General features: G+C 35.2%; 9 protein-coding genes across 19 annotated transcripts in view; 3 read left to right on the forward strand and 6 right to left on the reverse strand.

Moving 5' to 3' along the window:
• Positions 1–731: 731 nt before the first annotated feature.
• Positions 732–4836, reverse strand: LOC123527395 (uncharacterized). 3 transcript variants are annotated; one of them, XM_045306811.2, is made up of 4 exons: positions 4623–4836; positions 4210–4346; positions 3474–3579; positions 732–3250 (listed from the first exon to the last, which is right to left on the reverse strand). In XM_045306811.2, the coding sequence occupies exons 1-4, from the start codon at positions 4678–4680 to the stop codon at positions 3189–3191; spliced, it is 363 nt and encodes a 120-aa protein (XP_045162746.1). In that variant the 5' UTR covers positions 4681–4836; the 3' UTR covers positions 732–3188. The 3 variants fall into 3 exon arrangements, with proteins under 3 accessions (XP_045162746.1, XP_045162745.1, XP_053379303.1); XM_045306810.2 differs by having other exon boundaries at positions 732–3264; XM_053523328.1 differs by lacking the exons at positions 4210–4346; positions 4623–4836 and adding an exon at positions 4031–4168 and having other exon boundaries at positions 732–3264.
• An 8539-nt stretch (positions 4837–13375) lies between these two features.
• On the reverse strand, positions 13376–23307 carry LOC123527394 (uncharacterized). Its single transcript, XM_045306808.2, has 4 exons — positions 23186–23307; positions 14381–14529; positions 14142–14235; positions 13376–13778 (listed from the first exon to the last, which is right to left on the reverse strand). The coding sequence occupies exons 1-4, from the start codon at positions 23262–23264 to the stop codon at positions 13456–13458; spliced, it is 645 nt and encodes a 214-aa protein (XP_045162743.2). The 5' UTR covers positions 23265–23307; the 3' UTR covers positions 13376–13455.
• Positions 23308–24150: 843 nt separating this feature from the next.
• LOC123527393 (uncharacterized) lies at positions 24151–27807 on the reverse strand. Of its 2 annotated transcripts, none has more exons than XM_053523324.1 (2): positions 27786–27807; positions 24151–26708 (listed from the first exon to the last, which is right to left on the reverse strand). In XM_053523324.1, exon 2 carries the CDS (start codon positions 26393–26395, stop codon positions 25448–25450), a length of 948 nt encoding a protein of 315 aa, XP_053379299.1. In that variant the 5' UTR covers positions 26396–26708; positions 27786–27807; the 3' UTR covers positions 24151–25447. The 2 variants fall into 2 exon arrangements, with proteins under 2 accessions (XP_053379299.1, XP_045162742.1); XM_045306807.2 differs by lacking the exon at positions 27786–27807 and adding an exon at positions 27086–27226.
• An 8660-nt stretch (positions 27808–36467) lies between these two features.
• On the reverse strand, positions 36468–46056 carry LOC123528205 (secretory phospholipase A2 receptor-like). The gene is made up of 5 exons (XM_045307935.2): positions 45890–46056; positions 45365–45512; positions 45024–45184; positions 41627–41791; positions 36468–37774 (listed from the first exon to the last, which is right to left on the reverse strand). Exons 1-5 carry the CDS (start codon positions 45939–45941, stop codon positions 37161–37163), a joined length of 1140 nt encoding a protein of 379 aa, XP_045163870.2. The 5' UTR covers positions 45942–46056; the 3' UTR covers positions 36468–37160.
• A 1542-nt stretch (positions 46057–47598) lies between these two features.
• LOC123527391 (kazrin-like) lies at positions 47599–151599 on the forward strand. Of its 8 annotated transcripts, none has more exons than XM_045306800.2 (16): positions 47599–47866; positions 52145–52477; positions 65071–65556; positions 110054–110416; positions 114109–114324; positions 114468–114628; positions 116078–116224; positions 117505–117661; positions 117880–118116; positions 119407–119597; positions 121223–121335; positions 121634–121868; positions 131171–131272; positions 132821–132987; positions 137176–137269; positions 142872–151599. In XM_045306800.2, exons 3-16 carry the CDS (start codon positions 65454–65456, stop codon positions 143055–143057), a joined length of 2472 nt encoding a protein of 823 aa, XP_045162735.2. In that variant the 5' UTR covers positions 47599–47866; positions 52145–52477; positions 65071–65453; the 3' UTR covers positions 143058–151599. The 8 variants fall into 8 exon arrangements, 7 of the variants coding, with proteins under 7 accessions (XP_045162735.2, XP_045162737.2, XP_053379297.1 ...); XM_053523322.1 differs by lacking the exon at positions 47599–47866 and adding an exon at positions 51628–51731; XR_008367063.1 differs by lacking the exons at positions 47599–47866; positions 52145–52477 and having other exon boundaries at positions 64469–65556; positions 142872–144648; positions 144841–151599.
• Positions 151600–160363: 8764 nt separating this feature from the next.
• LOC123527390 (uncharacterized) lies at positions 160364–172300 on the reverse strand. Its single transcript, XM_045306797.2, has 4 exons — positions 171221–172300; positions 165192–165326; positions 163644–163824; positions 160364–161564 (listed from the first exon to the last, which is right to left on the reverse strand). Exons 1-4 carry the CDS (start codon positions 171786–171788, stop codon positions 161297–161299), a joined length of 1152 nt encoding a protein of 383 aa, XP_045162732.1. The 5' UTR covers positions 171789–172300; the 3' UTR covers positions 160364–161296.
• Positions 172301–182560: 10260 nt separating this feature from the next.
• On the forward strand, positions 182561–204551 carry LOC123528203 (centromere protein S-like). Its single transcript, XM_045307933.2, has 4 exons — positions 182561–182663; positions 195985–196142; positions 197361–197427; positions 203152–204551. The coding sequence occupies exons 1-4, from the start codon at positions 182622–182624 to the stop codon at positions 203299–203301; spliced, it is 417 nt and encodes a 138-aa protein (XP_045163868.2). The 5' UTR covers positions 182561–182621; the 3' UTR covers positions 203302–204551.
• A 6775-nt stretch (positions 204552–211326) lies between these two features.
• LOC123527387 (DNA fragmentation factor subunit alpha-like) lies at positions 211327–231075 on the reverse strand. The gene is made up of 5 exons (XM_045306794.2): positions 230944–231075; positions 220420–220566; positions 218559–218717; positions 218248–218378; positions 211327–216039 (listed from the first exon to the last, which is right to left on the reverse strand). The coding sequence occupies exons 2-5, from the start codon at positions 220514–220516 to the stop codon at positions 215821–215823; spliced, it is 606 nt and encodes a 201-aa protein (XP_045162729.1). The 5' UTR covers positions 220517–220566; positions 230944–231075; the 3' UTR covers positions 211327–215820.
• An 80-nt stretch (positions 231076–231155) lies between these two features.
• LOC123527386 (peroxisomal membrane protein PEX14-like) overlaps positions 231156–288358 on the forward strand; it is a 60505-nt gene continuing 3302 nt past the window's right edge. The window contains exons 1-8 of the mRNA XM_045306793.2: positions 231156–231226; positions 268795–268848; positions 275344–275428; positions 276522–276665; positions 280698–280792; positions 282810–282989; positions 284172–284263; positions 287619–288358. The exon at positions 287619–288358 is cut by the window's right edge and continues 3302 nt beyond it. Of these exons, the coding sequence (XP_045162728.2) occupies positions 231206–231226; positions 268795–268848; positions 275344–275428; positions 276522–276665; positions 280698–280792; positions 282810–282989; positions 284172–284263; positions 287619–288015 (1068 nt within the window). The 5' untranslated portion in view covers positions 231156–231205 and the 3' untranslated portion in view covers positions 288016–288358. The remainder of the gene's footprint in view (positions 231227–268794; positions 268849–275343; positions 275429–276521; positions 276666–280697; positions 280793–282809; positions 282990–284171; positions 284264–287618) is intronic.

Genomic DNA, 288358 nt, shown 5'->3' on the forward strand with positions numbered 1-288358 from the left:
CCAGAATTAAAAGTAGAAAAACTTTTGAACATTTTACTGCTGAATGGATGACCACTTTACTTGGTCTGTAGCATCTTCAGAAGTTTCTCTCATATTAATTCAGATGGTTCCGCTTGATTGATTAAATGTGCTGCTAGAGCTAACAAGAGAAAACCTTTTATACTTAACACAGTTGTCACCATTCATGATTCCATGTGTCATACTTATATTCAAGGTCAGATTGTGATTTCAGGTGAGTAGCTTAGGCCCACTTTTTGCCCTCTTGTTTAGAGCTGAAAATAGAAATACCATTAAACAACTCTTTGTGAATAATTTGATGGATATTCATCAAACTTGGTACAAAGCATCATTGTAAGGCCCTATCCCAAGTTTGTTTAAAAGGGTGCGCTTGGCCACTTTCATAGGCCACTAGATCTGAAAATAGAAAGACTTTTAAACAACCTTCTTTTTATGAGCTGCTTGATGGATAGTTATAAAACTTGGTCCATAACATCATTGGGAGTCGATCCTCTCCAAAGTTTGTTCAAATTGGGGGCACTTTAGCTAAAAATAGAAAAACCTTTAAATTACCCTTTCTCATGAACTTTTTAATGGATCTTGATAAAACTTTTTATGTAGCACCATTATAAGGTTCTCTTAAATTTATTCAAATGGGGGGGATCCAGCCCTCTTTTAGGGGCCAGGGGGCATTAGAGCTGTTTGTGATCTGTCACAAATTTATATAATCGACTTCAAACTGCTTCTGCAACTTTATACACATTGAGCATATTGTTTTTGGTCCATCGTCAACAATTTAATTTTCACACTTTAAGGTCAATTTTGACCCAATCATAATGAAACTTAGTCAGAATATTTACCATACATGTAATGAAATCTCAGACGAGTGTGAAATTGGTCATCAGGGGTCAGAAACTAGGTCACTAGGTCAAATAATTAAGAAACCTTTTAACACTTTAGAGACCACCTTTATACCTTTAAGAAGGAAATTCAGTATGTTTGTCTTGATGAAATCTGAAACTGCTGGTCAAACAACTTGATTATAGAAAAAGTTTGTTTACTCTCTTGGGTTACATTCTCTGCCTGATTTTTATGTAATCTGACAAAGTTGGTTTTTTTTTTATTAAATCATTTTGTCAGATCATAGAAACAAGAGGGTTATGATGACCCTGGCTCACCTGAGTAATATGAGCTACATGTTTCAAAAGCCAGATTGATGCTAAAATATTAATAAAGTAGGTCAGTAGGTCACATTTATGGCTACTGAAAGTCAGTTTTAAGACTGATGTGCAAAACTGTACATTTCATCCAAATTTTAAGGCTGTATCTTAAAAAACAAGAAAGTAAGTCAGTAGGTCAAGGTCATAGTTAAGTGACCCTTATCACTTGGGGTCATCAGGTAATTATAATTGAAAAGTCTAGGAAATATGATCTGATTTTTGAAGTATTTTTTCTTATATAAATCATATAACAAATGACCCCCGGGGTGGAGCCTCTTTTCACCACAGGGGCATAATTTGAACAATCTTGTTAGATATCCACTAGGCAATGCTACATACCAAATATCAAAGGCCTAGGACTTAAACTTTCAGACAAGAAGATTTAAAAAAAATTTCCTATGTAAAACTTGGGACCCCCTGGGTGGGGCCTCTTTCACCCCAGAGAAATAATTTGAACACTTTTGGCAGAGAACCAATAGGCAATGCAACAAACCAAGTATCAAAAGTTTCAGGCAAGAAGATTTTTAAAGTTTTTTCTATATGTCTGTGTAAAACTTGGGATTCCTGGGGCGGGGCCTCTTTTAACCCCAGGGTAACAGTTTGAACAGTCTTGGTAAAGGACCACAAGGCATTGCTACATATTAAATATCAAAGGCATTGGTTTTGTGGTTTCAGACAAGAAGATTTTTAAAGTTATTTCCTATATAAGTGTATGTAAAACTTGGGACCCCCTAGGTGGGGTCTCTTTCCACCCCAGGGGCATAATCTAAACAATTTTTATAGAGGACCGTAAGATGATGTCATGTGCCAAATATCAAGGCTCTATGCCTTGCAGTTTTGGACAAGAAGATTTTAAAAGTTTTTTCCTATATAAGTCTATGTAAAACTTGGGATCCCTATGGTGGGGCCTCTTTTCACCCCAGGGACATACCTTGAACATTTTCGTAGAGGACCATTAGATAATGTCACATGCCAAATATCAAGGCTCTACACCTTGTGGTTTTGGACAGGAAGATTTTTTTAAAGTTTTTCCTTTTGGTTGCCATGGCAACCAGAGTTCTGTGTAGAATTCATTTTTTTAACAATTTTGAAAGGGGGCCACATGAGGATCATTCCTGTGAAGTTTGGTGTAACTCTGCCCAGTGGTTTTCAAGAAAAAGATTTTTAAGAAATTTTTAGAAAATGATGGACGGACGACGCACGACGGACATTGAGCAGTCACAAAAGCTCACCATAAGCATTTTGCTTTTTGCTGAGGTGAGCTTAAAACCTACCAACTCTTAGGAGGTCGCTGTTGTACCTGATATACATGAAACCTGTCCGAATATTTGTATTAACAAGATTGAGATCAATTTTGTAACTGGGTCATACGGGATGTAAAACTAGGTGAATAGGATAACCTTGTTAACCCTGTAGGACCCACATTTTCTTAAGATTATTACGATATGTTTTAATGCCTAAAGATTTAAATGATACAGGAAAAGAATAAAGATAGCAATACAATAGACCACAAGGTTGCACTAAACACCTGTTCACCAGAGCAATTTCCAGGTAATGAAGTGGAATATGTTGATGCTATATTTGTTGTTGAACCACTCGATCTTGTTGAAGGTTTAGATGTTATTCCTGTAGAAAATTCAGACATCGTTCCTCTTGAACGTTGAACAACTGGTGCTGATGAAGATTTAGACATCGTTATTGTTGAAGGTTTGGACAATGGTCTCGTTGACAGTGTAGAAAGTGTTTATGTTGAAGGTTTAGACTGTGGTCTTGTTGAAGGTTTAGGCTGTGGTCTTGTGGAAGGTTTAGACTGTGGTCTTGTTGTCGTTCTTGTTGTATGTTTCTACAGAATGTTTCTGAGCACAGACACATTTCTCCAGCAAATTAGCCAGGTTATAACCCTTAAATGTTGAAGAGGCTTTTTCCAGATTTTGTTTTATGACAGTTTTATCTTCACTGATATTTTCTCTGTCATGGCAGCCATCTGATGGTACATTTGTCAGCTTTGAATAGTAGCACCCCTTTTGATACATCTGAAGTGATATATCTGTAATGTTGAAGTAGGTGAGAAGACAGACAAAAAAGTGAAATCGTACTTGCAAAATATATTTAACTTTCATTTAATGTTTTTAGCATTTCATGTATATGTATAACGATCAATAATGTTAAGGGAGATTTTTGCAAGTGAAGAGAATGCTACTTAGTGACTTTATTCACAAAATTGTTCTCTGAGGTATTATTCAAAATAGTACTTACTGACATCGGGAACTATAGGCAGAGGTATTGTCAGTGTCACTGATCCTTTATAGTAACTACATCTTGAATGTTTTTCTGTCACCTCTGTACATGTTTCTTCATTAATCTACAACAAAGCTTTTAAATTTTAAGTCAAAGAGAAAATGGCAATGTTTACTATCAGTTCAATTTCACATATTTTCATCAGCGTAACGCAAGTTTTTAGTAAAAGGGCGTGCGTAAAGGGATGACAGTCCCCGTAAGTTGACTTGCACCCCAGACATTCTAGTTTCTGGAATAAATTTGATAGAAATAATCCCTGGTATTATTCCTCAAAGATAATTGGTACATTCTAAATCCATATCCAAATATTTCAAGAGTTGATGATAAAACATAAATTTGCCTCTGGTATCCGCGATCCTGGCAGCACATTGTAGTTCCAAAGTAAATTCAGTACACCACAATATAACATATCGTACATCTGGTTTCAATCTTGTAAGATCTTGAGCACATTCGTGATCCTTGGATAAATTCAGTATTCGGGATACTGGATTAATACTGTCTGTGTTGATAGTTACCTCTGGTATCGGTCCTTTGGGTGTCGGGGCACATCCTGGGTCCTTGAATAAATTTATTATACTGTCTATATCAATATAACATAGCCTACCTCTGGTACCTGTCCTTTCGGTGTCGGGGCACATTCCGAGTCCTAAAAAAATTCAAAGGACTTGGTCTACATTAATATAAGAGGGCCTACCTCTGGTATCGGTCCTTTAAGTTCCTGGGCACATTCCGGGTCCTGGAATAAGTTCAATATCCCATCTACCACTGTTCTAACCACGACTGGTATATCAGCGTCAGATGTTAGATATGTACATGAGGGACACTGTAGACCTGTATATAGACGAAGACGCATAAAATAAAATATTCCAATTTTCCTCTATACTACAGAAATATCGAAAGTGCTCACCTGTTTTTTCTTAAAACAAAAGAAAGACGCCATTGAAATTCCTGCTGTTACTAAATGGAATATTCGAAGGACTCTATCCTGTCTTAACGTTTGTTAAAAATTTCTAAATTTTTCAACCACGCCCGGATCCATTAACGTAAGTATAAAAAGACCATTATTACTTTGTTCCAATAAATTTTAATGAAAGAACTTTAACAAACCTTTTGAGATCTGTATCCATGGTAAAAGTAAAAGAAGAAACAAACTTGTTTTCACCATTTTTTTAACTTCGCGCTTGTACTTGAAAGATATGAAGCATCCCACCCGAGGTGAACCTTGTATGCATACCGAGATTGTCAGTCAGAAATTTCCGCATACCATTTATAGCGACGGTCGCAAACATATATATTTCAGTTCCTCATAAAATCGAATTAACTTTTTATCACTTGACTCATTTTCCTCAAAATATATCTCTAAAAATAGTATACTTACGAAATGACTTTCACCGAGTGAATACCAGATGCAATAATTGCTCGCCTGGTGTCGTAAGATATGATTTTTACAAGTGAAAGATAGTCTGATCTCCATCAGTTACAGTGATTTATCTTGACTGAAATGTTCCTGATGCTCTAAACCAATCAACGGCCTATATTACAGGTCTAATTTGCGGGAAAACACTGGCACTGAATTTTAATAATGAAAATGCATCTGATCCAAACTAAAATGCAACTTATTTTTACAACCTTGATATCCAAAAATCAGTTCTTGATAATCGGTGTTTTGATAACAGAAAATGATAATTAATTTTTGATATCAAACAGTCCGAACAAAAAAGACTGATTTCTTGATATCAATGAAAATCATTTTTGATAGGAAATGTTTAAAAACTAGTAAAATGTTGGGTATTCCAGAGTGAACACCAAACATACTGGTTAGGCAAAACGAACAGGCTCTCGAGTTACGCAAATTCCGGATAACGACAATAAAAAGCATGTAAATGTAAAGAAATAAATGATTATTTTACATGTTTCTACTGTATAACTGACGATTACTGTGATCATATTTTGAAAAGTCGACACCACGGTGTTGAAAAGTGTGGAAAACGAACATACGATGGTGAAAAGTCGAAAGTGCGATGATGAAAGAACGAAATAATTTCGATTTTTAGCTCACCTGAGCAATGCTCAGGTGAGTTTTTCTGATCGCTCGATGTCCGGCGTCCGTCGTCCGTCGTCTGTCGTCTGGCGTCTGTCGTCTGTCGTCTGTCGTCCGTCGTCTGTCAACATTTAGCTTGTGTATGCGATAGAGGCTGTATTTTTCAATTAATCTTCATGAATATTGGTCAGAATGATAACCTTGATGAAATCTAGGCCGAGTTCGAAAATGGGTCATCTGGGGTCAAAAACTAGGTCACTAGGTCAAATCAAAGAAAAACCTTGTGAATGCGATAGAGACTGTATTTTTCATTTCTTCTTCATGAATATTGGTCAGAATGATAACTTTGATGAAATCTAGGCCGAGTTCGAAAATGGGTCATCTCGGGTCAAAAACTAGGTCACTAGGTCAAATCAAAGAAAAACCTTGTGTATGCGATAGAGGTGGTATTTTTCAATTAATCTTCATGAATATTGGTCAGAATGATAACCTTGATAAAATCTAAGCCGAGTTCGAAAATGGGTCATCTCGGGTCAAAAACTAGGTCACTAGGTCAAATCAAAGAAAAACCTTGTGTATGCAATAGAGGCTGTATTTTTCAATTCTTCTTCATGAATATTGGTCAGAATGATAACTTTGATGAAATCTAGGCCGAGTTCGAAAATGGGTCATCTCGGGTCAAAAACTAGGTCACTAGGTCAAATCAAAGAAAAACCTTGTGTATGCGATAGAGGCTGTATTTTTCAATTGATCTTCATGAATTTTGGTCAGAATGATTGCCTTGATGAAATCTAGGCCGAGTTCGAAAATGGGTCATCTCGGGTCAAAAACTAGGTCACTAGGTCATATCACGTAAAAACCTTGTGTATGCGATAGAGGCTGTATTTTTCAATTGATCTTCATGAATTTTGGTCAGAGTGATTGCCTTGATGAAATTTAGACCAAGTTCGAAAATGGGTCATCTGGGGTCAAAAACTAGATCACTAGGTCAAATCAAAGAAAAACCTTGTGTATGCAATAGAGGCTGTATTTTTCAACTGATCTTCATGAAATTTAGCCAGAATGATTACCTTGATAAAATCCAGGCTGATTTCGAAAATGGGTCATCTGGGGTCAAAAACTAGGTCACTAGGTCAAATCGAAGAAAAACATTGTGTATGCAATAGAGGATGTATTTTTCAATTGATCTTCATGAAATTTGGTCAGAGTGATTGCCTTGATGAAAACTAGGTCGGTTTTGAATATGGGTTATCTGAGGTCAAAAACTAGGTCACTAGGTCAAATTAAAGAAAAATCTTGTGTATACGATAGAGACTGTTTTTTTTCAGTTGATATTTATGAAATTTGGTCAGGTTGATTGCCTTAATGAAATCTAGGTCGAATTTGAATATGGATCATCTGAGGTCAAAAACTAGGTCACTTGGTCAAATCAAAGAAAAAACTTCTGTATGTGATAGAGGCTGTATTTTTCATTGATCTTCATGAATTTTGGTCAGAATGATTGCCTTGATAAAATCTAGGTCGAGTTTGAACATGGGTCATCTAGGGTCAAAAACTAGGTCATATCTAAGAAAATGCTTGTTTTATCGCAAGAGACCAATTTTTTGGTCCAATCTTAATGAAAATTGGTCAGAATATTTGTTTCCATGAAATCACTAGGTCAAACATGTTTTACACTGTTATGGAGTGTTTCTTAGGTGAGCGACCTAGGGCCATCTTGGCCCTCTTGTTATTATCATAGTTTCGGGGGTTTTTTTTCTTTTCATCTTCGTAGTTTCATTAAAATTTCAACTTTTCAGCATGTTAGTATCATACTTTAGCTGTTTCAAACTCACACTATGTGGCGATAACCGTACAGATCAAAGTCAAAAACATAATTTGAACCTGTTAACTCGGGAAAACCAAAGGTTTTTCCGTCTACAGATAATGTATACGTTTATATGTCAAAGTAAACCTCGACCTGGGAATATTTTCTATACCATCACCGTTTTGTTGTTGTTTTCTACCCATGATTCTCGGAACTGCTGCCGCGAAGTTCGCAGTAAATAATTTTCAGGACGACATTTGGTAAAATAAAACTGCTTACAATCATAAGCATAGCTACCGGCGCCGCATTACCGTTATAGACACGTGAAAAAGAAAACAGATTATTCTTATTCTATCGTATGCTAACGAGTTGAAAATTCGCGGTATTAATGGATTCGGTGTTATTCGGGTTTCTTCATAGTGCCTATGTAAGGAGTTTACGGATGATTCAAGCGTAACGTTTATTGTTTTCAATATTGAATTATAATAATGTACATTACAGTAGTGTTTGAATAACAAAATCATCGCCAGCTTACTTTTTATGTAGAAAAGCGAGTAATTACATAAATGTCAATGTGAAACGAATCTCGTCACGCTGCCGTAACAACATTTATTTAGATCTATGTACATAATTTTGCCTTCATCGTGTCACAGTTCCCCGTGGTAGTCCGGTGGTTAGCGTACATGCTTCACACGCACGATCCTCGCCAGATGCTTTTTTGGTCTTGTTTTTTTTATTATTATTATTATCATTTATCATGAATTTTGCAATATCGGAACAGAAATCATCAGTGTGTATAGTCAACCAGTGTTCTGCCTGTAACTTTTGAACAAAAGTTTTGAGGTTCAAATTGAAAGGCATGGAAAAGTATGTGTTGCTTATCTCCCCTCCCTCCCACAGTCTTTCACATACATTGCAACTACTTTCTAAAGAAATCGTTGACTAGAACTTTAAACTTGGAAAAAATGTTGGCTATAAACTTGAGAATTAAATTCAAAAGACTCCAGCTACGATATTTATAGAGCTAATAAATTACATTTAATCACATTCAAAAAGGTCTTAGACTATTAGGAGTTTGGTAAATTTGAATTTCGACCAACAGTGTTTGTCTCTGGATAAAATTCTGGTCAAGAACTTTTAAGAATGAAATTGAAATAAAAAATTTACACGTGAATGGTTGTTTATCATTCTCCCATACAACAGAATTACCATAGCTGTATTAGTATGCCAAAAATAGCAGGATTTATGTTAGTTTCGGTATCTATACTACAAAAGTTTATTAGAAGAATATGAAATATTTACAATAAAAATCTAAATCACTGTTTTCAAATATTCACCCGAATAGAGACAAATTTCTTTTTTAACTGGTTTCTATGATCATAATCAATACGATTAACGAAATATTTTAGTTATAATTAATTCTCCTCATCTTTGTCCTGTAGTAGACGTACATCTTTTTCTTCAGAATATAGATTTTTCCAAATTTTCACTTGTTGAGTTTTGACTTAAATGCAGTCTAAGATTCATAACAAACTGATATTGCATTCAGGAATTATGGGTTATTATTAATGCAAATAATTGTGTTTAGAACTTAATAGAACATTAAACTTCATAAAAAGAATCCCTAATACCAGGTATTGACATTAATTTACGATAACACCACTTCTTTAAATTTATATGGGGCACTTTTGATTTATGAGGAGAGCTCTACCTAATTTCATACTGCTTTCATATTCATTATAATGTCAAAAAGATAAGTTTTAAAAGAAAATTCTAAGTTTGCTATTAAGCATGATGCTCTCACGTCTGACTTGATGTTGCACCGACATCATCCAAATGAGCTGATGCCATGAGGTTGTGCGTGAGGTTACGCATTAATTGTCGTATTTTTGTGCCCCCACCCCCCACCCCCCATGTGTGGTGGGGGCATATAGATTTGGTCTTGTCCGTGCATCCGTCCGCTCATACGATTGGTACCTTAGGTGGTAGGAGGTGTGGCCTAGGACAATAGAAATCCTTTGTATTCATTCCGTAACCACTTAATTCTTTTGTTCCTTAAGTGGTCATTCTATTGTTTTCAAACAATGGAATGACCACCTAATACATGAATCGTATGGGCATCCGTCCGTCCGTCCGTCCAATGTTCGTGACGCGCCTAGCTCGAAATGTATTTGATATAAATTGATGAAACCTTGCATGAGTCTTTATTATGATATGAACTTGCGCACCTCCTATTTTTCGTCTGGCTCTGCCCCCTATTTTCAGAGTTATGGCCCCTGAAATAGTCAAAAATGCACATTTTTACCTTGTGACACGCCTAGCTCAAAAAGTATTTGATATAGATTCATGAAACCTTGCATGAGTCTTTATCATGATATGAACTTGCGCACCTTCTATTTTTCGTCTGGCTCCACCCCCTATTTTCAGAGTTATGGCCCCTGAAATAGTCAAAAATGCACATTTTCACCTTGTGACATGCCTAGCTCAAAAAAGTATTTGATATAGATTCATGAAACCTTGCAACAGTCTTAATCATGATATGAACTTGCGTACCTCCTATTTTTCATCTGGCATCGCCCCCTATTTTCAGAGTTATGGCCCCTGAAATAGTCAAAATTGCACATTTTCACCTTGTGACACGCCTAGCTCAAAAAGTATTTGATATAGATTCATGAAACCTTGCATGAGTCTTAATCATGATATGAACTTGCGCACCTCCTATTTTTTGTCTGGCTCCGCCCCCCTATTTTCTGAGTTATGGCCCCTGAAATAGTAAAAAATGCACATTTTCACCTTGTGACATGCCTAGCTCAAAAAGTGTTTGATATAGATTCATTAAACCTTGCATGAGTCTTAATCATGATATGAACTTGCGCACCTCCTATTTTTCATTGGGTCCACCCCCTATTTTTAGAGTTATGGCCCCTGAAATAGTCAAAAATGTACATTTTCACCTTGTGACGCACCTATCTCAAAAAGTATTTAATATAAATGGTTGAAAACTTGCATAAGTCTTTATCATAATATAAACTTGCACACCTCTAATTTTTGGCTGGCTCCACCCCCTATTTTTAAAGTTATGGCCCCTGAAATAGTAAAAAATGCACTTTTTCACCTAATTATGTGCCTAGCTCAAAATGTATTAGATGTAAATTCAAGAAACCTTGCTGGAGTCTTTAACGTGATGTGACCTTGCGCACTTGGCATTCTTCTTGAGAATCTTAGCTCTTATTACAGAGTTATGGCCCTTGAAATAGCCAAAATAGTGGATTTTTTGTTTGTGATGCTCATAGCTCAAAAAGTATAGGGCCTAGAATAATGAATCCTTTTCATAAAATGTTTGTTGAGGCTATACCCTATTGAGACTGCAAACATTTGAATTATTGCCCCTTATTTGTGACAAATGTACTAGTGGGGTGGCACACCCTGTGTCCTACAGACACATTCTAGTTTAGCTATTGATAACACCTGAAAAGAAAAAGAAACTGCATTCCCGGATTCAGAAATTTGTATTAGAGAAACAAACTGACATCAAAGGCATGGTCGTCGAGGCGCATAGCGCCGAGTGTAGGTATGTACCGAAGGTTGTATATACTGGACAGTTTTAAATAATTTATTAAAATATCTAAATGGTCGCCTCTGGTGCATTTTGGGGACTAGATTCTGAGCACTCAAATATCACTTTTATGTAAACAACTCATAAACACTATTTTACATCGTCACATTTGAAGAAATGATTAGATCTACGTTCATTTAAACCGACAGATCTTAAAACATTGTCCTTATTCCTTATTGCATAACAAAAGCCAAATCGTCATGCTTACTGTCAATACTGAAAATATCAGAAAGAACAATTTATGCAGAAAGAATCCGTATGACTAGGTTTTCCCGTCAGACAGACAGCGCCTAATTTCATTTTACATTGTATTTAAACTTAAAATAGTGAGTTTTCCTGAGCAAAATATGAAAATTTCAGTGATATATATATATAAGGTATATTAAACCCAAATTTCATATTTAAAGACTGAGACAATCACTCAACGTTGTTAACAGTACTATGCATTAGGTCACTGTATACATGTTTAAACTCAGTTTAACGCTTAGATTTACATTTCGAGAAAACAATCAAACAACAACAAATCATAGAAAGAAAGGGTTGTTTCGCATGAAAATTTAATAGCATATAAAACATGTATATCGCTCTACAAAACAATTATCAGTTTACTGATATAAACATTGAATTCCGGAAAAGGACTGCATAAAGGGACCACACTTTCGGACAATTACCTTTAAAAACACACCATTTTCAAAGAACGGTTACATATCTTCGTTATTGGTGAATTTGCAATAATGTCCTTGTGATGAAATTTCACATATCTAGGTGGAACGTTGTTTATTTATTTTTTTATACAAATAGCATTTTTAGCTACGACAGAACATGTATACCTTTTTTAAAAAATACCAGAATTATATGGCATAGTCAGGTAGCCGGATTGTTGAAAAAGATGTTGTTCGTTTATAAACTATTTCTGTATTTTGATAATATACTGCAAAACCTTAAATGAGTACTAGTTGTTTGAACAAGCAACTGTTGCTGAATGACATTTGATCAATATGACATTGGTATAGTCTACTATAAAGTTAATTAGGTGTTGAGTGAAAATCTGAAGATAAGGCATTTAAGTGAAAGGTGGCCATTGGATATATTTAAACAGTAACGATCAGTATGATTATATCATTCCGTAAGGACAGTCTTCTTCAGCGAAAGACAACAAACTTTGAAATAAACTATACTCAACATTAAAAAAGCCGTATAGAAATAGAAATTTGTTCTATATTCTATGAGAAAGCCTGTATTAGTGTATAGTAATTTATTTATATATGTTGTGAAACAAGTTCTACAACATATATTAATCACTCTCGACACCTCATTCCTGATGGAATCCATCGCCACGAGAGTATGAGAGAAGAGACCAGTTTCCCTTTCAATGTTGAGCGCCAAGCAAGGGAGCTACCGGTCTTTGGTATGACGCGACCGGGGATCGACCCCACGACCTCTGACCTCCCGCACTCGAAGCGGACGCTCTGCCACTAAGCAGTCGAGGATATTAGTGACATGATATGATTATTAAACAAAAAATAGTTTAAAATATTGGGAAAAAAACATTGTTTTTCTTATGTTCAAGCAGTAACTAGACATTAGTGTATTGTAATTCATTTATCTGAGGCAAGTTAAATGTGTTGTCATGGCAACCCAAATGCATCATGAGTGGTGTAAGCAAGGTAAGAGGTAAAAGGCCTGTGATGAAAAAAACACGCACACACGCGCACAGAGGGATATGTTATTATTCAATAAAGTGTCACTTAAACTATTTCTAAATATTCTAATTATGATGTTTAGTTGTAATACGTATACATGCCATACTGCTTTTATAACAATCTTAAGGGAGAATTGCACTTTATAATCATATCTAATTACAGTTGAAGTTATTTTTGTTGGAATATGTAACTTTTTTTTTTTTTTTTTGGTTATATATGATTCGACGCAAAAATGACCATGTAGACAACAAAATGCACATACATAAAGTTATTAAAAAAAATAATGATATTGTAGGATTTTCGTTCTTCCTTGTACCACTTTCAAATTCACGGTAGACATAGCGAGCATCTAGTTAGAATATTTAGAAATAGCTTAAAGTGACACTTTATTGAATAATAACTAAACCGTGTGTGTGCGTGTCATCTTTATCCAGTTTCAGTAATCAATAGATTAGGCAAGAACTGTATCCGACTTTTCCAACATGTTTGCAAACGACAGAAGACAGTGAGTGAGTGTACATATTTCTATCTTTGTGTGTGTGTGTGTGTGTGTGTGTGTGTGTGTGTGTGTGTGTTGGATCGGGAGTTGGGGGTGGGGGAAAGGAGTGCGTGCGTGCGTGATGCGGGTGGTGGTGAACTGTGAAACGCTATCGAAAAATACTGATAGCAACTTAAAAAACAAAGTTTGATACATAAATTAAATAATTTCATTTTTACCAAACTTTGTGAACATGTAAAAGACAAACTTGGAAACTGTCCGTATGACCCAGGCATTAAATGGAAATAAACGTAAACAAAACGAACAAGACGCATCTCAGCACCACTCCTTTGCTTACACCAGAACCTTCGTTCATTGAAGATATACTAGTAGATGTTTCTACCGAGGTTGATTCTGCATTAAGGCAAAGATCTCCTTCAACTTTCACTACTACAACAGTTTTTAGAAGATAATTGTCAACTTGTGAAGCTGCAAGCTCTAAAGTTTTTTGTACAAGATTGATATCTTCCTTTTCATTTCTGCGGTAGCGACATCCAAACGGAGGCGCATCTGCCCGTGCAAAGTAGTAGCAATCTCTCTGAATAATTTTTATCGGAACTGAAAAAAATGTAATATATGCATAGGAACTAATGCATCAATTCCATGGGTAAGTTATTTAACATTATTATAATGACAGTGTGTCAAAGAAAAAAAACGTGAATAAAACAATAGTAACATACTTTGAAATTTTTCTATTTAATTCTATCATTATATTATACGATTTATTACAAAAGATACAGAGAGAGAGTGGGGGGGAGTGAAAGAGGGAGGGAGAGAGAGAGAGAGAGAGAGAGAGCCTTCGTCCCTTGCTATCGTTTTTCCATTAGCTTTGATGTACGGAACTGATTTAACTAAATTAATTAAGTCACATACTTCAACGTCATATTATTTGATGTTTTGAATCCTGCTAGTCTAACTTACCCGATGTTGCAATTCCGGATATATTGAGATAAACAACTCCGTTGTAGTAACCACATTGTGCTAATTTCCCTTGCATGTCTTCACACGTATCCATCTGTATAAATTGTAACAGAACTTGTGAAAATTATCATAGTCTTCAAAGATTTCAAATCTTTTAGATTTCTTTAATTAACTTTACTACAGATTTTTATCTTTTTACAGGTAAAGTCAGGTGCCCTTAAAATGGAAATTTTACTTACACGAATCTCTGACTGGCGTTTTGTCACATCTAGCACACATTCTGTATCATTAAACATCTTCAAGACAGGGTTTGTACTTAGAGCGACTCGTATGATAGTGGGTGTATCTTCGTTTGAGTTTACATGTAGGCAAGATGGACATTGCCGACCTATAACATGGAAAATCATATTTTATAATGCACAACAACACTTTAAAAATATGAAAATACACACTCGATTGTAACTCTTGCCAATGTAAATACATGAATTAACATTGGGTTATTTCCTAAAGTTCTTTCGAGAAAAACATAATGTCAACCATTATCAAACATTACAAGAAAACTGAGTTTAAATCCACGATGACTGATGCTAAAAGCTTATCGATATGTAACAGTAAGGGGTATTTTACAAAGTAAGCCTCAGATGTGTAATGTTGTGACCAAAGTTGTAAGGATTTTGATTGTTTTATTTGTTTCGAGATTTTAAAGACCTTTACAAAAATATATATGTTTATTTAACAAAAGAATATAAATCTTTTAAAGGTGGGCAGTTAGATTTTGGTCAAGTACAGTATTTGTTCAAAACTTTAATATCTGATCATTTACACTTATGTGTTTGACTACCTTTAAGATATTTGATAAATTGTTACACGCTACCTTACATATAGACTACCTTACATACAATGACAATTATATTTATTAAATTGCTGAAAGACGCTGTTCTTTGAACAGGCAGCAGAATGCACGTTCATAACGTTACTTACAACAGAAAAGCAAAATGCATGCACGTACATAACGTTGCTTAAAACTGACAGCACGTACATAACGTAACGTTGCTTATATTAGACAGCAAAATGCATGCACATATATAACGTTGTTTAAAACTGACAGCAAAATGCACGTACATAACGTTTCATAAAGCTGGCAGCAAAATGCATGTACATAACGTTGCTTATTTGCAAGTACATAACGTTGCTTAAAATAGACAGCAAAATGCACGTATATAACGTTGCTTAGAATAGACAGCAAAATGCACGTACATAACGTTGCCTACTAAATAGACAGCAAAATGCACGTACATAACGTTGCCTACTAAATAGACAGCAAAATGCACGTACATAACGTTACCTAATAAATAGACAGCAAAATGCACGTACATAACGTTGCTTAAAACTGACAGCACGTCATAACGTTGCTTAAAATAAACAGCAAAATGCACGCACATAACGTTACCTACTAAATAGACAGCAAAATGCACGCACATAACGTTACCTACTAAATAGACAGCAAAATGCACGCACATAACGTTGCTTAAAATAGACAGCAGAATGCACGCAAATAACGTTACCTACTAAATAGACAGCAAAATGCGCGCACATAACGTTACCTACTAAACAGACAGCAAAATGCACGTACATAACGTTACCTACTAAATAGACAGCAAAATGCAACAGAAGATGTGTTATTTTATTTATTTTTCACAGAGAAAGATGCGATCCTTTCATAATATTTACGTAAATAATTTTTATTTGCACGACTTGTGTGCACCTTCTACAGTTCCAATATACGTAATGAAAATTTTACGGACTGTATTTTTTATCATAAGTAAAGCAGAAAAGCAATTATTTGGAACAAAATATAATCATTTATTGTCCACTTGGTGTTAATGTAAACATCATTTTTGATCATATGTAAAGCAAAAAAGCAATTATTTGGAACAAAATATCCTCTATTTATTTTATGCTAACTAATGAAATACTGTATTGTATTTTATGCTTTCCAGTGAATTATAGAGTTTTCTCTGTGAAATAAAAGTGATAATCCACAGTTTTGAAACAGTAGATTATCATTTTTATTTTTCACTGTTTTTGCCGAACTAGTTCCAGTTCTCCGTCGCAATTGACGTCAAATTGTATACTGAGCGTTATGAATACCGGGGACCATAATGACGATGACGTCGTTAAAATGACGTCATTTGGGTTATGCTTTCTGTTGACCTTTCCCGCGATTTTCGACATTTTATAAATTACGCAACAAAAGTAGAGTTTTACACATGAAATAAAAAGAAAATTTGTTTGTGTCAGTGAAATATCAATTTTATTTCACTCGTGAGCACCAAAAAAGTCATTTTCACTCGTGGCTACGCCACTCGTGAAAATATCAGTTTTTGATGCTCACTTGTGAAATAAAATTGATATTTCACTGAAACAAACAAATATCCTAAAAATCGAGCTGCCATCCATGATCATATGTATGCTGCTCAAAAATAAGTAGAGCACGGAACATAAGATCGTCTTTTCTATGTTTTATAGTGTTTACTTTTTAATTATTGCTAAGATCGTCTTTTCTATGTTTTATAGTGTTTACTTTTAATTATCAGCGATTTTGCTAGCAACTCGATGAAATTTGTTAATGGTGTACTGACATGGAACACTAGCCCGACTTTTTCCAAAGTCTTTAACCAGTTTTTGCTTTGATATCATACATATCAAGCGCACTATTTGTATTCATTTATCAATATTCTTCCAAATAATAAAGATAACTAGGCCGAAATGTAAATGGAATTTTTCAAAACCACTTACTTTCGGTTTTGTCGTGGCACCGGCGGTCTCTCTGCATACCAGTTTTTTTTTTTTTTTTTTTTTTTTTTTTTTTTTTTTTTTGATGCACAGGCAGGCTCTCTGCATTACGCACAGAGAGGCTTTAGGCTAATGAGTATCTGGAAACATTATAGCTTAATTAATTTGGTGTGTTCATTTGACTTTTTATAACTGTCAACCTGTTTATAGCAAAGAATCGCCGGTGCCGACGCAAGAAACCACCGAAAAAGCATATTTTGCAAAGAGTCCGCCGATATGGATATGCAGCGTGCAAATGTGTATTAAATTTTAGTAACTATTTGAAATTCAATTCATTTTTAGCTCGACTATTCGAAGAATAGTCTAGCTATTCTACTCACCCTGGCGTCGGCGTCGGCGTCGGCGTCACACCTTGGTTAAGTTTTTGCATGCAAGTACATACAGCTATCATTTAAAGGCATATAGCTTTGAAACTTATTTATTCTTTTTCTAGGTCAATTACCAACCTCACTGGGTCAAGTTCCATAACTCTAACATGTATTTTGAGCAAATTATGCCCCCTTTTGGACTTAGAAAATTCTGGTTAAAGTTTTACATGCAAGTTACTATCTCCAAAACTAATGCAGATATTGAATTGAAACTACACATGTGTCTTCGGGGTTATAAAACTAGTTGATAGCACCAAGTCCCATAACTCTGACCTTCATTTTGGCCAAATTATGCCCCCTTTTGTACTTAGAAAATTTTGGTTAAAGTTTTGCGTGCAAGTACATACAGCTATTACTAAAAGGCATATAGATTTGAAACTTATTTTTTCTTTTTCTAGATCAATTACCTACCTCACTGGGTCAAGTCCCATAACTCTGACATGTATTTTGGCCAAATTATGCCCCCTTTTGGACTTAGAAAATTCTGGTTAAAGTTTTGCGTGCAAGTACATACAGCTATTACTAAAAGGCATATAGATTTGAAACTTATTTTCTTTTTCTAGATCAATTACCTACCTCACTGGGTCAAGTCCCATAACTCTGACATGTATTTTGGCCAAATTATGCCCCCTTTTGGACTTAGAAAATTCTGGTTAAAGTTTTGCGTGCAAGTACATACAGCTATTACTAAAAGGCATATTGATTTGAAACTTATTTTTTCTTTTTCTAGATCAATTACCTACCTCACTGGGCCAAGTCCCATAACTCTGACATGTATTTTGAGCAAATTATGCCCCCTTTTGGACTTAGAAAATCCTGGTTAAAGTTTTACATGCAAGTTACTATCTCCAAAACTAATGCAGATATTAAATTGAAACTTCACATGTGTCTTCGGGGTTATAAAACTAGTTGATAGAATCAAGTCCCATAACTCTGACATGTATTTTGTGCAAATTATGCCCCCTTTTGCACTTAGAAAATCCTGGTTAAAGTTTTGCGTGCAAGTACATACAGCTATTACCAAAAGGCATATAGCTTTGAAACTTATTTATTCATTTCCTAGGTCAGTTACCAACCTCACTGGGTCAAGTTCCATAACTCTTAACATGTATTTTGAGCAAATTATGCCCCCTTTTGGACTTAGAAAATTCTGGTTAAAGTTTTACATGCAAGTTACTATCTCCAAAACTAATGCAGATATGGAATTGAAACTTAACATGTTTCTTCGGGGTTATTAAACTAGTTGATAGCATCAAGTCCAATAACTCTGATATGCATTTTGGTCAAATTATGTCCCGTTTCGAACTTAAAACTCTTTTGATATTTAACATTTTGGGCAATAATTTCCTGCTTCTGTGACAATATTTCGAATAGTCGAGCTTGGCTGTCTTACGGACAGCTCTTGTTATACAACTTCTGTGGACAAGACATTTTGATTAACGATCAGTTACAGCTGATTTCGAGATCAAAATATATAATTATACATAATATACAATCACGAGTAAGGACGGTCCAATCAAGTACATAAATATGCCTTTAAGCTTTAAAATGTTCTTAATAGTTTGTGTAAAACAGAAGTAATCTGTTCATAGTTGATTTTACGAATTCGAACAATGAGAGAAAAAATCTACTGACGATTATTAGATCAGATAATAATTACAAAAAATCGAACTGTCAAATTAATCCCCCCCCCATCCCCACCCCACGAACCAAATAAGTCATAAATTCAAACTGACGAATAAGTAATGAATTTTTTCTACCTATTCTATTTCAAGTAAAACACTGTTATTTTATTTTATTTATTTTTTTTTATAGTATTAATTTTTATAAATAACATATCTCTTGAAAATGTTTTCTTAGACATGCGAAAAGTATTTCATTTCAGCACTGTATTTTCTGAAATAATATTTTAGAAATAACACCTGCACAGAAAATATATTGTAACAGATTGCGAATCGGGATCTATAGGATGTTGCCGCATATTTATAGATTCGCCTACTGATAAACGGTACTGATCGCCGCAAACTGATAAAGTTTCTCCATATACACATCCACAACAGTGTCGAGGCACGGCGATGAAAAAATCAATAATCTATCGGTTTATCAGTGGCGTTGCAATTCCTTTGTAGTTGCTATTTTCACGCAGAATCATGAACACATTTTTTAGCGTATTGAAACTAGTTATTGGATTTCAGGTCTCATGATCAAAACAAGTGTCGGTTTTAGAATCGATCACGTGATCAGATCAAGCGTCTTTATTATTCTTACGCTTAGGAAGATCTATTATAATTTATATTTATAATGCAGTTTAGTTTTCTTCACATACTGTTGTTAATATAAAATCTGTAGATCTATTTAATCATATCTGGATAAAAAATATAATTGCAAAATGCAGTATGAAAGTTATGTTTGGTAAAAACTTTGGAACTTGTTTTCTGTGTGTTGTCAGGTTGGTCATAAGCTCGACAAGAAAATTGAAAGACGGTTTCTTAAATCTGGGGGCATTGCCCCCAAAAATCAGTATGATACAATTGTGTGGATAAAATTAGATAAAGATTTTTTCGGATACACACATGATAAATACTTATGCGGGGCTTATATATGGGGCGAAAGCTCACCGGCATACAATGTGGTAAATGTAAACCTATTTGAAATATTACAAGATGATATAAATGAATTTCAGTGATATGTCACCATGCGCGGATCCGGGGGGGCGGGCGGGGGGAAAATCTGCATAAACAGAAAGCATGATATGTCACCATGCGCGGATCCAGAGGGAAAGAAGGAAAGAAAATGTTTTTCGAAAAAGGCAACATTAGGACTGCATGTAAAGTATATGCGGTTGCTGCCACATACGACCCCGACATAATTCATATTATTTATCTAAAAGAAACTATGAATTTTACCTTCAAGAAAGCTTGATTTTATCATTTTTCCCAAATTTAACAGGTTAGTCCATAAAACTGCAAAAAAAAATGAAGTGCTAAATTTCAAAATTTCCAGGGGGGGGGGGGGAGAGTTTGGGCAGGGGATCGGACCCCCTCTGAGAAAATTGGCTGTGTCCGTGCATAGTCACTATACCTGTCCAGTACTGGACATTATGGTAAACGCTTCTTTCCTGCACAAATGACAATTTCGCAACTTCTGTCCGGTTTGTACAAATTTCTGGCCGCGATAAACCATTTGACTTGTACAGACATGGTTACGGATATGTATGGGATAATCCTTTAGCAATAAATCAAAAGCTATTCCCTGCTATATTTAAACAAAGACTAATTGATATGTTCAGACAAGAGTGGCATGAGAACCTACAAAATAATAGAACATTATCGCTATACAAACACTTGAAGAAAGATTTTATGTATGAAAGTTATTTAAATTCAATGAACAGTAAATATTACAGAAGTTTACTAACAAGACTTAGAACATCGACACATACGCTTAGAATAGAAACAGGCAGATATGGTAGAAACAGGATAGGGAGAAATGAAAGACTATGTTTAATATGTGATAATAGATGCTCTGACATAGAAGATGAATACCACTTTGTTTTAATATGTACAAAATACAGCGCATTAAGAAAACATTATATTGCAAAGAGATTAAATAACTTAGCAGCCTTTATCAAAAATGCCATAAATATACGATCTGCCACTTTTAACGATATTTTGTGATTATGAGATAGAAATATGTTTACTGTTTTATTTTAGTACGTATTATATATTTTGGTACTTCTACAATAAATGTTTTATGAAAATGTATTATGCTATGTGCATTGATGTAGCCAACAATATTATTTTGATACTAATTTTGTTCATCCTCAATACAATACTTTATAACACTATACCTTCAGAACGTTATATGATATTATGTATATATGTTTTTGACCTTGTATTAGATTGTAATAGATTTGTGGACGAGGAACCATAATGGCTCAAGTCCTTAATTAGTGAAATAAACTATTCTTCTTCTTCTTCTTCTTCTTCTTCTTCTTCTTAATGTTCTCTCAAAATTAATTTTTATCTAACAAATTCATGTTGTAGGTTCATTCTCTGACTAGGTTAAGAGGTCAACTGCTGAATTCATCATTTTTTTCTCCCTGTGACATATATAATTCTAACCTTTATCTTCATGATTCTCTCAAAATTAATTTTTATCTAACAAATTAATGTTGTAGGTTCATTCTCTGACTTGGTTAAGAGGTCAACTGCTGAATTCATCATTTTTTCTCCCTGTGACATATATAATTCTAACCTTTATCTTCATGATTCTCTCAAAATTAATTTTTATCTAACAAATTAATGTTGTAGGTTCATTCTCTGACTTGGTTAAGAGGTCAACTGCTGAATTCATCATTTTTTCTCCCTGTGACATATATAATTCTAACCTTTATCTTCATGATTCTCTCAAAATTAATTTTTATCTAACAAATTAATGTTGTAGGTTCATTCTCTGACTTGGTTAAGAGGTCAACTGCTGAATTCATCATTTTTTCTCCCTGTGACATATATAATTCTAACCTTTATCTTCACGATTCTTGTTTTATTTTGATATTTAAATACATTTTTTTCACTATGTAAGTCTATTGCTATTTCATAAAGGTATCACTTATAAATACATATGCAAGAATTGTATTCTACGTGTTTTAATTTTTTATAATATTACTTTAAAAATATTATTGTCTTATTAAGTGTACTATAGACTGGATCAATAGAATTAACAATAATAACGATAACAATAATAAGAAAATGTAGTTACTGTTATTTGCCTATAGAATAAGACATTGACCCCTTTTGTTACTCTCGACCAGATCTTATTGGGAGTATTTATTTTGTGAAGAAATGTTTCATCTTAAAAAACCTTCGAGAATCTGAGAAAATTTTGGGGGCAAATAAGTTCAGCCCATGTCCTTGAGCCCATCCCATCCCATCTAATGATCCAATCCCACGAGCCCATCCCAGGTTTTCCAGGATCCCATATAATTTTAGTGAACATGTTAGAACCAGATTTACTAACTCGTTTTGTCTGCATTGAAGAAAAAAATATACAAAATTTAACGGGTCTTGGCGAAAAAGTATAATACGAATACCGTAACCGCTCTAGGCCAACGAGAACGTAAACGTATTAAGTGTACTAACTTCATTGTATGCTATTGTTTTGTGTGTATTTTTTATTTCAAAACGTCACAATATTATGCAATACCTATACGTCTGCGCTCGTGATGTTAGCTGACGGGCATCCGTTTTTTTTTATAAACCGGGAAACCCTTATCAGAAATTGTAGACGAATGTTTTTATCTTAAATTTATTAGGAAAACAACGATTTTCAACAGAATTTGATGAAAAATACATTGTTAGAACATCGAATATGCAGCATATAGGTAAATATAGCAAAAGTTAGATTTTTTAAAATCTGACACCACGATGTGTGGGTTTGTCACTTTAAAATAGACATACATAAAGTTGCTTAACATACACGTACATAATATTGCTTAAAATAGACAGCAAAATACACGTACATAACCTTGCTTAAAAAAAGACAGCAAAATACACGTACATAACCTTGCTTAAAAAAGACAGCAAAATACACGTACATAACGTTGCTTAAAATAGACAGCAAAATGCTCGTACATAACCTTGCTTAAAAAAGACAGCAAAATACACACAGACGTTGCTTAAAAAGTTACTTTGTTTAAAAATAATGACATTGTCTTCCTTATACCATTTGTCGAATTCACGGTAGACATAGCGAGCATCAGTTTCAGCGTTTAATAAGAAAGATATTTCGTCAGTATCCTTACAGAAAACATGCATACATTACCAGCTGTGCTAGATAACCATGATGTAAGTAAGAGAAAACACAAAACTACATGTATCCTCTTCATTGTTTCAGTTATCATTACACTTTCTGTTTTTTTATACGACGAACAACTAAATATATTCGTACCTACTTAAAACTTCTTAACAGCCTCGGAAGTTGCACATTGAAAAAACACAATGGCTGGTACTGTTGCTTCAACTGGACACAATCTTTTCCTATGGTGGGTATTTCGTGCCATCTCGTTCGAGGAGAGCTGGCAGCATAAACTTCTCTATATACACGCTGTCGGTAACACCACATGTTAGGGGAACTAAACAGTTCATCTTTAATCAACCAACAGCCAATAAGGTCTACCATGCACCCTCCCCGCACGCCCCCCCCCCCCCCCCCATACTCCCCTAGACTTTTTTCATAGGTACCAAATTGTTCGGCAGGACCAACTCTTTCAAAATAAAAAATGTTCCCATGAAGAAATTCTTTTGAACTATATATGATTTCACTGTTTCCATGGCAACCGTTCATTTTTGGAAAGGACAACCATAGAGATGATAACCAGTCATATCTTGGTCAGTTTTGGTGATAAAACAATAAAAATGGTATCAAAATGGAGCTAACACATTGGCCTTAAAATAGCAGCACTTTTATGTTAATTAACTAATTTGCATATTCATGAATATTAATGAGAATATGACAAAAAGTTATTAGAAAATAATATTTTCTAAGTTTTAAATCAATTTAAATGTACCAAACAGTTTTGATATGTTCTGAAAGTCTCTCAGTGTTTTCTTAAATAGTATTTTGTAGCACTGATGGTATTTTTTTCACTCCAAAATAGGTATGTTTAGCTAATTTGCATAAAATTAACCACTACCACAACCAATGTCTCAGGAAACAAGATGCCACTAAAATTTAATAAAATGATATAATTAATTGTTATCAATAAAATAACAATTATGTGAGCTATATTGTTTGGAAAAGTAGTTTAAACACCTTTTTGAAGGAGGAGTCAGTATGTAACATACTTTACACATGTTGCGTTACCATTTCAATAACCTTGTTTTATTACATCAATTATTTAGAAAATATAGTTCAGACAGTTTTGATCTGGTCTTAATGTCTCTCAGTGTTTTCTAGAATAGTGTTTTGTTATCTAAAAGTAAATATGTTTTTTCTATGCTAGGTATTTTAGCTAATTTGCATAAAATTAATCTATGCTAAAACAGACATCTCTGGAAACAAGATATAACTAGAACTGAACAACATGATGAAATAAACTGTGATCAATCAACTTGTGTTATTTGAGCTATATCATATGAAAATATAGTGTAAATACTTATTTGAAGGAGGAATCTGTTTGTAACATACTTTACACATGTTACGTTACAATTCCAGTAATCTTGTTTTATTGTATCGTTATTTTCTCAGAAAATGGTAGAGGAATATTTAGTTATCAAGTTATTAAATACTCTTACATAATAGTATAGTTCCATACTTCTCAAGCAATGATAATTTTTCCATAACGGCGCTTTAAAATACGTTACCGCTGTATTTTGCTGTATTTAGAAATATGTAGGAAGAAATTTGAATCATTGTTATCAATATTATGATATCATTAATTTGTTAAAACTTTAAAGTATTAATCTAACACTCTTTCTTTACTTTTGTCAACCAAGAAATCATATGAAACATTCATTACTAATTCAATGTTCCTTTTTCATTTTGAATTAATGCATCTATCAGTTTAATTATATTAATATCAGTTTCTTAATTATGTTGTTCTTTTATTTGATGGTTTCAATATTGTTGTCAACAATTACATTTTACATTGATATGTATTTTTATGTATATTCTGTATATATCAATTATGTATAAATCCCTGCTAAAATCCATATACTGATAACAGGGTTACAATTTGGGGCTGCCTTTCATGGAAAATGTTTTTAATGGAATATTTATCTTGTTTTGTGTGATTGTGAAGTGTATCTATGCAGTTATTTACGTGAGAAATAAAGCATTTTGGTTTTGAGTTTCAGAAAAACATGCATTGTATTGAGATATTTATGGGCTTATTAATAAAATATTCACTGTTGAAAAGCAGCTCTGAACAAAAACTAAAAAACAAAATGAAATATTCAGGTACTTTAAGTAATCTTTAGATTTAAACCTACGAAACTGCAAAAAGCTGTCAAAAATGTGAACAATGTTAAGTGTTTGAAAACCAAAATTGTTGAGAAAACAATTACATAATGCTGTTCAAAACTTCTAGGAAGATACTGAGTGCCTTCTGAACGACACTTCAGACTTGATGAAAACATTTTGCAATCCATCTCTTAATATCACATCATATTTTCCGGATGAAATCAAATCCTGCAAGGGTCGCGTGGGGCATTTAATTTCAATGATGGTGTTTTCATTTACAATACCATCAGGACTAGCAGCGAAGTATGGCTCTTCAGGACATACCACAATTCCAGACTTTGCCACAGGGATATCAGTCACTTGTTGGAACCATTCCATGGCCTTTGGTTCATTCCTTTTACCATGCTGTGTAGCAGCATTTCCCTTAAATCTTGGATACAGCTGATTATTAATAAATTTATTGGGATCAGCTCTGTTTGATTTCGGCACTGAGTTAGCCTTACTTGCAGTGATGCGCAGTTTTCGTGTCTCTGACCACAGGTTTGAATCTTGGTTCTTCGTTTTTGATTCCACCAGGCCAATACTTTCCAGACTGAGACAGATATATTTCTGATAGAAGTGTTCACAGTTTTTGCAAGGTAACTTGTTAGTAACTGGACTGGTTTGATCAATGTTGTGTGGACCGTGTGTAATGTCATTTATTTCAACAGTTTCTTGTTCAGGTGCATGTAGAATTTGGTATAGCATTGTTCCCTTACATACAAGGGACTTAACGGCTGACCGTTGAACACTTTCTTCCAGGTCTTTGTGGTCCAGAAATTGATTAGTATTAGGGGTTGAATCATTATTCGATACATTTTCACGACAGATTTTCAATGTGTGTGCACTTGGCCTGTTGAATGTGATATCCGACAACTTTTCATGAGTCAAAGACTTTGACGCTCCTCTGCCCCAGGCTTGAGAAACATCTGTGCATGTAGTACCGCCTACACCGCTCGACCAAGCTAGTGTTACAGCATACAGTACTGCTGATATATGTCTGCAGCTCCTACCATTTCCTGCCGGACACATACAATGACCAGTTAAAACAGTACAATTGTTAGCAATCGCAACCCAGGTAAAATAATCTGAACGTCCCACACCCGGCTGACTTGGCGAAACATTTGCTTTCAGAAAGTGAACGTCGCACAGTTTCACATAAAATATATGTCACCCATCCAGCCATTTTGCACGTAATTATATCCATACATGGCACGGAATGCTTTCAAAGCTTTTCCATCGTAAGCTTTGGAGAGAATCAAATAGTCCACTATGTCCTCGTATGTCAATTTTGGCCACAGTTTACAGTTGTTCTTCTCCCAGTTACTGTCATCGGGTGGAATCTCTGAAAAATAAATTGTAAATCGTGGGCTGAGCGCGAAACTATTGTAACTGTATATAAATAAAGAACAAGATACAATAGTTTCGCGCTCAGCCCTCGAAATGCATGTACTACAGAAAGGAACTGTATATGACTGGTGATTCAAAATATATTTAATTTAACTGGCATAGCAAGATTAAACGTGATTAATTAGCTTGAGTAGGCTGATGAAAAAATGCAAGCACCAGGCTGTGTTTTGCATACAGTATAATTCGACACTGAGATCTGTTTACTTTTTCCAATTTTCATAATGTTTACAACCCAGTATAAAAGTTTGAATCGTTGCAAAATACAGCGATATTGTCGTAAGTGATGTGAAAAATTCAGGCTATTAAACAAACCTTCGATAAATTATCCAAAAACTTTCGGTAAACAGCTACAAATATGACCAAATGACTGACTTTACACAACTGCCCTAATTTTAATAACATATACACATGATACACACGTTAAGGTTTAGCAGTATATCACAAAATAACAGATTTTTTTAGTAAATGAACAGGACCTTGACGCACAACTTATCTGTCCAATACATGCTTTACTGTTCTGTCCCACAGAGTTGGATACTTAAAATATTCTTAATGAGTTGTCCCCCTTTGAATAAGAATGTCATTTGTAAAGAAATAAATGTAAACAATTGTCAAAAACGAAAGTTATGTAAAGTTTAAACACTCGCACGATGTTGCAAATGCATCAAAACGAAAACATGTAACAGCTGTTTCAAAATGGTGAGTTTTTAAAGGCGCTGAACTGTCCAGAAGTGTGGCCCCTTCATGCAGTCCCTTTCCGGAATTCAATACATACATGAATAAATTGACAATGATTTTGTAGAATAATATAAATGTTTCATATGCTGTTAAATTTTCATGTAAAACAATGCTTTCTTTCTATGATTTGATGACGTTTGAACTTTTTTCTCCGAAACATGGACCTATACCTTAAAACAGCTGATATTGGAAAATACGCCTGCAGTTCATAAACTCTATACTACATAAACATTACAGTTACATTCTGAAACAATATTCCATATATTTTACTTACGAATTTGACTCGAGTCGTCCATTTGAGGTAGTTTTATGGCGTTTTTTTTTACAGATTTATCTGATTCCGATCTTGCAGACTTGCAGGAATTCTGCAGTGGTGCAATGGCGGACGGGTCACGTGACCAACAATAAGGCGGCCGTCTAATTAATCGAAATGGAATTGTCTATACTTTACGAAGATTCTTTAGCAGCAAAGAATGCAACCAAGCAAATAAATAGCAAACTCAGATGGATCAAGTCTGTTAATTAGAGGTAATGAAGTGTGAAACACACCTTACGCCCACTAGCACGCACTGGCTTAAAGGGGGATGTTGGTAGCGGTATGTGGTCATAGCATGTAGCTAATTGTCAGGTTATTAAGAATCATCGTTTCATTTGTTTTATTACCCAGTGACTACTGGAAGCAAAGATGACCATCCATTTCCAGCTTGACCATCTGGCCTGCTGTGATTATCGCTCAGTCAGGAATATGTACTATACATGTATACTATATATTTGCAATGAACAACAAAAGTACATTGATATACTAACTGGTAATTTGTCAAAGTAGCCAGTATGTACCCAGCCAGAACGCATGGGATCAAGGACCAAACTGTTCACTAATATGTGAGATATTTCCATTTTATTTTATGAATTTCAAGAACAATTTCTACAGAGACGAATATTTAGGTTTTTATCAGAAATAGTTTGTTCTCATTATTGTTTATTTGATAGTTTATTCATTTTTTTTTCAATTAATACCCAGTTTTGAAAATTCTAAATTGACCTACTGGGTTGTCATTAATAATCTAGCTAGTACATGTAATCCTGTAATTAATACAGCTACAAAATAAAATGTGAAATGACCCATTTTGAGGTGCATAATGACACTATTTTGAGAGCAAGAATATGTGATTGTTACATTGGTCTTTTACATTTTTAAGTATAGTTCAGTACATTATAATTATATAGTATAACTGTAATTTACCAGAGTCGGAGTGCAGAATGTGGCTCTCAGTTTGAATAATTACATCTAGACACTTCATGACTAGTAAACCAAGCAAAAAGGTACCAAAATTTATTTTCAGTACACTTATAATATTTCCATAGGTCTTTTTTATCTACATTTGCAATAGCGCATTTTGTATATTTGAAATTCGAGTGTTGAGTGAAAGTAATATTTGTTGTAATCCCAGGCCAGGTTTCATACCAACACATTACATGGTGTCCACTTTGAGTATACAATGTATTGAATTCATTCTATGGATTTCATACTGCAAATTTATTCTAAAATAAAATTCATAAGAACTCATTTAATTATAAAGATACAAAATTTGCCGTCATAATATTGTAAAAAGGAATACCAAATAGTATTGCATTATTAACATGGACATGGAATCAAATGCCTACCAGTTGGCGTGATTCCAATTCAAAGGTTGAATAATTGATTACATCATGCTAATTTTTATTAAATGCATCCATAATAACTTGAACTTTAACCAACTTGGTACTTGCATTTTGTTTCAGTAGTTATATACTATATATTGACGAATTAAAGTTTACTAACTGTGACTACACGACCTCAAAGAAGTAATAGCGAGCATGGCATTGCAAAGAAACTAATACTACAGCAGAAAAAAATCATCGTTTCCTTAATCTCTTTTTATCTTGAAAAAAGAAAGGATTGATAACATCAAGCCATAAAACACATGTGATGGTAATTAATATGCAAGATCAATATATCTGGCTGACCACTAACTGAGTATCCAATTTGCAGATGACTATTAATTATTGACATGTTGGAGTGCTAATATGTTTCCCTGGGAAATGAACATCCCCCTTTAATAGGATTTCAAAAGGACCAGAAAATCTAACAACACTAAAACCGAGTACAAGGAGACTTTTTACAACCATCACATGGCACTTAAAGACTTTTTTGTGATAGCAAATATTTTTTAAGATGATCCTTTGAAAGCATAACAACACAACCAAGCAAAGTAAACAGCTGACTTGATTTGATTGTGTCTGCTCATTAGATGTAGTGAAAAGTGAAATTGCCCTCACATGCCTGGCACTAACTTAAACAGTGTTCTGTTATAGTAAAATTGTATGAATTAGTTAAAATTTGAATCTAAAATCAGATGAAATATCTGAAAATTATGGACTGCACACAATTTGAGGCAGCAGTGTTACAAGAATCATATTCTGCACGTCTTGATTAAGATGTGACTTACGATATTTTCACTTTAATGTTACCTAATATAGCATATTTGCTCTCTTGTTGGTTAGCTGTTATGAATAATATGTTGCTTTATGACATATTATTTATAAAATAGAAAGCAACTGACAAACGAAGATCATGGGCTCTCAAAAATTTTATTTTTTTATGAATGACATTTGATTACACTGTCATTCTGAAGCAATTTGTATCATGCTCTCCATTTTCTTGCTACAGTTTGAACTTTTGACAAAGACAGGTCATGCCTTTATCATAACCTTTGATACGTAACTTTATTGATAATCAAACTTTATTTGTTATGATTGATGCATAGTTTCTCTTAGTAGTGTTTCTCTTAATGTTCTGGTATATCAAGGAATATTCCACCACATAATACAATTTAGTCCTTGTCTGTACAATTGAAAATATTAAAAAAATATTTTGTATATTCTGTCATTCTTGTAAATGTTTAAAATAACTACAACAGTCTTCTTTATTTCATATCTATAAGTTTTATATATTTCTTATATCTTGATTTGGTATCACTTAAACAGTTTTGTCAACCTGGTAAAAGTTTTAAATCTAAACATTTTACTTAAATATGTGCATATTTTCTTTTGTTTGTTAGTTTTGGTTTAGTACCGCTTTGCAACAGAAATTCGGTTGTTAACCTAACAAGTGTCCCTGGATTCTGTACTGGAACTACTCATTTCTCTACAGGCAAGTTCTCCATATTATACAGGTGCAAGTCTATTGACTTCAGACATGATGTCTTTATTGAATCGTCATGGAGAGCGAAGGCCTCATCCAGATATCTGACTCAAGACCCTATGATTCGTCCTATCGAGCTAGGGTTGGTTTTATATATGTTCTTATAATGCTACTATTTCTAAAATTCAAAAAAAGTGCTTTTTATAAAACTTGATAATTACTCACAGGAAGACTGCACATATCAGCTAAATGATCATAATATTATGAATGCACAGATGGATATTATGGTATGTTTTGTTGAAATTCCATCAAAAATTATAGTTACATGGATGGTGCAATATATATTTTAGGCTATTTCTGAAATAACAGAAGAAAACCTTCTTAAAACTTACCGCTAACAGTTTAAATAAATCATTATGTGACAATTTGGGCTTCAATTTCTTTTTAAATATCATTTTAAAAGGCAATGGTAGTGGCAACGTATTTTAAAGTGTGTTACGGAAAAAAATCACATTGTCTGACAAGTACAGAAGCATACAGTACAAAATTAGTAATATTAATTATGTTTCTGGAATATTTTCTAAATAATTGATGCAATACACAATATTACATTTTTATTCTTCCTTCAATATAGTATTCACTCTATATCTACGAACATTATAGACCACACAAAAATTGTTATTTCATTGATAACAATTAATTATACCATTTTATTCAGTTTTAGTGGTCTCAGAATTTTCTTCGTTGTTTGTGACACTGGTTCATTTTATGCAAATCAGCCGCGCACATCCAGTTTTGAGTAAAAAAAAAAATACAATAAGATAACAAAATAATATATTAAAAAACAGCGAGAGACTTTAAGACCAGATCAAAGCTGTTTGGTACATATAAATTGATTTGAAACTTAGAAATTTTTATTTTTTAACAACATTTTGTCATTTTGTAACATTCTCATTAATGTTCATGAATATGCAAATTAGTTAATTAAAATAAAAATGCTGCTATTTTAAGGCCAATGTCTTAGCTCTATTTTGACACCATTTTTATTGTTTTATCACAAAAACTGACCAAGATATGACTGATTATCATTTCTATGGTTGTCCTTTTCAAAAATGAACGGTTGCCATGGAAACAGTGAAATCATATATAGTTCAAAAGAGTTTTTTCATGGGAACATTTTTTCTTTTGAAAAAGTTGGTCCTGCCAAACAATTTGGTACCTTTGAAAAAAAGTCTAGGGGAGGGGAGGTGGGGGGGGGGGGGGGGGGGGGGAGGGTGCATGGTAGACCTTATTGGCTGTTGGTTGATTAAAGATGAACTGTTAAGTTCCCCTAACATGTGGTGTTACCGACAGCGTGTATATAGAGAAGTTTATGCTCTTGCCCGTCCGTCGCGTCGCGTTATGGCCCATGATCTTGCTGAACGCGTTGTTATCACTCGCCGGACAAATTCGGCGAAAGGGATATAGTAATGGTATGCGTTATTCCATGCGCGTGTGCGTGCGTGCGTCCGTCCGTCACACTCTTCTTTGCGCAAAACCTCCTACATTTCTTTTGCAATTTTCACCAAACTTTCACAGAACTACTGTTAGTATCGCAGCGCATATTGTAAGGCTTTCACGATTCGGTCATTTTCGGCTGAGTTATTGCCCTTTGTTTAATTTTACAAATTAATAGTTCTGTGCAAAACTCCTACATTACTCAAGCGATTTACACCAAACTTTCAAAGAACTACTGTTATCAATTGCCGCAGCATAATTTATCAGGCTTTCGCGATTCGGTCATTTTTGGCGGTGTTATTGCCCTTTGTTTAATTTTACTTATTAATACTACTGTGCCCAACTCCTACATATTTAAGTGGATTTCACCAAATGTTCACAGAACTACTGCCATCAAGTGCCACGGCGCATATTGTCAGGCTTTCGCGATTCTATCATTTTTGGCGGAGTTATTGCCCTTCGTTTAATGTTACTTGTCAATACTTCTGTGCGAAACTACTCTTCCTATATTTCTCATGAGATTTTCATCAAACTTTCACAGAATTACCGTTATCACTGAGTGTCGCAGTGCATATTGTCATGCGTGCATGATTCAGTCATTTTTTGGCGGAGTTATTGCCCTTTGTTTTCACAATTTTCCCTTTGACAAAATTTCCCATTCGGCGGGGGATATAGCTGTCTGTGACCGTTTCTTGTTCTTTTACTTTTAGAGCTAGCATCAAACTTTACACAAATGCATGTAGTGTTGAGTTGTTGTGAACCTTGCTTGAGTCTTTATCATAATGTGACCTTTGCACACATGGCATTCTTCTTGAGAATTTTAGCATTCATTACAGAGTTATGGCCCTTGAAATAGCCAAAATAGTGGATTTTTTGTTTGTGATGCTCATAGCTCAAAAAGTATATGGTATAGAATAATGAATCCTTTTCATATCTTTTTGAGGCTATACCCCATTTAGACTGCAATATGGAAATTATTCAGTAAAAATCCATGCTAGAGTTATGTGTCTAAGTCAGTGACATACAACTATGACCCCGAAGACATTTATGAAGTTTCAGGTGCATACATTTAATAGTTAATGAGAAAATCTTAACCAAGTGTTACGCCGACGCCAACGCCAGGGTAAGTAGGATAGCTCTCCTATTCTGCTAACAGTCGAGCTAAAAATCTATGGCTCCGTGACCTAACTATGCAACCAACCAACCCAACCCGTTTGGTAGAGGACCACCCAAGGATCACCCCTGAGAAATTTTCTTAAAATCCATGAAGCGGTGTATGAAAAGATGTCATTTAAAGAAATTATTAGCGACGATGCACGGCAACGGAGGGCGACAACAATAGCTCATGCTCAGTTGAGCTAAAACCATGTGTCTGAATTCAGTACTTTACAACAGAATTAGCCAGCGGAAGCACTGTCCTTTTTGAGCTGTTTTGATGTAGTCATCTAACAGTTAGTCTGTTGTGATGATTAAATTTTCTGACAGATATTGTAACACATTTCCAACCATGACATTTTATTTTCTAATTTTATGAAAGCACGCTGCAAATCTTTAATGCTGTGGGCCGCATTGACGTTTCGTACTGCAAATTTGTTTGAGAATGTGGAACGTCTACTCTCATGTGGAATTTTTTCCCTCTCCATGAAGTCAGTTAAGATTTTAACTGAATCATCTCCCTCATTTGCACTGGCACCACAGCTGGTGCCACTTCGATCAATAACCAGTATATTGTCCGCTAGTCTGTAGTTCCTTGTCGATAACATGAATAACTAGGGATGGGAACGAATACTGAAATCAATATTCGAATATTCGGTTTGCCATATTCGAATATATTCGAATATTCGGTTAGTTTTAATGGAAGCTTTAAATTCTTATTAAGTGACTGGCATATACACAACGTATTCATTTGTTTAAAGCGTGGATCATCGTAAATAAGGCCAAAAAAAAAAAAATGTTTATTTCGGGTAACCCGATCCTACATAGCGAAACCCGCCGATCCTAGCGTTTTATTTCACGATTCTGTCAGTATAAATCATGAACATATTTAACTAATTCAGTGTTTTAGCTTCAAAATGATACAAAAAATCAAAACGATTATAATTTAGACCGTCGCAATTTTATCTAAAAATAGCAGGTCGTCCCATTTAAACACGTGACGCGCTGTTGTATTACCGCCGCCATTTTGAAAAATTTCAATCGGCGTGTAAAAATCGTCGTGTAAAATGCAAGTAAGGCAGACTTAAACCTCCTTCAACATGAACTTGTGCATCAATCATACGTTTTTCTTGATTTTATTATTAACTACTTCAAAATTTAATTCGAATACGGCCGATTGCGGATGAAAACCGATTCTGCGGATGGTCTGAAACCTCGTACAAAATATTGTGAAAAGATCGACAATATCTACAAGTTTGGTATTGTTTTCGAAAAAAAAAAAATCTACAACTTGTTACATAAAACAGGCGCCAATAAAAATGAACAAAAGATAAAGAAATATCACATTTACGGCTTATACAAACTGTTAATCCGTAGCGATGACCCCAGGTAATTATGCATTCAATTTTCTTGTTAATTGGACATCTTTTGACATGCATCTGACACATTGACGCCTGTTGCAAACTGTTAATAAGTAACGATGGCCACTGCCAATTATGCATTGCTATTTTCTTGTTAATTGGACATCTTTTGATACGTGATAAACTAACATGACATGGTTTTATTCTGTATGTCTCGTTCATATTGCCCAAAATCAATGAAACTTATTTTGAAAAAAAAAATGCAATAATTTACGAATATTCGAATTTGATTTTCATATTCGAATATTCGACAGATTTTCGAATATTCGAATATTCGAACATTCGTTCCCATCCCTATGAATAACTGTATCCAGTGATGTGTAGGTGTGCAATCCCCGACGTTTCAGGTTTAGCTTCTTAAGAATGTTTTTCAATTGACGTAGTGACAACAGAATCCCGTGTCTTAACAGCAAATATCCAAGAATTTCTATGTACTTAAATCCTAGTTTGAAATATTCAACAATGAGTGAGGATCTTCCATTATTTGAAGATGTTGTAGGCAAATAAGTAAACACCACACCAGCTACCATTTCCAGCAGTGTCAACATGAGAAATTTGATTGTCTGTTGATAACTTATCTGTAATAGTAAAAGTGATATGTTCCACCAGGAAATGTTACTTGCACGTGGAAGTACTGCGAAGGTCTCGCAGGAACATAGCCTACTACAATGTAAAAGTACTGCGAAGGTCACGCAGGAACAGAGCATACTACAATGTGGAAGTACTGCGAAGGTCACGCAGGAACAGAGCATACTACAATGTGGAAGTACTGCGAAGGTCACGCAGGAACAGAGCATACTACAATGTGGAAGTACTGCGAAGGTCACGCAGGAACAGAGCATACTACAAGGAGACTAGTAAGCACCAGCATATCTCATCTACTGACGAAGAACACAAATTTGCACATGCCAAAATTGACTAGATTAACCAGAAATAGTTTTCATTTATTAGCCAACATTATACACATTGAATCTGATGGTATACCAAACATCTGTCAATGCATTTCTTACGAATTATGCCGAAATAGTTCCATGTAAACTCGGACATCAGTCATTAACAATGCTCTTCCAATTTTGCAAAATGAGCAAGACTACTTACCTTTTAGAGAGCTTTGCCATCGTTGCCAACGTCAGCCATCTTCTACGCACGTTCTACAAACGCGCACCAATATTACACGGAAGGTACAAGCCATAACTCAAAAGTCACAAGTCTTAATAAAATCTGGAAAGTAGATCCCTCGGAAGCACCAAGAACAAGGCAAACAGTGAAAATTGCAGACTCAATTTGATTGAGTCTGTTCATGAGCAGTAATGGAAAATGCAACACTGCCCACGCCCAATAGTCATTAGTCACAAGTCAAAATTGCCCTCCAGGGCTTCCATAGCTACTTGATGTTGGGCGGTTTTGCGCTCATTTTAATCTTCTAATGTTACAACTCTTAACTTCTATAGCCAATATCCATGGCAACACGAGAAGAAAACACACACTTCTATGAAAATTAAGCTGCATCTTTTGCCTTGATTATGTCTTATTTATTTTCCGTTTATTTTTATACACACACATCATGCTATACTACGGAATCCAGTTAGGCTCAACGTAGCGTAATGCGACGAGATATACCTTAATTTTTTCAAAGATAGAAATACATTAAATAAAGTAAAGAAATTTATTTCCAAGTCCTTCAGATAGCCAAAAATGATTTTACAGTTGTGAAATTTGTGATAGTTTCGTTTACACCAATAACAGAAGTTTTAATATTTTTAAATTCAAAGTTGTGATCCGCAAAGATGACAACTCAGAGATATCTACTGGTTTACTTCCCTTGCAATTACACAATTGAGTGGAATACGAAAACGGTTTTAGACACAATATCATACCTTTTGCAACAACAAAAACATTTAGGATATATTCATATGTGTTTAATTTACCCTTTAAAAACTGCTTCATATGTTTTTGTCAGCTTACTTATGGTGAAAAATTAACTGTTAACAAGCCGATAATAAAATGATTTACAAATGTACCACTAAGTATTTAATAGTGAAGATAATACAGTTTTGCTTGTATCAAAATGTTACATTAGAGCAGGTCTTGTAAAACAGGACAGGTATGATTAGTAAATTTTATTGATCTCTGTTTCCTATGCCTACCTTTAGCTGAAAGCTTTTGCGTCCGTCTTTTTATTTCATTTGCATATTTATGTAGATTAAATCACACAAATGCTTTTTGCTGGAATTTAAAACTACTAAGTCAGCGTAACGAATTGTATATTGATGAAACTTGCCGGGAAGATCTGAGAATAGTGTCATCCTGAAACAGGCTAAAATACCTACAGTTATTATACAACAATTATGTTGATCAAACCAGACTGCACTACGTTTTTGCTTGTACTATCCTAGTTACACCTGCACCTTATGCATCCGTCAAGTCCTACGTATACTCCGGCATAACCTCTCGGACACGAGTTAGCACAGTTTAGTTCAGAACAAAGAACTGGCTTTTCTGTAGACGTTCTAGCATTGTCAACTGACCGTAAAGTGGTTAATGTTTTGGTAGGTGTAGCGGAATCATGTCTGGTTATAAGTATGGTTTCTATTTTATTGTTAATTGCAGCTGCGTCAGTAGTGAAATGACTCTGTATCGTCCCTGGTGAATTTAAACCTGTCTTTGAGACAGGAGCAGTATGCAAGAAAACTGACGTTTTAGTCTTTGATGTAGAAAGAGTACGCAAGAAAGTAGATGTTTTAATTGAGTTTGCTATGTTAGCTGGCAATACCGGAAGTAATTGTATGGAATGATTAGGTGATAAATCAGTCGAAAAGGGGGTTTCTGTTTGCAGCGTTTTAATCGGAGTTTCTGTATTTACTAAAGTCTGTTGAAGTTCTTTTGTTGATGTTTGTTGACTTTCGGATTTAGTATTGAAGCTTGAAGCTAACAGAGAAGAAAACTCTGTAGGGGTAGACGCTGATGTGGACAGTTTCGGCAGATTGGTATAACGTGTTGACATCTCTGAAATGGTGAAACATCTTTTCAAGCATATACTAACAATATTACATCTTAGTACAAATGCAGTAAAATATGTCAAGAACATTTATATTCATATCAATTATGATGATGATAAATCATGTAAGTCCAAGCTGTTCTGTGCTGTTGTTATGTTACAAAATACTGATAAAGTATGTAAGTCCTAGCTGTTCTGTGCTGTTGTTATGTTACATAATACTGATAAAGTATGTAAGTCCTACCTGTTAAGTGTTGTTGTTATGTTATAAAAGAATAATGAAGCTTGTAAGTCATAGCTTTCCCATGTAGTCGTCACGAAATACTGATGAAGCATGTAAGCTAGCTGTTCCGTGTTGTTGTTATGTTATAAACTACTAAAGAAGCATGTAAGCCTAGCTGTTCCGTGTAGTCGTTATGTTATAAACTACTAATGAAGCATGTAAGTCCTAGCTTTTCCGTGTTGTTGTTATATTATAAAATATTGATGAAGCATGTAAGTCCTAGCTGTTCCTCGTTGTCGTTATGTTATAAACTACTAATGAAGATGTAAGTCCTAGCTTTTCCATGTAGTCGTTATGTTATGAAATACTGATGAAGCATGTAAGTACTAGCTGTTCCTCGTTGTCGTTATGTTATAAACTACTAATGAAGCATGTAAGTCCTAGCTTTTCCATGTAGTCATTATGTTATGAAATACTGATGAAGCATGTAAGTACTAGCTGTTCCTCGTTGTCGTTATGTTATAAACTACTAATGAAGCATGTAAGTCCTAGCTTTTCCTCGTTGTCGTTATGTTATAAACAGCTAATGAAGCATGTAAGTCCTTGCTGTTCAGTGTTGTCGTTATGTTATGAAATACTGATGAAGCATGTAAGTACTAGCGGTTCCCAGTTGTCGTTATGTTCAGTATAAAATACTGATGAAGCATGTAAGCCTAGCTGTTCCGTGTTCTTATAATGTTATAAAGTACTAATGAAGCATGTAAGTATTGTTTTTTCCATGTAATCGTTATCTTATGAAATACAGATGAAGCATGTAAGTACTAGCTGTTCCGTGTTGTTATTATGTTATAAAATACTGATAAAGCATGTAAGCCTAGCTGTTCCATGTTCTTATAATGTTATAAAGTACTAATGAAGCATGTAAGTACTGGTTTTTCCATGTAGTCGTTATGTTATGAAATACAGATGAAGCATGTAAGTACTAGCGGTTCCATGTTGTCGTTATGTTGTAAAATACTGATGAAGCATGTAAGTACTAGCTGTTCCGTGTTGTCGTTATGTTATAAGATACTGATGAAGCCTAGTTGTTCCTTGTAGTCGTTATGTTATGAAATACTGATGAAGCATGTAAGTACTAGCTGTTCCGTGTTGTTGCTATGTTATAAAATACTGATAAAGCATGTAAGACCTAGCTATTCCTTGTTGTCGTTTCGTTATAAACTTCTAATGAAGCATGTAAGTCCTAGCTTTTCCATGTTGTTGTTATGTTATGAATTACTGATGAAGCATGTAAGCTAGCTGTTTCGTGTTGTTGCTATGTTATAAACTACTAATGAAGCATGTAAGTCCTAGCTTTTCCGTGTAGACGTTATGTTATGAAATACAGATGAACCATGTAAGTCCTAGCTGTTCCTTGTTGTCGTTATGTTATAAACTATTAATGAAGCATGTAAGTCCTAGCTTTTCCGTGTTGTTGTTATGTTATGAAATACTGATGAAGCATGTAAGTCCTAGCTGTTCCTTGTTGTCATTATGTTATAAACTACTAATGAAGCAAGTAAGTCCTAGCTTTTCCGTGTAGTCGTTATGTTATGAAATACAGATGAAGCATGTAAGTCCTATCTGTTCCTTGTTGTCGTTATGTTATAAACTATTAACGAAGCATGTAAGTCCTAGCTGTTCCTTGTTGTCGTTATGTTATAATCTATTAATGAAGCATGTAAGTCCTAGCTTTTCCGTGTTGTTGTTTTGTTAAGAAATACTGATGAACCATGTAAGCTAGCTGTTCCTTGTTGTCGTTATGTTATAAACTATTAATGAAGCATGTAAGTCCTAGCTTTTCCGTGTAGTCGTTATGTTATGAAATACAGATGAAGCATGTAATTCCTAGCTGTTCCTTGTTGCCGTTATGTTATAAACTACTAATGAAGTATGTAAGTCAGAGTTTTTCCGTGTTGTTGTTATGTTATGAAATTCAGATGAAGCATGTAAGTCCTTGCTGTTCCTTGTTGCCGTTATGTTATAAAGTACTAACGAAGTATGTAAGTACTAGCTTTTCCATGTAGTCGTTATGTTATAAATACTGATGAAGCATGTAAGTCCTAGCTTTTCCGTGTTGTTGTTGTTATGTTATAAAATACTGATGAAGCATGTAAGTACTAGCTGTTCCATGTTGTCGTTATGTTGTAAAATACTGATGAAGCATGTAAGTACTAGCTGTTCCATGTTGTTGTTATGTTATAAAATACTGACGAAGCCTAGCTGTTACGTGTAGTCGTTATGTTATGAAATACTGATGAAGCATGTAAGCCTAGATGTTCCGTGTTGTTGTTATGTTTTGAAATACTGATGAAGCATGTAAAGCTAGCTGTTCCCTGTAGTCGTTATGTTATAAAATACTGATGAAGCATGTAAGTCATAGCTATCCAATGTTGTCGTTATGTTATGAATTACTGATGAAACATGTAAACCTAGCTGTTCCGTGTTGTCGTTATGTTATGAAATACTGGTGAAGCATGTAAGACTAGCTGTTCCGTGTTGTCATTACGTTATAAAATACTGATGAAGCATGTAAGCATTGCTGTTTCGTGGTGTTGTTATGTTATGAATTACTGATGAAGCATGTAAAATAAAGAAAAGTGGAAACTTCACAGGTCGCCCAACACGACAAAAACGAAAATGTTGCAGGCTCGGTTTGATTGAGCCTGCTCATGGTAGTGGAAATGCATGCTACCGTCCACGCCCTCTAGCCCCGGGTTGAGCAGAACTCATAAGCCTAGCTGTTCTGTGTTGTCGTTATGTTATAAAATACTGATGAAGCATGTAAGCATTGCTGTTTGGTGCTGTTATTATGTTATGAAATACTGGTGAAGCATGTAAGCCTAGCTGTTCCGTGTTGTCGTTATGTTATAAAATACTGATGAAGCACGTAAGAATTGCTGTTCATTGTTGTCGTTATGTTATAAAATACTGATGAAGCATGTAAGTCCTAGCTTTTCCGTGTTGTCGTTATGTTATAAAATACTGATGAAGCATGTAAGTACTAGCTGTTCCGTGTTGTCGTTATGTTATAAAGTACTGATGAAGCATGTAAGTACTAGCTGTTCCGTGTTGTCGTTATGTTATAAAGTACTGATGAAGCATGTAAGTACTAGCTGTTCCGTGTTGTTGTTATGTTATAAAATACTGGTGAAGCATGTAAGTACTAGCTGTTCCGTGTTGTCGTTATGTTATAAAATACTGATGAAGCATGTAAGTACTAGCTGTTCCGTGTTGTTGTTATGTTATAAAATACTGATGAAGCATGTAAGTACTAGCTGTTCCGTGTTGTTGTTATGTTATGAATTACTGATGAAACATGTAAGTCCTAGCTGTTCAGTAGTGATATTATGTAAGTCCTAGCTGCTCAGTAGTGATACTATGTAAGTCCTAGCTGTTCAGTAGTGATACTATGTAAGTCCTAGCTGTTCAGTAGTGATACTATGTAAGTCCTAGCTGTTCAGTAGTGATAATATGTAAGTCCTAGCTGTTCAGTAGTGATACTATGTAAGTCCTAGCTGTTCAGTAGTGATACTATGTAAGTCCTAGCTGTTCAGTAGTGATACTATGGTGTAAAACATGTAGAAACAATATTTACCATATTCACAAATGTAAGAGAACTTCTGCGGCCACAGATGACATTCTCGATCGTGCCAGCGTCCACCGTCATCCATGCGAATTTGAGCACAGTCTTGTGTTAGATGAAGAAAGTTAGCCCCACCTTGTAAGTGTGCCCAGTTGTTGTAACCATGCAAATGCTCACCTGAAACATTTGGAAACTGTTAAAACATTCAAATATTGGAAACAGGCTGCTGCTAACATATCAAGCACTTGCCGGTTATTACCCACGCAAATACATTTTATATGAACATATATATCTGAAACAAACGATGTTATGTATTTACTTACTCATAGCGAATAGAAGCAGTTTACGTTAAATAAATCATGTTGTAAAAGATTTGGGTTATTATTACAATAATCCGTGGACTTTGCTATTGACATGATTTCAAGACATGAATGGGGTGGCACTGCGTTATGAAAGAGAAATTATGCACATGTGTCATAAATAAACACATTTTTGAAACATTTTCGTGGACTTACGATTCACCCTTTGCCAGTGTGATTCTTGTCGTCTGTAAGTGAAATCTACCAAGAAACCCTAGTTTATGGAAGTTACCATTCACTCATTACCAGTGTAGTTCGTGTCGTCTGTAAGTGAGATCTACCAAGAAACCCTAGTTTATGGAAGTTACCATTCACTCATTACCAGTGTAGTTCATGTTGTCTGTAAGTGAAATCTACCAAGAAACCCTAGTTAATGGAAGTTACCATTAAGTTACCATTCACTCATTACCAGTGCAGTTCGTGACGTCTGTAAGTGAGATCTACCAAGAAACCCTAGTTTATGGAAGTTACCATTCACTCATTACCAGTGTAGTTCGTGACGTCTGTAAGTGAGATCTACCAAGAAACCCTAGTTTATGGAAGTTACCATTCACTCATTACCAGTGTAGTTCGTGACGTCTGTAAGTGAGATCTACCAAGAAACCCTAGTTTATGGAAGTTACCATTCACTCATTACCAGTGTAGTTCGTGTCGTCTGTAAGTGAGATCTACCAAAAAACCCTAGTTTATGGAAGTTACCATTCACTCATTACCAGTGTAGTTCGTGTCGTCTGTAAGTGAGATCTACCAAGAAACCCTAGTTTATGGAAGTTACCATTCACTCATTACCAGTGTAGTTCGTGTCGTCTGTAAGTAAGATCTACCAAGAAACCCTAGTTTATGGAAGTTACCATTCATCCATTACCAGTGTAGTTCGTGTCGTCTGTAAGTGATATCTACCAGTGTAGTTCGTGTCGTCTGTAAGTGAGATCTACCAAGAAACCCTAGTTTATGGAAGTTACCATTAAGTTACCGTTCACTCATTACCAGTGTAGTTCGTGTCGTCTGTAAGTGAGATCTACCAAGAAACCCTAGTTTATGGAAGTTACCATTCACTCATTACCAGTGTAGTTCGTGATGTCTGTAAGTGAGATCTACCAAGAAACCCTAGTTTATGGAAGTTACCATTCACTCATTACCAGTGTAGTTCGTGTCGTCTGTAAGTGAGATCTACCAAGAAACCCTAGTTTATGAAAGTTACCATTCACTCATTACCAGTGTAGTTCGTGTCGTCTGTAAGTGAGATCTACCAAGAAACCCTAGTTTATGGAAGTTACCATTCACTCATTACCAGTGTAGTTCGTGTCGTCTGTAAGTGAGATCTACCAAGAAACCCTAGTTTATGGAAGTTACCATTCACTCATTACCAGTGTAGTTCGTGTCGTCTATAAGTGAGATCTACCAAGAAACCCTAGTTTATGGAAGTTACCATTAAGTTATCATTCACTCATTACCAGTGTAGTTCGTGACGTCTGTAAGTGAGATCTACCAAGAAACCCTAGTTTATGGAAGTTACCATTCACTCATTACCAGTGTAGTTCGTGTCGTCTGTAAGTGAGATCTACCAAGAAACCCTAGTTTATGGAAGTTACCATTCACTCATTACCCGTGTTGTTCGTGTCGTCTGTAAGTGAGATCTACCAAGAAAACCTAGTTTATGGAAGTTACCATTCACTCATTACCAGTGTAGTTCGTGTCGTCTGTAAGTGAATATACCACAAAACCCTAGTTTAGGAAGTTACCATTCACTCATTACTAGTGTAGTTCGTGTCGTCTGTAAGTGAGATCTACCAAGAAACCCTAGTTTATGGAAGTTACCATTCACTCATTACCAGTGTAGTTCGTGTCGTCTATAAGTGAGATCTACCAAGAAACCTAGTTTATGGAAGTTACCATGAAGTTATCATTCACTCATTACCAGTGTAGTTCGTGACGTCTGTAAGTGAGATCTACCAAGAAACCCTAGTTTATGGAAGTTACCATTCACTCATTACCAGTGTAGTTCGTGTCGTCTGTAAGTGAGATCTACCAAGAAACCCTAGTTTATGGAAGTTACCATTCACTCATTACCAGTTTAGTTCGTGACGTCTGTAAGTGAGATCTACCAAGAAACCCTAGTTTATGGAAGTTACCATTCACTCATTACCCGTGTTGTTCGTGTCGTCTGTAAGTGAGATCTACCAAGAAACCCTAGTTTATGGAAGTACCATTCACTCATTACCATGTAGTTCGTGTCGTCTGTATAGTGAGATCTACCAAGAAACCCTAGTTTATGGAAGTTACCATTAAGTTACCATTCACTCATTACCAGTGTAGTTCGTGACGTCTGTAAGTGAGATCTACCAAGAAACCCTAGTTTATGGAAGTTACCATTCACTCATTACCAGTGTAGTTCGTGTCGTCTGTAAGTGAGATCTACCAAGAAACCCTAGTTTATGGAAGTTACCATTCACTCATTACCAGTGTAGTTCGTGACGTCTGTAAGTGAGATCTACCAAGAAACCCTAGTTTATGGAAGTTACCATTCACTCATTGTAGTTCGTGACGTCTATCAGTCAGACCTAATTATATACCGTCCAGATGCCCTCATACGTGTTCTCTGGGGGATGAACTTACCATTCACCCATTGCCAGTGTAGGTCGTAACTTGTATCAGTGAGACCTATCCAAATGCCATCCTGTATGTTCCCTAGTGTATTGACTTACCATTCACCCATTGCCAATGTAGTTCATAACATCTATCAGTAGGGCATATACAGATGCCAATCCTGTGTGTTCCTAATATATAGACATCATTCACACATTGCCAGTGAACTTCGTGACTCCTTTAAGTGAGACCTACCCAGGTGTCATCCTTGGTGTTCCGCTAGTGTATGAACTTACCATTTAGCCATTGCCAGTATAATTCGTCACGTATATCAGTGAAACCTATCCAGATGCCACTCCTTTGTGTTCTCAAGTGTATTACTATTCACCCATTGCCAGTCGTGACGTTTATCAATGAGACTTATCCAGATGCCGTCTTTTGCTTTTCCTAGTGTATGAACTTACCATTTACCCATTGCCAGTGTAGTTCGTTGCTCCTATCAGTGAGACCTATCCAGACACCATCTTTTGTGTTCCCTAGTGTATGAAGAGTACTGACTATGAAGGTTTGTATAGCAGCGTCATCCACTAGAACAAGGTCTCCACCTTTTTTCTGACAGTCATGTCTGAAATAGATATAACTACAGTAGCAAGTGATGTTGCTGACATCATGGATATGTGAGCTTTTAAAGCGGAAGTCGGTGTATGAATGGCATATTTTGCAAATTCCTAAATAATTAATTTTTCGGAATCGCAAAACTCTTTTGCCAAGCGCAAATTTTATGAATTTCTCCAACCAATTTTACCTCGCTTCCGTCCAATACTTTTCTTTGTATATGACAAACTCGTAACACTTTTCGCGAAATGAATGCAGGTATCTTCCATGAGCGACTGTATCAGGACAATGGTCTATGCTGCTCGCAGAACCGCCCAGTACAAACTGAGATGACATGTCTAAAATAAAACAACTTTGACATAAACTTTGAACAAACACGAAATAAATACATAAATACATATACTTTAGTTAGATAGGTACGCTCCATTTATGAGATCAATTACAACCTCTGAAGTCCTAGGTTTCGATATAGTTACCATAGTAATATGACAACAATAAATCAGTGCACGCCAATCTCGTTATTTTATATTACTAATACTCTCCTGCAAAAAATATTTTAGCCAGGAACAAAGGAAAATAGCAAGGGAAGATATAATCTACATGTTTATATTTTATTAGTTTCTACACGATACATGTTTATAATTTTTAGATTGTAGGAAAAAAACACAATCAGACACGACACAGGGGAAAATGGAGTTCAATATAAAGTACTTACGAAATAGACATGCAATAAGTATAAGCGATATTTCAATTTTCCCTTCGTACATAGCTTATTCTATTTATTTTCGGTAAAATGTCCGGTAGTGGAGATCACTCTATATAATATCATATAGTCGTACGATGAAATTCATCAGCAATATATATATATATTTGTTGCTGGTGAATTTCATCGTACGATATGGTGATGAACATGAACTTACAACGTTATCTCTTTGTTACAGTAAGATTATTGGATACATAACTGAACTGTAAGCTCGTCCAGTTATCCTTATGTGTACGTTTTATTTCGGATTAAAATTGTATTTTTTTATGTCATATCCAAAATACCACCAGAATAACTCAATTATTCAAACAACTGCACACTTTCATGATAAACTAACTTTAATTTTATGTTTCTATGTTATTTTTCACATTTTCTTTCTATTCGAGATACTGGGTCAAACAATCCTTTTTTTCGCTGGCTCAAAATGTGGCCCTCGTCTCAGTGTCATGTGCAGACTGGTTTCAAGTTTTATTGATAAAGTCAAGGTCCTTAGTGGGCATCTGACAACAACAACAACAACATAAACAGCAACAACAACAAAATGAAAACTCGCGAAAGACACTCCAATCCCACACCGAAACAAACAAATATCGTCTGTGAGAATGGGAGTATTCAATTGCATATGGCTATGATATGTTTACAAAAGATTGAATTTTTTTACTTCTTTCTCGTGCTGTTCATTAGCTGTGAAAATTTGAGAGCATTTGGATGAATTATAGTACTCTTTTACATAGTTTCTTCTTTTAGCTGTAAAGTGATTACACTGAAAAAAAGAAGATAATTAAATTCATTACCTAAAGTATTTTGGTTGCATGGATTACAAGTTCTAAGATTTCTGTCTATATTTTAAAAAATCTTCCTTTTTGAAAAGGCAGTTTGTGGTTCATGAAAAGTATTAGCTAGATCCAAAGACAAAATGTTGAAATACTTTTCAAAAACAAAATCCCCTTTATATGTCACCCATGGCAAAAAACTCTTACACATGATATAGAAACAGTGCAAAGAGCTGCAGCTAGATATGTCATGAATGACTACTCATACCAAGTAGTGTCACAGCAATGCTACATGCTACAACGTAGAATAATAGCATTGTCATGGTAGACACTATATATCTAGAAACAATAGCTTCTCTGTGCCATTCTCATGAACACAGTTTCACATCAACTTTTTCTTCCCTCGCACAGTCAGATATTGGAATGAACTCCCATACAACACCAAGGCTATAAGTGCAAGACTAACAGCCTAGCTGCTTACATGTTCTAACACAATCATTTTTACTTGTATAACACCCTTGTATAATAGTAAGATTTTACTAATGACCCCGACCTTCCAGTTATAATCGACTTTGATTGTTGGAAGTAACACAGTTGAAGTTGAAGTCAGGGACATAAAAAGATACATTATTCCTGTCGAAGTTGAAGTATAAGTATACGATAATTGAGACATTTACTAAGAGTTGGTTAGTGTACTTCTCCATCTTTGAACAAACTGGTCTTTAAGCCTGGAGTTAACAATTCTTAAACAATGTTAGTGACAAAACTTTGACAAACCAAGATCAGAAGACCATAGATAGTTAATATGACCGTGACCGTTTGTATGTTACGGCGTTAAGACGGCAGTTATCGCTGGTGACATGTGACGCACGTGCTACTATCGCTATTTATTGCGACTGAGAATATTGGAATTCATGAATTATTGACCATATTTGCCACACGTTCCAAACATTCTGCTTTTGAATGTATCGATCTGCGTGACTCAGATGATGTTATTTTGTCTGCTTTACAACACGTGTCATATAAAAGATGTGCCACGGTGGGTGGGGGTAAAACACCTGTTGCCGGGAATGACCATGATCATCTACTGTTAATTGCAGTTTGAAAAGGAAAATGGATAAAAGAAGCAAATCTCATTCTGTCAACATGGTGAAAGGTAAGCTTATTAAAGTACATGAAATCAGTTGCCATTGGCAGCAATAATTTAATATCTTCATGACAATTTATTGGCTAACTCAAAACTTACGATATGGCTGAATTTACGACATTGTTAAGGTAACACTAAGGTAACGTTTTTTGATTACTGAAAGCTTACCTTATCAGCCTAACTAATGTATGTGGAGCCTATACTGTAAAGTGCATAAAAATGAAAATGACTGGAATCTCTCACAAATCGTAAATTGTATTTCTGATTTTGTTTATTAAATAATCATGCTGGACATGATTGATTTCTGCCTCTGCGACCAGTGTAGACATTGATCAGCATGCACATCCATGCAGTCTGATCCTGATCTGCACTGTTCGCCATTCAGTCAGTATCTTTTTGGTAAGCACCCCTTTAAACAGTTAATGGTACTGTCCAAATTGAAAGACGGACAAGTTCATAATAGAAATATAGCAGGGTAAGGGTTAATAAAGCAAATTTGCATTAAGTTAGGAATTGGCTAAATATCAGCCCCTGCTATAGAAGGATGAAAAGAATTTTCAGTCTGTAAATTAACAGACTGGCTAAGCAGGTGCGTAGCTAGGACCTTAGACGTAGTATGCAGAGTGGTGTAGGGGGGTACGGGTGAGCTTTTGTGATCGCCCTGTGTCCGTCGTCGTCGTCCGTCATCAACAATTTGACCGTTAATATTCTAGAGGTCACAATTTTAACCCAATCTTCATGAAACTTGGTCAGAATGTTAGCCTCAATAAAATCTTGGACGAGTTTGATATTTGGTCATCTGGGGTCAAAAACTAGGTCACCAGGTCAGATCAAAGGAGAAGCTTGTTAACACTCGAGGTGTCACAATTTTGGCCCAATTTTAATGAAACTTGGTTAGAATGTTACCCTTAATAAAATCTTGGACGAGTTTGACATTGGTTCATCTTGGGTCAAAAACTAGGTCACCAGGTCAAATCAAAGGAAAAGCTTGTTAACACTCTAGAGGCCACATTTATGACTGTATCTTCATGAAACTTGGTCAGAATGTTAATCTTGATGATCTTTAGGCAAGTTCGAATCTGGGTTATATAGGGTCAAAAACTAGGTCACAAGGTCAAATCAAAGGAAAAGCTAGAGGCCACATTTATGACCACATCTTAATGAAAAATTTTCAGAATATTAATCTTGATGATCTTTAGGTCGGGTTCAAATCTTGGTCAGGTGGGGTCAAAAACTACGTCAAATCAAAGGAAAAGCTAGTTAACACTCTAGAGGCCACATTTAAGACTATATCTTAAGAAACTTGGTCAGAATGTTAACCTTGATGATCTTTAGGTCAAGTTCAAATCTGGGTCAGGTGGGGTCAAAAGCTAGGTCTCCAGGTCAAATCAAAGGAAAAGCTAGTAAACACTCTAGAGGCCACATTTATGACCATACCTAAATGAAACTCGGTCAGAATGTTAATCTTGATGATCTCTAGGTCAAGTTCAAATCTGGGTCGGGTGGGGTCAAAAACTAGGTCGCCAGGTCAAATCAGAGGAATAGCTAATTAACACTCTAGATGCCACATTCATGACATCTCTTAATGAAACTTGGTCAGAATGTTAACTTTGATGATCTCTAGGTCAAGTTCAAATCTGAGGTATTTGGAGTAAAAACCTATGTCACCAGGTCAAATCAAACGTAAGCTTGTTAAGACTCTAGATGCCACATTTATGATAATATCTTAATGAAACTTGGTCAGAATGCTAATCTTGATGATCTTTAGGTCAAATTCAAATCTGGGTCAGGTGGGGTCAAAAACTAGGTCACCAGGTCAAATAAAAGGAAAAGCTTGTTAACACTAGAGGCCACATTTATGACTGTATCTTCTTGAAACTTGGTCAGAATGTTAACCTTTAGGTCAAGTTCAAATCTGGGTCATGTGAAATGTGACCTACTGACCTACTTTTTTTTTTTTTAAGATACAGCCTTGAAATTTGGATGGCATGTACAGTTTTTGCACACCGATCTTAAAACTGACCAGTGACCATGAATGTGACCTACTGACCTTCTTTCTTCAGGATAGCATTACAGGGCCTTCAGGGACCTCTTGTTATCCCCCGACAAAAGTCGGAGGGATATAGTTTTGGCGTTGTCCGTCCGTCCGGAGCCATATCTAGGAAGTGGTGTCCGTCCGGAGCCATATCTAGGAAGTGGTTGGGAATATTTATATAAAACTTCATATACATGTTCACCACTATGAGTTTATGCGGCCCGTCAAGTTTCAGTCAAATTGCCCAAGTAACACCAGAGTTATGGCCCTTAGAAGTTTCTAGTGTTAAATATATAGGGTATTATAAATATGGCAATTTCTGCATCATAACTTTTGATATATTTGACCTAGAACTACGAAACTTAAACAGGATTTAGATCACCATTATGTGGTTGTGCACACACAGTTTCGTTCGGATTTCTTTTGTAACTTCAGAGTTATTGCTCCTTAATTATATAAAAATCCACATATTTGTACATAACAAACTTACCATTTGGTAGAATTTCATTGAATTTCTTTCATTCTTTTCCCTGAACATTTATTATAAACATGTGAAGTTGTGCACCCACACCTGGTCACCCCCTTACCTTGGTCACACCTCCTACCCCTCCCCCCAATTTTTTTTTTTTTTCATTCCTTATTTTAGATTTTTTTACAAACCTTCCATGAATATTTATCAACATGCAAGTTGTACCATTCTCCCACCTCGCTCCTCCACCCAGTCATGCATCCTCTGCCCCACTCCCCCCCACCCCCCAACTCCCCCACTTCACCCAAATTTTTTTTTTTTTTTTCATTTTAAACTTTTCAACTTTTCATCAGTATTTATAATCAACATGAGAAGTTTTGTTTCCTCACCTGTTCAACAACCCCATTCCCCTAAAAAAAAAAAATTAACATATATATATATTTACATTCCTTTTTTTTTTTTTTAAATGTTCAAACCTTCAACATGTTAAGTTGTCATTGCACCAACCTTGCCCCCAGCCATGTTCAAGATATCTTACTTGATTGTGTTCTCTTAAGGACATCAGTTCTTTTAAGTTCAAATGTACATGTTAAACAGCAACACTTGGTGCCAAACCAATCAAAGACAATATTTCGTTCCAGTTAAACTTCAAGCTCACATTTCAATTAACTGCATTTAATTTTGAAAGCTAAGCTTATTACAGTAAGCATATTCCATTTAATATAAATTCTTTAGTCAGGATCAAAGTATCATACATTTATTATGTACTCTTTAATTAAACATTTGTTTTCTGTTAAATTGATTTTGACTTATGAAATTATTTGCTTCTTAGTAACATCCTTAACTTTTTGCCGTATATTTTTTTTTGCCTTTCCTCACCACAAACCCTTTCGGCGGGGGATACCATTTCATCGAATTTGCTTGTTTTATTTAAAGTGATACATAAATTCATTTTACTGTCAGATCGCTGAATAGTGGAGTGCGCTGTCTTACAAACAGCTCTTGTTACAAACCAGTTCAATATTAAAATCAGTCTGGTGTCAATTGCCTACTGACAAATTAAAGCATTACTGGTACTATTAAAGATGCCTTGAACAATTCCGGAACAATTATTACCCTCAGCAGGAATAATATGCTTGGGACAACCACCATTAGGTCATTATGCACTTCTCTGTAATGGTGCCAGGCAGTCAAGTATTAATCTCTGATTTCTTTTTATAATGTCTTCATTGCACAAAAGTATCAACCGACAACCTATGAATAGGTGATCCAACACCTGACTGGGACTTTATTGTACAACTTTCCTGAACTTAAAAGTCAATGAGAAGGCTCTGAGTTATGGGGAAAAGACATTGTGTAATATTGATCAAGTAATTATAATTATCTGTTATAAAAAAAATCTGGTCAGATATTCAGGAGCAGGAATTGAGCCCTCGTGGTTTAATATCTGAATGTGAATGATGATGGTAATTTTTATAATTAGACGAGGTCTTGATTGTTTTCATTCTTAAATTCACTGAAATATTTTGATAAAAATTGCTAGGGTTCATTTACATGAGTAGTAATAAACAGGACGTCATAAGAGATTTTATGTCAAAATTGACGTCATAATGCTCTCTTTGCCAGCCTTCACGTCAGTTGTTGTTTATCACAGAATATATAGAGCTGGAACTTCTTCTTTGTTTCACTTGCAATCAAATGTAGCCGTGTTAGAATATTTATTTACTCTAAGGTTACATCTAAACCTACAAAGTGTTAATGACGATATATATTTTATTTTAAGTTTGGTATGGCCACCTAGGGATTTGATCAAGAAAGACTACTCCTGCAAGTACATTTGATTTTCATTAGGGGAAGTAATCAATGACAGAGTTTAATAACGGTGAAAAAATGACATTATGTTGAGAGTGTATTTAAGCTGAAACACAAACATTTAATAAAAATGTTGATGGGATTAATTTTACTTATTCTATAATGGATTTTAATCTTGGATCAATGATTAAATGTAACAATATATAATTACCATGTTTGAAAAAAATACAAAAAATACTGGACTTGTGTTTTGAAAAATTTGTGGTGGGGAAAATCTACAGGTACAATTGTTTGAAAATTAAATGTAAGATTTTAGAATGTATTTTTAAATGTGGTTCGTAAAGATTTAGAAGTTGATAATGTCAGAACTTCATACAATAGAGTTGATTCAAACTACAAAAGCATGCATTTTATATGTTTTATGTTGCAAAAAAACAGTTTCTTAATATTGTGCCTGAATACATAATTGATTATGAAATACTGATTTATGTTTATTGTAATTAGGCAATGTTGAATTTTCTGTTTAGTTCAATGCTTGTTTATATTTTGTCTTTTTTGCAAAGATATTTTATATGGCAAGGATTTTACTACATTTATTATAAGAAATTTGATCAGAACACTGTAAATTAATTTGTCTTGTGTTTCTGTTTTTGGTGTCTTATTTCAAAAGTTGTAAGGTGGGCAATTTCATTGATTTTGTTTGATCTATGTCTGGCTACCTGCATGGGGACTGATGTCTTAGATTTCTGGTAGATCATTCGGACCAGGATGTCCCTAGATAATGATTTGACGTAAATCATTTATGAGGATTTGTATTCTGATGACTGGGAAAAAAAAAAAAACAGTTTCAAGGAGTGTTTATATCATAAAGATTTGAACCAAGTCTTTATATCATGCTATCATCTGTATCAACATATCTTTACCTGTCATTAATCAGGAAAGTTGATCATAAGTAATTAAGTGCATTTGAACATTTTCATTGTGTGATAATGTTGTCTCCCTATCTTATAACCTCATTTGAACCTGTTAAATGTTGACATTGGCTGGTTAAAATGCAGAAAACGTAAAACTGATTATATTTGCTAAAATTGTTATCAAGTGCAGACCTGTGATCAGTGTGGGTTTTAAACAGGATGTGATTCTGTGGATTTATTATGGCTAAATTGAATGATTTTTGGATTTGCAAAATTTAGTGTAATTAGGCTGTATTTTTACACTGTGGTATAACTTCTGAGTAATTTGTGAGTGGACAGCCACTCAAAGCTGCTTTTTTGTGTGGACATGAAATCCACCCAGCCAGCATTTGGGGCACGTTTTAAGAGAGGGACTGGTTTGGAAATGGGAGAACTTAGCTTGCCTTTTTTCGGGCTTAGAAAATCCTAGTTGAAGTTTTACAGGTCAGTTACTTATAATCTCCAAAACAAATGCAGATATTCAGTTGAAACATGTGTCTTTGGGGTTACAAAACTAGGTGAAATTTTAAGTATCAAGTCCTATAACTCTGACATGCATTTTGTCCCCCCCCCCCACACCCCTCTTTTTGAAGAAGGAGGGGTATATTGTTTTGCTGACGTCAGTCGATCTGTCTGTCGGTCCGCAGACCAATCTGTTTCTGGATGATAACTTAAGCCTAGGATCATGAAAGTAAATGACAGGGAGGTTGACCAGCAGATGACCCCTGTTGATTTTGAGATCAGTAGGTCAAAGGTCAAGGTCACATTGAACTCGAACAGTTATAATCATGACCAGCAGATAATCCTTAATGATTCTGAGATCAGTAGGTCAAAGGTCAAGGTCACAGTGACCCGGAACAGTTAAACCCATTTCCGGACAATAACTTGAGAACGCTTGGGCTTCGGTTCTCAAAACTCAGTAGTGAGGTTGATCATGACTATTAATTTTGAGGTCACAGTGACCGAGAACAGTTGGAGTTTCCAGACGATAACATGAGAACACTTGGGCTTAGGGTCACGAAACTAAATAGGGAGGTTGATCATGACCAGCAGATGACCCCTATTGATTTTGAGATCAGTAAGTTAAAGGTCAAGGTCACATTGACCCAGAACAGTAGAACTTTTTTGCCAAATAACTAGAGAATGCTTTTGTCTAAGATCACATTTGATATAGAGGTCACTTATGACTGGTAAATGACCCATAATTATTGATTTGAGGTCAGTACGTCAAATGTCAAGTCCAGATAATTCCTGTTCCTTGTGCAGTTACTAAATGCATCAAAGGTGGGGGGCGGGGAGGGCATTTCGTGTTCAGCGAGTTCTTGTTTCTTTTCCTAGGTCAATAACCAACCTCACAGGATCATAACTCTGACATGTATTTTGGGCAAATTATACACTCTTTTGGACTTTTTTCTTTTTTTAGGTCAATTACCAACCTCACTGGGTCAAGTCCCATAACTGTAACATGTATTTTGACCAAATTTTGCTCCCCTTTGGACTTAGAAAATCCTGGTTTAAGTTTCTATGAAAGTTACTATCTCCAAAACTAATGCAGATATTGTTTTGAAACTTCACATGTGTCTTTGGGTTGATAAAACTAGGTGATAGCATCCAGTCCCATAACTCTGACATATACTTTGGCCAAATTATGCCCCCCTTTTGGTCTTAGAAAATCCTGGTTGAAGTTTTGCATGCAAGTAACTACCGTATTTTCCCGAATTAAGGCCCCCCCTCTAATTAACAACCCCCACCCGTTTTGGAGGGAAAAAAGTCAACAAGAACGAGAAAAAAAATCACCTACCTCATTTTTATAAGTCCACATAATAAGTAATTTACAGTAAGTATCCAGTGTATTAAGAATTAAACACACTTTTAAACAGTCCATGTACTGTAAATCCAAAACGTTTATACTAAGTACGGTACGTATCCAATCATCAAATAGAAAATTAAACGGTAAATCCATTTTTGATTTGTTTTTGCACCACCCGCGCACAAGCTTCCTGTCGACTTTAAACAAATTTGCGGCAAAGTGATAACCTTTTCTTCGGCAGTTTTAATAACTTGTCACATAAGCAGCGTGTCAAACCACTGACATTGTGTATTGCTACCTGCATGTACTAAGAAAAATATTATCGGAGTACACAGCTGTTTGGGTATGATGACGTAATGTGTAATGTCGCGAGCGTGTCACGGAATACATGAGGTACCGTATTTAAATGCATAATTTTAAGATGCACTGCATTAAATTGGATGCCAAATAATTACGTTTTGGGGGAATTAAACAACACAGAAACACTTTACAGTTGGTTTGAACGATGTTTTTAAGTTTTGTAAAAAATTTTTTTTTTTTTTTTTACCTCAAATGAACGCCTCTTTGGAAAATGTAACGCCCCCGGGGGCGTTTATTCGGGAAAATACGGTATCTCAAAAACTAATGCAAATTAATGTTGAATTGAACTTCACAGTCAATGCTCTCTCGATTTTGTTCAAATGATTCTGCTCGGCACCTTCTACTATTGTGACTTTTTTTTTGCATGTAGAACAAGGTTCAATTATTATTTTGGGTTGCTTGGGTCAGGGTTAAGGTCACGATTATGATTATGAAGTAGAAAAAAGGTTTTACACAGTTACTTTAGTTTATATTGGTAGTAAAGAGATCAGCAGTGCAAACTAAATAGTACAAACTACCAGGTAGCTTGCATAAATACCCATGTTTGGGTTGACTGCCATTTTCTGTAGCTTCGTAACCGATTGCATACCAGATAGTTTCCAAAATTTCTTTAATTTATTCCTGTTGGATGTATATGTACATATCAGCCACTTTTGCTTCTGAAACCTGCATAGAAATAGTAGGAAAAAACATTAAGTTAGAGAGAAGCTTCAGTTTCTAAATGCAGAAGATTTTGTTCATACCGGTATATCACATACCATAACTTTTTATAATTAATTCAAAAATTAAGATTTAAATTACTTTTTTTTGGTCATGAAAATATGTGTACACCTGCGCCTTATTGTCATTGAATGAAAAGAGGGGTTTTTTTTATCATGCCCTTCAGGGCTAATATGCAATGATTAAAAGCCTTTCACATGACCCCCTGGGGTCTGTCTTGTCACTGACTGACAAAATGGAATGTCACAGATTACTGTTGGTCTTAATTTACATGTTGTAATTTTGTATCATAAGAAAGGACAATTTATGAGGATTAAAGTTACAGTTTATGGGGTGTTTAGTACCTTGGTTAAGGTGACACATAAAACTTGATGAACTTTCATTAAATAAAAATTAATCTTGAAAGGTCTGTATCTTTTTTTCTCTTTTTTTTTTTAAAGATATAAACCTACAAATTGTTTATATAACTTATGGCTACAGAAAAAATTGAGGTATTTATAGGGAATATAATGTCTTATACATGAATTTTTGACCAAGGCTTATTACAGCTATACAGTCAACCCCATATACAAAATGTACCCAGAAGTTTCAATGCATCTGATCTGTGCAGTGTAAGAGGGTTATTGTTAGCCCACCATCATCAGATGGTGGGCTATTCAAATCACTCTGCGTCCGTGGTCGGTCGTCCTTCCGTCCGTCCTTCCGTCCGTCCTTCCGTCCGTTAACAATTTCTCGTTATCGCATCTCCTCAGAAACTACCAGGTGGATTTTGACCGAACTTTGTCAGAATGATGTATTGGTACCCTAGTTGTGTCCCCCTGAAAATCAGACTGGTTCAACAATTTTTTAGTGAGTTATGGCCCTTTGTTTATTTCTATAATTTACATAGATTTATTTAGGGAAAAACTTTGAAAATCTTCTTGTCCAAAACCACAGAGCCTAGGGCTTTGATATTTGGTATGTGACATCATCTAGTGGTCTTCTACTAAGATTGTTCAAATTATCCCCCTAGGGTCAAATATGGCCCCGCCCCGGGGGTCACATGGTTTACATAGACTTATATAGGGAAAAACTTTTGAAAATCTTCTTGTCCAAACCACAAAGCCTAGGGCTTTGGCATTTGTAATGTAGCAACATGTAGTGGTTCTCTACCAAGTTTGTTCAAATTATCCCCCTAGGGTCAAATATGGCCCCGCCCTGGGGGTCACATGGTTCATATAGACTTATATAGGGAAAAGCTTTTAAAATTTTCTTGTCAATAACCTACTACATTCAAATTTGGACCACATGTATGGTTTTGAGTGGCAAGATGAACCTTGACATGAGTTGACCTTGATTTTGACCTAGTGACCTACTTTCACATTTCTGTAGCTACAACCTTCAAATTTGGACCACATGCATAGTTTCGTGTTCCAAAATGAAATTTGACCTTGATTTTGACCTAATGACCTACTTTCACATTTCTCGAGCTACAGCCTTCAAATTTGGACCACTTGCATAGTTTTGTGTACCGAAATGAACTTTGACCTTAAGATTGACCTAGTGACCTACTTTCACATTTCTGTAGCTACAGGCTTCAAATTTAGACCACATGCATAGGATTGTGTACCGAAACAAACTTTGACCTTGACATTGATCTAGTGACCTACTTTCACATTTTTGAAGGTACAGGCTTTAAATTTGGACCACATGCATAGATTTGTGTTCTGAAGTGACCTACTTTCACATTTCTCAAGCTACAGCTTTCAAATTTGGACCACTTGCATAGCTTTGTGTACCGAAATAAACTTTGAAGTCAATAAGTCTTGAAATTTGGAACTATCAAAAATGGCACATTGGTGGGCGCCAAGATCACTCTGATCTCTTGTAGTACAAAAAAGTCTTAAAATTAAAAACAAATACTTTTATCATTAAGCAGGGAAAAAAGCAATGTTTAAAATTTGTTGTATTAAGGGGTTAGCTGCAAGAATTCTTCAAAAGTTAATGATGTGTGAAACATTTTATTCACTTTAGTCACCCTTATAAGCTCAAAGATAGTTTTAAAAATGACATTTTAACAAATTCATTAGTTTATATACTTTCTAAATATAACAGCAAAAATATCTAAATATAACAACAAAAGTACAAAAAAAAAAAATGTTAAATTAACCCTATTCTACCTTAAGGACGCTCGCTAAAGTTTCGTAATTTTTTTCTCAATAATAGATTTTGATGAAATGTTTTGTATTAAAAGATCATGTTATGATGTATTGAAAAATGAAATAAAAATACTAGGTCACCAGCTTTGTTTCAGTTTAATTTGCTCTTAGATATGGTGCTATTTTAAACATTTTTCAAAATATCTGTAATCCTAAAATATATTTCAGTAAAGTACAATAATCAGCATAAATTTGATTATCTAAGCATTTTTATAATGGAAAAAACAATATATCTATTTGAAACATGCTCACAGAAATCAAAAGAACATGATTTTGTAAAGAAAGGAATACTTGTTCAGCAGACCCAAGGGCTATTTTTGCATATTTTTGTCAGTTTTAAGTTGGTACTTTTGCTATTTTATCGAGTTTCACATAATAGAATTTAATCAAACTCTGCACATACCTTTGGTTATGTCTACCTAATCTAAAACAAAAAGAAAATCGATAGGTCACCATATTAGATTTCGCTTAAATCAAATTACAACGAGGTGGGGTGTGGTGGGCATTTATACAACGCAGGTTGGTACGAAAGTTTCCGCCCCTTTTTTTTAACAAAACCTATAGTTTACGAATGTACCGTACGGGTACAGTACGGGATTAGAAACAGCTGTGACTCAATGCAGAGTTTGAGCGCTGGTATAAATAACAGACTCCAGTATATGTCGGATTGAAGTATTTAACTAAAAGTACTTTAAATGTATATATTTTGTAACCATGGTGATACTTACCCTAACCTTTAGTCAGTATATTATACATTTTGTACATTAAATGCATGCGAACATACAATTATTTGCGAATTTTTGCTGTATGCGTAATCACTTCCGGGCATGCGCAGAAGACCGCACCAACTCTGCAGTGAGCTACATCGATTAGAAACACATCCAAATTGGCACAGTGTTGGGGTAAATATCGACCCATCCGGAAAAACTGTAGCGATGACTTTAAATGTGGTTAACACTGAATGCAATAAGCCATCCCCACTGAAAATGATCTTCATTTGTTTGATAAACATGAATCATGTCATGATACTGATCCAGTTCCTTCTTGAATACAGTGAATAGAAGTTATATACCCTTTTAAAAACATTAAAGATTTTACTGTTAGCAACAATAAAGGTATAAAAAAATGTACAAGTTATATAGTACTGTTGTTCACAATGCCTCCAATTTAAGCAGAATTGAAAGAAAAATGTCATACTGTTGTTCACTTGATGATGACTTGATGTATTGGCCATGAAAAGCTATTCTATAGGATTGAAGGGTGGCACACTAACATAGATCTCTACACTAGCAATATTCTATGTATGGAGGATTGAAGGGTGGCACACTAACATCTCTACTCTAGCAATATTCTAGGATTGAAGGGTGGCACACTAACATCTCTACTCTGGCAATATTCTATGTATGGAGGATTGAAGGGCAACACACTAACATCTCTACTCTGGCAATATTCTATGTATGGAGGATTGAAGGGTGGCATACTAACATCTCTACTCTAGCAATATTCTATGTATGGAGGATTGAAGGGTGGCACACTAACATCTCTACTCTGGCAATATTCTATGTATTGAGGATTGAAGGGTGGCACACTAACATCTCTACTCCAGCAATATTCTATGTATGGAGGATTGAAGGGTGGCACACTAACATCTCTACTCTGGCAATATTCTATGTATGGAGGATTGAAGGGCGACACACTAACATCTCTACTATAGCAATATTCTATGTATGGAGGATTGAAGGGCGACACACTTACATCCCTACTCTGGCAATATTCTATGTATGGAGGATTTGAAGGGTGACATACTAACATCTCTACTCTAGCAATATTCTATGTATGGAGGAGTGAAGGGTGGCATACTAACATCTCTACTCTGGCAATATTCTATGTATGGAGGAGTGAAGGGTGGCACACTAACATCTCTACTCTGGCAATATTCTATGTATGGAGGATTGAAGGATGGCACACTAACATCTCTACTCCGGCAATATTCTATGTATGGAGGATTGAAGGGTGAAAGACTAACATCTATACTCCGGCAATATTCTATGTATGGAGGATTGAAGGATGGCACACTAACATCTCTACTCTGGCAATATTCTATGTATGGAGGATTGAAGGGTGACACACTAACATCTCTACTCCGGCAATATTCTGTGTATGGAGGATTGAAGGGTGGCACACTAACATCTCTACTCCGGCAATATTCTGTGTATGGAGGATTGAAGGGTGGCACACTAACATCTCTACTCCGGCAATATTCTGTGTATGGAGGATTGAAGGGTGGCGCACTAACATCTCTACTCCGGCAATATTCTATGTATGGAGGATTGAAGGGTGGCATACTAACATCTCTAGGATTGAAGGATTGAGGATTGAAGGGTGACATACTAACATCTCTACTCCAGCAATATTCTATGTACGGAGGATTGAAGGGCGGCACACTAACATCTCTACTCTGGCAATATTCTATGTATTGAGGATTGAAGGGCGACACACTAACATCTCTACTCTGGCAATATTCTATGTATGGAGGATTGAAGGGTAGCATACTAACATCTCTACTCTGGCAATATTCTATGTATGGAGGATTGAAGGGTGGCATGCTAGCATCTCTACTCTGGCAATATTCTATGTATTGAGGATTGGAAGGTGGCACACTAACATCTCTACTCTGGCAATATTCTGTGTATGGAGGATTGAAGGGTGGCACACTAACATCTCTACTCTGGCAATATTCTATGTATGGAGGATTGAAGGGTGACACACTAACATCTCTACTCTGGCAATATTCTATGTATAGAGGATTGAAGGGTGGCATACTAACATCTCTACTCCAGCAATATTCTATGTATTGAGGATTGGAAGGTAGCACACTAACATCTCTACTCTGGCAATATTCTGTGTATGGAGGATTGAAGGGCGGCACACTAACATCTCTACTCTAGCAATATTCTATGTATGGAGGATTGAAGCATGGCATACTAACATCTCTACTCCAGCAATATTCTATGTATGGAGGATTGAAGGGTGGCATACTAACATCTCAAGGATTGAAGGATTGAGGATTGAAGGGTGACATACTAACATCTCTACTCCAGCAATATCCTATGTACAGAGGATTGAAGGGCGGCACACTAACATCTCTACTCTGGCAATATTCTATGTATTGAGGATTGAAGGGCGACACACTAACATCTCTACTCTGGCAATATTCTATGTATGGAGGATTGAAGGGTGGCATACTAACATCTCTACTCTGGCAATATTCTGTGTATGGAGGATTGAAGGGTGGCATACTAACATCTCTACTCTGGCAATATTCTATGTATGTAGGATTGAAGAGTGGCACACTAACATCTCTACTCTGACTATATTCAGACTGGAGGATGGAAACATTACTTAGGACATAACATCTTGTGGAACTGGCAATAAATATCTACCAAACTTGGTCTGAAGTGTTGTATAAATTGGTTTGGTACAAAGCAGTTGGAAAAAATCTGTGAAAAGATCCTTTGGAAGCATATATAGAATGCAACCAAGCAGAATAATAGCAGACTCTGTTTGATTGAGTATGTTATTGATGGGTAAAGAAATGTGCATCACCTTTCACGCCCCCTAGCACCGATCAAAGGGCCAGACAATATAACAACACTTAATCCAAGTATGGGTATACTTTTTACAGCCGCCACTCGGCACTTAGATATTGTTTTTGTGGTAGTTGATAAAATCTATAAAAAGATCTGTGAATACTACTAAAAAAAGTTTATCAGAAATTAAAATGTAATAAGCTATTTGGTCTTTTAGACTTTTTGCTCACGAGTGCCAGTTGCACAACTTGTGTTGTTCTAAAACATGTGGATGGCTACTGTGAAGTGTGATACCCAACAGACTGTTGGGACAATATGCAGGTAAAATACCTGACTGGAGAAAATGAAGAATGATATTATAAGAAGCAATATTTCTACTTTACTTGTTTTTGTAAACATACTAGAAACTGGCAATAAAGATTAAGATTTGAAATGAAAACAATTAATTATATCAATTAAAACTGTGGTTAGGGAATTTGAGCCATATGCCAAGCATTTTCAGCTCTGCATTTATTGGCAGTGAACGGAAATTGCAGGTGGAATTCTTCACATTTTGATGTTTTTATAATGCTATATTTTTTTGTTACTTTGGAGATAAATATTTAGAACATGGTGTTTATAATAATTCTTTTCAGGGCTCTTTGTTCTGCCGATTATTCATAATTGTAAATGTTTTTGTTTTTCTGGATGGTGTTCTAACAGTTTCTGGTGTCTGTAGGAATATCTGCATTTCGTTTCGTAAATATATTTCAGTTCTTGAAATTTTGTTTTTAGAGGACAAAATTTGTTCATCATTGCCAGGTAAACAGAATTTGATTTAGTTATTATATTTCCAATACTATGAAATCATTTAAATTTGTGTGTACAAAATTTTATAGTTTAAAATGGGACATGAATTAAATTTTGGTCAGTTTTGAATTTAAAAGATAAATACAGGGATTCAGTTTGTTTGTTGAAATTTAATTTTTTTATATTAACACCACAACATTATCAAATTTATCCTGCATTCATCAATGAAATAAATGTATTGAAAAAGAAAAATAATGTGCTAACATGTGGGTGTTCTAGATTTTTAGTGGTTTACATTTTCCCTATTTTATATGAAGTTAACACATGATTTTTACAGTAGTTGTGCATATCAGGTTCTTATCAGATAAGCAATCAAACTTGGCACATGTGAAAAATAAATTTTATTTGCTTATCAGGGTTTTAAAAAAAATGGTATGTACATGTTTAATTTAAATTTGTGTTGTAAAAACATTGTAGGATAGGTTACAATACAAAATTGATTCACACATTTTAGACAAAAATTATTTTTCATATAAGATAAGATAAGAAATTGATGATTATAGTGACTTGTGCATTCATATTAACTATAAATATCAATACAAAAAAAGCATTACTTCAACAATGCGAATGTACTTTAATAAAATAGATATAAATAGATATGGCAGGCATGCAATATATGTTTAGTAAAAAGGCAAATCAGTAAGTGTGACAATGGATCAGGCCCGGGTCCAGAAATATTTGATTGATGGGGGACACCAGTTTAGGTTTAGAACAAAGGCGTCACTGGCAAGGTGCATAGCTCCAAGAGGGGGTAGGTACGAGAGGGGGTCTCAGTCCGTATTTGGGGGAAGAGTGGGGTCTGCTCCCAGAAAGTTTTTGATATACAGGTATGAAACCCTCTGGTGCATTTTTTTAGCTCACCTGAGCAATGCTAATGGCAAGCTATTGTGATCACGCTGTTGTCTGTCCGTCATCAACAATTATGTTTAAAAGACATCTTCTCCAAAACCACTGAATGGATTTTGATGAAACTTGGCATGGATGTTCATTGGATGGTCCAAAGTTGTTCAAACGGTTCTGCTTAGTTGCACATATTAGGAGCTGCCAGAGCTAAAAAATAGAAAAAAATCTTCAAACAACATCTCCTCCTAAACCGATGGTCCGATTTTGAAGTTATTAAAACAAAATATATGGTCCTTGTGTGACCCTCTACCAGGATTATTCAAATTATTTTGATTCGTCTAAAAACATGGCCACCAGGGGGCGTGATTACTTTTCCCTATATGTATATAGAGGAAATTAAAAAAATCTTGTGTGAAACTACAGGCCCGATTTTAAAATAATGTTACACAAGTGCTCCTGGTGTGACCCTCTACCAAGAGTGTTCAAATTACTTTGATTCGTCAAAAAACATGGCCACCAGAGGGTGTAGTCACTTTTCCCTATACAATTATGTATATTATAAGTGGAAACTATAAAAATCTTCTTGTGTGAAACTGTTGGCCCGATTTTAAAATAATTTTACACAAATAGTCCTTGTGTCAGACCCTCTACCAAGATTGTTCAAATTATTTTGATATACTAATAGATGATGTCACTTAGATAATTTAGTGCTTAATTAAGCTTTGTAAAAATTAAATACCAGCTAAAAAACTAATCAGAAGTTGTCATGACAAATTATAGACATCAATCAGATAATGATAATTTTAACAAACAGAATTTTTGCAGTCTGATGAGACCTGCAGAATTTTGCAAAGAACCCACCTAATTAGGTATATGGTATTGATGGTTTCCATGGCTTGCATATTTTGAAAACAAAAATGATAGTTTTAAATTCTCTACATTTGTGAGAAAATATGGTGTACTCCCAGATACACTGGTAACATAAAATGGAATAAGTCTGGCCTATATCAACACAGGTTATTGCTCAGTAATGATCAATATTATTTACGGTGATTAGATTATTAACACATGTAATTAAGATACTTTCACACTTAACATGTACTTGCAGGATTTCTTTTCATTTATTTAGTTATCTTATTTCTGAACTTGAGTAAAAGCAAACAAACGAACAAACTTATAAACATTATCACACTTTGATAAGAGATTTTCACATTGTAATTTTTTTTTGTTTAGTGATTAGATTAAAAGATAGCGGAAGAAAAAGTAGGAAAATAGTCTCCAAACTAGTGGTTTATAGATGGTGAAAAATATATTGTTGTTATAGGGCTTTTGCAGTTTTCAAGTAGTTGGGTGGAAAAAAGGTTTGTGGTTTTGTCTGAGCTGTCTGCTGTGCGGTTTACTTGACAAATGACTATTTGTTAAATGTTAAGTAGCCTTTATGGACAATATTTATCAACAGTTGACAAGTTGTTGTTCACATGTTGGTTAGACATTGGTTTCTTGGTTTGCTTACTGAAGGTTTTAAATTCTAGGGCTTTGATGTCTTGAACCTGATATAATGTTTCTTGTTATAGAAACAAGCAGAGGAACAACTGATTGACATTTTTTGAGAGACAATGGATTTACTGAATGATAATTGACATTTAATGAGAAATGATGGATTTACTGTATGATAATTGACATTTTTTGAGAAACGATGGATTTACTGTATGATAATTGACTTTTAATGAGAAACGATGGATTTACTGTATGATAATTGACATTTTTTGAGAAACAGTGGATTTACTGTATGATAGTTGACATTTGAATGATTAAGTAATAATTATTGAAATATTCTGTTGACTTATATGAAATCCAAAACATGGAAACTACTGATTAAATCAGAGATGATAAAAGTGAATAATATTGGTGACTAAATACGCATATATTGACTGGAAAAATTAAACAGATTGAAATCATGAGTTCAATGGAGAACATAGCAGAAGGTTTGCTGATTTCGGATACAGCACGACAGAAATTCTCGGCTGCAGTAGATAAACAAAACCTTATTGCTCAGACAGGTATGTGCTTTCTTTAAATAATCAATTTACTTGTTTAAATTAATCATTTTGGTAATTTTAGTGTAAAATAGCACAGATAACAATTCATGTCAGAATCTTTAGCAAAATCATAATAACTGTCTTTCATCTAAAGCTTCTCTATCTTTCACTGCAGATTTCACAGGAAGTGAATTTTAGCATTTTTGAAAGAACAGGAAACCTATACTGAATGATAGACTATAAATCTACTTGCATTATTTTATTACCCATATGCAGTAATATTATACCTGCAAAAACCATGTATTTGAATAATTAGATCCAGTTATATGCTATTTCAATTTTTTCGTAAAATGATTTTGATTGCTACTGTAGTCAGAGTCTTTTGATAACCTCTGAACTATTCTCCAGTTAAAACTGTCTGAATACAAAAAAAACCTTGACCCTGCCGAATTAGATCAGTAAGATAATGCACAATCTTGGGAAATAGTTTGATCCCCAGGCAGTACTATGTTCTCTTAGGCGAGAGAGTTGCTTCTCTTGTTTTATGACAGAACTTAGAACTACTCAGAATCCAGGTGAATGATATTGGACCATCATGACCCTCTTGTTTATAACATAAGAGCAGACACAGTGCTCCAGTGGTAACACTGTCTCACTACAAAACCAGGGGTCATGAGTTCAAGCAGTATGTGACACTCAATGGCAGTTTTTAATAATAACATTACCTCTGTTGGCCCATGTGTTTTCAACTTTGCTTGCTTTACAAATTGTAAATTTATTATATTGTTGTTTTCATACCAAATGAAACCTTGTTTTCTTCCTTAAAAATTGCTAATAAGATCCTGCACAATGTTATGAATTTACTTTGCTGAAATATGCTTTTCATTTGAGAAAAGTTATTAATATTTACACATTTTTCGATTGAAAGCCATAAATGTTACATTCAAAATATTGTAAGAAGTAAACAACACACACACACACTGGCCATTTGCACTAAAAACTTACAACTAACCTTTACCTCTTGTTAGGAATAAAATTGCATTTAAATTGTTTGGGTAGCTGCACATGTCCAAAAACTTCCTAAAATGAAAATCACTGTTAAGAAATTGAAAGTATGCTTGCATTTTTCTTGTTTTGCGTATATTCAGAAGCACGGATGAAAATTTTATGCATAATCTAGCATTTCCGAAGCGTCGGATACACTTATACTCGGCTTATCTGGAGCACTGTCAAGTCCCCGTTTCTCCAACTAAAATAAGTGACATTGGGATAAGAGTCCTGTGTAAGGGTGCTTTCTTGAATTGGAACGTCTTCAGTATCTTCTGGAAGAGTCGCCTATATGGATTAACGGGAGCGACTATGAATTAGCTTCTTAACACATACATCCTCTTGTGTATATACTTCTATGTTATAGTTTAGTCTGGCTACTGACTAGATAATCTTTTTTAATTTTTATGCCCCCGATGGGAGGCATATTAGTTTTCATCTGTCCGTCCGTTTGTTAGTTCGTTTGTAGTTCGTCACAACGTTAACTTTTTGCATGAAGGCACTTTCCTCGCGAACCACTGAACCCAGGACCTTCAAACTTCACATGCTGATAGTACTTATTGAGTACACGATCCCTACTGACTTTGGGGTCACCAGGTCAAAGGTCAAGGTCACAGGGGCCAATGTTAACTTTTTGCATGAAGGCAGTTTACTCGCGAACCACTGCACCCAGGACCTTCAAACTTCACGTGCTGATAGTACTTATTGAGTACACGACCCCTACTGACTTTGGGGTCACCAGGTCAAAGGTCAAGGTCACAGGGGCCAATGTTAACTTTTTGCATGAAGGCACTTTACTTGCGAACCACTGCACCCAGGACCTTCAAACTTCACATGCTGATCGTACTTATTGAGTACACGACCCCTACTGACTTTGGGGTCACCAGGTCAAAGGTCAAGGTCACAGGGGCCAATGTTAACTTTTTGCATGAAGGCAGTTTACTCGCGAACCACTGCACCCAGGACCTTCAAACTTCACATGCTGATAGTACTTATTGAGTACACGACCCCTACTGACTTTGGGGTCACCAGGTCAAAGGTCATGGTCACAGGGGCTAATGTTAACTTTTTGCATGAAGGCACTTTACTCGCGAACCACTGCACCCAGGACCTTCAAACTTCACGTGCTAATAGTACTTATTGAGTACACAACCCCTATTGACTTTGGGGACACCAAGTCAAAGGTCAAGGTGCTGCAGGGGGCATTTGTCACCATTAGTGACAGCTCTTGTTTAAAATCATTTCTCATCATTATATTCTGGCCAATCTTTCTTGGTTTTGACTACCTAGTATTTTTAGAAAAAGGGGTATAATTATACAAATTTTGAATAGCCTCAGGAGTTATCTCCTGTGAACAAAACACAGGGTCTGAAGTTCTGAACACAGACTAGTTCTAGCTGATCATCAATACCAAAGGATGATCGGAATGTACATTGTGCACCTAGCAACTAATGTTAAGTGACTAAAGAGTAGTGGTTTGTGGTTAAATTAATGAACTGTTCAAAAAATTATACAGACTCGGGTTTCTTGCTTTTGAATAGATTTTTTTTTTTGCTACATCATTTTCACCATATTAGATTATTTACAATGCAATTTTAAGATATATTGCTGCAATTATACCTTAAAAATCAGATATTTTTTTTAATCATCTGCATTATTTCCTACCTGCAACTTTATTATAACTTTCTTTTAGGTGTTCACTTAAGGGGACGCATATTGCTACATTCACAGTTCATATAGCAATGCGGAAGGGGTGCATATTCAAGAAATCGATGGTGGGAAAATAAAAAACATATTCCTAAACTGATATAATACTGATGGACACCTGTAATATTCAGTATTTTGTGGATAAGAATGTGGTACTATGAATGTAATAGGAAAACAGAGGTCTTTGTGAAAGTACATTCAACACAAAATATTAAGCTTTTGTATAAGGAAAAAACAGGTTTTTTACAATGACAGTGTTCCAAATAATGTTGAAGGGATGAGATTTTCTTTCTAACACACCAGGTTTGCTTAAACATGTAAAAATTTAACGCCACGTCTGTTCATCTCGGGATGGACGCCATATTTTCATTGATAAAAAATGTAAACAAAAAAATCAGAGTGGGATTAGCATTGCAAGGGCATAACATGACATTCTACACAATGAATACCTTAGAACAGATATCTAAGATGCTACACAGGTCAGGCGGGTTAAATGCATAAAGTCGATCACTTGAAATTCATCTTGAAAAGGTGGTTAATTTTAGTTTGTTTACATGGTTTTTAATTTTCCCACGACTTCTCGGCGATTCACTGCAAATGTATTACTGCGCCGGACGAAAGGTAACTCTAATAAACAACGGGAGACAACTTAGGTGTCAGCACGTGTACGATTTTTAAAAAAACATGTCGATGATTATAATTTCTTATCAAATAATGAATCCTATTCAGATATTCGTCTATAATATTAGAAAATTATTAATTTCTGTGGACATTTGTCAAATAATATTACTTACAGTGGACTACTTTGCGCATCAAACTGGTTTCCGCTTCAGTTGTGAGGCACTTCCGTTATACTTTTTGACAACAATAACAAAACACAAAATGAATCAATAAAGTCACTTATAAACCGACTGCTACTTAAATCAGTGTAAGTAAAGTTGTTTTTACAACATTATACATGTTCGTTACGTTATGAGATAAAGTTTATCTTGAACTGCATAATCCATTAATTACGTTTAGATGATATTGCATTTACAACTTATTTGACCCCGTTTTTTTACGTGAATGACAGCATTCTCGTGCAACTCGTGCAAACAGAATTATGAAAAGTATGGTGGAGAATTCAAGGACAAATTATAAATGACATTAAAGTGAGGATAACTGTATATTCGTCCAGTTTTGATCATTGACATTCCTGCTGTTTATTAGTAACTTTTGTGAACAAGATTAGAATGTTGCTTTTGCACATATACACATTGATTGGACCTCTCAACCAAATTTCATACCTTATTTTGGGATTTTTAAGACAATACAATTCAAAAGTTTGTTGAATGTGTTTTGATATTTAAGTGCATTGTAGTTCATGAATACCAAGTTAAAAATTAATAATGGCAACATTTCTAGGCCTTTATTGTAAGCCACTAGACTTCTGTAACGATAAATGTTTAATGTATTAAGGGGAATATACTCTTTTAGTTTTGTAATGTGGCATTCCTTGACCACCGTATCTTTTCTTATGCACTACTTTGTAAACAAACTAAATAATGTGTTTTAGCTCACATATGCGAAATGAAAAGCAAGACAGTGAACTTATTTCACATTCTTTCTTTAAATTAGAATCTGTAGGACATTGATAAATGTTTGGACAAAGTGAAGCACTATTATTTCCGCACCAAAAAGTCTTAATTGTTGACTTTGAATGTACACAAGAAGTCTTATGTAATTCAACAATAACTTTCTTGTTTCAGTGTTTCTCATTTTTATTTTAGTGAGCAATCCTTTGTGTACTTATAACAGTTGAAACAGTATTCATTTCATTTACCAAAACCTTGTACTTTTTTGCAGGTAAATTTTATAATACCCCACCCACTTTTTTCTAATTTCAAAGTATGCGTCCCCTTAATTGGTTGTGTAAACTTTGTTAAATTATTGGCAGTTTGGAAGTTTTGTTGATATATCATTGATCTTCAGAATAAATTCATAACTGATAATCATTGTTAAACAAATTCTTTGTGTCCGTTTCTATTACAAGTTATTGATCAAACAGAATTTTTGGGTGTCATTTTCAGCACTTGGTGAATTCAAGGTCAATGTCAGGAGAGTCAGATAGGATTTAACAGGCCTGATTTTTGTTAACCATGTCTTTCTCTTCGTTTCTCTAATCTGAAATATATAGAGGATATTTGTTTGTTTTGAGTGAATATGGAATATATCTCCCTGAGAAGTGAGAAAATTTCAAATACTTTCACGAGCGTGTAGTGCGAGTGAAAATGTGAAAATTTTCTCACTTCAAGGTGAGATATATTCCTTCTTGCCTACCTAGCGGGGAAGTATACATTTATCCGAGCATGCGCCGGGGATAGATATTCCTGTCTTTCCCTAGGGAAAAACCTTGTCTAAAATAGCGTGCACTAAGGTGACGTCACATAGTACTGGTACCATTGTGACGTCATAAACTTTATAAATAATGTCAGGAAAATCACAAACCTATTTGTCTGCACGATCTATTTTGAACATGAAGAGGCAAGAAAAATGATCTAACATGTCTGCCTGTGTAAGACAGCTGTTTTCCCTACCCTCGGGACAGCATGGATAAAAAACCTCGCTAACGCTCGGTTTTCCATTCCACACTGTCCCTCGGGTAGGGAAAACCCCGTCTTACACTGGCAGGCATGTAAGATCCTTATAATATTCACTCAAAACAAACAAATTTTCTTTTTATTTTATGCTCGATTACGTTGAGATGTGCATTTTGCAACTATTTTTAATCTCAGCGTGGGAAACAGACGTGCGTAAACAGACATGACGTCATAACAAGCTGTAACGTTATAAAGACGCATACAACATAAAGTTCCATTGTATTTTATTTTTTGCTGCATAATGTTATGAAATTCTCTTTAAGTAAAATAATTTGAATTGAGAAATATACTATAAAGAACAAAGTGCGACTACAATTTTTATCCTGTTTTAAGCAAATAATTTAGAATTCATACACAATGTATGAGGGGGCGGAGCTATATCTCTCACAGTGTGGAAATATAGATTTCATATTTTCACAGTGTGAGTGATGAGATATAAAAATATTTAACTAACAGAATACAGTATTTCATTAGTTAGCATAAAATAAAATGCTTCTTTAAAGGAAATAGTGAGAACACACCGTATAAAATCAAATTATATCTTACTGCAGCGTAACTTGTGCAAATGTACATGCTGTCTTGCCGGCAACGTTTTGCATTGCTATGTTATTATTATTATATGTACAGTGATATTGTTTAAATTCATAGGCATGAAATTCTTGGTAAGGCCAAAATTGTTATTTTGAGTGGATAGATAAAATGAATAGGAATTGTATTTGTTTGTTGACATTTAATTTCCTTGATTTATGCAACCATGCAATTCACAAAAATTAGTCCCACACAGTATTGATGTTTTTTTTACAGTTTTTATGTCCCCCACATGATCTTGTAAAAAGTGTAGAGCAAGGGTATATTGTACCAGAAATGTCCCTAATAAATAAATTGATTTATTGATACACATTGGTACACTCCTACCCTAAGGTCACAGTGTGGCAGGTATTTTTACATCAATTAATGTGTTATTGTTGACTGACAGATTAAATCTGACTGTACTGTATGACAATACATTGGTAATTGATACCCGGCATACAAAGAAAATCAACCCTTGACTGGAAGAAAGCAGAATTTAACAAAATCTAAAGGAGTTGCCTCCCTTACCTATCTGTGTTGGATTCTTTTCAAATTGCAGGGCCATATTTTTTGCTTACAATTGGTCTATTTGTTTGCTGTCAGTAGTGCAGATAAGCTTAAATGACATTTCTTACAAGTAATAACATGGACAACAAACAAACTTATTATCATAAATAAATTTTTGAAGATTACTAGTTCATAGATTTTGCTACATGGCCAGTGGTTTGTTGGTAAAATCTGCCAAAATTCAAATTTTGCTAAATGGCTGCAGAATTCAGGCATTGCCATGTATTAAAACATTATTAAATGGCTGCAGAATTTAGGCAGATAGTTTAACTATTATCTGGAAAATCATTAAGTAAGTGTATAGTATTATGATATAATACCGTAAACATTTGAATATATCACACACTTTTTTTACAATTTTTTTCATTTTTACAATTGAGTGTTTAACCTTTGAATCTTTTAAGTACATGCAGTTATTTAATAAAATTGTCAATAAATAAGTGATTTAATATACATAAGCGTAATTATATTCCAGTTTTTATGGTAGTTTATTGCCTTAACAAGAATACTTGCAGATGAGTCATTCAGTTTACAGCCATAATTTGTTTAACTGTATTTTTTACCAAATATTATCTTAATTAGTTATTTAATCAGTGAACTTCTGATAGCTTGTGGTTTTATAGCTCCTGCTTTCTTTTGAAATGTATCCATCAGGGAAGAGAACAGGTGAAAATCTACCTGTAATTGCTATTCCTGTCTTACCCAAGGGGATACAGAATTAGAAATGTTGCTTCTCTTGAAATAATTCCAATTTAACAGCCACAAAATATCTGAGGTCTTGTTTCCTGATACATCACTATTCTGCTTATGTGTTGGTGAACTGGAAATCTTGGAGAAACAATGAATAAGACCTAAAATGTAGCATAGTTGTATACAGTTATATACTATAAACGCCAGTTTCCATTTATATAATTCACCTCAATTTTTCTCTTATGCAAACTGTATTTCTTTTTTTTTATTGGAAAAAAATAGCTGAGAATTTGGTAAGAAATGACCTTGTTTTGTCTCCCCCAGGAGACATATTGTTTTTGCCCTGTCCGTCCGTCCGTCCGTACGTACGTCACACTTCATTTCCGAGCAATAACTGGAGAACCATTTGACCTAGAACCTTCAAACTTCATAGGGTTGTAGGCCTGCTGGAGTAGATGACCCCTATTGTTTTTGGGGTCACTCCGTCAAAGGTCAAGGTCACAGGGGCCTGAACATTGAAAACCATTTCCGATCAATAACTAGAGAACCACTTGACCCAGAATGTTGAAACTTCATAGGATGATTGTTCATGAAGAGTAGATGACCCCTATTGATTTTGGGGTCACTCCGTCAAAGGTCAAGGTCACAGGGGCCTGAACATTGAAAACCATTTCCGATCAATAACTAGAGAACCACTTGACCCAGAATGTTGAAACTTCATAGGATGATTGATCATGAAGAGTAGATGACCCCTATTGATTTTGGGGTCACTCCGTCAAAGGTCAAGGTCACAGGGGCCTGAACATTGAAAACCATTTCCGATCAATAACTAGAGAACCACTTGACCCAGAATGTTGAAACTTCATTGGATGATTGTACATGCAAAGTAGATGACCCCTATCTATTTTGGGGTCACTCCATTAAAGGTCAAGGTCACAGGGGCCTGAACATTGAAAACCATTTCCGGTCAGTAACTTGAGAATCACTTGACCCAGAATGTTGAAACTTAATGGGATGATTGGTCATGCAGAGTAGATGACCCCTAACGATTTTGGGGTCACTCTGTGAAAGGTCAAGGTCACAGGGGCCTGAACATTGAAAACCATTTCCGGTCAGTAACTTGAGAACCACTTGACCCAGAATGATGAAACTTCATAGGGTGATTGGTCATGCAGAGTAGATGACCCCTAACGATTTTAGGGTCACTCTGTTAAAGGTCAAGGCCACTGGGGCCTGAACATGGAAAACCATTTCCAATCAATAACTTGAGAACCTCTCGACCCAGAATGTTGAAACTTCATAGGATGATTGTTCATGCAGAGTAAATGACCCCTATTGTTTTTGGGGTCACTCCGTTAAAGGTCAAGGTCACAGGGGCCTGAACATTGATAACCAGTTCCGATCAATAACTTGAGAACCACTTGACCCAGAATGTTGAAACTTCATAGGATGATTGAACATGCAGAGTAGATGACCCCTATTGATTTTGGGGTCAGTCTATTAAAGGTCAAGGTCACAGTGGCCTGTTCATGTAAAATCATTTTTTGGAAATAACTTGAGAACCACTTGACCTACAATGTTGAATCTTAATAGGATGATTGGACATGCAGAGTAGATGATCCCTATTTATTTTGAGGTCACTTGATCAAAGGTCAAGGTCACAGGAGCCTGAACAGTGACTTGAGAACCACTAGGCCAAGAGTGTTGAAATTTAGCGGGATGACTGGACATGCCAAGTAGATGATCCCTATTGCAGCCAACCATCAGTGTCTCTTTGACTTTCGCTCCTGACCCCTATTGACTTCTTGCCTATAGGACTTTGCATTTGGGGAGACATGCGCTTTTTTACAAAAGCATTTTCTAGTTTTTCTTGAATCACTCCATCATGGACATACAGAGGATGTATTAGGTGATGTTTTAATCAGAAACATACAGAGGATGTATTAGGAGGGGTTTTAATCATAAACATACAAAGAATGTATTAGGTGATGTTTTAATCATAAACATACAGAGGATGTATTAGGTGATGTTTTACTCATAAACATATGGAGGATGTATTAGGTGATGTTTTAATCATAAACATACAGATGATGTATTAGGTGATGTTAATCATAAACATACAGAGAATGTATTAGGAGGGGTTTTAATCATAAACATACAGAGGATGTTTTAGGTGATGTTTTACTCATAAACATACAGAGGATGTATTAGGTGATGTTTTAATCATAAACATACAGAGGATGTATTAGGAGGGGTTTTAATCATAAACATACAGAGAATGTATTAGGTGATGTTTTAATCATAAACATACAGAGGATGTTTTAGGTGATGTTTTACTCATAAACATACAGAGGATGTATTAGGTGATGTTTTAATCATAAACATACAGAGGATGTATTAGGTGATGTTTTAATCATAAACATACAGAGGATGTATTAGGAGTGGTTTTAATCATAAACATACAGAGAATGTATTAGGTGATGTTTTAATCATAAACATACAGAGGATGTTTTAGGTGATGTTTTAATCATAAACATACAGAGGATGTATTAGGTGATGTTTTACTCATAAACATACAGAGGATGTATTAGGTGATGTTTTAATCATAAACATACAGAGGATGTATTAGGAGGGGTTTTAATCATAAACATACAGAGAATGTATTAGGTGATGTTTTAATCATAAACATACAGAGGATGTTTTAGGTGATGTTTTAATCATAAACATACAGAGGATGTATTTGGTGATGTTAATCATAAACATACAGAGGATGTATTAGGAGGGGTTTTAATCATAAACATACAGAGGATGTATTAGGAAGGGTTTTAATCATAAACATACAGAGGATGTATAAGGTGAGGTTTTAAAATGGAACATACGGAGGATGTATTAGGAAGGGTTTAAATCATAAACATACAGAGAATGTATTAGGTGGGGTTTAAATCATAAACATACAGAGGATGTTTTAGGTGATGTTTTAATACTAAACATACAGAGGATGTATTAGGAGGGGTTTTAATCATAAACATACAGAGGATGTATGAGGAGGGGTTTAAATCATAAATATACGGAGGATGTATTAGGAGGGGTTTTAATCATAATCATACGGAGGATGTATTAGGAGGGGTTTAAATCATAAATATACAGAGGATGTATTAGGAGGGGTTTTAATCATAATCATACGGAGGATGTATTAGAAGGGATTTTAATCATAATCATACAGAGGATGTATTAGGAGGTTAATCATATGGAGGATGTATTAGGTGGGGTTTAAATCATAAACATATGGAGGATGTATTAGGTGGGGTTTAAATCATAAACATACATAGGATGTATTAGGAGGGGTTTTAATCATAATCATACGGAGGATGTATTAGGAGGTTAATCATATGGAGGATGTATTAGGTGGGGTTTACCAGTAAATCATAAACCAAAAGAGGATGTATTAGCTGGGGTTTAAATCATAAACATACAGAGGATTTATTAGATGGGGTTTTACTCATAAATATATAGAGGATGTATTAGGTGATGTTTTAATCATAAACATATGGAGGATGTATTAGGAAGGGTTTAAATCATAAACATACAGAGGATGTATTAGGTGGGGTTTTAATCATAAACATACGGAGGATGTATTAAGAGGGGTTTAAATCATAAATATACGGAGGATGTATTAGGTGGGGTTTAAATTATAATCATACAGAGGATGTATTAGGAGGGGTGTAAATCATAAACATACAGAGTGTTTTAGGAGGGGTTTAAATCATAAACATACGGAGGATGTATTAGGTGGGGTTTAAATCATAAACATACAGAGGATGTATATATATTATATTAGGTTGGGATTTAATCATAAACCAACAGAGGATGTATTAGGTAGGGTTTTTATGCCTCCGGCATCTACTGATGCAGGAGGCATATAGTGATCGTCCTGTCCGTTCGTCCGTCCGTCCGTACAAGGTTAACCAAATGGGACCATTCCGTCTAGCATCAATACCCCTTACTAGAATTACTTGATACTAATGCAGATGTAACCTGTAACCATTCCTCAGTTTCAGACATCACCTGACCTCAGTTTGACCTTGACCTCATTTTGGACTTAGGTTGCTTTATATTGGCCATCTCTTGGTTAACCAAATGGGACCGTTTCGTCTAGCATCAATACCCCTTACAAGAATGAATTGATACTAATACAGATGTAAACTGTGACCATTCCTCATCTTCATACATCACCTGACCTCAGTTTGACCTTGACCTTGTTTTGGACTTGGGTGCAAAATCTATCGACAAGGATGCCACCGGGGGCATCAAGCGTTTATTGAACGCAGCTCCTTGTTGTTTGTTTGTTTTGGCCGGTTTAACGCTGTTTTTCAACAGTATTTCAGTCATAAACATACAGAGGATGTATTAGATGGGGTTTAAATCATAAACATACAGAGGATGTATATATATTAGGTAGGGTTTTAAGCATAAACCAACAGAGGATGTATTAGGTGGGGTTTAAATCATAAACATACAGAGGATTTATTAGGTGGGGTTTTACTCATAAACATATGGAGGATGTATTACGTGGGGTTTTAAGAGTGGACATACAGAGGATGTATTAAATGGGGTTTTAAGAGTGGACATACAGAGGATGTATTAGATGGGGTTTTAAGAGTGGACATACAGAGGATGTATTAGATGGGGTTTTAAGAGCACGCATACAGAGGATGTATTAGATGGGGTTTTAAGAGTGGACATACAGAGGATGTATTAGGTGGGGTTTTAAGAGCACACATACAGAGGATGTATTAGATGGGGTTTTAAGAGCACACATACAGAGGATGTATTAGATGGGGTTTTAAGAGTGGACATACAGAGGATGTATTAGATGGGGTTTTAAGAGTGGACATACAGAGGTGTATTAGGTGGGTTTATAAGTATGGCCATACTGAGGGTGTATGAGGTAATTAGATAGGGTTTGAAGCATGTTAAAAGTTACCACAGCTGAAAGACATTCACCATCAATATTTGTAAGTAGATATTGTTAAGACTTTATTGTGCAATTTGAATGCAAGCCATTGGAGTTGTATATGTGATAGCCAATATTGATGGTTTTTGTGAGGTTAGACTGTAGCTACTGTATGTATGATTACCTGGAAAATACCTGCAGACTACAGACATTCATAATGTGAAGATTACATCAAAAATTGTCTGCAAAAACTCAGTACAGTTAGACAGGTTTCTCCCTGTTGAAATTTTTATGATCTCTCAACTAAAGGGATAATATATTATAATCTTACACTTACCTTAATTTATACTATACAGTGTTGATACTTGGATGTTATTTTTTTAAAAAACAAAGAAGTTGAACAGAAAGAGGTATTATTTTCTTAATCTGATAATGTGCATTTAATTTGCACACAATATGATTCTAGCAGAAGGTCAATGTTGCACTTTACCCAGATGTGCAAATGAGGCCTTTTTTATGAATGATATTTCAGTTATATATACATATATGTGAACTTTATAGACCAGAGAACATAAAAGGTTCTGATTTTAAGTTAATGAATTTAGTTAAAATTTTAACTGTTTCTGACCAGAGATCATAGAAATAAAACATTTAATCAAAATCATACATTGAAAAAAGAATTTTCACTGCTAACAATGTATGTGGGCATAATATCTCAAGTTCGTTAATCAACCAAATCGCCACAGGCACTCTTGGATTATGGCCCTTGAATTACTCGAAAAACTGCAATTTTGCCTTGTCCGTAACTGAATATTTAGACGTGTGTATTTTGTGACAGTCTGGCACTCTTGTTTGGTCATTTCTTGATACTAAAATGAATTGATCATTATTAAATAACTTTTGAACTAAAATAAAATGTTAATAGAGAATTTTACATTTAGTTGCACAAATGAAAAGCGGTTACATTGAAAATATTTGCAGAATACTTGAATGGCATCTAACATGTACTGGGAAAAAAACTGTGTATAGATTCTATGTGAAATTGGGAGAGAAATTCTGGCCTGTTTCAAATGGGCCATTTCAGTTATCTTAATCAGCTAAATCATCAGGAATTTAAAGGATGGATTTAACAGATCCAAGCAAGCTTAGATGAAATAATGAGGTTATAGATTAGACCTTTGAAATAACTTTTCTGTTTGTTAAATGGAAATCTAAAGGTTGTAGACCTTTCTAATTTCTCCCCTGTTTTTTCAATGGAAATCTGCAGGTTGTAGACCTATCTAATTTCCCCCCTGTTTGTTTAATGGAAATATGCATGTTGTAGACCTATCTAATTTCCCCCCTGTTTGTTCAATGGAAATCTGCAGGTTCCCGTTGTAGACCTATCTAATTTCCCCCCTGTTTGTTCAACGGAAATCTGCAGGTTGTAGACCTATCTAATTTCCCCACTGTTTGTTTAATGGAAATCTGCAGGTTGTAGACCTTTCTAATTTCCCCCCTGTTTGTTCAAGGGAAATCTGCAGGTTGTAGACCTATCTAATTTCCCCCTGTTTGTTTAATGGAAATCTGCTGCAGGTTGTAGACCTATCTAATTCCCCCCCTGTTTGTTTAATGGAAATCTGCAGGTTGTAGACCTTTCTTATTTCCCCCCTGTTTGTTCAATGGAAATCTGCAGGTTGTAGACCTATCTAATTTCCCCACTGTTTAATGGAAATCTGCAGGTTGTAGACCTTTCTAATTTCCCCCTGTTTGTTTAATGGAAATCTGCAGGTTGTAGACCTTTCTAATTTCTCCCCTGTTTGTTCAGTGGAAATCTGCAGGTTGTATACCTTTCTAATTTCTCCCCTGTTTGTTCAATGGAAATCTGCAGGTTGTAGACCTATCTAATTTCCCCCCTGTTTGTTCAATGGAAATCTGCAGGTTGTAGACCTTTCTAATTTCTCCCCTGTTTGTTCAATGGAAATCTGCAGGTTGTAGACCTTTCTAATTTCTCCCCTGTTTGTTTAATGGAAATCTGCAGGTTGTAGACCTTTCTAATTTTTCTCCCCTGTTTGTTTAATGGAAATCTGCTGGTTGTAGATGACAGTGCTTAAACATCTGTTAAGTGTATTGGTGAAACAAAAGCTGTTTGTTTAATGGAAATCTGCAGGATGTAGACCTTTCTAATTTCTCCCCTGTTTGTTTAATGGAAATCTGCAGGTTGTAGACCTTTCTAATTTTTCTCCCGTTTGTTTAATGGAAATCTGCTAGTTGTAGATGACAGTGCTTAAACATCTGTTAAGTTGTAGTGGTGAAACAAAAGTTTATTTAGAAAAAAGTTCTTATTTGATAAAAATTTATAGTTTACTCACTACTGACATGCGTACTAATGTAGACAAAAATTGTAGCAGCTTGCTTTTAGGGTATGGAAGGGGATTATTGGCTTGCTTTTAGGGTATGGAAGGGAATATCTGGCTTGCTTTTAGGGTATGGAAGGGAATATCTGGCTTGCTTTTAGGGTATGGAAGGGGATTATTGGCTTGCTTTTAGGGTATGGAAGGGAATATCTGGCTTGCTTTTAGGGTATGGAAGGGGATTATTGGCTTGCTTTTAGGGTATGGAAGGGAATATCTGGCTTGCTTTTAGGGTATGGAAGGGAATATCTGGCTTGCTTTTAGGGTATGGAAGGAGATATCTGGCTTGCTTTTAGGGTATGGAAGGGAATTGGCTTGCTTTTAGGGTGTGGAAGGGAATATCTGGCTTGCTTTTAGGGTATGGAAGGGAATATCTGGCTTACTTTTAGGGTATGGAAGGGCATATCTGGCTTGCTTTTAGGGTATGGAAGGGGATTATTGGCTTGCTTTTAGGGTATGGAAGGGGATTATTGGCTTGCTTTTAGAGTATGGAAGGGCATATCTGGCTTGCTTTTAGGATATGGAAGGGGATTATTGGCTTGCTTTTAGGGTATGCAAGGGGATTATTGGCTTGCTTTTAGGGTATGGAAGGGCATATCTGGCTTGCTTTTAGGGTATGGAAGGGCATATCCGCCAGTACATGCATTGTCTGCTTATGACAGTTAATGTTTCATGGTTTATTACATTTTAAACTTAACCATGTACCTTGTTCATTTAGTCCGCCTGGGCTGAACAATATTACGATAGGAATTTTATATTTATATCAATTTCAGTCTCTTTCTCTCTCTCCAGTGGGGCTCAAACTCCAGAGCTCTCGATCTGGAGGCAAACACTCTACCACTGAGCTATCATGGCACAGGATTCCACTTTCAGTGAAGTAACTTTGTCTAATGGTAGAGCATCCGCCTCCAGTGCGGAAGGTCACTGATTCAACCCCCAGTCGCATACCAAGACTTATTATAGGAGTGAGCTTGTCGGTCTGTCGGTCCGTTGGTTTTCATGGTTTCAGCACAAGGCTTGACAAATTTAAATAAATTTTGGTACACAGGTGTAACATCATAAAATACAGGTCAAGTTCAACTTTGCCTACAAAACACCATTTTTGACGTAGTTTACATATAATGGCCCTTAAAATTTGCCAAACTAATGGTTTCCAGACGAATGAAAGGGTTGACAAAACAAATCACAACTGTATAACTGAAATCATTGTCTAATTATAACACTAGGCTCTTTCGCAAACACTCAGTTTTTTCACTAACTTAAATTGCACCTTTTTGGGCCATTTCTTTTTGTGGTTGCCATACCCGTCTGTACTTATTCCATGGTCTTGTTGAAAAAACCATGGGAAATAATAAAACTTCCATGGAATTTCAAGGTTTTCATGTAAGATTTACATGGATTTTTGCCGTGGTTGCTATTTTCCGTGTACTTTCTTACTATTCTTGGAAAAAATCCTTGGCAATGCCATCAAAACTCCACGGAAAACTGAAAAAGCTTGGGAAAAAACCTTGGAATCTGACACTTAGAAAATTTAAGATGAAGAAATTCTAACACTTAGAAAAAATTAAGCACGGAAACTCACACTTAGGAAAATTTTAGCACAAAGAATTTCGACTTAGTCAAAGTTTGGCACGGAAAAAGGGTACGGAATGTTTCCGTGCAAAATTTAGACTAAGTCCACACTGATAGCTAGAATATTAGCTAGATATTTTAGACATATTTTAACCATGGAGTGCAATATTTATGCAGCTATTCATTCAAAAGAATATTCATTCAAATACTGTAAAATCAGATACCCTTTCAAGATTGAAATTTTGTGAATATGAAAATCCTGTTCTATATATTCTCATTTATAATGCATTATTTGCACATGCATATATTCATACATAATTATTATTTAAGCCAACCCTCAATTTTCACAATTATGGAAATTGTGAATACAGTCAAAACCTGTGTTAAAAGACCACCTGTAAACAAAGACCACTTTTACAAAACCTGTCTGAAAAGACCATAATTTTTTTCTCCAGTCAGACCATTATTAATGAATTATTTAACCAGTCAATGAATTATTTAACCAGTTTAGAGAGACAATCTGTAAACAAAGACCACTTAAAATAATATTAAATTGCAGCAAAGAATTCATTCATTTTGAAAATCTCAAGATTTGTTTGGATTATTTTTTTTTTTTTTAATTTTATTTTATACTTAGGTATTCAAATTAACTGAAAAGAAACAAGGAATCTAACTAATTAAAATTTATGTCAATGTTTACATTTTGTGTATTAAAGGATGTAAATTAGAATTCTATCATTTTATTTATAATTAATGTAACAAGATATATCAATGAAAATTATTAAGGTCCTTTTTATACTGAAGCTATTTATTTTTTGGATATTGAACACCTCAAACAACAGCACCTGATAATAGGCATTAAAAGACATGTCATAAGTACAATGAATTGTAAATGATATTATGCTTTTAATATGTTACATCATCATAACTGAATAAGTCTATTCTTTTGATGATTGGCAGTGATTAATTATCTTGCTTTTACAGCCAATTAATATACTGCTGTTCAATGTATACAAATGATAGATACAGCTTATCTGATCAAGATAAGGACCAATGAAAATACAGGCTTCTGAAGCCATTTTACACCTGTACCCCAAAAAATAATCCCAATATTTTTACTTCTTTTTTTTTTTTTTTTTTTTTAATGTGGTCTTTGCAAATGCTGTGAGCAAATAAATGGTCAAATTTCCTCATGAACTGTGTACTTATATATTTTAAGAACATTCTATATATTCCCTTCAGTAACTATATTGTACCAAAGAAAATGGCTCATGAATACAAAAATTTGAATGTAAACAGGAAGTTCTTTGTTCATGTTGTTGGAGGCAAATGGAATAGAGCTAACTTGAAACTCTAAAATGCTTTTAGAGAGATATCAGGTAAGAACATCAAACTTTCTAATGTAAAATTTAAATTTTAAAGCTATATGTCACAGGTCTAGAATAAACAGACTGAGGCAGGAACTTTATCAATCTTAGTAAACTGAACTTTCACCTGGTTACAGGTAACTTTTTCAGGTATATGACTGAATGATAATTTATACTGCTTCTGAGAAAACAGTTTATGCATTCTTAATTGTTGCAGTTTTCAATAATTAATTACTTGTAATAAGTACAAATATGTTAGTAAAATCACTTTGAACCTCTGACTAAACATTTTCAGATGAAAGTGTGAATATCTAGTTATTTGAAGTATGCCTATGTATGAATTGATGTAGTCAGAGAAATCAGATGGCTTCAGTGACTATACTACAGGATGATATGAGATCACAGACAGAAATTCCATCAAGGATCAAGCATAAATTACAGAATATTTCAACTATAATTTGTAAGTTAAAATTTGCAAACTGTCTTATACTATACAATTACTATAAAAGGTTGATCAATTATTTATTTTGTTGGTATTAACATCACACTAACAGGTTGATCATTACACCAACATTTTATAACATTATTTTTTTGTCAGTTCTAAATTCTAAAATTTCTTTTTAAGCTTGTCTGATTAAAAAATAAACTTGCATTATTGTATGGTCAAGCACTTACACAGATGAGGGATAGTACCCACAGGCGGTGCTCTCAATATTTTCTTTTCAGTGTCCAATAAATAAATAAATAAATGGTTTTGATACATGTAGAATGTTTAAATGGTAACTACAAATGAAAACTGGCTTTAGAGTTGTCATTTTACATACTACTATACTAGGTTACGAATACTGTATTACCTAAAATTATATCTTAATCCCAATTACTAATATAATTTGTTTCTATAATTATGTTATATCATTTTCAGAAATGGCTGGAATGAAGTTCCTGACACTGGTGATGGTTTTGGAAAAGCAAAGAGACATTCTGATGCCACCTTGTATTGAGCCTACAATACTCAAAAAATTTTCTATCAAATTATTTTGATATTTAATATATGTTTTAGTTTAATTTTCAAGTTTAAGCTAAGTAAATTTTTATTTTTCTAAACCACAGATGTAAAAGCTGCTGGCAGATGTGTTATTCCCCTTTGAATTTTATACTTTTTGTGTTTTTGAAACCCAGACCTGTCTCAATATTTTATTAAAATAATTTTGTAATAATATTTCTTTTTTTTTTCTTTCCACTTTTCCTTAGTGCCAGGCCTAATTCAGAAATGCCAGAGATTTTCAATCTTTTTCTAGGTTGCAATTCTTTGAAATTGTTTGGATTTTCATAACAAATCTCAATGGAATTCACTGGAAATTTGTGTCAATACTAGCAATGTTTTCCAATGGTTTTCCATCAAACTTTTGCAAAGAATGCTTAGAAATTCCTTGAACTTTACTGCAATGATTTCCAATGAATTTTCAAAGAATTCCATGCCGATTTTCAACTGCATGTTCCCCTGGGTATCTGAATTTAAATTCAAATTAATTTTCAGACTTCTCTACTAAAAATTCAAAGAAAATTTCAACCTGGGAAATTTTCCAAGGTTTCCGTGGTTTTTTTAAACTGAGAACATTTTATATGCTTCTCAGTTTTTAGAACCTTGGATATTTTACAAGGATTTCCGTGGTTTTCGTTTATGGACCACGGAAAAAAAACACGGAGAACTGCAAGAGTTCCAGGCCTTTTTACCATGGAAAATATCCGAGGTTTTGTACCATGGAAAATATCCAAGGTTTTGTACCACGGATTTGGTCTGAATACTCCAAGGTTTCCGAGGTTTATTACCACGGAAAATATTCAAGGTTTAAAACCACAGAAGTTGTCCGAATACTCCAAGGTTTCCGAGGTTTCTATCCATGGAAAAAATCCAAGGTTTTTTGCTGCGGAAAATATCCACGGTTAAGTACCACGGAAGTTGTCCGAATACTCCAAGGTTTCCATGCATGTGCATTTTACGAGGTTATTTCGCCAAGGTTTCCGAGGTTTTATTCCCTGATTTTTTTTCTTTGGTCAAAATCTTTCAAAATAAGAGTCCGAATACTCCATGGTTTTTTTCCAAGCTGTTTTTCCAAGCTTTCCATGGAAAAAGTACAGACGGGTACTTCAGTGTTGCAAGGTGGTATTGTGGTGGTATAATTTTTCACTCCTGTGACAGTTCTAGTTGATTTGATGATAGTTTTATATCATCCTTGACTGCAGAAAGATGTTTTTCAAATTACCGTGTTTTGGTGCGTATAGGTCGCGGTAATGTATAATACGCACCTAATTTTTGCTCTGGAAATTGTCAGAAAAATGAAGTTCTTTAGCGTATAAGTCTCTGTTAAATTTCGGATTTTTCCCCAGCAATATTACCGGCAAAGTTATGGCGGTGGCCATGTTGATGCCGCGGACTGAATTACTAAAAGAATGGTAAATGGTACGGTAAATCAAACGTTAACGGTGTTTGGTTGCCATTACCAATCTGGCCCAGGTCGAAGTCGTGCATCTTGCGTTGTTTTTTGACGTAGCGCTGGAATTCAAGCAGTTTCTCGTCCATATCCTTGGGGAGCTCCTGTGCTTAAGCGTTCGGCGGCGAATGGACAGGTTGTTGCGACGAAGAAAGGAGTATCCCCACTCCACAGAGCCCTTGAACGTAGTGACACCTTGATCCCTGGCGATGAGCCTAGCTTTCAGACGGATCTCAACGGTTGAAACGCCTATGCCTTGCATTCTTCTGTCGGAGACCCATTGCAGAACAGCGCTCTCGATCTCGGGAAATTTTGGACCATATCCCCTGTTGGCCATCTTTGTCTTTGGCATTGATTGTAGACGCTCCTTCTGTTTTCGTCAGTCGCGCACAGACTTCTCGTTGACGTCGAAGTCCCAGCCAGCAGCTCTGTTTCCATGTGCTTCAGCATATGCGACGACCCGAAGTTTTTCTTTCGCAGTAAAGGCGTTTCTGATGTGACCCATGGTAGCAGCGTGTGACAATCTGAGAGGTAGTTTGACAATCTGAGAGGTATTATAAATTTTTGACAATCTGAGAGGCAGTGTGACAATATGAGACAATATGAGAAGTATTTTGACAATCTGACAAGCAGTTTGACAATATTGAGAGGTATGACACAAAATGCTAAATACGATCTTTAAATACCTATCTGTTTCACAGGTACTCAAACTTCTCATACATCTCAAATCAAAGAAAGTTGGCTTTTTGACACTTATTGGCAGCAGTTGATTGTGTGACATTCTGTAATTATGCAAGTTAAAGTGTGAAATGTTTGAACAGCAATTATAACACCTTGCGACACTAAGAAATTTTCAGCATTCCTTTAATTTCTGAGTAAAAAAAAATAAAGTATGTTTTTAGGTTCTTTTATGTAAAAATAAAAGTTCAAATTTTATCTTTCAAGTTTTTATTAAGTTTATATTCATTATAAACAATGTTTAGAATGATGTACGGATCTGTCTGGATTTTATCCAACCCCGTAAACTGTCATGGCGTCCAGTAAAACGAAAGTAGAAACAACCGTAATTCAAATTGCAAGTACGGCATTGAATTATAGTTATTCGTAATTTTAATGGTCTGAATTGAATATTTACGATATATTTTAACCGATATTCATTGAAAAGCCGCCGAAATCGTTATCTATTTAGCCATTTTGTTCTTTCGTAACAGATGCACCTAATTTTATGAGTGCTACGGCCGGAAAATTTGCCCGAAAAAAAAATCTGCTGTCAATGTTCTGTCGTATAAGTCGCAGGAACTTTTTCAGACAGCAAAATGAGTAAAAAAAGTGCGACCTATACACACCAAAATACGGTATTACATAATTGGTACATAGAGATAAGCACCAGTAGCTTTGTATTATAGCTTTATGACATAATGCATTCTGACAGGAGACTTGCTGTAGAGCAATAATTATATAATAGTAAATTTTCAAACATTTCATCAACATTAATTGACTTGAAAAATAAGATATCAAGCTGACATTTCTCTTAGAATTTAGTTGAATCAGTTAGTTTAACTGATATCAAAATATATTTATTGCCGCGGTGGCGCGGGTTTGACTCCCAACTTGGGCATGATATTTTCTTGAGGGGACGTATTATGGGAATGCCTTTGGCGGGCGGGTGGTCAAGTGGGCAGTGTCCACAAACTTTGTCTAGTGCATTTCTTCTTCACGCATGGAGGGATTTTGATGTAATTCGGCACAAATGTTCACCATCATGAGACGAAGTGTTGTGCACAAGAACCAGGTCCCTTAGTCTAAGGTCAAGGTCACACTTAGAGGTCAAAGCTCAAATTAAGAATGACTTTGTCTAGAGCATTTCTTCTTCATGCATGGAGGGATTTTGATGTAACTTGGCACAAATGTTCACCATAATGAGATGGAGTGTCTTGCGTAAGAACCAGGTCCCTTGGTCTAAGTTTAAGTTCACACTTAGAGGTCAAAGGTCAAATTCAAGAATGACTTTGTCTGGAGAAATTAATGCTATATTTCTTAAGAAAGCTTTGAAATTTAATTACTGACAGACTATATGTTATGGAAACACATGACAATTAGTTGTTTTTACTAATTCTTACAATGGAAATCGAAAAGCGTTTGTAACGCTTTACTGGAGGTAAACTGCCTTAATTATTAGCTTGACTTTTCGAAGAAAAAGTAGAGCTGTTGCACACTCCCCTGCGTCACAGTCACTGTTGGTTAAAGTTTTTGATAAAGTCAAATATCTCTGTTACTATCAAAGCTATTGACTTGAAACTTAAAATAGTTATTTACTATCAAAGTCTACACCAGGAGAAACAAACCCCATAATTCTGATTGAATTTTGACAGAGTTATGCCCCTTTTAAACTTAGAAGTGTTTGGTTAAAGTTTTTGATAAAGTCAAATATCTCTGTTACTATCAAAACTTTTGACTTGAAACTTAAAATAGTTACTTACTATCAAAGTCTACACCAGGAAAAACAGTCCCCATAACTCTAGAATTTTGACAGATTTATGCCCCTTTATAACTTAGAATTTTTGGTTAAAGTTTTTACTGGTAAAACTCTAATTGAGAATTAAGTACTGAGAAAAGTCACAAGCGTGCTGTCTTATAGACAGCTCTTGTCAACACATTGAATACATAATCCTCTGTGGCAGTATTCAGGTAAGGAGTCAGCGAAAAAAAATTTTTGCCATGGCGGAACTCCTATTAATAAGATAATTTAGAAACAAAAACTCATATTCTATGACCAAAGTTTTAGAGAAAGATCATTTTTAGCCAAAATCTAGAGGTCAGATAGAACTTTATAAAGTCAAGTGTAAGTTTTTTCTCTCTGCCTTTAAGGTGAGAGAATGCAATCTGTTGCAAAACCACAAACTAATATAATATGTTGCACACACTTGTTGACCTGTGGTAATAAATGCCATATGTAAATACAAAGCACCTTGTTATATAATAAAACAAACAAGATAATATGAACAGCTCCTACTGTACAAATGAGTTGTTACTGACTGCTAAACAATACCTGATGACTGATCACTGAATGCTAACTTTTTCAACATTAATTAATTAAACTTGTCGGCAGTGATTATTTTGGATTTTTTTAAAACAAGTAACCTGTGTCTTTTTTTGAAGGGGAAAATATATTTGGATAGGGGAAAATTCAAATTATACCGTGTTCACACTAGCAGAACAGTTTTATTTTTATCAGGCACTAATTGGCTATAATTGGTATTTGACATTCAAAACCCATCAAAATATAATCTAGTTTGCGTCCACACTAGGCAAAGAAATGTGGTTTAAATATTTACATGCAATGTTGGAAGTTAACAAATATCTTGCAATAAGCAAGAAAGGTTACAAAGAATTGAGGCTAACAGAAACAAGAAGGGGTCATCAATATTTAAACTTCTGTGTTCATCTAAGAATTTCTGTTCGTTCCACCTATTGTCCATTTTGAGCATCAGCATGACTCCATATCGCAATTTAATGTTTTTGTTTCAACAACACTCCAATTACTTTTGCCAGCCACAGCAGCAATTGTTTGATACAAAAGAGAAACACATGATATTCTTCCGCCAAAAGGTAAGATCTGTGGATTTGGGATTGTAAAACCAGTTATAACCCACATTTGCGTTCACATTTGTAAAATAATGTAGCATTACTTTTTAATGTAGTATTAAAACCACCTCCCGAGGTAGTTTTAATTCTACATTACAGAAACCACTTGACGTTTACAAAATTCACGTTTTACACCACATATAGTGTGGATGCAAACGAGTTTAAAAAATAAACCCAAGTTAATGTAGGATTAAAAACGTAGTCTGAACACGGTATTAGAAACGTAGTCATTAGAGGCACAGAACTGATGCCAATGTTGGGCATTCTGATGAGAAGTAAACAATCAGTTGTGCGTAAACAATCAGTTGTGCAAGCAACGTTAAAAATGTGTAAATGCAGACATTCGGAAAATTATTCACTATGCATATTACAGAACATTTTCTTCAAATTCTAAGAGGAATATTATAAATTATAACCATCTTTTATAAGGGAAAATATAACAAGTTTAGGGGAAAATATAGCTATTCTTGGCTAGGGGAAACAGCCAGTATTCTGCTGAAAAAATAACTAAGAAAATCACTGGTCAGTCTCATTTAGGGAGCAAGCAGTTCATTACATTTTTCACTTGAGGGATTTATTTTAGGAACAAAAAGATCCAAACCATGCTATTAGATCCCTGTTAGAAATGTACATTTTATTGTTTTTAGAAAAGATTTAATTACACTCAACCACCACCTCACTTTTTAGTATGAAACTATTTAGCCTTTACCCTGCTGAATTTCTAAAATGGACTGGTCTATCATTTAGTTTGGGTAGTACCATTTATTATTCAAAGGGGAGTTCACTAAAAATTTACTGGCTGAATAGCGAACATTGCCAACCGTGCAGGCTGATCTTGGCCAGTGCACTGGTCGCAAAGGCAGAATCACTTGCTGCCAGCAGGCTTAGGGTGAAAGAGCTAAGTACTTTTTCAATAAAATTTCTAGTTTAACATCTCCATTTATTTGAAAAAAGTGAAGTTTAAAACTGTGTGTAGCTTTTAAAATTTGTTTATTTCCGATTTGTCTAGGAAGGTAAAAGGGAGGTAATGATAATTTTACAAACTTGTAGTTCTAACAATTTTCAGCAAAATATATAATTGTTAGTGCAATTCATTGACAAATAGAACAGGTCCTTTCCTTAGGCAAATTATATATGTCTGATTTATACTTGCGCTAAAAGGTAGGAAAATCAAGTTTTAAGAATGCCTCCACTGAAAACCTAACAAGGGCATTGAGTTTCAAGCGAATTGATTATCATTGAGTGAAATCTGATTATCTACCTTTAAAGAGTATGGGCCAGTTGTAGAAACTGTTGCATATGTAACAGTATAGAACTTGAATATAAAAATAGGGAGAAAATGTGTAGGTGGCCAGTTAGCTCAGTCGGTAGAGCATCAGAATGGTATTCTGAGGCCCCAGGTTCAAGTCCAGGTGTGGCTGCATGTTTTCCTCATCCTGTGACACATAGGTAGCCTTTTGATACTTTAACAAAGAAGTCAGTTTTAAGGAAAATATCATAAAGACAGAGGGAGAAATGGACAATTGGACCATACAGGAATTTAAATGGGCCAAAAATACTTCAGTATTAAATAACCTATTTAGAAAATGCGTGACATATTTCGATAATTTGAAATGTCAAACTTCATTAAGTTCGCTTTAAAGATTATTATGGTAGGTTAGAGATTATTACAAAGATTATTTACAATAATTTCACAGGTGTATGCTCATATAATATCAACATAATGATCAGCAGAATAAAAATGTTTGCTTGGGGCAATAAAGTAAAGGACAAGGTATGCAGTAATTGTGTTATAAGTACTAAGAAGATACCCTGTATTTGACTGTATTGCATGAGATGGGTTGACTAGGATTATGTTTGGATATTACTCCTGCTTTTACTACTGAGGTATGTGGAATGAAAACTTCTTTCATTTTGAAGAACTTGCTTAAGTTTAAATAAGTTTTCCAGTTATCACTAATTTTATGGAACTTCTCAGTAAGTTGTGTCAAGATATTGTAGCGGTTCTCGTATCGGGTGGCCTTGGTAGCTCAATTGGTAGAGCGTTGGCACGGTAAGCCAAAGGTACGAGGTTCGAGTCCTGGTCGAGGCTGCACATTTTTCCCGAGACTGTTACATTTAGGGGCTCGTCCGGGATGCTCACCCTTGGAGCCCATGCAGGGCGAAGCAGTTTGGCTGGGGTGTGCATCTGAATTCGGTTAACAGTCTGCGGCAGACATTGGCCAGGAGTGCCATTGTCTCGCTATAAGAGGGAAGGTGTGTAGTTTTTCTCGTATCAGGTGGCCTCGGTAGTTCAATTGGTAGAGCGTTGGCACGGTAAGCCAAAGGTCCGAGGTTCGAGTCCTGGTCGAGGCTGCACATTTTTCCTGAGACTGTTACAATATTTATTGTGAGATTAGAGAATTTCAGTAGTCAATATTGTATGTGCAGTGACATCTCTGAAACAGTTTGTGATAATGTCATTGTCATCTGAAACACTCCTGTCCATGTCACCTGTAAACTACATTTGTGCCACCTTGTTTATACCATCTCTAAGTTCATTTTCTTCTTGTCTTTCCATCTTTTAAACACATTGTGACCTTGTCTTTGCCATCTCTAAAACACATTGTCATCTTGTGCTTGGCCATCTCTGAAGTATATTGTCACCTTGTCTTTGCCATCTCTAAAACACATTGTGACCTTGTCTTTGCCATCTCTAAAGCACATTGTAGCCTTGTGCTTGTCCATCTCTAAAGTATATTGTCACCTTGTCTTTGCCAGCTCTAAAGCACATTGTCACCATGTCTTTGCAAGCTCTAAAGTGCATTGTCGCTTTGTGCTTGCCATCACAACTTTAGTCACCTTATCTTTGCCATCTCTAAAGTACTTTGTCACTGTGTGCTTGCCATCACAACTTTAGTCACCTAGGCTTTGCCATCTTGAAAGTACATTGTCGCTGTGTGCTTGCCATCACAACTTTATTCACCTTGCCTTTGCCATCTCTAAAGTACATTGTCGCCTTGTCTATGCCATCTCTAAGTTCATTTTTTTCTAGTCTTTCCATCTCTTAAACACATCATGGCCTTGTCTTTGCCATCTCTAAAGTACATTGTCACCTTGTCTTTGCCATCTCTAAAGCACATTGTCACCTTGTCTTTGCCAGCTCTAAAGCACATTGTCACTTTGTCTTTGCCATCTCGAAAGTACATTGTAGCCTCTAAAGTATATTGTCACCTTGTCTTTGCCAGCTCTAAAGCACATTGTTACCTTGTCTTTGCCATCTCTGAAGTGTATAGTCACCTAGTCTTTACCATCTCTAAAGTACATAGTTGATGTGTGCTTGCCATCTCTAAAGTACATTGTCACATTGTCTGTGCCATCTCAAAAGTACATTGTCGCTGTGTGCTTGCCATCTCTTAAGTACATTATCACCTTGTCTTTGCCATCTCTAAAGCACATCATTGCCTTGTCTTTGCCAGCTCTGAAGCACATTGTTGCTTTGTCTTTGCAATCTCTAAAGTGCATAGTCACCTTGTCTTTGCTATCTCTAAAGTACATTGTTGCCTTGTCTTTGCAATCTCTGAAGTGCATAGTCACCTTGTCTTTGCTATCTCTTAAGTACATTGTTACCTTGTCTTTGCCATCTCTTAAGTACATTGTTACCTTGTCTTTGCCATCTCTAAAGTATATTGTCGCTTTAACTTTGCCATCTCTAAAGTACATTGTTACCTTGTCTTTGCCATCTCTAAAGTACATTGTTACCTTGTCTTTGCCATCTCTAAAGTATATTGTGGCTTTAACTTTGCCATCTCTAAAGTACATTGTTACCTTGTCTTTGCCATCTCTAAAGTATATTGTCACTTTAACTTTGCCATCTCTAAAGTACATTGTTACCATGTCTTTGCCATCTCTAAAGTATATTGTCACTTTAACTTTGCCATCTCTAAAGTACATTGTTACCTTGTCTTTGCCATCTCTAAAGTATATTGTCGCTTTAACTTTGCCATCTCTAAAGTACATGGTTACCTTGTCTTTGCCATCTCTAAAGTACATTGTTACCTTGTCTTTGCCATCTCTAAAGTACATTGTTACCTTGTCTTTGCCATCTCTAAAGTATATTGTCGCTTTAACTTTGCCATCTCTAAAGTACATTGTTACCTTGTCTTTGCCATCTCTAAAGTATATTGTCACTTTAACTTTGCCATCTCTAACGTGCATGGTCACCTAGTCTTTGCCATCTCTTAAGTACATTGTCATCTAGTTTTTGCCAAATTTTTAGTGGCCATTATCAAAAATAGAAAAAAACAGTTAAACATGTTCTTCTCATGAATTACTTGATGGATTTACACTAAACTTGGTACGCAGCATCTTTTTTTAGCTCGACTATACGAAGTATGGAGAGCTATCCTACTCGACACGGGGTCGGCGTCCTTTCGCGTCCGCACTTTGGTTAAAGTTTTGATGCACTTTCTCTACTTGATGGATTTACTTCAAACTTAAAATAGTTGTTCCTCATCATCACCCACATCATATGGCACAAGGGTCATAACTCTGACACCAATATTTCATGAATTATCCCCCCTTTTTACTTAGAATTCCCGGTTAAAGTTTTGGTGCACTTTCGCTTTATCTCAGTTATTACTAAATGGATTTGATTCCAACTTAAAATAGTTGTTCAACATCATCACTCACATCATTATGACACAATGCCATAACTCTTGCACCAGTATTTCATGAATTATCCCCCCTTTTTAGCTCATCTGTCACGAAGTGACAAGGTGAGCTATTGTGACCGCTTGATGTCCGTCGTCTGTCAACAATTTCTAAAAAAACCTTCTTCTTGAAAACCACTGGGCAGAATTACACCAAACTTCACAGGAATGATCCTTGGGTGGCCCCCTTTCAAAATTATTCAAAGAATTGAGTTCCATGCAGAACTCTGGTTGCCATGGCAACCGAAAGGAAAAACTTAAAAATCTTCATGTCCAAAACCACAGGGCCTTCAGCTTTGATATCTGGTATGTAGCATCATCTAGTGGTCCTCTACAAAAATTGTTCAAATTATCCCACTAGGGTCAAATATGGCCCCGCCCCGGGGTTCACCTGCTGACCTACTTTCTTGTTTTTAGCTCACCTGAGCACGAAGTGCTCAAAGGTGAGCTTTAGTGATCACCCTGTGTCCGGCGTCCGTCGTCGTCCGTCCGTCCGTCCGTCCGTCGTCAACAATTTGACTGTTAACACTCTAGAGGTCACATTTTTGACCCAATCTTAATGAAACTTGGTCAGAATGTTACCCTCAATAAAATCTTGGATGAGTTCGATATTGGGTCATCTGGGATCAAAAACTAGGTCATCAGGTCAAATCAAAGGAAAAGCTTGTTAACACTCTAGAGGTCACATTTTTGGCCCAATCTTAATGAAACTTGGTCAGAATGTTACCCTCAATAAAATCTTGGACGAGTTCGATATTGGGTCATCTGGTGTCAAAAACTAGGTCATCAGGTCAAATCAAAGGAAAAGCTTCTTAACACTCTAGAGGTCACAATTTTGGCCCAATCTTAATGAAACTTGGTCAGGATGTTACCCTCAATAAAATCTTGGACGAGTTCGATATTGGGTCATCTGGGGTAAAAAACTAGGTCACCAGGTCAAATCAAAGAAAAAGCTTGTTAACACTCTAGAGGTCACATTTTTGGCCCAATCTTAATGAAACTTGGTCAGAATGTTACCCTTAATAAAATCTTGGACGAGTTTGATATTTGGTTATCTGGGTTCATAAACTAGGTCACCAGGTCAAATCAAAGGAAAAGCTTGTTAACACTGTAGAAGCCGCATTTATGACTGTATCTTCATGAAACTTGGTCAGATTGTTAATATTGATGATCTTAAGGTCCAGTTTGAATCTGGGTCATGCAGGATAAAAAACTAGGTCACCAAGCCAAATCAAATGAAAAGCTAGTTTACACTGTAGAGGCCACATTTATGACCATACCTTAATGAAACTTGGTCAAAATGTTAATCTTGATGATCTATAGCTCAAGTTCAAATCTGGGTTAGGTGGGGTCAAAAACTAGGTCACTAGGTCATATCAAAGGAAAAGCTTGTTAACACGCTAGAGGCCACATTTATGACTATATTTTCATGAAACTTAGTCAGAATGTTAAACTTGATGATCTTTAGGGCAGTTTTGAATCAGGGTCATGTCGGGTCAAAAACTAGGTCACCAGGTCAAATCAAAGGAAAAGCTAATTAACACTGTAGAGGCCACATTTATGACCATATCTTAATGAAACTTGGTCAGAATGTTAATCTTGATGATCTTTAGGTCAAGTTTAAATCTGGGTCAGATGGAGTCAAAAACTAGGTCACTAGGTCATATCAAAGGAAAAGCTTGTTAACACTCTAGAGGCCACATTTATGACTATATCTTCATGAAACTTAGTCAGAATGTTAAACTTGATGGTCTTTAGGTCAAGTTCGAATCTGGGTCATGTCGGGTCAAAAACTAGGTCACGGGGGTCAAATAAAAGGAATAGCTAGTTAACACTTTAGAGGCCACATTTATGACCATATCTTAATGAAACTTGGTCAGAATGTTAATCTTGATGATCTATAGTTCAAGTTTAAATCTGGGTCAGGTGTGTTAAAAAACTAGGTCACTAGGTCAAATCAAAGGAAAAGCTTGTTAAGACTCTAGAGGCCAGATTTATGACTGTATCTTCATGAAACTTAATCAGAATGTTAATCTTGATGATCTTTAGGTCAAGTTTAAATCTGGGTCATGTGGGGGCAAAAACTAGGTCACCGGGTCAAATCAAAGGAAAAGCTAGTTAACACTTTAGAGGCTACATTTATGACCATATCTTAATGAAACTTGGTCAGAATGTTGATCTTGATGATCTTTAGGTCAATAGGTCAGGTGAGCGATACAGGGCCTTCATGGCCCTCTTGTTTAAGATACAGCCTCGAAATTTGGATGACATACACAGTTTTGCACACCGATTGTAAAACTGAATTTCATTGACCATGAATGTGACCTATTGACTTTCTTAATATTTTAGCATCAGTGTGACATTTGAAACATGTGGCTCATATTACTCAGGTGAGCGATCCAGGGTCATCATGACCCTTTTGTTTAAATAAATAGGGCCAAGGGTCCTTCTTTTAGTTTGTGAGCGGTACCATGCCTGTGACCTTTCTCATGTTGCGAGGGCATCCGTGTCTGTGACACATTTCTAGTTTTTCATAACAGTTTCGCTTGACCCATTGTAGGGGCTATGGGAACTAAAAATAGAAATCTCATTTTAACAACAAAAGCTTTAAATTCTAAGCTTTTAGCTGTTAAATGGATGTTCACGTAACTCTATCAGAAGCATGGTCAAAGAGTCAAGATCCTTCTCTATGGAGCAACTTAGGGCTCTATAACATTGTAATTATTTAGCTCGACTTTTCGAAGAAAATGTAGAGCTATTGCACTCGCCCTAGCGTCGGCGTCGGCATCTCCCTTCAATGGTTAAAGTTTTTGATAAAGTCAAATATCTCTGTTACTATCAGAGCTATTGACTTGAAACTTAATATAGTTATGTACTATCACAGTCTACACCAGGAGAAACAATCCCCATAACTCAGTTTGAATTTTTATAGATTTATGCCCCTTTTTAACTTGGAATATTTTGGTTAAAGTTTTTGATAAAGTGAAACATCTCTGTTACTATCAAAGCTTTTGACTTGAAACTTAAAATGAGCCGTGCCATGAGAAAACCAACATAGTGGCTTTGCGACCAGCATGGATCCAGACCAGCCTGCGCATCCACGCCATCTGGTCAGGATCCATACTGTTCGCTTTCAAAGCCTATTGTAATTAGAGAAACTGTTAGCGAACAGCATGGATCCTGACCAGACTGCGCAGATGCGCAGGCTGGTCTGGATCCATGCTGGCCGCAAAGCCACTATGTTGGTTTTCTCATGGCACGGCTCAAATAGTTATTTACTATCAAACTCTACACGAGGAGAAACAATCTCCATAACTCTGATTTGAATTTTGACCCTTTTTAACTTAGAATTTTTTGGTTAAAGTTTTTTATAACATCCAATATCTCTGTTACTATCAAAGCTATTGACTTAAAACTTATTTACTATCAGAGGCTACACCATAATTAACAGTCCCCATAACTCTGATTAGAATTTTGACAGATTTATGCCCCTTTTCATTATGTCTCAATCACTGGCACCAGACTAGAAAAAAATGCCTCTGTACATGTTATACCCTACCCCTAGGTATTCTATAAGAACCATGGTCATGAACGGGAAAGTATACTTATCCATTTTAATCGCGCATTTCATACCTAAAACACGCAGTTCGGTAAATGTGTTCTATGGATATCAAACAAGTGGTTTATGTACCATTATGTTACGGTCACATTTCTTCAAAACTTCTTATCATAGAAAAACAATCCGTAGTTTATAGTTTTTTCAACGTTACACAAAAAACTTGCTTGAACTTCCCTGGTGAAGTTCCGGTCTAGATTACAAAATCGTTCTGATTGGCTGATGTGAAAATGTATGTCAGTCGTCATTTTACAACACGTGTATGATAGAATGTGTATTTGCAGCATAAATGTGCAAAATGAATTAAATAAACAGAACAGATGTAAACCTATGTATGATTTCAAATTCAAAATCGTATCCAAGATGAATTTCATTCATCATTTCGAGTTTTATCGTAAAACTTTGAATATTTTGCATTCTGTTTTTGTTTGATTACATTTCGCCTAACATGTGCACACTGCCGTGACCTCTAGACCGGATGTTCATTAGGGGAGTTCACACAAGTTTTTTCTGTAGCGTTGACGAAAGCATAAAATATGTGGAGCATCTCTGCAATAGGGATAATTGAAATAATGTGACTCGTGCACGATAGAAGATAAATTATCACTTGTTCAATATATTAGGTACCCACTCACCCAACTGCGCGTTTTAGATGAGAAATGTACGATTGAATTGGATTAGTGCACTTTCCCGTTCATGACCATGGTTCTTATAGAATACCTAGGGGTAGCGTATAACATGTATAGAGGCATTTTCTTTCTGGTCTGGTGCCAGTGGTCTCAATCAAAACTTAATGACAGAAATATGTGCTGCATTTATGATAAAATGTAACTGCTGTTCCTGCACTTTTGACAATTTTCTTGAATCCAAAATGAACTTGTTGCTGTTGTTATTTGACAGATAAACTAAAAATTAGAAACCAGCTTTGTTATAACATTAAAAAGAAGTAGACACTAAGTAATTGAGAGATTGGTTGATTTTAAATGTATGTAGAACTTAACTAACAGATACTGCTACAGACAGGGAAATATACATTTTCAAACAATTGATAGGAAACTGGGCAGATAGGTAAACTTATAATTGATTTACACCAAAATGCTCCCCAAAATCTTTATATATATCAAAGTAAGACTTTCCTGGCATTAATTAATGAGGAAGTTAAAGTGTTGTTGACACATCTGGCCACTTGAATCCTAAACTTACCACCAAGCAGGTGCTACTTACATTACCTGATAAGCCGCTGGCTTGTGAGGATAGAAAGTGATAGGTTTTAACTGTTGGTTTATTATGAGTTATTGTGAAAGTCTCTTGAGTGAACACCAAATGTGATATTTTATAATTTCTCTCTTTAAAAAAGAGGATGCATATTGTGTTTTGATCATATGTATGCCAGTTTATCCATGTCTGCATGTAGACAGTTTGGTTTCAGTTGCAAGTCAGGTTGCACTGTCTGTCCATCTGACTATGGGTCCATCTTGTTCATCTGAACATGTGTCCGTCTTATTGCCATTCAGGATAGATTATATAATTAAAAATAAATTTCACTTTCGTTTTTAGCTCACCTGAACGGAAGGTTCAGGGTAAGCTGTTAGTACAGGTGGATGGTCCGGCGTCCACATTTTCACTTAAACATCTCCTCTGAAACTACTGGTCAGAATTACACCAAACATGGTCAGTAGCATCCTGGCATGCCCTTCTATCAAGTTTGTTGAAATGGTTCACCTTGGCCCCTTTTAGAGGCAGCCAGAACTGAAAATAGAAAAACCTTTAAATAACTTCTTCTCACGAACCGCTTGATGGATCTTCGTCAAACTTGGTCTGTAGCATCATTATAAGGTCCTGTCTCAGTTTTTGTTTCAAATTGGGGCACTTGGCCCCTTATAGGGGCTGCTAGAGCCAAAATAAGAAACTCCTTTTCTCATGAACCACTTGAAGGATTTTCATTAAACTTGGTCTGTAGCATCATCATAAGGTCCTCTCAAAAGTTTGTTATCCCCCGCCAAAGATGGAGGGATATAGTTTTGGCGGCGTCCATCTAGAGCCATATCTAGGAAGTGGTCTAGAATATTTAAATAAAACTTCATATACCTGTTCACCACTATTGGGAAATGCGGCCTGTTAAATTTCAGTCAGATTTCCCAAGTAACACAAGAGTTATGGCCCTTAGTAGTTTCTAGTGTTAACTATATAGGGTACCATTAATGTCAATTTCTGCTTCATAACTTGTGACATATTTGATCTAGAACTATGAAACTTAAATTAAATTTAGATCACCATAATTATTTTGGTAGTGCACACACAATTTTGTTACAATCTCTTTAGTAACTTCAGAGTTATTGCCCGTTGATTGTTTAAAAATTCACATATTTGTACATAATAAAGCAAACAATTGGTAGATTTTCGTTAAACTTCTTTCATTTTTTATGCCCCCGGCATCTACTGATGCGGGAGGCATATAGTGATCGTCCTGTCCGTCCGTCCGACCGTCTGTACGAGGTTAACCAAATGGGACCGTTTCGTCTAGCATCAATACCCCTTACTAGAATGACTTGATACTAATGCAGGTGTAACCTGTGACCATTCCCCATCTTCAGACATCACCTGACCTCAGTTTGACCTTGACCTCATTTTGGACTTAGGTTGCTTTATATGGGCCATCTCTTGGTTAACCAAATGGGACCGTTTCGTCTAGCATCAGTACTGCTTACAAGAATGAATTGATACTAATCCAGGTGTAACCTGTGACCATTCTTCATCTTCAAACATCACCTGACCTCAGTTTGACCTTGACCTTGACCTCATTTTGGACTTAGGTTGCTTTATATGGGCCATCTCTTGGTTAACCAAATGGGACCGTTTCGTCTAGCATCAATACCGCTTACAAGAATGAATTGATACTAATACAGATGTAACCTGTGACCATTCCTCATTTTCAAACATCACCTGACCTCAGTTTGACCTTGACCTCGTTTTGGACTTAGGTTGCTTTGTATCGACAAGGATGCCACCGGGGGCATCAAGCGTTTATTGAACGCAGCTTCTTGTTTCCTTGAAAATTTATTATCAACATTTGAAGTTGTGTACCCAACCCAGTCACCCCCACCGTCCTGTTCACACCCTCTCCCCCACAACTTGTATGGGCATAATATCTCGGTTCCTTTCAAAAACTGGCCTGATCCCATCATGGGTTCCAGAGTTGTGGCCCCTTAAAGGGCCAAAATTTGCTATTTTTGGCTTGTGAACACTATAGAGTCCACATTTTGCAATCAACTTTAATAAAACTTACACACAATTTGTATTGGCATAATATCTCAGTTCATTTCAAACACTGGCCAGATCCCATCATGGGTTGCAGAGTTACGACCCCTTAAAGGGCCAAAATTTGTTATTTTGTCTTTTGCAGCCATATAGAGACTTCATTTATGGTTTTATTTGATACAAACTTGCAAAATATCTTCAACAACGATAAATCTTGGATTCCGTGATGAATCTGTCAGATCCAATCATAGGTTCCAGACTTACGGCCCCTGATTGACCCCTAAATGAGCCAAAGTTTGGTATTTTTTACCGTGTGAACACAATACAAGTGACATTTTATATTTTATTTTAACCACACTTACACACAACTTAAGTCACAATAAGATCTTGGTTCCTTTTGAAAACTGGCTAGATTCCATCATGGTTTCTAGAGTTACTGCCCCAGACAGGGGCAGATTTTTCTATTTTGGCCCTCTCAGTCATATAGATGTTTCATTTATGCTTTGATTTGATACAAACTTGCACAGAATGATTATCTTGATGATCTCTAGGCCTGGATCGAAACTGGGTCATGTTGGGTCAAAAACTCGGTCATCAGGCCAAATCAAAGGAAAAGCTTGTGAACAACCTAGAGGCCACATTTATGACCCTGTCTTCATGAGACTTGGTCAGAATGTTTATCTTGATGATTTCTAGGCCAGATTTGAAACTGGGTCATATGGATCAAAAACTAGGTCACCCAGTCAAATCAAAGGAAAAGCTTGTTAACACTCTTGTTCATTTGATGTGCATGAAACTTGGTCAGAATGTATGCATGAAATATCGAATGAATTTTTATCTGGGTCATGTGAGGTCAAAACTAGGTTACCAGGTCAAATCAAAGAATAAGCTTGTTTACAGAATGTTTGCTATTATGAAGTCTTGGACGATTTCAAATCTGGGTCACGCGGGGTCAAAAACTAGGTCACAAGGTCAAATCATAGGAAATGCTTGTATACACTCTAGAGGCCACTTTTTTGCTCCAATCTTCTTGAAAATTTGGACATGTTCTAATCTGGGTCATGTGGGGTAAAAAATTAGGTCACTAGGTCAGATCAAAGAAAATGCTTGTTTACACTCAAGAGGCCACGCTTAAGGAAAATTGGTCAGAATATTTGTCTCCATGAAATCACTAGGTAAAACATGTTTACAGTGTTATGGTGTGTTATACAGGTGAGCGACTTAGGGCCAGCTTGGCCCTCTTGTTCTCTTTTTTTTTTTTAATCTGAAACCTTCATGAATATTTATCAAATTGCAAAGTTGTACCCTCCCCACACCTCGCTCCTTCACCCATCATGCACCCCCACCAACCGCCAACAGATGTTTTTTTTCTTCATTTTTTATTTTCCATCAATAATGTTCTTTTAAGTTCAAATGTAATGAAATTATTTGCTTCTTAGTATACATCCTTAAATTTTTGTCGGATATATTTCTTTGCCATTCCTCAGCACAAACCCATTCAGCGGGTGATACCAGTTCATTGGATTTGCTTGTTTAAATGGAAGCAGTTGGCCCCTTTTAGGGGCCGCTATAGCCAAAAACTAGAAATACCTTTGCACAGCTTCTTCGTATGAACCTCTAGAAGGATCTTCATCAAAATTGGTCTGTAGCATCATTATAAGGTCTTTCCCAATCTTGTTCAATGGAAGCAGCGGCCACTAGAACTCAAAAAGAAATGCCTTTAAAAGGCTTCTTCTCATAAACCACTTACTGGATCTTCATCAAGTTCGATCAGTAGCATTATTATAAGAGTCCTCTCCCAATTTCATTCAAATGGGGGCACTTAAAGGGGCCTCTAGAACCTTTAAAAGACTTCTTCTCATGAACCACTTAATGGATCTTCATCAGATTTGACCTGTAGCATCATTATTAGGTCCTCTCCCAATTTTGTTTAAATGGGAGCACTTGGCCCCTTTTAGGGGCCGCTTGAGCCAAAATTAGAAATACCTTTGAATGACCCACTAGAAGTATCTTCATCAAAGTTGGTTTGTGACATTATTATAAGGTCCTCTCCGAATTTTGTTCAAATGGGGGCACTTTGCCTGTTATAGGGGCCACTAGAACTAAAAAAGGAAATGACTTTAAAAGACTTCTACCCATGAACGGCTTGATGGATCTTCATCAGACTTGGTTGGTAGCATCATTATTAGGTCCTCTCGCAAATTTTTACAAATGGCGGCAGTCAGTCCCCCTTTTAGGGGTCACTAGAACAAAGATGTGTTCAAAAGACTTCTTCTCATGAACTGCTGAATGGATTTTCATCAAACTTTATTTGTAGCATTATTGTAAGGCCCTTTTCCAAATTTTTTCAATTGGGGACACCTGACCCTATTTAGGGGCTAGCTGCTAGAGCTAAAACTGGAAATACCTTTAAAAAACTTTTTCTAATTAATGGCTAGATGGATTTTCATCAGACTTGGTTTGAAAGATCATTATAAGGCCTCTCTCAGATTTGTTCAAATGGGGGCAATTGGCCCCTTTTAGGGGTTGCTAGGGCTAAAAGTAAAAATACATTTCAATGACTACTTATCATGAACCACTCAGTGGATCTTCAGCAAACCTGGTCAGTGGTATCAATATAAGGTCCTCTCATAAATTTGTTCAGTTTGGTGTGTTTGGCCCCTTTCAGGGTCAGATGGTTAAAATCCTCTTCAGGTGAGCGACTTAGGCCTGTTGTTTAAGTGAGTGGTTAGACCATATTCTAAAAAAGTAAATTATGTACATTGTGCTGTTAGCGATAAGTGTCACATTTGGATCAAAAGTTAATCTTCTAACTTTAAGAAATTTTTAAAGGTCAAGAGTCTTATAAAGGGGAAAAAATGGTGCGTTTGTGTGCACTTATTACAATGCACGTCAGACAACATGCACAATCTGTTACAGTAGTAGCACATGTATTTACTTATACAAATGAAGTTTGGGGGGTATATAGGAGTGAGCTTGTCTGTCAGTCTGTTGGTCCCTGGTTTTCATGGTTTGCGTACAATAACTCATGAAAGGCTTGATAGATTTAAATAAATTTTGGTACACAGGTGTAACATCATAAAATACACGTCAAGTTCAACTTTGCCTACAAACCACGATTTTTAGCTCATCTGATTTTTGGAGAAAAAAACAATGAGTTATTGTTGTCACTTGATCGGCGATGGCCTTTGCGTTGCCTGGTTAAGTTTTATGTTTAGGTCAGCTTTTCTCCCAAACTATCAAAGCTATTGCTTTAAAACTTGCAACACATGTTCACCATCAAAAGTTGCTTCTGTACAGCTAGAAAGATAACTCCATGTTGCTATTTGCAAGAATTATGGCCCCTTTTGGACTTAGAAAATATTATACAGAGACAAAAAAAATGAGATGAGCACAAGGCGGTGCTCTTGATTGATGTAGTTATGTCCCTTTCCAACTTAAAATTTGCTAAACTCATGGTTTCTGGACAATAACTCATGAAAGGCTTGACAGATTTAGATAATTTTTGGTACATGTGTGTAACATCATAAAATACAGGTCAAGTTTGACTTTGGCTACAAACCACCAATTTTTTAAGTAGTTATGGCCCCTTACTAACTTAATTTGCCAAACTCACGGTTTCCAGACAATAACTCATGATATGAAGGCTTGACGGAGTTAAATAAATTTTGGTCTAATTATAACACTAGGCTAAGCACTCATTTATAGTTTTTTCACCTTCAAGTTAAACAACTTATATTGCACCTTCTTGTGGCCGTTTCTTTCTTATGCTTGCCATACTTCTGTGACAAGTCTTAGACCTAATTGTGGCAGTATTATTGGTCACTCCTGTGACAGTTATAGTTATATTTATATCCTTTGACAATTGATCAATCTGATGTGATCCTTGTCACATCTGCCAGTTCAGTGTTTGTATATCACTTGACATTCTGGTTCAAGCCTAGATGTAAATATTTTTGTTTGATTAAGACTTCTTGATCCCTGGGAGCTCTTTACAAAGAAAATGTACATAATTTAAATACAAACAAATTACAGAATTAAAGAATTATACGCTCACTTGATTGTTAGTGCAGTGAATGACATAACAGAATAATTTTTGACCACATCCTTGACCAGTCTTGACCGCAGGCATTAAGTAGATTTATTGTCCGTAATTGGTCAAATGGTCAGATTGTGCTAAATGACCAAGTACAGTACACTGCTACTGGGATAATTGTAGCATGTTTCAAATAGGGGGGTTGGTCCCTTTGGTCATAGATCACACTTTTATGTAGGCTTGTTTTACAGGGATCTTAATTCATTTGTCAAATTTATGTCATTTAGATTTAACTGAGAATTTAATTTTGTGGATTTTTATCATTTGAAGGATTTTCACTTAAATATTGATCATGTGAGTAGTGCATTTACATTATTTTAATTTCTAGGGTTTTGTTTGCATCAAAAATGTGATAGCTATAGGCTATAAATGAACTATTTGTTTTTTTTTTGGGGGGGGGCGGGTTTAACGCCGTTTTTCAACATTATTTCAGTTATGTAACAGCGGGCAGTTAACCTAACCAGTGTTCCTGGATTCTGTACCAGTACAAACCTGTTCTCCGCAAGTAACTGCCAACTTCCCCACATGAATCAGAGGTGGAGGACTAATGATTTCAGACACAATGTTGTTTATCAAATAATCATGGAGAACACACGCTCCGCCCGAGGATCGAACTCACGACCCTGCGATCGGTAGACCGACGCTCTACTTACTGAGCTAAGCAGGCGGGTTATAAATGAACTAACTTTATAGAAGCATATTTTAGTTTTTAAAGTACAGGTATTAAACTGTTATCATTGTTCTACGCAGTATAACTATTGATATGATTATTGCAATTGATAGACCTTGCAGGATTGTAATAGGTTGTGAACACTTTTCTGTATCTCTATGATTCAAGCACATATAAAAGTTTTGATTCCATACCTCATATTACTTTTATTTTCAATTAATGAGATGTGAAATGAAAATGTTTAGTCCTGTTTTGCACCATAATTAATATAGTGGGTTCTGTGTTGGTGCGCTGTAAAACCCAAACCAAATTAAATTAAGAGGAAAATTCTTAACCTTGATGTAGATATGCCAGACTTGAAATTGGCAGCAGATACTTAAGTGAATTATTTATAGCAGTATGGTAGAATATACAATAAAGTTGTTTATTCCACTGAGATATAGGTGAGATATGGTGTTCATCAAATCTATTAACCATTCATTAGCTTCTTCACAATACATTGATCTTCATCATTCTCCAGTAATTAGTATTAATGGAAAATTGGATGCATGTTGAAAGCTAAACTGGCATCTGTTATTTTGCTGTTGAACTAGCTGCCACAATTATTGTGATGAATTAGAGTTTCAGTAATGGTGATGAGACACCAAAGTCACAAGAGTCATCATCATTATTAAGTAAATAAAACACTAAAACAGATAATCTTTTTTTTTTAATAGAATCAAGACAATTTTTGTTTGCCTCACCTGAGAGCTTCTTCCTGTTGCAACAATTTTGAATGATTCATCCATGAAAAATCTATGATGAAGAAAACATGAAATGTATCATGTAAAAACTTTTAGATAAACTAGATCTTGATATAGAAGTCTGTTTTAAGAAAATTCTTGATATAGACAGTAGATAATAGTGTATCTATGCAACTTTCTACAACGTCAGTATGGGGTCCAACTATATCTTAGAAAACACTTGAAATGTACACATGTATTATGCTTGAGAAAAAAATATGTTGTTCAAATATCAGCTTAAATTTTGTGGAAAATAATGTTTGGATTAAGCATAACTTATAAAATAGCTCCTAAGACTGTGATGTGTTTTTTCATTTACTGCAAAGGAAATGTAATGAAACTAGTTCTCGCTCTATTTGCTACTGTTTTTCCTTGGTTTCTTGCTTGGTCAGCCACTGTTTTTCCTTGCTTTCTCACTCTGTTAGCCACTGTTTTTCCTTGCTTTCTCACTATGTCAGCTACTGTTTTTCCTTGGTTTCTTGCTCTGTTAGCCACTGTTTTTCCTTGCTTTCTCACTTTGTTAGCTACTGTTTTTTTTTCTTGCTTTCTCACTTGGTCAGCCACTGTTTTTCCTTGGTTTCTCACTCTGTTAGCCACTGTTTTTTTCTTGTTTTTTCACTCTGTTAGCTACTGTTTTTCCTTGGTTTCTTACTCTGTTAGCCACTGTTTTTCCTTGCTTTCTCACTTTGTTAGCTACTGTTTTGTTTTTTCTTGCTTTCTCACTGTGTTAGCTACTGTTTTTCCTTGGTTTCATACTCTGTCAGCTACTTTTTTCCTTGCTTTCTAGCTCTGTCCGCTACTGTTTTTCCTTGCTTTCTTACTCTGTTAGCTACTGTTTTTCCTTGGTTTCTCACTCTGTTAGCTACTGTTTTTCCTTAGTTTCTTACTCTGTTAGCTACTGTTTATCCTTGCTTTCTCACTCTGTCGCCTACTTTTTTTCTTGCTTTCTCACTCTGTCAGCTTTTTTTTTCTCATTTTCTCACTCTGTCAGCTACTGTTTTTCCTCGCTTTCTCACTCTGTTAGCCACTGTTTTTCCTTGCTTTCTCACTGTTAGCCACTGTTTTTCCTAGCTTTCTCACTCTGTTAGCGACTGTTTTCCCTCGCTTTCTCACTCTGTTAGCGACTGTTTTTCCTCGCTTTCTCACTCTGTTAGCCACTGTTTTTCCTCGCTTTCTCACTCTGTTAGCCACTGTTTTTCCTCGCTTTCTCACTCTGTTAGCCACTGTTTTTCCTCGCTTTCTCACTCTGTTAGCCACTGTTTTTTCTCGCTTTCTCACTCTGTTAGCCACTGTTTTTCCTCGCTTTCTCACTCTGTTAGCTATTGTTTTTCCTTGGTTTCTCACTTTGTTAGCCACTGTTTTTCCTCGCTTTCTCACTCTGTTAGCCACTGTTTTTCCTCGCTTTCTCACTCTGTTAGCCACTGTTTTTCCTTGGTTTCTTACTCTGTCAGCTACTTTTTCCTTGCTTTCTCTCTTTGTCAGCTACTGTTTTTCCTTGCTTTTTCACTCTGTTAGCCACTGTTTTTCCTTGCTTTCTCACTCTGTTAGCCACTGTTTTTCCTGGCTTTCTCACTCTGTCAGCTACTATTTTTCCTTGGTTTCTCACTCTGTTAGCCACTGTTTTTCCTTGCTTTCTCACTCTGTCGGCTACTTTTTCCTTGCTTTCTCTCTTTGTCAGCTACTATTTTTCCTTGGTTTCTCACTCTGTTAGCCACTGTTTTTCCTTGCTTTCTCACTCTGTCAGCTACTGTTTTTCCTCGCTTTCTCACTCTGTCAGCCACTGTTTTTCCTCGCTTTCTCACTCTGTTAGCCACTGTTTTTTCTTGGTTTCTCACTATGTCAGCTACTGTTTATCCTTGGTTTCTTACTCTGTTAGTCACTGTTTTTCCTTGGTTTCTCACTCTGTTAGCTACTGTTTTTCCTTGTTTTCTCACTCTGTTAGCTATTGTTTTTCTTTTGTTTCTAACTCTGTTATATATAGCTGTTGTTTTTCCTTGGTTTCCGACTGTCTCTCTGTTTTTCCTTTTTAGTTCAACTAGGCACAAAGTGCTCAGGGTGAAATATTGTGATCACCCACAGTCTGGTGTCATCTGTTTGTCCACACTTTCTTTAAACAGCATCACCTCTGACACTAGCCACTGGGCTGATAATAAAGATATTTCTATTTTTTCCCCATGTTTTGTCTGGTTCCATTTCATAGAGACAAAAGCCAGTCTATTTTAGAGATTGATGTTAAACTTATTGGACATTGGATATAGACTGGCTCAGTTCACTACATAAAAATGTAAAAAGAGATATCACAGTCTAGGAGCTAGTCTACACATAGAGCTAAACATAGAAAATCTTCAGACGGCATCTCCTCCTAAATCACTAGTCCCATTTTGAAATGTTTTTGCAAAAATGATACTTATCTAAACCTTTTATCAAAATTTTTCAAATTATCCCAATTTGTCAAAACACATGACTGCCAGGGGTATGATCACTTTTCCCTATATAACTGTATGTATATATTTGAAACTTAAAAAATCTTCGTGTTTGAAATTGTTGGCCTGATTTTAAAATAATTTCACACAAAATTTATGCACAACCTTGTCATAAAAAATCCTTTTTGGTCTGAGATTATGGCAGTCAGTTACGAAGTTATGTCTGTTACATTTCTAAAACGTAAATGTATGTTGTTTGGTAAATGCATTACATAACTTTAATGTTTTTCAACCTGCCACTGACTGATGAATGTTGAGATATTTAATGTGATTTTTATCTCTAACTAATCATTTCTTCAGGAAGAAACATGTAGGAGTTACATGCAGAGAATGTGAGTTTGTGTCAGTCAGGTTAAACTGCATCCTTCAGTAATGTTATAGTACTCAAGTTGTATGTGCAATAAGGAGGAAAAATGTTTTGTATTTGAAACAAACAATATGAATGTGGATTTTTACATTTTAATGTGAATCCGGTTTGGCCAGTGTTTATCAAGTATTATAAAGAAGGAATTTGTTCCATTCTATGGGATCATACAGGTAGATAAGAGGAATTAATTCTGCAACTGTGAACAGTCTTGTACAATCATGTTATGTTAAAAGTATTTTTGGCAAGATTTTTGTTTAGAGTAACAAGAAACCTTTCTTGATTTTGATAAAAGCAGGTCACAAACAGCTTAAGTTTCAGGTAAATGCTTAGGCAAGGCTAAATTCTTAAAGGGGTAAATCAAATGTGTTGTAAGGCCGAGACATTCTGAGAAAATCTAGCTATATTTGCAATAAATCTTCATGTTAATGAAACTGATGTAGATATACAGAAAGTAGTTATAATCGTAAAAATAATACAGTATAAAAATTAGACCTACAAAGTCTGTTTAGATCAAGAAATCTGTAATAAGTTTATTTCTTTCTTCATAATAACACTTATATTTTCTCAGAAAACCCTTTTCTCTTTTAATATGCTGATGTCTAGAGTCAGAGATAAGAGAAATTATAAATCTGTTTCAGAAAGTGCTGTTTAAGACTATTTTATGGTAGAGATATTTATTTTAAAGGACTCTAATGACTGATGCCAGTCTATATAAAGATGGACAACTGTAAATTATTGTTGGTTTTTTTTTTACTTAAATCTTATTGTCTGAGCATTAGGAGATGTTGTTCAAGATTTTGCAAACTAATGTACTCTTGATATTGTTAGCAATACTTTAGTATCAGGTATATCAAGAAGTTGAGATATATAATTATGACGTGTGTGTATGTATATATTTATATTTACTTGCAGCAATTCAGTCTCTGGACTCCCTGAATGACCAAATAGTTCAGTTCATTTTCCATGGAGACGTTCGCCATGATGATGATGTTGAACATGACAAGGACCTAGGACCCAAGGAACAGGAAACTCTCCACACGTCTATGGTACTTATCAGACGCTTGTTACACGACGCTCAAGCCAAGTTTAGAAAAATGGTGGAGGACAACAAACAACTTGCTGCCAAGATTGATGGCTCTATCAGTGCTGCAAATCAAGAAGTGAGTGCTTTACGGGCTGAACTGGAAGATACTAACAAACGTTTGTCTGAACTTAGTGAAAACGAATCAACCAAGATAGAAAATGGAATACATATAGAAGATGCTGAAACACAGTGTAAGTTGTAATACATATATAAGTGATTTGGCTTGATCATTACACTGCTCACTTAGCATCAATGTGTTTCTCAGCCAGTTATACAGTATGTATGTTCCCTGTTTTGATGGCTCAGGATCCCTGTATAACTCTAGGGCTTTTCTCATCTTCTTGGGACTTTGGTGTTTTATTGAATTTGTAACCTGGTTTCAACTGCATTACATTTTGGCTCATGGAGGAAGTTGTACAGCAACTTCTGATGTCATGATGTTTACTCAAAATCAAGTAATTGCCTTGAACTGATACGAAAAGCACCTGTTGAGAGGATATTTTCACTGCTGAGCCACCAACTGGCTGTTTTACTATCTGATAATTTTAGATTATTTTCAGATGAAAAAGAAAACCATGTAAAATACATGTATCTGAGTCTATAATACACTGGCATTTAGAGTTACTGTAATCTGAGTCTATAATACACTGGCATCTAGAGTTACTGTAATCCGAGTCTATAATACACTGGCATCTAGAGTTACTGTAATCCGAGTCTATAATACACTGGCATCTAGAGTTACTGTAATCCGAGTCTATAACACACTGGCATCTAGAGTTACTCTAATCCGAGTCTATAACACACTGGCATCTAGAGTTACTGTAATCCGAGTCTATATTACACTGGCATCTAGAGTTATTGTATCTGAGTCTAAAATTCAAGGCATCTAGAGTTATTGTATCTGAGTGGTGTAATTCTGGGCATATAGAATTATTATTTGAGTGGTGTAATTCTAGGTATCTAGGGTTTTTGTATCTCAGTGAGTTATTCAGGGACTATGATTGCACTTTTCCGTCCGTCCATCCCTGTGTTCGTCCGTCATTCTGTCCATCCATCCGGAATTTTGTGTCCCAACCATAACTCTGTCACTCTTGGAGGTGAAAAGTCAACAGGGCTTTTTATACACCCATCTCTGAAAGAGTGGGGTGCGTTAAAACCCATGGTGGGCGGGCGGACGTGTGGTCGGTGTCCAAAAGCATGTTCGCTGTCTGATTTGAACAGTCTTCATCCGATCTTCACTAAACTTGCTGACAATGTTTGTGGGCATAACCTCTCAGCCAAGTTCGATAACCACCCAAATCGCCCCAGCACTCTTGGATCATGGCCCTTGAATTACTTGAAAAACTACAAATTTAGACATGTCGGCTTTCTTAGTTAAACAGTTTTCATCCAATCTTTAACAAACTTACTGACAATACTTGTGGGCATAATATCTTACCAAGGTCAATAACCACCCAAATCACCCCAGACACTCTTGGATTATGGCCTTTGAATTTATGTAACTGAATATTTAGACAGGCTTATTTTGTGACAGTCTGGCGCTCTTGTTTCCCATCCAGTCTATAACTCTGCCATCAATGAAGAGATTTTGATATTACTGGGCACAAATGTACCCCATAATGAGATGATATGTCATGCACAACATCCAGACCTCTAGCTCAAATGTCAAGGTCATACTTGGCAGTCAGATGTTATGACATGAACAGGATATTTCATGTTGGGTCCAGAACTCTATCATCCATCAAGGGATTACAATATTACTTTACATAAATGTGCCCCATAATCAGACGGTGTGTCATGCCCAAACCTAGAACCATAGCTTAAAGGTCAAGGTCATACTTGGAGATCAAAAGTCAATAGGTTTTTAGCTCACTTGAGCACAAAGTGCTCAAAGGTGAGCTTTTGTGATCGCCCTGTGTCTGTCGTCGTCAGTCGTCCGTCGTCAACAATTTGACTGTAAACACTCTAGAGGTCACAATTTTGGCCCAATCTTAATGAAAATTGGTCAGAATGTTACCCTCAATAAAGTCTTGGACGAGTTTGATATTGGGTCATCTGGGGTCAAAAACTAGGTCACCAGGTCAAATTAAAAAAAAAGCTTGTTAACACTCTAGTGGTCACAATTTTAGCCCAATCTTCATGAAACTTGGTCAGAATGTTACCCTTAATAAAATCTTGGACAAGTTTGATATTGGGTCAGCTGGGGTCAGAAACTAGGTCACCAGGTCAAATCAAAGGAAAAGCTTGTTAACACTCTAGAGGTCACAATTTTGGCCCAATCTTAATGAAACCTGGTCAGAATGTTGCCCTCAATAAAATCTTGGACGAGTTCAATATTGGGTCACCAGGTCAAATCGAAGGAAAAGCTTGTTAACACTGTAGAGGCCACATTTATGACTGTATTTTCATGAATCTTGGTCAGAATGTTAATCTTGATGGTATTTAGGTCCAGTTTTAATCTGGGTCGTGTAGGATCAAAAACTAGGTCACCAGGTCAAATCAAAGGAAAAGCAAGTTAACACTGTAGAGGCCACATTTATGACTATAACTTAATGAAACTTGGTCAGAATGTTAATCTTGATGATCTATAGGTCAAGTTCAATCTGGGTTAGGTAGGGTCAAAAACTAGGTCATCAGGTAAAATCAAAGGAAAAGCTTGTTAACACTAGAAGTCAAAGGTGTTTCTTGTCTGGTCCATAACTCTGCCATTTATCAAGGGATTTGAAAATAATTTGACACATTTCAGGGACTCTACAGTTATTGTATCTGAGTGATGTATTTCAGGGACTCTTCAGTTATTGTATCTGAGTGGTGTATTTCAGGGACTCTACAGTTACTGTATCTGAGTGGTGTATTTCAGGGACTCTACAGTTATTGTATCTCAGTGGTGTATTTCAGGGACTCTACAGTTACTGTATCTGAGTGATGTATTTCAGGGACTCTACAGTTACTGTATCTGAGTGGTGTATTTCAGGGACTCAACAGTTACTGTATCTGAGTGGTGTATTTTAGGGACTCAACAGTAACTGTATCTGAGTGGTGTATTTCAGGGACTCTACAGTTATTGTATCTGAGTGGTGTATTTCAGGGACTCTACAGTTACTGTATCTGAGTGGTGTATTTCAGGGACTCTACAGTTATTGTATCTGAGTGGTGTATTTCAGTGACTCAACAGTTACTGTATCTGAGTGGTGTATTTCAGGGACTCTACAGTTACTGTATCTGAGTGGTGTATTTCAGGGACTCTACAGTTACTGTATCTGAGTGGTGTATTTCAGGGACTCAACAGTTACTGTATCTGAGTGGTGTATTTTAGGGACTCAACAGTAACTGTATCTGAGTGGTGTATTTCAGGGACTCTACAGTTATTGTATCTGAGTGGTGTATTTCAGGGACTCTACATTGTTACTGTATCTGAGTGGTGTATTTCAGGGACTCTACAGTTATTGTATCTGAGTGGTGTATTTCAGTGACTCAACAGTTACTGTATCTGAGTGGTGTATTTCAGGGACTCTATATAGTTACTGTATCTGAGTGGTGTATTTCAGGAACTCCAGTTATTGTAGTACAGGGACATTTATAATCATTTTTATGATTTGCATACTGCCTGAGGAAAGCTTCTTAAGTATATTTATGTAATTACTTGGATAGAATCGGTTCCTTGTATAAGGGTAGGGACATTCTACTTGCTTCAAGCCACTGATTATAGAGGCAGATTATCAGAGTCTACGTATCAGTTACAGAGTCAGTACACATTTAGTTATTCTTAAATTTTTACCTTTTATTTACAGATTGTAAGAAGTGTAAGATGCTGAAAGTCATACCAGATTTTTGTTAATTGAAAAAGAATATAATTATATAAACTATAAAAGATTTTTTGTAGATAACTCCAGACAAAAAGCAGATGAAGAAAATGAATTGAAAAGGCTAAAGGAAGAAAATCAGCGGCTAGAAGGTGCTGTGCGAACACTTACACGAGACATCAGTGAATTACGTAGTCTCAAGGTGGTGAACAGTGACCATCCAAGTTATGGAGAACTGAAACTGGACTTGATACAAACCAAACAAGATCTGAACAGAGCAAAGGAGGCCTTGGCAGGTAGGCAGCAGAATCATTAATTATTGTCTGTGTAAAGGGAAGTAACAAGATATCTGTAAATAAAATAAGCTGGGAGAAGTTAACTAATACTTGGCTTACAACAAAGGCTTTGAAGGTTATATGAAATTTATATTATTTTGCAGCATTGAAAGCAGACAGAAAACGGTTGAAAGGTGAGAAGCTAGAGTTACTGAACCAGATGAAACAGCTATATGGTACATTAGAAGACAAAGAGTCAGAGTTAAGGGACTTTATACGCAACTATGAACAGAGAATGAGAGAAAGTGATGACACAATTAAACAGGTGTGTGTGTGTGTGTTCGGGTTTAACGTCTTTTTCAACAATTTTTCAGTCATATAAACGACGGTGTCTACTTGTAGCAGTGAGCACAATGCCCAACTTTATAGTGCTGCCTCACTGGAATATCACGCCGTAGACACGTGTCATGATACCCCACCCAGTCACATTTTACTGACACCGGGCTGACCAGTCCTAGAACTATCCTCTTAATGCTGAGCACCAAGCGAATGATCCTTGGGTGGTCCCTTTTCAAAATTATTCAAAGAAATTAATTCCGTGCAGAACAATCTTCTTGTCCCAAACCACAAGGTGTAGAGACTTGATATTTGGCGTGTGACATCATCTTATGGTCCTCTATCAAGATTGTTCAAATTGTGCCCCTGGGGTGAAAAGAGGCCCCGCCCCTGGGGTCACAAGTTTTACATAGACATATAGGAAAAAAATTTAAAAATCTTGTCTAAAACCACAAGACCTAGACCTTTGATATTTGGTATGTAGCATTGCCTGGTGGTCCTCTATCGAAATTATTCAGATTATTACCCTGGGGTGAAAAGAGGCCCCACCCCGGGGGCCTCAAGTTTTACATAGACTTGTATAGGAAAAAACTTTAAAAATCTTCTTGTCTGAAACTACAAGACCTAGGCCTTTGATATTTTGTATGTAGCATTGCCTTGTGGTCCTCTTTGAAGATTGTTCAAATTGTGCCCCAGGGATGAAAAGAGGCCCCGCATTGGGGGTCCCAAGTTTAACATGACTTATATAGGGAAAATTTTTTAAAAATCTTCTTGTCTGAAACAGCAAGGCCTAGGCTTTTGATATTTCGTGTTTTGCATTGCCTTGTGGTCCTCTACCAAAATTGTTCAAATTATCATCCTGAGGTGAAAAGGGGCCCTGTCCCTGGGGTCCCAAGTTTAACATAGACTTATATAGGGAAAAAAAATAAAAATATTTTTGTCTGAAAGTTCAAGGCCTAGGCCTTTGATATTTGGTATGTATCCTTGCCTAGTGGAATTGTTCAGATTATGCTCCTGGGGTGAAGAGAGGCCCCACCCTGGTGGTCACTTGTTATATGAGTCATATAGGAAAAAATACTTCAAAAATTATCAGATCATATTTCCTAGACTGTTTAATTATATTTACCTGATGTACCCAAGTGATTACATGCCACCTTACTGTGACCTTGACCTTCTGACCTGTTTTCTTGTTTTTTTGAGATACAGCCTTGAAATTTGCATGACAGGTACAGTTTTGCATACCAATCTTAAAACTGACTTTTAGTTACCATGAATGTGACCTATTGACCTACTTTCTGATATTTTAGCATCAGTTTTTCATTTGAAACATGTGGCTCATATTACTCAGGTGAGCGATTTAGGGTCATCATGACCCTCTTGTTTTAAAAAGTTTAGGATTTTTTACACTTTTATTTGAGTTCATATTTTCTTGTATCAGTTGTGTGCGGAGAAGGAACATTGTGATCGTGAGAAATGGGAGATAATCCAGAAAGCAAGACATGCGGCAGAACAAGCGGTGTTCCTGCAGACACACTCCGAGGAACGAGAGAAACATATACAGAAACTTGAGTTAGAACTTACTGAGGTAATTACAACAGTGTTTAAAAAAACTGCTATGATACTTTTGTTGTATAGCAGGGATCACTTTTGGCCGCGATTTCGCGATATTCTCGCATTATTTTGGTGAAAATCACATAAATTTTGCTCAAATGCGCTTAAAAACCACATCCGCGTGGCCGTAGATCTTTTGCCGAAATTGCAACTTTTCGCTGCAATGCGGTCTTGCCGTTACTTAATTTTCGTATGATGTTCATTTAGGCGCTTGAATTTCGCTTTTATCTCCATAGAGCGTCCGATGATTATGACTACCAGACAAAAATAATCTGTTTTCGCGATGTTTCAAAATACCACTGAAACAGAAATTTAAGCATTTGGAAGGCCAAACTTTCTGCCTCCATTCGCGCGGATGAATAGCGATGAGAATAACGAGATAGTGGAGAAACCCCCGGTGAAGTCCCTTCATAAAAAACGCTGAACGCCCAAATTTCCAAACGAAATGGTTGAGGGTATAGGGTTATAAATAAGTTCGACTTTAAAATTGTTTTGACCTAATGGAAGTGTATCAAGTCCAGAAAGATTAAAACATAACTGAACTTCAACTTTGACAAAGCAGCTTTGAAGTAAAATCATTAGGGGAAAAATGCATGTGGACCCAAGACTTGGTTACAACTTTCATCAACCTATTCAGCAATTCCTGGCACTGAAATTTAGAGTTGTAAAAGGTGTCTCTGAAAGGAACTGTTTTGTTTATTTACAAGATAATTGTTCTTACAAATAAACAGATGTTTGCTTTTCAGTGTAATAAAAGCTGTCCACCGATGTAAAATCCCATTATAAAAAGAAAAAAATCCATTAATTTTGTCAAAAATCTCATTGATTCAAGGCAAATGGGAATTAATCTCATAATAGTATCTGCCAAAAGTGATCCCTGTATAAAATAATACTTTTCATCTGGTGTAGATCAATTACGTGCCTAAATAAATCTCATTGAAATGATGTATGAACTGTAGTACAAAAACTTTATCAATTTATTTTTGAGATTGGAGACATAAATTGTTCAATTATGCAACATGGCTGCAACATTGCAGTATAAACCTTTGAGAAGTATGTTAAAGTACAGAAGTGTTTTAGATAGAAGTATAAAGAAATGGCCTGAATTCTGGACATTAATGATTACAGTCCATTCAACCATTCCCTTACATTTACATATGAGTTATCACCATGGAAATTTAAGTTGTGTATGTCATGAAGACTATCTAGACTGGACACTGTCACTTTAAGTACATTAATACCTGTTATTTCTAGTTGCAGGACCAGATTACCCAGAGTCGTCTGTACACCCTGGATCTGCCAAGTACACCAAAGAGTATGGATTCCCACACACCAACCAGTGATGATCTCCCTCCATATGACACACCCCCACCATCAGCCAATGATAGCTCAAAGGAGGATTGTTTCCATGGTAATAACATTTCTTTCTAGTTTTGATAATTAAAAAAAACATGATTTAGAGAGGTTGTTGAATAAATAAACAAATTAAACTGAATGTTTCTGAAATCAGTACTAACTTTGGAAATCTGAGGTATGACTGGACATGGCTATATATAAAGCAAAACGTGAAAATATGAAGTGTTATTTTTGGTGTTGGAGGTATAATGACAAAAATGATGCATATTTCAGTGCCAACCAGTACACCAAAGATTGGTAACAAACATGATAGAGACAATTCATTCACCCCTCTGAACCAGTTTCTGGATAACAATAATGATATGACTGACAATGATAAATCAAGAGACAGTTTAGATACATCATTGGAACAGAGGAAGAAAAAGAGAATCAGTCTAGGCTCAATATCTAAGGTGTTCTCACGAGGGAAGACCAGGCGATCCCTAGCAATGCCCAGTCAGGAAACAGATGGTAATTTGTTTATAATTTTTATCCCCCCCTCCCCCCACTTCGAAGAAGGAGGGGTATATTGTTTTGCAGATGTTGGTCGGTCTGTATGTGGTCTAATACGTTTCCGGACAATAACTCATGAATGCTTGGATCTAGGATCATAAAAGTTGATAGGGAGGTTGGCCATAACCAGCAGATGTCCCCTATTGATTTTGAGATCGGTATGTCAAAGGTCAAGGTCACAGTGACCCGGAACAGTTAAACGGTTTCTGAATGATAACTCAAGAACTCTTGGGCTTAGGATCATGAAAGGTAATAGGTTGGTCATGATCAGCAGATGACCCTTATTGGTTTTGAAGTCAGTAGGTCAAAGGTCAAGGTCACTGTGACCAGGAACAGTTAAACTGTTTCCGGAAGATTACTATAGAATGCTTAGGCGTAGGCTTACATCATGATCAGCAGATGATTCCTATTGATTTTGATGTCAGTAGGTCAAAGGTCAAGGTCACAGTGACCCGGAACAGTTAAATGGTTTCCGAATGATAACTCGAGAACTCTTGGGCCTAGGATCATGGAAGTTGATAGGGAGGTTGATCATGACCAGCAGATGACCCCTATTGATTTTGAGGTCAGTAGGTCAAAGGTCAAGCAAGTTTGGCTTTGACATTGGCTTAGTTCTGTGTCTGTGACAAGGCCATATTGTGGGGGTATAATTCGTCACTCCTGTGACAACTCTAGTTTATGTTAGAAATACTTTTTTAGACAGTAGTATTCTCCATATATTATTATAATTACTTAATTTCTGACCAATTTTATTTGAAGTAAAAGACCAATATCACATGTATATATTTGTTTAAATACCTGTGTTGGTGTGCCGTAAAACCCAAATAAATAAATAAATACCTTGTGAGCATGCAGGAAATACCTGGGGCCAGTTGAAATTTTTTAGTTGTCCGAGCACTGATTGAAATTTTCCAGATGAGTATGTTTCTTTTAGCTCTTAGTAAGCTGGAATGTTCTGCTTTCTCCATGTTTATCTGTTGCATGCAAGAGAGTGTCGTCTGACCAATCACCATGTGACTTAATCCAAATATTCCCCAAAAATAACTGAATTCACTATAAAATGGTTTATTCTTGTTACCTTAAACTTATTTTTTTTAGAAAATTAGATGTCTTAATAAGATAGAGCTACATAAATATTGTAGAATTAACAGTTTATATTTTGAGGGTTGCTTAAAAGTTGCAAAGGTAGATTAGAATGAATAATGTGTAATTTTAGAACCCAAGTGCTTAGTCTGTATTTGTTTTCAGAACTGCCAGCCAACACCAGGATCACCTTACTTAACCCTGAGAACTACCAGGAGAAGCTAAAAATAGTTGACCAATTAAAGTCCAGTCACATGTCCACCTGGAAGGCCAATCAAGTACTAGCATGGCTTGAAATTGTTTTGAACATGCCAATGTATGGAAAAAAATGTGCTACCAATATCAAAAGTGGCAAGGTAAGTTTTAGTACAGTCGAGACTGTTTCAAGAGACCGACTTTTGGAAGCAGCAAAAAAGGTCACATATGACTGGGAGTCTCTTAAAACAGTCACACTCAACTGGCTGACGCTGGTTTCATATATACAGATATCTGCATCTTAAAGTTATGTTTACTTCGTCGTTTTCTGTTTAATATCGCCTTCTTTTTGTTCCACGGGGAACATTGTTAATGTGACTCGGAATTCTTCAGCGACTTTATACTCAGGTTTTCCCCAATCAAGCAATTCTAGTGCCTTAACATGCTCTTCTTATGTCAAATAGTTATTTTTTCAAGTTTTTTATCGGCCATTTTTGTAAACAAATAAGTTCTTGCCTCAAACAACTTCACGTGAGATAACCAACGGGAACTCTGTCATGTAAAATCTTGCAAGGGATCGTCTCAAAGTCACCGAAAAGGGTCTAATAATCGATTCTGGAGCCTAATTTCACATTCGCTTGCCGCATAAGGCAGGGGGTTGCTTAATTCAGACTATTTTAATAGTAAATTGCGTCCGGAGCATAAAATACAGTCGCGTATGACAGGGAGTCGCTAAATTCAGGGAGTCTTTAAGGCAGCCTTGACTTTTCGAAAAAAAGTATAGCTATTGCACTCACCCCTGCGACACCGTTGGTTTAAGTTTTTGATAAAGTCCATATCTCTGTTACTATCAAAGCTATTGACTTAAAAAAATAATTATTTACTATCAAAGTCTACAACAGGAGAAACCATCCCTTTTTAACTTAGAATTTTTTGGGTAAAGGTTTATAAAGTTTTTACTGGCAAAGCTTTAATTCAAGGTCAAGCACTGAGAAAAGTTGAGTGTGCTGTCTTACAAAGAGCTCTTGTTATGTGCTGCAGAATGTAATCAGTAGTGAACTTAAAACGAAGCAACCCTAAAAATTTACATTTACCCGTGTAATCATAACAGAATTAGTGTACATCTAGATACAGTTTCTATAATAATATCACAATGAATTAATGTGCAGTTACTTGTGTGACATTACTTCCAGGTCAACCCAGATATTAATTTTTTCTTTGCACAGGTGTTAAAACTTCAGCACCTTCGCATCATGGATAAGAATTTTCTTCATCCCCTTGTGTCTTGAAGCAGTCGGTGTGTTACTGTAGGTGGAATGCATGTCAATATTCTGGAACTAACCTACATTGTATATATGAGCTGTGCCATGGGAAAACCAACATAGTGGCTTTGCGACCAGCATGGATCCAGACCAGCTTGCGCATCCGCACAGTCTGGTCAGGATCCATGCTGTTCGCTAACAGTTTCTCCAATTCCAATAGGCTTTAAAAGCAAACAGCATGGAAACTGACCAGACTGCGCGGATGCGCAGGCTGGTCTGGATCCATGCTGGTCGCAAAGCCACTATGTTGGTTTTCCCATGGCACGGCTCATATTTAGTTTGAAGGTGTAAAACATGATTGGTGTTATTTTTAACTAAAGAGTACTTAAAGTTAGCTATGTTTGACATAGAATTAATTAGTTTAAATTATTTGTGTGATTGTCAGTGTATCTTCCATTATTTACAAGCTCTTTTAATGTAGTATTATTGTGACTACTATCAGGTGATGATATTTCTGATTGTAGGTTTTACTGGGGATGAGTGACAATGACCTTGCCTCGGCTCTCGAGATAAAACATCCCCTGCACAAGAAGAAGTTACGTCTTGCCATAGAGGAACAGAGAAATATTGTTGTAGGGTATGTTTTAAGGGAAGAACTACTGTATATTATTTTCATGAAATTTTTAGGTTTTTGCTACAACGGCTATTTGGGCGGGACATGAATTTGTAGATTTCAACATTTGAAAGTTATATGAATGGAGAATTTATTTGTTTTTGGATTTTAAAAATTTTGTGGATTGATCCATGAAAATCAACTCCCCATGACTATACTTCTATATTTCTTTTATAATATATATAAGTATGAGAAAAATTGTTCCTGTATTTGTATGTTATGGAAATACCTGATAAATTGATACATGCCCTTTCATTTATAGAACTTGCCCGAAGTGTTCGATGTTAGACCATAGCTGGGTTGCCCACAAGTGGTTACATGATATAGGTCTGCCACAGTTCTCACCAGTATTTGAGAGCAATCTGGTAGATGGAAGAATGTTGAACAACTTGACACGTAAAGATATGGAAAAGCATCTTGAAGTTCATCGTAAATTTCACCAGTCAAGCATCCTTCATGCTGTGCAATTATTACGGAAATTAGGATTTGACAAAGAGGTTTGTATAGAAAATAATTAAATCATAGATATTACGTATCATAGTAATTATTTCAGCCCTTCAAAGAAGAGTTGGAATTGTGCTTTGCTCTTTGTCTGTTGGTCTGTCTGTCTTGGTTTGTAGGCAATTTGGTTTTCAGTCAAAAAGACAGAATGCTTAGTTTCACTGGTTATATGCTTGTTTTGGAAAAACGGAACGTATTATTTGATGGCGTGTGTGTCTGTCTCTCTGATATAATTTGTGTACGTAGCATAACTTTATAACCATTAAAGGTATTGACTTTAAACTTGGCATATAGGTAGATGTCGATGAGACAATGTGCAGAGCGCATGAACCTGATCTGTAGTTTTAAGGTCAAGGTCACAAATTGAGCTAAAAGGTCAAGTCTGTCTGTCTTATTTAGTGTCCAGAGCATAACTTATTAACCATTCAAGGTATTGACTTCAAACTTGGGGTGTAGGTAGGTGGTGATGTGCAGAGTGCATGAGTGCATGAACCAGGGTGGTAGGTCAAATATCAAAGACAGCAAGGTCAAATCTGCTCATCATATTTCGTGTCCAGAGCATAACTTAAAAACAAAGGTTTTGACTTGGAATATAGGCAGGTGGTGATGAGTCAATGTGCAGACTGCAACAATCTACAAAACACACAACCGCACACACACACCCTGCACCCACCCCTCACACCTCCCACCAAAAAAAAAAAAATCTTTATATTTTGCTTCTGTGCTGCTCTCATATAAACTTTCAGGAGTATATTGTCCTACTTGGCAGAGGGTCTAAGTCTTGCAGTGACCTTGACTGGAAACTGTTTCTACTCAATAATTAAAGAATGCTTTGGCCTACAGTTACCAAACTTAAATGGTTGATAGATGATCCCTATAGTTTTGGGGTCAGAGGGTCAGTGATGATGTCACGTTGACCTTGAGAATGAAAACTGTTTTTGTCTAACAACTAGAGAACACTTCTCCTTACAGCTTTTTACATCATCATGAGGGGCATATGTGTGTTATAAACAGTTCTTTTTAAGCTGAGTGTGACATAAATTAGTTGTTATTAATTTTCAAGTGGAAAACAACAGTAAGTTTATTATGTCTCCCTGTATATGGGGGAGATATATTGATTCTGTGCTATCTGTTTGTCTGTCTGTTACTAAAGTTTGTTTGGACTATTTCTCTGAAACTATTTGTGAGATTTCACCAAAAATTTGAAGAAAGGTTTAGTATCAAGGCTTATTTTGCATGTCTTTAGCATTTTCATGTTGATTGATTTTTAGCTCGAGTATTCATAGAATAGTAGAGCTATTGGACTCGCCCATGTGTCGGCGTCTGCTTCCCGATTTGGTTAAGTTTTTGTATGTAAACTGGTATCTCAGCAGCCACTTGTGGGAATGGATTGAAACTTCACACACTTATTCACTGTGATAAACTGACTTACATTGCACAGGTTACATAACTCTATTTTGCTTTTTTACAAAATTATGCCCCTTTTTAGCTCGGCTATTCAAAGAATAAGTAGAGCTATCCTACTCACCATGGCGTCGGTGTCGGTGTAAAGCTTTGAAACTTTCAACACTTGTTTTCCATCACCATGGCCAGTTGTAGGCAAGAGCACATAACTCCATCAAGGATTTTGGCTGAATTATGGCCCCTTTTGACTTAGAAATCATGGTTAAGTTTTTCGTACCAGTTTATATTTTGACAAAGTCTTCTAAGATAAAGCTTTGAAACTTTCAACACTTTCTTACTATCACTATGGCCAGTTATAGGCAAGAGTACATAACTCCATCAAGGATTTTGACTGAATTATGGCTCCTTTCGACTTAGAAATCTTGGTTAAGTTTTTCGTACCAGTTCATATTTTGACAAATTCTTTTGAGATAAAGCTTTGAAACTTTCAACACTTGTTTACCATCACCATATCTAGTTATAGGCAAGAGCACATAAGGCTTATTTTGCATGTCTTCAGCATTTTCATGTTGATTGATTTTTAGCTCGACTATTCATAGAATAGTAGAGCTATTGGACTCGCCCATGCGTCGGCCTCTGCGTCCCGATTTGGTTAAGTTTTTGTATGTAAGCTGGTATCTCAGCAGCCACTTGTGGGAATGAATTGAAACTTCACACACTTATTCACTGTGATAAACTGACTTACATTGCACAGGTAACATAACTCTATTTTGCTTCTTTACAAAATAATGCCCCTTTTTAGCTCGACTATTCGAAGAATAAGTAGAGCTATCCTACTCACCACGGCGTCGGCGTCACACCTTGGTTAAGTTTTTCGTACCAGTCCACATTTTCAGTCCAAGTCTTTTTAGGTAAAGTTTTGAAACTTTCAACACTTGTTTACCATCATCATGGCCAGTTGTAGGCAAGAGCACATAACTCCATCAAGGATTTTGACTGAATTATGGCCCCTTTTGACTTAGAAATCTTGGTTAAGTTTTTCGTACCAGTTCATATTTTGACAAAGTCTTTTGAGATAAAGCTTTGAAACTTTCAGCACCTGTTTACCATCACCATATCCAGTTATAGGCAAGAGTACATAACTCCATCAAGGATTTTGGCTGAATTATGGCCCCTTTTGACTTAGAAATCTTGGTTAAGTTTTCAGTACCAGTTCATATTTTTTGTAAAGTGTTTGACATATGGCTTTGAAACTTTTATTACTTGTTTAGTATAATAGTCTCTATCTGTAGGAAAGAATACATAACTCTGTCATCTATTTTGGCTGAATTATGGCCCTTTCTGGACTTCGAAATTGGTTCTGTTATCATACAAGTCCACGTTTTGTCAAAACTATTTGACATATTGCTTTTAAACTTTGAACACTTGTTTATCATTATGATTCCCATCTGTAGGCAAGGGTACATAACTATTTTGACTGAATTAAGGTCCTTTTTGGACTTTGAAATTGGTTCATACATTGCCATTTAGTGCAAGACTTATCAAAGTCAAAGAAATACAGGAACGTTGTTTGTCTAATCTATTTATTTCTTTTGTCTGAATATCTGTGGAAATCCACTAATGGGAAAGGATTGAAACTTCACACACTTGTTCACTGTCATGATATGACCTGCAGTGCAAAGGGTCAATAACTCAACTTTGCATTTTTAAAAATCATGCCCCTTTTTCAACTTAGAGGAGTTTTGGGTTAAATTCTTATATGTAAGCTGGTATCTCAGTACCCACTAATGGGAATGGATTGAAACTTCACACACTTGTCCACTGTCATGAGCTGATAAGCACTATGCAGCTTCCATAACCCTCTTTTGCTTTTTAGCTGAACTTTTTGAAGAAAAAGTAGAGCTATTGTACTCGCCCCAGCGTCGGTGACGCTGTTGATTAAAGTTTTTGATAAAGTCAAATATCTCTGTTACTATCAAAGCTATTGACTTGAAACTTAAAAAAGTTATTTACTATCAAAGTCTACACCAGGAGAAACAATCCCCATAACTCTGATTTGAATTTTGACAGAATTATGCCCCTTTTTAACTTAGAATTTTTGGTTAAGTTTTTGATAAAGTCAAATATCTCTGTTACTATCAAAGCTATTGACTTGAAACTTAAAATACTTATTTACCACCAAAGTCTACACCAGAAGAAACAATCCCCATAACTCTGATTTGAATTTTGACAGAATTATGCCCCTTTTTAACCTGGAATTTTTAGTTAAAGTTTTTGATAAAGTCAAATATCTCTGTTACTATCAAAGCTTTTGACTTGAAACTTAAAATGCTTATTTACCATCAAAGTCTACACCAGGAGAAACAATATCCATAACTCTGTTTGAATTTTGAAAGAATTATGCCCCTTTTTAACTTAGAATTTGTTGTTAAAAGTCAAATATCTCTGTTACTGTTAAAGCTTTTGACTTGAAACTCAAAATAGTTATTTACTATCAAAGTCTACACCAGGAGACACAATTCCCATAACTCTGATTTGAATTTTGACAGAGTTATGTCCCTTTTTAACATTTTTTTTTTTTTACTGGCAAAGCTCTAATTCAGAGTCAAGCACTGAGAAAAGTCAAGTTAGCTTTTGTGATCGCCCTGTGTCTGTCATCGTCAGTCGTCCGTCAGTCGTCCATCGTCAACAATTTGACTGTTAACACTCTAGGGGTCACAATTTTGGCATAATCTTAATATAACTTGGTCAGAATGTTACCCTCATAAAAGTCTTGGACGAGTTCGATATTGGATCATCTGTGGTCAAAAACTAGGTCACCAGGTCAAATCAAAGGAAAAGCTTGTTAACACTCTAGAGGTCACAATTTTGGCCCAATCTTAATGAAACTTGGTCAGAATGTTACCCTCAATAAAATCTTGGACGAATTTGATATTGGGTCGTCTGTGGTCAAAAACTAGGTCACCGGGTCAAATCAAAGGAAAAGCTTGTTAACACTGTAGAGGCTACATTTATGACTGTATCTTCATGAAACTTGGTCAGAATGTTACTCATGATGATATCAAAGTCCAGTTTGAATCTGGGTTATGTAGGGTCAAAAACTAGGTCACCAGGTCAAATCAAAGGAAAAGCTTGTTAACTCTCTAGAGGCCACATTTATGACCATATCTTAATGAAACTTGGTCAGAATGTTAATCTTGATAATCTATAGGTCATATTAAAATCTGGGTCAGGTGGGGTCAAAAAGTAGATCACTGGGTCAGATCAAAGGAAAAGCTTGTTAACACTCAAGAGACCACATTTATGACTGTATCTTCATGAAATTTAGTCAGAATGTTAATCTAGATGATCTTTAGGTCAAGTTCAAATCTGGGTCATGTGGGGTCAAAAACTAGGTCAACAGGTCAAATCAAAGGAAAAGCTTGTTAACACTCTAGAGGCCACATTTATGACTGTATCTTCATGAAACTTAGAATGTTAATCTTGGTGATCTTTAGGTCAAGTTCAAATCTTGGTCATATGGGGTCAAAAACTAGGTCACCAGGTCAAATCAAAGGAAAAGCTAGTTTACACTCGAGAGACCACATTTATGACCATATCCTAATGAAACTTAGTCAGAATGTTAATCTTGATGATCTATAGGTCATGTTCAAATCTTGGTCAGTTGGGGTCAAAAACTAGGTCACCAGGTCAAATCAAAGGAAAAGCTTGTTAACTCTAGAGGCCACATTTATGAATGTATCTTCATGAAACTTAACCCTTTACCACACAGAACAGAAGCCAAAGTAACCTCTTTTACATAACACTGATAAGTGATAATCAATAATCAATAATCGGTATATGGCTGATAAGCGTGACTGTCTTGTCTGAACAGAGGTGTTGGCATTATTTTGTGATTGCACACACTTATGTTAAAAATGCCATTATTTTAATATTTTCTGTAAGTTTGACATTATTTTTGTCAATATAAAGTTTATAGCAATTTAAATTCTCTTTCCGATGATACAAAATTTATTGTAGTTTCTCTTTGAGTTTCGAAGATATAAAGTGTTAAAGTAAGGGAAATGTATTTTTAGGCATAAAATTCTGTTTTGGATTACTTTCACATTGAAATTCATATACAATTTCATTTTGATGTTTGAAAGTTTGCTTTATAGTTATAGACTCATCTTCCGAATCCGAATCGGTAAGTATTTATATAAAAAAAAAACAACCATCAAACTGAATAACACTACAAAAATAACGGATCGTAAAATTTCTGAAAGTGCAAAAAGATCGCTGACTGACTACAGTATTCTTGTGCTAAAAATTAAAATATTTTTAGATAATATTACGTAATATTTTGATGATCAAACGTCGGTACATCACGGATGACTTCCGCTGCAATTAACTCTTGGGGTGTCATAAAATATTTGGAAGCTGCGGTCCTTCTGTTTTGATTAACACTTCCCGTTATGTAAGGCCATAAATTCCAAGCCATCGTATACACAAATTGTTGTTTAGGGGAAATCTGCATGTATCACGCATGACCTTCATGACCTAACACATTTAAAAATACTTAGATGTTAAAAGGTTGTTATTTTTAGAACGAGGAAAGTCCCGCGAACCGGCCAGTTGCAAGCAGTTTTCTCAGTAATTTACCATGACGTAGCGTCGTGCACATGTAGGAAAAAAAACCGGTGTCTTTCTTTGCAAAGTACTCGATAAATTTAAATAGTAACCACATGATCTTGTACGTAAATAATGATGACGAAATCCCATATTTTGAGTTAGTAAGCATCCGGAATTTGTTTCTTTAGGAAAAGAACGATTAGAACGATAGCTCTAAATAGTTGTGACGTTGCCGTTTTTATGGCTAGATAAGAAGAAAGTCCAGTATATTCTCTTAATGTATCAGTATTTTACTATGTTGATGCTAAAACAAGTTCATATCTTAAACAATCCTACCTTAAAAGCTCATAATGCCTTTGTTCAAATGTGGCTGCCACATTTTTGTAGCCCCCGACAACAAAGTTGTAAGGGGGGGTATACTGGTTTCAGGTTGTCTGTCTGTCTGTCTGTCTGTCCGTCTGTCTGTCTGTCCGTCTGTCCGTAGACGCAATCTTGTGCGCACCATCTCTCCTTATCCCCTTGACAGAATTTAATGAAACTTCACACAAGTGATCAGTACCAACAGTAGTTGTGCATGGGGCATGTTAGGTTCTTTTAGAAAAAAAATTTGCAGAGTTATGGGACTTTGTTTTTTTGTTACTATACTATATACATAGACACAATCTTGTGCACACCATCTCTCCTCATCCCCTTGACACAATTTAATGAAACTTCACACAAGTGATCAGTACCAACATTAGTTGTGCATGGGGCATGTTAGGTTCTTTTAGAAAAAAAATTTGCAGAGTTATGGGACTTTGTTTTTTTTTTTGTTACTATACTATATACATAGACACAATCTTGTGCGCACCATATCTCCTCATCCCCTTGACACAATTTAATGAAACTTCACACAAGTGATCAGTACCAACCCTAGTTGTGCATGGTGCATGTTACATTCTTTTAGATAAATATTCTGCATAGTTATGGAACTTTGTTTTTTGTTACTATACTGTATACATACATTCTATATACATACAGTCCACATAATTATGCAATCTTGTGTGCGTCAAATTGCAATGTACTGTGTCAGTGCATGCGGGGGGTACATTCATCACCTTTAGTGATAGCTCTAGTTTGTTCTGACCAGCAAATATGTCTATTTCTTATTAAGTCCAATTTTTAATAATTGTTTTCTCATATATTTGCCAAAGGTTTGAATATCAATTAACATAGTAGAAAATATTATTGAATTCGTCATTTATGATTACCTCCCTTTATGGCCCCAGCTGTATAAGTTCACTTGCAATATTGCAAGAGGTGCAATTCTAACCACGTAATTATGTATAACATCTAAATAGACAGCTGCTGCTTTATCTGCTTTTAACATTTATTAAAAAGCGTTACTGATGAGATTTCTTTAACATTCAAATATGAGCTGGATTAAGTAAGTAGGTTTTGATTTATCTGCCACTGGTCTATCAGAAAATGCCATATTTTACTGCGAAAATTGTCTCCTATGACACCACTTGCCCAATTTGAAAAGAAATTATGTATCCGACACCACTGTATGGTGGGAGACATATTGATTCACTCCGTCCATCTGTCACAAATCTTGTCCGCCCTCTAAGTTAAACATTTCTTATCCGAACTTCACCAAACTTGAACAAAATGTGTTTGCCAATAAGTCCTCGGCCAAGTTCAATAACTAGCCAAATCGGCCCAGACTTTTCGGAATTATGGCCCTTGAAACATTTTTTATCCCCCGCCGATGAAATCGGGAGTGGGGTATTGAAATGGCGTTGTCAGTCCGTCCGTCCGTCCGCAGCCATTTCTCAGTAACTACTTGGTAGAATTTCAAGAAACTTGAAATAAACATGAACCAACATACTGCGATGATGCCCGTCAAGTTTTTTTTTTGATTGGTCAATTTCCCTCAGAGTTATTGCCCTTGATTTAATCAAAAATGTCCGTCTGCAGCCATTGCTCAGTAACTAACAGGTAGAATTTCATTAAATTTGAAATAGACATGAACCAAGATACTGCGCTGATGCCCGTCAAGTTTTTTTTTTGATAGGTCAATTTCCCTTAGAGTTATTGCCCTTGATTTAATGAAAAATGTCCGTCTGCAGCCATTTCTCAGTAACTAGCAGGTAGAATTTCATCAAACTTGAAGTAGACATGAACCAAGAAACTGCGACGATGCCCTTCAAGTTTTTTTTCGATTGGTCAATTTTCCATATAGCTATTGCCCTTTAATTGTTTAAAAATCCACAGATCTGTACATAACAAACCAACCAATTGGAAGAATTTCATTAAACTTCTTCCATTCTTTTCCATGAACATTTATTATAAACATGTGATGTTGTGTACCTACACCTACACCCCTCCCCCCCCCTCAATTTTTTTTTTTTTTTTTTCAATATTTATAATCTTTATAATCAACATGTAAACTGTTGTATCCTCACCCCCAACCCCCACCCAAACAAACCATTCATTTCCTTTTAATTTGATTTTGACTAATGAAATTATTTGCTTCTTGGTAACATTCTTAACTTTTTGCTGGATATATTTTTTTGCCGTTCCCCAACTCTGACCCTTTCGGCGGGGGATTCCAATTCATCGAATTTGCTTGTTTTGATAACCAAAGCACTGGAAGTCTTACTGGGTTGTATCAAAGCACTGGAAGTCTGATTGGGTTGTATCAAAGAACTGAAAGTCTGATTGGGTTGTTTTTGATAATCAAAACACTGAAAGTCTGATTGGGAATTAAGAGTTTATAGGGTGTAGGGTTTACGCTCGAACATTTCTCATTTGATCTTATACTACTATTCAGATGATTATGCAGTTGTGGGAGACATGCGCTTTTCTTAAAAGCAGCTGTAGTTTCATAGTAATGTCCCTTTGATGACCCTCTACCAAATTCCTTAAAGTAATCATGACATTGTCACCAGTGGTTGGACTGGTTTTCTGTATATGGGTAAAAATCTTCTCAGAAACGGCTTGTCCGATTTCAGAGTAATTTACTTTGGATGACAATCTGTTAAAATTATTCAGTTTGGCTGTGAATCTCGGTTGAATAGACTAGGGCCATCATTGCCCTCATGTTTTGGAAAACGATCACTATTTTAGAGTCCTTTCTGCTATTTTAGTTTTACCTAAATGTACTGAACATGACAAAATTTGATAAAGTTGATAACTGATCAGATCCTTGATAATATGGTAAAATTTGGTTGTTGGGGCTAGAGTAGGTGACATTATTAATGATTATAAAACTATGTATGTTAGTACTTGTGTACTTCAGGTGCTAGCCCAGAGAAGATCTGACTGTGATAAATCTTTCACTGACCCTCTGGTGTGGACAAACCAGCGAGTCATAGAATGGATACAGAATATAGATCTTGAAGTGAGTATAAATTACAAAGTCATAGAATGGATATAGAATAAAGATCTTGAAGTGTGTATAAATTACAAAGTCATAGAATGTGTACAGAAGATAGATTTTTGTATAAATTTCAAAGTCATAGAATGTGTACAGAAGATAGATCTTGAAGTGAGTATAAATTACAAAGTCATAGAATGGATTCAGAATACATGTATAGATCTTAAGTGTGTATAAATTACAAAGTCGTAGAATGGATTCATAATAAAGATCTTGAAGTGAGTATAAATTACAAAGTCATAGAATGGATTCGGAATACATGTAGAGATCTTGAAGTGTGGATAAATTACAAAGTCGTAGAATGGATTCATAAAAAAGACCTTGAAGTGAGTATAAATTACAAAGTTGTAGAATGGATACAGTAGATAGATCTTGAAGTGAGTATAAATAACAAAGCTGTAGAATGGGTACAGTAGATAGATCTTGAAGTGTGTATACATTACACAGTCATAGAATGGGTACTGAGTACAGACCTTGAAGTGAGTATAGACTAGCATGTCATAGAATGGGTACAGAATATAGATCCTGAAGTGCGTATAGACTACAAAGTCATAGAATGGGTCTGAAGTTAATATATAGCACCTTGGATCTTCCTCCACCATGAAAAGCTGGAAAATCATCATACGACCTATAATTGTGTTGGTGTGAGATTAAACCACACTCAGACGTCTTGTGACAGATGATATTTTTTGTCTAACACACTGTTAGTGGAAGCGAGACTAAGCAATCCAAATTCTGAAGGCGGCAATGACATCAACAATTGGGAATAACTCAAATATTTTTATATATATTGCTTTGAAACCTTGTAGGATGATTGAGAAACTTATTTTACACCCACATGGTGAGTCCCTCCTAGTGACCTTGACCTTAAAGAAATTAGCTTTTTATAGATTTTTTTGATGCCTTTGACAATTCACAAAAGTGACAGTTTTGCAAAAAGTGTTACCTATATTGCTTTGAAGCCTTGTGGGATGGTTCAAAAAATCATTTTACACCCCTATGATGAGTCCTGACCCCTTAGTAATCTTGACATTGAAGAAATTAGCTTCTTTTTTTTTTTTTTTTTTTTTTTATGCCTTTGAAAATTACAAAAAAGACAATTCCTCAAAAACCATCACATATATTGCATTGAAACCTTGTAGGATGGTTCAGAAACTCATTTTACAACCCCATGGTGAGTCCTGACCACCAAGTGAACTTGACCTTGAAGAATTAGTTCTGATATTTAACAATTTCAGCTTATCAGAATGTGAAGTTGTGCACCTCCACTTATCAAAATTTTAATTTTTGCAATAGTGTTAAAAATCTAATGAGTATAAAAACCCCTAGCGGGAGTCCAGTTGCCCATGGGCAAGACACTGTCTGGTGGTGGGTGACCTTGGTTTAGATTATTTGCTTTGTATGAAAGCAGTATTGTTAGTGTATGATTTGTTTGTTCTGAAGTAAAGGATATTTACAGGAAAAATAATTATGTTGTTCAGAGATAATTAAATTGTTTGTATTTTTCTGCAGGAGTTTGCTGACAGTTTGAAGGAGTCTGGTGTGCATGGTGCTTTGATTGTACTAGAGCCAACTTTTACTGCCGACTCTCTTGCCTCGTGTCTCCGTATACCCCCATCCAAACTTTACATACGTCGCCATCTGCAAACAGAACTCGAAACTCTAGTCAAACCAGCAAGGTATAGTTATTCTTTGTCTAAAAATGGAAGAATGAAGCACCAATTTTATACGCCAATTTTGAAAAAAACGTGACATATTATGTGATGGCGTGTGCATCTGTCTGCCTGTCTGTCCGTCCATCCATCATAATTTGTGTCTGGAGCATAACTTTATAGCCCTTGAATTGGCTCTGAAGGTCAAGGTCACAAATTGAGCTAAAATGTCAGAACTGTCCTTATTTTGTGTCTTGGGTGTAACTAAATAACATGGATGGGAATCAGTATTCGAATATTCAGCTTGTTTAATGGAAGCTTTAAATACTTACTAAGTGATTGTCATACTCACAATATATTCTGTTGTTTAAAATGTGAATCAATGTAATAAATATGGACTGCTGGATAAAATGGCAAGGGCTGTTTTTTTTCAGTCAAGATACGGGAAAATAAAAAACATTGATAATTTTCATTTACAAATGTACATGCATAAAACCAACGTGTCAGCTTTTATTCAAGTGTAGCAGCTACACAAAGTATCACAATCATAAACATACGATGGTGACTACGTATTTTATAAAGAAATATACAAACAAGTTTTTACAGATTTTATTAAAATTTGTTATATAAAAGAGGCGCCAATTTAAATGAACAAAAGATAAAAAGGCATCATATTTACGCCTGTTTCAAACTGTTAATACAATGGCTCCTGCCAAATATGCATTGCAATTTTCTTGTTAACTGGACAGTTTTTTTACTCGCGATAAGCAAACACGACAGAACAGACGGTTTTATTCTGCATAATTAGCATGCATAGATTGCTCAAAATCAATGATACCTATTTTGAAAAAAAGCTACACACACCAGCTTAAGAATATTCAAATTTGATATTCACATTCGAATATTCGGCCAGTTTTTGTGCAGTTGAGTGGTGGGGGCATATAGATTTGGTCTTGTCCATCCGTCCGAACTTCATGATGCGCCTAGCTCAAAAGTATTTGATATAAATTGATGAAACCTTGCATGAGTCTTTATCATGATACGAACTTGGGCACCTATTTTTGTGCCCCCCATGAGTGGTGGGGGCATATAGATTTGGTCTTATCCGTGCGTCCGTCTGTGCATCCGTCCGAAGTTCGTGACGCGCCTAGCTCAAAAAGTATTTGATGCAAATTGATGAAACCTTGCATGAGTGTTTAACATGATATGAATTTGCACACCTCCTATTTTTGGTCTGGCTCCGCCCCCATATTTTCAGAGTTATGGCCCCTGAAATAGTCAAAAATGCACATTTTCACTTTGTGACACGCCTAGCTCAAAAAGTATTAGATATAAATTGATGAAACCTTGCATGAGTCTTAATCATGATATGAACTTGCGCTACTACTATTTTTCATCTGGCTCCGCCCCCCCCCCCCCCCTATTTTTAGAGTTATGGCCCCTGAAATAGTCAGAAATGCACATTTTCACCTTGTGACATGCCTAGCTCAAAAAGTATTTGATATAGATACATGAAACCTTGCTTGAGTCTTGATTATGATATGAACTTGCGCACCTATTTTCCATCTGGCTTTGCCCCCTATTTTTAGATTTATGGCCCCTGAAATAGTAAAAAATGCGCATTTTCACCTTGTGACACGCCTAGCTCAAAAAGTATTTGATATAGATTCATGAAACCTTGCATGAGTCTTAATCATGATATGAACTTGTGCACCTCCTATTTTTCATTTGGGTCGGCCCCCAATTTTCAGAGTTATGGCCCCTGAAATAGTCAAAAATGTACATTTTCACCTTGTGACACGCCTAGCTCAAAAAGTATTTGATATAGATTCATGAAAAACTTGCATGAGTCTTAATCATGATATGAACTTGCGCACCTCCTATTTTTCATTTGGGTCCACCCCCTATTTTTAGAGTTATGACCCCTGAAATAGCAAAAAAATACACATTTTCACCTTGTGATGCACCTAGCACAAAAAGTATTCAATATAAATGGTTGAAAACTTGCATAAGTCTTTATCATGATATAAACTTGCACACCTCTAATTGTTTGGCTGGCTCCAGCCCCTATTTTTATCCCCCGCCGATGAAATCGGGAGGGGGGTATTGAAATGGCATTGTCCGTCCGTCAGTCCGTCCGTCCGTCCGTCCGCAGCCATTTCTCAGTAACTACTTGGTAGAATTTCATGAAACTTGAAATAAACATGAACCAACATACTGCGATGATGCCCGTCAAGTTTTTTTTTTGATTGGTCAATTTCCCTCAGAGTTATTGCCCTTGATTTAATAAAAAATGTCCGTCTGCAGCTATTTCTCAGTAACTAACAGGTAGAATTTCATCAAATTTGAAGTAGACATGAACCAAGATACTGTGCTGATGCCCGTCAAGTTTTTTTTTTGATAGGTCAGTTTCCGTCAGAGTTATTGCCCTTGATTTAATGAAAAATGTCCGTCTGCAGCCATTTCTCAGTAACTAGCAGGTAGAATTTCATCAAACTTGAAACAGACATGAACCAAGATACTGCGACGATGCCCTTCAAGGTTTTTTTCGATTGGTCAATTTTCCATATAGTTATTGCCCTTTAATTGTTTAAAAATCCACAGATCTGTACATAACAAACCAACCAATTGGAAGAATTTCATTTAACTTCTTTCATTCTTTTCCATGAACATTTATTATAAACATGTGATGTTGTGTACCTACACCTGGTCACCGCCTTACCTTGGTCCCCCCCCCCCCACCCCCACCCACCCACCATTTTTTTTTTTTTTTTTTTTTTTTTTTTTTTCATTTTCTATCAATATTTTTAACCCACCTTTAAACTGTTTTGTCCTCCCCCCCCCCCCCCCCCCCCCCCCTCAGCCCCACCCAAACAAACCATTCATTTTCTTTTAATTAGATTTTGACTAATGAAATTATTTGCTTCTTGGTAACATTCTTAACTTTTTGCTGGATATATTTTTTTGCCGTTCCTCAACTCTGACCCTTTCGGCGGGGGATTCCAATTCATCGAATTTGCTTGTTAAAGTTATGACCCCTGAAATAGTAAAAAAATGCACTTTTTCACCTAATTATGTGCCTAGCTCAAAAGTATCAGATGTAAATTCAGGAAACCTTGCTGGAGTCTTTATCATGATGTGAACTTGCACACTTGGCATTCCTCTTGAGAATCTTAGCTCTTATTACAGAGTTATGGCCCATGAAATAACCAAAATAGTGGATTTTTTGTTTGTGATGCTCATAGCTCAAAAAGTAAAGGGCCTAGAATAATGAATCCTTTTCATAAAATGATTGTTGAGGCTATACCCCATTAAGATTGCAAACATTTGAATTATTGGCCCTCATTTATGACAAATGTACCAGTGGGGGGCACACCCTGTGTCCTACAGACACATTCTAGTTTGTCTGGCTCTGCCACATATTTTCAGAGTTATGGCCCCGGAAATAGTCAAAAATGCACATTTTTACCTTGTGACATGCCTAGCTCAAGAAGCATTTGATATAGATTCATGAAACCTTGCATGAGTCTTAATCATGATATGAACTTGTGCACCTCCTTTTAGATATAAAAGGCAACAAAGATTCCCATCTGCCTTGAGATTTCCTGGACAGGAGTAATATATATGCTGATATTGGAAAAACAGGGCATAGTGTGTGATTGTGCATATGTTTTTGTGATGTACTGATTAAAATTGCATATTTGTTGGTTTATGTTAAGGTTGCATACAATTCCTTTTATAATATTGGTCATTTCCCTTTCGATTTCAAAACAAAAATAAAAACAAACAAAAATTGAATTTGACTAGGAAAATACTTCTGTATCCACTCTGTTGATATTCCAGGTAAACTGAACATGTATTACTTTAAAGTGATCAGCCCGCTGGCTTAGCTCAGTAGGTAAGAGGTTGGTCTACGGATCTCGGGGTCGCGAGTTCAATCCTCGGGCGGGGCGTATGTTTCTGTAACTATTTGATAAACGACATTGTGTCTGAAATCATTAGTCCTCCACCTCTGATTCTTGCAGGGAAGTTGGCAGTTACTTGCGGAGAACAGGTTTGTACTGGTACAGAATCCAGGAATACTGGTTAGGTTAACTGCCAGCCGTTACATGACTGAAACACTGTTGAAAAACGGCGTTAAACCCAAAACAAACAAACAAATTAAAGTGATCAGATATTTGTTTATGACATAGTTAGATGACTTGTTTCTTTCAGAGAAGAGATAGTGTTAAAGAGAGCAACATTGGGAAGGTCATCACGTCATAGTAGTCTGTCTACCAGTCACTCCAAATCCAGGATCAGTCTTAGAGTAAGTTGTACTCTTTTAGTTTTCAGTATGGCTTTAAATGGTAAAACGTTCTGAAATTTTTTTTTGGTCAAAATTATCAATTTGTATAAAATGCTGTAGATTCTTATGTACAGTGCAGGTTTTTAATGCTGGGACCAACCTGAAATAATTTTAATTAGCTCATCTGGGATCAAAAAAGTAAGTCATTAGGTCAAATCATAGAAAAAATATTGTTAACACCGTAGAATTCTGAGATAAAAAAAACTAGGTCACTAGTATAAAATGTACTAAACACTTTTTAACAGGTATAGGCCACATCTTGTTATGTCTCCCACCACACAGTGGTGTGGGAGACATATTGATTTACTCCAGTCTGTGTGTGTGTCTGTCACAAAGCTTGTCCGCACTCTAAGTCGAACATTTCTCATCCGATTTTCACCAAACTTAAAATGTGTTTGACCATAAGACCTCGGCCAAGTTCGATAACTAGCCAAATCGGTCCAGGCATCTTAGAGTTATGGCCCTTGAATTACCAAATATCAGTCTATTTACTCTTGTCCGCACTCTAATTCGAATATTTCTCATCCAATCTTCACCAAACTTAAACAAAATGTGTTTGACCATGAGACCTCGGCCAAGTTCGATAACTAGCCAAATCGGTCCAGGCATTTTGGAGTTACGGCCCTTGAATTATCGAAAAATTGGCCTTTTTACTCATGTCCGCACTCTTAGTCAAACATTTCTCATCCAATCTTCACCAAACTTGAACAAAATGTGTTTGACCATGAGACCTCGACCAAGTTCGATAACTAGCCAAATCGGTCCAGGCATTTTGGAGTTACGGCCCTTGAATTATCAAAAAAATCGGCCTTTATACTCTTGTCCGCTCTCTAAGTCGAACATTTCTCATCCGATCTTCACCAAACTTGAACAAAATGTGTTTGGCCAGAAGAGCTTACCCAGGTTCGATAACTAGCCAAATCCGCCAAGGCGCTTTTGATTTATGGCCCTTGAATTACTGATTGGATCCACTCATCCAGACCATCTAATTGGATCAACTCGTCTAAAACATCTAGAGAAACTAACATTTTTCATAGGGGCAGTTGTGGGAGAAATGCGCTTTTCTCAAAAGCATCTCTAGAATTTGATCATTGTAAATCTCTGTCAGAATATTTGTCCCTATGAAATCTAGATAAAATTCAAAACTGGATTACCTTTAACTAGGTTACTAGGTCAGGTTCTAGAAAATCCTTGTAAACTCTCTGCATGCTACATTTTCTACTTGTTCAACATGTTTTTTAGCTCACCTGTCACATAGTGACAAGGTGAGCTTTTGTGATCACCCTTCGTCTGTCAACAGTCCCTCCGTCAACAATTTCTTGTCTCCACGATAGAGGTTTCATTTATGATTTTATTTTAACCAAACTTGCACACAACTTGTATCACCATAAGGTCTTGGTCCCTTTCTTGAACTGGCCAGATCCCATTATAGGTTCCAGTGTTATGGCCCCTGAAAGGGCCAAAATTAGCTATTTTGACCTTGTCTGCACAACATCAGCTTTATTTATGATTTGATTTTTACCAAACTTGCACACAACTTGTATCACCATAAGATCTTTGTTCCTTTCTTGAACTGGCCAGATTCCTTTATGGGTTCCAAAGTTATGGCCCCTGAAAAGGCCAGAATTAGCTATTTTGACCTTGTCTGCACAATAGCAGCTTCAATTATGGTTTTATTTTAACCAAACTTGCACACAACTTGTATCACCATAACATCTCGGTTCCTTTCTTGAACTGGCTAGACCCCCGTATGGGTTCCAGAGTTATGGCCCCTGAAAGAGCCAAAATTAGCTATTTTGATCTTTTCTGCACAATAGCAGCTTTATTTATGATTTGATTTTTACCAAACTTGCACACAACTTGTATCACTATAAGATCTTGGTATCTTTCTTGAACTGACCAGATTCGTTTATTGGTTGCAGAGTTATGGCCCCTGAAAGAGCCAAAATTAGCTATTTTGATCTTTTCTGCACAATAGCAGCTTTATTTATGATTTGATTTTTACCAAACTTGCACACAACTTGTATCACTATAAGATCTCGGTTCCTTTCTTGAACTGGCTAGACCCCCTTATGGGTTCCAGAGTTATGGCCCCTGAAAGAGCCAGAATTAGCTATTTTGACCTTGTCTGCACAATAGCAGCTTCATTTATGATTTTATTTTAACCAAACTTGCGCACAACTTGTATCACCATAAGATCTTGGTGCCTTTCTTGAACTGGCCAGATTCCTTTATGGGCTCCAGAGTTATGGCCCCTGAAAGACCCAGTATTAGCTATTTTGACCTTGTTTGCACAATAGCAGCTTCATTTATGACTTGGTTTTAACCAAACTAGCTCACAACTTGTATCACCATCAGATCTTGGTTCCTTCCTTGAACTGGCCAGGTTCCATTATGGGCTCCAGAGTTATGGCCCCTGAAAGGGCCCAAAGTAGCTATTTTGACCTTGTCTGCACAAAAGCAGCTTCATTTTTTATTTGATTTTAACCAAACTTGCACACAACTTGTATCACCACAAGATCTTTGTTCCTTTCTTGAACTGGCCAGATTCCATCATTGGTTCTAGAGTTATGGCCCATTAAAGGTCCAAAATGTGCTATTTTGGCTTTTGCAGCCATATAGAGACTTCATTTATGGTTTGATTTGATACAAACTTCCAGAATATCTTCAACAACAATAAATCTTGGATTCCATGACGAATCTGTCAGATCCAGTGGTAGGTTCCAGAGTAATTTTATATCTGTTTACCTCCCCTGATGTAATCAAAATGGATTTATATCAGTAAGTACTTACAGGACTTATTTGAAATTTCATTATTGTCATTAGTTGGACTGGGACAATCAGGGTAGATAACTATGGATGATTTTATGTCAAATTACCTCCCTTTGTTAATCCCCCGCCATGGCGGAGGGATTTTAGGAATGGTCTGCTTCCGTCCGTCTGTCCTTCCGTCCTTAACAAAATCGTGTCCGGTCCATATCTCCTAAACCACTTGAAGGATTTTCATGAAACTTGGGTCAAATGATCACTTCATCAAGACGATGTGCAGAACCCATGAGTCAGCCTTGTCGGTTCAAGGTCAAGGTCACAACTCAAGGTCAAAGGTTTGAGCCTGCCATTTTGTGTCCGCTCTATATCTCCTAAACCCCTTGAAGGAATTTTGTAAAACTTGGGTCAAATGATCAACTCATCAAGACGATGTGCAGAACCCACGAGTCAGCCATGCCGGCTCAAGGTCAAAGGTTTGAGCCTTCCATTTTGTGTCTGCTCTATATCTCTTAAACCCCTTGAAGGAATTTTATAAAACTTGGGTCAGATGATCACCTCATCAAGACGATGTGCAGAACCCATGAGTCAGTCATGCCGGCTCAAGGTCAAGGTCACAACTTAGGGTAAAAGGTTTGAACCTTCCATTTTGTGTCCGCTCTATATCTCCTAAACCCCTTGAAGGATTTTCATGAAACTTGGGTCAAATGATCACCTCATCAAGGCGATGTGCAGAACTTATGAGTCAGCCATGTTGGCTCAAGGTCTAGGTCACAACTGAAGGTCAAAGGTTTGAGCCTTCCATTTCGTGTCCGCTCTATATCTCCTAAACCCCTTGAAGGAATTTTATAAAACTTGGGTCAAATGATTACCTCATCAGAACGATGTGCAGAAATTATGAGTCAACCATGCCAGCTTAAGGTCAAGGTCACAACTAAGGGTCGAAGGTTTGAGCCTTCCATTTGGTGTCCACTCTGTATCTCCTTAACCCCTTGAAGGATTTTCATCAAACTTGGGTCAAATGATCACCTCATCAAGAACTCATGAGTCAGCCATGTCAACTCAAGGTCAAGGTCACAACTGAAGGTCAAAGGTTTCAGCTCTGTATCTCCTAAACCCCTTGAAGGATTTTCATGAAACTTTGGTTAAATGATCACCTCATCAAGACGTTGTGCAGAATTCATGAGTCAGCCATGTCAGTTCAAGGTCAAGGTCGCAGCTAAAATCAAAGGTTTTACCCTTTCACTAACCATAGCAGTGGCGGGGGATTTAGCTGTCTTTCAGACTGCTATTTTTCAAATTAAAATGGGTGTATCTCAGTAACCAATGAAGATACTGATTTGAAATGTCATTTACGCCATCAGATGGACTCGGACAATCAGGGTAGATAACTTTTGACAGAATTTATGACAAATTACCTCCTTTTTGTTTTATGTAAATGAATATAGGTCAGGACCCTTAGGTCAAAACGGACTGTTACAAGAAAATATTTATCCTGGGGATATTTAATGTCTATGCCTATGTGATCTGTGTCAAAACTTGATCTTATCATTAAGAGCAATGGTACTCAGGTGAGCGATATAGGGCCATCATGGCCCTCTTGTTGTCAGAATGTATCAGTGAAATCTACATCTGGTTAAATTGGGTTACCTGATGTTAGAAATGGAAAAAACATTAACACTCAAGAGGCCACATTTTTCATTTGATCTTCATAAAACCTTGTCAAAATGTCTGTCTTAAGGTCACCTTTGAAACTTGCTTATTTAAGTTAAAAAAGCAACTAGGTAAAAACATAGAAAAGCCTTGTAAATATTGAAGAGGCTACATTTTCTACAAGATCTTGAGATTTGGCAAGAATATTTATTTAAAATCTAGGGTAAATTTGTAACTGAGCCACCTTGGTAAAAGTTCAGGTCACTAGGTGGAAACTTAGTTATCTGCCTAAACATAAAACATGGCCAAAATATTTTTTTGTCAAGACAGCTTTCACATGGACTTGTAAGAAAATTATTATACTAATTGCAGACAGTAGGAGGAAGTGCCAAACCCTTGAAACATAAATTGATTTTACATTTTTAGCTTGTCTATTCAAAGAATAGGTAGAGCTATTGGACTCACCCATGCTTCAGCATCCGTGTCTGCATCCAGATTTGGTGAAGTTTTTGTATGTAAGCTGGTAACTCAGTAACCGCTAATGGGAATGGATGAAACTTCACACACTTATTCGATGTGATAAACTGCCTTACATTGCACAAGTTCATTGACTCTATTTTGCTTTTAGGCAAAATTATGCCCCCTTTTTTACTTGGCAATATTTAGTAAAGTTTTATTTTCATTTGCCCGTACTTGGATAATTCATGCACCACTGTTTGCTCAAACTCCTTGTCAGGTCCTGGCAAAGTACCTGTATCGTGAACTTTTTTCAATGGCTTGAACTAATGATAACTCAAACCAATTTCCTGGTCCTCTAGAATTTGAGCAAATGAAGTTTGACTGTATGATTAATGCGAAACAAGAAACGTACAGTATGATTAAGAAGGAATTTGGGGAGCAAACATCAGTTTTATGAAAACTATAACACCAGACATATAACATATTCGGCATGTTTTGATTTTAATCTTTAAAATCTCTTGAGGTGTAAAAGTTGTTTGTTTGTTTCTTTTTTTTTTTTTTTAAAACAACAACAGCAGAACAATACAATATGTTATAGAGATTAATTTATTTATTAATTGTCTTCCATATGTAATTGTAAAGATAGATGGGATCTGAATGAGGATACTGTAATGTAATATTTCAGGGTTCATTGGGTCGTGCATTTGGTAAGAAAGTGAAGGAGGAGATGATGAATTCTAAAATGTCTCTGGAGGCTGAGCTGGACTCACCAAAGCAAAAGAGAACATCAGCTCCTATTGTTGTCGATGGTGATGATATACCAGAACAAATTATAGAACTTGATAAGGCAATTGAGCAAGCTGCTTCATGACCCAGCTGTGATCAAGGTTCTCAGTGACACAGACCTTCATGGAAGCACCAGGATGTTCATGATAAAGAACTGTGATCAGACTTCTGCATGACACAGCTGTGAGTAAGGCTTGATATACAGGTCAAGATTGTAGCCATTTTATCTATATGAAACAAGTGTAGCTGTTAAGAATAAATTTGATAAAATAGCTGTGATCAAAGTTCTCTGTGACTCAGCTCAACATTTTCAGTGACATATCTGTGAGTAGATTTTTTTCATGGAAGTGCAAGGCGCACCAGGCTGTTCATGAATAAGAAATATAACTTAAGCAGACTTCTTTCTGCATATCATAAAACTGTGATAAGCCTCCCCATGACATAGAAGTGTTGATAAGCCTTTTCTTGACACGGAGCAGTATATTTCAGTAGAAATAGACAATTAAGACTGTGATGCTGCAAAATTAAAACATGAGACTTTCTTCATTTGAGTTGTCACTTCAAACATAACTAATGTGTTCTCCATCAAGAGTGCTCAAAACATTCTCATTTTGTTAGCTTTGTACAAAACTTGTGTCAATATAGTTTTATACAGAGCTGATAGATTTTTTTCACTGCTCAACTATAAACACTGTTCAAATTTATTTTTCTAAAATAGTGCCATGGCTGTATAATTATCCTGTGTTATCAAGTTAAATAATTTGCAGTATAAACATCACCCCTGTAACACACAAAGCAGTTCAGCCCATTCAGTCTGGTCAACTGGATCTTGGTCCATAAGTAAGTGCAATCATTACCGGTAGTCACCTAGTAAACATACTTCATGTTTGGACATGGTATAAGCAGTGAACATGCATCGTTGTGAAGTTTTTGACTTGATTTGAAGCAGTTACTTGTAAGGAAGTACAGGTGTTCTGTGTAAAATACAAGTATAGATCATTTCATAGTGTGAATCACACTTTTTTAACGAATCATCTGTCTTTTCCTGTAATGGTTTTGAAGAAATGCTCTAAACATGCAAGTTGTACAAACTTTCCTTGGATAAAATCTTCAGTATATGTATGTTTATAGCACACTGCTTTATGATAGTAACCTTGTTAGTGTTGTTACACATTCACTTGCAGAAATACATGTATATATGGAACTGATTTAGAAGTCTATAAATATTGGTTAGTGTTCACCAAAGAGTATTTAGTAAATACTGTGGAAGTATCTAGTTATTTGGCACAATTATTGTATTTACATGATTTAAATAAATTCAAAACTATTAATGTGTTTTATAAGTGTATTATGGTAAATATAGTATCTTGAATATTTGTAGTATACATACTGTATATTTGTAGTACAGCCTTTGTAGTTATTTACTGCAAGGGCGGACAGAAAGTCTTTCATTGAACTCTCCTAGAAGTATTAATGCATGTTGAGATTAAATTACATGTTCATTGATGTATATTTTCATGTTAACACGTATGTTAGTACAAACAGTTATGATATTTTTGAAATGGCAAAAACAGTTGTATTATGTTAGTTGTGATTTATTGTACTTCACTGTTATATTGTGTAGATGTCTGTAATTCGTTATTATTTGTATTTTGTCCCAGTATGTTGAGTTTGTAGTTTAACCTTGTCATCTGCTGGAAATGTCGTCTGCTAAAATTGTAAAGTTCATTCAATTTGCTCCAAAATTGGAAGAAATATTGTCAGAGTAGCAAACAGCTTGGAACCTGATCAGACGCCGATTTAATCGGCGTCTGATCTGGTTCCAAGCTGTTTGCAAAGGCTGTTAAATTCGCCTGCAGCAGGCTAAGGGTTAAACAAAGGCAGATATATTCCTCATATCAATATGTTCAAAATGTTTCAATCTTTATATTCTCCCACCACCCACCCATTTAGCTCAACAGGGAGAGTGCATATTTACTGATCCCGGGGTGGTGAGTTCGATTCTTTGGCTAGGTGTATGTTCTCTATGATGGTTTGACAAAAGACATTGTCTGAAATCATTCTTCCTCTACCTCTGATTCGGGGCCTCTGTAGCCAAGTGGTTAAGGTCACCAACTGTGAATCACCGATGTGCGTTTGAGTCTCACTCAGGGCATTGAATTCTTCATGTGAGGAAGCCATCAGGCTGGCTTACGAAAGGGTGGTGGTTCTATCCGGATGCCCCCTCTGATGAAATAATGCACAGAGGGACACCTGGGGTCTTCCTCCACCATCACAGCTGGAAAGTTACCATAATATTATGGCCTACAATTGTGTCGGTGCCACTTTTAACCCAACAAAAACAAGCAAAATCCACCTCTGATTCATGTGGGAAAGTTGGCAGTTACTTAAGGAGAACCGCTAGGTTTGTACTGGCATAGGTCCAGATACACTGGCTAGGTTAACTGGCCACCATTACATAACTGAAATACTGTTTAGAAAAACTGTTAAACTTAAAACAAACAAACAAATTGTGATCACCACAAAAGGAGGAGGGATGGTTTTGGTGTTGTCTGTACATCTTTTCATCCATCCGAAACCATATCTATGACATAAACATGGTAGAAATGTTGACCATTGTAGGGAAATGCAAATCAGCAAGTATCGGTCAGATTGCATGGGTAAGACAAGATTTATTGCACCTTTGTACATGTATATATATTGCATACATAGCGTTTTATTACTTTTTCTGTCCATTGGGAGTAATATCTCAGATATGGTTAGAAGGATTTCAATGAAACAGAGTAGAAAGGTTAACTGCTATAGGGCAATGTGGCTGTACAGGTTTCATTCAGATTGGTTTGGGAAGACAAGATAATAGCCCGTTGCAATTATATATATATAGTACATATATAGTGTTTTTGTTCAATTTTCTTTTAGTCTGGAGTCATATCTCAGAACTGGTTTGTAGGGTTTCATTAAAATGTTAAGTACTTTTTATGTTGCTTGGTTGCATGCTTCCAAAGGATCTTTTCACAGATGTTATTTTTCACTATAACAGTTATTTTTCACTATAACAGTTATTTTTCCTAAGGCCTTGAAAGAAAGTTTAGCGGAAAAAGAATTCAGAGTTATATCAGTTTTATGTTAAGAAATTTTATGGCTTCAAAAATTTTTTTTGACAATATATTAGATTCTATAAATAACATTTTGGCTTTAGCTAAAGGCACTTGCTTCCAGCCAGGATACCTTCAGTTATACAGTTATACATCAAAAAATAATAATAAAAAAGTGAAAGCTGTTATTAAACATTTGCATCAATCTTTCAAATGACTTGGATGTGTTCAGCTATCTGAAACATTTATTCTGTAAATCCTGCACTTTACAGTGATACTAAAGTTGCCATAAATAGGGTAGGTAATACAAAGGGTCACCATAAAACACTTTTAACAAATTGCTGCCTGTAAGCAGATCACTTAAAAAACCAACTTCAAAGTACCACCTGCTTGCAATTAAAGCTTTAAAACAGATTTTCTGTTGGTTGGGGGTGGCAGGCGGCTTTCGTTTAAGATTTTATCTAGACAAACCAACTTTTGAAATCACCTTTGAATGCATTTATTAGTGGAAAAGTATTAGTGTTAAAACACTGTAAGTGTTTGTTTACATTATAAAACCTTTAACAACTTCTTTTAGATGAATGTTTGGTGAGATTTTCTTAAGCTCATAATAAAGAGCATATGATTCTCTCAGAATTGTTCATGACTTTTAGATTCTTTGCGGAATTTACTGAAGAACAAAAGGAATCCCAATATAGTTTGCTTCAAACTATTGAAAGCAGTCTAAGCTTACACTATATTTTATTGAATTTAATTACCTTTGGGGACTTTTAATATAGGCTATAATAGGTGAATAATTTGCGAGGGTTGTCCATTCTGCTTCAGAGTTTTTTCAAATATAAAATATTTCTGTTTTTTTTTTTATAGAGATGAAGAAAAAATATACATGTATAGTAAACTGATGTACTAAGCTATCATTTGACAATGGAAAAAATGTGAAAATGCGATTTGGAAATGTTCATTTTCTGTGCCGATACAGTATACCCAGGATATAAATGTACTGCTGTATACCCTGGTATAAATGACTTCCCACCCATAAAAATTGCACCCATAATTCAATATATACATATATGACCAAACAGTGTTGTATATACTGTTTAATATATATATGTACTACTGTGTATGCTAGTACAGATGCTGCTCCTTAAATGCGCTCTCCTTATATATGCGGGGAAAAAATCATACATTACTGCAGTGAACCTCAGTATAAACATTACCAAATAAATGCCCCCTTCCATGTCCTATTAACCAAAATGTTGTTTTTTATGTCTGTCATTTTACTTAGTAGCTTTAATTATTATTGAAATGTATATATATAAAAAAGCTGGGTCTTAGATAAATACCCCTTTTGCAAAATGCATTATGAATGGAATTTCAAGGTTCTAAAATTACTTGAAACATATAAGAACCTTATATAGTTATGAATTTATCTCCCATTTTTACACTTAATTTAAATAACATTATAAAAACTATAGAACTTGATTACACTTTATATGAAACACAACTCCATTTGAACTTTTTTCATCCTTGTTCTTTCATGTCCTGAAATGTCACATGTTGAGGATAAATTTTTGGAGCATTCATCAGTGTACTGATGCCTTAATAATAATGTTTCCTCTCAGATAAATTTTGTTAAACACTCACAACTTTTGTTTGTTTCAAATTGATGAATTATCTGTAGCTGTCTCAAATTGTGTTTTTTCACAAGTATACAAATTCATGTTGTTTCGTATAAATGGACATTGTCTCCTGTTGTATATAATCATGTTTCTTAAGTTATGTTTTCTAGTTATATATTTTATATTTTAGTATTTAAATATTGTTAAATTGTATACATACTTGCACATGTTAATAGTGAATAGATGACCATACCAATGCAGTGTATAAACTGTTCTGCGCAACAAGATATTCGGCCTTAAAATAGATAGAGGATGTGTACAAGAAATACCTTAATTTCTACAGTCGAATTTGGAACAAAATTTAAAAAATGATTTTTTTTTATCTAACTTTATATTTTATTTCAGAAGAGGATTTGGTAGTAGACAGTAACTGTTGTTGTATTACCAAACTCATCACATACACATAATAAGTATGAAAGGGTCTATGCAGCCTTCATTAAGGTGTGTTTTTAGCTCACCTGAGCACAAGGTGCTCATGGTGAGGCATTGTGATCATGCTGTGTCCGTCGTCAACAGTTATGTTTAAAGGACATCTCCTCCAAAACCACTGAATGGATTTTGATGAAACTTGGCTTGGATGTTGCCTGGGTGGTTCTCTACCAAAGGTGTTCAAACGATTCCGCTTGGATACACATAGGGGCCGCCAGTCAGCTAAAAAATGAAAAATCTTCAAACGACATCTGCTCCTAAACAGATGGTCCAATTTTGAAATAATTTCACGCAAATGGTCCTTATGTCACCCTCTACCAAGATTTTAAAATTTTTATCGATTCCCCAAAGAACATGGCCGCCAGGGGCGTAGTCACTTTTCCATATATGTATATAGTGAAAACTTTAAAAATCTTCTTGTGTGAAACTGCTGACCCGATTTTAGAATTATTTCACACAAATGGTCCTTGTGTGACCCTCTACCAAGATTGTTCAAATTATACCGATTCGTCAAAAAACATGGCCGCTAGAGGACGTGGTCACTTTTCCCTATATGTATATAGTGAAAACTTTAAAATCTTCTTGTGTGAAACTGCTAGTCCGATTTTAGAATTATTTCACACAAATGGTCCCTGTGTGATCCTCTACCAAGATTGTTCAAATTATATCGATTTGTTAAAAAACATGGCTGCCAGAGGGCGTGGTCACTTTTCCCTATATGTATATAGTGGAAACTTTAAAAATCTTCTTGTGTGAAACTGCTGCTCCGATTTTAAAATAATTTTACACAAATGGTTCTTGTGTGACCTTCTACAAACAGCGTTCAGATTTTTCTGATTCATCAAAAAACATGGCTGCCAGAGGGCGTGGTCACTTTTCATCAACAATCTCTCTTAAACAGTATCTCCTCCAAAACCACTGAATGGATTTTGATGAAACGTTACACAAATGGGTAGCCCTCTTTCAAAAGTGTTCAAATGGTTCTGGTTCAGAGTCTTTTTGGTTAAAAATAGGTTTTTAGCTATCAGACTTTAAAAATCTTTTTTTTCTAGACCTTTGATATTTGGCATGTGATATAAGGATTTGACTCTCTAACCATACTTGTCAGAATTATTATGCTAAGGTAAAAAAAAATGGCCATGCTCCTGTGTCTGACATGTACTAACTATAGGCTTTTATATAAGAAACATTGAAAATCTTCTTCTCTGAATCAACAATGGCTAGAGCCTTGATATTTTGGTGTGATATCAGATTTGTAATTTCTATCGTAATTATTGAAATTATTGCCCTAGGTTCAAAAATGTGTGTGACATATATATAATATAGGCTTGTATAGAAGAAACCTAACACTGTACTTTTACAGACACACCTGAAGACTTGTACTCAGGTGAGCGCTTTAGGGTCAATGACCGTCTTGTTAATTTTGGCATTGTAATAACAGTTGTATATTCAATCTTTGAAATTGCAAGAAACGCTATTGACATTTTATAAGTACATGTGTAGAACAATAAATGAGACCATCTCAATTCAACTCTCAATAATATTTTTGTTATGAATTCAAACAGATTCCATTCCCACAAACACTTTCATTATTTTAAATCAAGAATACAAGTATTTGCTATATTTTAGAACACTTGGGTATGCATGGATGGCACATAATCAGAACATAGCTGAGACCAACATTCATTTTCTTCAAGTAAGTTGTTGCCCAACATATTTAAGCTAAGGTTTTCCCTACATATTTCAGGGAACTTTTTTTTTCTTACCTGCATATTTTATGGAAGGTTTTCAAAAAAAAATTTGAGATGGTTTGAAACATTTGCTTGTAGGTCCCTCAGATTTGTTATCCCCTTGCAAAGATGAAAGGATTTGGCATTGTCCGACCAGTTGTCTATCTGTCTATCTGAAATTGAAAATGCTTGTAATTCAAGAGGTACTTTGGCTAGAATCACCAAACCATACATAATTATTACATATATAGTATAATCCCCCTTGACCTAGTAAAAGGAGAAGCTTTTTTTTAGCTCATCTGTCCCATAGTGACAGGGTGAGCTTTTGTGATCGCCCTTCGTCTGTCGACAATTTCTTGTCTGCACGATAGTGGTTTCATTTATGATTTTATTTTAACCAAACTTGCACACAACTTGTATCACCATAAGATCTTGGTTCCTTTCTTGAACTGGCCAGATCCTATTATCGGTTCCAGAGTTATGGCCCTTGAAAGGGCCAAAATTAGCTATTTTGACCTTGTCTGACCAATAGCAGCTTTATTTATGATTTGATTTATACCAAACTTGCACACAACTTGTATCACCATAAGGTCTTGGTTCCTTTCTTGAACTGGCCAGATCCCATCATGGGTTCCAGAGTTATGGCCCCTGAAAGGGCCAAAATTAGCTATTTTGACCTTGTCTGCGCAATAGCAGCTTCATTTATGATTTGATTTTGACCAAACTTGCACACAACTTGTATCACCACAAGATCTTGGTTCCTTTCTTGAACTTGCCAGATTCCATTATAGGTTCCAGAGTTATGGCCCCTGATAGGGCCAGAATTAGCTATTTTGACCTTGTCTGCACAATAGCAGCTTCATCTATGATTTGAATTTAATCAAACTTGCACAAAAATTTGTGTCACCATAAGATCTTGGTTCCTTTCTTGAACTGGCCAGATCCCATAATGGGTTCCAGAGTTATGGCCCCTTTATGTTACTATAAATAGCTTATTTAGTAACTTTTTTATTATTGGCCGTAGGGAAAAACCGAGACCACTTTCCTGTGGTACAACATGGATGGTACCTCCAATTTATTGGTGTATTTTGACATATCTGTACCTTTAGGAAAATTTCAACTATATTTTCTCATGATTCTTTTGTTTGATTTGATCTTGATTTTGACCTTCTTGTCCTTAAGTGCAATGATGACAGGTGAGCAATATAGGGCCATTATGGCCCTCTTGTTCTTAATTTAGTAAAAAAAAATAAAAAAATTTGACTGTACCGAAGTAATCTATTGATGGATATTCAGGAAACTTAATACAAAAGTAGGTCACTGTAGGATTGTGATGCACATGCAACTTTTGTTGGGATATGTTACTTAACTTTAGAGCTTTGAATTGTTTTAAAATCCTTGAATTCTATCATAAACCCAGTAGCCAATTGATAGAATTTTGTTACTCAAAGAAGAAGGATAAAATATTTATCACTTCAGTGGGGGATTCCATTTCACTGAATGTGTTTGTTCATGTATAAGGTTTATCAAAAGTACTTCTGCTTTGTATTCCTCCAAAGACTCTCTAGACAATCAGACTGTTCAATCAAAAGGAGAAAATTTTCTAATAATATTCTTGTGATCAACACCTGTCAGTATTACTGAGCTGTAGAAATGTATCACTGTAACAATGTATAATATAAAATGGAACATCACTTGTGTTACGTTTATTTATTTTTCTCATACTTCACATTGGTAAGATGTAATAAAGACCCTCTTGCTGAGTTACCTTGATTCTCTAAGAGACCTCCTTACTAAGTTACCTTGGTAAGCTGTAATAAGGGGCCTTCTTGGCGAGTTACCTCGATAAGCTGTAAGAAGGGACCATCTTGTCACGTTACCTTGGTAAGCTGTAATAGGGGGCCATTTTGGTTAGTTTCTTGGTAAACTGTAGTAAGGGGCCCTCTTGCAAAGTTACCTTGGTAAGCTGTAATAAGGGGCCCTCTTGTAAAGTTACCTTGGTAAACTGTAATAAGGGGTCATCTTGGTGAGTTACCTTGGTAAGCTGTAATAAGGGGCTCTCTTGGTGAGTTACCTTGGTAAGCTGTAACAGCCTGTTGCCGAGTTACCTTGGTAAGCTGTAATAAGGGACCCTCTTGGTAAGCTGTATTAAGGGACCCTCTTGGTAAGTTACTTTTTAAGCTGTAAAAAGGGACCCTCTAGGTAAGTTACCTTGGTAAGCTGTAATAGGAGGCCCTCTTGCAAAGTTACCTTGGTAAACTGTAATATGGGGCCATCTTTGTGAGTTACCTATCTTGGTGAGTTACCTTGGTAAGCTGTAACAGCCTCTTGCCGAATTACGTTGGTAACCTTGTAATAAGGGGCTCTCTTGGCAAGTTACCTTGGTAAGCTGTAACAGCCTGTTGCCAAGTTACCTTGGTAAGCTGTAATTACTTTGGCAAGCTGTAATAGGGGGCCCTCTTGCCGAGTTACAATGGTAAGCTATAATAAGGATCCCTCTTGGTAAGCTCTAACAGCCTGTTACCAAGTTACCTTGGTAAGCTGTAATAAGGGACCCTCTTGGTAAGCTGTAATAAGCAGCTTCCTTGATGAGATACCTTGGTAACCTTGTAATAATTGGCACCCTTGCCTAGTTACCTTGAAACCTGTATTCAGGGGGGCCCATACCTTTTTAAGCTGTAACAAGGGGTACTCTTACCTTACTACCTTAGTATTCTGTTATAAGGGGCCATCTTGGTGAGTGCCCTAGGTAAGATATAATAAGGGGTTACCTTGGTAACCTTGTAATAATTGGCACCCTTGCCTAGTAACCTTTAAACCTGTAATAAAGAGGCCCATGCCTTGGTAAGCTGTAATAATGGGACCTCTTGCCTTATTACCTTGGTATTCTGTAATAAGGAACCATCTTTGCGAGTTACCCTGGTACCCTTGTAATAATTGACGCCCTTGTCTAGTTACCTTGAAACCTGTAATAAAGGGGTCACATGCCTTATTAAACTAATAAAGGGCCCTCTTGCCTTGTTACCTTGATATTCTGTAATAAGGCACCCTCATGCCAAGTTTCCTTTGTAAGCTATAAGGGACCCCCCTGGTCAAGTTACCTTGGTAAGCTGTAATAAGGAACCCCCCCTGGCCGAGTTACCTTGGTAAGCTGTAATAATGAACCCCACCCGCCTTATTACCTTGGTAAGCTGTAATAAGGAACCCCCCTGGCCGAGTTACCTAGGTAAGCTGTAATAAGGAACCCCACTAGCCGAGTTACCTTGGTAAGCTGTAATAAGGAACCTCCCTGGCCGAGTTACCTAGGTAAGCTGTAATAAGGAACTCCACTAGCTGAGTTACCTTGGTAAGCTGTAATAAGGAACCCCCCTAGCCGAGTCACCTAGGTAAGCTGTAATAAGGAACCCCCCTGGCCGAGTTACCTTGGTAAGCTGTAATAATGAACCCCACTAGCCTTATTACCTTGGTATTCTGTAATAAGGAACCATCTTTGCGAGTTACCCTGGTACCCTTGTAATAATTGACGCCCTTGTCTAGTTACCTTGAAACCTGTAATAAAGGGGTCACATGCCTTATTAAACTAATAAAGGGCCCTCTTGCCTTGTTACCTTGATATTCTGTAATAAGGCACCCACATGCCAAGTTTCCTTTGTAAGCTATAATAAGGGACCCCCCTGGTCAAGTTACCTTGGTAAGCTGTAATAAGGAACCCCCCTGGCCGAGTTACCTTGGTAAGCTGTAATAATGAACCCCACTAGCCTTATTACCTTGGTAAGCTGTAATAAGGAACCCCCCTGGCCGAGTTACCTAGGTAAGCTGTAATAAGGAACCCCACTAGCCGAGTTACCTTGGTAAGCTGTAATAAGGAACCTCCCTGGCCGAGTTACCTAGGTAAGCTGTAATAAGGAACTCCACTAGCTGAGTTACCTTGGTAAGCTGTAATAAGGAAACCCCTAGCCGAGTCACCTAGGTAAGGTGTAATAAGGAACCCCCTGGCCAAGTTACCTTGGTAAGCTGTAATAAGGAACCCCACTAGCCGAGTTACCTAGGTAAGCTGTAATGAGGAACCCCACTGGTCAAGTTACCTTGGTAAGCTTTAATAAGGAACCCCCCTGGCCGAGTTACCTTGGTAAGCTGTAATAAGGAACCCCACTGGTCAAGTTACCTTGGTAAGCTGTAATAAGGAACCCCCCTGGCCGAGTTACCTTGGTAAGCTGTAATAAGGAACCCCACTGGTCAAGTTACCTTGGTAAGCTATAATAAGGAACCCCCCTGGCGGAGTTACCTAGGTAAGCTGTAATAAGGAACCCCCCTGGCCGAGTTACCTTGGTAAGCTGTAATAAGGAACCCCCTGGCCAAGTTACCTTGGTAAGCTATAATAAGGAACCCCCCTGGCTGAGTTACCTAGGTAAGCTGTAATAAGGAACCCCACTGGTCAAGTTACCTTGGTAAGCTGTAATAAGGAACCCCCCTGGCCGTGTAACCTTGGTAAGCTGTAATAAGGAACCCCCTGGCCAAGTTACCTTGGTAAGCTATAATAAGGAACCCCCCTGGCTGAGTTACCTAGGTAAGCTGTAATAAGGAACCCCACTGGTCAAGTAACCTTGGTAAGCTGTAATAAGGAACCCCCCTGGCCGAGTTACCTTGGTAAGCTGTAATAAGGAACCCCCTGGCCAAGTTACCTTGGTAAGCTGTAATAAGGAACCCCCACAGCCAAGTTACCTTGGTAAGCTGTAATAAGGAACCCCACTAGCCGAGTTACCTTGGTAAGCTGTAATAAGGAACCCCCCTGGCCGAGTTACTTAGGTAAGCTGTAATAAGGAACCCCACTAGCCAAGTTACCTTGGCAAGCTGTAATAAGGAACCCCACTAGCCGAGTTACCTTGGTAAGCTGTAATTAGGAACCCCTCTAGCCGAGTTACCTTTGTAAGCTGTAATAAGGAACCCCCTGGCCATGTTACCTTGATAAGCTGTAATAAGGAACCCCACTAGGCTAGTTACCTTGGTAAGCTGTAATAAGGATCCCCCTGGCCGAGTTACCTTGGTAAGCTGTAATAAGGAACCCCCTGGCCGAGTTACCTTGGTAAGCTGAAATAAGGAACCCCAACGGCCAAGTTAACTGGTAAGCTGTAATAAAAGTCTATGAGGCACCCTTGCAAAATATATATATATATATATCCAATATGTTCCATACCAAAAACTAAACATTAAAAACAAACAAGAGTAAAAACAAACCTAAGAAAGTTATTTTTCTTTATTTTAAGCTTAATGGGATTTCAATCTTTCCCAGAATGCTACAATAGCACAAACTGTCAACATTTTGTACAGTAGTCAGTATAATATAGACACTTTACAAAACAAACTGGAAAAATATAACAATTTTGAAGTGATCACAATTTTGATAAACACCGTGACAAATAGTTGAAATACAGCACTCTATATTATATTCAACAAACAATTGGAAAGGTTCCTAATGCATTTCAGAAATACAAACTGAGAAAAATAAATAAATATTGTTATGTTCTTTAAAATTTAGATTAAACACTTCACTAACTTACCTGTCTAAATATTTGGTGTGGTCTGAGGCACTGACCTCTAGATTTTGGCTTAAAATGATCTTTTTTTAAAATTGAAATTTGATTATATTATGAAAACTAAGAACATGAGTTTTATTTTTAAACTATCTTAAATATGCCATATTAAGAGAGAAAAAACATGCCTGAGTTTGGTAACGAATATGTACTTATCGGTCGTTAAAAATAAAGCTTTATAATTGAGATAGTTTACCTCTGGTACCCCATTACAAACACTTTTCAATTTTGAATGGAAACATTAGTAAAAACAACTAATTCTTATGTGTTTCCATGACATAAAATCTCAGTAATTTAAGTTTCAAAGCTTTCTTAAGAAATATAGCAGTCTAAATATTTTCTCCTTTTTTTTTGTTGACATACAATCTAGAGGTCAGAACCTTTAAAGGAAAATTCATTTGTTCAGTATAAAGTTTTTTTTTACAAGTTTTGTTCAATCATTTGAGAATTTCAAAAAACAAAATAATATAAATAAATGCATTTTCAATTATTAAATAAGATTACAGAAAAAGATGACAAAATGGTAATGAAAAAAATGGACTGGAAACCCTGCAGTTTCCTTGTGATATGTTCTGAGCGTTTGGAATGTAAAAAATAAAACATTATGCAATAAATGGTTTGAACACATTTTCAGAAGCATGAGGGTTCAAAGGAAAACGTAATTGTCATTCTCTGACAGGAAAACGTAATTGTCATTCTCTGACAGGAAAAGCATTTTAACCTAGTGAAATTAAATTTAAAGTTTTGACAACATAGAGTTAGTCATCTAATGTGTAAAGTAAATGGTGATGTTTTATTTGCAATTTCAGAATATGTATATGATAATGGTCTTCAAAATGGAGAATAAATAACAGGTAAAAATATTTAGCTGAAGACGCCTATATGTCTATATACATTAAACTGTAAACTGTAAAGTAAAACCTGATTTTGTTTACAGAAATGCATTTACAACATGGATTTGTAGTGTTTATTTTTCATTTGAACATGGCAGGCTTCTGAGTGATGTCCACCTATGAAATGTCTAACATAATTAAAGGGAGATAAAAAAAGACTTAACAGGTACACACAGATTGATATTTTTAACTAAAGTAACAAACAAAAATAGGTAATATTTCATTGTAAACCTGAAGCATTTCCATCTTACCATAATTATGTCATAAAACAACATGCACTATTTCTATGACAACTGATCTTTGTAATTCAAAGAAAAGTATTATATGTGACCTTTAAAACAATTGATAAAAGCAGGAACTGTCCAAACGAAATTCGAAAATACTGAGGGACAGTAACCTAACTTTAAAAAATTCAAATGTAACTGAAGGCTTGCAAAATAGTATGATGATTTTAAAACTGCTGACTTCACATCACTTGAGCATGTATGATTTAATCTATAATGTGAATTCAGCTTATTTAGCTCCAGTAGAAGTTTCGTTTGTGTTGATAAATTATTCACTGGCAGTCTATAGAATTACCTGTATTTGATAACAAAGTGTTCTGAGACCTAATTCAACGGGAAAACAGATCAATAAAAGCAAATTAGAGAGGCTACAATGTGGAAGGAAAACCTTCAATTTGTAATTATATCTCTAGATACTGCTGCATTAATGAAGGTATTCCAACATGCAAAGGTCACTCTTTGAAATGTGCATGATGTTTCCAATTTTCATCATTTTGTAATTTAATATTGCAACATCATTCCAGGCATAGTCAGTCAAAATACAGACACAATACAAATTTAAACACTATCATACAAATAGAAATTAAAATGAAACAAAAATACTGTATGAAGCACTAATTAGGATGGTTTCACTCTTCTATCTTCATTCAAAGATCCAGTAAAACACTCCTGTCAGGGTATTTCTTGTTGTTTTGTAACAACCTTATTTTGAAAGGTTAATGCTCAAATAAATAAATAAACAAATAGACTAAAGTTTCCATATTACAAATGTTCCTTACATAAACATTTGCATAACAATAGTATACAAAATGATAAAGATAAGAAAATAATTTAAGGAAAAAAAATGAAGAAATATATAAAAAATTTCCAGAGTATCACTAAGCTTGGGCCTACTCTTAGAAATATCTTGTGACTTTACTGTATTGCTCACTGGTGCCTATACAGTTGTACAATGTACTAGTGTCTGTGAACTAGATACATGTATCATTGTACAATTGTACAAGGGGACTGTGGTTTACTATGGTTCTTAATTGTAAGGAACTGAAAAACACCAAAACACACAATTTAACTTACACCACAAGTTACGGCAGATGGCATTTTGTGTTCAATTATACTATAGTAGTCGCAACCTGACCGCGATGGTTGACCTTCGGCTGGTTATTCATATTGAATATTTCATTGTAGAAATAAAGGGTGATGAGGGTAGCCATGTATATTTATATGGAATATGTTTGTATCTAGTGCAGTATCAAAGTATGTATACTTGCATTTGATCAGTTAAAACTTTCCAATACACTAATTTATAATTGCACAAATTTATATTTCCACTCTCTCATGCAGCTCATGTTTTATGTACACTGCTTTTCAATAATAGGTTGTGCCTCATTATGTATTATAATACAAAGGTCAACCATCGGGGTCAAGTTGCGTCCACTATACCATTATAAACATACTATTTTGATAATAAACTTTACCTTACAAACTACTAGTGAACAAAACCTCTGGCACCGCAAATTTTGACAGTCTTTTTGTAATATTTTTGAGCAGCATGCAGGTAACAAAATATAAACATTCTCACATAATTTACTATAGGAGACTTTTAAATAAACAATGTTATTACCTGACTCTATATATACATCACCGGTTCATAGTCTGTGTTATTGACTGGCCTGTAGTTCAACACTAAATTTTGATGGGCTAACTTGAAAATTAAAATTAAAGTTTACTTCTGATGTCATGTAATAAAACACTTATTGAATGGCTTGCCTTTGGACCGTGACTAAGTACTGACCGTGGACCGTGACTAAGTACTGACCGTGGACCGTGACTAAGTACTGACCGTGGACCGTGACTAAGTACTGACCAACGAGCCATTGGACCGTGACTAAGTACTGACTGTGGACCGTGACTAAGTACTGACCGACGAGCCTTTGGACCGTGACTAAGTACTGACTGACGAGCCTTGACGTGACTAAGTCTGACTGACAGCTTGGACCGTGACTAAGTAGAGTTTGACGTGACTAAGTATGATGACGACCTTTGGACTGACTAAGTAGATGAGAGCCTTGGACCGTGATAGACTGACAGCTTTGGACATGACTAAGTACTGACTGACAAGCTTTGACCGTGACTAAGTACTGACTGACAAGCTTTGGACCGACTAGTACTATGACAAGCATTGGACGTGATAAGTACTGACTGAAAGCTTTGGTATGCTAAGTTGACTGACAAGCCTTTAGACATACTAATATGATGACACTTTGGACCATGACTAAGTACTGACTGAAAGTTTAGACGTGTTAAGTATGTGAAGCTTTGACATGACTAAGTATGTGACAGCTTTACTGGACTAAGTCACTGACAAGCCATTTGAATATAATTCATGTATTTGAACTTTGGAAGATTTAATTACTGGGAATTTTATTTGCTTATAGGGATTTGATGTTGTGGTTTGTCCAAACCATGAAATCCATGAAAATGATTGCCCCACAAATATTCATGATTTTCACAGTAACTTATGTCAACCCTAATTACTTCTCAAAGACATTAAAAAACAAGTTAACATTTAAATAACATTCCTACATCGTGTAGAAATGAGGAAAAAATAATGGCAATATTACAGCAACAAACTAAAATGAAATTTACTGCCATGCTGGTATATTATTAAGCAATAATAAAGGCTTGATTATATTTACTTGTGTACAGAATCTTTGTTCACCCAGCAAAATGATAATATATGATAACAGGTTCAGTATATGATAATAAGATATCTTAAAACAGTTTTAAATTATCATAAGATGGCAACAATATAAGGAAATATATATATATATCACAGAATTGCTCATATATAAAATAGTAATGATGTACAATCACAAACTGAATTAACAATAATAAACAAACAACACTAGAATATAGACTACGAAGAAGTTATCACTGTTTGTCATTTAGTAATAAACTATTTAGAATTTAATCTGAGGTAATTATTTGTTTTCACTATTATTAAGAGACAAGCATCATTAACATTAGGTTTAAATCTGAAAATAGACTGACCAAATCATTGGACGGAGCATTGTATAAAAAACAAAATAAGTTAGTACCATAGTAGTACACATTTTACATATAAACTGTAACAACCTGTGATACAAGATTTATATTTGAACTGTAACTAACAACCATACAAGATTTACTTTAAACTGTAACTAACAATCGATGACACAAGATAAGTAACAACCAGTGATATATGATTTACTTATAAACTGTAAGTAACAACCGGTCATTCATACACAATTTACGTGTAAACTGTAAGTAACAACTGGTGAAACATGCTATAAATTTGAACTATAAAATGTTTGCACGTATCTACACTATCTACCCTGATCCATGACATGCTGTTATTTTCCAGCTGTAATAAACTAATTACATTATTACATAGATATTTCAATGTAAATGCCCTCATCTATAATTATGTTGCCATTCAGTTCTGCTGGTATATTAGGTAGTTAGGTCATTCAGTTCTGCTGGTATATTAGGTAGTTAGGCCATTCATTAGGTAGTTAGGCCATTCAGTTCTGCTGGTATATTAGGTAGTTAGGCCATTCAGTTCTGCTGGTATATTAGGTAGTTAGGCCATTCAGTTCTGCTGGTATATTAGGTAGTTAGGCCATTCAGTTCTTATAGTCTCGTTGCTGGTATATTAGGTAGTTAGGCCATTCAGTTCTGCTGGTATATTAGGTAGTTAGGCCATTCAGTTCTGCTGGTATATTAGGTAGTTAGGCCATTCAGTTCTGCTGGTATATTAGGTAGTTAGGCCATTCAGTTCTACTGGTATATTAGGTAGTTAGATGGAAGTAGTGTAGTCCACAACATCACTCACATTACCATAAAATGGATATTATAAATATTTATCACAGATGCTTTTTCATTCACATGTCCAATTATCTCATTAGATATTTTACAGAATAGCATGTTTAAAATGAAATGTTACATTGCTTAACTGTCTTGATTTACACACATACCGAGTTTGTAATGGGCTTTGCAGAATAATTCGCCATCATTCCTCAAACTGATTTCTTCCGCAAGATGTTTTACCATTTCCCATCCTGGTGCGTTTAAACAAAGGAGCATGATGACCTACCATTTGGCACCATGCATGCACCAAGAAACAGTTTTATCATATTTGAAAGACATATTAGAATTGAAATAGTTTATAGCAAAACCGTGTTTAAACACTAATTATACTACTGAGCAGCTATACATTGTACAAAATAATTTCATGAGGGCTGCGCCCGATGTATAACCCATCATGTACAAGTATTAAAACACTGTTTTGCCATAAATTATTTCTTTATTACAATCATAAAATTGAAAGCTCACTTACTCCAAACAAATCTGTAATGACAGGATGAAGATCTCATATGTGTTCTTCTGCTGGCAGATTTGCACAAATTTCATGTAATTTTCGAATATAAAACACATTCTCTTATAAGGTATCCAGCAGGCATATTTGCCTTTTGCTTTTCTTTTTAACCCTGAACACCTATGAAGAGGTGTAAACAAAATGCATTGCCAGTTACGGAGTCTCCACTACTGTAAACAGTTACCTCTACTTGATATCTGGTGAATTCAGATGTTCATAACTAACTCAGAGAGCATTTGTGAGTAGTTCTGTTCAATGCTTAAAGATGGTAACGTCACTGACTTGTCTCCTTCACGTAATGTTATAAGTTGAAGGGATGAGCTCCCTCCATGACCTTGCCGCGTGCTTGTTTCCAATGACAACTGGGGAAACATTTTTTGTGTCAGTGAACAGTCTATCAAATAAGGATCTTCTGCAGACATCAGTCCCTTCGTGTGCGCCTTATTTGGTAATGTCATCATTTTCTTTGGTGGTCTGGAATACAATAAAAATGAAAGCTGTAGGCAGGACAGCACACGCGCTAGACTATTTGAAAAAAGTTTACTAACAGGGAAGTGAAAAGGACAGGAAACAGAGAATGCTCAGAAAAATTGAACAGGTTTTTTTAACTTTCATGTTTGTGTAAGGAGGGGAGGAGGGGGTGCGTAAAATGGGGGTGGAAATTATACTATTAACTAAGAAACAATATGGAGAAGCACAAGCAACTGGACAAGAAAGGACCATCAAAAGAAAGTACAATTAACAAGAATTTTTAACAGACATTTTTCACAAAACATATTGCATGCCAATACAACATATTCTAAGTACCGGTAATAAGGCACATACTGACAATGAACGCAAGTCATAACTATATATCATACAATTCATGAAGACATTATCATGATTATGAAGTTTAAAAATGTCTGGAAATCTATAACTTTTGAATGCTTTCAAATGCTAATATTTAATGTGATTCTATTTTTAAACTGGTAATTAGGAAAAATAAACAAAAATGTAATGAAATGTTTTATCATATTAAAAGGAGGTAACTGATAAACAAATGAAATGCATGACACTAAAATAACAAAAATTACACACCAGAAAAAGTTAATTCTACTGTTGATACAGTGCTGCACTACATATCAACCTAATGTGTTGCAACCATAATAATGCTGCATTTACCTATATATACCATTAACTTATAACTTTTGCCTGGGTTTGCATTCTACAAGTCTATACATTTGTTTACTGCTTTTTATATCTATCAATACCAATCATCTTACATTTAACATAATTTCATTTTTAAAATAGTGGGAAAACTGATGTAAAAACACATATGGTACTCATATAAAAGGGAAGTAATCTCATATACAACAAAAAAAAAGTTAACTGTGACCTTGACCTTAGCACATGACACATCTTGTAATGGGGAATATTTATGCCAAGGTATTTGAGTATACAACCAATGCATAAAAAGTTACAGACCAGAAAAAACCCTATCTCCAAAGATGACCTTGACCTTGGAGCTAGGGATCTGGGTCTTGTGCATGACAAATCAACTCATTATAAGGAACATTTGTGCAAAGTAATTTTAAAAGCCCTACGTGAATGGCAGAGTTATTGACCGAACAAGAAACAGGCCATATGTTAACCTTTAACCTCTAAGTGTCCTTAGAGCGACACGTTGTCTCATTATTGGGAACATTTATGCCAAGATATTTCGAAATCCCTTCATGGATGGAGGAATTATGGACCGGACACGCAGTGTGACGGACGGAAGGACTGTGCTAGTCTATTTCTATGTCCCCCTTTTTTTCTTCGAAAAAGGCGTGGAACAATAAAGAAGTAACTGTGGGTTGGGGAAAGAGCAGATCCAAAAACCAATAAAGAGTCGAAATTTGAAGAAAAAAATGAGGTCTTAGAAACACTATAAGATATAGGAGGGGATGGGGGGAGGGGGTGCGTAAAGGTAGAAGTTGGAAAGGGGAATGAAGGATACTTACATTATAAGATACAGAAAATAAGCTACAACTTAATAAGTTTAAGATGATACAGTGAAACTGAGAAGCATTCTTGGAACTGTGCATTTGTTAAAAGTCTGCGAAGGCCAGAACCGTCACACATTCTCAATTAGTGGAATGGAAGCTTGTCAACTGTTTCAGAAAATCAATGAAGAGACAGTGATGTAAAATAATTAGCAATATGAAACCAATTGGTGATCCATAAAGCAGAAATAACACTGGTAGCGCTATTTTATAACTGAGTCAAACTGTCTGTTTTTGCAGTGAAAATACATCTTAGCTCCAAAATTATCCTGCATCACAACGGAATATTTCTGTAGACAATTGCAATTGTTCTCCGCCAAAGAACAGACATTTAACTGAGGCAAAAGTATTCTGTGAATCTTTTTTAAAAATAAATGCTAGAAATATGGAAAATGAACTTACAACTGGATCTGTTCTCGGTGTAAAATCTCAATGAGTAGCAGTAATCATTGCAAAACAAAATCAGATACAGCGAGAACAGGTTACACGTGCATGTGGCTTCAGTTCCAGTTAAAATGCAAACACTTACCTCCCGCGTTTTAAATGTGCAGCGTTACTGTTTGCAGCTGATTTTTTCTCTTCCAATACGTCAGCAAACAGGTGTTTTAACAGTAGATCTGTGTCCCCTGTAACTATTACTTTCCTCTCGGGGGCCTTTGTGTGTTTTTTGTTCTTCTCGCGATCCTCGGGGGGAGTGATCGGGCGAACTTCTATAATATATAAATGGCAGCGCTGTTTCACGTATATGTATTATTAAAATTATATGTCATTTAAAACGGTTATTCATTAAAAAAAAAAGATATCTGAATACGAAAATATGAAATTTGTAAGTATTTCAAAACTTTTTGAATTTTGAAAATCCATAAATGAGCGAAAAGGTTATTAAAAATAAAAAATTCAGATCCCTTACATAAACGATGTAAAAACGTTTGTTTTGCCCACCACCAGATAAACAGATGTTAATGCGTGACGTCACGACGATCTCTCCTATTACATTAGAGTATATTCTCGGAACATTACAAGTGATTTTAACTGATTATTTTACGAAATATGTAAGAAGAAATGAGAAAAAACACGACCGATACAAACGATGTGTTGCTGAGGATTGACTTGATCATCTTTGTATAGCCTAGGTCGCCCTTAGAAAATGATAATTGTAGGAAGAATGTAAATGTATTGTTAACATATAACTGTCTACCAGAAATGTTTTATAAAGTTCCAAATGTGGGACGATCTTAATTTCGTGATTTAGATTTAACCACCCATTAGTATTTAAAGTTTAAAAATAAAGTATAATTCCTCCTTTAAACCTTTGTAAGATCGGTTTCAATGAGAAATGCAAACATTACAATTGGGTCTTGTCAAATATTAACATTCCTATCAGATCGATAATCAGATATAGATCTGGATTACATTTTGTTTGTAATCCGGTAACCACAGCCCTCTTATTAAAAGTTTCGTTCAGAAATGGAGCTTTTTTTTATGGATTGCACTGTACTTAATGCTACAGCCGCAATGATGTCATGATTTTAATTTTGTCTCTTCTTTTTTTAAAAAATAATTTGACTTGTCACTTCTTATAATAGTGACTTTCGTCTAGTGAATACTTAATTAATAGTAGATATTTGACAAATTGAAGTAAACTTCAAACTGACTGATTTGCAAGATGCCTTAATCAACTTGCTTGTCTGCAAATGAGATATTTCATTTAGTTGCAAACATCTCGTGTATTAGTCTATTATTCGCATTGCAGCACTGAAAAAACATAACCCTCAAACATTAGACAACTTCAGAATAACCTACAGTTAGACAAATTAGACATCACTTTAAAGTTTCGTATCGGTCTGATAAAAAACAAACAAACAAACAAACAGAACAGACATTTTTTTCTAGATGTGATGTCAAATACTCTTGTGAACATTAATCAATGCTATTAGCTATCTTGCTATTTATCAGAACCGCATTTAATCGATTGGATGTTTCTAACAGAAGCCGTTTGAATACGCTATACTTTCAACATGAAACAAGGCAGATATAAAACAGGGTAACGCGCATTGCTAGGTTTCTGACACAGTACCTGACACATCCTCGTCCTTGGTGTAACTGAGGGGAGGTAATGAGGAGAACATGTTGCCAGGCGACAGGGACGCCGGGTTGTTCGGCTGCTTCCAGAATGACTGCGGCAGTGCGCGTAATCGCATTGGTAACGGTTCTGAAAAAGAAAAAAAAACCTTATTTTTTCATCACCTATTCATTTGCGATATTGTCAAAAAGGTATATTTCTGCAACAACTGTGGAAGTACATTTGTATATTTTGTTCTGCTAGTATATTTTCTGTTGCCACACTATTTTCTGCATGCATACATGGATGCTATGAATTTAAGAAGATGATGATCAAAAGTAACGAGGGATAAAAAATGTCAGGAAAGTAAACAGGTCTATCTTGCCTTAGAACGTAATCAAATATTTGCGATTTCTCTGTGGACATTTTAACAATTTATGTAAACATTTTCAAAACGTTTTAGGGTATTTAACAAACAATAGACACATATCAAATCTAAAGGTACATGAATAAAGTTACACAAAGGCTCAAATAATTACATGCAAGTCACCTACATAATATGTCTCTTATACATGCTTATAAAATGTAATTAAAGCTTCTAACACCGATACGCATTTGGCAAATTAATTGAGATATACGACACATTGTATAATCGTCACCTTAGCGCAGAGCGGGTACTGCGTTTGTACAAAGAAGTACTTCACATATCTAGTGGAAAAAACAACAACAAAAAACTGTGGTGGTATATTTCTTAAACTTTCCAGGAAATGTGTGCAGTTTTTCTGATTTTTTTTTCAGCAATACATAATATTTTCTAGATATTTTATTTTGTGAAAATGTTTTAGCGCAAATTTTCACGTTAATGCTTGAAACTGTCACTATGAGATAAACTTGTCAATATCAAGATAATGTCTGAAAGTATTGAGAGAACTATCTAGCTAATAAATGGTAGCTGTTAGCACATAGCCGGAGAGAACTATCTTAGCTAATAAATGGCAGCTGTGGGCACTTGCGCAAAACGTATCAAGATAACAATGTAAACTGTCGCAATAATATTTCCAGGAAAGTTTCTACTATTCAGAAGACTTCGCTTAATCAATCTAAGTATCGTTTTAGCTATCGAGCTATCTCGTGGCAGTAAAAATGCCGCCATATAAAACTAACTTCCTTTTCTCAGTGACCTTCTCTATATATCAATACTGAGGAATTTGCACTGAAACCTATCGACTATTTATCAGCCAGTGTATATATTTAACCGCGTATCTATGCTTTCTTCGGCCTATCAATACTCAAATTGTTCAAATCTTTCAATAATTCCCCTTTTTATTCCCGCGCTGGATTTGCCACATTTGCTGCGAATGGAACCACTTTTTTACACTGAACCTGCATATTCTCCCAATAACCTATCAATTGTAAATCAGGTTCTTGGACTATCAAAGTTATTGCAGGATCCCTGTGTGTGACTGACGGGCGGATAAGGAATGAAAAATGAAGAGTTATCTATCAGCAGATCAGTGCAGTCTATGGAATGAATTCAGTATGTACCCCATTCCGAGTTAATGGGTCAATGCATCCCACTCGTGTATAAATTAACTACACTTGTTTACAATCGGTACAATATAAAGAAACTACATTTAGTGAAGTAATATAGAAAGAATATAAAACAAATATTTCACTTTCAGCCGAAACGAAATATTAACATTTGGAAATGTTCATCAGGAGACATGCCACTTTTTGAAGCAACATCTATTTGATTAAACTGAAGTCCGTGCCACAATTATAATGGACATGTCATGTGATTTGAATTTAAAGTAAAGCACCGATACATAATTTTATAGCCTATCAATGATCAAGTTATATTCACCGTGTATATACATTTTCAAACGATTTGTCATTTCTATTTTATCTCATGAAAAAAAAATCCCCTGCACTTACGGCCACTTTTTCTACACTGACAGCCGATAGCACGATTCTAAACGTTTACATTCCATTGCACGAGTCAACAATACGATGTCGGTAGCACGAGTCCACAAGAGGACCTGGAATCCGCGAATGTCATAATCGATCCTTAGAGACGAGTTTACTGGTAAAATAAGCGATATGCATATTGTAGCTATTTGGAAAGAAGAGTATTAAACGGAACTTTATGCATTCGACAATGTTATAACACAGTTTTACCTGTTTTAATAGTGATTGAACTACCCGTTTGTCTGCCCATCCGTACCAACCAGATTTTTCCGTTTCGTCAACAGTCCACATAAATGAATGACCCGAATTAGTTCATACTCACTCAACATTCCTTTTGGCAAGACCTACAAACTGACCTGTATATAAATTACCTTGATCCTCATTTGACCTTCACCTTTAACCTTAAAACCATAATAAACAGCGTTTTTGGCCCTACAGCCCACATAAATGACCCATTTTGTTTATACACTCAACGAACCTTGTGGAAAGACCTACAAATAAACCTGTACATAGATGACACTGACCTTTATCTAAAAACTTAAAACCTCAAAAAAACAAAATCTTTGGTTACATGATTTTGCGTTTTGAAAACGCATCTTCTTATTTACTAGAATACTTCCATTCCCGATTCGTAATGGAGGTCGATATGTCACAGGGAGAAAAAAAATGTGCAGTCAGTCCGGGGCTCGACACACATTCTCCTCTTACGTGACAAAGTCCGTACCGTGACATCCCCCCCCCCCCCCGCTCTTGACATGAAGGCTCTGTATACAGGTGCCGACCGTGGCGGCGGTCGCGTGTACACCCTGTATATAGTGTGTCGACCGTGGCGGCGGTCGCGTGTACACCCGTATATATGTGTCGGCCGACGTTGCGGCGGTAGCGTATACACTCTGTATATAGGTGTCGGCCGTGGCGGTGGTCGCGTGTACACCCTGTATAAGCTGTCGGTCGTGGCGGTGGTCGCGTGTACACCCTGTATATAGGTGACGACCGTGGCTGTGGTTGCATGTACACTCTGTATATAGATGTCGGCCGTGGCGGTGGTCGCATGTACACCCTGTATATAGGTGTCGGCCGCCGTTGCGACGGTTGTATGTACACCCGGTATATAGATGTCGGACATGGCGATGGTCGCATGTACACCCTGAATATAGGTGTCGGCCGTTGCCGTTGCGACACATATACAGGGCCTCCAGGTCGAAACCTATATATAAGGTCTACGCCGCCCGGTCCACACCTATATTTAGGGTGTACACGCGACCGCCGCCACAGCGGGGCAGGGTTTCGCGACGGTCCACTGCATTCTTGTGCAGGATATGTAGTACTAGTACATATAAATTCGGGCAACCTGATTTCTTATGCACTGGCTATCTACCTTACACTGTAACCACTGTAGCTCTACTTATTTTGCTCGTTTTTATGATTACCATTATTTGCATAAGCCAGAGATTAAAGAGGCACCACAAAATAACAGTATTGTTTTGTGTTTCCATGATGGTAATTATACATGATTTGCATGAAAAAAGTGAGAAATACTAGTATCTACTAACAAAATTTGCTGAGAGATATTTAAGGCAAAGACAATGTGTTTAATGTCTAAAGACTGTTTCGGATAAATGTAGGATTCAGAACAGTATTTGATATATTAAACTAAGTTTAGATCAATCTTTGTTTCTACATGGCAAGATAATTATTTATCAATGCTTTTAAACCTTTACTGAAAAGCGATTGATTGAATAAGTTTGTAGATGAAGTTGTGAAATCATATTAATTCAGGGATGGCCTAACCTATACCCACCTGTCATTATGTAATATAGTTGTATTATCAGAATGATTTTCACAAAGTTCTTGAAGGAGAAAAATGTAGGTCACTAGGCCGTGGTGGGTCTTTAACTCCACCCCGCCAGGTCAAATAAAACGCACTATAGTTTTCTTTTCAGACTGCTGACTGTTAATTGTAGTAATTATACATGCCTTTCTCATGCCTATCGGTAAAAAGTACATGGTTTGCATGAGGTAATAGGTCAATAGTCACGTTGTCTCCATTTTTCAAAATATTTTACCTTGGACAATATTTTTTTCAGCTCAAATAACTGTATTCAGTCAATTTTTTTTCAGACTATGTATACTGATGCAGTTTAACTAAAATAGGTAGTGCCTACTTGAAGTTTGTATTTTAGCCTACAAAATGATGTATTCTGTCTACCTTTAATATATACATTTGTATATAGGACAGTAAAGCTACCTCTTAAAAGGGAAAGTTGGTTTTCTCGTGCAATCCTCGATAAATTTGATGCAGTATCTGTTAAAATATACATATTCGTTTCTTATGCAAAGACCCAAGTAATCAAAGAAAAATACGCTAGTTAGGGATATATTACATGCGCGTAATTAACTGTCTGGTTTGGTGGTACAGTCTGTCTTCCTCCTGAATCGGTAAATCAATCATAGCCAACTCTCGCGACTCGGGTATTGTTCCGCACTCCCGTACAGGTCGGAGGCCCGTTGAGGCGATATTCCTTTGGTAAAATTCTGTCCGCTAGATTTTTCATATCATAAGAATACTCGTGTTTTTCTCAGTTTCAGATACTTTCGACATCAAGTAATAACTTTCTGAGTAATATATCTATATGTGAATTTATGCATAGCTATATGGTTTCATTAATTGTGATGCATAACAGTAACATCGAGTGAAACTTGATAAATAGTTGTTGCAGTAGTTTATTATGACATGTACGTATTGTTTCTCAGACAAATACCGATTTTGGTGTTCTTAATAACTTAATATTTAAAAGAGCACGGATACTATCATTTTTATTTTTATTTTATTGTCATACATCAATCTATAAATATGCAAGTTACAAAAATTCTGTCCGCTAGAAATAATTGTGAAAAACACCTTTAATAGGTATATTGATCTCATATACGCCAGCAGTGATATAGATCAAAATTTTCTATTACATCAATATTTGATGAAAGAGCTCATCACTTTAACTCATTTGTTTACATGGCTATAATCCAACTTAACATGTTATAGTTAAACTTCAACCTTTAGAGGCCCCAGACTTATGAAAGACTAGCTGTAGCAGAACGAAGTTAAGCTGAGTTTACTTTGGGCATCTTTTGGACTTTTTTCTGCGAGTCGACATAATTGTTTATTGTACTACCAGGTACCATACGTAGAAATCTTAAGTAATTATAGCCAAACAAGGGCGTTAAATATCGGGTACTATTTTACTATTTATTACCTTTTTGGATACCCTAAATTTATTTTGTGATATCCTTAATTCCTTTTTTGATATCATTAAATGTATTTTGTGATACCTTAAAATATAGTTTATTTAAAAGTATCACTAATTATCAATTTTTCGTTAAGTGTATTTTGCGAAATTCATAAACGATTTAAAGATACCACAAAATGATTAATGGGTATTCAGTGTCTCTCAATTGATTTTTTTCATATCCTTAATTCGATTTAATGATTTCTTAAATTCAATGAAACATTGAATGACATCTTAAAATATGCTTTACTTTATAATCTCCTAAAGTCGATATATTATTTGCATACGTTATTGTTGATTTGTTTTATTTTATTATTGATTGTTTTTGATATCATTATACAGATATCTGTAAATCATTTTACGATATATCTAAAAGCATATCCATACATGAATTGATGATATAACAAAATGAACTTATGATAACACAAAATAGTGAATGAATGGTAAATGGTGCAGAAGCTGCACGTGGTAACAGATAATGACAGTAGACAAACTTGACCTACTCTGTTCAAACATTAAAGAAGAACGTAATATAATGGGCTTATTCATACTTTTCGACAAAAGGTTAAAATAATATTCAATAATCATAGGACACGGAAACCTCCGATAAATGAATACCCTAATTACTGTCATATATTTTGGCACCGATTCCAAATTCCTTAGTTTAAAAATATTGTCGATCACATATTACGAAAACTGGCATAATAAATAATACTTTTCATTCATTGTAAGACCTGTGCGTTTTTTTAAAATTATCAGCTGATACATAGAATTTCGGTGTGTTTTACATACCTCGTCTGGGCTTGACTTTGGGTGGAGTTGGTGCTCGGCTCTTTAAACCCTCTCTTCGATCTAAAAGACCAGTTGATTTTTTCTTTTTTCGCCTTATTTCTTGTGCGTGATGCTGGAATCCAGGTGGCCTAACATACACTGGACCACTGGCCGTACTGCTTCCACTAGGAGACGCTACATTCTCATAGTCGTGGTCGTGTTCGTAACCTTCACAGGCCTGCCTGTGAGAGTTCACTCCACGCTCCGGCGAGGGAGACGAGGTCCGGGCTGTAAAAGTTTGCAGTTTGGTTTCTGATCGTTCATGTCTAAAGGTTTCTGCTTTCTCTCTATCTGTTTTCTCGGGAAATGTTCGTGATAAATCTAGTTTTAAGCTCGGATAGGTTTCCGTAATGTTCGTCACGTTAGCACGAGGACTTATCCTCAGTGCAACATTGGCCCTTGGGCTGGGCGGGAAAACCTCCCCATCCGAGGAATCCTCGTCACTCGTTGTTACAATCAAGGGACCCGGGGCAACACGTTTACCCCCAGTAACTTTCACACATGGAGGCAGCGAGCTGTTTGTTGCCATCGTTTTATATCTAATCTTCTAAATCCATTAATCCGTATGCACTAGCTGCAGCATCGTAGATCAGTAATCTGGGATTTAACTTGTGTATTCCGTTTAAAACCATTAAGAAACATATAAATTATTATATAACTATAGCACAAAATTCGAGTAAGATAATTTAAACTCCACGTAAATAAACTTTGCACAACAATATCAAACTTATTAAAGCCCAGTCATCAATTCCTTCACAAAACTAGGAAATTGTCTTCCTTAATTCAAATTGTCAACCACCGTTTGTGTATTGAGACAAACAGAAACGTGGTTTAGACATGTACACTGCCAATCTAAGCTTAAGCATTTTCAAGTATTAACATGAATGCAATGGGCATATTGGCTTTTAAAGATAATACACAGACACGATTAGCTAAGGAATTTTAAAGAATAACTTAAGCTATCGATATCGGGTCATTAATCTGGCATATGTCCATGTTTTCAAAAGAGTTCTTTTTGTACATATTGTATTATCACCGATCTACAGAATGGATCGCCATATTTTTACATTGTTGATACATACATAGCAACCATTACTATGCAAGTCTTATTGATGTCTATTTGTAACGAGATTCGTGATTGGTTGAAAACCTTCAGTGACGCACTTATAAAATGTTTACATTCTGAATATGGATATACCATGAAAAAATCAATCATTTGCGGTCAATTCGTTCACATATTTGAATTTAAATTACAACTATTTAAAGCATATAAATTATCAGAGCTAAGTAGGTTCTACGCTTTGAATTCTTTATTAAATCGGCCGACGACTTAAAATACTAGCCTACTGAGGCACCCGAGACACTAAGTCTTGCTTCGGTCATTTTTTGCTGCTTCTCTTCCCTCGGTCGATTTTTTTTTCAGATGCCTCGGTTGATTTTTTGCCTCTCATTTGTTTTGCCTCAGCTGCATGAATTATAGATCTCAGTACCATATGTTCCTAGAATTCAGTTTCAGCTGAGTAGCTCTACCTTAGTATTTATTCAACCTTATTTTCGAATAATTTATTTTCAACTTTTTGTTTTCTATGGTATTGCTCTATAAAATAGAGAAGAAACATTGGCATGGGTCTATTGTATTATGATACGATGTAATAGCCTTGTGACATATGTGACATATGGAATCAGTGGATAGATAAACCAAAAATTATCAAGCAGATCTATTTACAGCGGTTGGCACGTGCAATTCTGAGAGTGGAAAATATGACAAAGTTCATCTATTCGCCTACTCTATATCGTAATGAAATCCAATTTATTCCTCAAGTTTTCAAAATTTCATCAGCAGCATCCGAAAAGACCAGCCAGTAATATAAAGGTCACTGCTTTTAGTTTTAAGTCTTCACAGCTACATTTGTGCATGCAATACGTATTGTGTGTGATTTCTTAAATAAAAATGTTCATAAAATCCCTCTTCTATATATGGCCTAACCAAATTGTCAAGACAATTAAGTGTCCTAAAATGAATAATTATTATATTTCAGTTAATAACAAATGTACTAAACGGGTATTCTTGGGTCGAAAGTTTGCTTTACGTGCGCACACATTTCAAAATATACGTGCACGCTTTTAAATATGTACGTCCACGTTTATAGTTTTATTCGCTCACGCTTAATTATGTATGTGTAAACTTATGTAGACCCACGGGGGAATATATCCGTGCACTTGTTATAACGCGGGAACTTATAAATTTACGCGTATACGTCCATATTTATAAAGCGTGCAGGCGTATATATGCACGTATATATGGACGTACACGCGTAAATTTATTTGTGCACGCGTAAATGATGGAAAGTTGTGTTTAAAAGTTTTGATGCCGAGAGAAAAATAATTTTAAGTTGAAAATTCTGAGCTGATTTATGGTTGAAATATTTGTCCAGAATTATGAAGTTCATTGCTATAAGGATCATCTATGGTTGAAATATTTGTCCAGAATTATGAAGTTCATTGCTATAGGGATCATCGCCTTATTTGTAATGACATGTATAAAGATTTTGTGTTTGCTTGTGAATGCAATTCATGTGTAAACCATGCTTGACATATGTCCTTGTTTTTCCCCCCTATACAATAGTCCGAATGGGTTTTATGCTAAATGGTAGCGTTATTGCGCATAGTTTACTTATGCATTAACACCAAGATCTAGGTACATGTATATATATTTGATCACGGTAAAAGGAAAAGGGTTCATTAATGTTTCGTTCATTTCTATTCTAGCCACAAAGGAACTTAATTTATAATAATGCATGTTCAAATACATTAGAGGATACATTAAATCAATTATTTAGACCTATCTTAGATGTAAGGATTCCGATGAATATCACTTATGTTAGATTAATAAATACCGGTATCGGATATGGAACTATGATTCAACTGACCAGGTTATTTCAGTCGATTTATATATATAAAGAAAATAACAGTTTTAAAATGTATGCAGTAATTCCTAAAAATTGGAAAGGTCTTAACATGTTTCGTTCATTCTACGGTGTCGGCACGGCATTTGTAAATGAAAATTCAAATGATATTATGACGTCTGTGTGATTTCCGCTAAACGTGCAACATAAGATAGAATTTTAGCGAAAATGTTTTTCAGATCTTTTTACAAGATGATGTTATCCCTATGTGATAAACCAGGAGCTCCGTCAAGAAGAGTATTATACAACTAATTCCGAGACCATTGACGCAAGAGAGACACATTACATAATGGAATTAAAGCAATCGCGGAAGGAAAAGGCAATTTTCTCCTTTTGGCAGTGCTTTTGTAGGAGGGGGACATTTCCTTAGTGAATATTACAGCTAATTTTGTCAGTGACATAAGCCATGCCAAACGCGTGTATCTAAATTTGGTAAAACTAAAGCCTGTTTGACTGGTCAAGCCCGTAAAGCCATGTTTTGTTATTATAAAATCTGGAATAACTGCATATAGATAGGGATTGAGTTTACGTGATTTCTAAATAACTGTGAACATGGCTCGTCTTTGCCCATTCCACAAGTGTTGCTTTGGTTTTAGAGAAATTGCCATCATAATTAAAATGTATACATACCAAGGTACGGAAAATACTCAACAACAAATCCATACGTACTGTACAGTAATTTACACAGTATACCTCCCTTTATAACTTAGACAACAAGTTCGTTTCAACTGATGTTTTAGAAGTGTTTACTTAAGAAATAATTTATAGCAAAAGAGTGCTTTAACACTATTTATGCACGATGGGCGGTTATACCGTCGGGCGTAATAATTTCACAAGGGCGCAGCCCGAGTGAAATTATTTGTACGACGTATTACCGTGTTAAAGCACTCTTTTGCTATGAATTATTTCAATTCTAATATGCCTTTAATCTAAATCAGTAGCTAAAATATAGGCCTAGTAGCGCTCTTTCTTGGTCGCAACAAAAAAGATTCCGACGAAACTCCTGTTTTTCAAAGTCGTGGATTTAGCCAATAATTGTGCTATAGTAGTAACTAACTCTAAAGTAAACGATTTTCATTAGAAATATTCTTGCAAATTCATAATAAATTGAATTTTTGATATTTATTTATAATCGCTGGCATTAGATCTATTATTTAGATTGCATGCTTTCAAAAAACGACAAATAACTGTTTAATTGCTCATGTAAGCATTGCTTTATTTTTCCGAGAAATCATTTTTAGATGAGGCGCGGTGCACGTGAAACTTATGCTGACGGTAAGTAATACATGTATTTTCTAAGATTTAAAATATAAAAGGTTAAATTCGTGGTCTTTTGAAGCAATTATTAGGAATTAAAGTTCCTTGATATTATAAACTTGCGAAAATGCCAATCCAAGAAAGAGCAATTTAGTTTATTGTGTAATCCACGACAAGCGGTGAGTTGTATCATTTCATGCGTAAGAATATCACGCGTCATATGTGGTTGAAATTTTAAATTTTACGGTTTATTGTCCAAAGATGATGATAACAACTTACATGTTTATCAACTGAGCAATCAAATGGGTTTTTTTTTCAAGATTGGGAACGTTAACATTCATGTCATTATTATTTGTATTTACTGGATAAATTTTGCGATTTTGTAAATAAAAGCTATTAAAGAACCAACTAGAATAACAGATACAACCAGAAATTATTTAGATCTTATGTTTATCTCAAACCCCTCTCTTCTAGAGAATGTAAAAGTCATCCCAGGTTTTAGTGATCATTGTATTCCTTTCATTGATATTCTCTCTTCTGTACGTATTAATCCTAAAGAAAAGAGAAAAATTCTCCTCTTTGATAAAGCAAACTGGGAAGAAATGAAAAAAGGCCTTGTATCATTCATGGCAGATACTAACCTTAGAAATAGAACAGTACATGAGATTAGGGATGCTTTCAACTCCAAGCTAGATGAACTGAAAGATAAACTTATTCCATCCAAAACTGTGTCTGTAAAGCATCACATTCCCTGGCTAAATGCTAACATAAAAAAACTGATGAAAAAGAAAGATCGCATGTATACAGTAAAACACCGCTCGCTCGAGCTCGCAAGGGGATGAGCAAAATGCTCGAGTTATCCATGGTTTCGAGCGACCCAAACATTGACCAACATAAGAAGAAAATTGTTTGTTTTACCAATATCAATTGTCATCGCGACTATTTGCAGATTAAACGGTGATGCGTAATAATATAATAACATGCTTGTGACATTTAAAAAAAACGTATTACAAACGTTATCTATGATAGACGTTTCAATACGTAATTTGTAAATGGTACACGTGAAGAAACAACTAGGACTTTTTATTTTAATTTATCAACAAGTGCATATCAAAATTATCGTCTCAATTTTATGAAAAACTATATTATTTCCTTCATTTGCATGCTGATTAAAATACAAAAATCACACGACAGTCTTCTCGATCCCGCAGAAAAGAAGATTTAAGTAATCAGTTATTCATCTATATCTGATCAATAAAACTTTTGTTCAACCTTTTATTAATAATTAATCTCATTATCAGATCGAATATACCGACAAACAAACCTTTAGGATAGTCGCGGAAAAGACCATGCAATTCTCTAGGTGTGTGGAAAATTTTAATTAACCAATAAATTCTGACCACTGAAGGTGTGAAAAATTTTGACACCTCCGCTCGAGTTTGCCTGAAGCAAAAAAGAGTAAATTAATACGCAGCGACCAGATGTCATGCTCGAGCGATCGAGTTATCGATGCTCGACCCAGCCGTGGTCATTCCGCATAGAAAATAGAAGGAAATCGGGACCACATGAATTGCTCGAGCGAGCCCGGGTACTCGAGTCATCGATGCTCGAGCGAGCGGTGTTTCACTGTAGTAAAATGAAGAAATCTCACAATGCCAAGTATTTTTCTAAGCTTAAGAAAATAAAGTCATTGATTCAAAAACAAGCTAGAAATGCATATTGGGATTACATGAATAACATCATTTGTGATAAAACTGAAAATAAACATGGCACTGCTGAAGAATTTTGGGGATTTATCAAAGGCCTAAAGAATGATTCTATGGGTGTTTCTCCTCTTAGAGAAAATTGTCTACTTAAAAAACACTTCTAAAGAAAAGGCTGACGTTCTAAACAGACAATTTTCTTCTGTCTTTGTAAAAGACAATAGTTCTACTATGCCTCAGATGGATTCTTATCCATCTCCAGCCATGTCTTCCCTGTGTGTCACGGAGAAGGGTGTTTTTAAACTTTTGGGGAATCTCAATCCTAACAAGGCTGCTAGCCCAGATGCCATTAAACCTAGGATCCTGAAGGAGTGTGCCCAAGAAATAGCACCTATCTTCACCATTCTTTTCAATAAGTCCCTGGAGACTGGCACTGTTCCAACATATTGGAAAGAAGCCTATGTATCTTCAATCTTTAAGAAGGGGGACATATTCCTTGCAAAGAAGTACAGGCCCGTCTCCTTGACATGCATTGCATGCAAGATTCTTGAGCATATCGTGGTGAGCAGCATCCTTGATCACTGTGACAAGCATAACATCTTAGCCGATAACCAGCATGGTTTTCGTTCCCGCAGATCATGTGAGACTCAGTTAGTAGGCTTCTTAAATGATCTTGCCAAAGCAACCCAGAAGTATCAGACAGATGTAGCCATAATGGACTTAAGTAAGGCCTTTGACGTTGTTCACCACGGTAGGTTCATGCACAAGTTATCTCATTATGGTATACAAGGTAATACCTTAGCTTGGATAGGTGCCTTTCTGGGTTATGATAGTTCTGGCCAAAGAAACCAGTAAGGTGTTTTAGATGGTAGTCTTTCTCATAAAGCTCCAGTTCTGTTCGGTGTACCACAGGGCTCGGTGCTGGGACCTCTTCTATTTCTGCTCTACATCAATGACCTCCATAGTGCTGTCAAGTCTTCCTGTCGACTTTTTGCTGATGACTGTGTCATTTACAGAATTATAAGTTCTGCAGCTGATTCCCTGACACTGCAAAGAAACTTGGACAGCCTGGCGGCATGGGAGCAGAAATGGAAGATGTCTTTCAATATTGACAAGTGTCATATAATGCACATTGCTAGACGATCCAGGAAAGTCACTATAAGGCTCAGTACACCTTACACAATAAACTACTTCAGGCTGTTGAACAAGCCACCTATCTAGGGATTGTATTAACTTCAGATCTGTCCTGGGACGCCCATGTCAATAAAGTTACATCTAAAGCTAGTCAGACGTCCATTGTGGTTTCTGAAACGCAATACCCATTCCGTATCTATAGAAACTAAAACGGCAGCATACAATACATTAGTTCGCCCAACTTTGAAATACTCGTCTGCTGCATTGGATCCTTATTTAAAGAAAGATAAGGATAAAATTGAGTCAGTGCAGAAAAGGGCGACTAGATTTGTGACAAATAATTATTCAAAAACTCCTGGCTCTACGACAAACATCATGTCTTCGTTAGGTTGGCAATCCCTAGAAGATATAGGCGTCGTGATAGTAGATTAGTTCTATTTTACAAAATTGTAAACAATCATGTTGATCTTAAAATGAACCAGTTCCTAAATCCACAAACCAGATCATCCAGGTATTATCACAACCATGCCTATCAACCTGCCTCACCATCAAATGACATATATACACATATTCATGCTTTCCACGTACTATCTGCCTGTGGAACTCTCTGCCACAGAGTTTAGTCAGTGCTGACTCGGTCTCCGGATTTAAGTCAGCGCTGACTGCACGCGTTCGGACTCCATAATTTCATCCTATCTGCTTTTAGATTTTTAACATTACAAACTCTTTGTTTTTCCTGCACAAAAACATAGGCCCTACTTGTACATGTTGTCGAATCTTATGTATTTAAGGTTTTTAAGGTGTTAGGTTTTGGCACCTATTTTTTTATCACGTTGCTATGGTTCCACACCCTATAACGTGATAGCGCGACACCACCAGATAACATGACACCAGATCGGATAACGCGACACTCTGCGGAGTTTGTTGTCGATTAGAAGCAAGTATTTTCAATTTTTTCTTTACACAATGTGAATCAATGAAAAGCAGACTCTTACCAGGTTTCGAGGATAGAAAGAGGCATCTAAAGGAATGTTTTCTGAATTAAAAAGACCACCAAATAATCATACAGATGGCTAATCCATGGCCAGATTTTCATTGTTTTGGATATTGAACCGAGGATTTTTTCTTATTTCTGAAGCAACAAGCTTAGCATTACCCTCAGTAGAAAGCCAAACATTCTCTCTCTTTGTCTGCCAAATATCCCGGCGAAATCTTCATTACTTTCGAAAATACGAGGTGTTAAAGTCGGATGGGTAGACCAAAAATGTTCTGTCTGACACCACATAATTCCCAGGGAAGGTTCTTACTGACACCAACTTTTGAAGATTAGATGTTCTGTCTGACACCAGCATTTGATCATACTTTTTTTGCGTTTATTTCGCTCGGTTTGCAGTATTTTATCGAATTTACGCATGTTTTCGGGTATAACATGTCGTTAAATTCATTTTTCTAATAAGGGTTTAGGTTATAGTGTAGAAATTCACCGTAATTCGGTTGAAAATGTGCCTTCGTGGTGTTGTTGAAAGTAGTATACATAAAAAAATACTTACTTTTTTTATTTTTGGCACTTTTGCGTGTAAAATGGGGGCTTATTTCATTCGCAGAATGTATTTTCAGTAAAATAAGACGCGTTTCAGGTTAAATATCGCGTGTATATGGCAAATGATGAGAGAAAACGAAAGATGGGTCGTTTACTGCGCGATGCCGTTAACAACGCGATTCGAGAAAGGGTCAGTGGCTTCAATCTGGCGGCGTTCCACCACAAATCTGTCTACACCACCTTTTCTTTTCATAGTTTGACGGCTGATTATTTGTAGTTTACTATATATATATATGGGTTTCTATGGGTTGAAGTTCTAGAAAGTATAGTACATGGATGTAAACTATCGCGAATTTACACTAGAACCCTGGTATAAAACCTTTACAGTTCAAGACGACATTCAGCACGATTTTAGGTGTCATGACAATAAATGTGTAGAGAAAGTAAAATCCCGAATGATTTAACGGTTGTGCACCTCGGAGTGGGGTCGGAGGAGTCATATTTTGATAGGATTGTCAGAGTCAATATTCAACAAGCTCTGAAAGACCTATTCATATATTGTTGACCTACATGTATTCATATTCTGTCAATGTTTTAGTATCTAGATATATATGATATATGAGCAATATGAGAAAACCAACATAGTGGCTTTGCGACCAGCATGGATCCAGACCAGCCTGCGCATCCGCGCAGTCTTGTCAGGATCCATGCTGTTCGCTAACAGTTTCTCTAATTGCAATAGGCTTTGAAAGCGAACAACATGGACCCTGACAAGACTGCGCGGATGCGCATGCTGGTCTGGATCCATGCTGGTCGCAAAGCCACTTATAATGTTTGTTTTCTCATGGCGCGGCTCATATAGAAGTAGAACATATTTCGAAGGGGTCTCAGGCGTCATTTTGATTCATTGTGCTGTTGGTGGAATCCAGACATTTGAATTGAAAAGACTGGCTGGTAGATAGGTTGCTATTTACAGTAATGGAGACCCATTATTAAAAAAATCTTATAGTCCAAAGGTCGTGTACAGACAATTTAAAGACATTCTCTCCTCCAGAACTTACTCTTTGGTACGCTTTCAAAAAATCGAAAATGAATGTACTATCGTATTGCATACATGCCCTTGATACATTAAAACAACTTGCTTGAATTGAAGCTGGCAATATTCATATAGACACCTTGGTTAAAATGTTAAGTTATTGCCAATTTTCAATATTACAAATCATCTGCAGGCCCGTCGGAAGTATTGTAAAGTTGCGGGTGCTAATTATATAGCGGTCGATAGTTATAGCGGCTAATTCAACCGTTTTCGTATAATTTCTGTATATATCTATATATTCCACACATTAATAGCAATTAATATTTCAGGTTAATGGAAGAATAATGGACAACAGACGGAAGTACAGGTGTTATTACTGTGAAGAAAGCTTTGATGTATTCAAAGTTACAATAGATCATTTAGTGCAAAAATCACCCATCATACTGTATCAGATATCAAGAAATTGAACTGAATCCTGAAAATGGTTGAAATTAAAAGGTTTTATACCAGTATAAATTGAAACCACTGACCCTTTCTCGAATCGCGTTGTTGACGGCGTCGCGCAGTAAACGACCCTACTATCGTTTTCTCTCATCATTTGCCATATACACGCGTTATTTAACCTGAAACGCGTCTTATTTTACTGAAAATACATTCTGCGAATGAAATAAGCCCATATTTTACACGCAAAAGTGCCAAAAATAAAAAAAATAAGTTTTTTTTTATGTATACTACTTTCAACAACACCACGAAGGCACATTTTCGACCGAATTACGGTGAATTTCTACACTATAACCTAAACCCTTATCCGAAAAATGAATTTAACGACCCGTTATACCCGAAAACATGCGTAAATTCGATAAAATACTGCAAACCGAGCGAAATAAACGCAAAAAAGTATGATCAAATGCTGGTGTCAGACAGAACATCTAATCTTCAAAAGTTGGTGTCAGTAAGAACCTTCCCTGGGAATTATGTGGTGTCAGACAGAACATTTTTGGTCTACCCATCCGACTATAACACCTCGTATTTTCGCAAGTAATGAAGATTTTGCCGGGATATTTGGCAGACAAAGAGAGAGAATGTTTGGCTTTCTATTGAGGGTAATGCCAAGCTTGTTGCTTCAGAAATGAGAAAAAATCCTCGGTTCAATATCCAAAACAATGAAAATCTGGCCATGGATTAGCCATCTGTATGATTATTTGGTGGTCTTTTTAATTCAGAAAACATTCCTTTAGTTGCCTCTTTCTATCCTCCAAACCTGGTATGAGTCTATGGTATAAAAGAAAGAAAGAAAGAAAGAAAAAGGACAACTGTAACTAATATAAACTTTCTGTCCAATTCCTGAAATGTTGTATTGTAAATAGTTCATGCTTTTCGAAATAAAAATATGTTTAAACTAAATAATCGGGGCTTCACGGAAACGTTTCTTGTTAATTTTCCATTGAACAATGTCTAACCTGAAAATTTCAAGGAATTCGATAGTTTTTTTAATTATAGCGAAAAGGCTAGTTGTTAAGCGTTAGAAAAGTTGTTAAGTGTATTGCAAAGGTTAATTTAACTGTAATAACATGCCTTCAATACATTTTTAATAAATAATAGATTTAGGACTCTTTGGGTGTTTTGGTGTGCCTTGGGTTGAAAAGACCATCCGTTTATGGAACGCTTGCTAAATATATTATCAATCGTCCAGCGGACTAACTGCGGGAAAAACAAAACAAACAAAATGTCAACAGAAGAAAACTTTGAGCAATTAACACATTGTCAGGTAGGCCCTGTTGGTCTCCTTAATGAAGAAATAAAAATAATATGAAATCTCGACATTTTATAACTGAACTGTATTCCTAAAGACAAGTAATGTGATCATTTATTTGTATCTACTGGTAGCAACAACCACCAATTTTTTTGTTGGTTTTGATTAAAAGATGAAAATTATTTTTTTTTGACTCTTGTATGTGTATGAACGACAAATCAATTGCGTTTTTCAACATAAAATTTACTGATGAAGTTTTATTTGGTGTTAAAAGTCATGTCCAAGATTTTGACACATAACTTTTTCAGTTTTTGTAGCAAAAGTGACCTCTGCTAATTGCATTGATTTATTTTAATATGACTTATTAATAATATGAAATAAGGCAAAGCCTCAAAGCGAGCTCAAAGAAATCGGTTTTAGCTAAAACTATTATGCATCGTTTATTTGTCACAAAGAAACTATTCACTAGTCACAAGAATTCGGGAGAACGTATTCACTTGAAAAAGTCTACATTTAGTGTCACCATACCTGTAACAGTGAATATCATACGTTGCAAAATTTATGGGAAGCCGGTGTTACGGTGACGTCATTACCGCGTTCCCGTTTCTTTCCGCTTATTAATGACATTTTTTCCATTTTCAGGCCGATGCTTGATCTTTTAAATGAAAACAATATTTTTTTCAAACAATTGGAAATCATTCTTTCATTATTGTTGAGTGATGAATATTTTTTAGCAATTGATTGAAGTTCTGTATTCACTCCGGAAAGAAGTACTTCCTGTGAGCACCTATCCGCTAGGGTGCGCTTTTTAAAGACTTCCGACGAAACTTTTCAAATCCATCACCAAGTGTGCAAGTATACTTGCGTTACCGTAAAGCTCGATTCTCGAGCAGCCCCTTCGGACCTGCTCTTCGAGCTCGCTATAATTACAAAGGAAGATTTCCCTAATTTCTTTAGAGTGTTTATGCAGCCATTCAGTAAAAAAATGAAATTTTAGCCCCATTCAAATACAAATTTCACTTTTGAAAACAGTGTTTAATTTCCTTTTGTCCATACTTTCCCGTCTTAAAAATTATACGGTATTTAGAATACCTGATATGCAACACCAGTGTTATCGCCAGGCTATTATTGCCTGTCGCGTGCGACATGCCTTCAGACTTTGAGTTGTATATTCGACATCCCTTATTTGCCCCGTCATCCCTTAATTGCCAAAGCGACATGTCATAAAATCATTCCAGTAAACACCCCAATTAATCCGACAGTATATTCGAAAAGCTTCCACGTGCTTACCCGATAGTTTAGGTAAAGCGATGTCAGTTAAAATAACCAATAAACCAATGACAGCTTCCTATATTTGGAACGTGTGACGTAAATTTCATCGTAGTTCCGCCTTTAAATCCTTTGACAGGCGGTATCTTGTGATGTGTACATGAAAGTGACTGTTTTCGCAAGTTTTAAGATTATACATACGTTAGATATAATGACAGATGATTCAACAGTTATCGTCCAAATGTTTTTCGCAATCAAGGAAAGACAATGTAAGGAATTAAGTCAAAAATTGTGCAACACGGTAAAATGCTTTTGAACAATTATCGCCATGATATTAATGTTTTTCACATGTATGAAATGTGTTTTCTCTGGCAGAATATCGAAAAGACAATGCAAGAATTAATGTTTTCTGTCGTCACTTTCAAAATAGAACTTGTAGAGAAAAGTTTGAAATACCCACCGTGCATTATTTCATCATGAACGGACACTTTGGTAGAACCACCGACCTTCCGTAAGCCAGCTGGATGGCTTCCTCACATGAAGAACCTCACATGAAGAATTCAACACCCCGAATGAGGCTCGAACCCACATTGATGGGGGGCAAATGATTTGAAGCCAGCGACCTTAACCACTCGGCCACGGAGGCCCCGGTCAAAATTTCAGAATCCCTCCCAGCCACGCCAAATGGCCAAAGGAAATCGGGCATTGATCCAAAATGGAAATCAGCGTTTCCCTGGATGACAGTCTCAGATTGTGTTGTTTTACATGTATGTACAACAAACAGTTGACATTTTCAAAAACTTAAAATGGTTAAGTTTTCAGCAAATAAACTTCGCAGGAATAGAAGACATAAACTTTAAAATACAAATAGATCTGTGTGCAGTGCTAAAATTGTGTTGTTTTATATACAATAAATAGTAAATGAACATTTTTAGCAACTTAAAATTGATGAACTTTTAATTGTCATTCGTCAAATAAACTCCATAGGATTTTTATGACCTAATATCTTTTCTTGTTGTACATGTAAATGATGCTTATTAATCACTGAAAATACCACTATGTTTTTCGCTCTGAAATGCACCAGAATGCACCAAAATGAGTTGTAGTAACACAATATTTTCTGGGGTGACCCCCATACCCCCCATGAGGGAGGGGATACCCCTCCCGCACCCACCCCTTAGCTCGTCAAAAAATATCCTTCTGCAACATGCCTTCAGAAAATCCTGGCTAGAACCCTGAACACAATAACCTAGGTTTAAAAAGTGTTTTCAGAAGTTTAATTTTTTTTGGGTCACATTTTTTGGAAATTGTGAATCAGGTGTTTGCAAGAGTTATCTTTCCTGTGGTTGTTGCTACTACTGGTCTACTGATTTGCTATGGTCATCATAATGTTGCAACTCTTTTAATAGGTACATCTTTATTATGTTATTAAATATACTATTGTTATTTATGTCAGTCAATAGCTATACATAGCTAATGTCTGTATATTAACACCGACTTTAAATAAAATTTGTATCTTGTGCCTATAAGTTATAACAGGACACTTTTGGTGGATTCTTGAGGATAACTGCAAATACCTAGGCGTGGATATCTCAAATGACCTATCATGGGACAATCACATAAAAAGCTAACCAAACCCTAGGGTTTTTACGAAGAAACATTTAGGTCAAATCCCAACCCATTAAGACCATTGCTTACCAGACTCTTGTCTGACCCCAGCTCGAATATGCCTCCGAGGTATGGTCGCCCCACACCCAAACTCAAATTGACCAAATTAAAAGCATCCAAAGGAGAGCCGCCCGTTGGATCAAGACCGACTATGGCCGTACTTCCAGTGTAACAGATATGCTACATTTCCTAAACCTTCGTCGACTGGATTTAAGGCGTATAGATTCTAGGTTATCACTCTTCTATAAGATTCATCATGATCTGGTTGCTATCCCAGTCGTAGATTACCTGACCCCAATGACCCGCTGTTTGCGCTATGGCCATTTCCTAAGTTATAGGTTAATTACTGCAACCACAGACTATTTCAAAATGTCTACGTTCCCGCAAGGGGTTTGACGTCAATGGCAGATAGATAGATAGATAGAGATAGATAGATTCTGAAACCACAAGTGCATAAAATTCCGGATATATAATTTGATGTATGTATTTATGTATCTATACTGCTTGATGCCCATTTCAGGTATAACTAGCAGACCTGTGCGCGTCTGTGCCAGAATAAAAGTTAAAAGAATGACAGTAAGAAGTCAAAAGACAGGGCACTCGTTTGGCCATTTTTGGGGCCAAATATGGGCCCCATTCCCCTCATAAAATAATATATTGTATGGATCTGCCTGAGGGAATGGGTTCTTTATAAATCTTCGTCGGAAGTTCATGCAAAACAACAAATATTGCTGATTTCATCATAAAAATCATCGGAAATCAGCCCCTTTTTTACGCCGATTTTGGGGCCGAAATTCGGCCCCATTCCCCAGGCAAAATAATATACTTTTATCCCCAACTGCAAGTCATTTTGATCAGCGAAAATATTCCACCGCCGAGGGATTAATAGGTCTGCATTATTGTTTACTGACAGTGTCTCTGTGTATATGCGTACTAAACGCTGCAATTGGAACATCTCAGATATTACCGTTAGCATCGTTTAAAATCATCGGGGATTTCCCTTTCCAAAGAAAAGTGTTTCCAGAATTAAATAATGAGCGGAGGGATATTTATGAAGTAACTATAAATAACAAGCCAATTCGCGGAAGTAATAAATGGAAAAAAAACTGAAGATAAGTTGAAGTGCTCGCAAAGAATTTAAAATGCGCGATCGTAAAAGACGCGTAGGTAAGATTCAATCGCATTCATTGCGTTCATTTCAGTCAACGCAAATATTTCAGTTGTGTTCATTTCAGTCTACGCGTACCTTACATTTCAGTCCGCCCAACATTTCAGTCGCGTTCGGAAAATTTTAGAGAAGAAAGTTTGAGATACAAATGAACTAAAACAGTTTGTTTGGTTCTTTCACGTGCCCAATGTAAAGCATTGATACACGGGATGAATTTTTTAAAGCACCTCCCAAGAGCTTCAAAACAAAGTGCTAATCATACCTTTAGGTGGTATTTTCGCTATACAGTAACATGTATGAAATAGATTATAAATTGAAATTTATATATAATGAAATTTTAAGCATTTAAAAGTCATAAAATACATAATGACAACTCTGTTTTTGATAAATGACCTTATATTAAGTTTGAAATACAAAGGTCAAAAATAAAGAGCTAAATATTAATGCTTTATAAACATCTAAGTAGTGAAAAATGCCCATTAAAGGGAGATAATTCAAAAATTGCAAACAATAGTTTTATTCGTCAGTCAGGGGTGTAACTGTTTCAAGTTATCGCATTTTGTAACCCATTTGAGTTATTGCTTATTCTTCCATAACTTGTTTCAGTTATCATAAAATATTACAAAGCCCTCCTATGCCAATTCCTTATTTTGAATGAGACTAATGTAATTATTTCCTGAATCCTTGAATTTTTATCTTTCCAGTTATGCAATAAATTTTTTTACGCAAGGCTGATAAAGTTTTACGCAAGAGTTTTAAAGCTATAAATCTCTTAACATCCCATTATGCTTACCAGGTCGTGATCAGACTAAAAGAGAATTTATTTAACCACAATCTGCTACCAATTTCACTTTAAAGGTCACTTTGTGAGAACAGCAAAATGACTTTTTTTGAATAACTTACCTGAGTTAACTTTATTTTATAACTAATACAGGTTATAAAATGCTTGCAAAAGTAACTGAAATAGGTTACATAACTTAAAACAGTTACACCCCTGACTGTTCATTGAGCAATTACTTTTGCTGAAAAATGATGAAAACATTTTCATGAGAAGATTAAAAACTATTTTTGATTCAAGGTGATATTAGGATGAAATGGTTCAAGGGCAAATTGCTTGGTTAAAATATATAAAATGAAATAGAGAGTTAAAAGAAAAAATAATGGCTACTAATTCTGGCACTTTGGGCTATGAAATGGTTCCAAGATTTTGCAATTGGCTAAAGTCATGGCTAAAAGTGTGAAAGAGCCAGGGGAGGCCCTGATCTTACTCAATCTGTGTTTTTGTTTTTTTATAAAAAAATTCCCCAATTTGGTATTTTACGACGCAAATTTCCCCTTCTGAAAGGACCCGCCACCCTTCCCCAAAACCATAAAAAAAGGGCTGGAAGTGGGCTGGTAAAAGCAGTCAAAATCGACTTTCAAAGGGGTGGAAGGTGACGAATTCTTGGATGGTCTTCTTCCAGAATTATTCAAATGGTTCTGCATGGTTGCACATAGGGCCGCCAGAGCTAAAAAAATTTAAAAAAAACCTTCAACTTCAACCACTGGTCCAGTTTTAGAATAATTTTACACAATTGGTCTTTTTTAAATCCTGTACCGACCAAGATTTTTCAAATTGTTTAGATTTGTCAGAAAACATAGCCCCGAGGGGTGCGTGATTGAAACTTGAAAAATAAATTTTCTTGATACATCAAACAGTGCCGAACATAGCACAATCACAAGACATCAAACATTGCCAAACGTAACACAATCACAAAACATCAAACTGTGTCAAACATAGCACAATTATGAAACATCAAACAGTGCCAAACATAGCACAATCATGAAACATCAAACAGTGCCAAACATAGCACAATTCTGAAACATCAAACAGTGCTGAACAAAGCACAATCATGATACATCAAACAGTGCCAAACATAGTATAATCATGAAACATCAAACAGTGCCAAACATAACACAATAACGAAACATCAAACAGTGCCAAACAACAGTGCCATACATAGCACAATCACGATACATCAAACAGTGCCAAACATAGCACAATCACAATACATCGAACAGTGCCAAACATAGCACTATCACGATACATCAGACAGTGCCATACATAGCACAATCACGATACATCAAACAGTGCGAAACATAGCACTATCACAAGACATCAAACAGTGCCAAACATAGCACAATCACGATACATCAGACAGTGCCAAACATAGCACAATCATGAAACATCAAACAGTGTCAAACATAGCACAATCAGGATATATTAAAACAGTTCCAAACATAGAACAATCATGATAAATTAAACAGTGTCAGACATAGCACAATTACAAGACATCAAACAGTGCCGAACATAGCACCATCATGAAACATCAAACAGTGTCAGACATAGTACAATCAGGATACATTAAACAGTGTCAGACATAGCACAATCACAAGACATCAGACAGTGCCAAATATAGCACAATCACAAAACATCAAACAGTGCCAAACATAGCACAATCACGAAACATTAAACAGTTCCAAACGTAGCACAATCATGATAAATTAAACAGTCTCAAACATAGCACAATCATGATACATCAAACAGTGCCATACATAGCACAATCACGAAACATCAAACAGTGCCGAACATAGCACAATCATGATAAATTAAATAGTGTCAGACATAGCACAATCAGGATACATTAAACAGTGTCAGACATAGCACAATCACAAGACATCAGACAGTGCCAAACATAGCACAGTCATGATACATCAGACAGTGCCAAACATAGCACAATCATGAAACATCAGACAGTGCCAAACGTAGCACAATCAGAATACATTAAACAGTTCCAAAAGTACACAATCATGATAAATTAAATAGTGTCAGACATAGCACAATCAGGATACATTAAACAGTGTCAGACATAGCACAATCACAAGACATCAGACAGTGCCAAACATAGCACAATCACGAAACATCAAACAGTGCCAAACATAGCACAATCATGTAACATTAAACAGTTCCAAACGTAGCACAATCATGATAAATTAAACAGTGTTAGACATAGCACAATCACAAGACATCAAACAGCGCTTAACATAGCACAGTCATGATACATCAGACAGTGCCAAACATAGCATAATCATGAAACATTAAACAGTTCCAAACGTAGCACAATCATGATAAATTAAACAGTGTCAGACATAGCACAATCACAAGACATCAAACAGCGCTTAACATAGCACAGTCATGATACATCAGACAGTGCCAAACATAGCACAATCACAAAACATCAGACAGTGCCAAATGTAGCACAATCATGATAAATTAAACAGTGTCAGACATAGCACAATCACAAGACATCAAACAGCGCTTAACATAGCACAGTCATGATACATCAGACGGTGCCAAACGTAGCACAATCATGAAACATTAAACAGTTCCAAATGTAGCACAATCATGATAAATTAAACAGTGTCAGACATAGCACAATCACAAGACATCAGACAGTGCCAAACATAGCACAATCACAAAACATCAAACAGTGCCAAACGTAGCACAATCATGAAACATTAAACAGTTCCAAACGTAGCACAATCATGATAAATTAAACAGTGTCAGACATAGCACAATCACAAGACATCAGACAGTGCCAAACATAGCACAATCACAAAACATCAAACAGTGCCAAACGTAGCACAATCATGAAACATTAAACAGTTCCAAACGTAGCACAATCATGATAAATTAAACAGTGTCAGACATAGCACAATCACTAGACATCAAACAGCGCTTAACATAGCACAGTCATGATACATCAGACAGTGCCAAACATAGCACAATCACAAGACATCAGACAGTGCCAAACATAGCACAATCACAAAACATCAAACAGTGCCAAACGTAGCACAATCATGAAACATTAAACAGTTCCAAACGTAGCACAATCATGATAAATTAAACAGTGTCAAACATAGCACAATCACGATACATCAGACAGTGCCAAACATAGCACAATCATGAAACATCAAAGAGTGCCAAACATAGCATAATCAGGATACATTAAACAGTTCCAAACGTAGCACAATCATGGTAAATTAAACAGTGTCAGACATAGCACAATCAGGATACATTAAACAGTGTCAGACATAGCACAATCACAAGACATCAGACAGTGCCAAACATAGCACAATCACGAAACATCAAACAGTGCCAAACATAGCACAATCATGAAACATTAAACAGTTCCAAACATAGCACAATCATGATAAATTAAACAGTGTCAGACATAGCACAATCACAAGACATCAAACAGCGCTTAACATAGCACAGTCATGATACATCAGACAGTGCCAAACATAGCACAATCACAAAACATCAAACAGTGCCAAACGTAGCACAATCATGAAACATTAAACAGCTCCAAACGTAGCACAATCATGATAAATTAAACAGTGTCAGACATAGCACAATCACAAGACATCAAACAGGGCTTAATATAGCACAGTCATGATACATCATACAGTGCCAAACATAGCACAATCACAAAACATCAAACAGTGCCAGACATAGCACAATCATTAAACAGTGTCAGACATAGCACAATCACAAGACATCAAACAGCGCTTAACATAGCACAGTCATGATACATCAGACAGTGCCAAACATAGCACAATCACGAAACATCAAACAGTGCCAAACGTAGCACAATCATGAAACATTAAACAGTTCCAAACGTAGCACAATCATGATAAATTAAACAGTGTCAGACATAGCACAATCACAAGACATCAAACAGCGCTTAACATAGCACAGTCATGATACATCAGACAGTGCCAAACATAGCAAAATCACGAAACATCAAACAGTGCCAAACATAGCACAATCATGAAACATTAAATAGTGCCAAACGTAGCACAATCATGAAACATTAAACAGTTCCAAACGTAGCACAATCATGATAAATTAAACAGTGTCAAACATAGCACAATCACAATACATCAAACAGTGCCAAAGGTAGCACAATCATGAAACATTAAACAGTTCCAAACGTAGCACAATCATGATAAATTAAACAGTGTCAGACATAGCACAATCATAAGACTTCAAACAGCGCTTAACATAGCACAGTCATGATACATCAGACAGTGCCAAACATAGCACAATCACAAGACATCAGACAGTGCCAAACATAGCACAGTCACGAAACATTAAACAGTGCCAAACATAGCACAATCACGAAACATCAAACAGTGCCAAACTTAGCACAATCATGAAACATTAAACAGTTCCAAACGTAGCACAATCATGATAAATTAAACAGTTCAGACATACCACAATCACAAGACTTCAAACAGCGCTTAACATAGCACAGTCATGATACATCAGACAGTGCCAAATATAGCACAATCACAAGACATCAGACAGTGCCAAACATAGCACAATCACGAAACATCAAACAGTGCCAAACATAGCACAATCACGAAACATCAAACAGTGCCAAACGTAGCACAATCATGAAACATCAAACAGTTCCAAGCGTAGCACAATCGTAATAAATTAACCAGTGTCTAACATAGCACAATCACGATACATCAAACAGTGCCATACATAGCACAATCACGAAACATCAAACAGTGCCGAACATAGCACTATCACAAGACATCAAACAGTGCCAAACATAGCACAATCAGGATACATTAAACAGTTCCAAACGTAGCACAATCATGGTAAGTTAAACAGTGCCAGACATAGCACAATCAGGATACATTAAACAGTGTCAGACATAGCACAATCACAAGACATCAGACAGTGCCAAACATAGCACAATCACAAAACATCAAACAGTGCCAAACATAGCACAATCATGAAACATTAAACAGTTCCAAACGTAGCACAATCATGATAAATTAAACAGTGTCAGACATAGCACAATCACAAGACATCAAACAGCGCTTAACATAGCACAGTCATGATACATCAGACAGTGCCAAACATAGCACAATCACAAAACATCAAACAGTGCCAAACGTAGCACAATCATGAAACATTAAACAGATCCAAACGTAGCACAATCATGAGAAATTAAACAGTGTCAGACATAGTACAATCACAAGACATCAAACAGGGCTTAACATAGCACAGTCATGATACATCAGACAGTGCCAAACATAGCACAATCACAAAACATCAAACAGTGCCAAACATAGCACAATCATGATGAATTAAACAGTGTCAGACATAGCACAATCATAAGACATCAAACAGCACTTAACATAGCACAGTCATGATACATCAGACAGTGCCAAACATAGCACAATCACGAAACATCAAACAGTGCCAAACATAGCACAATCATGAAACATTAAACAGTTCCAAACGTAGAACAATCATGATAAATTAAACAGTGTCAGACATAGCACAATCAGGATACATTAAACAGTTCCAAACATAGCACAGTCATGATACATCAGACAGTGCCAAACATAGCACTATCATGAAACATTAAACAGTTCCAAACGTAGCACAATCATGATAAATTAAACAGTGTCAGACATAGCACAATCACAAGACATCAAACAGCGCTTAGAGTCAGTGTACCCGGTTTCGCACTGTACGCGGTTTCGCACACCCAGTAAATTCATGTACTTTGTGAGAATAAAGCAGAAAATTCAACAATTCTTTGTTATTATTTCAAGAAAATGAGTTATTCCCTACATAATTTGACACAAGGGGTCCTTCCCCACTGGAGCCTCGTTCTGGTAAGTGCAGACAAAAACAATAACAATATCAATGGAGACCAGTAGGTCAGCTGAAAAATATTAAGTTTCATGAAAATAATAATGCAAACAGCAACAAGGTGCAAAAAAAATTGAAAAATCACTATTCCATCATACAGGTAAGTATTTACCTACTACTTTACCTGAATGAAAAATGTTTCAACAGTTATTGAAGTTCTCCCAACCTGCAAAATGCCTTCAACTTGATTGTTTGCTTTAAGTTTTTATTAAAACCGAGAACTTACTCGAATAATTAGACTTCTGGGGGTCACTGGTGATTCAACAGCTTCTATGGTTTTATTTATTTCAGGTATTCAGTTGCTTTAGCCTTTTCTGCTTTTAGAAGTAAAAACAGGGTTTGGTACCTAGCTTTCACTTTCATAACTAATTTTAAATTTCACTTTCAGATGTTTTATTGGAAAATACATGTTTAAATTGAATTATATAAATGGTTAAAAAGTTAATTAATATTTTTCTGTTGAGTAACTGAGTTCTATAAATAGCAGGGTGTGCGAAACCGGGTACACTTAAATGCAACAACTGGTCAAAATATGTTATCCGAATCAAGTACACTTTGAGGTATGACGTCATTGTAGTGAGAAGTGAAAGTAGCGTGTTTCAAACCGAAATAAGTGTGTTTATTAAAACATATAGAGGTAAATTCAAATTTAATCATTTTTAGCTAGATAGGAAGGTATTCTTAGGAAATGTGTGCGAAACCGGGTACACTGACTCTAACATAGCACAGTCATGATACATCAGACAGTGCCAAACATAGCACAATCACGATAAAATAAACAGTTCCAAACATAGCACAATCACGATAAAATAAACAGTTCCAAACATAGCACAATCACGATAAAATAAACAGTTCCAAACATAGCACAATCATGAAACATTAAACAGTTCCAAACATAGCACAATCACGATAAAATAAACAGTTCCAAACATAGCACAATCATGATACATCAGACAGTGCCAAACATAGCACAATCACGATAAATTAAACAGTTCCAAACATAGCACAATCATGAAACATCAAACAGTTCCAAACATAGCACAGTCATGATACATCAGACAGTGCCAAACATAGCACAATCATGAAACATCAAACAGTTCCAAACATAGCACCATCATGAAACATCAAACAGTTCCAAACATAGCACAATCATGAAACATCAAACAGTTCCAAACATAGCACAATCATGAAACATCAAACAGTTCCAAACATAGCACAGTCATGATACATCAGACAGTGCCAAACATAGCACAATCATAAAATATCAAACAGTTCCAAACATAGCACAGTCATGATACATCAGACAGTGCCAAACATAGCACAATCATGAAACATCAGACAGTGCCAAACATAGCACAATCATGAAACATTAAACAGTTCCAAACGTAGCACAATCAGGATACATTAAACAGTGTCAGATATAGCACTATCACAAGACATCAAACAGTGCCAAACATAGCACAATCATGAAACATCAGACAGTGCCAAACATAGCACAATCATGAAACATTAAACAGTTCCAAACGTAGCACAATCAGGATACATTAAACAGTGTCAGATATAGCACTATCACAAGACATCAAACAGTGCCAAACATAGCACAGTTATGATACATCAAACAGTGCTGAACATAGCACAATCACAAAACATCAAACAGTGCTGAACATAGCACAATCACAAAACATCAAACAGTGCTAAACATAGCACAGTCAGGATACATTAAACAGCTCAGATATAGCACTATCACAAGACATCAAACAGTGCCAAACATAGCACAGTTATGATACATCAAACAGTGCTGAACATAGCACAATCACAAAACATTAAACAGCGCTGAACATAGCACAATCACAAAACATCAAACAGTGCTGAACATAGCACAATCACAAAACATCAAACAGTGCTGAACATAGCACAATCACAAAAGATCAAACAGTGCTGAACATAGCACAATCACAAAACATCAAACAGTGCTGAACATAGCACAATTACGATACATCGAACAGTGCTGAACATAACACAACCACGTAACATCAGACAGTCCCAAACATAGCCCAGTCACATAATATGAAATGGTGCCAAACATAGTGCAGTTGCAACACATCAAGGGGTACCAAACATAGAGTAATTAATAATCACCAGCTGGGACGAAACATAATGCAGTCTTGAAATATCTGATTGTTCCAAACATAGGGCAGTATCAAAAATAATCTAGGAATTGTGAAAATGTCCCGAATTTGTGAATTAAAATAATTCTTGTAATTTTGTGAAGAGGCTGAATATTGTATTGTAGAAGGGAAAATGCAAATGTTTGGTAGGAATCAGATGTCAGATAGAGCTTGTGGACAAGTTGTGGTATTGCTTGACTTATCTCAGTTAAATTATGTCAGTTTGTGCATCTGTTAAAAAATGTTGTAATTTCCTTTCAAACATTTAAAATATTTCAGAGGTTGAAAGCAGCTGTACACCATACAACACTGAGGGTATGTAAAGAAAGTGTTGAGGGAAAAGATGTAGAACTGAACAGAATGGTGGTTGCTGCAATCTCAGAAGCCACATGGAAAAGATTTGAAACATGGGCCACAGATCTTGAGATGTTTGCAAAGTAAATAGCATTCTCATGAATTAATGTTTTTTTCTTAGTTCTGAAATAGTAATATTGAACAGTTGATATAAGCATGCTTACATTGTTTGAACAGTATTTCTGTCTGTCACCTACCACTTATAAGTCATGCTTACATCATTTGAATAGTGTTTCTACCTTTCACCCTTCTCTAGTAAGTCATGCTTACATCCTTTCAGTCATGTTTCTTTCTTGCATACCAGACTGGCATTTCCCGTGATATCACTGGTGCTGGAAAACTCCATCTTACACCCCGGGGTGTAAGATGACACTCGTGCTGTAAATGATGTATGGTGAACTGCATCTACATAGTAGATCTGTGTAGTTATCATTGTGTTAAAACCAGATAAAAATCAAATACCTTTATAATTCCTCTTCATTCCTTATAGCATATCTCTTGATTCAAAAAATGTTATTTTAAAAAAAAGTACATAACGTTTCACGGCAGATGATAAAACTAAACCGGAACTATTACGTTGTATTTCTCTTTGTAACTTCATGACATACATCCTGTTTACGGACGTTCTCGCACTTTGTTAGTACGCTTCTTTAAGAAAAAAGTGCTATAAAAAAGTTATTTTCTTGAATTTATTGTTACTTTCTTTTTATTTGTTGAATATCGCATGTAAAAATCAAGAAATATGCTATTGTGTGGATGCAGTGGTCGAGAGGGCTAAGACGCTTTCCTACGGAGGTGAAAGCCCCTGGTACGAATCCTGGCTACTCCCATTGCGGTGTGTCCTTGGGCAAGGCACTTTATCACGATTGCCTCTGTCGACCCAGCTGTAAATGGGTATCAGCAAATTGCTGGGTGTAAGGTATAATTTGTTTTAACTGTTCTTAAAAAATAGGGCCGGTCAAAAGCTCTACAGAGCTTATGTTAATTGTTTCACAAAGCGACGGTAAATAAAATTTACCTTTACCTTTTACCTTTTATGTAAGAAAAAGATTCAATCACTTGTGGTAGCTGCAGATGGGAATATCCGGCTCTCGGGTAACTGTTTACATGGTAACTTGGCGAGGCTCGTTACTGCCGAAACAGTTACCCTGAAGTCAGATATTCCCATCTGCACTTAACACCAGTGAAAGAATCATATGATCCACCCGTCCACTTAAAGTTGTGCTTACAGTTTCTTTTTAAGAAATGTCTGTACAGGAAATATGTTAATAAAGCTGTTAACGTCAGTTCTGTATTTTTAGACATGGAAAAAGATCAACAGTAAATGCAGATGACGTGAAGATGTTGATCCGGAAAAGTCCAAAATTAGTAAGTTCTTTTTTAATATGATTTAAACTCTGACCAAGCAAAATCCACAAGAACCAAAGTCATATTTGTATATGGTTAAAGGCCTGAAATAAAATATTGTTTGTTTCTCCTTGCAGAAACAAGCAGAAAAAAAGTACCCTCAACCCTAAATATTTAAATGTTCCTGTAAACTATCTTGAGCTTGTTAACATCCTAAAGGTGATATTTATGACCCTATCTTTATGAAATTTTGTAAGAATGTTTATCTTGATGATTCCTAGGCCAAGTTCAAAACTGGGTCATGTGGGATCAAAAACTAGGTCCCCACTCAAATCAAAAGAAAAGCTTGTTAACACTGTAGAGGCCACATTTATGACCCTATCTTTATGAAACTTGATCGAATGTTTATCTTGATGATTCCAAGGCCAAGTTTAACTGGTGACCAATACAGGGTCACCATGATCCTCTTGTATAGACTTATATAGGGAAAAATCCTCTTGTCTAAAACCACAAGACCTAGGACTTTGATATTTGGTACGTAGCATCATCTAGTGGTCCTCTACCAAAATTGTTCAAACTATCCCCCTAGGGTCAAGTATGGCCCCACCCTGGGGATCACATTGTTTATATAAACTTACATGGGGAAAATCTTCTTGTCCAAAACCACAGGGCATAGGGCTTTGATATTTTGTATGTAGCATCATCTAGTGGTCCTCTACCAAGATTATTCAAACTATCCCCCCAGGGTTAAGTATGGCCCCACCCTGGGGGTCACATGGTTTATATATACATATGGGGAAAAACTCCCAAAATCTTCTTGACCAAAACCACAGGGCATAGGGCTTTAATATTTTGTATGTAGCATCATCTAGTGGTCCTCTACCAAGAGTGTTCAAATTATCTCTAGGGTCAAGTATGACTCCACCCTGGGGGTCACATGGTTTATAAAGACTTTTATAGGGAAAACTTTGAAAATCTTCTTGTACAAAACCACATGGCCTAGAGCTTTGATATCTGATATGTAGCATCGTGAAGTAATCCTTTACTAAAAATGTTAAAATTTTTCCCCTGAGGTTAAAAATGGCCCCGCCCCAGGGAGCAAATGGTTTGAATAGACTTGTGTAGGGAAAACCCTTTATCATTTATTATTGTCTAGTGGTCAACTATCAAGTTTGTTCAAATTATAACTCTGGGAACAAAGTTGTCAACAGTTTAGGGATATATTATGTTATGACGCTGGTGGCCGTCTATCCGTCTGCTAGCAATTTTGTGTACACTCTGTTACTCGTGAACCCCTTGAAGGATTTTGAAGAAACTTGACACAAATGTTAACCACATCAAGACGACGTGCAGAGCACATGTTCTGGATGGCTCGCTTCAAGGTCAAGGTCACACTTAGGGGTCAAAGGTCATTTGAGTTTGTTTTGTGTTCGTTCTGTAACTCTTGAACTGCTTGAAGTCTTTTAAAGAACCTTGTCACAAATGTTCTCCACATCGAGACAATGTGCAGAGCGCATGTTTCGGATGGACGTTTCAAGGTCAAGGTTACATTTAGGGGTCAGAAGTCATTACGGTGCTCTTGTTTTTGAAGCAGTGGCAAAGAAATTTGGACTACAAGTATAATGATACAGATTTCAATACTCATCTTGAATAGTTTTACTTGTGTACAGCGTAGAAATTTGGACTATATTTATAACTTTTGATACAGATTGATCATTTCAATACTCATCTTTAATATTTTTATGCCCCCAGCATCTACTGATGTGGGAGGCATAATTATAGTGATTGTCCTGCCCGTCCGTACGAGGTTAACCAAATGGGACCGTTTCGTCTAGCATCAATACCCCTTACTAGAATGACTTGAAACTAATGCAGATGTAACCTGTGAGCATTCCTCATCTTCAGACATCACCTGACCTCAGTTTGACCTTGACCTCATTTTGGACTTAGGTTGCTTTATTTAGGCCATCACTTGGTTAACCAAATGGGACCGTTTCATCTAGCATCAATACCGCTTACAAGAATGAATTGATACTAATACAGATGTAACCTGTGACCATTCCTCATCTTCAGACATCACCTGATCTCAGTTTGATCTTGACCTTGACCTCATTTTGGACTTAGGTTGCTTTATATGGGCCATCTCTTGGTTAACCAATGGGACCGTTTCGCCTAGCATCAATACCACTTACAAGAATGGTCAAAAGGGACTGTTACAAGAAAATATGTATCCTGATGATATTTAAAGTGTATGCCTATGTGATCTATGTCAAAACTTGATCTTATTATTAAGAGCAATGGTACTCAGGTGAGCGATATAGGGCCATCATGGCCCTCTTGTTTTTAAATACACATGTTTTCTAATGTCTTTAACAGATGGAATATTATGTTAGGCACAAAATAAAAAGAGGTGCTTTTGAGAAAAGCGCATGTCTCCCATGACTGCCTAATCATCTGAATAGTAGTCTTTATATACTGTTTGCAGCCTATTGGTATCTGTTGAAGTTGGAGTAACCAGTCTACATCTGTGTATCGGTAATTATGTTCAAGGACCATAATTCTGAAGTGCCTAGGGCGATTTGGCTCATTATCGATTTTGGCCATGGAGTTCTGGTCAAATACATTTTGTTTAAGTTTGGTAAAGATTGGATGAGAGCTGTTTGACTGTTTGAGTGCGGACAAGCTTTGTGACAGACACACAGAGAGACAGACACAGACAGGAGTAAATCAATATGTCTCCCACACCACTGTAAAATAATGACAAAGTTTGAAAAAAGAAGAGAAGTTTTATTTTTTTTGCAAAGTAGAACATAAACTGTTGAAGTACCTATGATAAAGGGCAAACAGACTAGCCTGTCTTGATAACCTCATGTACTTGTTATGTCTCCCACCACACAGTGGTGTGGGAGACATATTGATTTACTCCAGTCTGTCTGTGTGTCTGTCTGCCTGTGTGTCTCTCTGTCACAAAGCTTGTCCGCACTCTAAGTCGAACATTACTCATCCGATTTTCACCAAACTTAAATAAAATGGGTTTGACCATAAGACCTCAGCCAAGTTCGATAACTAGCCAAATTGGTCCAGGCATTTTGGAGTTACGGCCCTTGAATAACCGAAATATCGGCCTTTTTACTCTTGTCCGCACTCTAAGTCAAACATTTCTCATCAGATCTTCACCAAACTTAAACTAAATGTGTTTGTTCATGAGACCTTGGCCAAATTCGATAACTAGCCAAATCGGTCCAAGCATATTGGACCTTTTTACTCTTGTCCGCTCTCTAAGTCGAACATTTCTCATCCGATCTTCACCAAACTTGAACAAAATATGTTTGACCATAACACCTCCGCCAGGTTCAATAACTAGCCAAATCCGCCCAGGCACTTTTGAATTATGGTCCTTGAATTACTGATTGGATCCACTCATCCAGACCATCTAATTGGATCCACTCATCTAAACCATCTAGAGAAACTAGACATTTTTCATAGGGGCAGTTTTGGGAGACATGCGCTTTTCTCAAAAGCATCTCTAGTTCTGTATTCATTTGAGTATAAGAAAAACCTTATGGTCGGAATACTTGTTCAAAATGGTTTCCTCTTAATAATTTTAGAGCAATTTGACCAGTGACAAACTTGAAGGCACATTGCCGGTGGACAGGAGATAAATGCTATTAATTTTGATTTCATTGGGTCAAAGGTCAAGGTGACTGTTAGCACCAAAGCCTTTTCTACTCAGTATTTTGAAAATGATTTGATCAACGACACTTTAACTTGCAGGCACATTCTCATGGACAATGCATGAAATTATGTGATGGTGCTGGTCATCCATCCATCTGTTTGCAGTTTCCTGGTAATAACATGTGAAGCTTTCACATATGATTCTCAAAATTGCCAGGCACATTGCTTCAGGCATAATATACTACACATAATAGTGCTCTTGTTCTGTATTAGACATTTTAAAAATATTTTGGTGCTTGTGTTTGTTTTTGACAGAAAAAGTCCACTGCGGTTTGAGTGCTTAACTAGTAACTTTTTATACCCCCGGCATCTACAATGGAAATAAGAGTTTATTTTAACTCTTTTTTGTGTTATCCTTAACATATAATGTTGATTGACATGGCTATATTAATTCATACATGTTTGTTTATTGTTTGATTGTATGTTTTAATTATAAGTCGCCATGTAAATTGTACATTTTATGTTGAAATAAATCTATCTATCTATCTATCTATCTAGTGATCATCCTGTCCGTTCGTCCGTACGAGGTTAACCAAATGGGACCGTTTTGTCTAGCATCACTACCCCTTACTAGAATGACTTGATACTTATGCAGATGTAACCTGTGACCATTCCTCATCTTCAGACATCACCTGACCTCAGTTTGACCTTGACCTCATTTTGGACTTAGGTTGCTTTATATGGGCCATCTCTGGTTAACCAAATGGGATCGTTTCGTCTAGCATCAATACCCCTTATTAGAATGACTTGATACTAATGCAGATGTAACCTGTGACCATTCCTCATCTTCAAACATCACCTGACCTCAGTTTGACCTTGACCTTGACCTCGTTTTGGACTTGGGCGCAAAATCTATCGACAAGGATGCCACCGGGGGCATCAAGCGTTTATTAAATGCAGCTCCTTGTTTATTCTGGTTTTATGATACAGTTCATCTTGGGTCTCTCAAATACCTCCCTTTGCTTATACTCATCTTGTGAAATCTGTAATGATTCCATTCTACCTGTGATTGCTTTAACACCAGTATTACAATTTTTACAAGTTTCTACACTGTAAGTGTACATGTACTGTAACCTCTGCCAAATTATGACATATTTTCCAGTAAGTGTATGCTTAGAGTACAAGAGCTGTCCGTCAAACAGCGCGCTCCACTATTCGGCGATTTGACAGTAAAATGAATATAATTATATCTCAATAAGAGACCTCTACTTGTAAAAGGAAGATACACCAAGGGGCATAATTCTGTCAAGAACACAAATTAAAGTTATTGGGATTGTTACCACACATGCAGCTGATGATGGTAAAGATATATTTTGAGTTTTAAGTCATTATCTTATATAGTACCAAAGTTATGTCCAGAAAACGAAGTTTGTCAAAAGATTTAAGTAACTATGAAAGGGGCATAATTTGGTCAAAGATACAAATCAGAGTTATAGGGATTGTTACCACACATGCAGATGATGATGATGATGATGATAAAGATACATTTTATGTCCAGTCTTTATCTTATATTGTACTAAAGTTATATCCAGAAAGCGAAAAACATTAAGTATGAAAGGGGCATAATTCTGTCAAATATACAGTAAGAGTTATGTGGATTGTAACCACACATGCAGATGAAGATTATAAAGAAATATTTTTAATTTCAAGTCATTATCTTTTAAAGTACCAAAGATATGTCTATAAACAAAACTTTCGAAAAAATTTGACATGAAAATAATTCAAAGTATAACAACTTTGTGACCTTGACCTTGGGCATAATGGGCCCAGCCCCTGCACATACTTTGTTTGTATGCTGGACAATGTTTATGTGAACTTACAGTAAGATATAAGCAATAGTAACAAAGATATGACAGAAAAACAAAGGTTGCCAAAAAACTTTAACCAAGAAAGGTCACGCTGACACCGATGCCGGGGCAAGTAGAATAGCCTGAAAACTGTAACAATCAAATTGCTCATATTCAATCCTTACATAGAAACTTGATCTCGAACATATTTTTTTTTTTTCAGTTAGAGCATATAAACATGCTACAGGAGCAGATGAATGCATCTAAGGGAGAAACTAAGAAGAAAACAAAGAAGACAAAGTCAAAAGATACAACAGCACAAACATCAAGTACTGTTACACAAATGGATATTGATGAAGACAGTAGGACTTGATATTTGAGGAGTTGATATGCCTGTGCCTATGTGTGTTTGTGTTTTGTTGTACATAATCAGGAACTGAACACATTGTAGATTTGGATGGAAACCAATGTAGATTTGGATGGAAAGTGGCCTTAATAGCAGAATCATATTACTGCTGAAGTTCTAAGATGTTACAGCTTTGTGAATTAAAGAACTGCATGATTTTAAAAAGTGCATTTGTTGAGCTCGTTGGCTGCAGAGGAACATTTGTCATACTACTACAATATCACAGTTTCAGTTAGGAAGGCTTTTGTAACCACTCTTTCATCAGTTGAATGATGCTGTTACTAAGAAATATGAGATAAAGCTAAAATTTCAAAAGTTTGCGTGTAAGCAGGTTTCTCAGAAACTTTTAGGCAAAATACTATCAACTTCACACTTGTCTTTGGTTAACTTCATAGGATAAGTTAATAACTCTAGCTTCTGTTTTGTGAATCTTAGGCCCCTTATCAACTTTAAATTCTGGGTAAATCTTTGCCTGAAAATAGGTTTCTCAAAACCTGCTAGGCCAAATGCTTTCAAACTTCACACATTTCTTTGGCATCATGGGGACTTCACATGATAAGTTACATAACTGAATATCACTGTATCTTATGTAATTGAAACTATGCACACTTGTTTTTCATCATAAGGAGACTATGTAGGCCAAGATCTATAACTTTGATATGCATTTTGTTAGAATTATTGCCCTTTTTCTTGGTTAAAATTGTGGTTTAGGTCCACTTTACCCAAAAACTGCAAGAGCTGCAGCTTTGAAACTTTACAGACTTAATTCTCATTATTAGATGAGTAAGTAGACCAAGAACCATAACTCTAACCTGCATTTTTTCAGAATTGTGGCCCCTTTTGTTCTTAGAAAATCAGTATTTCTTGGTTGTTTTTGTTTAAGTTCACTTTTCTTGAATACTAACTATAGCTTTGAGAAAGAAGTCCAATAACTGTAATTCTTTTATTACATATTGTCCAGCACTTGCAGATGAGCGATGGCACTCGCAGGTGGTACTCTTGTTAATATTTACATTCTTTTCCATTGAAATTATGACCATCATTCTGCGAATAGTTGTGGAGAACATTCCTTAGATGACATCCAATTTATTCAGTCTTATGAACAGAATGGCCAGGAAGCTGATTTTAATGCTAAATGCAACAAAATGTGTGGAATTTATAATATAACCTTGTTTAGAATTGGAAAGGAAATAAAATGTAAATATATGTATAAGAAATGAATTCGTTTTGTTTTTTTCGGAGTTAATGCAAAATTAAGTTGTACTATTTAGATGGCAATAGGTCAAAAGTCATGGTCAAAGTGATCTTGAAACTGAAAGTGGGTTCTGATTAATATCTGGAGCAGTTTTGGACCAACAGTCTTACATATTTAATAGGTTGAATGTCTGTGGTCAGGAGATGATAATTTTAATTTTTAGCTTGACTATTCGAAGAATAGTCTAGCTATTCTACTCACCCTGGCGTCGGCATCACACCTCGGTTAAAGTTTTGTATGCAAGTACATATGGCTATCATTTAAAAGCATATAGCTTTGAAACTTATTTTTTCTTTTTCTAGGTCAATTACCAACCTCACTAGATCAAGTCCCATAACTCTGACATGTATTTTGGCCAAAACTAATGCAGATATTGAATTGAAATTTCTCATGTGACTTTAGGGTCATAAAACTAGGTGATAGCATCAAGAGCCATAACTCTAACATGCATTTTGGCCAAATAATGCCCCCTTTTGGACTTAGAAAATTCTTGTTCAAGTTTTGCATTCAAGTACATATAGCGATCATTTAAAGGCATATAGCTTTGAAACTTATTGTTTCTTTTTTTTAGGTCTATTACCAACCTCATTGGGTCAAGTCCCATAAATCTGACATGTATTTTGGCCAAATTATGCCCCCTTTTGGACTTGGAAAATCCTGGGTAAAGTTTTACATGCAAGTTATTATCTTCAAAAGTAATGCAGATATTGAATCGAAACTTTACTGTATCTTCAGGGTTATAAAACTAGGTTATAGCATCAAGTCCCATAACTCTGACATGCATTTTGGCCAAATTATTTCCACTGTGAACTTAAAACTTCTGGTTGAAGTTTTGCATGCAATTTACTATCTCCAAAACTAATGCAGATACTGGATTGAAATGCTATGGATACTCTTAACATTAAGGGTAATATTCCTGCTTCTCGGACAACAATTCAAATAGTCGAGCATTTGCTGTCTTACGGACAGCTCTTGTTGGGGTCAGTATTTCAACAGTCAAGGTTGGTGACCGCAAGGTTGAAAACGGTTTCTAATCAATTTCTTCAGAACTCTTGAGCCTTCATGGGATGACTGATAAATTCTGCCATTTTTGAGGTCATTTAATAAAGGAAATGAAAAAGATAAGATCGTGTGCTTGACTTTTTGCTAGACCGATTTGAAAAATTTGAACCTCACGCAAGTTTTCCTAATGGGAGTCGATGGGAAAATCACAAGTTTCAGAACATTTTCGTGAATAGAAATTTTTCTACAATATAGTTTTTAATAAAACTTCTCACAGTTATAAATAAACACGTGGCCTATTATATGGTGAAATAAAATGTATAGGTCCTTGTGCTTATTTTTATTAAGATATTGTTTTAAGACATTATTTTGAATTATGTAATGTGTCAGATGTTTTAATATCATTTTATCTTTAGAAAGATAGCAATGTTGCCACTGTAATAAATTTACTCACTGATAGCCATTAATTCATAAAACGATTTTTATTTCTGTACACCGAATCCAGGCTTTATTCTACATTATCCGGATAAATGACCATAAACGCCATCACTTCCAGTTTATCAAATGTGCAGAACTAAATTAAAAATAAAATTACAATGTTAATTGCTGGCTTAAACATATTCAACAGACAATTTGACAAGCAAACACTGGTATGTCTTCTTCATTTATTAGAAAAAGAAGTGGTAAAAAAATACAAAATTCTACAAACAAGTGAATGAAGCATTGCCATGCAATACAAAGACCCCTACTGGAAGGCAACTAATTTTCCCTACTGCAGTAAATGAACTGATACCTGTCAATGATGTATAAACAATATTGTACTATAAACAAACAATATGTAACAACACAATTTACATATATATAAAAATCTTCGAGGCAGGTCTCATGGTACAATACATATCAGGATACAGATGTAACGATACGGTACATATAGCAATACAAATTGATCAGTACCATAAGGAAGTATTCATGTGACAAAATGAAAAAAAAAAATCAATGTTCCTACTCTTGGTACTTGAAAATTTGCTTTAAAGTGACTGTTGTACATGATACATTTGTTAGTTACTATCTTAAACACTGATTTTATGAAAGTCTTCATTCAATGTTTCTACTTTTCACTGTATCATTTCTGTACTGTGAAACAGGCCTTTTATATGATTCGCATACCACCGGACTAATGTATCATGATACAGTGAATTTTCAATATTTGTGCCAAGTTATATTAGAATCCCTTGATGAATGTGAGAGTTATGGACCTGACACGAAATTCCGGATGAATGAACAGAATGATGGATGGACAGACTGACTGACGGAAAAACGCATTCCTATAGTCCTCGAAACTGGTTTTTAACCAGAAGGGTCTGATAGACTAATTTCATATTTCTGTGTGGAATGTAAAAAGAAATTGAGTTTACAACTCTGAACATTACAAAACATATAAAACAAAAGATTATGGCAGAAGAAAGTATACATTTTGTAGCAATCACATATTATTATCTCAGCTCAAGAAATGGTTAACTGCTTGTTTGAGTCCAAGTTGTTAACTGCTTGTTGCATTGAGGAAAAGATACGTGTAGTTACATGCAGCTGCAATATAATCTTTACCTATTACAGACAGACATATCAAATATAAATTATCAGAAATTCTAATATGACTAACAATGCTTCAACCATCACAACCATATGCTAACAACATGTCAATGTGATATTTAGTGCCATGTACATGCTGAGAAATAGTGCTTTCAAATTTGATGAAATATATTACTTAAAAACATGTTTAAAACAAAATGTCACTTGTCTTGATTAATTCACACACACACAGAGTTTATTATTAGATGTGAAGAATAATTCATCATCATTTGCGCCCTACTAACATGGAACTATTCCACAAGACATAAAACCATTTCCGGTCCTGGCTTGTATAAACAAAGGAGTGTGACGACCTACCATTTGGCGCCATACATGACCCAATGAACAGTTCTATCATATTGTATCTAAATTTTGCAATGAAAGACATAAATTTATTAGAATTGAAATAATTTATAGCAAACCTATGCTTAAACACTATACACGCAGGCAGTTATATGTCATACAAAATAATTTTCGCCCTCTTGACATTAATTTGCCAGGTGTATAACTTAACACACAATGCATATACTTCGGTTTTTAAATTTTTCTTACCATCCAAATTGAAGGCAAAATACAAGAGGCTACAATTTAAAACAATCAAATATTTAGAATTTTCCATTTTCACCTCTCATGAATTTTATTTGCACTTTGATAGAAAATTTGTCAGTTGGCTCACATGGTAAATGACAGCATTGGCCCTAAGTATACAATATTCTGAAATTCCACAACTTCCAAAAAGTGTTACGGACCACTAAAAAGTGAATGGAATAAATGTTTAAGAGTACATTTATATATAACAGGGAACATACAGATGACCTTGTAAGGCAAAAGTAAAATATCTGCATCAGATCAAAAAAGAAACAAAACACACCCAAAAAAAGAGGAAATTTAACAAGCGGGTCACTGACCCTAAAGAACTCACCTATGTAAAAGGTTTCAAGTGTGAATAACATAATGGTACAAGAACAGAGTTTGGTTTGTATAAATATCAAGGCTCTAGCTATTGTGGATTCAGAGAATAAGACATTCAATGTTTCTTTTATATAAGCATATATTATATGTATGTCACATACATGGGCATGGCCATATTTGAACCTAGGGCAACAATTTGAACAATTACGGTAGACAGTGAAACCCTTAAATCACCAGTAAATATCCAAGAAACATTTGTGTGAAATCGTTTTAAAATCTGGCACAATATACGCAAAAGTCTTGTATTTGCATATGGAATTCATTTGGCCAATTATGAAAAAATATAAGTTATTTATAGTAACAACAGAGGGAAGTTAATCCTAAAAAATCTATATAATATAAGTCCACACAAAACTCCTTACCATGTAGTGATAGGTCAAAATACACCTTAAACTGGATGTAACATGCATGTTGTACCACAGAAAACTGGTCTCGTTTTTTTCCCTACGGACAGTAATTTTAAAATACAAGCCAGCTAAAGTAACAACAAAGGGAAGTAATTCAAAAAACAAGGGTGCCTCACAATGGTTAACATTTGTGCCAAGTTACATCAAAATCCCTCCATGCATGATGAAGAAATGCTCCAGATAAAGTCATTCTTGAATTCGACCTTTGACCTCTAAGTGTGATCTTGACCTTAGAAGAAGGGACCTGGTTCTTGGGCATGACACTCCATCTCGTGATGGTGAACATTTGTGTCAAGCTACATCAAAATCCCTCATTGCATGAAGAAGAAATCGTCACCTTAGCGCAAAAAGTGAATAAGTCCTTCTCTAAGTCAATGCAGTTATCCACTTCTTGCACTGAGGTGACGAAATGCTCCGGACAAAGTCCTAAATCTGACCTTTGGCCTTCAAGTGTGACCTTGACCTTTGACTTAGGAACCTGGTTCTTGCGCATGACATGTCTCATGGTGGTGAACATTAAATTTTGTGCCAAGTTACATCAAAATTCCTCCATGCATGAAGAAGAAATGCCCCGGACAGTCATTTTTTAATCTGACCTCTAAGTGTGACCTTGACCTCAGACTTACATGTATGGACCTGGTTCTTTCGCAAGACAGTCTCATGATGGTGAACATTTGTGCCAAATTACATCAAAATCCCTCCAAGCATGAAGAAGAAATGCTCCATACAAAGTTTGTGGACGCACAGGGGCAGTAACTCTAAAACCTATGGTGAAATACGGCTGGTTAAAGAAAGGAACCGAGATCTTATGGTGATACAAGTTGTTTGCAAGTTTGGTTAAAATTAAAGCAAAATGAAACCACTATCATGCAGACAAGAACAAAACAGCCAATTTTTGCCCTTTAAGGAGCTTCAACACACCATGCTGGAATATGGCTGGTTCAAAAAAGGAACAAAGATCTTATGGTGATACAAGTTGTGTACAAGTTTGGTTAAAATCCAATCATAAATGAAACTGCTACATGTATAGTGAAGAAAAGACCAAAATAGCCAATTTCTGGTCCCTTCCAGGGCCGTAACTCTAGAAACCATAATGGAATATGGCTGGTTCCAGAAAAGAAAGAGAACTTCATATGGTGATATAAGTTGTGTGCGAGTTGGATAAAATCCAATCATAAATGAAACCACTATCGTGCAGACAAAACCAAAATAGCCTATTTTTGCCCTTTCAGGGTCTGCAACTCACAAACTCGTGGTGGGATATGGCTGGTTCAAGAAAAGAACCGAGATCTTATGGTGATACAAGTTGTGTGCAAAGTTGGTTAAAATCAAATTGTAAATGAAACTACTATCATGCAGACAAGAAATTGTTGATAGTACACAACAGACATTAAGTGGTCACTAAAGCTCACCTTCAGCCTTTGGCTCAGGTGAGCTGAAAACAGTAAGAGAAACAACTGTATCAATTCCAGCCACTCAGTCTTTCTGTGCTGTCCTATGTATATTATGTCAAACTAATGATCCCAATATTGAACAGTGGATAGCATGTGACGTTATACGATTCCTGGCTGCATGTACAGTGCATACCAGCAGATCATCAGTCAGACAGAATGGCATTGTCTGAACAGTCTGTCAAGTTTATATGTCACAAATGTGTATTGCTTAACTGAGAGCATAACGGTATATCCTTATCTTAGACTGAACACCGAACATGAGAATATGGTTTTAACTGATGAAATCGAGAATTTAGTGTAATTCACAGAGTGTATAGTTACTTCAAGTGTTAAGTTGTTAACAGTAGAAAAACGATAGTCAGGATCATAAAACTGATTACTATGTTATCTCTTATATTGATATCAACATGTATTTGAAAAAGCTTTAAGCAAGTTTTCATCGAGTGTCTTTATTTGTACCGCTAGTCTCAATTGATTTTAATGTATGAATCGAGTCGGTTTTTAAAATGTTGAAGACATAAAAAAGCAAAGTTGTACAGGAAAATGTAGGATAATAAGGATGAAGATTGTAATGATAACAATCAAGGATAGTGTTATTAAAGGATATTACGATTACAGTTAATGTTAAGAGTGGGTAGAGAGTATAAAAACATTCACGACGTCAGTGCATGTCTTCTGTGGCTACCCGATACAGTTAGTAATGATCAACTAAATATTGAGACTGATTCAAAAAGAGGTCTGTGACTCAAAGACATCGTTGGGGTCTACCATGTGGGCATGCCCCAGGAGGCATTGCTCTGGCATTTAGATATTATATTTTAGACTGGGAGAATAGAAGCAAAGGCTACAGGTGGTCATGTGTGGTTTCTGAGATTTTTAAATGCAGACCATCCTAGGAACTTTCCTGTAATGTTCAGCTGAAACTGACTTAGTGATTAGAAGAAATTGTAGGCTACAGACAGATGAATGGACATACAATCATCCTAAAAGCTCACCATAAGTTTTTCTTGCTCAAGGGAGCTTAACAAAAAAATCTATGACAGGAATTTCTTTACATTTTCTACTCTGCCTAACATATACAATAGCACTCTCTCGTATTCTATAAATAGAACATACAGCAGTTATACCACAATGCAATGCGCAAATTGCGGACAAGGGAGCGTTTTCTATATATAACGAATCATCAACTATCCGTGGGAATTAAAAAAAGTAACATGCCACCTGTATAAAATTGTCGCACCTGTAAACAGAATAAATGAGGTGAAACTATAAATAACTAGTTAAAGAAATATATTGGAGCGAATGTAAGGAATATACAAAATATACAGACATATTATTGTAACAAAACGATTCAAAACGGGCCTACCAAGCAAATATAGAGCACTATTTAAAAGCATGTTGCATGCACATTACCCCATATTATACTATTTAAATCTTGCATCAGAAGAACGGCTTACAGTCTTAATAACAAATTACAATATTTTCCAATGCGACGTACTGAAGAACATTTGTGGTTGAAACTTTTAATGCTAAATCATTTGGTTCATGACGTTCAAAGAATGTATCAGCAGAATTAAAATCATAACTACAATAACTACATGTATTTCCCTTTAAACAACTGATTCATACAACACAAGACGCAAACTTGATTATGATTCCAGATGTCAGCTGTGGTCGGCGTGGACCCGTCAAACATTTCCTTATTAAAAATACATATATGATTTGGAAGAAAATAATGGTGTTGCATTAAATTCGAACATGTTTATTATCACATAACATCTAAATATTACTATCAAAAGTCAAATATCTATAATTTATTATGTCACACAAAGGGGTCATTTGTAATAAAACACAACATATGTATACCACAGAGGTGTTAATTGTTTCAACGAATAACTGAATATGTGGCCAAAAATAATAATGTATATGACAGTTTACTTTAAAATATACATGTTGTTCATCACATTTCGAAATTTCAATGAATTTAAATTATGCGATCTTAAGATTTCTTTTTACATTCACAGGTAGATGTATTATATTTATAAACACTTTAAACGGAAGATTTTTTTTTTTTTTTTACAAAAATAAACTGTTAATATATGACGGTAACTAGGAAGAATAATTTGGATCTGTGAATACATTTTTGTTTTAAATAACGCTTTCTATTTGGTATTAATACATTTTTCCAAGTTATTCTATTTTTTCTAAATATTCTGTTTTAAAAAACTGGATGTGTCACAAAATGAACAGAATAATATAATAAAATCATCCATTCGTTATAAATTGACGAAAAAGCGGTATGTTATTTCTAACATGTATATAAAATAAAGAGTTTCTAGTTTAGTGAAATAAAAACTGAAGAAAAAACATTTGTTTCCGATGTGCAGGCTAGAAACCTGAACAAAAATAAAGAAATAAAGGCAAAATTTATGGATTACTTATGCTATTGTACAATGAATGCACTGGTTGTTTGTCCGCAAATTGAGTCTTGTGCTATTTTTAGATAGCAGACCTTATCGGTGACGTCACAGATCCTTACATACGGGAATGTGCTATTATCAGGAAAACAAAAGGGTCATGATTACCCTGAATCACTCACCTGAGTAATATGAGCCACATGTTTCAAATGACGAACTGATGCTAAAATATTAGAAAGTAGGTCAGTAGGTCACATTCATGGTTACTGAAAGACAGACTTAAGATTGGTGTGCAAAACTGTACATGTCATCCAAATTTCAAAGCTGTATCTTAAAAAACAAGAAAGTAGGTCAGTAGGTCAAGGTCATAGTCAAGTGATCCCTAATCACTTGGGTCATCAGATAATTATAATTAAAACAGTCTAGGAAATATGACCTGATAATTTTTGAAGTATTTTTTATTATATAACTCGTGATCATAACAAGTGACCCCTGGGGCGGGGCCTCTTTTCACCCCAGGGGCATAATTTGAAAAAACTTGTTAGAGATCCACCAAGCAATGTAACACACAAAATATCAAATGCCTAGGCCTTGAACTTTCAGACAAGAAGATTTATTTTTTTCTATATAAGTCTATGTAAAACTTGTTACCCACCAGGCAGGGCCTCTTTTCACCCTAGGGACATAATTTGAACAATTCTGGTAGAGAAACACTAGGAAAGGCAACATACTTAATATCAAAAGCGTAGGCCTTGCAGTTTCAAGCAAGAAGATTTTTAAAGTTTTTTTTCCCTATATAAGTCTACGTAAAACACGAGACCCCCCGGGGAAGGGCCTATTTTCACCCCAGGGGCATAATTTGAAAAATTTTGGTAGAGGACCACAAGGCAATGCTACATACAAAATATCAAAGGCCTAGGTCATGTGGTTTTAGACAAGAAGATTTTTAAAGTTTTTTACTATATAAGTCTATGTAAAACTTGTGACCCCCCGGGTGGGGCCTCTTTTCACCCTAGGGGCAAAATTTGAACAATCTTGATAGAGGACCATAAGATGATGTCACATGCTAAATATCAAGGCTCTACGCCTTGCAGTTTTGGACAAGATTTTTAAAGTTTTTCCTTTCGGTTGCCATGGCAACCAGAATTCTACATGGAATTAAATTCTTTGAACAATTTTGAAAGGGGACCACCTAAGGATCATTCCAGTGAAGTGAAGACTTTTAAAGTTTTTCCTTTCGGTTGCCATGGCAACCAGAATTCTATATGGAATTAAATTCTTTGAACAATTTTAAAAGGGGACCACCTAAGGATCATTCCAGTGAAGTTTGGTGTAATTCTGCCCAGTGGTTTTCAAGAAGATTTTTTTAGAAAATGTTGATGGATGCACAACTGACGACGGACATTGAGCGGTCACAAAAGCTCACCATGAGCCTTTGGCTCAGGTGAGCTAAAAAGAGTTCCTCTTTCTATCAGGGGAAACTAGGAGTATTCATGCATTACAGGTACTTAGTATGAAAAATCTTGTTTAATCTGCAAGACAACACTGATGTCACACTGACACATAATTTGTAACGAGTATCAGATGTTCCATATATAGAAAAGACATTTCCAAATCAAAATGATATACTGTAACTTAACACTATAACAAATAATTCACTCATTCTGAATCATTTATCAGGTACATAGAGTAATCAATATATAGCAAAACCATTTTTAATACTATAACATTTTGAAATATGCTAGGTAGAATAATTCACTTGATATCTAATTTCTTGAGAAATTACAGTTGAACCTGCCAGAGTGGTCACCTCTATCTAGCAGTCACTTGCCTTAAGCAGCCAGTCTGCTTACTTCCCAATTTGACTTCTACTGTTTGTAATTTAAACCTCTCTTAAAGAGAATTCCTATAGTTTTTTTCCTTTTATAGAATTTTTTTAAATTCACATATATGATAGGAAAATTTGTGCTGAAAACAATGAACAAATAAAAACGATAGGTCACCAGGCTTTTTTTTGTGAAAAATTGTTTTGAACACACCCACTGTTTCTGAAACTGCCAGCGATTTTTCAACATTTTCATAATTTTCTGCCTTTTTTATAAATACCAACCAAAATATACATCCAGGCAGCACAATATGGTTTTTTCTTTTTACAGATTTTGTTATATACTTATTGATATCATAGTAATATTTGTAATACTCTATCCTTACAATAATGGGTACAAATGGAAAAAAATATTGTTTCATATTTACTTTTGTGAACTTTTTTCAATGAAAAATACCCATAGTGAAGAATTTTTTTTCTTAATTTTGAAAAAACTCTTTCATAGATTTTTTTCTTTTTCTTCTTGTGTATAGATAATTGTATTGTGAGCATAAAAATGGCTAAAAATGTATGGGTCACCAGGCTAAATTTTATATTAAGACCGCTAGAATACAACACCTGTTCAGACGGAAATGGCGCGAACCTGGCCAAATTGATTACATGTATGTCTGCTAAAAGTTAAAAAAAAGTTTTAAAAATTCTTACTTCTTTCTATAATTGAATACTAAATAATCTGAAAGGTGATATTGTATTATCAGTACTAAGTCAATTATCTTACATTATACGAACAACACTGTCTTTGTACTAAAATGCGATGTGAAAACACAACCACAAAAATAGCAAGATACCAGTCAGGCATAATACTTGTCAATACAACATAAACCAGTATCAACATTTGATTACTGATATAACTTATCAAAAATGTTATTTCATTCAAAATTCCTCATATTTAAGATTGTCTGTAACATGTTTCAACAAATGTTGACTTCAGTTCAGTTTTCCATAGAAAGTGTCGGCTGCACAGAAAGATGCGCATAAAAAACTATAGGAATTCCCTTTAAGCAGCCACCCGCCTTTAGCAGCCAGATTATGCTGCTCACTTGGCTGGCTGCTTAACACAGGTTTGACTGTATTTCACAGTATATGACCTCTTTATCATGTTTTTATATGGTTCTGCTATATAATATTTCTTAACTATTCAGAAGTATGCCCTGCAACTAAAATAAACTTAAATAAACAACTGTCAGACAAGGTTCTGAAATCAGAAATCTTGCATTATTTGTCAAATTTGAATTCTAATCCACAATTTTTAGTAAATTGTTCCAATACCTGAGTATATGAGTGAACATAACAATGGAGGAGGAATCAATATTCGTGAAGGATAATGCACTTGTAGCACTGTAGCACAGTAAGACACGGTGCAGATTTAAATAGTTTCAGAAGTGAAGCTTATGAGTGTATACATTGTGCCAGCTATTTTTGCGTATTATGCTCTGATACTATACTTAGTTTATCACAATCAGTATCAGGTATGAGCAAATTTCTGTCTTTTACTTGTATCCTCCCCCTCTACGTAAGGACTGTGCTCTCTAGCCTTGTGGTATAGTTTCAACAATTCCAAGGCCTCAGACGTCTGCTGTCGGTCATCCAGGTGTCTCTGACAGGCTTCCTGCACTGACTTTGCATATATTTCTGTCTCTCCCAGTAACTGTGCTAGGTTTGATGTACTCATCTCTGCCATTTCCTGAAATAAACAAATTATGTATTATAATTCTACTATATTTGTCACTTGAAATCGTTTGGACTGGACAAGGAATAGACCATGTTAACCTTTAACCTCTAGGTAAGACCTTGACCTTAGAGCTAGAGGTCTGGATCTTGCGCATAACATGTCGTCTCATTATTGGGAACATTTATGCCAAGTAATTTCAAAATACCTTCTTGGATGGCAGAGTTATGGATCGAACACGAAGTGTGACAGACGGAAGGACAGAATTACGGACACAGCCTATTTCTATGTCCCCCTTTTTTCTTCGAAAAAGGCGGGAACAATGACTACCTGTAAGTAACCCATTTCCACGGAGACTGTGCCAAGTTCATAGTACATAATTAAATGACTACTGGTAAAAACCCCATTCCACAGAGACTATGTCAAGTTTATAGTACATGATTAAATGACTACCTGTAAGTAACCCATTTCCACTGACACTGTGCAAAGTTTATAGTACATAACTGAATGACTACCTGTAAGTAACCCATTCCACGGAGACTGTGTAAAGTTCATAGTACATAATTAAATGACTACCTGTAAGTAACCCATTCCACGGAGACTGTGACAAGTTTATAGTACATAATTAAATGACTACCTGTAAGTAACCCATTCCACGGAGACTGTGACAAGTTTATAGTACGTAATTAAATGACTACCTGTAAGTAACCCATTCCACTGAGACTGTGACAAGTTCATAGTACATAATAAAATGACAACATGTAAGTAACCCATTCTACGGAGACTGTGTAAAGTTCATAGTACATAATAAAATGACTACCTGTAAGTTCCCCATTTCCAAAGGGACTGTGACAAGTTCATAGTACATAATAAAATGACTACCTGTAAGTAACCCATTCCACGGACACTGTGTCAAGTTCATAGTACATAATAAAATGACAACCTGTAAGTAACCCATTCCACGGACACTGTGTCAAGTTCATAGTACATAAAACAAGAGCTGTCCGTAAGACAGCCAAGCTCGACTATTCGAAATATTGGCCCAGAAGCAGGAAAATATTACCCAAAAAGGTTAAATATCCAAAGAGTTTTAAGTTCAAAAGGGGAAATAATTTGACCAAAATGCATAACAGTTATGGGACTTGCTGCTATCAACTAGTTTTATAACCCCGAAGGCACATTTGAAGTTTCAATTCAATATCTGCATTAGTTTTGGAGATAGAAACTTGCATGTAAAACTTTAACCAGAATTTTCAAAGTCCAAAAGGGGGCATAATTTGCCCAAAATACATGCCAGAGTTATGGGACTTGACCCAGTCAGGTTGGTAATTGATCTAGAAAAAGAAACAAAATAAGTTTCAAATCTATATGCCTTTTAGTAATAGCTGTATGTACTTGCACGCAAAACTTTAACCAGAATTTGCTAAGTCCAAAAGGGGACATAATTTGGCCAAAATGAAAGTCAGAGTTATGGGACTTACTGCTATCAACTAGTTTTATAACCCCGGAGACACATGTGAAGTTTCAAATCAATATCTGCATTAGTTTTGGAGATAATAACTTGCATGTAAAACTTTAACCAAAATTTTCTAAGTCTAAAAAGGGGCATAATTTGCTCAAAAAACATGTCAGAGTTATGGGACTTGACCCAGTCAGGTTGGTAATTGATCTAGAAAAAGAAAAAATAAGTTTCAAATCTATATGCCTTTTAGAAATAGCTGTATGTACTTGCACGCAAAACTTTAACCAGAATTTTCTAAGTCCAAAAGGGGGCATAATTTGGTCAAAATGAAAGTCAGAGTTATGGGACTTGCTGCTATCAACTAGTTTTATAACCCCGAAGACACATGTGAAGTTTCAAATCAATATCTGCATTAGTTTTGGAGATAGTAACTTGCATGTAAAACTTTAACCAAAATTTTCTAAGTCAAAAAGGGGGCATAATTTGCTCAAAATACATGTCAGAGTTATGGGACTTGACCCAGAGAGGTTGGTAATTGACCTAGAAAAAGAAAAAATAAGTTTCAAAGCTATATGCCTTTAATTGATGGCTGTGTGTACTTGCATGCAAAAACTTAACCAAGGTGTGACGCCGACGCCGACGCCAGGGTGAGTAGAATAGCTAGACTATTCTTTGAATAGTCGAGCTAAAAATGACTACCTGTAAGTAACCCATTTCCAAGGAGACTGTGACAAGTTCATAGTACATAGTTAAATGATTACCTGTAAGTCTTCATTAGAGAATGTGATCAGCCGTGTTATCTCCCTCTTCAGTCCAGATGCCAATTGTCGAACTCTGTCACTAACCTCTTTCCCGTCCGGCATCATATAATCTGGTTCATCGCGACCTTCAGCTGTAAATTTACAGATACTGATATGCAATTTAATACTAATTTTCTGACATCTTTCATAAATTTTTTTACAGTACAACCTCATTACTGAATTTTTTCACGCTTCATTTTCGTGAAAACATTTTTATATTGATATTCAGGCTACACTTCAGTCAATTAAATTTTCCTGATAACATGATCTACCTTCACACTGATCCTTCCAATTCTCTCCCTGTCTCAGGAGCATAAATGTTGTGTTAAATGGCAGGAACTGGAAATAATCTTCCTCATCAACTTCAGTACCATCACCTTCAAACACAATCCTAACTTTCTCCGAGGGCCCAACCTCAAGCTTCTCCTTGGCTAAAAACAAAGATGAAGATGCTCTGAATAAAATGAAATGCTCCTTCTGAATATTCATATCTAAGACATAATTCTAGGTTTTGTGATATTATATATCACTAACATAAATACATGTATAATCCTGTTCAAATTTAATAGAAATCTGCTGCCAAAATAGTAGTTTATTGAGTAGGGTTGTATATTAATTCATACATAATAATAATTACTTTATTTCAAGAGACACAACAGTTGGACAGGTCCAGTTGTCCCTGTGAGCCTCTATAAACTGAATTCACTTAATTTCCTAGTTAATATTTAGATATACTTATCACTTATCTTTCTTTGTTAATTCAGTCAAACTCAGCAAATACCTTTAATTTCTTGATATCATTCATATACATAACTTACTGTTCTTTGCCAATTTATTTGTTAATTCAGACAAACTTATTACTTACCATTCTTTGTTAATTCATGCATACTCAGCACATACCTTTATTTGCTTACTAGAAGGTGTTTTTGTCACAAAAACATATATCTCCGCCCTATGTACTCCTATTTTTAGCTCTGGCTGCCATTTTGTGCAGTGAAGCAGAACGCGCGATATGCACAACTGGAGTTGGTACTGATCACTCCTGTGAAGTTTTGTCGAAATTCGGCCAGCAGTTTGACCTGTGAAAGGCGGAGGACAAGATTTTTCTATTTTTAGCTCTTGCGGCCATTTTGTGCAGCGAAGTGGAACGTGCCGGTGACATGCACAACTAGGCTTGGTACTGATCACTCCTGTGAAGTTTCGTTGAAATCCGCCCAGCAGTTTGACCTCTTGGACAAACGGCAAAGGCAAAAACAATATGTTTCCTATGGGGGAGACATAATTCATTCATATATATCACATATTGTTCCTTTTTTTAATTTACTTTGTTAATTCAGACATATTTATCACATGCCTTTCTTTGTTAATTAAGACATACTGAACATTTTAAATACCTTCCTTTCTTAATTCATTTATGTACATGTAAACCACTTATTGTTCCTTGTTAAATCAGCACTTATTTCTTTGTTATATCAACTTATAACAATCTTCCTTCAGCATGTGTTCATTCAGGTATATATGCTGCTTTCTCCTTGATTCGAGCCTCTTAAATCTTTTGAGGTGTGCAAATTTTTCAATTTTGTAAACCTGTTCAATTAAATAATTTTTGTTTTTTGTTACAAAAATATTTGCATTTAACAATGGGCAATAAGAATTACAATTTTATCATCTTTTATATGTACTTTTTTGCACAAGACTGAAGGAGGTGAAACTCCACATCATTTTAAAACTTTCTCATCGATTCGAGCCCTCTGTTTGGAAGGTCATTAAATGTTTATGTTTGCATATTCTATTTCCATAAAGCAAATTTCTATCAAGATTGACTTCTTGTTCACTCGTTACAACAGTCGAAACATGCTCAGGGTGCTTTTAATTTGAAATTTGGGCTCACAATATTACCCATTACGTAATTTCCTTTCGAAATAAGTAATTTTTGATGCAAAAATTTAAAATAGGTATTTAATCAATTTTTCAGTGGTTTCATGACTAATATTTTCCAAGGCATTTTAAAATGTTAATGACACAAGTTTCTGATGGAAGAACATGCTACATGAGCATGAATTTTACTAAAACACAAGGGCTCCAATCGATGAGAAAGCTCGAATCGACGAGAAACAGGCATATATCAATTACCTTTCTTTATCAGTTCTTCCAATGAAGAAGCTGAGAATGATTTCTTTGTTTTTCTATCTGCACTCCATACTTTATATGGTCTTGATGTAGCTGCCATGGCTATCTGCTGTACATAAACTTAACTACTCCAGTACTTCTGGCCAAAACCTGCAAAATATTAACATAATTTTCATAGTTGTAAGTTAATAGCCAGGAAAGCCCAAGTCACGTAACAACTAGGGGTGTCATGATATGCCTGAAGCATACCATGATATATTGCAATACATAATCACTGTATTGCAATATGCACCACAATATATTGCTTCATGTACCAGAGATATGACTGGAGATTCTTTTGTTACTGCAAAACCTTTATACACCTCAATACTCTTCAAATAAGTTGTAGAAAATAAACATAAGCTAAAACAAATATCACTCTCATGTTTTAACTAGAAATATGAGGATTTCATGACTAGAAACAGAAACTAGAAAGTAATTAACACAAGAGTTGTTCGTAAGACAGCGCGCTCAACTTTTCTCAGTGCTTGACTCTGAATTAGATCTTTGCCAGTAAAAACTTTATAAAATTTTTAAAAACAATTCTGAGTTAAAACGGAGCATAACTCTGTCAAAATTCAAACAGAGTTATGGGGATTGTTTCTCCTGGTGTAGACTTTGATAGTAAATAAATATTTTAAGTTTCAAGTCAATAGCTTTGATAGTAGCAGAGATATCTGACTTAATCAAAAACTGTAAAAAAAAAAACTTCTAAGTTAAAAAGGAGCATAACTCTGTCAAAATTCAAATCAGAGTTATGTGGAATGTTTCCCCTTGTGTAGACTTTGATAGTAAATAACTATTTTAAGTTTCAAGTCAAAAGCTTTGATAGAAACGGGGATATTTGACTTTATCAAAAACTTTAACCTAAAATTCTAAGTCAAAAAGGGGCATAACTCTGTCAAAATTCAAATCAGAGTTACTGGGATTGTTTCTCCTGGTGTAGACTTTAATAGTAAACAATTATTTTAAGTTTCAAGTCAATAGCTTTGATAGTAATAGAGATATTTGATTTAATCAAAAACTTTAACCAAAAATTCTAAGTTAAAAAGGGGCATAACTCTGTCAAAATTCAAATCAGAGTTATGGGGATTATTTCTCCTGGTGTAGACTTTGATAGTGAATATCTATGTTAAGTTTCAAGTCAATAGCTTTGACAGTAACAGAGATATCTGACTTTATCAAAAACTTTAACCAATGGTGACGCGGACGCGGACGCCAACGCTGGGGTGAGTACAATAGCTCTACTTTTTCTTTGAAAAGTCGAGCTTATAAGGAATGAATATGTGTGCACAGTCTGACTTTAATGCATATTTTGCAGCAATGCTCCAAGCATACCATGTTTTTTTTTTTCTTTTTAAACTCTGGCTCTGACCAAACAGGTTCGGATTGAACACTGGTCCTACTTTTGGTTTCAGTCTTAGATGATACTAGTCGATATGCCTTTTCAAGTTAGTTGTTCCGCCTCTGTATTTAATGGTACCACTAAACAACAGACAGATTGCAATACCATCAACAATTTTCTTTGTCTGCAGGACGAATTTCAATCCAAAATGAGACCAGATTTCACTCTTCCCATTTTTGTTCGTGATAATTTCAAAGCCGGCACTTTTGTCTGCCATTTTGTTTACATTTAGTCCTTGTCATAGAAAGATTAGATTCATGCGGTAATTAACTGCTGTAAGCACCTGCATGACCCGGAACGCTTATCTATTCGATTAAATTTTTGGAACTATTATTTAACTGAATGAACCATGAAGAAAACGGCAGTTAGCAAAATGCATTTGACAAAGAAAAAATGCAAGGAAATACTGTAAACAAGAGGGCCATAATGGCCCTATATCGCTCACCTGTTATCACTGCACTTACAGACAAGAAGGTCAAAAAATCATAATCAAGATCAATCGAAAGAATCATGAGAAAATATAGTTGAAATTTTCTTAAAGGTACAGATATGTCAAAATACACCTAAAAATTGGAGGTACCATCCATGTTGCACCACAGAAAAGTATTCTCGGTTTTTCCCTACGGCCAATAATAAAAAAGTTACTAAATAAGCTATTTATAGTAACATAAAAGGGAAGTAATTAAAAAATTTATTGTAAGTGAACAAAAGAAGGATCTGTCAAATAAAAACACGAGCACTGCAATGCAACGCATATGGAGAGCAATATACACACAAAACAAAGTCATATGACCTTTGACCCCTAAGCGTGACCTTGACCTTGAAGTGAGCCATCCAAAACATGCACTCTGCACATTGTTTTGATGAGGTGAACAATTGTGTAAGGTTTCTTTGAAATCCTTCAAGTGGTTCAAGAGTTACAGAGCGGAAGGGAAATTGCTAACCAACAGACAGACAGACACCGAGGCAATAACATAATACGTCCCTTAGGGCGTATAAAAAGGAATCGAGATCTTATGGTAATAAAAGTTGTGTGCAAGTTTGGTTAAAATCAAATCATAAATGAAGCTGCTATTGTGCAGACAAGGTCAAAATAGCTAATTATGGCCCTTTTAGGGGCCATAACTCTGGAACCCATTACGGGGTCTGGCCAGTTCAAGAAAGGAACCAAGATTTTGTTGTGATACAAGTTGTGTGCAAGTTTGGTTAAATTCAAATCATAAATGAAGCTGCTATTGTGCAGACAAGGTCAAAATAGCTAATTTTGGCCCTTTCAGGGGCCATAACTCTGAAACCCATTATGGGATATGGCCGGTTCAAGAAAGGAACCGAGATCTTATAGTGACACAAGTTTTGTGCAAGTTTAATTAAATTCAAATCATAAATGAAGCTGCTATTGTGCAGACAAGGTCAAAAAAGCTAATACTGGCCCTTTCAGGGGCCATAACTCTGGAACCCATAATGGGATCTGGCCAGTTATAGGCTGATCACTACCAAATAGAATGTAAGCCTCCGCAGGTCTAGTCACAAGTAGTCCAAATATAAATAGTACTAATCTTTTTTCCTTTCCTAGTGCATTTTCTCGGCAGCAACGTGCTTACTTTTACCCTACCGCGTTTCAGTATGTATCACTTTGCATTCTTTTGAAATCAGCATGTTCCTATTGCATGCTAGATAAAAATGGCGGCGTAAGAATTTAATGTCACGAAAAGAGAAATTGAAAGAAGCGAAAAGTAGTAAATTCAGCGGGTTGTATTTAACGAACTGTAGTTTTCTTATATAAAAGTTAACACCCCATTTTCTTTTTGTTTTTCTAAAGTAGCGATCTAGTTCTTTATGGGAATATAAGTCTCTGAAAATCTGATATGCTAGAAAATGTCGAAAAAACCGTTATGAAGTGAGGGAATTTTATAATGAAATAAAGAACAGCTGGATTTAGTGGTGTTCAGCCTATAAGGGGCAATACATGGTATTTTCTGAAACCCCTCGAAAATGAATGGAAATGCCATTAATCTATTCTATATGATGTAAAACGGTAACAAATGGCTAAAAACGCTTAAATTTCTTGTGTTTTTGGAATTAAGATCAAATTTTCGACCAGGTGGCACTATTTTGGTTCGTTTTAAAGACCTAGTAAATGTCTATTCTCGATTTTAGCACTTCAGTTGCCTAAATAATATTGAAATTAGCATGTTTCTGAATGAAAATGACAAACATCGTAACGATTAAATGGATGTTAAATGTAAATTCCACGAATAAGTTGAAATAAATTGAAATATTGCCTGCACAGGCCTAAATTTTGCATATTTTTAGGGATGGGGGTGACCTGTAATGAATTGTCATTTCTCTACATTTTCTCAATATTTTGCACCAAAACTAAGCAGAATCATTGTAAAATAGGTGTACCTTGAAAATGAATGCGAATTCATGGAAAAATCAAACAAAAATTTTCTCTTATAGGCTGATCACTACCAAATAGAATGTAAGCCTCCGCAGGTCTAGTCACAAGTAGTCCAAATATAAATAGTAGTAATCTTTTTTCCTTTCCTAGTGCATTTTCTCGGCAGCAACGTGCTTACTTTTACCCTACCGCGTTTCAGTATGTATCACTTTGCATTCTTTTGAAATCAGCATGTTCCTATTGCATGCTAGATAAAAATGGCGGCGTAAGAATTTAATGTCACGAAAAGAGAAATTGAAAGAAGCGAAAAGTAGTAAATTCAGCGGGTTGTATTTAACGAACTGTAGTTTTCTTATATAAAAGTTAACACCCCATTTTCTTTTTGTTTTTCTAAAGTAGCGATCTAGTTCTTTATGGGAATATAAGTCTCTGAAAATCTGATATGCTAGAAAATGTCGAAAAACCGTTATGAAGTGAGGGAATTTTATATGAAATAAAGAACAGCTGGATTTAGTGGTGTTCAGCCTTCAAGAAAAGAACCAAGATCTTATGGTGATACAAGTTGTGTGCAAGTTTGGTAAAAATCAAATCATAAATAAAGCTGCTATTGTGCAGACAAGGTCAAAATAGCTAATTTTGGCCCTTTCAGGGGCCATAACTCTGGAACCCATAATGGGATCTGGCCAGTTCAAGAAAGGAACCAAGATCTTATGGTGATACAAGTTGTGTGCAAGTTTGGTTAAAATACAATCATAAATGAAACCACTATCGTGCAGACAAGAAATTGTGGACGGACGACGGACGAAGGGCAATCACAAAAGCTCACCCTGTCACTATGTGACAGGTGAGCTAAAAACGCGGTGCAATACAGTTCTGGCAGCATATTGCAATATACTGGTTTATCGCGACACCCCTAGTAACAACCCCACCAGATCTGAATAGAGCAACACCTTGCCAACTGAGCTTTGACTTTGAGTCGAAATTGGGGCCTCTTATACCTAAGGCGGACACTCTAACATGTCCATATAAGCTAGCTCATTAGCAAGGAAGTACAAGTGCACCCTTATACTCTACCATACTATATACACCCCTGCCATTTTAGAATTTGTCCTCGATTTCCAGGAGACTGTCTACTCGTGAGTTATTTACATTGAGTGCCAAATGTAACAAACTGAAATCGAACATGGGACCTCTCACACTTAAGACAGACACAACCATGGGATGTTGCTTTAAAAGCCAGCTCAATAGCAAGGAAGTATAAGTGTACCATTATACTCTACCAAACTAAATAAATTTTGAAAGAAAATTCCAAGTTTGCTATTATGCTATTATGTCACTTTTTTGTTATTGTGCGTATATAGGGTTAAGGCTGAGCATGACACAACATGGTCTTAATGTGTCAGTTGCTGTAAAGACAACTGAAAAGACATGAAATGAAAAGAAACTCTGCAGGCCTGGATACAGAAATTTTCCTTACAAAAACAAATTGATCGCAAAGGTGCGATTGCCTTGATCTGTGCATAGCACCGCATGTCCAAAACATTGCGGAATAATACTAATTTCACTTGGGTAATGATTACATTTTACCCGGACTTTATCATAGACTCCCTGTGTAAAATCTCAAACTTTAAACTAAAATAAAGGTATTAAATCCATATAATATTTCAATGAAACTTCAAAGTTTTGTAGTTTGTAGCATCATCTGGGGCATGTGCAGTGAAAAATCTTAATTTGATTTCTAAAATAATGTGATATTTATTTATTAAGTCACTATATGTTCATTGTAAATATACTTCGTTATACCCAAGTGGAAACTGGCAGGTACTCAGAAATGCAGCTCTCTGATTGGTCAGTTAGAACCCCCTAATGTACGATGATGTCATGATAAACATGTCCCAGAAAAGTCACAAATTAGCTATATAGCTAAATCTAGCTATATATAGCTAGAAGTAGCTATAAAACCAATACCAATAATGCAAAATATGTCAAAACAAGATGCAAAACGGTCATAATTACGTCCAAAAGGTTTATAAGATGGAAGACAATAACACAAAACCAAGATCTTTGTAGTCACATTTTCAATAACTGCCACATTTTGCGATAAATCATCACTGAATTTTTCACTTGTGATAATTATGGTAGTATAAGACAAATTTATAAATGACTAATCGCAGAAATTCACAACATGTATTGAAATTGAAACTGCATAGACCTCCATTCTTTTTTATTGTCTTTTGTTTTATTGACCACATTGACATTATAGGTTAAATCCCTTCTTGCAGCATTTCCGTAAACAGGGTCAGGGGGGCTGGCGAGATTAACCGATATAAAGACAGTGTACAATATTAGCATTTATTTTTGCCAGAAGATAAGGATTTAGGAAAGTTCTTATTTTCTCACAATGAAAATACTATTTTACGACCTCGGCAACAAAATCTTTGCAGAAATAAATTGTTAATCCCGAAAAATGCGAATTTCACACCATCGGTATCAAGCCACGGAAGCGGCAGTGTAGAATAAAAGATAAAATTTCAAAAAAGAAGTAAACTTTGAGGATATTTTTTGCTACATTTTAATTACAATATTTTATGATAATCTGCAATTTTTTTTTATTCATTTTCTTTGTTAAAACCTTGAAAAAAGGATAAACTTAAACACTACCGCTATTATAGCGTAATGGCCGATACCCCCCTCACAGTAAAACCGGGAACAGGTGTTTATTGTTGGCTATAATACCAGAAAACGGGATTTATCCTATAATGCCGATATCGAGAATAAACCATTTGAATGGCAGGGCCCACGCTGCCGTTCGCCATTCGAGCCATTTGGTGAATTTGCGATGAAAGTGGCGAAGAAAAATCGAGAGTGGCGAAAATGAAAAAAATCATCGTAATTTGGACCGCCATTTTGTTTCAGACGTTCTAAATCGTAACCTCCGAGAAATTATGTTAAAAAACAGTTGATTGGTTCCGATAATTTTACCTTATAAAATTAACTTATTTTGAGATAGTACTACCCAGTCTGCATTCACTTTACAAATGTGTAATGTGTAATAAACATCTTGACACGCGAGAAGATGCAATTTGCAATCAGTTAGCAACCAATTATCGGGTAAGAATAATCGTTTTGTTTTGTTGTCATTACGGCAGATTAAATGTTTGATGCCTTTAATTTCCGTGGATCAATTATTCTAATAAAGAAATCAGCAAAATAATGAACGGTTTGATGTGTTTTTTAACGTTGTCGCCACCGTCAGATCTTAGTAAGTAATTAGTAAAGGTGTTTGCCATGTTTTTTTAATGTCTTTAAAAGTTAGGAATGGATTTGAAATGTAATCCTGTATTGGTTTTACCAAAGTTACCAACACAGAAGATAATACTGTAAGGGTAGATTTCTCGGATGCACAGAACACAAAAACACAACCCCAGAGCCATGCATTTACATAGTAGGCCCACAACAAAAAGAAGTTGTAATAGAAAAGGCAGTGGCTACGATTACGGTACCGTAATCCTAGCCTCCGGTTCTAGGATTACGGAAGTTCTGTATTCCTAGACAACACTATGAGAATAGGCTAGGATTACGGAAGTATTTAAGACGCATCAAATTTATGTTAGGACATGCATAAATGACATTGTAAACTTACTCATTTCACTTAATTTCACTAATATTTCGTGCTATTGATCGGCCGTTTTGGGTTAGTATAACCTTCATGGCGGTGCGTGGAATTATTATAGAATTACCTATGTTTCGTATACACCTGCATTTTTTTTTCATCAAGTCAACACAAATGGTCTTTAATAACATACAATATGGTTATAAATCATAAAATTCAAAGTATAGAATTTTTTTTAAATCTAACTTTGACACTCATATTTCTAATATATTTCCGCGCGCTGCCATTAAGATTATACTAACCCAAAACGGCAGATAGATAACACGAAATAATAAGGCAGGAATGAAAAATTAAGTGAAACAAGAGCTCGTCGAACACGAAATGCCCCCCTTGATGCATTCAGTAATTGCACAAGGAACAGAAATTATATGCTCACTGTAAACACAAATTCCATTTCGGAACACAAAACTATGCAAGTGGTCCAAATTTGAAGCCTGTACCTTCAGAAATGTGAAAGTAGGTCACTAGGTCAATCTGAAGATGAAAGTTCATTTCAGTACACAAAACTATGCGTGTGGTTCAAATTTGAAGGCTGTAGCTTGAGAAATGTGAAAGTAGGTCACTAGGTCAAAATCAAGGTCAAATTTTATTTTGGAACAAAAAACTATGCATGTGGTCCAAATTTGAAGCCTGTACCTTCAAAAATATGAAAGTAGGTCACTAGGTCAATAACAAGGTCAAAGTTTTTTTCAGTACACAAACCTATGCATGTGATCCAAATTTGAAGGCTGTAGGTACAGAAATGTGAAAGTAGGTCACTAGGTCAAGATCAAGGTCAACTCATGTCAAGGTTCATCTTGCCACTCAAAACAATACATGTGGTCCAAATTTGAATGATGTATGTTATGGACATGAAGATTCTAAGTTTTTCCCTGTATAAGTCTATATGATCCATATGACCTCTGGGGCGGGGCCGTATTTGACCGAGAGGGATAACTTGAACAAACTTGGTAGAGAACCACTAAATGATGCTACATTACAAATTACCAAAGCCATAGTCTTTGTGGTTTGGACAAGAAGATTTTCCAAGTTTTTCCCTATATAAGTATATGTAAACCATGTGACCCCCACGGCGGAGCCATATTTGATCCTAGGGGAATAATTTGAATAATCTTAGTAGAGGACCACTAGATGATATCATATACAAAATATCAAAGCCCTAGGCCCTGTGGTTTTGGACAAGAGGTTTTTCAAAGTTTTTTCCTATATAAGTTTATATAAACCATGTGACCCTAGGGGTGGGGCCATATTTGACCCCAGGGAAATAATCTGAACAATCTTGGTAGAGGACCACTAGATTTTGCTACATACCAAATATCAAAGCCCTAGGCCCTATGGTTTTGGACAAGAAGATCTGAAACCATTTAACTGTTCCCGGCCAATGTAACCTTGACCTTTGACCTAATGACCTCAAAATCAATAGGGGTCATCTGCTGGTCATGTCCAACCTAACTATCAATTTTCCTGACACTAGGCCAAAGCGTTCTTGAGTTATTGCCTGGAAACCATTTTTCTGTTCCTGGTCACTGTGACCTTGACCTTTGACATACTGACCTCAAAATCAATAGGGGTCATCTGCTGGTCATTACAAACCTCCCTATCAACTTTCGTGACCCTAGGCCTAAGCATTCTTGAGTTATCATCCGGAAACCGTTTTACTGTTCAGGGTCACTGTGACCTTGACCTTTAACATACTGACCTTAAAATCAATAGGGGTCATCTGCTGGTCATTACCAACCTCCCTATCAACTTTCATGATCCTAGGCCCAAGTGTTCTTGAGTTATCATCCGGAAACCGTTTTACTGTTCAGGGTCACTGTGACCTTGACCTTTAACATACTGACCTCAAAATCAATAGGGGTCATCTGCTGGTCATTACCAACCTCCCTATCAACTTTCATGATCCTAGGCCCAAGTGTTCTTGAGTTATCATCCGGAAACCGCTTTACTATTCAGGGTCACTGTGACCTTGACCTTTGACATACAGACCTCAAAATCAATAGGGGTCATCTGCTGGTGATGACCAACCTCCCTATCAACTTTCATGATCCTAGGCCCAAGCGTTCTTGAGTTATCATCCGGAAACGGATTGGTCTACATTCCGACCGACCGACCGACAGACAGACCGACCGACCGACATCTGCAAAACAATATACCCCTCCTTTTTCAAAGGGGGGCATAATAAGTAAGTTTACAACATCATTTATGCGTGTTCTAACATACACTTTATGCCTCTTAAAATACTTCCGTAATCCTAGCCTATCCTCATAGGGTTGTCTAGGAATACGGAACTTCCGTAATCCTAGAACCGGAGGCTAGGATTACGGTACCGTAATCGTAGCCACTGCCAATAGAAAAATATTTTAGACGGGTTGATTCAAACATCCAACAACATTTTAAAATACAAAACTTGCTTTAGAGGTATACCCACTTTCATTCAAAAGTCCCCCTATATAGCTAGAATATTATCATTTGCTTATGGGAAGTGAAAAAAATTTAAACGCGCCGTGGGAAGGGAAACCTCTCCAGCACCCTCCCCTTCGTTTCCGAAAAAAAGGTGGCTCCAACTTTTTTCAGCCCAGTGTGGGCCCTGAATGAGGTAATAATTATTTTATATTTAATATTCACATATTTTGAACAGTTGTTATTGGTTTTATAGCTATTTCAAGCTATATATAGCTAGATTCAGCTATATAGCTAATTTTTGACTTTTCTGGGACCTGATAAGTTATGAATGATTGGAAAACCAGGAAAGGAGTTTCAAAGCTGTAATGGAGCTTCAAGACAATCTTAAATAAAGCCTTGTAGGAATGTTAAATGTGGTGGCCTTAGTTTCATAAACTGTCACAGTGTGATTGTCAGAAAATCTTTAAATCGACAGTCAAGCACATAATGTTGCTCCAAGTCTAATCGCGAAAACTAATAAAAGATCATTTTTTTCACCGAACTTAAGTGCATAAAATTTCAAGGCAATGCTTTTAAAGAAGATATTTTTAAAACAACTGCTACCTGGGGAAAAGTACGTCCTTTTTGCTTTTAAAATTGTGATAAATCAGAAATTCAAAATGCAACACACTGTAAACAATCGCAGGTTGTATTATTATTTGTCATATTAACCTTGATTGGTCTACTGCGTAAGATTTCAACCAATGAAATATGTTTTCTCAAATTAACTTGAGAATGCAGAGACAGGTAATCTGATTGGATATATTTATTGCAAAAATACCAATGAAACATTACGTTAAATAAGAGATAAGGTGGAGCAACAAATATGGCTGACCGAGAGACAAAGGTGAAAAATTAGGATGTTTAATACACATTTTTACTCTTTTGAAACATTGCCATTTCATGAAAATAACTCGATTTGTTCTTAAACACAAATTTGATATGTATGATACAGGTATTTCATGCGAACTTCGCTTTAAATAAGCAGAAGACTGGTTTCTTTTTGGTCGATTTTAGCGTCCCATTTAATTGTAACAGTCTCAGGAAAAATGTGCAGCCTCGACCGGGATTCGAACCTCGGAACTTCGGCTTACCGTGCCAACGCTCTACCAGTTGAGCTACCGAGGCTTCCCAATACGAGAACCGTTACACACCTTCCCTCTTATTGGGAGACATTGGCACTCCTGGCCAATGTTTGCCGCAGACCATTAACCGAATTCAGATGCACACCCCAGCCAAACTGCTTCGCCCTTCATGGGCTTCAAGGGTGAGCATCCCAGACGAGCCCCCGAATGTAACAGTCTCAGGAAAAATGTGCAGCCTCGACCGGGATTCGAACCTCGGAGCTTCGGCTTCGACAAGAACCACTACATAATTATCAGGTCTAGGAAAGTGGTATATTTACAGAAATTTACAAATAATATATAAATTTACAGATTTTTCGATCTATAAAATACAGATGAAATGTTTGAAAACTGCTAAAATCGTACTTGGACTCAAAATCGCAACTTGAAATTGATTGATTTACTTACTGGTACTGATGATAAACCCGAACAGAAAATGAGGTTTTTTACATGTAACTTTTTCATTTCTGCAAATTGTAATCAATGGTAGGTATCAAAATAAAGCTTAACATTTGCTGAAAACTTTACATAAATCAAATGTATTTTCAGTTAACAAACTCACACAAAGTGAGGCCCTGCAAGGGGTTTGTAAAATGTGGACTGTATGAACGTTTACTGATGATAAATTCGAACACTTTGTCATTTACAAAATTTTCTTCATACTATTATACGAAACCTTCCCCAAAAAGCTGCAACATTCGAATCATTCCTGATCAAGTAATGAAAGTTATCAAATGTCAGGCCTTCATGTTTCAACAGTGAGCATTCGCAAAAAACACCCACTTCCCAGTAATTTTGGATAAATATTTTTTATACAAATAAATGTAAGTCATTTATTTATACAGAATATGTACCAATTTAGTTTTTGTTTACACCAGTTGGTGTTGTTAGTGGAATCTATTAGATGGTGCGTTCAATTTTATAAATAACCGATTGCAATTGAAAATTTCTCAGGTGGTCGACTTTATGATCTGTCTGGGTTTATCATCAGTACCAGTAGTCTAAATAATGAGACCTCGGGTAGACCGATTTTACATTTTGATATTTTACATTGTCTACCTAGAGGTCTCAACCAGAAACAATCAAAACTGTGGTGGAAACTGTGGTCGATTGAAATTACGATTTATCAGTAGTCACGATTTTTCTTTAGCCTTAACAGCTTACCTGTTGTTTTAAATCATAAATAGTAAATAAAAAACATAAGAACAGGACATATTTATCAAGAATTTCTGTTGTAAAGAATTTAAACCTCTAACGTTTGAATCGTCTTCATGTAATGGCGGTCGGAGGCGTGACCAATGAAAATGCTTCGTGTAGTAATGTGTTTACCTGTATCAGCCATTTTCCAACATGTAGTACACGCAATTTAAACCTCTGAATTTTTTTAACTGCCATAGTTTGAAAGTTTTTTTAAGGAATCTAGATAATATATACATCACTGCAAAGGAAAAATCAAAGTACTGAGAGGACTGATGAGGGCAGTGCTTTGCAGTTTCAAGACTTGATGTAACCCATTCATGTCAGGGAAGTACATGCAGGCATTATGTAATGCACTTGTGTGTGGCAAGAAATGGATGGGTCACAACTTTAACAGTGCACAACAATAAAATTTATTAACTTTGTGTTCAATACACTTCTATATTTATGTCTCCCCCAGGAGACATATTGTTTTTGCTCTGTCCGTCCGTCCGTCCGTACGTCACACTTCATTTCCGAGCAATAACTGGAGAACCATTTGACCTAGAACCTTCAAACTTTATAGGGTTGTAGGGCTGCTGGAGTAGACGACCCCTATTGTTTTTGGGGTCACTCTGTCAAAGGTCAAGGTCACAGGGGCCTGAACATTGAAAACCATTTCCGATCAATAACTAGAGAACCACTTGACCCAGAATGTTGAAACTTCATAGGATGATTGGTCATGAAGAGTAGATGACCCCTATTGATTTTGGGGTCACTCCGTCAAAGGTCAAGGTCACAGGGGCCTGAACATTGAAAACCATTTCCGATCAATAACTAGATAACCACTTGACCCAGAATGTTGAAACTTAATAGGATGATTGGTCATAAAGAGTAGATGACCCCTATTGATTTTGGGGTCACTCCGTCAAAGGTCAAGGTCACAGGGGCCTGAACATGGAAAGCCATTTCCGATCAATAACTAGAGAACCACTTGACCCAGAATGTTGAAACTTCATAGGATGATTGTACATGCAAAGTAGATGACCCCTATTGATTTTGGGGTCACTCCATTAAAGGTCAAGGTCACAGGGGCCTGAACATTGAAAACCATTTCCGGTCAGTAACTTGAGACCCACTTGACCCAGAATGTTGAAACTTAATAGGATGATTGGTCATGCAGAGTAGATGACCCCTAACGATTTTGGGGTCACTCTGTGAAAGGTCAAGGTCACAGGGGCCTGAACATTGAAAACCATTTCCGGTCAGTAACTTGAGAACCACTTGACCCAGAATGATGAAACTTCATAGGATGATTGGTCATGCAGAGTAGGTGACCCCTAACGATTTTGGGGTGACTCTGTTAAAGGTCAAGGCCACAGGGGCCTGAACATGGAAAACCATTTCCAATCAATAACTTGAGAACCTCTCGACCCAGATTGTTGAAACTTCATAGGATGATTGTTCATGCAGAGTAAATGAGCCCTATTGTTTTTGGGGTCACTCCTTTAAAGGTCAAGGTCACAGGGGCCTGAACATTGATAACCAGTTCCGATCAATAACTTGAGAACCACTTGATCCAGAATGTTGAAACTTCATAGGATGATTGAACATGCAGAGTAGATGACCCCTATTGATTTTGGGGTCAGTTAATTAAAGGTCAATATCACAGTAGCCTGTTCATGTAAAATCATTTTTTGGAAATAACTTGAGAACCACTTGACCTACATTGTTGAAACTTAATAGGATGATTGGACATGCAGAGTAGATGACCCCTATTTATTTTGAGGTCACTTGATCAAAGGTCAAGGTCACAGGAGCCTGAACAGTGACTTGAGAACCACTAGGCCAAGAGTGTTGAAATTTAGCGGGATGACTGGACATGCCAAGTAGATGATCCCTATTGCAGCCAACCATCAGTGTCTCTTTGACTTTCGCTCCTGACCCCTATTGACTTCTTGCCTATAGGACTTTGCATTGGGGGAGACATGCGCTTTTTTACAAAAGCATTTTCTAGTTTGTTCAAAAGGTAAAGATAAAAATCTAGTCTTGTTCAATAGCAGTTGTTCATCGACAAACAAAAACCTTTCATTGCCAGATTTGATAAAATGAAAAAGATAAAGCTATACAATGTATTTCAATTTCTTCAATACTTCTGTTTGCACTCTATGTCTTGACATCATGTGTTCTTGACAGGCTAACAGAAACAGGTAAACTTTGTAACACTTTATGAAAGTTTGAAAAGAAAGTCAAAATATTCCAATATGTGAAAGTTTAAAGGGACAGGATTTCCTTGAACTGACATTGAAAAAATCTAGGCTATGTTTTCTAATGTGTACAATACTTATCAATTAAAAAAAGTCAGGAATGTTTTTTGTTACAAATAAGCATCATTTTAATAAGGAATCGTCATTAGTTAACACACAAACACCTGTAAAAATATTTTTACAGATCTACCTTTTTTCCATTCCAACTATTGCTAAAATTCAGTAACTGTTTTCTTAAAAACATACATGATATATGGTGATATTATTATTCATGTTGTTTGTTGATCAAAATAACATTGTCTGTTTCAATTTTAGGTTATTTAATATACACCTGTATTTCAAACTATCAATATCATAATATAGGAAATACATTAAACACTATGAAAACCGTGATTTGTCATATCAATGAACCTACCGAACTGGCGTATACTGTTAGGTTCTAGTAAATTAGGATACGAAACGCCCGTGGAAAAAGAACAAGATTTCTGGTGGTTCTGCCTTCGAATATCACCATCAGAAACCATTTGCACCCTCAGATAGATGAAATACATTAAACTGCTAACATAAATGTACATCTGCAGGGATCCAAGAAAATGAGGCCAAAATTTAACGGGCACCTGCGGCAAGTTATCATCGCAGAATGGTGGATTACCTCCCATAGCAAAAATTACTCGGTCTGAAAAATGATGAAATACGTATTTGTACGCGCAATTATAACAGTATCTAGCGCACTTTTTACGTTAAACGATAATTTTCCTGCAGATAAATACCAGTTTGATTAGCGTAAATGGCGTTTTTTATAATATAAAAATCTGGGAATGAATTTTTTCTTTGGTCCTTTTTCAAGGATTTCTCGAACATTATATGTTAAACACGTCATATGCATAATGTTCTGATCTTTAGACTAAAGAATCAGGCACATGTTCAGTTTGGGAAATGCTGTACTTTCCCAGAATAAGCGTGTTTCTATTGGCCCTATAGTGAGGTCGGATTTCAGGAAAAAGTAAAAAAATATCTCCCCTGATTTGCGGTGGCGTGGTGGTTGCTATTGAAATTACTGCATGCCCGCAAGATTCTGATGCCATAACTTTTGACAACATCTCCATGGATTCAAACCTTCCCTAGATGACATGTATATTCAGGATGCTCTCTCCAATTCACAGTACATATCCATACCGGCGCACTCTTTGCGAAATCTGCTATAACGGCGGTTTCTTTGCGTTGGCACCAGCTATTTTTTGCTATAAACAGTGCCCAAGTTGGTATGGGAGGCGAAAAGTCGAGCTGCCATCCATGATCATAGGTATGCTGCTCAAAAATAAGTAGAGCACGGAACATAAGATTGTCTTTTCTATGTTTTATAGTGTTTACTTTTTAATTATCAGCGATTTTGCTCGCAACTCGATGAAATTTGTTGATGGTGTACTGACATGGAACACTAGCCCGACTTTTTCCACAGTCTTTAACCAGTTTTTGCTTTACGCACAGAGAGGCTCTAGGCTAATGACTATCTGGAAACATTATTGCTTAATTAATTTGGTGTGTTTATCTGACTTTTTATAACTGCCAACCTGTTTATAGCAAAGAATTGCCGGTGCCGACGCAAGAAACCGCCGATAAAGCATATTTCGCAAAGAGTCCACCGATATGGATATGCACCGAGCTATTGTGTATTAAATTTTAGTAACTATTTGAAATTCAATTAATTTTTATGCAACTTCTGTGGACAAGACATTTTGATTAACGATTTACAGCTGATTTCGAGATCAAAATATATAATTATACATAATATACAATCACGAATAAGGATGGTCCGACCAAGTACATAAATATGCCTTTTAGCTTTAAAATGTTCTTAATAGTTGGTGTAAAACAGAAGTAATCTGTTCATAGTTGATTTTACGAATCTACTGACGATTATTAGATTAGATAATAATTACAAAAAATCAAACTGTCAAATTAATTCCTCCCCTCCCCACCCCCGAACCAAATAAGTCATCAATTCAAACTGACGAATAAGTAATGATTTTTTTCTACCTATTCTATTTCAAGTAAAACACTGTTTTTTATTTTATTTATTATTATTTTTTTTTTATATAGTATTAATTTTTATAAATAACATATCTTTTGAAATATTTTCTTAGACATGCGAAAAGTATTTCATTTCAGCACTGTATTTTCTGAAATAATATTTTAGAAATAACACCTGCACAGAAAAGATATTTTAACAGATTGCGAATCGGGATCTATAGAATGTTGCCGCATATTTATAGATTCGCCTACTGATAAACGGTACTGATCGCCGCAAACTGATAAAGTTTCTCCATAATACACATCCACAACAGTGCATGGCGATGAAAAAAATCAATAATCGACTTATCAGTGGCGTTGCAATTCCTTAGTAGTTGCTATTTTCACACAGAATCATGAACACATTTTTTTAGCGTATTGAAACTAGTTATTGGATTTCAGAATGGGTCACATGATCAAAACAGGTGTCGGTTTCAGAATCGATCACGTGATCAAATCAAGCGTCTTTATTATTCTTACGCTTAAGAAGATCTATTATTAGCCCACCATCATCAGATGGTGGGCTATTCAAATCACTCTGCGTCCGTGGTCCGGCGTCCTTCCGTCCGTCCGTCCTTCCGTTAACAATTTCTCGTTATCGCATCTCCTCAGAAACTACCAGGGGGATTTTGACCAAACTTTGTCAGAATGATGTATTGGTACCCTAGTTGTGTCCCCCTGAAAATCAGACTGGTTCAACAAATTTTTAGTAAGTTATGGCCCTTTGTTTATTTCTATAATTTACATAGATTTATATAGGGAAAAACTTTGAAAATCTTCTTGCCAAAACCACAGAGCCTAGGGCTTTGATTTTGGTATGAGATCATCTAGTGGTCCTCTACCAAGATGATTGAAATTATTTCCCTGGGGTCTAATATGGCCCGCCCGGGGGTCACTGGTTTATATAGACTTATATAGGGAAAAACTTCGAAAAACCTCTTGTCCAAAACCACAGGGCCTAGGGCTTTGATATTTTGTATGTGACATCATCTAGTGGTCTTCTACTAAGATTGTTCAAAATTATCCCCTAGGGTCAAATATGGCCCCGCCCGGGGGTCACATGGTTTACATTAGACTTTTTATAGGGAAAAAACTTTGAAAATCTTCTTGTCCAAACCACAAAGCTAGGGCTTTGATATTGTAATGTAGCATGCCTGGTGGTTCTCTACCAAGTTTGTTAAAATTATCCCTAGGGTCAATATGGCCCCGCCCTTGGGGTCACATGGTTCATATTTGACTTATATTAGGAAAGCTTTTAAAAAACTTCTTGTCAATAACCTACAACATTCAAATTTTGGACCCATGTATGGTTTTGAGTGGCAAGATGAACCTTGACATGAGTTGACCTTGATTTTGACCTAGTGACCTACTTTCACATTTCTGTAGCTACAACCTTCAAATTTGGACCATATGCATAGTTTTGTGCACAGAAATAAACTTTGACCTTGACATTGACCTAGTGACCTACTTTCACATTTTTGAAGGTACAGGCTTCAAATTTGGACCACAGGCATAATTTCGTGTTCCGAAATGAAATTTGACCTTGATTTAGACCAGTGACCTACTTTCACATTTCTCAAGCTACAGCCTTTAATTTGGACCACATGCATGGTTTTATGTACCAAAACAAAACTTTAACCTTTACATTGACCTGGTGACCTACTTTCACATTTTTGAATGTACAGGCTTCAAATTTGGACACATGCATAGTTCTGTATTCCAAAATAAAATTTTGACCTTGATTTTGACCTAGTGACCTACTTTCACATTTCTCAAGCTACAGCCTTCAAATTTGGACCACTTGCGTAGTTTTATGTACCGAAATGAACTTTGACCTTAATTTTGACCTAGTGACTTACTTTCACATTTCTGTAGCTACAGGCTTCAAATTTAGACCACATGCATGGTTTCGTGTACCGAAACAAACTTTGACCTTTACATTGACCTAGTGACCTACTTTCATATTTCTCAAGCTACAGCATTCAAATTTGGACCACTTGTGTAGTTTTGTGTACCGAAATGAACTTTGACCTTTAGATTGACCTAGTGACCTACTTTCACATTTCTGTAGCTACAGGCTTCAAATTTAGACCACATGAATAGGATTGTGTACTGAAACAAACTTTGACCTTGACACTGACCTAGTGACCTGCTTTCACATTTTTGAAGGTACAGGCTTCAATTTTGGACTACATGCATACAGTTGTTTCTGAAGTGAAATTTGACCTTGATTTTGACTTAGTGACCTACTTTCACATTTCTCAAGCTACAGCCTTCAAATTTGGACCACTTGCATAGTTTTGTGTACCGAATTAAACTTTGACCTTAAGATTGATCTAATGACCTACTTTCACATTTCTCAAGCTACAGCTTTCGAATTTGGACCACATGCACAGTGTTGTGTACGGAAATGAAGTTTGACCTTGAGCTAGTCAGTAAGTCTTGAAATTTGGAACACTCAAAAATGGCACATTGGTGGGCGCCAAGATTACTCTGTGATCTCTTGTAATTTATATTTATAATGCAGTTTAGTTTTCTTCAGATACTGTTGTTAAATTTAAAATGTGTAGATCTATTTAATCATATCTGGATCAAAAATATAATTGCAAAGTGCAGTATGAAAGTTATGTTTGGTAAATACTTTGGAACTTGTTTTCTGTGTGTTGTCAGGTTGGTCATAAGCTCAACAAGAAAATTGAAAGACGGTTTGTTAAATCTGGGGGCATTGTCCCCAATTACAGGCTTTCTATGTATGTATTTCTTTTTTTGATCCATCGCTTTATTATAACACAATTCCCGTCCAACGGATTCCGTTGGCTGTTATTTACGCAAAGAAGGGGACAGTGCTGTCACATTCTTTTCCTTTTCTGGTTTGTACTCGGAGGTGGATATCGACAAGTCAAAAAATATTAACGATATTCAACTCTCGAGTACAATTATTTGGACTATTGATTTACTGTACTTATGGCATGCATAAATAAAGGTCAGTTGTAACTTTCAGTCGCTTTTGTTGACTTTGATTTTTTTTGAAAATGCCAAACACTCAAAGTCAATAAAAATGGCTGAAACTCACAAATGACGTTAATTTATGCATACTGTAAATAAACCTATTAATTTCAAGCTGCGGTTTTTGGAATTAATGTAATTTCATCAGTTTTCATACACACAATCTGTAAATTTACAGATCGAAAAATCTGTAAATTTATAGATTATCTGTAAATTTACAGATAATCTGTAAATATACCACTTTCCTAGACCTGATTATAGAAAAAATATATGATTTTCCCAATGCTGAGATTCCCATTAAAAACATCAAAAAATAAATTTTAAATTGTTTTAAAAATGTAGTTGAAAGCCATAGGATAAACAAATACTATGCACATGATTATATCTAGACATTAGTCAAAATAATTTGACGGTCAGGTTGTTTTATATTTGTGACGGCAATTGTCAATACTCTGAAGGACCAAAATAATGGAGGATAAATCACAGTACACAGTCATGTAAAGTTATTGGTTTTAACGCTTGCACACATTGCCGTGTAGATGCGGTAAAGGTTAATTGTGTACAGTACATACATACAAAGGTTTAAATCACCTGAAAATTCGGTATTTTACATAAATCAATGAGGAACTGAATCCCTTTTTGATAAATGTAAGTTTTATTTGCATTTATCTCATATTCTCAACAAAATCAGCATTTATTAGATCAGCAGCAATAACCGGGGGCGGATCAAGGATTTTTTAGATGTCCCCCTTCTGCTGGTGGGGGTACGGAAAAGTTTTGTTTCTCGGGGTCAAAGGAGAGCGAATTTTGAACGTTTTAGAGTAAAAAAATGAGTGTAGCGGGGGTATGGATGAACAATTAAGGATGAAAAATTCATTATCGGCCTTGACTAAGTTTAAGCCCCCTGCTAATGACTCACTGACTTCTAAAGGGTTATTAAAAATTTAATATAAATCATGTATTGCGATTATCAATGTGGATGTTTCACTGTGGGGAACCCACGTGACCAGATGGTAAGGTACGGAGCCTGAAATGACAACAAATCGGCTCGATTCGGGTAAAAAAATTAGTCGTATCTTTCTAAATACTTGACGGGTTTTCATAAAATAAAGACGAACGCCTTCCTCTATTAAAGGCAGACACTCGGTGCTGGTAAGAATCCAGAAAAAAATTGATATTTTTTGCAAAAAGTGTAACGGCGCATTTCGTTGATCACAAATTGCTGTGCTATGGCACGGAGCATTTCACTTAAAGGTGCTCTAATTGATTTGCAAATCATCCTCAGGCCATAATTCGTTAGTTATTGTGTGGCTTTCCCGATTTTAGACTGATGAGCGAAATTTTTCTGGATAATATCGGTGCTTGTCGCCACGGCCTGACAAAAACAGAAACGCTGTGGTCTGGAGCACTTTTGGGAAATGCTATGGCCCGGAGCAATATTAAAAGGCTCCATCTTCTTTGCTGAATTTTTGCTTTTTTCCCTAAAAATTTGATTACGTAAAATTATTTTGCTTTGAAGAATATACGAATTTAAACATGTCTTTGCTCTACATGATTTCTACTTGTTCATGTTTCCGCATACATAATCTACTTTAGTCGCTGGAAATAAAAAATACAAAAAGTTTAAATTGTTTACATATTTGAATGTATAATAGAAAATATAAAATCATCTTTATGTTTCAGAAATAGTGGAATACGTATGCGATGTATGCAGTACAAATTTTACCAAAAAATATAATCTTCGCCGGCATCTTATGAAACATTATAATCAGGGGAAATATGTATGTTGTGGAAAGCCATTCAAGGATTCCTTTGACCTGAGGTCTCACCGTGCCAACAAACATGGGGAAACTAAAGAGTTTTGTGTGTTCTTCTTGTGGGACAGAGTTCTCAACAAAATCCCTATTGGCTCGACATGAGAGAAACGAGAAAAAAAGATCATTTTGTCAGTTGCCATCAGTGTGTGACGAAATATACCTGTGTTTCAGACAACTACTAGTCAAAACCTTTATTCATGTTAACTACTGTGTATGTGTTAAACAATTACCTTATTTTTTACATTCCTTTGCACAAGATACATGCTGTGATATTACTGAGCTATTTTTATGCCCCCGAAGGGAGGCATATAGTTTTTGAACTGTCTGTCCGTCTGTCAGTCTGTCGGTCTGTCCGCAATTTTCGTGTCCGGTCCATATCTTTGTCATCGATGGATGGATTTTCAAATAACTTGGCATGAATGTGTACCACAGTAAGACGACGTGTCGCGCGCAAGACCCAGGTCCGTAGCTCAAAGGTCAAGGTCACACTTAGACTTTAAAGGATAGTGCATTGATGGGCATGTCCGGTCCATATCTTTGTCAACCATGGATGGATTTTCAAATAACTTGGCATGAATGTGTACCACAGTAAGACGACATGTCGCGCGCAAGACCCAGGTCCATAGCTCAAAGGTCAAGGTCACACTTAGACGGTAAAGGTCATTTTTCATGATAGTGCATTGATGGGCGTGTCCGGTCCATATCTTTGTCATTCATGCATGGATTTTAAAATAACTACGCATGAATGTGTGACACAGTAAGATGACGTGTCGCGCGCAAGACCCAGCTCCGTAGGTCAAAGGTCCTAAACTCTAACATCGGCCATAACTACTCATTCAAAGTGCCATCGGGGGCATATGTCATCCTATGGAGACAGCTCTTGTTGTTTCTCGTGATTTACCATTGAAACATAATACGATCACTTTTGTGAACATACCTAATTCTGATTTTGAATGTTTCTGGAATGTATTTGAAAGCATGGAAAAAAAGTTTCAATGACCAAAAGCATATAATTATGTAAGTTCAAAATATGTAGCTCTTTCTCGTAAACATATGAAATTAACTCTTATTGCTATTTCAGTACAGTATCCTGTCATATTTCGAAAGTTTTTCATTTTACGAACTTTAAAAGCTTTCGGCGCTTTGATGTAAAATTTCGTCATTAGGTAAGTCAGTGAAGTCAAGTTACAATGATAAAAACAAAATAAAAAATTGACCGTATTCTATTATTATATTTATTATTATGCTTCATTTGTAAATCAAAATATAACATAATCTTTCCTTTGTAAATCAATATGTTCTGTGATAAATCAATGTGATTATAATAAATTTTTATTTAGAAAAATAGGTCGTTTCTTTATTGTAACATTCAAATCAGACAATGTTAATTTGTTTCCAGAAAAGTAATATCTAAATTGTGAAAAATAAAAAAAAAGAAATACTTAAACCTCTCACACAGTTTTAGCAATATTTTTTCATAATATTCGGAGAACATTTATAAAATTTCTCAGACATTTAGGCGTATGTCTTGAACAATATTCAGAAAATTACAACTAAATCCCCTACTGTATGATAAAATGTAGTTATATATGTGTATTGTGACTTCCACCCAAACTTGAAAATGAACATATAAGCAAGCGAATTTGTTATGTGACAGAAAAATCACAAAACAAAAAAAACCTTTACAAGGTTAGTTTGTAAAACTACTCCTTTTGTTTTAAACTAATTAATTTCAGGCGAATCCTGAAACATTCTATCAGTTAAGACACCAGTCTCCATATCTCATTCATGCGTGTCCTTGCGTAAGCTTTTGGCCATCGAATGTTACGCAAAAAGACCATCCATCCAGTGCAATCGAAAGAGAATCAATCATGCCAGTTAGAATCCCCAGCTGTGGTTGTTCATTACCTCTGTCATATGTTATGGATCAAACTTTCTCAACACGCTCATCGAAGCCACTGCAAAATTAATTCCAGACTCACAAGGGGATAACATTGCTTTTTCACCTCGACTTTCAACAAGCTGACCATCATTTTTAAAACCACCCATAAAATGAATAAAGCGCCCACCAAATAGCCTGAATTCCAGAACAATATACTTTGCTTAGAATAGCGCATGTCACTGCTGTTCTGTAAACTTTACCATTTTACAACGTCTGTAAAAAGTTGAAAGGCGGTATTGTCTAGGAGAAAGTTCCCTGAAGAAGTTTAACATCACTTCATCTAAGTCACATTCTTTTAGCTATCTGAGACCTATTGGTAAAATATTTTCAATGCTGTCGGCAATCTCATTTTTAGCTCATCTGATTTTTTGAAAAAAAATGATGAGTTATTGTCATCACTTGAGCGGTTGTCGGCGTCGGCGTCGGCGTCGGCGTTGCCTGGTTAAGTTTTATGTTTAGGTCAGCTTTTCTCCTAAACTATCAAAGCTATTTTCTTTGAAACTTGGAATACTTGTTCACCATCATAAGCTGACCCTGTATAGCAAGAAACATAACTCCATCTTGCTTTTTGCAAGATTTATGGCCCCTTTTGTACTTAGAAAATATCAGATTTCTTGGTTAAGTTTTATGTTTAGGTCAACTTTTCTCCTAAACTATCAAAGCTTTTGCTTTGAAACTTGGAATACTTGTTCACCATCATAAGCAGACCCTGTACATCAAGAAACATAACTCCATCTTGCTTTTTGCAAGAATTATTGCCCTTTTGGACTTAGAAAATCAGTTTTCTTGGTTAAGTTTTATGTTTAGGTCAGCTTTTATCCTAAACTATCAAAGCTATTCCTTTAAAACTTGCAACACTTGTTCACCATCATAAGCTGACCTGTACAGCAAGAAACATAACTCCATCCTGCTTTTTGCAAGATTTTATGGCCCCTTTTGGACTTAGAAAATATCAGATTTCTTGGTTAAGTTTTATGTTTAGGTCAACTTTTTCTCTTAAACTATCAAAGCTATTGCTTTAAAACTTGCAAACTCTTGTTCACCATCATAAGCTGACCCTGTACAGCAAGCATACATAACTCCATCCTGCATTTTGCAATAATTATTGCCCCTTTTGGACTTAGAAAAATCATTTTCTTGGTTGAATATTATGTTTAAGTCAACTTTTCTCATAAACTATCAAAGCTATTGCTTTAAAACTTGCAACAGTTTTTCACCATCATAAGTGGACACTGTACATCAAGAAACATAACTCTATCCTGCTTTTTGCAAGAGTGATGGCCCTTTTTAGACTTAGAAAATCATGGGTAGGACAATATTTCTGTTATACAAAAAAAATCAGATGAGCGTCAGCACCCGCAAGGCGGTGCTCTTGTTATACTCATCGTCAAAAAAATGTACACAAGTTATCATTCAATATGTCATTACAGCTGTTATCCATGTGTTGGTGCGACGTTAAATCCAACAAAAAATACAGCTGTTATTCTGCTTTTCAGTAAAAGCACTGAATAGAGATTTCCTTGTTTTTTGAAGAAACATACCAGTGGTTTGTTTGAGGAACGACTAGGACTAATTTTGAAAGGACTTGAATGTATAATTCTTTTGTTCTTGGAACTTGATCTACTCGGCGCCCACTTATATGGCGATCCGTGAGCCCTTTTTTCTTTAGACCTTTCGTGAGTGAGAAGAAAGTGTATTGGAGCCACTTTTAAATAGTTTTATTGTTGGCGTTTTCACAATATATTCCAAACATTTTAAACTTTCTTCAATTGAATTCGGCCAAAATTTTGGTCTAACTACTTTTGGATTTTTGTCGACGTCTGTCGAAAGCACTTAAAGATAACTTCGCCGACCTTTGGCTCCTCATCATTGACTGAACCTGAAAATGAAATCACAAGCACATAGAATAGTTTTTACATTTTTAGCTCATCTGATTTTTTGAAAAAAAATGATGAGTTATTGTCATCACTTGAGCGGTTGTCGGCGTCGGCGTTGCTTGGTTAAGTTTTATGTTTAGGTCAGCTTTTCTCCTAAACTATCAAAGCTATTGCTTTGAAACTTGGAATACTTGTTCACCATCATAAGCTGACCCTGTATAGCAAGAAACATAACTCCATCTTGCATTTTGCAAGATTTATGGCCCCTTTTGTACTTAGAAAATATCAGATTTCTTGGTTAAGTTTATGTTTAGGTCAACTTTTCTCCTAAACTATCAAAGCTATTGCTTTGAAACTTGGAATACTTGTTCACCATCATAAGCAGACCCTGTACATCAAGAAAAAAAACTCCATCTTGCTTTTTGCAAAAATTTTTTCCCCCCCTTTTGGACTTGAAAAATCATTTTTTCGGGGTTAAATTTTTTTTTAGGTCAACTTTTACCCTAAACTATCAAAGCTTTTTGGTTTAAAAATTGCAAACGTTTTTCACCACAAAGTGGACCCTGTACGAAAGAAACATAACTCCACCCTGCTTTTTGCAAGAATGATGGCCCCCTTTTGGACTTAAAATATCAATTTTTGGTTAAGTTTTATTTTTTAGGCAACTTTTTCTTTTTAAACCATCAAACTATGCTTTAAAACTTGAAACCTGTTGTTCACCACAAAGCGCCCTGAAAAGCAAGCAACATAACTCCACCTGCTTTTTGCAAAAATTTTTTTTCCCCCTTTTGGATTTTGAAAAATCATTTTCTTGGTTAAATATTAGTTTAAGTCAATTTTTTCTATAAACTATAAAACTATTGTTTTAAAAATTGCAACTTTTTTCCAATCATAATGGACACTGTACATCAAAAAAACATAACTCTTTCCTGCTTTTTGCAAGAATGGGCCCCTTTTTTGACTTAGAAAATCTGGGTAGGACAAATTTCTATTTAAAAAAAAAAATCAATGGCGTCGCCCCCGCAGGCGGTCTCTTGTTTAAAAAGCATTTTGAACACAGCTGAAATCATGTGCTTCAAATTCAAGGGATCCAGTGTTTTACTTAGAGTAACCGAAATTCCGTTCAAAATTTTAAAACTTAAAAAGTTTTCCCGAAAGAACTTAAAAATTCCCTTAAATTTCCGTAATTTTGAGAAAAGCGGTTGGATATTGATAATCTACTGTATAACAATGACCCCGTGAGTAAAACATGAAAAAATTCAGCAAAAAAAGGAGCCTTTGATATTGCCCGGGGCCTTGCATTTCCCAAAGTCTCCGGACCATGCGCTTCGTTTTTGTCGGGCCCCGTCTCAGTCTAAAATGGGGAAAGCCACAAAAACTAAGAATTATGGCTGAAGATGATTGCAAATCAATTAGAGTCTTTAAATGAAATGCCCCATCCAAGCACAAAAATTTGTGATAAACAAAAGGCCGTTACCTTTTTGCAAAAATATCATTTTTTTCGGGTTCTTACCAGCAACGAGTATCTGCCTTTTAATAGAAGAAGGCTTGCCCTTTTTTTTAAAGAAAACCCGTCAAGTAAAAAGAAAGTTACTACAAATTTTTTTTACCCGAATCGAGCCGATTTGTTGTCCTTTCAGGCTCCGTACCTTACCATCTGGTCACGTGGGTTCCCCACAGTGTGTTTGCCATTTGATCTCAAAGTTCCCCAGTTCTAACAATGATGTTAGGGGAAATGTTAAACAAAGTAGTAGTAATACCACTCCAAATCAAATATCCTTTCCATTCAGACGAGTTTTCATCCTTGTTTTTGGAATTTCGATACACAGCAGTTGGTCACGCACAATAAATATGAGTTTTTACTTTGTTCAACTGTGGAGTGCAGCGAATTCATTTTTTCTTGGATTGATTTACAATAGTATTATACACAACAAGTATTTTTTGGTTTCCACGGTGCCCGCAGCCCGCGTCTTGACCGGTGGAGATATTCCCCATTAAAAGTAAATCGTCTGAATAAAAGTGTTGGTGATTTTATGTTTAACAAAATAAAAAGTAAAATAAATTTTGCAGGTGTTCACAATGCAAATATTAAACAAAGAGCTATAAAAATAAATTGTTGTTAATAAAAATTTCTTTGATATTAGTATATATATTTTTGTGCGAATCAATTTGACCCCCTGACCCTTGACCTTTCAAAAGGGATTTCACTTCCCCTAACTTAAATCAACTTGGTCCCTTGATACCCTAAAAATTTTTTTAAATCTTTATTTAAAAAACCAAATGAAAACCTTTGGTTTTAAACAAAAAAAAGTTTTTGTTTTTTGGTCCGGACTGCCCCCCCTGACCTTCCCCTCGGTCCGAACTGACCAATGCCGGCCAATTTAAAATCCCGGTTTAAACAGACTAAAAGTTTTAAAGTTAAATTTAAAATACATTTTGATATGAGGAGTTTACAAAATAAAATATATTTTTTGAAAGAAAAAAGTTTTAGGAAAATTAAAAACCCCCCATTATTTATAAAAAAAATGGGAAAAAAAAATGTAAAAGCTACCTTTTCATTTGTGGAAAATGAAATCAAAGTTTGTTAAAGACAGGAGGTAATTTGATTTTCACAAACCCTTTGTTACCTTTATTCCCTAAAAAATTTTTAAAACCCCCGGGGATATAATTATTGGGGCCAGGAAACCCCCTAGATAATGGCCCCCCTGTCAATGAACTGGAGCAGATGTTGGGCCCATGACTTTTGCAAACTAAGACTAAGTAAAGTGAATGTCCCAAAAAAATGCTTTCCAATTTAAATAAAACTAAATAAAAAACATTTGGAGAAAAGATTGAAAAAATTTTAGTTTTTAAAAACCTATCAAAACGAAAAAAAGGGTTGGGACAAAAATAAAAAAAAGGGGAAAAGGGGGGGTAGGATACCCCCAAAATCCCATGAGCGTGAATTAGCAGAAAAAATTTACACAAAACCAAATTTAAAAAGAAAATTTAGGAAACAAGGTGTAGTTAAGATATTGGGTACTTGGCAGTGATTTGTTGCATGCAAAGTTTTTTTCAAAATATAATAAAAGGAGTAAAATATTGTTAACCGTTATTGATTATTTAGTAAATGTGTTTGGGGTTATTCCATTAAAAAATAAAACGGGAGAATTGTTACTAAAGCTTTGAAAAAATAATTTTAGAAGGAAAGATTACCAAAAAAATTTTATGGGTAGATGAAGGAAAAGAATTTTATAATAAAAAGTTTGAATCATTTTGAATAAAAAAAGTTAAATATTTATCAACTTTAAATAAGGAAAGGCTTTTTGTAAAGAAAGATTTAATAGAATTTAAAAAGAATAAGGGAAATATTTTTACAGCAAAAACTTATACTTATTTAGTAATTTGCAGGTAGGGTTTGATAAATATAAAAAAACAAAAATTCGTATAAAATGCAAAAAACCCGAAGCTAGAAAAAACAAAAAGGTTTATTTTTTATTTTAATTTATATGGTGATTTAAAGATCCCAAAGAGAAAAAGCAAAATTTAAAATTTGGTGTGGGTTTCGCTTAACCCCCTTAAAAGACTTTTTTAAAAAGGTATACCCAAACTGGCGGGGAAAAATATTTTAATTTAAAAAAATTAAAATACAATCCCAGAACATCCTTTAAAAATTTTAAATGATAAAATATTTTCAAGGTTCTTTTATGAAAAAAACTTTTCCCTACTACACAAGAAGTTTTTAGAATAAAAAAGTTATTAGCGAACTAAAGAAAAAAAAGCTTTAGTAAAATGGAAGGGTTATAGGAAAATTTAAATTGTTGGGTTCCGTTTAGCGATTTTGAACAAATTTAATTTAGAAAAAAAATTTTTAATTAATAAATGAGCAAAAAAATTAAATTTTCAAATATAATGGAATAGAAACAATAGTAAATTTAAATTTTTCACTTAACTAAACTAGCTGTGCTTACAAAAAAAGTTTAAATTTTGTGGGGAGTAAGTACTGGATTATATTTACAGCGGGGTTTTTTTGGGGTTGTTCCTGCTTAGCACTTTTTCCCAAATTTCCTATTTTGTAGCAGTTCTGGGTTTTCCCATCATAATTACCATATTTAAAAAGACAAAAAATTGACGACAAGAATTTTTTTTTAAAATCACATCACCACAAAATAAAAAAACTTAAAACAAAAAAGGATTGGAAAAGTAAAAAAAGAAGAAGGAAAAAAGTTTTTTCAGGATATTTTTAAAATTTTATTAAAAATGCGAAAAAAAAAAATTTATTCAACACCCCTTGAAAATGCATATAAAGGGAAATTTTAAACTTAACGGAAAAAAAAGTAAAAAAAGAAAAAGAGCGTTTTAAAATTTTACGTTGTTTTTTTAAAAATTTTTTTTTCTATAAGTATATTTATATAATGGTTAATAGAAAGGAGATGAATGATTATCCAAAATTATCTAGCATTTTAGGAGAAATAAAAACCCAGATGAAAATTATATAAGAATTTTTTTAAAAAAAGAAATGTTATTAATCAAAACTTGATAAAATATTAGGATGAAAAAAAATCCCGTTATTGATAATTTAAAAAATTTATGATCCTTATTTCATAAAAGAACTTTATTAAATGGGACTGTGGTTGTCTATTAACTGAAAAAGAAAATGATGAAAAGATTTGTGATTGCCCCCAGCCCAAAATAATTATCGAAAAAATCCTAAAAAAGTTATTGTAACCGCTGTGATATTTAAGAAAAAAATTTTTAAGAAGCACTTACAAAGCTCTAAAGAATTTGGTTTAATCCCGGGGTTAAAAAAAAATGTTTTGTAAAGGGACAAACGAGAAAAATGGGGAATATAAAAAGTTAATGGAAAAAGATATAATTTAAAATTTTTTATTTCTTCTTAAAGTTTTTTAAAACTTTATTTATTTTTATTTTTTTTTTAATTTTTTTTTAATTTTTTTTTAATCCTTTTTTGCTTAAAGATTTTTTTCTAAAATTAATAAATGGAAATCGAGAGATCAAAAAACAATATTAAAAAAATTTAAAAATTTAAAAAATACATATAGACAAGACCCAAAAAAACAATTATTTTTTAACTAAAAAACGACTCTTTAAATACTTAAATCTAAATTTTAAAACTTTAAAAGGGTATAAAAAATAAATGTTTTTTTAAAAAAATAACTTTTGAAAAAAGGATAAAACTGATACAATATAAAATCGTTATTTTCAATCAAAGGCTTTAAAATTTTTAAACAAAACGAAAAAAAAACTTTACATCAAGTTTTTGATGAAATAATAAATAAAATTTGGGTATTGGATTTCTAAAGGAACGGGGGGGGGGAAAAAAAATGAGTCGTTGACTCATTATATAAAAGATAAAATATGCCCTTTGGCTGTTCAAGTTATTTAGAATTAAAAAAAACCATTACAAAATTCAAAAAAGGGGTTTAAAAAAAAATATAAAGAATGATGTAATGAATGTTTTAGATGGTGCATTTAGCTTAAAATTTTCCCTGAAACAAAGCATTCGGAAGTTTTTCAATTATAAAAAAACATATAAAGATTTGATTTAGGAATTAAATTTCCTGTTACATTAATCAAATACCAAAAATAAAAGTTTTAAAATAAAATATCATTTAATTATTTGGAATGAAAAAAAATAGTATTTATCCTTGTCATATCAAATAAAATACGAAGAACCAACATGTTGCTAATTACTAAGAAAAAAATAAATGATAAAATAATGTAAAATAATGATAAAGACGAAAGCCCTCAAAATGTAGTAAAACATTATTTTTGGAAAAAAAGACTTTAACGATTAATGAATAACAAACAAAAAATACAAAAAGAAACTTTTTTGTAGCTTGTCTGCAAACTTAAAAGAAAGAATTTTAAATAAACACATCCAAACTGTTTAGTTTTAATGGTACCCAAAGGGAAAAAAATCCCAAAAAGGGGGGAAAAAAGTAAAATTTAAAAATTATCATAAGGTTTAGCAGTCCCTTTTGAAAATTTTTGCTGATTTTGAATCAATAAAAAAAAGTTTTTGCTTTACCATCAACTAAATCTCATTTACGAACCATATAAAAATCATTGATTGTGGTTTTTCGGTTTAAAAATTTTTTTTTTGTTTGCGATAAATTTAAACAAAACCAACCCCAGATTTATAGGGGTCCTAAGGCGTTTATAAGTTTATTGAAAAAAGCTTGGGAAAGGGGAAATTTGTAAAGAAAATTTAAAGAACATTTTAACAAAGAACTAAAATTTTAAAATGTTTAAAAACCAAATTTAAAAAAAAAAAGTTTTGTCTATTTGTAAAAAAGAAATAAGGAAAATAAAAATCCTGCCCCGTGATTTTGTCAATAACAGGAAAATTCGGGGAATGCTCACTCAGAATGTAAATTTTTTTAAAACTAACACATAAAATTCCTTTTATTTTAAATTTTAAAGGGGTTATGCGGTTTTTTTATTATGCAACAAATGGGGAAATTTAAAAAGAAATTAATGTTTTTCCTAAAAATAGGGAAAGATATATGGCTTTATGATTCTGATTGGGTCTTTATTGATTCATTCCAAATTTTATGTCTCAATCATTGGTAACCTAGAAAAAAATATTCCGAATTTAAATACTTTCTCAAGAATTTGATTACATAAAAATTATTAAAGAAAAAAGGTTGTTTATCCATATGTTACAGGGATTATTTAAAAATTTAAAAGCAAAATTATTTTCAAAAAGAAGAGTTTATTAAATTTTTTAAATGAAACTAATATTTCTGATAATAAATTTCGAACATGCTAAAATGTTTGGAAAAATTTAAATTTAAAACAATGGGGAATTCATTCTATTTTAAAAAATGAGTATTACTTTTAGGATGTATTCGAAAATTTTAGAAAACTATTTTAGAGTACTCAAAATTGATCCTTGTTTTTTTTTAGTGCCTGGTTTAGCTTGGGATGAAATTTTTTAAAAATGACTGGAATTAGTTAGATTTAATACTGATTTTGATATGAAATCTTTTTTATTGAAAAGGATAAGAGGGGGAATAAGTTATATTTCAAAAGATACAGTAAAGCAAACAAAAATATATGAAAGATTATAATTAAAAAGAAAAGGGGGAAATAATTATTACCTCGACGCAAAAACCTTTGGTTTGGGCTATGTGTCAACCTTTCCCTCGGGAAAATTTAAATTTATACCCCGAAAAAAAATTTAAAAAATTAATTGAAAAGGTAAAACTAACTTTATGTTGAATGTGATCTTGAATATCCAAAAAATTACATAAAAACCCCCAATGATTACCCTTTAGCTCCTGAAAAAAATTTTTAACCAATCAAGGCTTTCTAATTATAGAAAAAATATTCAAATTTGAAATAGGAAAAATAATGTAAAGAATTGGGTTCCAACTTTAATGAAAAAAAAAATTAGTAGTTCATTATAAAAATCTTGAACTATATACACAATTAGGTTAAAAATAAAAAAAATACATAAAATATTAACTTTTATGAAACCCTTGGTTTAAAAAAAAGATATTGTTTTTAAATTCCAAAAAAGATCTAAAGAAAAAAAATTCTTTTTAAAAAGGATTTTTTTAAGTTAATGAACAACTCTGTATTGGGTAAGGATGGAGAATTTACGAAGAGGGTTAATATTAAATTAACTCATGATAAAATATTTTTTTAAAAATCATACCAAACCTTTTCATTTGTTAGTTAAAGGGTTTTTAAAACTCAAACTTTTTGGTATTTTTTAAATAAAGAAAGTTTGTTATTAAACGCCCTTGTTATTTTGGGAATGTGCTTCTAGATTTATCAAAAAATTTAATGATGATTTTTTTTAAAATTATTTAAAGGAAAAAGTAAGGGTAATTTGAAAAATTATTGTTTACTGACACTGTTTTCTTTATGTTATGAAATAAAAACCAAAGATGCTATAAAGACTTTTATAAGGACAAAGTTTTATTTGAAAATATGATTAGAAACAATCAAAATTTTTATTTGATAATAAAAAAAGTAATTGGAAAATTTAAAGTAAAGTGCCGGTGTGTAATTTTTTGAATTTGTCGGTTAAGAAGTAAATGTATTCAATTTTTTAGAAAAGAAGTTAATGTTAAAAAATGAAAAGGGAAATTTAAAAAAAACTTGTTTTTAAAGAAAACAATAGCAAAAAAATTTTCAAAGATACTTTGTTTAATAAAACCCAAAAGAAATCACACCTTTAAAGTTATTCGTTCTAATAAACACAATTTTTCCCCAGTTATTTTATAAAAAAACATCTTTACCGTTATGACGAAAAAGATTTTTCTTGATAAGGGTATTGATACATTAGCTTATTTTTTAATTAATTAAAGTTTTTTATTAAATTTTTATTAAAGTTTTTTTTAAAATTATGAACCTAAATTTTTAAAATAAAAATATTTTTAAGTTTTAAAGAATTAAAATAGAAATAACATCATTTATTTTTAAATTTATTCATTTTAATAGAAATAGATCATTTTTTCTTTTATTTTTTGCATTTAACTTTGAAGAATTACATTTTCTTTTTTTTTTATTTGTAATTTAGTTCCCCTTTTATCTAATTTAATTGCATAAACAAGAAAAATTAAAAAATGAATTTAAAAATTAAATTTTTTCATTTTACATTTTGAACTAAACCGGGATACTTTTTAAGTTTTCCTTTGAAAAAAAATCCACCACTACTTGGTATACGTTAAAAACAATGGAGGTTTTCTTTTTAAATTGTTTTTTCTATTTTTTTTTTCTATTTTATTTATTTTTTCATTTATTTTAGAATATTCCATTTTTTATTTTCCAGTTAAAAATTTATTTAAAAAAAAATTCCTTTTTTTTTAAAAATAATTTATAATGTTTGTTCTTTACTCTTTGATTTATTAATTTTTTTGTATTTTATACAATAAATATAAAATGGTACTTTATTTGAACTTTTTTAATGAAAAATAAAAAATAATACCACAAAGCATATTGTTTTGTCTTGATATTGAACATTGTTGTATTTAATTTTGGTATAACTTTTTATTTTTTTTGGGGGAAGTCAAATGGGGCGAAATCATGTTTTTAATAACAAACCAATTGTTCCGGGCCAAACAAGTCATCTAAAAAAAATTATTTTTCCAACTCTATTTTTTTAATTTTTGTAAATTATTTCTACTAAATACACCCCTAAAGTTTTTAATTTTTAATTGTTTTCCCCTTGTTCAAATTTTAAAAATTTGTATTGGTTTGTTTATAAATTTTATTTTTTTTTCTAAGGGGGAATTCGTCTGTAAAGGTCTCCGTTTGATCAAATCTGTTAACCTTTCCCCTTAACAAGATGTAACAAAGGTTTCCAGATAGCAGCCAACATACCTAAAAAGCCCCCGCTTGTTTTTGTTTTTGTGTTTAAATTTAAAACACTCCAAACCTACTAATTGCTTTCTTTTATTAGGTGTAAGAATGGTGTATCATATTTTTCTTTTCATTGCTCTGAAATAATCCATTTCCAAGTTTTTTACTGACACCCGTATGGCAACCCAACAAAGCACCCTGCCCAGAGGGGCTAATATTTTTGGAGTATTTTTGCTGCTTGGGAAAATTGTTTTTTTTAACAAACCAGCCAAAGTCCCAAAAAAACCAAATTTTGCCCTTATGGCATTTGTTTCTTTGAAAAATTTTAATTTCTAATCCCTTCTATTGCAACAGCTTTTTTTAATTTTTTAATTTGTTTTTTTGGGGAAAAAAAAAGGGAAGTTTCCCTTAATTGTTCTTTTTAATCTAAAAGTATTTGGGAAATTTTTTTGTTGTAGGCGGGCTAAATTTTTTTTTTGTCCCTCTGAGGTTAATTTTAATTCAATAATTTGTAAAAATTAATTTATATTTTTTTTAATTTATATTTTTTTATTTAAAAAAATAACAGTTCAATTTTAAAAAAAACAAGTTCATTTCCAAAAGTATTTTTTCAACGTTTCCTCATATAAAAAAATTGCGTAAAAACGATATTTTGCAGGGGAAGTGCAGTTTAACTTAATTGTTTGTAACTGTTAGGGGGCTCTGTAATTATTCCTTTTTTAATTCCAAATTAAAATGAATAAAACCAAACAAAAATTTGAAAATTAAATCTAATGCGACTTCCGATTTTGTTATTTTTTTTATAATAATAATTAAAATTACATCATATATTTCTTGAAACTTGTGTATTTGTTTTTTGGATAAAAAAAAAACCCCCCCCCCCCTTACCAACTTCAAGACGACGGACTCAAAAAGAATTAAACATTCGCTGCATTTAAATTTAAAGTTTTCTAATAAAAGTGGATTATGTTCTTTTTATTACTTTTGTCAGGTCGTTGTAATAAACAAATACAAGTTGTGGTTTTTTTACACCAGCCGTTATTTTAAAAGTTGTATTAGTTTTTTGTGACAGTTTATTGCGTATCATTTCCGAAAGGGTTTACCATCTTGCTTTTTTTAAATTTTCAGTACTTGTCAACCAAATTCATTAAAAAATTAAAGTGGAACCCTAGAATTAATTTTGTTTCAATTATCTACCCCGGATCAGCAGATTTGCTTAAAAATTTAAATTTATCTCATCTGTCAGCTGCAGTGTTTTTTGAATTTTACTTGGGGGAAAAATTAGTTTTTAAACCCGAAAAAATAAAAAATTATTTAATGGAATTTTTTGCATTTACCTCATATTTTTTTGATAAATCCTTTTAATAGCAAAAACCGAAATTTTTTTCGCAGCAGCTTTTCATGTATCTAAAAGATAAATTCATTTGTTCCAGTTGATTTTACATAATCTTCGATATTAATAACTCTTTACATTTTTTACTTTTTATAAAATTTACAATCATAAACAATTTTTTATGACCTAAAATTGTGTCGGTGCGACTTTTTAAACCCCCAAAAAAAAATAAAAAAATTTAAACAATTTTTTCCCTTTTGTTTAACCACTAACTGTCAATTAGAAGCTGCATTATTTTTTAAGCAATTTGAGCTCATCATTAAACCACCCTTAGCAACTTATTTTTTTAAAACTTACTTCAAAATAACCATTAAACCAATCAAAAATAATTCTATCATTAATTGTAAGTGTATCCCTTTTTTTGTTGTTTTCATTATTCCCAGAACAATTAAAGCTGTATCTAATTTTAATAGGAGTTTAATTTATATCTTTTACAAATTCTTTTGTTCTAAACATGATTAAAATTATATATTATTTTTTTTTTTATTTCATTTTTATTTTATTTTTTTTTTATTTTTTTTTTTGTTTTTATTTTTTTTTTATTAAATTTTAAAAAAATTTAGTTTTTTTTTTATTTTTTTTTAAATTTTTGTTTAAAACGTTTTTGTGAGCGAAGTTCCAGACGAGCTAAAGTCCCAGATCCTGACAAATCTAAATTTTTTCTTTATTAATATCCTCCTCTTATATTATTATTTTTATTATTTTTTACTTTTTCTTTTCTTGTATTCCTTAGCAATTAAAACCAACTGCCGGACAGGTTTTTTTTTAAATTTTTAAAAATTTTAGCTGCAGCCAAATTTCCAATTCGTTTCCAAACCTTTTTGTTCCCCTTTTAAGGTGCTTTTCCTGCTGTTTTCCAAATTTTTTTCCAGTGTGCTAATTGAGGATTAATTTAATTCGTTTAAAAAGTCAAAAATACCTGTCCCCTTTGATTTTTTTCCCGTGTGAGCTCAACATAAAAAAAAATTCCTTTTTTTTGTCTTAAAAAATTTTTTTTAATTATATAAAACAAATTTTAATAAAAGTTTAAAACTTTTGTTTTAATTAATTCTTTTAATATTAATGAAAATTGGTTTCACCCCATTAAAATTAATTATTTACCAAATACATTGTAATTTAAATTTAATTGAAATTTTAATTTTTAAAATTTTTTATTTTAGAAAATAACTCTTTGTGGTTCTTTGTAAAAGGGAAAACTTTGTTAAAAATTTCATACTTAAAACATAGATAATATCACTGAAATTACAAAACAAATGAATTATAAAAAGTTTACAATGAATGTAAATTTTTATCCACGGTTTTGTTATATTTGGTGTTTTAGTTCCCCATTCATTTTTGTCTAATTTTTTTTTCTCAAATCCAAGAAGTATGAAAAATTTGATATTTTAAATCCCAAATTAAAATTATTGTAATTGAAATCAAAAACTTAAAACTACTTTAAAACAAATTCCCAAAATTTTGGAGGGACCCTGGTCCCCCCGTCACCTGCGGGAGCAAATTTATTTATCAAATTTATAATGCATTATTTATTTAAAGTTTCCCTAAAATAATTTTAATTTGGGAACTGTAAGAACCATTTGTAAAAAGATACTTTCCCTTCTTTCCTTTGTAACGAATTTTTTTATTGTAAATTTTCCCTAAAAATTATGCCAAGAGTAGTCATGGTTAAAAAAATTTCCAAAAACCCAAAAACATAAGTTTTTTTTTTATCTAAAAATTTAAAAAAACACTAATCTAAAGTAAAATCCTCAGAGTATTTTTATTATCTTTAACGTTTTGAACTTTAAAACTATTTTTGTTTTCCTTTATTAATTAAAAAATTTAATTAAAAAACTAAAATTTAAAAAAAATTTTTTTTTAACTTTCTGTTGTTTGGTAAAAAAGAATTTTTTTTTAATAGTTCTCAATTATTTTAAAACCTTCATTTTTTAGTTCTTTATTATTTTCCCCATTAATTGAACCAAATTAACTCCCAAATCATTAAAAAATTTTTTGGATTTCTGGACAAACTTTATAACCTTTTTCCCCCCAATTACTTTTTAAATTTCTTTTATCTTTTATTGATTGGGAATCCCGACTTTTCTGTTATTTTTTTAAAATTTTTTTTTGAATGTTTGAAGCTTTTTCTTATTGTTATATCTTTTATTAAAAAAAAACATTAAAATCATCATCAACTTTAGGTTAATACTTCTTTTCCAGTTATTCTATCCTTAGCAATTTTTTTGTTTTTTACCATAAAGTTTTTTTAAGTTAATAATTAAATTCCAATTGTCCTTTGGTGAAATTTTTTATGGGTTATGATATTTATTCCCCCTTTCCGTATTTTTTTGTTTTTATAACTCAATGATTGGCTCTTTTTTTTATAATTTTCCCTTTTGGTTGTAATTTCTTTTCCTTTTTTCTTTAAAACAAATCTGTTTTGTTTGTTTTTCTGTTATTGCACCAGATTCATTACTTAAATTTTTTTATTTCATCCGTACTTTTTTATAATATCCCCTACTTCTTTCTGTATTTTTTCATCAATTTTCAGATTCAATGTGAAAAAAATTAAACATTCTTGCGGTGTTATATTTTTTTTCATCTAAAAGCCCAAATCAATTTTTTATTAAAATTTAAATGTAAATTCTTTTTGGTCTTGTCCCCAAATTTTTCTCGATTCTTCAAAAAAAATCATCTTCATCATCTAAACCCATTGATCTTTCGGCGGTAATAATGTGTGGTTCTCGGAATAGTTTTTCCAAACCCCTGTATTTCCAGCGGAACGGTTGTAATGGTTGTTTGTAGTCCCGGGGGGGTTTTTTTCCAATAAATCTGTCACCATTTTTGATTTTCATTTCATGTTCTTAAGAAATTTTTGGGGAAGTAAAGCAATTGTTGTTTATTCCAGGAATGCTTTTTAAATTTACTTTTAATTGTTTTTGACTTTCTATTTTTTTAGTAATTGGGTTTTAAATTTCAGTTACTTTCCCGATTTTTGCTTTTTTTTTTTTTCCTCTTTTTCTTTTCCCAAGATCTCTCTTTTTTTGCCCCATAATTTTTTTTTTATTATCATTTCATTATTTTTTATTGATTATAAATAATGTAAGATAATGTAAAATAAAGTAAAATAAAGTAAAATAATGTAAAATATTGTAAAATAAAAAGTATTTTATATTAAAATGGAAAACAAGTTCAAAAGGTTTCAAATAAGCTTTCGCTTCCTACTCAATCCGTATGCTTTTTTTTTATTATATATACATGTTGTAAATTTTGTTTAATAAAATATTGTTTAACCAACAAATGGAAATTCAAATTATGATACAAAAAATGATAAAACAATAAATTTAAACAATTTTTTCCCTTTTTGCCAGATTATGTTTTTGAATTTAAATTTTTGGGTCTTTGGATTGGAAAAAAACAAATAAATTTAAAGCTTTACTTCGAAAACCCCTTTTATTATGTAAATTTTTGTATGCTAAAAAAACCCAGAACAATTAAATATCAAGATTTTTTAAAACTTAACCAAATTGCAAAAAAGATTAAATTAGATCAAATGAAAAACTTGAATATTCAGCTGATCCCAAAATTGAACCTTGTGAGAATTTGAACAGAAAAAAAAAAAATAGTAATATTTTGTTTTGTATGTGAATTTAAAAAAGTTCAAAATGAATAAAAAAATATTTATTAAGGACGTCCCAAAAAAATGTTGTGTTATTTATTTAAGTCAGTCTTACTATAAAACCCAAAAGATTTTCGAATTAAATGTTCACATTATATTTTTTTTAAAGTCCAGGGAAAATGGAAAAAAATGGGTTTTTGAGAAAAAAATATAGATCGTTACTTTTGCTAATGCAACAAACAAAAATAGATTTCTTTTATTTGACAAACCAAAGGGGTTTTTTTAAAAAAAAATTTTTGGTAATAAAAATAATTTATATAATGGGAGTTTTTAAGATGTAAAAAAAATTAAAAACCGACGTATAAATAAAGTTTAAAATTTTTATTTATTTAATGATTATGTACTAAAAGAATTTAAAAAGCTTAAAAGGAAACGGAAACATATCTTCACAGAAAAGGAACTTGTAACACAAAGAATGGCATTAGATATGGGAGGTAATGAAATAATCAACCTAGGAATCCAGAAAACCCCCGATGGTTTTCCAGAGGTTTTTTGGGATAAAAAAATTTGAAGTGTATGATACTATAAACTTAAGACATAAAAGTATAAAACAAACACAGAAGTAGAAATAAAAAATATTTAAGAATTAACAAAGATTTTAAAAAAGAATTATTATTAATTAACAATTTCAAGGTAAAATTGAAAGAAGAAAAGAAAACTATGATATTTATTTAAAGAACTTTAAAAGAAATCTGATTTTACAGTTGACAAAATAAAAGAAATATTTCGAGTTAAATTTTAAAAAATTTTATTCATCAATTCAGAAATTAAAGATGTATGATTAAAAATGAAGAACTAAAAAAAAAAGATTTGAAGCGGGGGAAAAAATTACAAAAATGTTTCAGTTTGAAATCAGAAAGAAAAAAAATAAACTAAAAATGAAATGGCAAAAGGGAAACAAGTTTCTCGATACTTTTCAAATAAATTTGCAGAATATAAATCTGAATTGAAAGGCAGCTTCACAAAGGGGATGTCATGATACGATTAGTAACCCTTTAAAAAAGAAATTAATTCTAAAAAGATGACTTAAAAACAAATTCGAAATTGGATTAGTATTTTTGACAACCCTCACAAATTTTAAAAAATTCAGAAATTTGTAATATTTCAAAAAAATTCAAAAAAAAATTAATTTTAATGATAAATTAAAAAAAAACAAATGATTTTGGACTCTTGTTTAATATCACTAACAAGAAGAAGCAATTAAGATAATTAATGATAAAAAATTAATGATAAAATTAAAAAAAATAAAAAATGATTTGGCTCTGTTTTTTTTATCAGATAAACAGGGAATCAATCACTGCTAATACCCCAAATAATTAGCTAATACAAAAACAAAACCCTAATGTCGAAAAATTCCCCCTATACCCAAGAAATTACAAAAAATAAAAAAGTTTTCTTAAAACAAGAAACCAATTAGCTAGAACAAAAAACGTTGTTGACAATTTATTCTTCTGAGTTGTCAACAAACAGTTGAGTTTACTGAAAAAATTCTTAAAATTAAAAAAAAAGACAGGAAAATAGAAAAAAGGGGAGAGGAAGGAGACATGAAACGTTTCTCTTTGAAACATTTTTTCATACTTTTGATTACATCAAATGAAAAAAATATTTTGACCGTCGTGGTGCCTGGATAATTTTAACATATAAAAATATGGCCGATTGAACTATTAAATATATTGAAAATGCCCCGGAATTATCTTTGTTTTAAAGATTTTTAAGCTAAACCAACAATAAAAATAGAGTCTGTCCTTTTGAGTGGGGGTTTTTTAGTCGAAAAACCGGAAATTAATAAAGTATTAAGATTTTATTAAAGGGGGCAAGTCCCGGGGGAACCCTTAAACCATAAAAGCCCAATTCACATTTTATATTTTGGTGGCGAAAATAATAGGCCCCCAGGAGTGTTTTACTTTTTGGTATATTTGATAATGTAAATATAACAGCTGAGGGCCTGAACTTTTATACTGATAAGTAAATCTTTTTATAAGAAAAATTTAAAAATTTTTCTAAAAAGGAAAATGTTTGATATTCACCGAGATATTTAGCATTTACAGAATTAAAATTTTTTGCTTTGATGGGGATTACATCAAATTTTTAAATATCGATGAAACCGTATCCTTGATAGAAAAAGCCTTTTGGATTAAAGGTTTAATTAATGGTACCCCAATAATATACTTACAATTTAAATAAGTCAAATTTTGTTGTATAAACAACCCTCGATATATGTTTATTTAAAAGGGCAATAAATCGTTTTTTTACTTTTAAAAAATTGATTTTAAAACACCGTGTGTCACCAAATTACAAAGTATAAACTAACTTTATGGGTTTTTAAAAATTTTTATGAATTTCAGCGTAATTTAATAAAAAAGTTTCAACAAAAAGACACATATGTCGTCTCGAAAAGTTCTTTCTAAAGGTATTTAAATGCAACGGATTTCAGCGTAATTCTCAAAAAAACGTTTCAACAAAAAATATTTTCAAACCGTGTCATTTTCAATTTATAATTAACAAATTTAAACAAATTTGGGTTTTTTTGCACCCGGTGCCGTTTATTGATTTTCAAAAAAACAGCTGATAAAAAGGAATGCGAAAATAAATCGTTGTTTAAACTGCGTATAATGTTAGTTAAAAAATAAAAAATTCGGGAATAATATTACGGAGGTCTTTTTAGTTTTTTATTTTTAAAATTTTTTGTTTGTTCTCATTTTTGTTAATTTGGAAAAATTTGTCAGTTAAAGCAAACCCGAAAAAAACCCGTTTTTTTTCTTATTTTTTAAAATTTTCCGGCATTTTCGTCGGACCCAGGGGTTTAGGTCAGGGGGGGGTCAGTCCGGGCCAAAAACTAAATCTTTTTTTTGGTTAAACCAAGGTTTTCATTCGGTTTTAATAAGATTTTTAAAAATTTTTTTGGGGATCAAGGGAACCAAATTATTTTTAAGTTTGGGTAAGATTAAAGCCCCTTATAGAATAGGGTAAAAAAGGGGGAGGGGGTCGTTTATTCCACAAACAATTATATACCTGATATTTCTTACAAAATATAGAAAACAAATGAAAAGATACCAAAAAAAAAAACAGGTGTTTTGTTTAAACAGACAGCTCTTCCAGACAGGGGCTAAGCTTGACTATATGTAATTTTGAGATTTAAGTAAGCAGCTGCCAATACCGATACTAGTAAGTCTATTTTTGAGTGTTCTTCCTTTATGTTTTTATCGTTTTTCTTCCCTGATGAAGGCTTAACGCCGAAACGTTGGTAGTTAATAATTATCTATGAAATAACGCTTCACGTTTTGTTGTTGATTTTTAGCTCACCTGAGCACAAAGTGCTCAAGGTGAGCTTTTGTGATGGCCCTGTGTCCGGCGGCATCCGTCGTCAGTCGTCGTCAACAATTTGACTGTTAACACTCTAGAGGTCACAATTTTAGCCCAATCTTAATGAAACTTGGTCAGAATGTTACCCTCAATAAAATCTTGGACGAGTTCGATATTGGGTCATCTAGGGTCAAAAACTAGGTCACTAGGTCAAATCAAAGGAAAAACTTGTTAACACTCTGGAGGTCACAATTTTAGCCCAATCTTAATGAAACTTGGTCAGAATGTTACCCTTAATAAAATCTTGGACGAGATTGATATAATAAAATCTTGGACGAGATTGATATTGGGTCACCTGGGTTCAAAAACTAGGTCACCAGGTCAAATCAAAGGAAAAGCTTGTTAACACTGTAGAGGCCACATTTATGACTGTGTATCTTCATGAAACTTAGTCAGAATGTCAATCTTGATGATCTCAAGGTTCAGTTTGAATCTGGGTTATGTAGGGTCAAAAACTAGGTCACCCGGTCAAATCAAAGGCAAAGCTAGTTTTCATTGTAGAGGCCACATTTATGACCATATCTTAATGAAACTTGGTCAAAATGTCAAAATGTTGGGTCTTGAGCTGTCTAGAGGTAACAGTTTGTACTCAGTTAAGGTCATCCCAGAAAATATAAGATTTCTTGGTTAAGTTTTGAGTTTAGGTCAACTTTTCTCCTTTACAGTCTAAGCTATTGCTGTAAAACTTGGAGCAGTTATTTGCCATTAAAAGCTGATTCTGCACAGCAAGTACCGTAACTCTACATTGCTTTTTGCAAGAATTATGGCTCCATTTGGACTTAGAAAATATAAGATTTCTTGGTTAAGTTTTGAGTTTAGGTCAACTTTTCTCCTTTACAGTCTAAGCTGTTGCTTTAAAACTTGGAGCAGTTATTTGCCATTAAAAGCTGATTCTGCACAGCAAGTACCGGAAATAGTCAGCCATTTCACTAGTGTTTAAAACCTGTTTACTGAATATTTTCCTGTTATTGACTGGCTGCCAATCAAAAAAAGTTTGGTTTTTTTTAAAGTTTTTTCTGTACATACAAACAATTGAATTTTATTTATTTTTCTTGACTACTAATTAATTTGGCATGTTTAAGGTAGTTCTGCATGTTCAGATTTAAATGTTTTCTACCATGTACATGTAGAATTTGATTAAACTCCTATTTTTCAAAACTTCAGAATATACGTAGAAAATTCAACAAATAAAAATGTTAGGGTCATGTGCTTAATTGTTTGCTAGACTGATTTGAAAAATTTCGGAACTCGTGCAGTTTTTCATAATAGGAAGCTATAGGAAAATCATAACTTTCATAACATTTTCGCGATAAAATTTTTTCTACAATGCAGATTTTAATGAAACTTCTTACAGTTGTAAGTAAACATTGGCCTATAATGTGATGAAATAATATATAAGGGTCCGTGTTCTTATTTTCAAGATATTCGACCATGATTAAAGTGAACTGCACATTTCACGCTAAATTTAAGACATTATTTTGAGTTATTTAACATGTCATATGTTTTAATATCAAAGTTTAACTTAAGAAAGATAGTAACAATGTCACTGTAATAAATTTACTCACAGGTTGTCATTAATTCATAAAATGATTTTCATTTCCATACGCTGAATCCAGGCTTTATTCTACGTTTTCCGGATAAATGACGTTACGCCATCACTTCCGGTTTATCAAACGTGCAGAACTACATTAAGAAGACACTAGAGCTAAAAACTCTGAAATCTCTTTTAATAGATGTATATCCCATGAACTGCACGATGGATCTTCAATAAACTTTGTCACTAGCATCCTTGTAAGGTCTTCTGTCAAATTTGTTTAAATGGAGTACTTGACCTATTTTATGTTGTTTTTTTATACTAAACACAGTTATTACCATTCAGTGTGTCATACATATACGTATTCAAGGTCATATCATCAAGCAATCACTTGACATTGTCCAGTGTAGCCATTTTGTCATTTTAACCTCTTTTTTTAAGTGACTGTAGGTAGTTTATCAATAAAGTTCATTTCTGTCAAATTATGATAACATTAAACCACTAATAAACCTTAGACCACGATAATCCGTAAATAGCCAATCGCAAAGCAGACTTGTACCCGTCTATATTTCATATACAACAGTAGCGTTGTATATATATCGGGGGAAACTTGGGCAAAAAACGCGTGAATTTCATGTCAGTTTACCATCTAACAATACAGGCTAACGCCGGAGTTAAATGACCTTGCAATATTCTTACCAGTTATCAATGAGATAAAAAAATAAGATTGACTTGGAGGTAAATTCAGTTGACAACGTCTAAATATTAATATCTTAAAAATGAACCCATGTAATTGGATATCAATAAAAGGGTTCACATGACTGAAATACAATACTGGAATAACTATGCATATAAAAATCAAATTGAATTACAAGAAACTCCATATTTGTAGTGTAGAACCAACTGGGTAAATACGTAATTTACACATTCACTGAAACGTTTCCAACAGTTGTAACTTTTTATGTTCACTTGTTATAAAATAGACATGTCAGCACGATCCTTACATTTGCAAACAACTGGATCCAGTTGTTTGAAACTTAAACAGGCGATTGAGCTAACGGTTGATTAACTTTATAAGTATATTAGTTTAACAGCTTAATGCAGGGGTCGTGGGTTCGAGCATCATTGGGGCCACGACCATGACTTTTAATATGACACCAGTACTGGTTTTCACAGGAAATGGACTCGAGAGCGGTTACAATAAGCTTAAAGATTTCATCACAATCGAGCTAAAACAAATTAGTATAAACTAAACTAAACTAAACTAATAGCCCGTTAAAGTTTCGAACTGGGCCCTGTGAGATAGTAGAACAACTACATCATTCTTACAAGAAAGGCACGATATAGTAAAAAGTGTTCGTAGTACTACGAGCATCTACGCACTAACTATATCATGATAAACAAAATTAATAAATAAATAAACACCGACACTGGTTCCTGTTTTTATAAGAATAAAAAATGAATATAACCATAATTATTTTGTCACTTTATACCGATTGTTGAAAAGTGATTTCTAATAGAATCTGATAATTTGTATGTGTTTATGTTTATTACCAGTAAGCACTAGTCCCTACTTAAAATGCCAGATTACTTCAAACAACAGTAATTTTTTTATCCAACATGTTTACCTCCGATTTGCTGTCAGCCTTTTTTGCAGTTTCGGAACCTGGCTATCTTCTTGAATCAACGTATCTGTCATCGTGTTTTGCCAACATGCAAACTCCTCACAAAAAGTAATTGTTCAGCAGTTCAGTTTTGAGTATTTTTGAGAAATCCATATTTAACCGTTTAGCATTTTTGATTTCAACTGACTCAAAGTGTTAATGAACGTCAAATTTTAGTAAATCCGGTATTTGAGTAAAAGTGAATTTATACAAAATATCCTGCATTCTTTCATATGCCCTACTGACAAATAAGCGCTAACGGTACAAAGATAATATCACTGTTATAAATACACGTTAATCCTAATTTCTATAGAACGCGTGGGACAGTTTTCAATAATTGCAGTTTTTATATCACGTGGTCTAAGTCGGATAGACAACTCGTGCCGTTGTCTACGGGATATATACAACTCGCTTTGCTCGTTGTATATATCCCGTAGACAACGGCACTCGTTGTCTATCCTATACTTGGTAATGTGGCAGTTGACCTCAATACAATCGACACTGTTTATTTTCCAATACAGGTAAATCCAGTATTTGCTTTACAATAGATCATTTGCTTGTATAATCTGTGAAGTGATAGATTGATATAACAGTATAATAATTTATGATATTATATGTACAAGTAAAATGATTAAGCTGTTGTATGTCTTCATGCTCTAGTTTAATTTAAATTCTCTCATGAAAAAAACAACTATTTTCGTATGTAGAAATGATATTTTATGTGTAAGTAAAATCATTACGCTCTCGTTTGTCTTCATGTTTTTAATTTATTCTGTCGTTGAATACAGGTACAACGAAATAAATCAATTTTAAAAAGTTTTGCCTTTAATTTGCACAAAACTAGTGTGCAATACCCCTATAAACTGACAGGTAAACAGGTAAGCGTGTCAAACGATATAGTTCCCACCTCTGACCTATTTGCCCTCAAGACAACTACAGCATGGTTTGAGAAGAGTATCTTATTACAAAGAGTGGTGCCATAGGTCATTAAAAGCGTACGTGTGTATTACACATAAAAACTTAAATCTCCCCTATCTACTTCGTTTGAACATGTAACATAAAGTATTAATTATTTACCTGGTAGAAATATATGACAAATCTGCAGTTTGATATAAATGTTACCAGAAATGGAGAAAATTTAAATATATGAATTACCGACAGATATGAAAGACAGATCTGTTCACGGAAATCAGTTACAAATAATGTACATGTTTATATCTTTCTGCTGAACCGTCGCATCTTTCTGCTGAAACGCCGCGATTTCCTTAATGATAATTTTTACTGTATTATATTCAAATTGCCGCCGTTTATTCATTATTTAATATTTTCCTTTTCTGTTTTTGGTACTTTTCGGTCCAAAGTCTGAATTTTATGCCTATAGTATGTTACAATTATTTACTTTTAGAACGAATTAAAAATTCAAGATCGCGCTGTATAAAATTTTACAGGTTATTTTATGAAACATCGACTGTTTTTATAGAATATTGCCAACGTTTTTGTCGATATCTTATTATAACTGTTTTAGACTTCAAACTGTATTATTTCTCAAGCCGTACTGAAAATTTGAAACGTTAATATTAAAAAATGAAGGTTCTACGCGCGTTTTTTGCGTACATGATGTCTACGTTAACGCACTGTGAATTAAATGTTACGAAAGGTCGCACGTGCTTGTTGGATGGAAAATTACCGGCAAGACACTTTGGTATCTTGATGATTCGCGGGTAAATTCCAGTCAGTGCATGAATAAGAATAAATAACCAATGGAAAACGGAATTCCTGTAATGGCTGCAGCCAAAACATACAACATTAGACGTATGGTGAAATGCACATTATTGTCACCGAATATCAACAGTAGAAGAATTCAGACATTACAAATTCACAAAAAAATACGACCAAATGTTGGTTAAGCCTACAAAAATGTTATTTGTGTTTTAAAATTATTTGATATTTTGACTGATACGTCAACTATTATTCGGAGTTTGATTTACATTTTAAACTGTCCCAACACTTTGGGACGAAAAATACGCAGAAAAAATAGGTGTCCAAAAAATTAGGGTCAAGAAAAATAATTATTTTTACAGATTTTACAAAAACGTTTGTTTATTTAATGGACTGTGGCAAATATTTTAAGGTCTCTTTATAACTTAACAGAAAATAATTTATGTGAACATTCATATGTTTCAATTACTGTGTGCTTGTTTTTCAGACAGAGATTTCAAAGGAAGTATTAGCTCCAGCTGAAGAGATTAGAGAAGATCTGGTAAGACTGCTGCTGCTGCTTTATTATCCCCCGCCGATGAAATCGGGAGGGGGGTATTGAAATGGCGTTGTCCGTCCGTCCGTCCGCAGCCATTTCTCAGTAACTACTTGGTAGAATTTCATGAAACTTGAAATAAACATGAACCAACATACTGCGATGATGCCCGTCAAGTTTTTTTTTTTTGATTGGTCAATTTCCCTCAGAGTTATTGCCCTTGATTTAATAAAAAATGTGCGTCTGCAGCCATTTCTCAGTAACTAACAGGTAGAATTTCATCAAATTTGAAATAGATATGAACCAAGATACTGTGCTGATGCCCGTCAAGTTTTTTTTTTGATAGGTCAATTTCCCTCAGAGTTATTGCCCTTGATTTAATGAAAAATGTCCGTCTGTAGCCATTTCTCAGTAACTAGCAGGTAGAATTTCATCAAACTTGAAATAGACATGAACCAAGATACTGCGACGATGCCCTTCAAGTTTTTTTTTTCGATTGGTCAATTTTCCATAGAGTTATTGCCCTTTAATTGTTTAAAAATCCACAGATCTGTACATAACAAACCAACCAATAGGAAGAATTTCATTAAACTTCTTTCATTCTTTTCCATGAACATTTATTATTAACATGTGATGTTGTGTACCTACACATGGTCACCACCTTACCTTGGTCACTCCCCCCCCCCCCCCCCCCCACCACCAATTTTTTTTTTTTTTTTTTTTCATTTTTCGTTTTCTATCAATATTTATAATCAACATGTAAACTGTTGTATCCTCACCCCAGCCCCCCACTCCCCACCCAAACAAACCATTCATTTTCTTTTAATTTGATTTTGACTAATGAAATTATTTGCTTCTTGGTAACATTCTTAACTTTTTCCTGGATATATTTTTTTGCCGTTCCTCAACTCTGACCCTTTCGGCGGGGGATTCCAATTCATCGAATTTGCTTGTTTATTATGGCATATATTTCTGCTGCTTTATTTATTATGGCATATATTTCCGCTGCTTTATTTATTATGGCATATATTTCCACTGCTTTATTTATTATGGCATATATTTCTGCTGCTTTATTTATTATGGCATATATTTCCGCTGCTTTATTTATTATTGCATATATTTCTGCTGCTTTATTTATTATGGCATATATTTCCGCTGCTTTATTTATTATGGCATATATTTCTGCTGCTTTATTTATTATGGCATATATTTCCGCTGCTTTATTGTACCCCCTGACAACAAAGTTGTAAGGTGGGGTATACTGGTTTCAGGTTGTCTGTCTGTCTGTCTGTCTGTCTGTCTGTCTGTCCGTCCGTCCGTCCGTCCGTCCGTCTGTCCGTAGACGCAATCTTGTGCGCACCATCTCTCCTTTTCCCCTTGACAGAATTTAATGAAACTTCACACAAGTGATCAGTACCAACAGTAGTTGTGCATGGGGCATGTTAGGTTCTTTTAGAAAAAAAATTTGCAGAGTTATGGGACTTTGTTTTTTTGTTACTATACTATATACATAGACACAATCTTGTGCGCACCATCTCTCCTCATCTCCTTGACACAATTTAATGAAACTTCACACAAGTGATCAGTACCAACAGTAGTTGTGCATGGGGCATGTTAGGTTCTTTTAGAAAAAATTTTTGCAGAGTTATGGGACTTTGTTTTTTTGTTACTATACTATATACATAGACACAATCTTGTGCGCACCATCTCTCCTCATCCCCTTGACACAATTTAATGAAACTTCACAAAAGTGATCAGTACCAACAGTAGTTGTGCATGGGGCATGTTAGGTTCTTTTAGAAAATTTTTTTGCAGAGTTATGGGACTTTGTTTTTTTGTTACTATACTATATACATAGACACAATCTTGTGCGCACCATCTCTCCTAATCCCCTTGACACAATTTAATGAAACTTCACACAAGTGATCAGTAACAACAGTAGTTGTGCCTGGGGCATGTTAGGTTCTTTCAGCGACAAAAATTGCAGAGTTATGGGACTTTGTTTCTTGTTAACATACTATGTACATACAGTCTGCATATGCAATCTTGTGCGTGCCTAATCTACCAAACCCTTGCACACAATTCAATGAAACTTCACACAAGTGATCAGTACCGACCCTAGTTGTGCATGGTGCATGTTACATTCTTTTAGATAAATATTCTGCATAGTTATGGGACTTTGTTTTTTGTTACTATACTGTATACATACAGTCTATATACATACAGTCCACATAATTATGCAATCTTGTGTGCGTCAAATTGCAATGTACTATGTCAGTGCATGCGGGGGGTACATTCATCACCTTTAGTGATAGCTCTAGTTTATTATGGCATACATTTCTGCTGCGTTATCTATTATGGCATATATTTCTGCTGCTTTATTTATTATGGCATATATTTCTGCTGCTTTATTTATTATGGCATATATTTCTGCTGCTTTATTTGTTATGGCATATATTTCTGCTGCTTTATTTATTATGGCATATATTTCTGCTGCTTTATTTGTTATGGCATATATTTCTGCTGCTTTATTTATTATGGCATATATTTCTGCTGGTTTATTTATTATGGCATACATTTCTGCTGCATTATTTATTATGGCATATATTTCTGCTATTTTTACCCTTTTGTACACTTCTATAATGCATTTTGATTCTTGTAAAACAAACGGAAACAAAATGTATGCTGCTTCATCTTTGTTGTCTGTCCATAAAATCTTTTGTCAAATTCCAAGGAAAGGATCATGAGTGAACTTAGTTCACATATCATGTTCCATTCAATGGCAGATTTTAGTTGAAGGTCTGGTTAGGGTATACATCACACTGGCAGATTTTAGTTGAATGTCTGGTTAGGGTATACATCACACTGGCAGATTTTAGTTGAAGGTCTGGTTAGGGTGTACATCACACTGGCAGATTTTAGTTGAAGGTCTGGTTAGGGTATACATCACACTGGCAGATGGTCTGGTTAGGGTATACATCACACTGGTAGATTTTAGTTGAAGGTCTGGTTATAGGGTATACATCACACTGGCAGATGGTCTGGTTAGAGTATATAGCACAGTGGGAGATGTTAGTTGATGGTCTGGTTAGACTATATAGCGCAGTGGGAGATGTTAGTTGATGGTCTGGTTAAGTATATAGCACAAGGGGAGATGTTAGTTGATGGTCTGGTTAAGTATATAGCACAAGGGGAGATGTAAGTTGATGGTGTGGTTAAGTATATAACACAAGGGGAGATGTTAGTTGATGGTCTGGTTAGAGTATATAGCACAGTGGGATATGTTAGTTGATGGTCTGGTTAAGTATATAGCACAAGGGGAGATGTTAGTTGATGGTCTGGTTAAGTATATAGCACAAGGAGAGATGTTAGTTGATGGTCTGGTTAAGTATATAGCACAAGAAGAGATGTTAGTTGATGGTCTGGTTAAGTGTATAGCACAGTGGGAGATGTTAGTTAATGGTCTGGTTAGAGTATATAGCACAAGGGGAGATGTTAGTTGATGGTCTGGTTAAGTATATAGCACAAGGGGAGATGTTAGTTGACAGTCTGGTTAAGTATATAGCACAGTGGGAGATGTTAGATAATAGTCTGGTTAAGTATATAGCACAAGGGGAGATGTTAGTTAATGGTCTGATTAAGTATATAGCACAAGGGGAGATGTTAGTTAATGGTCTGGTTACATTATATAGCACAAGGGGAGATGTTAGTTGATGGTCTGGTGAAGTATATAGCACAGTGGGAGATGTTAGATCATGGTCTGGTTAGAGTATATAGCACAATGGGAGATGTTAGTTAATGGTCTGGTTTCATTATATAGCACAAGGGGAGATGTTAGTTGATGGTCTGGTTAAGTAAATAGCACAGTGGGAGATGTTAGTCAATGGTCTGGTTAGAGTATATAGCACAAGGGGAGATGTTAGTTAATGGTCTGGTTAAGTATATAGCACAGTGGGAGATGATAGTTAATGGTCTGGTTAGAGTGTAAAGCACAAGGGGAGATGTTAGTTGATGGTCTGGTTACATTATATAGCACAGTGGGATATGTTAGATAATGGTCTGGTTAGAGTATATAGCACAGTGGGAGATGTTAGTTAATGGTCTGGTTACATTATATAACACAAGGGGAGATGTTAGTTGATGGTGTGGTTAAGTATATAGCACAGTGGGAGATGTTAGATAATGGTCTGGTTAGAGTATATAGCACAGTGGGAGATGTTAGTTAATTGTCTGGTTACATTATATAGCACAAGGGGAGATGTTAGTTGATGGTCTGGTTAAGTATATAGCACAGTGGGAGATGTTAGATAATGGTCTGGTTAGAGTGTATAGCACAAGGGGAGATGTTAGTTGATGGTCTGGTTACATTATATAGCACAAGGGGAGATGTTAGTTGATGGTCTGGTTAGAGTATATAGCACAGTGGGAGATGTTAGTTAATGGTCTGGTTACATTATAGAGCACAAGGGGAGATGTTAGTTGATGGTCTTGTGAAGTATATAGCACAGTGGGAAATGTTAGATAATGGTCTGGTTAGAGTATATAGCACAAGGGGAGATGTAAGTTAACGGTCTGGTTACATTATAAAGCACATGGGGAGATGTTAGTTGATTGTCTGGTTAAGTAGATAGCACAGTGGGAGATGATAGTTAATGGTCTGGTTAGAGTATATAGCACAGGAGGAGATGTTAGTTGACTGTCTGGTTAGAGTATGTAGTACAGTGGGAGATGTTAGATGATGGTCTGGGTAAAGTACATAGCACACGGGGAGATGCTAGTTGATGGTCTGGTTAAGTATATAGCACAGAGGGTGATGATAGTTAATGATCTGGTTAGAGTATATAGCACAGTGGGAGATGTTAGTTGACTGTCTGGTTAGAGTATGTAGTACAGTGGGAGATGATAGTTAATGGTCTGGTTAGAGTATATAGCACAGTGGGAGATGTTAGTTGACAGTCTGGTTAGAGTATGTAGTACAGTTGGAGATGTTAGATAATGGTCTGGGTAAAGTATATAGCACATGGTGAGATGTTAGTTGACTGGTTAGAGTATACATCACATGGTGAGGTGTTTGTTGACAATCTGGTTAGAGTATACATCACATGGTGAGGTGTTTTTTGACAATCTGGTTAGAGTATGTAGTACAGTGGGAGATGTTAGATAATGGTCTGGGTAAAGTATATAGCACACGGGGAGATGTTAGTTGACTGGTTAGAGTATACATCACATTGTGAGGTGTTTGTTGACAATCTGGTTAGAGTATACATCACATGGTGAGGTGTTTGTTGACAATCTGGTTAGAGTATACATCACATGGTGAGGTGTTGGTTGACAATCTAGTTAGAGTATACATCACATGGTGAGGTGTTTGTTGACAATCTAGTTAGAGTATACATCACATGGTGAGGTGTTTGTTGACAATCTGGTTAGAGTATACATCACATGGTGAGGTGTTTGTTGACAATCTGGTTAGAGTATATATTATAACTTTTCCAGTTTTGAACCTCAACAATGAAGATAGATATAATATATAAAGATTGCCATGCTTACAGTGTCAGCAATTGGTAACATCTGTGAGCTATGGAGTCATATTTAATTATGATTTAATCTATGATTTTATTAGCTCAACTATTCAAAGAATAGTCTAGCTATTCTACTCACCCTGGCGTCGGTGTTGGCGTCACACCTTAGTTAAAGTTTTGCATACAAGTACATATGGCTGTCATTTAAAGGCATATAGCTTTGAAACTTACTTTTTCTTTTTCTAGGTCAATTACAAACCTCAAGTCCCATAGATCTGACATTTTGGCCAAATTATGCCCACTTTTAGACTTAGAAAATTCTGGTTAAAGTTTTACATGCAAGTTACTATCTCCAAAACTAATGCAGATAGTGAATTGAAACTTCAAATGTGTCTTTGGGGTTATAAAACTAGTTGTCAGCACCAAGTCCCATAACTCTTACATGCATTTTGACCAAATTATTCCCCCTTTTGGATTTAGAAAATCCTGGTTTAAAGTTTTGCGTGCAAGTACCGGTACATATGGCTATCATTAAAATGATTTAAAGGCATATAGATTTGAAACTTATTTTTTCCTTTTTCTAGATCAATTACCAACCTAACTAGGTCAAGTCCCATAACTCTTGATACGTATTTTGGGCAAATTATGCCTCCTTTTGGACTTAGAAAATTCTGGTTAAAGTTTTGTTTGCAAGCTACTGTCTGCAAAACAAATGCAGATATTAAATTGAAACTTCATATGTGTCTCTGTGGTTATAAAACTAGTTGATTGCATCAAGTCCCATAACTATGTATTTTGGCATATTATGCCCCCTTTTGGACTTAGTAAAACTTTAACCAGAAGTTTTCTATCTCCAAAACTAACGCAGATATTGGATTGAAACTCATAGATATTTTAATATTAGGGTAATATTCCTGCGTCTGGGACAACGATTCGCATAGTCAAGAATTGGCTGTCTTACGGACAGTTCTTGTTACAGGTTGCAACAGCAGTGAAGTTTCTCCAGAATGCCAAGGTACAGCAGAGTGCCCTCAGTCAGAAAAAAGCATTTCTACAGAGAAAAGGTGACCTACTTACAATTTTCTTTTTCCTCCAGTAGATTTGGTAAAAAATAGGGATTTGTGACTATATCTAAGTAATCTGCTGATGGAAATTTAAATACCGGTAACTTTACATAAATATAGATCACTTTAGGATGGTGGTGCACCTGCTGTTTTGTCAGGATCACATCATTAACCGTAGTTAATGCCTTTTAATTATTTTTCCAATCCATAAATTCCCACATAATGAAGTTATCCTTTGATGGATCTTCACGAATTTTAACGCAAATACGGATACTGTCAAATCATTATTATTAGTGGGGGATTAATGTTCGTGGATTTTGTGGTTTAACTCAACCACGAAATTTAGTCCCGACGAACAAATTGTGCCCAAGATAATGTAAATTGTACTCAATGTCGCCAAAAAAGACACCATAGCCGTCCGATCTGGTTCATAGTTGTGTGCATGCGGCATTGACCTGCAGCTTTTGTTTAGTTTATGGAGGCTTCATCAACGATAAACATAGATATGCATCGGGAAAAAAGCGACTTTTTCATTCAGACATTTACCCGTGGTTTGTTTATGACATGCTCATCAAAGTAAAAGTAGATACTAAAAAAAAAAGAGTTGTTTGATGTAGCGTCATGTGACAGACCGCACTATGCTGCGGCTGGTCTTTGCATTTATTGGACCCGCTCTGAAATGTTTATACACTAGGACATGTGGTAAACTACTAGTACTTAGGGACTATTAAAAATTATAAATTAATTGCTAGATTTGCTTAATATTTCTAAGTAATTTTGGCAAAATATATACTTGTCAATACAAACTTTTGACAAACGTATTACAGTAGTGCTTATAATCATATTATTCCTAAGACAAATTATGTATATTGAATTTATACTTATACTAAACTGCTATCTTTGTAGGAAAATCAAATTTTAAAAATACTTCCAGAGAAAATCTAACATGTATGAAGAAATCAGTGAACACAAATAAGTGTAAATGATTAGTTGTTTAAGTTTTAAACAAATCCGTTAGTTGAACCACCTATTAAGTACTTTAGTACCTATGCCAGATAATTCATTTATACAATAGTTACGTGTTGTTTGTCAGGCTTAACAACTGAGGAAATAGAGATTGCTGTGAAGAGAGCTGGGGTCCAGCAGAATAATGCTGGTACAACTGCACAGAGCAGCACTGGGTACAAGGATGTTGTTGCCATGACACCAGGGACAGCACCTGATGTACCTGTGAGAGGTACTCTTCTACACATATATTTTTATGCCCCCTTCGAAAAAGGAGGGGTATATTGTTTTGCAGATGTTGGTTGGTAGGTAGGTATGTCGGTCAGTAGGTAGGCCAGTCGGTTTCCAGATGATAACACAAGAACGCTTGGGCCTACGTTCATGAAAGTTGATTGGGAGGTTGGTCATGATGACCCCCATCAATTTTGAGATTAGTAGTTCAAAGGTCAAGGTTACAGTGAACCTGAACAGTTGAACAGTTTTCAGACAATAACTTCAGAAGGCTTGGGCCTAGGATCACGAAACTTAATAGGCAGGTTGGTCACCCCTATTGATTTTGAGTTGAAAAGGTCAAAGGTCAGAGTGACAGGGAATATTTAATCCGTTTGGGACAATAACTTGAGAACACTTGGGCCAAGGATCATGAAACTTATAGGGAGGTTGATCATGACCAGCAGGTGACCCCTATTGATTTTAAGGTCAGTAGGTCAAAGGTCAAGGTCACATGACCCTGAACAATTAAACTGTTTCCAGACAATAACAAGAACTCTTGAGCCTAGGATCATAAAACTTGATAGGGAGGATTGATCATGACCAGCAGATAACCCCTATTGATTTTGAGGTCAGTCGGTCAAAGGTCAAGGTCACATTGACCTAGAACAGTAGAACTTTTTTTAGCCAAATAACTAGAGAATACTTTTGTGTAAGATCATAATGTTGTTTGATACGGAGGTCACTTATGACTGGTAAAATTATTGATTTGAGGTCAGTATGTCAAAGGTCCAGTGCACAGTAACCTAATAATTTCTGTTCCTTGTGTAGTTACTGAATGCATCAAGCGAGGTGGGGCATTCCGTGTTCTACAAGCTCTTGTAGCATTTTATTAGCTCAACTGTCACATTGACAAGGTGAGCTTTTGTGATTGCCCTTAATCCGTCGTCCGTCTGTCCACAATTTCTTGTGAACACCATAGAATTTATAGATTTATAGAATTATAGAATAGATTTGCAATCGAATTTAATCAAACTTGCACACAACTTGTATTGGCATAACATCTCGGTTCCCTTCGAAACCTGGCCAGATCCCATCATGGGTTCCAGAGTTATAGCCCTTTTAAAGGGCCAGAATTTGCTATTTCGGCTTTTGCAGTCATATAGAGACTTCATTTATGGTTTGATTTGATACAGACTTGCAAAATATCTTTAACAACAATAGATCTTGGATTCCATGATGAATCCGTCAGATCCAATTATAGGTTCTGGAGTTACAGCCCCTGATAAATCATTGAAAGAGCCAAAATTTGTTGATTTTTACCTTGTAAACACGATAGAAGTGACATTTTACATTCGATTTTAACCACACTTACACACAATTTAATTCACAATAAGAGCTCAGTTCCTTTCGAAAACTGACTAGATTCCATCATTTATTCTAGAGTTACTGCCCTGAAAGGGGCAACATTTTCTATTTTGGCCCTTTCAACCATAAAGGGGTTTCATTCATGCTTTTATTTGATACAAACTTGCACGAAATGTTTTTCTTGATTATCTCTAGGCCAAGTTAGAAACTGGGTCATGTGGTCACCAGGTCAAATCAAAGGAAAAGCTTGTTGACACCCTGGAGGCCTCATGTTTGAGCCTATCTTCATGAAACTTAATCAGAGTGTTTATCTTGCTAATTCCTATGCCAAGTACAAAACTTTGTCATATGGGGTCAAAAAGTGGGTCACCAGGTCAAATCAAAGGAAAACCTTGTTAACACTCTTAAGGCCACATTTATGATCCTATCTTCATGAAACTTTGTCAGAATGTTTATCTTGATGATTCCTAGGCCAGTTTTGAATATGGGTCATGTGGGATTAAAAACTAGGTCACCCTCTCAAGTCAAAGGAAAAGCTTGTTAACACCCTATCTTCATGAAACTTGGTAAGACTGTTTATCTTGATCCTAGGTCAAGTTCAAACTGGGTCATGTGGGGTCAAAAAATTAGTCACCACTCAAATCAAAGGAAAGCTTGTTAACACTGTAGAGGCCACATTTAGGACCCTTTCTTCATGAAACTTGTTCAGAATGTTTATCTTGATGATTTCAAGGCCAAGTTTAATAGATGAGCGATATAGGGTCATCATGACCCTCTTGTTCACTTAGTTACGGCCCTTTGTAAATTTTTTCTTTATATGTATATATGGAAAAAAAATGTTCAGGCTCAGCAATTATTTGCCAGATTTCTATTTAACCTTGGAATTATTATCAGTACCAAGCCTAGTTGTGCCTGTGCAAAGTGGGTTTCATTTGTCATTTTCACATTGTGATGCACCTTGCGCAAAAAGTATTTGATATGAATTGATGAAAACTTGCACGAATCTTTATTATGATATAAACTTGTGCACCTCCAATTTTTTGTCTGGCTCTACCTCCTATTTCCAAAGTTATGGCCTCTGAAATAGTCAAAAATGCGCATTTTCAACTATTGACGTGCCTAGATCAAATGGTATTTGATGTAAATTCGTGAAACCTTACCGAAGTCTTAATCATGATGTGACCTTGCACATGTGGCATTAGTGGGCTCAGTGCTAATTACAGAGTTATGGCTCTTGAAATAGCCAAAATAGTGGATGTTTGTTTGTGATGCTCATAGCTCAAAAGGTATATGGCCTAAAATAATGAATCCTTTATATAAAATGTTTGTTGAGGCTATACCCCCTAAAGACTGCAAAGATTTGAATTATTGCCCCTTATTTGTGACAAATGTACCAATGGGGGCACACCCTGTGTCCTACAGACACATTGTAGTCTTTTAATTAGCTCTGAAACCAACTGAGCTGTTTCATTAGAATTTCAGATAAACATGTTAGCTATCAGGAGGTTTAGTCTCCCCTTACTTGGATTCAGTGTTGTTATATTTTCTGGTCCTTTGGGGTCATGGAGGCCATTCAGTATCTTTGTAATAGAATTCTGCTTAAGCTGGTGCTAGGGGTAGTGAGTGGTGTTGCAGTTTCCATTACCTCTCATAAACAGACTCAATCAAACGGAGTCTGCTATTATTCTTCTTGGTTGCATTCTGTGCTTCCAAAGGATCTTTTTACAGATTTTATTAAAACTATCACAACAGCAATCTTTAAGTGCCGTGTGGTAGCTGTAAAAAGTCTCCATGTACTTGGATTCAGTGATTTTATATTTTCTGGTCCTTTAGGATCATGGAGTCCATTCAATATCTTTTTAATAGAATTCCGCTAAAGCCTGTGCTAGGGGGCGTAAGTGGTGTTGCACTTTCCATTACCTTTCTTGAACAGACTCGGTCAATTACAGATTTTATTAAATAACAAGTCCCATAAATCTGATGGCTTTTTATATAAAATTGTCTCCCTTGGTAATTATATTTGATTTTTCACATTTTCTATGATCAAGAAAATGATATTAGATGTACTGATGATTTATTGTAGCATTGTGAAGACAAACTGAAAGGCACAATAACCATAACTCTGCCCCGAATAAGTATAAGTCATCTCCCTTTTAGCACCTTTTTGTAAAATGTAATGAATAATTTTAGTATGACTTAACACCTTGAAAGATAATTGAACTTATCAAGTCTTATACCTGATTTTTTTACCTGTTGCATTTGTATTTGATTTTTCTCATTTTCAGTATTAAAGAGATTGACCTCCCACTGAGTAGATTTTGATATAACTTGATACAATGTTACATGTCATGATTAGGAATTGAAAGACATATTTACCAAAAAATCTGCCCCGAAGAATGTTAATGTAAATGCCCTTTTATACTTGTTTTCATTAATTTTAAGGCAATGAACTGAAAAGTACAAGAACTGTACCTGTTTCTTGAAATATAGATAAAATTGTCTCCCGGGCCCTCCCAGATTGAAACATAAAAGGTGCAGTGACTAGTAGTGAGTATAATTTACTTCCATCTTATCTTATAAGGCTTTTAGTGGGAATATGAATCACATGTAGTTAAGTGATAGCTCTAGCTTATTACAGTTGAAACATTTACTGAAAATTAAATAAGACAACAAATTTCTGTTTTAGCTGAAGAAGTGAGTAAGTGGATGAAAGCTAGACATATATTGGCTGTGGTAACCATGGTTTCCGGAATATCATATGCAGCTTATAAATTATACAAGGTAAATCATTTAGATACTTCAAAAATATTGTATTGAAATGATATACTGCTGGCAGTGAAGCATCTCCGAAAACAAACAGCTTTTTGGCTGAGAGTTATACAGAAATACATTTAAGTAATACTGAAAGTTATCATAAAAATATATTTTATATTTTAATTCTCCCTTATTCTGGGGAAACATATTGTATTTGAAAGATTTGTGCAAATATTTGTCTGTCTGTTCATCTGTCTGTCTTACAATGTGTCTGTTTTGTACCTTTTAAACCCTATGAAGGATTTTCAAATGGCTTGGCACAATTGTTTCCCATTATTAATTGCAGGGTGTGTTAGTAATTCCACATACATGTATTTCTGAAGAGAGTCAATTTAAAGCCTGGAAATTGTTTTGATTTAAGAAATAATAAATCTGTTCCTATATTTTATCAGTTAATAAAATATGGGCAGGAGTTTGGATGCGTAATAATTGAATCACGAGTGATTTAATTATTCGCATCCAAACGACTGCCCATGTTTTATTAATTGATAAAATTATTGGAACATATTTATTATTTTGATTCTAACAACGCAAATTTTACGCATTTTACAGTACTACATTTTCAGCGTAATAAGTCATTCGAGTCATATGCTGTTACAATTTACCACCTATGGTTAGAAAGAGTTGCAGGGCCAATGAAACGTATAGACATTTGTTTCTTTTTATCAGAATTTTGAGAAGTATTTATGAATTAGTAATCTAACAGCTGGCGAACTAATTATGAAGAGAATCATCAAATTAGGCGAGTTGACCCTGTGTTACAAGTTACGAGCTTAACCTTATATGACGTCACATCATTATGACGTCATACTTAATGTCATACATTTATGACGTCACTGCTGAATCTTAATTAAGCTTATTGAATCCGCTCGTAGAGATCAAAACGTGTTTTACGGTCCTACACATAAGTCAGTATGACTTTTTATCATATTTGTGTTTTTTGTTTTCGAAATGCTGTTTTTAAACGTTTGGCCCTGAAATAATTCGTATGTAATGGAACTGAAGTAGAATCTCTTATGCCACAACCATAGGGGGTGAAATGTAACAGCCAACCATATTTTATCGTAGATTCATATATAGGCAATTTTGCTATATGTTTATATAGCAATTGCTGCAGATCGTGTTAGAATAAGAAATAATATATCCCAAACAGTGATTTGTCCTTGAATAAAATGATTGTTTGGAGTTTACATGCAAAGGAATTATATCACGAGGAGGCAGATATATTTGAGATATATTATTTCAATTCTAACACATTAACAAGGACTATTATGTATGACCTTGACCATAATTTCTAATTTCTGTTGATTTATTTTCCAATGCGCCGCTATGCCGTCTTACGCTATGACGTAATAATTGTGACATCAGATGAAATTTTGAATAATAACACACAGTTTTTAGCCTTCATTATTTAATAGGGAAATTAATTATCATCTAGTACTATTATCAACCACTTATCTTAGCCTAACCTAACATGAAAATGTATTAACCCTCTACCATATGACCACCTTTCAACCAATGAAAATGCTACAATAGTGTGGGAGGTAATTTATAAAACACAATGAGATGATGTTCAGGTTGATTGCAGCCTTTTGCAATGTTGGGTTAAGAGTTTCCTGTGAGATAAAAGTCCTTTACAACCAGAGTCAAATAGGAAGTCTTTGCAGCCATTCAGTATCTTGTTTGTTGTAATGTTTAACATGATATACAGGCAAAGTTTGGAATGTAAATGGTCAGTGAGTATTAAATTTTAGTGTCCACTTTTAATATATACTTCCTTGAAGTATATTTGGATAACTTGATTACTAGAAGCTTTGTGTGACTACCTGGTTGATCAAAGAACTATATCAAACCTTTGTCTCAAATATAATATAGCGAAGGCTCCTTTTTCCAGTATTCCTGTACATGATGAAGAATTCTGTGCATTATTTCACTATTGTTTGAGACAAAAATGCATAAGGGATTCATATTGTGTATCAAACAGGAATTTCTTGGACCTTGGTTATTTGGTGTTCAAACAGCAGACAAGCGCCTAGAGAAATTGGAAAAGATCGTTGCTGAGTCAGTAACCAATGTCAACACAACCTTGACCTCTATAGAGGAAACACTTGGTAAACAACAGGAAAAACTGCAAATGCTGTCACATGATGTGAACAGTAAAATGGTGAGATTTAAACTCTTGAAAAAAATTTTAGGATAATTTGTTATATGTATTTATAATTGTATTGTTTATTTCTGCAGTACCATGTGCTGAGCCAGATTTTTCTACAAATCTTGGAAAAAGTTTTCAAAACTAACTAGGGTATTTAGGTTTTAAACAAATTCTGTTATTCCATTTATTCCTTTCTTGATTTATTTAAAGTCTTTCTATGTATTTTGTGTGTAGTTTTTAGCTCACCTGAGCACAAAGCACCATTTTCCATCCATCTACACTTTTCTTCAAATGACATCTACTCTGAAACCATTTGATGGAAGTTGGTAAAACTTGGCCTGGATCTTCCTTGGATGGTCCTCTTCCAAAGTTGTTCAAACTGTTCTGCTTGGTTGCACATAGGGACCGCTATAGTTAAAAATAGAAAAACCTTCAAACAGCATTCCCTAAACCACTGGTCTGATCTTGAAATAATTTCACACAAATAGTGCTTATGTAACCCTCTACCAAGATTATTCAAATTATTCCAAGTCATCAAAAAACGGCTGCCAGGGGGCGTTGTCATTCTTTCCTATATGTATATAGTGGAAACTTCTTGTATGAAACTGCTGGCCCAATTTTAGAAATAATTTCACACAAATAGTCCTTGTGTGACCTTCTACCAAGATTGTTAAAATAATTTTGATTCGTCAAAAACATGGCAGTGAAACTGCTAGCCTGATTTTTAAATAATTTCACAGAAATGGTCCTTTAATGTGTGACCCTCAACCAAGAATGTTCAAATAATTCTGATTTATTTAAAGACATGTCTGCCAGAGGGCATGGTCACTTTTACTATATGTGTATAGTGGAAACTTTAAAAATCTTCTTGTGTGAAGCTGCTTGCCCAATTTTAAAATAATTTTACACAAATAGTCCTTGTGTGATCCTTTTACCAAGATTGTTCAAATTATTTTGGTATGTAAAAAACATGGCCACCACAACATGAACATAAAAGGTAGAGTAGTATTCATAAAGGTATAAAGAGCATTATTTATTACCTTTCCAAACAAGCCTTTAAGTAAGAGTATGACTCACATTAAGTCATACATCAAGTAAGACTTGTAATGTATAAAATATGTCATACACCATGCAAAAGACGCATGGTTTATATTAAATGAAGGTGGTTTGTTCTATGCTTGTGTGTTTGTACAGGGAGGAGAGAGCAGCCCTGCAGGACAGAACAGTGCCAGTATTAGTGAGATCAAATCAGAACTGTCTTCAATCAAAGGACTTTTATTAAACAGGTACAGCCACTCTTTAAAGAATGCATGTACTTGACAAAGTATTCCATAATGCACTTATTTTTGTTTTTAATATTTTCCAAAGCTAGATGATGTTCACTCAAGTAAATGTTTTGTAAAACTTACATACATATACATGTACTTTATTTTAAATACCCATTTAATTTTAAATGAAGTTTTGGAGTAAACATGTCAGTATGTGTGTGTGCCTCTATCTGTGCACCTGTGATAACTTTTTAAAGGATTGGTGGATTGAATTAAGTTTCGGTACACTAATCTTATCATTATAGGGGTGGACTGGTGGTCTAGTGGTAACAGGCTTGACTGTCTATCCAGAGGTTTGGGGGTTCAAATCCCAGTCCATGCAATGGAAATTTCTGAGATGCTCTTGAGCATCTCCCACGTAACTTGAGAGGCCTGTACTAGTTCTTCCCAGGAAGGAAGGCTTCATGTGTATCGGTGCTATACACCGGTCTTGTTAAAGAACAAGACTGTCTATTCGCAAAGAGCTAGGCTAAGTTAGCTGGACAAGCCTGTATCTAAAAATGATTTCTCTATCTGTTCTGGGGGCTTTATCTCACTCTGTCCCTCTGGTCAGATCGCTCTGTGTCTGTACTAGTAGCACCCTGTGTGGTAGCCTGGGAATCCAGTCTGACAATTTCTAACTTTTTTTCTACCTGCAAATTGACAGCCTGGGGAAACCTGTTTTCCGACTGCAGCGCCACCTATATTACACCCGAAATATGCGGGTGTTTGATAAAGAACGATAACTTCTGAAAGCAATAATCCATGGCTAAGAATAGAAACGGAATTATCACGGAAAAGAAAGATCGGAATCGTGTACTTCCAAAGGTTTCTGAACATTTCCGGGCCTTAGACAAATACCAGTTTGTACCTCCCATAGCTTTTCCAGCAAGTTGTAATAACTTTTAAATATGTCAGTTAACTTAAGTTTACGTCATAGCCATCAAGATGTTATATTAATGCAGACCTAGTGATCTACGAAAATTGACGAATTTTCGGCAGCATTGCCTCGTTTTCGTTTCAAACAAGCGCATATATGATCACATGTTAATTAGGCTAATTATAGAAAATTGATAATCAGTAGTGACATGGAAACTCCTTCAGATTTCCCTAGGTGTTGATAATACCAGAAACTCAATGAATGTCAGTTAACACTAATTAGCGCAAATCAAGTGGCATCTTTAATGCGTAGATATTATGTATTATTTCTTCTGACAAAGCACAAATATTATCAATGGCTTCCCAGGCTACCTGTGTGACTGCGTTTGCTGTAAAGCGCCTTTGAAAGTGTTTATCATTAAAAGGGCGCTATATAAATTTGGTATAACTAGAAGATGCTTTTGTAGAAAAGCGCATGTCTCCCCCAATGCATTGTCGTATAAGCAAGAAGTAAATAGAGGACAGGTGTGAAAGTCAAAGAAACATTGATGGTTGGCTGCAATAGGGATTGTCCACTTGACATGTCCAATTATCCCACTAAGTTTCAACATTCTGGGCCTAGTGGTTCTCAAGTTGTGAATTGGAAACTGTTTTCCATGTTCAGGCCCCTGTGACCTTGATCTTTGATCGAGTGACCCCAAAATCAGTAGGGGTCATTTACTCTGCATGTCAAATCATCTTATGAAGTTTCAACATTCTGGGTCAAGTGGTTCTCAAGTTATTGATTGGAAAGAGTTTTCTATGTTCAGCCCCCTGTGACCTTGATCTTTGATGTAGTGACCCCAAAATCAATAGGGGTCATCTACTCTGCATGTCAAATCATCCTATGAAGTTTCAACATTCTGGGTCAAGACCATTGAATGAAGATGGTTCCAAAAGTTTGCTAAGAGTAAATCCTGTAAAACCGTGCTTCATTAGAATGTATATTTTCCATACTTTAGTTTTGATAAAAATACTAAGAAATAAGCCTGTAATTCAAAAATATGAAAAGTATTTTGTTACTGATTGCTTAAGGCGAAAAAAGGAATTAGATTGGTGTAGTACAGTTAGACTTCTGTAGTAGAATTAGATTGAGGTAGTGGAGTTAGCTTTGTGTAGTATATTTAGGTTGGTGTAGTGTAATTAGACAGGTGTAGTGCAATTAGATTGGTGTAGTGCAGTTAGACTAGTGTAGTATAATTAGATCAGTGTAGTGCAGTTAGATTGGTGTAGTGCTGTTAGATTGGTGTAGAGCAATAAGATTTGTGCGAAGATTGGCATGGTACAGTTAGATTTGTGTTAAACAATTAGATCATTGTAGGACAATTACATTGATGTACTGCAATTAAATTGATGAAGTACAATTATATCAGTGTAGTGTAATTAGACTGGTGTAATGCAATTAGATTGGTATAGTACAATTAGATTGGTTTAAAAATTGGCTTGGTACAATTAGATTGGTGTGATGCAATTAGATTGGTATAGTACAATTAAATTGGTTTAAAAATTGGCTTGGTAAATTGGTGTAGTGCAATTAGATAGGTGTAAAGATTGACTTGGTACAATTAGATTGGTGTAGTGCAATTAGATTGGTACAGTACAATTAGATAGGTGTAAAGATTGGTTTTGTACAATTAGATTGGTGTAGTGCAATTACATTGGTACAGTACAATTAGATAGGTGTAAAGATTGGTTTTGTACAATTAGTTTGGTGTAGTGCAATTAGATTGGTACAGTACAATTAGATAGGTGTAAAGATTGGTTTTGTACAATTAGTTTGGTGTAGTGCAATTAGATTGGTACAGTACAATTAGATAGGTGTAAAGATTGGTTTTGTACAATTAGTTTGGTGTAGTGCATTAATTGGTAAGTACAATTAATAGGTGTAAAGATTGGTTTTGTACAATTAGTTTGGTGTAGTGCAATTAATTGGTACAGTAACAATTAATTGGTGTAAAGATTGTTTTTGTACAGTTAGTTTGGTGTAGTGCAATTAGATTGGTGACATACAATTAGATAGGTGTAAAGATTGGCTTTGTACAATTAGATTGGTGTAGTGCAGTTAATTTGGTGTAGTACAATTATATTGGTGTAGAACAATTAGATTGCTATAGTATAATGATACCGACTGAATATGCATCATATACAGTCAGTGCAGTTGTTCTCTTGTTATTACATACTCGTTTGAAAAACAATAACTTTTGAAGTTAACTTCACTTGTTGTTAAGATTTGCCAGCCTAAAATATTGTCTCAATGTAGCTACACCACTGGTTTCTGTACATTCTTTTTGTTTTATGACAAAGTATGTCAGTCTCAAAGTGAAAGGTCCTGTTTCTTGAAATCAGAAATATTGAAATTGATTGTATGTATAATTTTGTCTTATTTTAAATGATTGTTTTGTATTATGTTTTACAGGCGACAGTTTCCAGCAATGCCAACAAGCACCCCAACATTACCAGCTTGGCAACTTCCTAGTAATTCAGGAGATGCTGATTCTAATAACAAAGGGAAAAAAGACACTGAGGAATCAACACCAGAAATAACATTGTCATCAAATCCTGCACCAGAAAGTCCTGTAAAACAGGATGATGAAACAGACTATAGTGCCAAAGACCAGGATGTAAGTGAATTGTCCATGTCAGAGAAGGATTCTGGGATTGTTACTAAAAATAGTAACACTGAAGCAGAAGTCCTCGAAAATGAGGCCAATGGGGGTCAGAATGTAGATGAAAGTGAAAAAGAAAGTCAAAGATCAGAAGTCATTGTTACAGAAAATAATGATGACAGTGAAGGAAATGAGAGTCTGGACTAATTGTAATGGTGAAACCACAATATGTGCCAAGTAAAAAAGTGTTTTATACAGTACCTATATGATAAAGAATGTTCATATAATCCAAAGCAAGAAGCTGTGGTTAACTGTCCTGTCAGTTGAAAGTATGTGCATGCCGAGTTGCATGAATTTAGATATTTGGTCATGTTTTAAACAAGAATGTCACTGACATGAATTTCCCTTTTTTAGCTCACCTGAGCAATGCTCATGGCGAGCTATTGTGATCACTCTGTGTCCGGCGTCAGTCGGGTGTCCATCTGTCGTCACCAGTTGTGTTTAAACGACATCTCCAAAACCATTGAATGGATTTTGATGAAACTTGGCA

Source organism: Mercenaria mercenaria, chromosome 14, assembly GCF_021730395.1.
Source record: "Mercenaria mercenaria strain notata chromosome 14, MADL_Memer_1, whole genome shotgun sequence".
NCBI classification, from domain to species: domain Eukaryota; kingdom Metazoa; phylum Mollusca; class Bivalvia; order Venerida; family Veneridae; genus Mercenaria; species Mercenaria mercenaria.

What these genes read in the sequence shown, in the direction of transcription:
- LOC123527395 (XM_045306810.2), bottom strand. Translation starts at nt 4,680, where the DNA reads ATGGTGAAAACAAGTTTGTTTCTTCTTTTACTTTTACCATGGATACAG. An exon ending in ATGGATACAGATCTCAAAAG is followed by an intron (nt 4,347 to 4,622) that starts GTTTGTTAAAGT and finishes GTCTATATACAG; the next exon opens with GTCTACAGTGTCCCTCATGT. An exon ending in TTAAAGGACCGATACCAGAG is followed by an intron (nt 3,580 to 4,209) that starts GTAGGCCCTCTT and finishes GCTTTGTTGTAG; the next exon opens with ATTAATGAAGAAACATGTAC.
- LOC123527394 (XM_045306808.2), bottom strand. Translation starts at nt 23,264, where the DNA reads ATGATAACTGAAACAATGAAGAGGATACATGTAGTTTTGTGTTTTCTC. An exon ending in AACGCCAGTCAGAGATTCGT is followed by an intron (nt 14,236 to 14,380) that starts GTAAGTAAAATT and finishes CAATTTATACAG; the next exon opens with ATGGATACGTGTGAAGACAT. An exon ending in ATCCGGAATTGCAACATCGG is followed by an intron (nt 13,779 to 14,141) that starts GTAAGTTAGACT and finishes CATTTTTTTCAG; the next exon opens with TTCCGATAAAAATTATTCAG.
- LOC123527393 (XM_053523324.1), bottom strand. Translation starts at nt 26,395, where the DNA reads ATGTGTCCGGCAGGAAATGGTAGGAGCTGCAGACATATATCAGCAGTA.
- LOC123528205 (XM_045307935.2), bottom strand. Translation starts at nt 45,941, where the DNA reads ATGTACGAAGGGAAAATTGAAATATCGCTTATACTTATTGCATGTCTA. An exon ending in AAGTATTGGACGGAAGCGAG is followed by an intron (nt 45,185 to 45,364) that starts GTAAAATTGGTT and finishes TATCTATTTCAG; the next exon opens with ACATGACTGTCAGAAAAAAG. An exon ending in ACACTGGCAATGGGTAAATG is followed by an intron (nt 41,792 to 45,023) that starts GTAAGTTCATAC and finishes CAAATGTTTCAG; the next exon opens with GTGAGCATTTGCATGGTTAC.
- LOC123527391 (XM_045306800.2), top strand. Translation starts at nt 65,454, where the DNA reads ATGAGTTCAATGGAGAACATAGCAGAAGGTTTGCTGATTTCGGATACA. An exon ending in AAACCTTATTGCTCAGACAG is followed by an intron (nt 65,557 to 110,053) that starts GTATGTGCTTTC and finishes ATTTACTTGCAG; the next exon opens with CAATTCAGTCTCTGGACTCC. An exon ending in TACAGAATATAGATCTTGAA is followed by an intron (nt 131,273 to 132,820) that starts GTGAGTATAAAT and finishes ATTTTTCTGCAG; the next exon opens with GAGTTTGCTGACAGTTTGAA.
- LOC123527390 (XM_045306797.2), bottom strand. Translation starts at nt 171,788, where the DNA reads ATGGCAACAAACAGCTCGCTGCCTCCATGTGTGAAAGTTACTGGGGGT. An exon ending in CAAAGTCAAGCCCAGACGAG is followed by an intron (nt 165,327 to 171,220) that starts GTATGTAAAACA and finishes TTTCTTTTTCAG; the next exon opens with AACCGTTACCAATGCGATTA. An exon ending in CAAGGACGAGGATGTGTCAG is followed by an intron (nt 163,825 to 165,191) that starts GTACTGTGTCAG and finishes TATATATTATAG; the next exon opens with AAGTTCGCCCGATCACTCCC.
- LOC123528203 (XM_045307933.2), top strand. Translation starts at nt 182,622, where the DNA reads ATGTCAACAGAAGAAAACTTTGAGCAATTAACACATTGTCAG. An exon ending in AGCAATTAACACATTGTCAG is followed by an intron (nt 182,664 to 195,984) that starts GTAGGCCCTGTT and finishes AAAATATTTCAG; the next exon opens with AGGTTGAAAGCAGCTGTACA. An exon ending in TCCGGAAAAGTCCAAAATTA is followed by an intron (nt 197,428 to 203,151) that starts GTAAGTTCTTTT and finishes TTTTTTTTTCAG; the next exon opens with TTAGAGCATATAAACATGCT.
- LOC123527387 (XM_045306794.2), bottom strand. Translation starts at nt 220,516, where the DNA reads ATGGCAGCTACATCAAGACCATATAAAGTATGGAGTGCAGATAGAAAA. An exon ending in TTGGAAGGATCAGTGTGAAG is followed by an intron (nt 218,379 to 218,558) that starts GTAGATCATGTT and finishes GTAAATTTACAG; the next exon opens with CTGAAGGTCGCGATGAACCA. An exon ending in TCTCTAATGAAGACTTACAG is followed by an intron (nt 216,040 to 218,247) that starts GTAATCATTTAA and finishes TGTTTATTTCAG; the next exon opens with GAAATGGCAGAGATGAGTAC.